Source organism: Leopardus geoffroyi, chromosome B4, assembly GCF_018350155.1.
Source record: "Leopardus geoffroyi isolate Oge1 chromosome B4, O.geoffroyi_Oge1_pat1.0, whole genome shotgun sequence".
In the NCBI taxonomy this organism is placed as follows: Eukaryota; Metazoa; Chordata; class Mammalia; order Carnivora; family Felidae; genus Leopardus; species Leopardus geoffroyi.
In genome coordinates, this window is record NC_059341.1 from 14,254,611 (window position 1) to 14,524,913 (window position 270,303).

At 41.2% G+C, this 270,303-nt stretch overlaps 1 protein-coding gene and 2 long non-coding RNA genes across 3 annotated transcripts; 1 reads left to right on the plus strand and 2 right to left on the minus strand.

The window, feature by feature from the left end:
- Nucleotides 1–15,091: 15,091 nt before the first annotated feature.
- On the minus strand, nucleotides 15,092–204,152 carry ITGA8 (integrin subunit alpha 8). The gene is made up of 30 exons (XM_045466953.1): nucleotides 203,739–204,152; nucleotides 202,903–203,036; nucleotides 178,836–178,936; nucleotides 175,356–175,479; nucleotides 168,838–168,899; nucleotides 167,441–167,486; nucleotides 156,775–156,900; nucleotides 155,617–155,661; nucleotides 148,359–148,402; nucleotides 146,378–146,434; nucleotides 143,613–143,665; nucleotides 129,877–130,082; nucleotides 126,721–126,912; nucleotides 93,770–93,815; nucleotides 92,020–92,127; nucleotides 84,876–84,931; nucleotides 84,306–84,460; nucleotides 83,077–83,214; nucleotides 82,518–82,585; nucleotides 80,984–81,131; nucleotides 75,017–75,109; nucleotides 70,479–70,558; nucleotides 64,645–64,725; nucleotides 54,205–54,310; nucleotides 51,306–51,464; nucleotides 41,479–41,607; nucleotides 36,442–36,555; nucleotides 29,458–29,559; nucleotides 19,649–19,771; nucleotides 15,092–17,939 (listed from the first exon to the last, which is right to left on the minus strand). The coding sequence occupies exons 1-30, from the start codon at nucleotides 203,942–203,944 to the stop codon at nucleotides 17,853–17,855; spliced, it is 3,189 nt and encodes a 1,062-aa protein (XP_045322909.1). The 5' UTR covers nucleotides 203,945–204,152; the 3' UTR covers nucleotides 15,092–17,852.
- On the plus strand, nucleotides 90,426–92,496 carry LOC123592073. Its single transcript, XR_006709576.1, has 2 exons — nucleotides 90,426–90,554; nucleotides 92,070–92,496. It is a non-coding gene; the product is annotated as an uncharacterized LOC123592073 (long non-coding RNA).
- LOC123592074 lies at nucleotides 125,877–126,714 on the minus strand. Its single transcript, XR_006709577.1, has 2 exons — nucleotides 126,500–126,714; nucleotides 125,877–126,469 (listed from the first exon to the last, which is right to left on the minus strand). It is a non-coding gene; the product is annotated as an uncharacterized LOC123592074 (long non-coding RNA).
- Nucleotides 204,153–270,303: the final 66,151 nt, after the last annotated feature.

Sequence of the window (270,303 nt, forward strand, 5' to 3'; positions counted from 1 at the left end):
TACTCTGCCATCTTTTCTGACTGTGAAGGTGGTGATAGCAGGATGACTTCAAGACACAGAAGTCTTGGGGTGCCTCAGACTGAGCCTGGGTGGCTCAGTCAGTTAAGCATCCAACTTCAGCTCAGGTCATGATCTCACAGTTCCTGAGTTAGAGCCCCGCGTCGGGCTGTGTGCTGACAGCTCAGAGCCTAGAGCCTGCTTCGGGTTCTGTGTTTCCCTCTGTCTCTCTGCCCTTCCCCCACTCACATTCTGTCTCTGTGTCTCTCAAAAATAAACATTAAGCAAAAAAAAAGGAAAGAAGCCTTGGTGGGACATGACTCATTGGGTATGAGGAAGGAGAGGGAGCCACGATGGCACAAAAGACTCAGGGTCTGGTTAAATACAGAATAAGGGAGGACACGAAGAGGTCCTTTCTCTGGTACTCAATGCCTTGCTGAGTGTCGGGGCTTGGAGTATGGTAAGGGAACAAGACTGTGACGGGCAGTGTCCAGGGCATGACTCCAGACAGGTACGGCGGCCACCACTGATGAAGATGTTGAATTAGACTTTTCTTCTTAGAACTTAGGGCTTACAAATTACCAAGCACAAAACGGACCTAATTTTATATGGAAAGCTATTTGTGCACACCATCCAAAAAGCTGGATGCCCATATTCTAAGCTTACAGTGAGGCATCTAATAGCGTATCTGTGTGTGATCAAGAGAATATTATTTTAATCAATTGACATGTTCTTAGCTTGTACAGGTAAAAATAACATGCAGAATGCAATATGTCTGCTTGTCCTATGTAACTTACAGGTATATGTGTTCACTTGACTGGAGGAAGGTCTCAAGTTCAAAGCAGGAATTTTTAATAGTTCATGAGAAGTTTCAGCTTTATAGTAATACTATCATTGTAAAAGCAGACTATAATGAAGTCTGAAGATGACAGCACTTCAAAGAATTGAAGAGTTGCTAACATACTGTTTACCCTGTTATAGTTCCATCCATATATACCTGTTACACTTGCCCATACACATTTTCAAAATGTTCCATGCACATATATATACATATACGCATACATATAATATGAATATATTTTCACATGTGTAATACATCATTATACTTAAATCATGACATGTAGCCCAAGAGTGATTTCTCCCTTTTCGGCATGGGAACCCTCCTCTAGTTGGGGAGAGTTATCCTATCTCAAGATCTGTCATGTGACTGGGCAGGGGACAGGGTGGTGGAATGGAGGTTGAAGAGGAAGACCCTCCCCACTCCCAGGCCACCATGGGCCCTGCTTACTGCTGGGAACTCCTGGACATGGGCGCCTCAGTGGGACGCCCTCGCCTCACACAAGCTAGAGTGGAGGAAGATTCCAGGGCGTGCCATACCTCCCTTTATTTGCCTAGCACCTTTATCCTTCACAGGAACCGCACAGAGTGGTGGTGAAGACTGGCCTCTGCATGAGGGCTTCTGCAAGCTTGTCTTTCTCTCAGACAAACCGCTTATATTATTAGGTATGTTATTTCTCTGGTTGGCAGGGGTCAGGTGATCTATACTGGGCTTGGGTGGGGGTGGTTCTGTTCCATGTGTCTCTCACCTTCCTCCTGGTGCAAAGAGCTTGCCCCTGGCATGTCCTTCTGGTGATGGCAGAATTAATGGACAGCAAGCTTTATTATGCATGCATCTTTTCATGCCTCTGCAAGCTTCCCATCTGCTAACATCCCACTGGCCAAAGCATGTCACGTGGCCGAACTCAGACTCATGGTAGAGAAGGATGGGGGGCCTTTTGATGGGGGAATAACAAAGCCAACATGGCAGAGGGCATAGATACAGGGAAGAGTGAAGAATCCAGGCCATTCCTGCAGTCTGCTGTTGAAGCGTGGATCGAATTCCACTGAAATGAAATCCCTGAAAGGCACTGCTGTGTAGGTGGGAAAGACTTTCCCATTATCCTCGGGAAGAGCACCCATGGAGTATTTCCTTCCTTACTCCCGTCCTCAGTTTGCTCATTCTACGAAGCTTCCCTTTTCTAATCTCCATGCTGCAGATCTCAGTCTGCCCTGAAGGAAAGGCTGCTTCTCACTCACCAGACCGCCACATGGTGCCCATCCCTGTCCACAGCATGGTGCTTCTGCATGTCTGAGCATTGAGGCTAGTGGAATGTTCCTTAGGAGGCTTTATTTTTATTTTTTTCTTTCTGAAATTCTTTTTTTAAACATGAAATTTATTGTCAAATTGGTTTCCATACAACACCCAGTGCTCATCCCAACAGGTGCCCTCCTCAATGCCCATCACCCACTTTCCCCTCCCTCCCACCCCCCATCAACCCTCAGTTTATTCTCAGTTTTTAACAGTCTCTTATGCTTTGGCTCCCTCCCTCTCTAGCTTTTTATCCCCTTCCCCTCCCCCATGGTCTTCTGTTAAGTTTCTCAGGATCCACGTAAGAGTGAAGACATGGTATCTGTCTTTCTCCATATGACTTATTTCACTTAGCATAACACTCTCCGATTCCATCCACATTGCTACAAAAGGCCATATTTCATTCTTTCTCATTGCCAAGTAGTATTCCATTGTATATATAAACCACAACTTCTTTATCCTTTCATCAGTTGATGGACATTTAGGCTCTTTCCATAATTTGGCTATTGTTGAAAGTGCTGCTATCAACATTGGGGTACAAGTGCTCCTATGCATCAGCACTCCTGTATCCCTTGGGTAAATTCCTAGCAGTGCTATTCCTGGGTCATAAGGTAGATCTATTTTTAATTTTTTGAGGAACCTCCACACTGTTTTCCAGAGCGGCTGCACCAGTTTGGATTCCCACCAACAGTGCAAGAGGATTCCTGTTTCTCCACATCCTCGCCAGCATCTAGAGTCTCCTGATTTGTTCATTTTGGCCACTCTGACTGGCGTGAGGTGGTATCTGAGTGTGGTTTTGATTTGTATTTCCCTGATGAGGAGCGACATTGAGCATCTTTTCATGTGCCTGTTGGCCATCCGGATGTCCTCTTTAGAGAAGTGTCTATTTATGTTTTCTGCCCATTTCTTCACTGGATTATTTGTTTTTCGAGTGTGGAGTTTGGTGAGTTCTTTATAGATTTTGAATACTAGCCCTTTGTCTGATATGTCATTTGCAAATATCTTTTCCCATTCTGTTGGTTGCCTTTTAGTTTTGTTGTTTCCTTTGCGGTGCAGAAGCTTTTTATCTTCATGAGGTCCCAATAGTTCATTTTTGCTTTTAATTCCCTTGCCTTTGGAGATGTGTCAAGTAAGAAATTGCTGTGGCTGAGGTCAGAGAGGTTTTCTCCTGCTTTTTCCTCTAGGGTTTTGATGGTTTCCTGTCTCACATTCAGGTCCTTCTTCCATTTTGAGTTTATTTTTGTGAATGGTGTAGGAAAGTGGTCTAGTTTCATTCTTCTGCATGTTGCTGTCCAGTTCTCCCAGCACCATTTGTTAAAGAGACTTTTTTTCCATTGGCTATTCTTTCCTGCTTTGTCAAAGATTAGTTGGCCATACTTTTGTCGGTCGAATTCTGGAGTCTCTATTCTATGCCATTGGTCTATGTGTCTGTTTTTGTGCCAATGCCATGCTGTCTTGATGATGACAGCTTTGTAGTAGAGGCTAAAGTCTGGGATTGTGATGCCTCCCGCTCTGGTCATCTTCTTCAATTTTACTTTGGCTATTAGGGGTCTTTTGTGTTTCCATACAGAGTTTAGGATTGCTTGTTCTAGCTTCGAGAAAAATGCTGGTGCAATTTTGATTGGGATTGCATTGAGTGTGTAGATTGCCTTGGGTAGTATTGACATTTTAACAATATTTATTCTTCCAGTCTATGAGCATGGAATGTTTTTCCATTTCTTTGTATCGTCTTCAATTTTCTTCATAAGCTTTCTATAGTTTTCAGCATACAGATCTGTTATATCTTTGGTTAGGTTTATTCATAGGTATTTTATGATTCTTGGTGCCATTGTGAATGGGATCAGTTTCTTTATTTGTCTTTCTGTTGCCTCATTATTAGTCTATAAGAATGCAACTGATTTCTGTACATTAATTGTGTATCCTGCAACTTTGCTGAATTCATGTATCAGTTCTAGCAGACTTTTGGTGGAGTCTTTCGGGTTTTCCATGTATAATATCATATCATCTGCAAAAAGTGAAAGCTTGACTTCATCTTTGCCAATTTGGTTGTCTTTGATTTCCTTTTGTTGCCTGATTGCTGATGCTAGAACTTCCAACACTATGTTAACAGTGGTGAGAGAGGACATCCCTGTCGTGTTCCTGATCTCAGGGGGAAAGCTCTCAGTTTTTCCCCATTGAGGATGATATTAGCTGTGGGCTTTTCATAAATGGCTTTTATGATGTTTAAGCATGTTCCTTCTATCCCAACTTTCTCAAGCGTTTTTATTATGAAAGAATGCTGAATTTTGTCAAATGCTTTTTCTGCATCAATTGACAGGATCATATGGTTCTTATCTTTTCTTTTATTAATGTGATGTATCACATTGATTGATTTGCGAATATTGAACCAGCCCTGCAGCCCAGGAATGAATCCCACTTGAGCATGGTGAATAATTCTTTTTATATGCTTTTGAATTCAATTTGCTCGTATCTTGTTGAGAATCTTTGCATCCATATTCATCAGGGATATTGGCCTGTAGTTCTCTTTTTTTGCTGGGTCTCTGTCTGGTTTGGGAATCAAAGTAATGCTGGCTTCATAGAACGAGTTTGGAAGTTTTCCTTCCCTTCCTATTTTTTGGAACAGCTTGAGAAGGATAGGTATTATATCTGCTTTAAACCTCTGGTAGAATTCCCCAGGGAAGTCATCTGGTCCTGGACTCTTATTTCTTGGGAGATTTTTGATAACTGATTCAATTTCTTTGCTGGTTATGGGCCTGTTCAAATTTTCTATTTCTTCCTGTTTGAGTTTTGGAAGTGTGTGGGTGCTTAGTAATTTGTCCGTTTCTTCCAGGTTGTCCAGTTTTGTTGGCATATAATTTGTCATAGTATTCCCTGATAATTTCTTGTGTTTCTGAGGGATTGGTTATAATAACTCCATTTTCATTCATGATTTTATCTATTTGGGTCCTCTCTCTTTTCTTTTTGAGAAACTTGGCCAGAGGTTTCTTGATTTTGTTAATTTTTTCAAAAAAGCAACTCTTTGTTTCATTGATCTGTTCTACTGTTTTTTGGGGGGGACTCTATATTGTTTATTTCTGCTCTGATCTTTATTTTTTCTCTTCTTCTGCTGGGTTTTGGGTGTCTTTGTTGTTCTGCTTCTATTTCCTTTAGGTGTGCTGTTAGATTTTATATTTGGGATGTTTCTTGTTTCTTGAGATAGGCCTGGATTGCAATGTATTTTCATCTCAGGACTGCCTTCGCTGCATCCCAAAGCATTTGGATTGTTGTATTTTCATTTTCATTTCCATATATTTCTTAATCTCTTCCCTAATTGCCTGGTTGACCCATTCATTCTTTAGTAGGGTGTTCTTTAACCTCCATGCTTTTGGAAGTTTTCCAGGGTTTTTCCTGTGGTTCATTTCAAGTGTCATAGCATTGTGGTCTGAAAGTGTGCCTGGTATGATCTCAATTCTTTTATACTTATGAAGGGCTGTTGTGTGACCCAGTATGTGATCTATCTTGGAGAATGTTCCATGTGCACTTGAGAAGAAAGTACATTCTGTTGCTTTGGGATGCAGAGTTCTAAATATATCTGTCAAGTCCATCTGATCCAATGTATCACCACTCAGGGCCCTTGTTTCTTTATTGATCCTGTGTCTACATGATCTATCCATTGTTGTAAGTGGGATATTGAAGTCCCCTGCAATGACCACATTCTTATCAATAAGGTTGCTTATGTTTGTGATTAATTGTTTATATATTTGGGGGCTCCCGTATTCGGTGCATAGACATTTATAATTGTTAGCTCTTCCTTATGGGTAGACCCTATAATTATTATATGATGCCCTTCTTCATCTCTTGTTATTGCCTTTAATTTAAAGTCTAGTTTGTCTGATATAAGTATGGCTACTCCAGCTTTATTTTGACTTCCAGTAGCATGATAGATAGTTCTCCATCCCCTCACTTTGAATCTGAAGGTGTCCTCAGGTCTAAAATGCATCTCTTGTAGACAGCAAATAGATGGGTCTTGTTTTTTTATCCATTCTGATACCCTGTGTCTTTTGATTGGAGCATTTAGTCCATTTACATTCAGTGTTGTTATTGAAAGATATGTGTTTAGAGTCATTGTGATGTCTGTAGGTTTCATGCTTGTAGTGATGTCTCTGGTATTTTGTGGTCCTTGCAACATTTCACTCACAGAGTCCCCCTTAGGATCTCTTGTAGCGCTGATTTAGTGGTGATGAATTCCTTCAGTTTTTGTTTGTTTGGGAAGACCTTTATCTCCTATTCTGAATGACAGGCTTGCCGGATGAAGGATTCTTGGCTGCATATTTTTTCTGTTGATCACATTGAAGATTTTCTGCCATTCCTTTCTGGTCTGCCAAGTTTCAGTAGATAGGTCTGCTACTACCCTTATGTGTCTACCTTTGGAAGTTAGGGCCTGTTTATTCCTAGCTGCTTTCAGAATTCTCTCTTTATCCTCATATTTTGCCAGTTTCACTATGATATGTCATGCAGAAGATTGATTCAAGTTATGTCTGAAGGGAGTTCTCTGTGCCTCTTGGATTTCAATACCTGTTTCCTTCACCAGATCAGGGAAGTTCTCAGCTATGATTTGTTCAAGTACACCGTCAGCCCCTTTCTCTCTCTTCTTCTTTTGGAATTCCGGTGATATGGATATTGTTCTGTTTGATTGAATCACTTAGTTCTCTAATTATCCCCCTCCTGATCCTGGATTTTTTTATCTTCCTTTTTCTCAGTTCCTCTTTTTCCATAATTTTATCTTCTAATTCACCTATTCTCCCCTCTGCCCCTTCAGTCTGTGAGAGGCTGAAGCAGCCTCCATTTTATTTTGCACCTCATTTATAGCATTTTTTAGTCCCTCATGACTATTTTTTAGTCCCTTGATCTTTGTAGCAGTAGATTCTCTGCTGTCCTCTATGCTTTTTTCAAGCCCAGCGAGTAATTTTATGATTATTATTCTAAATTCTTGTTCCATTATTTTGCTTAAATCGGTTTTGATCAGTTCATTAGCTGTCGCTACTTCTTGGAGTTGCTTTTGAGGAGAATTCTTCTGTTTTGTCATTTTGGGTAGTCCCTGCGGTAGCTGGGTGGGCCGCAGTCAGACCCAATGTCTGCTCTCAGCCCACCGCTGGGGCCACAGTCAGACTGGTGTATACCTTATCTTCCCCTCTCCTAGGGGAAGGACTCACTGTGGAGTGGTGTGGCCCCTGTCTGGGCTGCTTGCACACTGCCAGGCATGTGGAGCTGCTTTGATGGGATCTGGCCAAGGGCGTATCAGATGGGGTGGATCCACAAGGTGCAAAGGGGCGGGAGGGGCAAGCTTAGCCAGCTTTGGTGTCGGTGGTCCCCTGCGGCAGAGGCCCTGCAGCACCAGGAGGGAGGCAGGCCCATCGGAGGGATGGATCCACAGAAGCACAACGTTGGGCGTTTGTGCAGTGCAAGCAAGTTTGGTGCCGTGAACTGGTTCCCTTTGGAATTTTGGCTGGGAGGTGGAAGAGGGCAGTGGCGCTGGCCAGTGCATTTGTTCCCCGCCGAGCTGAACTCTGTCTTCCGGGGCTCAACACCTCTCCCTCCCAGTGTCCTCTCGCCCTCCCGCTTTCTGAGCAGAGCTGTTGACTTATAACATTCTGGATGTTAAGTCCCGCTGGCTGTCAGAACACACTCCGTCTGGCCCCTCCGCTTTTGCAAGCCAGACTTGGGGGCTCTGCCTTGCCGGGCGGGCTGCCCCTCCACCGCCCCAGCTCCCTCCCACCAGTCCATGTAGCGTGCACTGCTTCTCCGCCCTTCCTACCCTCTTCCGTGGGCCTCTTGTCTACGCTTGGCTCTGGAGAGTCTATTCAGCTAGTCTTCCAGCGGTTTTCTGGGTTATTTAGGCAGATGTGGGTGGAATCTAAGCGATCAGCAGGATGAGGTAAGCCCAATGTCCTCCTAAGCCACCAGCTTCCTTTCTTTCCTTGGAGGCTTTACAGTACAGTCTGCTTTTCCAGTGAAGCTCCCTTCAAGGTTTTCCCACCAGTGTGCATTGCACATTCTCTTTACACACATATTCTCCCTCTCTCTCCCTCCCCCCATCCCCAACACACACATCTCATTTACATCCCTTCCAACACCTATGGATAAAAACTAGTTCTTGAACACAGTGTGGTCCAAACCCCTGAAGAGAAAGTACAATGTCTTCTGTATTTCCCTGTCTTCCTACCCAGCCCAAATGAAATGCCAAATGAAATGCCTGCCCCATGAGGCATCAGGCAAAGCCACACATCACTACTTTTCCTTGACCCATGGTCTTCCTCACTGTCTGTCCAACAGGAGAGCGAGTTAGGAGAGATTCATTCTTCTAAGTGTACACATAGCATCTTGATTTAAAAATAAAGTTTAATATTTCAGCATCACAGATCCTGAATTACATATGGACGGACATTGATGCTGATGCAGTTAGCAGACCTCCTAGGTGTAGGATTAAACTGGAATTCTATTTGTCAGGGGTTAATCCTTTATTACCTCTGGTTTCCAAAAGATAGGAACAAAACATCAGATTAGTCCTCTAAATAACTAGGTCACTAGACAGCAATTGTTTTAGGCCTTGGCAGGACATTATATGAGATCACGGTTTGCTAAAATGAAACTGGAAAAGTCTAGATATTTTGATCTGACACACTAAGTTTATTCCAGCTTGAGGGCTTCTAACCAGTAGCTTTTTAGTATGAGGAAAACTATTTAAAGTACACCATTTTCCAACTCTGATATCCCTGTGGCTTTGGGAGTCAGTGTGAATCTTCATGAATGACCTAAAGAATGAGTTTCTCAATCCATATATTCTTCAAATAAAGTAATGTATACCTAACTTGTTCACAGGTATTGAGAATATTTCACCATATGCATGAATCTAAAGAGAGTTTGGAAAGTAAGAGAGGACAGGAATTCTCTTGTTCTAATCCAGACTCTGTAACTTGAAGGACCCAGCTCTGTGCTTTCATACTGAGAAGCTGTTATTATTTTTAGTAATAATACATTGAGGGAGAATTTAAAATTAAACTAAAATTTAGAATTTAAAATAAGTTCTGGGAGAATTTAAAAGAGATCATCGAGGTCATGAAAAACCATTTAACTCCATTTTCTTAAGTGATTCTGTCTCTTTTGTTTATTTACTTAGAGAGATTGGGAGGGACAGCGAGAGAGAGAGAGAGAGAGAGAGAATACCAAGCAGGCTCCACACTTCAGCATGGAGCCCAATGTGGGGCTCAAACTCATGAACCTTGAGATTGTGACCTGAGCCAAAACCTAGAGTTGGACACTTAACCACCTGAGCCACCCAGGCGCCCCTTAAATGGTTCCTTCTCTAGTCTCCACATAGAATATAGTAGGTGCTCTTTTTTTTGGTCTTGGCCTCTGGAGGTAGGCAGACCCAGATTTGAATCTCAGTTCTTCCACCAGCTATGTTGTAGACCATCAAGCTATTTACTCTTTCTAGACCTCAGTCTTCTGGAAAACAGGGATAATCCTAGTATCTGCCTCCTATGGTGGCTGGGATGAAAAATGCACAGAAGGCACTTAGCAGAGGGCTTGACCCAGAGTGCAAGCTTAATGAATTTCCATTTTGTTGCTGTTATTACCTTTACTATTCCATCCCAACTCCTTCCTACTTCTGCCTCGTACTCCTTCTATAGTCCTTCAGGGATTTCCTGTCAGATTATATCCCCTAGATGTTCTTTTCTCTATATTAGCCATCCTCTTCACATTGTGTGCTTGAGGCTTGTCCTATCTTTGCAGCTTTGCTCAGCAATGATATCCCACCAGGGCAGCTGATGCCTGGAGCTTGCTGGCTTGCACAGAAGCCTGAGGCTGAGTGTGGGGTAAGAGGCCAGTGGCCAAAGGGAAGTGTGCAGGGCTCTCCCCTTGGAGCAGGAGCCACCCCGCCCACCCCACGTGTACACTGATGGAGACTTCTGTTGAGGATCTGGAAGAAAGTGGTAGGAAGAGCAGACAGGTGCAGCAGAAGCCAGAGACAGGGCCTGCTCAGTGGGCTCTGACTCTGACCTGTTGGCCAAACGGTGAGACCAGACTTATGTCTGCTGTTAGGCACCGAGGGTCTCATCTCCTTTCTTTCTCTTTTTCTTTTTGGGTAAACTCCCTGCCACATACTACACGTGCCCAGTGAATGCTGGTTATCTTTGCTTTGTTTTCTTGTCTCTTGTCTGCTTTCAGCCGTCCATCACGGTAGCTGTTTCTCTCGGCTCTGGTTATTGCACGTTTAAGAACTGTGTTGACCAGTGGGGCTAGGGTTCAGGCCCTACGTCCCCAAATAGAAGCTTTTCTTGGGATTCCCTTACACAGTACCAGCACCGTTGGTTTCTAACCAGGAGGGAATCTAGTCTCTCATATCACAAAGCTCACATCTATCCATTGAGTCTTGAGAATAAGATGGTTTTTTCTAAAGAGAAGGAAAGTGGGGAATGAGAAAGTCGGGGGTGGCAGCAAAAAACTGCTGAGCAGAAGAGTCAATCATATGACAAATGCAACCATCTTAATCTTCTAATATGTGTGTGAAGCAGTAGGTGGCAGGGGGGAGGGGCAACGAATATTTATGCATCTATTAGGTACTTGGCAACACTAGTATATTACCTGTGTGAGTAGAAATCAAAAGACAGGTGCAAAGATACCCTCTTTAAACTTGTCAGCCTATCATTAATTCATATGTGCTTTATCACCTTGTCATCTATCTGTCTTGATATTTTTGCAAGAGGGTATTATGACTTGAATTGTGTTTTCCCAAAACATCGTGTTGAAGCCCCCCCCCCCACCCCATATCTCAGAATGTGCCTGGATTTGGAGATAGGGTCTCTAAAATGAGATCATTGGGATGGACCCTAAACACCTTCATTTCAGATTCCTGGCTTCAAAAAATATGTGACAATAACTTCCTGCTGTTTTAAGCCACCCAGTTTGTGGTACTTTGTTATGGCAGCCCTTTCAGGAAGCTAACACAGAAAAGAAATAGGGAGTTTTTAAAACATTAAACATTATCAGAAAAATAAAAATGCTTGCATATGCTCTGACCCTACAGTCAATTAAGTGAATGAAAGTTAAATCTGAAATTTTTAAACCAGGGGGCCCCCCTGTTACTACTTAAAAGATCATCCAAAGACAGGTTGGATAGCAGGGCAATCTGCTGGTAACTTGGTTCTTTCTACAACACAGTGCCCAATCAAGGTATGCAACAGCAGACAGATACTAAGAACATTCACACTGCGTCCTATCATGGTGCTGGAAGAAGTTAAATTCAAGACTTTTTATTGTCAAGAGGCGCTCGTATCAAGCTCCATTTCCATATGGGTTTTGGCTAACAATCATAAATAACAGAGAACTTGCTCATGAACAATCCCAAAAGGCAGTGTGTCAGGCAGATGGCATTTTGGGGGTGGGGTCGGGGAGAGTTTAACATGGCAAGCAGAGCTGTGCTTTATGTGTGTGCTGGCCATTCTGAACGTGCCATTAACTTCAGCAGCACTGGGGGGTTATGGTTTTGCTCAGCTCCCAACTGAGTCTAAAGTTGCAATGCTTTAAACTTTTCATGCTAAAGAAATCAACCTTTTAATGTCATCAGAGTTCTGAAGGAGAAAATCTGCTACATTTGGGGAGAAGAACATCACACCCTAGGGAGGTAGTATCTTAGCATTCATGGATATCAAGCAAAGGTTTTCACGTTTTTAAAATTTTTTTTTTAATGTTTATTAATTTTTGAGAGACAGAGACCGAGCACGAAAGGGGGAGGGACCGAGAGAGAGAGAAAAAGAGAGAGAGAGAGAGGGAGGAAGACACAATCTGAAGCAGGCTCTGGGCTTTGAGCTATCAGCACAGAGCCTGACGTGGGGCTCAAACTCAGAACAGCGAGATCATGACCTAGGCTGAAGTCAGACGCTAAACCCACTGAGCCACCCACGCGCCCCTAGGTTTTCACATTTTTGATCTCCTTGGGGGTGCCAGGGTGCTGTGTTCTATAGGCATAACCTGTAAGGATCTGCACAAACTTCACAGAGCAAGTGTGCAACTTGGAAGGGAATTTCACTTTGTCACAAAACCTTATATCCTGATTAGAAAATACTGATGCAGGGGTTCCTGGTGGCTCAGTTGGGTAAGCATCTGACTCTTGATTTCCGCTCAGGTCATGATCTCCTGGTTTGTGAATTCGAGCCCCACATCAGGCTCTGCACCAAGGTGCAGAGCCTACTTGGGATTCTCTTTCTCTCTCTCTCTGCCTCTCCCCTGTTCAATCTCTCTTTCTCTCTCAAAATAAATAAATAAACTTAAAAAAAGAGAAGGTATTGATGCATTTAAGTGTCTACATATAAAATGGCTGGAAGTGACAAAGATATCAACAGAATTTGTTGAGAAGAGTGAGTTCTCACTGCACGCATCCAACTACAAAGCCTTTTACTTCTGTAAAAGACATGGTAAGATGGTTTTTCCCTCACTATGAACATGTTTAGGCTTTAACCAGTGCGGTTGGCCTAGAATAGACCCTTCTGTGTGTGTCACGGGAAGTCTTGCCCCACTCAGGCAAGTTGGTACTGGGATGGTGATTTGATGGTCAGCTCCTATATTACCAAATCTCAGATTTGGTTTTGCATTTTTTTCATCTGGGATACACAGGCATCCTTGAAAACCACCAGAAGCCTTTAGATATATATATGTAGGCTTTGAAGTGTGAGTGATATATAATATGAAGTGAGAGATTCATCTGATAGCTTGCTTTAGGCTATAAGGAAGGCATGGGAATGCAGGGTTCTTCTTGTTGGGATTCATGGATACTGGCCAGACAAATGGCAGGTCTTTAAATGTCTTACAGGGTATGGCCAGCACATTGGTCTATATTGAATGGTTGATAAATATTAGAACTCAAAATTAAATGTGTATATCAAATAACTGAATTCTAGTGAAATACAATTAAAGTATTTCTTGGAAACAATTACCAAAATATTTTAGAATACTGACAGAATTATGAAGGAAACAGTATATTTAGGTTAATGCAAATTGATCTAGTGCTCTTAAAGAAGCAATCTTTTCAAGAACCACAAAAAGCTTCTATACTTTGACCAAGTAAAGACATGTGAAGTTCATTCATTGAAGTAACCAAGAGAAGCCTCATGGATGAAAGTTATTCTTAAAATTATTCTTATTATTCTAGGGGCGCCTGGGTGGCGCAGTCGGTTAAGCGTCCGACTTCAGCCAGGTCACGATCTCGCGGTCCGTGAGTTCGAGCCCCGCGTCAGGCTCTGGGCTGATGGCTCAGAGCCTGGAGCCTGTTTCCGATTCTGTGTCTCCCTCTCTCTCTGCCCCTCCCCCGGTCATGCTCTGTCTCTCTCTGTCCCAAAAATAATTATTCTTATTATTCTTAAAATTATTAAAGTTAATTATTAAAATTATTCTTAAAATTATTCTTAATGGTATTCTTAAAATTTTTTAATGTTTATTTATTTATTATTTTTATTTTTTAAAATTTTTTATGTTTATTTATTTTTGAGAGAGAGGGAGAGACAGAGCATGAGCAGGGGAGGGGCAGAGAGAGGGAGACACAGAATCCAAAATAGGCTCCAGGCTCCGAGCTGTCAGTACAGAGCCCAACGTGGGGCTTGAACCCACAAACCGCAAGATCATGACCTGAGCCAAAGTTGGACGCTCAACCAACTGAGCCACCCAGGCGCCCTTATGTTTGTTTATTTTTGAGAGAGACAGAGACAGATCATGAGTGGGGGAGGGATGGAGGGAGGGAGACCAAGAATCCAAAGCAGGCTGAGCTGTCAGCACAGAGCCGGATGTGGGGTTCGAACCCACAAACCGTGAGATCGTGACCTGATCTGAAGTTGGACGCTTAACCGACTGAGCCACCCAGGTGCCCCTCAATTTAATGTTATTCTTAATAAATGAATCTGTGAAGAACTATTTCTGATGAGAGGGGGGATGTTTAAACAAAAGATGGCCTACTAATTGAAAAGAACTTGGGGTAACTATTAAAATAACATTGTATGAACACTATGAATAATGTGTGCACCCTGGAGCTTTGTAATGGAAGTAGATTACAAAAGTACATGTTCCCTGTGATTATTATTATACGCATAGGTATATTTATTTATTCTAGAAATGTTTGTGAGCACTGACTATATAGCAGAGGTTGGTCCTAGGTCCTGGAGACACAAAGGTGAAAAGATTATGTTTCCTGCTCTCATTAAGGGTCAGTGCAGTTGGAAGATAGTCATGCAAACAGAAGGAAAAGGGTAGTGATTCGTAAAATGCCATTAGGCAGCTGGAGACACAGCTTGGCTGAAGACACAGAAGAGAGCTTCATAAAGGAGCTAAGATTTTGGGGAGCCTGTGTGGCTCAGTCGGTTAAGTGTCTGCCTCGTGATTTTGGTTCAGGTCATGATCTCACGGTTCATGAGTTCAAGCCCCACATTGGGCTCCATGCTGATAGTCTGGAGCCTGCTCGGGATTCTCCTTCTCCATCTCTCTCTGCCCCTCCCCAGCTTGTGTGCACTTTCTCTCCCTCTCAAAAATAAATAAATAAACTTAAAAAAGGTGCTAAGATTTTTATATGGACAAAATTTGAAAGGCAATGTAGAGAAAAGTAATCAGTTGTATAAGGGTAGAGTTATTAGAAGTAACTTAAAAATGTTTTTTAAATACCTTTATTGGGATTTAATTCACATATTATAAAACTTACCCATTTAAAGTGTACAATTCAGTATTTTTTGGTGTATTCACGGAGTTATGCAAACATCACCACAATCTAAGTTTAGAACATTCTCATCATCCCAAAGAAATGTTGTATTCTCACTCTTCCAGATTTCTTCCAACATTAAATGTCTTTATAATAATGAAAAATCAAAGCATAAAGACAGAAACGTTTGATCTCTGCTATTGTGGGAAAGCTGTACGTTGTGTGCAAAACAGACCACAAGTACGTCATCGTGTCTTTAATTTTTCATTTTATTAGTGACAAGGTTAATAGGCATGTGAAAATCTTCACAGATATCTACACATGTATTTAAATAAAAGAAGAAAAAAAAGGAGTTGAAGAAGTGGGGGTTTCAGTGGTGACTAGTCCATGTTTATTTACTGTATAAAAATCTCCAAGTGTATAAAACTTGATTTGCCCATTTTTTCCATGTCTTCTAAGCCAGCTGTAAGAATTTCAAAAGGGATATCTAAGATATACATAGACTCTAACAGAAGCATGGTACAACATGAATTATGAAAGTGATCGGCAGTGTTATGGCGAGAAGCAGATACTCTCAGTGCATCGACAGAGTGTTCCTTAAGCGGCGGTGCTGCTCGGGAACTGATAACTGGTGGGTTCACCTGACCTCAGGTGCCCCCTTTCCTCCATTTGCTTCCACATCTGAGGTGGCAGAGGGGGCCACTATGTGTGTGATGGTCCTCTGTCAAATGTCCGTCTCTGCAGAGAGGACCACTCTTGGCTGAGACTGTGAGGAAACCTCAGATCTCGCTCCGTTCCGGGTCCTAGTCTTGTTCCTGGCATCTGTCCTTTCCTCTGGGTGTCTGTGTGACCCAGCTCATGGGGTCCTACATTTATGTAGCCCTAGCGGTTCTGAGTTTCTTCACGAATGTTAACTTAAAAGGCAATGGGTGGGTTTTCTCAGGGTCCTTCTAGAACCCCAAATCCTTAGGAGCTAATCTCTGTTGGCCCAAAGTCAGGCATGATGACAAGAGTTAGGGTGTTATGTGGGGGCGGAGAAACCTGTTTGGCACTCCTCCAATCACATATAGACAGCCACCTCCTTGCCAAACCAATTCTACCTGGAGGACTAACACAGAAGACCTGCAGAGGCTGGTGTGGGACCCTCAAACTCTCTGAGGCACCTGCGGTTCTCACCCACAGTTGGCCATATGCCCTGGGAGCCAGACTTCTGTCCTTACAGACTTGAAACTGCTACCGTGACAGGATTTAATTCACAACTGGGAAAAATATGAACTGCGTCAGAGTATCCTTCCATGAGCCTTGCATTTGGTTTCCAAGGAAGATCTGCAACTATAGCCAAATGGCTGGCCTCCAAGCTAAGGCACAACAGAAAATTTAGTGTCTGTGAGTTTGGCTCATCTTTCAAATAAAGTGTGATTGTTGACGCTGGGAATACAACTTTTCCAACCGCTTTGTAAACCTAAGGATTTTGGTCCACTTGCTCTATTATATGTAATAGGATATTAATTAAAAAAATAACTAATGCCAGTGTAAACATACATGCTTTAGATACGTAGGTCTATAAAATATTGCACATAAATATAAAATTTGTTCAGCATTTCTTCATGGTAATTTTTCATGATCATAAAAAGGCTACAAAACTGTGCAGATTATATAACTTTGGCTGGTCAAGTTTACTTCAGAAACGATGACATTACACACGACTATGGATTATTTACAAGAGTTTTAAACATCAACTTTCTGTGGTGGTTAAATTTTAGGTGATGGGAGAATAGCTTAAATAAAGGTTATTTTCCGAAGTTGTGTATTATAAAGATTGCGGTAAAAATGAGTAGTAAGGTTAGAATAGGAAATTCTAAATAAAATTCTTAGGAATCCCTTTTCTGGATTCATCTCACATCTGCATAACTTTGTATTTCTTTCCCATGTATGCTTGATGTGTCTTCTCTGTGTATATAGATTTGAGGAATAGTAGAGAAATAGGTTATTTAATCCCAAGCTAAGTATTGCTGTTGTTCCTTATAGATATTAAAAATAATGTTTACCCATATTGTAAAACTGTTTTTGTATCAATGGACTCAGAAATTTTACCCTTACTTTTAAACACCACACAGGTGTGAGAGGACCTTGAAATCTGTGTATTGCTAATTAAGTCAATAGAAAGCATTTTTTTTTTGTATGAAAGGAAATATAAATACAACTTTTTGCCAAGCTAAATCAAGCAGATGTGAGTCCTCGGAAAGTGTGAATCCAAGTGATTTCAGGTAGCAGGCAGCTAAGTATTAAGGGAAACTGTCTGCTTTTTCTTAGCGCTGTCTAAAGATGTTCTGTGAATTTATCTGCACCAGATGGTTACCTTAGAAGGAAATTTAGTGAGTGATTTCGAGAACCAGTTAACCAAATCTAATGTCCAAATCTTCTAGATGACCAGGATATCTGCCCAGAGACATGGAAAATAAATAAATAAATTGTTATCCTCAGTTACACGATTATCTTTGTCGTTTCAAAAGTACTTTCACAGTACCAACAACATATGCTTGTCTCCCTGAGCCATAACTTCATTAGAAATGCTTCTTTTCCATAGGGAGGTGTCAAATATTCTGCTGGATACAGTAGTGTTGGAAGGTTCGGTCCTAGTTCACCTTCTGAAGTTGACCGTAATTCCGATAGTTCATCTCTACGACTTGAGTTGGATTTACCTGGAAAGCAACTTGAGTTCCCATGCCCATTTCAGAGTGTCTGCCAAAGGCAGAATGACTAAAGCAAAAGATGTCTTCCGTGATGGCTAATGGTTTCCACAGTGTTGAGGACGTTACCTCTCCCAGAAGGGTCTCTGGGCTCCGTGGCGTCTTCTCCAAAGTGCAGCACAGATGAGGTGATCTTTCTGGGGCCCTTCCATTTCCTAGGTCACTGGCGGGTACAGGGAAACCTTTGTTTAACCTTTATGTTCCTTCTTTGCTTTGAACAGGACCAGTGTTTGAGTGTCTTGAACTTTGCTTTTGCTTTTCATGTCTCAATGGTTTTCTCATCTGTGAGTTGTTCCCTGTCATTCATGTCATCCTGGGGTGGTCTTGCTCTGTCAAAGAATCCGCACTGTGAAAAAGAGAAACGGGCTGTACAATCAAGGTGTTCTGGGAATGGGTGAAACTCCTCGTTCTAAGAATTTTCACTTTATTGTATTTTCTATGAGAAACTGAAGCTCTGTGGATATTATCTGACCAATTCTCTGAATTAGGAGGGGAAAGCCGAGGATCCTTTACCTGCGGTGACGAATTTATTGCATAAGGCAGAGTGTTCGTGCTAGTGGGAGAATTTCCCTGTGTTATATAATCCACTTAGGGACCTCGTATATTTTTCCTGAGATTATAGCAACAAGGCCCAAAGATTTCCTCTCTGCTTTTCTGCATGTTTTTTGGAGCCAGCAGAAGTCCTAACTGCTGCTGGCCAGGGAAGGGGGACTCTCTCCTGAAGTGTGTCATAGGCTATCTCAGGGTGGAATTTAGGAAAAAGAGAGGAGAAACTTGCATATCCCTCTGTACTTGTGGAACACAGAGCATAAACAGGAAAAGTAGATTGTCATTCTTTGTCTAGAAAGGTCATTCCTTTAAATCCCAGAACATCTAAGCAACTTTCTAAAGATCAACCAACAACTTGGGGAAGAAGTGATTCTAGAATCTTAATCCTCCTGAATTTCAAATTAGTATTTGGTCTAGGAGAATCTAACTTTCCCTAGAAATCTTGACCTCAATTCTTATTTATTGCTTCTTACACCAGAAGCCAAATGCATTGGGTTTTGTTGATAACTATTGAGTTGTCTTTTTTTTTTTTTTTTTTTTCTGCAAGACTAGGACCATATTCTGTCAATTGTCACACTATCGTTTATGGAAACAAAGATGGTATAAATAACAGAATAACACAAAGGTCTATTTCAAAAGGTAAAAAATTCAGTAGACCGTGTAGGCTCAGGATGGCACCAAACAATTGATAATGATCAGGAAAGCCGTTATTTAACTCACATGGCAAGGTTTTCTCCATTTTTTAAGCATGCAACATATTGTTTTAAAATAAAAATACACTATGATTTTGGGGAACCCCAACAATAGTGGTTAACTAAGATGTGACTGGATTAATTACTCTTACAGTCATGTAATTGTGCCACTGTTTCTTTTTTGGAATGGAAAGGTCTGTGAAACTTGGCAGTCGTGTTGGTTTTCAGGCCAGAAACACATGAAAGAATTCATTAAGCCTTCCTAATGGAGATGGACTTATTGGCAAGATAAAAAAAAAAAAAAAAAAAAAAAAAAAAAAAAAAATTCCAAGCATATAACATGCATGATCTATTTGGCCCAAGAGTCCAAGTATCAGTTAACTACTATATTAATTGCATTTGTGGTGCTTAAAAAGAAACATCTCAAACAATTGCTGATGGGACCATGTCAGCAAAAAGCTTGAGATCTTGATTAATTAAACAAGAAAAAGAAGGCTTCACAGTAACATTTTCACCACAAGTATATTGGAAAGAAGATCACAGGTCTTAGCTAAGAAAGTCTAACTTTCTCTGTATTTATTTACAAGAAATCTCCAGATAAAAGCAGCATTAAACACTCTTGGTCTTCTTAAATGTCAGCTACACAAGCATAGTAAGTTTGCCAAGACAAACAAGACACAATTTTCCCTTTATGTCTGTTAAAAATCCCCAAATCGTGCCTCTGGCATTGTCTTTTCAAGTCACTAGGTGTATCCTTGTAAATCCCCTCAGTGGCCTCTCTACTCAAAAAGAAAAACAAAATAAATAAACTTACCTTCCATAAAGCTAAGGTTAAGATGGCCAGAACCAATAATCCAAGAAGTATTGCTAGTATTATTACCCATAATGGGATTGAGAAGGAAACATTTGGGGTTGCCCAGATAACTGATGTCTTAATCTGAAATGGAAAATAAAGCAAATGACCTCAAATTTGAAAACTGGTGGGTGAAATAAAGTAGTAATTACCATACAATACTGGGAGTAGTTCTGAAAAGATCCATATAATAGTTGAAATCATCCTAGGGGAGATCTGAATGTCTACAGAACTCAAACATAAACTCTTAAAAAACAGCACATTCTGAGGTCTCCTAGGTTGAATGGAAGATCTAATTACAGACACTTGGTGGGTGTTTGGCTTAGAACAGCCCAGAAACCCTGGAATGGAATTGAAGTGGATCAAGACTGAGAACCAACAAGGTGAAAAGGAATGACCTTAAATTGGGCTGGACCTTTTGTGGCAGTAATGACTGCCATTGACCCTATGAAAGGCCAAGTCTGTCCACACACATTTCTCTACAGAACTGGGCTAACCTCACTGAGAAGTGAGTTGAATTGGATCCACTGGACTGTTGAATGTGCAAAAAGATTAGAAATCACCTAATATAACCACCACTACCCGCCCCCCCCCCCCCCCGCCATTTTATTGATGAGAAGATTGAGTCCCAGAGGAGCTAAGTGAGTCACACAACTAATTAATGCCACCACCTCTTTATCTCTAGCTTCTTTGTTTATGATGGCCCACAGCCTCACTAGCCATCTTGGAGTTTATGGAAGTAAGCACAGTGAATGCTAATTGTCTGGATGCATTGGGGTTGCTTTCAATCCTAGATCCAGTTTTCGGTTGCTATTAGAACTCATTTCATTCCCTACTGTTGCAAGGGAATTTGGAGGAAAAGGAGACCTTCCCAGCAGGACTGCATGCTCAATGTCCATGAACCACCCCTCCCCTCCCCCATGAGCAGAAGCAGCTCCCCTATTGCTCATGTGCTGGGGAAATGTGTCTTTGGAGACCCCAACGGCAAAGAAGCTGTAGACCCCCAGACAAAACCGAGAGACCCAGTCACACTGCTAACACCTCTGCCAAAGAAAATAGAAATGAAAATGTTCTTGGATCGGAAATGTTATTCATCCAGGCAGGTCTATCTGGTTTTAGAGAGAAGTACTGCCTCAGTTAAACCAGGCAGAGTGCTCCTCGTTTTAACTGTGTTGGTTGGAAGGATCATAGGTCCAGTTCTGATACATGTTTGGGACCTCTAGGTCACAATTCTCTAACCCACTAGTCAAGAGATGATGGACTCATAGCAAAGGTTGGTGGCTCTGGAATGTGTCTTGGCTGGAAATGTATGGGTGTTTTCATGGCCTGTACCCAAGTATCCGGCCCTGACCATGATCACCTCTTTCCTCTGCCTTCTTAACTAGATTGGAGCATCCTGCCTCTGGTTTTCTCAGCTTATTAGGCTTTTCACTGCTCCTTCATCTTGGTCCATTTCCCCTATGCAGCGGACATACTGATGACTTAATTCTCTCAATTCTCCTGTCCCAAGTATCATTGATATCCAGACCAAACAAAGGCATCAACAGTAGTGAGACTGCTAGTCATTCCACATGCACACTAGTGCCAGGGACTTGCTCCCTGCTCTCAGTGAGGAAAAGGCTGGCCATAACCTCCTCACCATTTATACCTTCCTCCTTCGCCCGTTAATGCCCATTGCCAGCACAGTCCCTATTTCATCCAACACATCAGCAGGAAGTGCAACAATTCCATGACCATGATGGGATTACCCTCGCCCTGCTTGTTGCAGTCTAAGGACAGGACACATGGCATGTGAAGAAATGATGCACTGAAGGACTGAAAGCAGTCACAATGCCACCTGGATTCTGCAGCCTAAGTGACTTACTCTAAAACAATCCTTTGCATGTATATGGCTACATGAGCAAGATAGGGACTGATGACTTCTGAATCACTTCCCTTTATATTCTTTTCCCTTAGTAAATTACATCTAATACCTATGAAGTCAGTGCTCAATCCTCCTCTTCAAGTGTTTGGAGGAAGGACATGAGGTGATCTTTCAAAATGAAATAACATTACTGGAAGCAGACTCAAACAGTTTTGGTAATGAGAATTTCAGAATTTTGAAACTACCAGGGATGGTATTGATCATGTATGTATTCACTGGCTAGTTAGGGTGGCCCAGGAAAGAGAAAATCTGGAGCCACGGCCAATTCTGGGGTTTCTTATAAATGTTTCTTCCCCCCGAGCTCTAATTTCACTGAGAAAACAACATAGTTTCAGGCTATATTTGGTGCATGTGTTAGAGATTGCCAGAATTTACTAGTAGGTACTTTACAGTAATACAGCTAAAAGGGTTGAAAGAAAGTCCATAGATTATTCTGTTCATATTGTTAGTTTAATAAAAAGCAATGGATTGGGAGAAGAGCTACTAACAACTTTGCTGGGTTTCTTGGCTACTGTAGGCTTTGATGCTATTATTTAAAAAACTTCTCATTCTTGGGGCACCTGGATGGGTCAGTCAGTTGAGCTTCTGACTTCAGCTCAGGTCATGATCTCGCGGTCTGTGAGTTCAAGCCCCGAATCGGGCTCTGTGCTGACAGCTCAGAGCCTGGAGCCTGCTTTGGATTCTGTGTTTCCCTCTCTCTCTCTGCTGCTCCCTGCTCATGCTCTGTGTCTCTCTCTCTCTGCCAAAAATAAATAAACATTAAAAAAAAAAATAAAAAAAATAAACTTCTCATTCTGTAGAAACAGGTAGGGAGGTCACTTACAAAGAATAATGCTACATATGAAGACTTTTTTTTGCAGCAATGATGGAAAAATATGAATAAAATATTAAATTGAACAGGATATGCTTATTAGAGTCTCTTGAAGCAGAGAACAGCATATAGGTACAATTACAAAATCTATTGGCTTTTTGTTTGCATTCACTTCCAAAGATGCTGACAGTAGTGTCTTAAAAATGTCTGAGACCAGGTGATTGCTACTGTCCTTTTCAGTTCCAAAATTCTGAAATTCTCATCACCCAAACTGTCATCAGTCTTCTCCCAGTAACATTATGCTCACTTAAAAAATACCACTCCATGGGGCGCCTGGGTGGCCCTGTTGGTTAAGCGTCTGACTTCGGCTCAGGTCATGATCTCACGGTCCGTGAGTTTGAGCCCCGCGTCGGGCTCTGTGCTGACAGCTCAGAGCCTGGAGCCTGTTTCAGGTTCTGTGTCTCCCTGTCTCTCTGACCCTCCCCCATTCATGCTCTCTCTCGGTCTCAAAAATAAATAAACGTTAAAAAAAAAATTAAAAAAATAATACCACTCCATTCCCCTTCTCTGGGTATTTTAAACGTTAAGATTACACATGTCATGTACATTTCCTGTAAATCATCATATGTAATTAACCAGGAGGAAAGGACAAAGAGTTCTAAAAGAACACAAACTCAAAAACTTTCCTCCTGTGCCTGCATTCTGCTTTGCTTGCCAGCTGCCTTTAGGACATCCATGTGGCACTGAGGCTGCCCAATCTTCTCAATCTAAAATGGGAGCAGCCGCAAAGACCTTCCTTGGCCCCTGGTGTTTTCCTAAACTTATCTAGGCTTTTCACTGCCTAGTCAAGAAGTCACTACACTAAGGCCAGTGGAAATATGGAAAATCAACAACAGTGCCCCAGAGCATTTCTCCAGATTTCCAGGGCAGGAGAGCTCATCGGTTGTTGCTGGAAAGAGGTGGATGAAGAGTCAAGTGTAACACGTCATTGGAAGAGTCACACATGTCTTGGAAAGAGAAGTCTTTCTGAAAACACATTGATCAGGGAGTCATGTGACATATTCATGTCTATAAATGGCAATGGGGGCATTTCATCCGTGGGTGGAAATAGGTAAAGCCCAGCCTTTCGTGAAACTCAATGCTTTGTATAAATTAGAAACTTGAACTGCAAAGGCAAACTTACTAGGGAAAGACTTAATTGACTACTTTTATATGACCAAAGCTTATTTAAATCTGTATCAGTGCTATGGAAATTTCAGAATGGTTTGGGAAAGCTTGGCACAAAATAAAATGTTGGAAAATACTGAAGCTTTGTAACTCATTGTTTATGTTCATCTTGCAGCTCATTTTGATAAGCCCACAAGAAGCTTACATTATCCATTGGAAAATAAATAGTAAGAAAAATAGGTCTTAATTGTCAGAGTTTGTCATGACTAAACACTAATTTACTGTAATAATTTTTCACTCATTTCAAATAAGACTTATTTAACACCCCAATGTTCTCTGGAGCTCTGTAGCTATTATCACCAGCTCCAAACTGGAACCTTGTATAACCCTGCAATAGATCTGTGTTGTCCAACAGAAATATAATGTAAGCCACATGTGTAACTTAGGAATTTTTTGAAAAAGGAAAAAGAAAGATGAGACATTAATTTTAATAATTTATTTAACCCTAAATATCCAAACTATTATGTCAACATGTAGTTGATATAAAAATATCCACAAGACATTTTATTTATTTTTATTTTTTATTTTTTTTTAACGTTATTCATTTTTGAGAGACAGAGCCCAAGCAAAGAGAGAGGGAGACACAGAATGTGAAGCAGGCTCCTGGCTCTGACCTGTCAGCACAGAGCTTGACGTGGGGCTCGAACCCACAAACCGTGAGATCATGACCTCAGCTCAAGTCAGATGCTTAACCGACTGAGCCACCCAGGCGCCCCTCCACAAGACATTTTAAATTCTTCTTTTTTTTTTTTTTAACGAAGTCTCCAAAATCCAGTGTGTATTTGATATTTGCAGCATATAACAACAAACCAGATTTTCAGTGGTAAAAGCAAAATGTAGTCTCACCAAAAAAATATAGCTGCATTTAATGGACAAAAAATCTTAGACTGCTACAGTTTTTAGGTTTACATTTAAATGAGTTAATGGGGTGCCTGGGTGGCGCAGTCGGTTAAGCGTCCGACTTCAGCCAGGTCACGATCTCGCGGTGCGTGAGTTCGAGCCCCGCGTCAGGCTCTGGGCTGATGGCTCAGAGCCTGGAGCCTGTTTCCGATTCTGTGTCTCCCTCTCTCTCTGCCCCTCCCCCGTTCATGCTCTGTCTCTCTCTGTCCCAAAAATAAATAAACGTTGAAAAAAAAAATTTAAAAAAATAAAAAAAAAAATAAATGAGTTAAAATGAAGTCAAACTTCTAGTTTACTTCTTCAGTCACAGTGGCTACATCTCAGGTACTCACTATCCACCTGTGGCTGATGGCTACCATACTGGACTACACAGCTCTAGAACATTCTGTATAGTCTCACACAAAGGTGTGATTTGCCTGATTATCTAAGCCCCTCCTTGTAAGAATCATTCATCTAGAAGGTGGTCCGATGGCAGAAAGGGTGTATTGAGGACTAAAGGTTTCCTTTAAAAATGCAAGTGATTATATATTTCAGCTGCTTTCAGAAAGAAGGGTAGGGGCACCTGGGTGGCTCAGTCGGGTAAGTGGTTAAGCGTCTGACTTTGGCTCAGGTCATGATCTCACTGCTCGTGAGTTTGAGCCCTGTGTCGGGATCTGTGCTGACAGCTCGTAGCCTGGAGCCTGGAGCCTATTTCAGATTCTCCATCTCTCTGCCCCTCCCCCACTCATGCTCTGTCTCTGTCTCTCTCTCTCTCTCAAATATCAATTAAAAAAAAACATTAAAAAATAAAAGAAAGAAGGGTAATGTTGACTAACTGAAGTACTTAAAATTTAGGGTGAAAAACTTAAGTGTGTGCCAACCAATCAACAAACTGTTTCAATTCATCTTTATCAAGAACCTGTAGCTATTTAAAGAAATAGTATAAAATTTTAACAATTCACTTATTGTAATTATCTGCAATCTTAGGAAGTGAGATCCATAAATTATAAGTGGAATTTAAACTTTCTTAAAGTGATGCTAAGTAGGGAACCTTCATCATGTCATAAATCTCGTTGTTCTTTATTACGGTTGAAGGACCATATATAACTTTTTAATATGCCTACATTTTATCATTGACGTTTATGATATGTTTTTGTATATTTGACAAAATACCAAGGTAGAAGGAAAAAGCTCCCTTGTATTTGCAACTGTAATTAATGTTGACATCTGTATTTATGTCTCACAAAATCTTGTGTAAACATACTTCATAGGGGTCGCAAGAATGGTTTAAATGTACCAAGATACCCTACCTACGGTGCCATTTAGAATAAAATAATAACATAAAGTGGACCAGCTGAACACACATTTTAACATTTCAATGGCCCCTATGAGATAAGCAGTTTGAACTCCACAAATAATTGTTGAATATAATAACTCTATTTTAAGGTTCTAAAGCTGTGCTGGCAATGAAATGGATTTATAGTTTCTGTATGAGGTTTTTTCTTTAAAAATATTTCTTAATGTTTATTTTTGAGAGAGAGAGAGAGAGAGAGACAGAGCATGGACGGGGGAGAGGGCGAGAGGGAGACAAAGAATCCAAAGCAAGCTCCAGGCTCTGAGCTGTCAGCACAGAGGCCGATGCGGGGCTTGAACTCAAACCGCAAGATAGTGACCTGAGCCACCCAGGCACCCCTGTATGAGGTTTAAGGAAAGATTTTCGTTAACTAGTTTCTAATAACTACAGTTGGAGTTACTAGACAATAATATTCCCTTTCTGGATGTAAATTATAGAATTTGGCTTTAGTGGCACCACATACAAATGCCAAAGATGATTGCTAAGGAAAGTGTTCAAATAACTGAATCCTGTTTTTTTCTCTGCTGCGCTGTAATGACTCTGTGTTCAGTCTATTCCTTGCCTCATGCAACCTTTCCCTCACCTCTGAACATGGCAAGAGTCATGCTTCATGAGTTCATTTGTCACAAACAGACATGCTGCAGGTAGCAAATGGGGACTGCTCTCTTCTTCAAAGAAGCTCACACCGGGCTCAAAAAAATGGCTGAATCATGACCTTGTTGCCAAGGAAGTACAAACAAACTAATCAACCCGCACAAGGGCCTAGGAAAACAAGCCACCAGTCTCTAGTCTCGTCACAAAAAAAGTATCCGAGAAGGTTTACCCAATGGCAGAGTAGAGATTGGGGTCCATAATTATGATTCCCAACTACCCATTCCAACTGATTTAGCGCCTTAAAGCAATTCTCTTCTGCTGCTTTCTTTTCCATATAAGAAGGACCTTTGAGAAGAACTTGCTAGAAGAAAACATCAGCCAGCCCAAAGCCCAGTCCTCTCAAAGCAAGCCACAGGAAAATCATTTCCCTTGAGCGTGGGGTGGGGCAGATCTGCGAGACCTCAGAGAACCTTCATTCCGAAATGTTTTCCCAATAACCTTCATATCCATGATGTGGTAAATCATTCACCCCAGATAACAAGGCTTTTGAAAAATGCAATGACAGGAGTGGTGGGGATGGGGGAAGCACATGTATCTGATGATTTTGTGGATCTTTTGAGATGGGTTGAGAACAGCAGGCTGTCACCTGTGGCCAGTGCAGAAAGACACAATACTGTTGATGGGACTGACTGTAACATATGTTTCTTTTATGAAACACATGCTCGGAGAAAACAAAGGGACCCAGATTTATCTCCATTAGAGCAACAAGCCTTTGAACCTCTTCCGAAGAACATCCTATATTAAAAACCCAAAGCCTCTGTCTTCTGGGTTGAACATAAATCCAAACTATGGTAGACATCTTGCTAAGGAAAGAGAGATGAGCCACATAAAGAAAGATGTGGCAGTGCTTACTTTCAAATGCCACCAAAGTTTACTCAAATACTTTCACATTTCCAGTTTGGGCTTCCTCAACCTAGACGGAGAGGGTAAGGCATTTTGGGAGGGTTGCTATTACTGACTTGAATACCTTGTTCTAGGTGTAATGCGTGGGCTCCTCAGACATCATTTTATTAACCTTCTCGACAATGCTTTCAGGTGAATATGGTTAACAGCCCCAGCGAAGCAGAGTGATTTTCTGAAAGTTTCTTAATTAGAGTGGGTGGAGCCAGGATGAAGCTCGGAGAATGTGTGTGTGTGTTTTTTTTAAAACTGTTTTTCAATTTTTTTTTTAAACGTTTTATTTATTTTTGAGACAGGGAGAGACAGAGCATGAACAGGGGAGGGTCAGAGAGAGAGGGAGACACAGAATCGGAAACAGGCTCCAGGCTCTGAGCTGTCAGCACAGAGCCCTGTGTTGGGGCTCGAACTCACGGACCGCGAGATCATGACCTGAGCCAAAGCCGGCCGCTCAACCGACTGAGCCACCCAGGTGCCCCCCGGAGAATGTGTTTTGAAACACATTGGAAATGTGGGTCTTGCTCCGTGCTGCCAGACTAGGTGCTAGAGATTCTCAGTGCTTTCAATGTTTTGGGGTTTTTTTGTTTTTTTGTTTTGTTTTTTTGTTTTGTTTTTGAGAGAAAGAGTGAGCACAGGGCAGGGGCAGAGAGAGAGAGAGAGAATCCCAGCAGGCTCTACACCATCAACACAGAGCCCACCGTGGGGCTCAGTCTTACCAACTGCGAGATTACGACCTGAGCCGAAATTACAAGTTGGATGCTTAACTGTCTGAGCCACCCAGGCGCTTTTAAAGCACAGTGCCAGACTTACTGAATCCTGATGTTTGGGGTGAGGTCTTAGCATGTTTTTATCTTTAAAGTCAAATGAGTGATGCTTCTTTGCATACTCAAGAGTTGCAAATCACTAATCAATGGATTCATCTAATTTAAATGACTGAAAGTAGATCAGGCTATAGAAAGATTAAATTTTATAATTACATTTAAGACCTAGGCTGATAAGACACATTATGATAGTATCAACTTCTATACCATCCACAGCAGTGCTTCTCAAATTGTTCTGGGTACACGATGCCCTGATGATTTTGAGAAAATGAAGATTCTAACTCAGCAGGTCTGAGTTGGGTGTCAGTAATGTTTAATAGCCTAAATTTGAAAATAACATTTCAGGGGCGCCTGGGTGGCGCAGTCGGTTAAGCGTCCGACTTCAGCCAGGTCACGATCTCGCGGTCCGTGAGTTCGAGCCCCGCGTCAGGCTCTGGGCTGATGGCTCAGAGCCTGGAGCCTGTTTCCGATTCTGTGTCTCCCTCTCTCTCTGCCCCTCCCCTGTTCATGCTCTGTCTCTCTCTGTCCCAAAAATAAATAAACGTTGAAAAAAAAAAATTAAAAAAAAAAAAAAAAAAAGAAAATAACATTTCATTCAAATGAAGCTCATAGTGTACTTTTCTTTTCAGGTGAAAATTATAGTTCTTTGCCTAGAAAGGAAAGATGGCTGTCTAAGGTCATCCAGCTGTCCCTAAGGAAGAGACTCCTTCCTCCCCACCTCACTCACCATGCTGTCCTTAAAGTTAAACAATCAGAAAATAAGTAAATAAATAAACAGAATTAAACAATCAGGGCAATTTCATTATAATGATCATTGCTATCTGGACTCCTTTCAAACAAAATGGCTTGATTAAAAAGTGATATTAGTCTGGGGCACCTGGGTGGCTTAGGTGATAAAGGATCCAACTCTTGATCTCGGTTCAGGTCATGATCTCATGGTTTGTGAAGTTCAAGCCCCACCTCAGGCTCTTCCCTGATGGCGTTGAGCATGCTTGAGATTCTGTCTCCCTCTCTCTCTGCCCCTCCCCTGCTTTCTCTCTCTCTCAAAATAAATAAACTTAAAGAAAAGTGGTATTAGTCCTGCACTCTCAAGTTTCTCAAGTTAATGTAATAAGCACTTAAATGTAGCACAAGTTGAATAGTGATTTAAAAAATGATTAGTTCAGTGAAATTATTGTGCGTCTATATTTTTCAGATACTTACTCCTATGCTCCCCTCTGGGAGTTTTGCTGGCTGATCTTGATAAGGCATCTTCTTAACTTTGAAGGACACCAGGGATGCAAGAGAATAGGGATCATTTTTTCTCTGAAATTAAAAATATATATTTAAATATATTCCAGGTAAATCTTTTAGAAGTTACAATGGCAGCCAACTGTTTTCAGTGTCTGCCATTTCCAAAGCAAAATTCCACCTTCTTTCTTTCTTCTTTTTCTCTCTTGAAATAAATTTTTTCCCCATCCTATGATCCATCCATCCATCCATCCATCCATCCAGACATCTTTGTAGATATCCATGCAACTGTCCATCTTAACCGTCCCCCCAACAATCCATCCTCTTCTTAGTTCTAAAAAGAATTTGGCTTATTAACAAAAGAATTGGTACAATGATGTTAGAATAAAAGCAGAACATCAGAGTCCCTAAAAGGAGTCAGCACGAGGATTACTACAGTTGCTGCGAGTGAAGAACAAAAGGCAGGTATGTGAGTTACAAAACTCTTATTATATGACAGAGGGAACCGTTTTAGGAGAGAGACTGGTACTAAATTATAAAGGAATTTATCACATTTCATCTTATCAGAAGACCCGGGAAGGCTCTCTCAGTCTCAGTACTGTTAGGATTTGGGTTGAACGCGGGACTGTCCTGAACACTGCAGGATGTATAGCAGCAGCTGTGGTCTTTACCCGCTAGATGCCACTAGCACCTCAACCCCAGGTGTGATAACCAAAAATATCTGTAATTATTGCCAATGTCCCCTGGGCAGCAAAATCCCTTTGGTTAAGAACCACAGACTTAGAGCCATAGCGTTTTTGAGAGAACTTTTCAGCATAAGTTTTTGTCTGTTTGTTTAATTGGCTCTCACATTAACTGTTGATTAAAGCCAAAGGACAATATTTAAGAACAAGTTAAGGAGAGCCGTTTTGAGAATGGAAGCCTCTGTGGTTCTCCTCCATTTAACTTGAGACAGTGATTACAGCTATCCAGTCTTGGGCTGTAATTGGCTCACAAGGCTCTTGAGAGCAGAGTGTTAAAATTTCAGCAGTTTTGAGTATCAGTCGTTAAACAGAACCATTATTAAAGTTTAAATACACATAACCTTCAGAAAATTATATATATTTATTTTTTTTTAATTTTTTTTTAACGTTTTTATTTTTGAGACAGAGAGAGACAGAGCATGAACGGGGGAGGGGCAGAGAGAGAGGGAGACACAGATTCGGAAACAGGCTCCAGGCTCTGAGCCATCAGCCCAGAGCCCGACGCGGGGCTCGAACTCACGGACCGCGAGATCGTGACCTGGCTGAAGTCGGATGCTTAACCGACTGCGCCACCCAGGCGCCCCCAGAAAATTATATTTTTAAAAAGGTAATACACACTCAAAGCTCACTATTTCTTAATTATTTTTATTATATTTTACTGGTATCTGTGCTCTGGATATTATTTAGGTCTCTTGGACCTGGGAGCGGAAATACTACATGATGGTGTACAGGAGCCTCACCTCCCAATTCCGTATCAGGTGCCATTGTGTTGGCAGCTTGAAATCGGCCATGGTGGGGCTATTTACACCATGGGAATCAGCCAATGCTACATATTGGAGCTTTTCTCCCGCTCCCCCAGAGCAGTTTATTAAACATTCACAAGCACTTCCCCACCTATAATCCAATGTTGGGTTGCTTGTGGCCAGTCCATCAGGTTGTATTGTAATAATTTTGTTTACATTTTTTTTTTACAAAGTTCTTTTTTTTTTTTTTTTTTGCCCCTGTGGCTGAATTTTTTCCCTCCCTTCAATAAACCCCATTTCCTCTAGATGATAAGCATAGGCTAGACCATGCAAAACTTTTAAATACTTGAAGTCACTCTATCTTTGACTTTTTCTTTGTTTCTACCCTAACATTCCAGGATAAGTAACTTTATTCATTTGGAAAAAATTCTTTTTTTGGTGGCTGCTGTCTCCTGGCTTTTCCATTTTACCCGAAAGCTGGATTTTTTGTTTGTTTATGTGAGAAGTGTTTTTTAAAACATGGAAAACCTTGGGGCACCTGGGTGGCTCAGTTGGTTGAGTGTCTGACTTCGGCTCAGGTCATGATTTCACAGCCTGTGAGTTTGAACCCTGCTTCCTGCTCTGTGCTGACAGTTGAGAGCCTGGAGGCTTCTTCAGATTCTGTGACTCCCTCTCTCTCTGTCCCTCCCCTGCTTGTGCTCTGTCTGTCTAAAAATAAATAAAAGTTAAAAAAATTTTTTTTAATGTGGAAAACCTGGCTAATAAAATTTTGTGTGCACTTGGTGATTTTTTAATTTTTTATCTTTCTTTTTGTGAGAGAGATTGTGAGCAGGGAAGAGGGGCACAGGGAGAGACAGAGAGAGAACCTTAAGCAGGCTCCACACTCAGCGTGGAGCCCAGTGTGGGGCTGGATTCCACAACTCTGGGATCATGACCTGAGCTGAAATCAAGAGTTGGACGCTCAACTGACTGAGCCACCCAGGCGCCCCTGATCTACTCTTTATTCTCCAAAACAACGTTTCTTCCACTCTTTTCAGTAGGAAAATGTATTTTTGCCCATTTTTCTAAGATGCTCTAGAGCACTAAGGAATGAGAAACGTCAGCTATTAGGCTTCGATCAGCTAGGCACACCAAAGATTCGCTCCTCTTGTGGATGCAGGTCAAAGGCATGGTGCAGGTAAGTATTTAATTCGTGAACAATAGTTGGGAGCAGATTCATTCCATGTTTAAAGGTGAATGCTTTCAGCCATGGTCTTTACATGACTACATTATTCTTGTTATTAAAAAATTTTTTAATGTTTATTTATTTCTGAGACAGAGCACGAGTGGGGGAGGGGCAGCGAGAGAGGGAGACACAGAATCAGAAGCAGGCTCCAGGCTCTGAGCTGTCAGCACAGAGCCCGACACGGGGCTTGAGCTCCCAAACGGTGAGATCATGACCTGAGCCGAAGTCGGTGGCTCAACCAACTGAGCCACCCAGGCGCCCCCATTATTCTTATTATTAAAATAAATCATGAGGCGTCTGGGTGGCTCTTGCTTAAGCGTCTGACTCTTGATTTCGGCTCAGGTCACTATCTCACAGTCATGGGATGGAGCCCCACATCGGGCTCTGCACAATCTCTCTCTCTCTCTCTCTCTCTCTCTCTCTCTCTCTCTCTCTCCCCCTGCCTCTCCTTCCCCTTCTCCCCTCCTATCACTCTCAAAAAACAAAACAAAACAAAAAATCTCTTCTTCCATATAGCAATCTATTCATGTAGCTGCAATAGGGTTGAAAAAGCAGCTGGAGTTAATATCCCTCGACAATATCTCAGACCTTCAACCTGCCCCAGCTAGCGATTAATCCTCAGAAAATGCCCTATTCCTGTTATGGCTGCGTCATTTATACCCTGGTTTTCAGCTCACTAGCTGCCTCTGTTATTCACTTGCGCACAATGATTTGCTTATGGTCTTGGTACTAATAAAAGTCCCCTAGTTGGTAACAAACGGAGAGTGAGGCTTTTGAACTGGTTAAATACAGAGTGTGGCTAGTAACATCATGAGTTCTTTCCTTCCCATCTTCCCACTGCTTAATTCCTTCTCAAGAATTGTTTTTGACCACACAGCCCATGTGTAAGTTCTCAACATTTACCAGAAACAAAGCCTTGTGAGACGACAAAGATTTTACTGGTAAAATCTTACACTGTGAAGGATTGTTTTAAGCAACAGTCACAGGACAGGGTGTCATTCAGGATTAACCTAAATAAAATCTTTTTCTGACCAGTTTGCACGTTCACCAAGTGGACAGAAACAAACACAATGCAGCAAATCATGTCATGCAAGAATTGTAAACTTTCTAGTTTGGATTAGGAAGGCAGAAAATGTTTACCTCCTTCTGGATTGCATGACCTCCAGTATATAGTATATTCTTTGGGAGGGTGGGGAGGGAGGGAGAGAGATTGCAATAAAACACTCCTCTTTGGCAGTCACATTCCAAGACAGGAATAAGCAGAAACTGGGGGGGGGGGGGGGGAGTACCGAAATTTGGGCTATGGCTGAGGGTAAATGCTGGTGACTTGGGCCACTCTCTCTGGTATCTGGTATCAAAGTGGTACTTTGTTCTGATAGGACTTAAGAACGTCCCTGCAGATTGTTCTGGTTTGACTCTGCTTGTGCTAAATATTTATAGTTTGCAAATTTCCTCAATTGGTATTGACTTCTTCCAGACTTACTGGGTCATCCTTAACAGGAAAATGAAGATGGAATTTTCTTTTTTTTTTTTTTAATGTTTATTTTTGAAAGAGAGAGAGAGAGTGTGTGTGTGTGTGTGTGTGTGTGTGTGTGTGTGTGAGCAGGGGAGGGTCAAAGAGAGAGAGGGAGACACAGAATCCTAAGCAGGTTCCAGGTTCTGAGCTGTCAGCACAGAGCCTGATGTGGGGCTCAAACCCATGAACTGTGAGATTGTGACCTGAGCCGAAGTTGGACACTTAACCTACTGACCTACCTGGGAGCCCAGCCCCAAGATGCAACTTTCCCTCTGAAGTCCCCCTGCTGGAATAGATTAACATCACAGAACTGACACATGACATTGAAAACAATCATGTTTCCCTTGACTGTGGTGTTGTAATGATTTTAGTCCTGCTCCACCGAAGTTATTCTCCCTTATTTCAGTAGGATGTGATGATACCCAAAGTAATAGAAGGGATGGATGGTCATCATTGAGAGTGCATGGGCTTGGGAATTCAGCAAGACTCCTCCTCTCAACTCCTCAACGCTGAGATCAGAAGTAACAGCCCCAAAGTACAGGGACCATGAGCAAATTGATGGAAAATACATGGTACTAGAAAGCAGTGCCTGGTGCATAGTTGGTACTCCATGATATTTGTTGAGTGAATGGATAAATAATGGTTTAGCTTAAAAAAAATCAAACAAATCGGGGTGAAAAAAAATCAAACAAATCATTCAAAACTGGGGTGATTTTGCCCCCAGGGGCTATTGGCAATGTCTGGAGACATTGTTGGTGGTCACAACTGGGGTGTGAGTTGCTATTGGCATCTAGTGGGCAGGGGCCAGGGATGCTTCTAAGCATCCTATAATGCACAGGCCAGGGCCCCCCACAACAATGAATTATCCAAGATATTAATGCTGAGATTAAGAAATCCTGCCTTAGGGGGGCGCCTGGGTGGCTCAGTCGGTTGAGCGTCCAACTTCGGCTCAGGTCATGATCTCACCGTTTGGGAGTTCGAGCCCCGTGTCGGGCTCTGTGCTGACACACAGAGCCTGGAGCCTGCTTCAGATTCTGTCTCCCTCTCTCTCTATCCCTCCCCAACCAGTGCTCTGTCTCTCTGTCTCTCTCTCTCTCTCAAAAATAAACATTAAAAAAAAAAAAAAAAGAAATCCTGCCTTAAGTTAAAAAACAAAAACTTCACGACCTTTTAAAAAATACCTTTAACTTTCTACTTATCTTCTTTTTATTTAAATTAAATAAGATTTATGAGACTATGGAGGTATTTTCAATCACAGAAAACATGAAAATCCCGAGGTATGAAATTCTATATTTAATAGCTACACTCAACAGGATTCTACCATTTGATTTTCTATGCACAATGAACCAAATGAATTTTTTAGTAGTTAAAATATGAGCAAGAACGTATAGACTTGGTGGGGTTTTTATTTTAGCTCATTTCCCCTTTTCTAAATCCTTTCCAAACAACAAGGTCACAAACAAAGTAGTCTCATTTAAATAAACAGCTCTTTCCAAACGGAGAAATTAATCTGCTTAGTATAAAAGAGATTTAAAACCTTGACAATGCACACAACCAGCAGAATTATCTGCAGCAGTATGGGATGCCACAGTACAGAGAGGCCGAAGTGGCGAAGAAGAATCTATGAATCACACATACGTGTCTCTTCACCGAGATGCATCCTGGCTGGAACCCAGACTGTAGGAACACTAAACAACTGCAACTTTCTAGGGCAATCTCCCTTCTCCCTTCTTAATTGGGTTCTATTTTGACCCTCCTGGGCCTGTGGCTTGCGCTGTGCTCTTACACTCACCATCATCCCACTGGCTAATATTTACTGAAGAACTACTTTGTGCTGGGCACTGGGTATAAAGAGGTGAGCTAAAGAGATTGATTTGAACCTAAGTTACTGTCTTAAAGGTCTTAGGGACACAGGGTATTTAAATGGTCTTCACCTCAAAGCTGGTGAAGGAATATTACTGAGCCATAAAAAGGAAGTCCTGTCTTTTGTGACAACGTGGCTGGACTTGGGAGGACATTATGCTAAGTGAAATAAGGTAGACAAAGAAAGGCAAATACTGTGTGAAATCACTTCCATGTGAAACCTAAAAAAGCAGAACTCAGAAATAGAGTAGATCAGATTGGTGGTCGCCAGGGGCTGGGTGGGGTAATTGGGGACAAGTTGGTCAAATGGTACAAACTACCAGCTATAAGATGAATAAGTTCTGAGGATCTGATGTATAATTAACAATACAGTCTTGTGTTCTTGAGAGCTGTTAAGAGAGTAGATCTTAAAAGTTAACCACCTGCCCTCCACAAACATGCCAAGGTAATTACATGAGGGGTTGGAGGTATTAAGTAACTTCAGTGTCGTAGTCATTCCAAAACGTATACGTGTATCAAATCATCACCTTGTACACCTGAAATTTACATTCATTGTATGTCAACAATATCTAAATAAAGCTGGAAAAAATAATGTCTTCATTTGATGGGAAAGACGACCGGCTGATACCGGCTCAACTCCTTCATAGACACTTCTCTTAAAAATGTTTTAAAATTGAAACCCTTAAAAATACTCATAAAAATTTTAAGTTAAAAATTAAGCAAATCAAAATTTTCAAATGAAAAAAAATCAATTTGTTTTAAATTTTAAAATGACAACATTTAAAACTCCTTTCTAGAAGAGCTTCCTGCTGAGCTTTTGAGAAGAGGTTCCCTGCAGGGTGTGTCCATATGAGTCAGTGTTGTTACCTGGAGGAAGGTCTTGGCCCATAACCGTGATCTGACTTTTAGGACGGCGCTTTCTCCTCCTTCTAGTCGCCCCACCACGCAGGAGATTTGTAAGCACTCGATATTTGTACAATTCTGCAAAAAACACAACAGCGATGTCTTTAAATTGTGGTAGAAAATCAGCATTGAAGTCAGTTTATCTACATTGCATTTTCTCAGAAGTCACCGCCTAATCCATAAATTACTCATTTAAATAACAAACAACTACAGTGAAACAGCTTGGTAGTAATGATGCATCAATTTTACTGGTAATCAAATTTAAGCTTTTTTTTTCCCCCCTAAGAACTTAAAACAATCTTCCTGCAGCAGTGATTGGACTGTTTTGTTTCATTTTCTCAGAACTTGGGAAGACATTTCTTATAGACATTTACGACACCTGACCCTAAACTAAGCAAGCCCTGAAATGGCTTCAGACAAAGCTCCCTGTGTCTAGATTATCTCAAAGACCCAGTATTAGCAACCCATGGACAAGCATATCTCTATAACATTCTTCTCCCTAAATTACTTCCTGCTTATAAAGCAGAATCTTGCAGGTTCCATCCATTAAGCTGTTTTTAAACTAGTTCCTAGGTTTGCCAATTTATAATGGGTAACTTTTCCTATATGAGATGCATCTTTCTGGGAAGTATTCATTAAACTGATGACATTCTCCCTGTCAAATCATATTTTCTGATTGGATCCAGTATGGAAATAAATGGACAACTCACCTCCATTTTCTGTGTACCCATGTGTAGGATGATACTTCTTGAATTGTACTCCCTCGCTGATTTTAATTTAATGCATAGGCTATACTCTATTTCTCATGTCTCAGGCACTGGGCACTGGCCTGTAGATGCTCAATAAACATCAGTTTATCGGACATTATGCGCAGGATTTAACGGAGGCATTTCACTTTAAGTAATGGATAAGCCACAGAGGTATATGTTGCCATGAAAATCTTTTTCAAGAATCTCAGAATTCTCTAAAAGCAAAGCAGTCAGTAATGTGTATCTGGTAAATTCTGGGAAGGCCAAATTTCTACATGCTATTTCCAAATTGAGGTGGCTGGGATTTTTGTTCTACTTGGGCTGGGTGCTGAGGTGTTTGGGGTTTTGTGCCTCGAGCAGGAGCAGGAGTCCTGCAGTCCCTGCAGTCCCTGTCACCTGTGAGGACCTGCATGTTTACCTGCGCTCCATTACTGACAAGCTGTGTATCTCCAATCCCACCCTCTGGAGGCAGAGGAGGGGAGTGGGAAGGAGGTGATTCTTATAAATCCCTGGAGCTGTTGATCCTGGTGAGCTAGCTCTGTTGGAGGATTCTGGAGACGGTGGTGCTCAGAATGAACCTTGAAGGGTGAGAAAGAGTGAGCTAGGCAGATGAGGACAAGACCAGTGCGCGTTCAGAAAAGAGGAGAGAAGGGTATTTGGGGCAGGGTGGACAGGTGGAAATGAGATAGGAATGAGAGAAAGTCTAGGTGGTAAAGAATTTTCCTATTTGAGCCAAGGAATTGTATTCAGAAGATCCCATTTAAGCAAGAGTTATGATTGGGTGTGTGTTTTAGGGGCAGGTGGTACGTGAGGCAAGAATGGCGGGAGGAGAGCAGGAAGCAAGGAGGGTGATAAGGGCTTGTTGCAAGAGTCCAAGTGGGAGGCAAGGAGGCTCTGAACCAACGCTATGGGGATGGAGAGAGGAAGACAAAGTTAAGGGCAGCTCAGGAAGCAGAACAGGATAGTTGGTGACAAATTGGAGATCTTGATGAAGAAGAGGGAGGATTGGGGGGGAGCCCTTTTGGCTTGGGGAACTGAGTGGATGGGCACCGGCATTACTGAGATTGGGAATTCTAGAGAAGCACATTCTGGGGATCATGGAGACAGGGTTTTGGACATGTTGGGACTGGCGTGGCTATTAGACATCCAGATGAACATGTACGCTGCACCCCTCGGGTCCAGAGTGCAGCAGGGATGGCTAAGATGGCAGGAGGCACGTGGGTATGGCTGGAGTTATGATCTTGCAAAACATTTCTCTTAAAGAGTGAAGTTGGTGGGGGAGGGGTGGGGCCCAAGGATGGAATGCAGACAGACGTACAGGGGCGGATAAGAAGCCTGAGAACAATTCTAAGAAGACGCAGGCCAACAGGCTAGAAGAGAACCAGGGGAGAAGGTTTTTGGGGGAGGCCAAGGGATGCAACTGTTGCAGGAAGCGGTTAATAGTATCCTATGCAGAAGAAGGTTTGAAAGATAAGGTTTCTGTAAGCTGAGTAGGGAAAGGACAAGAAGAAAGCCTGGAGATGAGGAGATGGGGTGGTCACTACAAGAGCAGCAGGGGCCCAGGATGAGAAAGGCAAGGACATTCTTAGGCGGAGGAGAAATTATATTTTGGTGCTAACGGATACAAATTTTTCCTATGCAAAGTGGAAATTATGATCCCAACACAGGATGTTGGCATTTTGCACTTTCAAATTCCTAATCAGAAATGGGATTCAGTAAGTTGTTTTTAACTAAACAAAAACCATAGGAGGTCTTATTTAACTTTTGATTTTAGAATAAACTTTGTATAATCACTTTCTATCCAGGACTGTTTTGACTTGAGGACATGGGGAGGCAGAGGATTTGCAATTTTCAAACCAATAAGAGAGAAAGAGAATAAAGCATGAGTTCATAAGGTCAGACATGGAAATCAAAAACTGCCTTGCTGTCATCTGCAAGTAATAAGTTTCTATGATATTCAGAAATTAAAAATCATCTTGCCTTAGAAATCCTTAATGAGAAAGAACAGGAGGGGGTGGGGGGAGAAAACCTAACCCTACAACAGAAGTGCATATAATTTTCAAGAGAATTTTAGTTACTGATCCCTACTGCCTCTGTGAACTCATGAGACATACACTATAATGGAAGTTGATTTTTCTAAATTGTTGGTTCCCATATAGGTCTGGGCACTGGTTCTCCAGAGGGCGTTCGTACTGGTACTGCAAATTAGAACTCTGTAGATGCCAATCATTGTTTTTCTTTTTTAAAAATTAAATTATAAATTTTTTTATTGAGGTATAATTGATTAATTTTATTGAGGTATAATACACATAACGTATCAGTTTCAGGCGTACAACAAAATGATTTGGTATTTGTATATATTGTGAAATGATTGCCACAATAAGTCTAGTTAATATCCATCCTCACAGATAGTTACAGTTTTTTTAATGATAACTTGTAAGATCTCCTCTCTTAGCAAGTGTCCAGTATGCAATGCAATATTATTAGCTGTAGCCACCATTCTGTATGTCACATCCCCAGGACTTAAATCATTGTTTTCTGTTCTTTTGTCCCTCCTGGAAGCTTCCCTAAAATAATAATATGCAAAATTGTATTATTTTATCCTAAGCTGAAGAGCATATCAATTTCCCTACTCTCGGGTTTTGAAAAACATGACCATGTCATAAAAATTTATAGGGACTAGGGGGCACCTGGGTGGCTCAGTCGGTTGAGCATCTGACCTCAGCTCAGGTCATGACCTCGTGGTTCCTGAGTTTGAGCCCCATGTCGGGTTCTCTGCTATCAGTGCAGAGCCCGCTTCGGATCCTCTGTCCCCCTCTCTCCCTGCACCTCCCCCACTTGTGTTTTCTCTCTCTGTTGCTCAAAAATAAATGAATATATGTGTGTGTATATATATATATATATATATATATATATATATACTGTATATATATGCGTGTGTGTGTGTATATATATGACTTAAAAATTTTAAAGACTTGAGGGGCGCCTGGGTGGCGCAGTCGGTTAAGTGTCCGACTTCAGCCAGGTCACGATCTCGCGGTCCGTGAGTTCGAGCCCCGCGTCGGGCTCTGGGCTGATGGCTCAGAGCCTGGAGCCTGTTTCTGGTTCTGTGTCTCCCTCTCTCTCTGCCCCTCCCCCGTTCATGCTCTGTCTCTCTCTGTCCCAAAAATAAATAAACGTTGAAAAAAAAAAATTAAAAAATTTTAAAGACTTGAAAAAAAATCTGCCAATGACTTTTGGCCAGGTTACTTCAGGTACTTCTATTATAATAAACATTCTTCCCTTGATTTCAGTTTAACTGAATAAGTCAGACTTGCTTGCTGTATTTTTCTGTCCATTTCCGTGTTTGAAACTTTTTATGAATGTTAGAACATGTTCAAGACAAACATTAAAAATTTTTTAGCCTTTTAAAAAAATGTTTTTATTTATTTTGAGAGAGAAAGAGAGAGAGAGAGAGAGAGCGCACAAGGGCAGGGGAGGGGCAAAGAGAGAGGGGAGAGAGAGAACCCCAAGTAGGCTCCGTGCTGTCAGCACAGAGCCTGACACAGGGCTCGAACTTAAAACTGCGAGATCATGACCTGAGCCAAAATCAAGAGTCAGACGCTGAACTGACTGAGCCACCCAGGTGTCCCACATTTTAGCCTCTTTTAAGTGTAGAGTTTGGTGGTATTAACATTGACCTTGGAAGGAGTGAGAGAACTGAACAGAAACTACTGACTCTTGAGCACTCTTTCAGTTTTGCAAAGGGCTGACTAAGCTCAGGACGGATCTCTGACATCCCCCAGTGCTAAGACTCTGTAGGATTTTGGCCCAGGAAATCAGAAGGCCCCCTTCTCATCTCTTCTGGACGAGCAGAGGAGTGTGAGATGTAGGGGCACGTCTGACCTCCCAGGACCCGCTGCCCACAGCTTCTTTCGCACTCTTGTGCTCAGTGTCTGAGGACAGGCTCACAGAGAGAGCTTTGTGTTCTGCAAATGCATTCCCCGCCATGGTTTATGTTCTCATCATTATTTCTCTAACATGGTCTGCATGGCAGGTGGAGAAGAGGGAAAACACTATAATGCAAATACTCCTTTGTCCCCATGGAAACGTCACTTTCATGGCTCACTTCGTGTAGGGCCAAGACATGGTGGGCCTATCTGAGCACTGACTGACAAGGAGAAACTATAGTTGAAGTTAAAACCATCTGTGTTTGGGAGTTCTGTCCTATCCACCCTTTCCTCTCCCATGTGCGCGCACTGAGACAACTCACGAGGATTTTTGCGGGGCTCTGTCTATGGGGCTCTGGCACACGCACGTCTCTCTTCCTGACAAGATGAGGGATGGTCGAGTTCCGCAGAAAGGCGCTCAGCTCGGGGGTGTCCTCTGGGGGGGTGGCGGGCTGCAAAGAGAAAGCAAGAGATGGCATGTCAGTCTCATAAATGCTTGCCTCCTTTCCATCAGCCTTGAACTTGAGGCATTTTTCCCCCTCAACTGGCCATGAGTCACATGAGAAGTCAGACCTGTCCTGATTTACCAGCAGCGTGTTCAACAGCAAAATGAACTGTGCTGACAAGGACCAAGGCTTCCCATTCTCCAACGATAGGAACTCCTGAAGGATGGGGAATGCATTCCTGGAAAATTTATCTCGTAAGGGTCCGATTTTAGCAGAAGTGATTTCCCCATAAGGGAGTGACTTTTCAAGCAGGAGTCAGTTACTTGTTACTTTACTCTCGTTGTATATTGGGGCTGGTGAAACTCAGGAACCTTCTGTGTGGTGAGACGGATCCTGAGGTGGCAGGAAAGTGAGGCGATGGCCATAGGGAAACAGTGTGATGCGGTCAGGGACCCAACTTTGGCATGTCTGAGCCCCACACTCCTACAGTTGTAAAACATTCTCCGTCAGGAGTGAATCGTGTTCTAATAAAAACGACTTTTCCAAAGCATGCCACATGAACACTGTGCTGTGAGGGAGCTTGTTTTCAGCCCTGAGTTTGTTTTGTGAGTGTTCTAGAACTTATGATTTTTATCTGAGGCTCCATGCTGGGTACATCTGATAGCTGAATAAATATTTTTAAAGTTCCAATAAATCTCACACAATATCCTATTAAAACTCTTCATTTTAAACCAACTGAATATAGAACCTTAATTTTCTGTCTCCCTAGGTTCCCCAAATACATGTTTTCCTTTCTAGTCCCAGGAAAAATAATAGTATGCTTATTTCTATGGGATGAAAAAAGATATCCTTATATTGCAGATGTAGGATGCACCACAAAAGATGAAATGAGAGTGCTCAGTGTGTCGTAAGAACCTAGAAAAATCTAGTGGATAAACAGGTAGAGTCCAGACTCCTCAGTATGCCATGCATAGCCTACTTCTCCAGCCTCATTTCTTAACCAAGAGCCCTTCACGTCCTGCTTTGCGCAGGATGCACAGAACCTCCGTCCACTCCTGATGTGCACCAGGCTGATTCCCGAGCCCCTGTTTGATATCCCACATGATGGCTCCACTCCCCCATCAGTACCCATCAAGCTGTATAGTAACTGCTGATGAGTTGCCCAATGAGAAGATGTAAAATAATAAGGATAGGGTTACATATAACATCGAAGGAAATATCAGGAAACAGGGAGAGGAAGAAGATCCAGGGAGGAAAAGTAAGATGGGGGAAATTGGATGTAAGAGACAATCCAAGAAAGTATGGATCTAGGGAAGCCCAAGGAAAAGGAAGCTGCAAAAATAAAGAGTGACTGAGGATGTCCAATCCTGCAGCCAAGTAAAGAATTAGGACTAAAAGGAGTCATTAAGTTTGTCACATAAGAAATTATGGACACATCATCTAGCAGCTGCCCTCTGGGTATTCATCCGAAGAAAGGGGAAACACGAGCTTGAAAAGATCTATGCACCTCCATGGTCACTGAAGCACTACTTATAGTAGCCAAGATATGGAAGCAACCTAAGTGTCCATTGGCAGATGAATGAATAAAGATGTGGGGTACACACACACACACACACACACACAAATATTATCCGAACATTAAAAAAAAGAAGAAAATCCTGCCATTTGCGAAAACATGGATGACCTCACGGGCATTATGTTAAGTGAACTAAGACAAAGAAAGATAAATATCATGTGGAATCTAAAAAAAAAAAAAAAAAAAAAAAGACCACCCCAAATCCCCCAAAACCCAAACTAAACCTCTAACTCATAGATACAGAGAACAGGTTGGTGATTGCACAGTTGGGGGACTGGGGAGGGGGGTGAAATGGGTGAAAGTGGTCAGAAAGTACAAACTCGCAGTTATAAAAGAAACAAGTCCTAGGGGTGGAATGTAGAGCATAGTGACTACAATTAATATCGCGCTGTGTATTATTCCTGTAGCGGTCGCAGTTGTAGTAAAATCATAGCCCATAGAGAAGAAAACTCTTCAGCTTCCTGTGTGGTTGCATCAGATGCAGCTTGTGCACAGATAAATAACACGTTTGTGGTGGCCCCTGGTGCATCATCACTTACAAATACTTAGGAGTGGTCTCTCAGCAAAACACAGGACTTACTCTGAGCCAGAGAATGAACGAGACCCACAGCAGGGGCTGGTAAAACATGCTTCTTTCTTTTAGCGATACTGTTTTACAGATAGAGGAATGTCCCTCCTAAACACCACACTGAGAATGTCTTCCAGTGACTTCCAAACCAGTGTTCTGAAGTGGCATTCCAGAAATTGTTTCAAGATACAAAACAAAAACCCAAAACCCAAAACGAACCAAAACCAAAAAAAAAAAAAAAAACACACACACAAAAAACAAGGGAGAAGTTATCCAAGAAATGCAAACAACAGGTACAGCCTATTTTCTAGATGGACTTTTGGAGCCTGTTTCACAATTGATTGTGAAGCCACAGGTCATGTGTTTCCTTAATCTGAAATCCTTAGCGGTGAGGGCCTCTTAGCACCCCTGTTAGGCAGACGTTCGGTGCAGAATACAATTTGCTAAGTGCTCCGAGCAGCTGGTGGCAAACACTCAAGTATCTTCTTCAGAACAAATGTGAAAATTGCTCCTTTCTGTAATAAGGAAACGATTGTTAGTAAATATGGTTCTTTCCCCCCAGCTGCTACTCAGATTTTGACTCCAACAGGAGTTTTCTATTTTCATGACTTCACCGAGCTCTTCACTCTGGGCTACGTTTAAATTTATGAATTAAAGGGATACTGGATGGCTGGATTGCGCAAGACAGCTGGAAATGCAGCTTTTGAAGAACACAGTTGGGTGAGATAAGATTAAGGGCTCTTTGAACCCAAACAAACACAACGCGTGCTCTCGTCTTCTTGTTTGTGATTTGTCTTTGCACCTCAGGTAGTCCTAGTTCACAAAAGATGGTGGACTTTCTTTCATATAACTCTTCGTCTACAATTAAATCGAAGTAGGGACAGACCATGGAGGTCAGTCTACCATGTAATTTTCCTTAAGACATAAATGTTAAGGATTTGTCAGGAGAGGAAAAAAAATCCATTTTTTTTTAAACATTCTGAAAAGTTCATGCGAAGAATGACTAAAAGAATCAATTCACTCCATTGGCGATTTTGAAGCTTTTCTTAGTTGTGGGACATGTTTTTACATTGTAAAATTTACAGGAGGACCTGAAGACCATCTTAAAGAGAAGATAAGGCAGGGGCACCTGGGTGGCTTGGTCGGTTGCGCATCTGACCTCGGCTCACGTCTTGATCTTGCCGTTCCTGAGTTCCAGCCCCGCGTCAGGCTCACTGCTGTCAGCCTGTTAGTGCAGAGCCCGTTTTGGATCCTGTGTCCCCCTCTCTCTGTCCCTCCCCCACTTGTGCTCTCTCAAAAGTAAGTAAGCATTTGAAAAAGAGAGAGAGAAGATAAGGCAAAGAGAAATTGACCCTGGAGAGTGTATTCCCTTTGGTGGCTGAAAATCGGACCTATAGGCACTGTTAAAAATAAAAGGTGGGGCACCTGGGTGGCTCAGTTGGTTAAGTGTCCGACTTTGGCTCAGGTCATGATCTCATATTTGTGAGTTTGAACCTCACATCGGGCTCTGTGCTGACAGCTCAGAGCCCACTTCTGATCCTCTGTCTCCCTTTCTCCTCTGCCCCTGCCCTGCTCAATCTCTCTCTCTCAAAAAAAATAAACATTAAAAAAATTTTAAAAAGTGAATGAAATAATTCTATCAAGGGGAACATGAGAGAGAGAGGAGAGAACACAAGTGGGTTGGGAGCTGTAACCAGTGTTCCTGCATTCTGAATTAATAAGAAGCAGTAAGTAAATGGAGGCAGTAATGAAGGAAAAAATTCTCTTAAGTGTAAGACACAACTGCAAATTTGCCAAGCCAAGCCACAGTCTGTGTGCTCACCGATTAAAAAAAAAAAAAAAAAGAGGGGCGCCTGGGTGGCGCAGTCGGTTAAGCGTCCGACTTCAGCCAGGTCACGATCTCGCGGTCCGTGAGTTCGAGCCCCGCGTCAGGCTCTGGGCTGATGGCTCAGAGCCTGGAGCCTGTTTCCGATTCTGTGTCTCCCTCTCTCTCTGCCCCTCCCCCGTTCATGCTCTGTCTCTCTCTGTCCCAAAAATAAATAAACGTTGAAAAAAAAAAATTTTTTTTTTTTTAAATAAAAAAAAAATAAATAAATAAAAGAAATAGAAAAACCAACAACTAGTTGTAGAGCTCTAATCCTTGGCAAACGGCCTCTGTGTTTCTGTGTCCACGTTTGTACTATCTGGTTGTAATTCGGGCTTCCTATGAGAATGATCTAGTTCCAGACAGTTGTAACCTTCTGCCTTCCAGGCTCCAAGGTCCGTGCTTTCGGCAACAGTGGCTTTCTCTCTTGTTGCCGTCACCCTAGCCCAGCCTCTGTCCGATCGTTTGTGCCTCTGGCTTCTTTCTTGCACTGGGGCCCAGAACGTGGTGCCCTGATCTCCGTGCAGGTTGAATTCCGGCACCTCACTTGTCCCCCGCCTCCCCGGGGTACAGTCTGGCATTGCGCAGCCCTTTTGTCCAGTTCTCATACTTGGCTGTTGGTGACGAAATCTTGCCAACTTCAAAAAACATCCTTTACTCTTTATGCAACTTTGGTTCCTAAATAACATTTGCTTTTTCAGCTACATCTTATCGAGAGATCATAGCTTGTCTGGAGGACTCCCCAAACCCCAGGATAAAGTTCACCAAAATAAGATAATGGATAGTTTGAAATCATTCTTTGACTGCCTTTAGAATGGTTGAGAAATGCTGTATCCAACTGTAAAAATTTATTTCAAGAAGGATCTGGAATGAATTAGATGTAATGGATTGGTTGGGAATGCTGCAGACAGTTGAATGTTTCATAATGTTTTAGATGGTACAACGTGAAGAGATTGCCGCGTTAAAATCCTGTCTCTGGGGGCGCCTGGGTGGCTCAGTCGGTTAAGCGTACGACTTCAGCTCGGGTCATGATCTCACGGTCCATGAGCTCGAGTCCCGCATCGGGCTCTGTGCTGACTGCTCAGAGCCTGGAGCCTGTTTCGGATTCTGTCTCCCTCTCTCTCTGCTCCTCCCCTGCTCATGCTCTCTCTCTCAAAAATAAATAAATAAACGTTAAAACAAAATTAAAAAAAAAAAAAAATCCTGTCTCTGAAGCCTGGAGGCAGAACCTTCATGGCCATCTTCTTATGCCCCTAAGCTCTTAGAAGACAGAGAGATGAACTTGATGAAGTGAAACCATCATGGGAAGAACAGAAAACAAAACACAGCAACCATTTCACTGGGTGGCAGAAGCGAAAGCAGGAGTGAATGTACCCCAGGTGCTGCCCCACCCTTTGGTCCCCCTGCGCTGGGTTGTGTGGCTGACTCACTTTTCCTGAACCCCATCACCTGCACACGCTCCCATTTACCTTCACACTTGGGTGTTTGAACAGCATCAACGAAGCAGGCTAAGCAAATCCCCACAAAGCCTGATATGAGGCAAGTATTTAAAAAACAACTCACAAACTTCTAGAGGCATTTGAGTGTGTCCTTGCCTGCACCCCACACCCCCCAAATTTAGTCACTGATGCTCTGTATTTGGGCAATGAGTGCGGGTGAGAACTTCTGCCCCTTGTCTCCCATGATCATGGTGGTGACTTTCAAAGACAGACTGCTCTTCAAACTTTGGGGACATTTGGGCCACTTGGTGGGATAATGAAACTGTACCAGTCACTGTTTTGAAGACTGAATTCTGTTCAGACCTTATCAGACTTTGAGGTTTATGTGAGGAGACTCACATTTGGAATGCATGTTCAATTTACAGATGGGTTATATTTCAGACGATTTTAGACTAGGTGTTTGGCACTCCGAATGCATTTCTCTTTAGAAGCAATCTTTTAAATGGTGGTTCAGTTTTCAGGCCAGCCCACAAAAAAACCCCTTACTTTATCTACAATATGGCTTTGATGAGTAAAACTATGTATTTTCAATAAAAAACAAAGCCAGGAGGTTGCTATAGGAGTAATTTTTTTTAAAAAAGCAGAAAGAAGCCATATTGTGTTAAATACATTAGTTATATTAAATGCTATTAGATTTAATTAGGCAGAAAGGAGAAATTATTTTGAAATGTTGTAGAGCGTCTGCAGGGGATATCTGGGGAATTGCAAAGGTTTTAGAGTTGGTGGTAGGTACTTAGAGGGGATGGCCTAAAAAATGCTTCTAAGGAAATCTGGACAGTTTCTTTATCATCAGCACATTTCCTGAGACATTTGTGGGAGCTGCAAAGAGGCAATGAAGAAGGGAGCTACTTTCAGTAGTTAAGTTGGAAAAATGAGAATACATACAGAAGGGGGAAGTGGACAAAAAGGTGTTTGTGACCCCGAGAGAAAGGGATTTTGCTGCGGGGAAATCAGTTGAATGGTTGGAGAGGCAAACATGGTGGGGAACTTGAAAATCGTCCAGAGGATACTTGAGAAAGTTGCTGTGGGAGCTTTCCCTCTGACAGACCTGTGGCTGGCCTGGGATATTGTGGTGGCTTATCCAGTGGGGACTACGGTATCCTCAGGAAGAACTTAGAGAAAATGAACTGCTCGTAGATGCAGATGTTTTAGGAGGCACTCACTAATTATTGCTCTATTTATAAAGAAATTGTAGGAACACCTGGGTGGCTCAGTCAGTTAAGCATGCTAGTCTTTTTTTTTTTAATGTTTGTTTATTTTTGAGAGATAGAGACAGAACACGAGTGGGGGAGGGGCAGAGAGGGAGGAAGACACAGAATCTGAAGCAGGCTCCAGGCTCTGAGCTGTCAGCCCAGAGCCCCATGCGGGGCTCGAACTCTCGAGCTGTGAGATCATGCATCATCTGAGCCAAAGTCGGATGCTCAACCGACTGAGCTACCCAGGTGCCCCAAGCATCCTATTCTTGCTTTTAGCTCAGGCCATGATCTCACAGTTCCTGAGATTGAGCCCCAAGTTGGGCACAGCACTGAGCATGGAGCCTGCGTGGCATTCTCTCTCTCCCTCTGTCTTTGCCCTTCCCCTGCTCAAGCTCTCTCTCTCTCTCTCTCTCTGTCTCTCTCAAAATAAATAAATAAACTTAAAAAAAATAGAAATTATAGAACCGAATCATAAGGAATTTTACCTTGGTGGGCAAATGAGATTGATTGATTACTAGGATTTAATTTTTGCCTAGATGAATGTATTTTGACTGCCTGTTCCTTTTGCTACACCCACTCTTTCTCTGCTTCCTAAAGAACTAAGTTAAAAAAGTATATTTATTTTAAAATATCTATATTAAAAATATAGCAATTAACTTTGATGTAAGGATCTGAAATTGATACCTAAGTTAAAAAAGTTTCCCACACCTATTCTAGATCTAATAAATAATTTGTTCTTTGCTGATTTCAGTTCATATTTAAGACAGAGAAAAGAATGTTTAGCTCTGTATTATCTAGGAAGAAATAAACTGCCAAGTAAGTTTATAGCAACTTCACCAAGAAATTATTTAATATCTTAAGCAGAAAATAACTTTCAGGTACTCTCAGTTTTTGATAGCTGCTGATATAAAATTTACTGATAATTAATTTTTAAAATCTATTCACTGATAAAATCCCTTTTAGACTGTCCGGGTTATACATGCTACATATAAGTAAAGGTACTTGGAGTACCTGAAATTAAAAACACCTCAAGTTTTTCATTATTCTGAATTTCAAGAATTCATGAATTGTTATCATTTGTTATTTTGGGGAGCTATTCCTTCACCCTGTAATCAAATCTTCTTATATTCAATTTCCACAAATTGAGAGTTTTATAAAAGCATAATTAAGTTGCATTTAAAACATTACTAGCCTTAGGTTTTTAAAAGATGTTTATTTATTTATTTTGAGAGAGAGAGAGCATGCTTGAGTGGGCAAGGAGCAGAGAGAGAGACAGAGGGAGAGAGAGAGAGAATCCCAAGATCCCGAGCCCCAATCGGGGCTCGATCTCACGAAGCGTGACATCATGACCTGAGCCAAAATCAAGAGTCAGATGCTTAACTGACTGAGCCACCCAGGCACCCCCTAGCCTTAAAGTTTTAATCAAAGTCTATACTTTAAAGAAAATCTGTGTGGCAGGGAATGCAGGTGCACGAATCTGTCAACACTGAAGGCAAACTATCTATTGGTATTGTTCCAGTCACTGCAAATAATTGTTAAATCGCAAGAAAAAAGAATTCATGACCAACATGGGTCATATCACACAGGTTACATAAAATACACAAACATATACAAATAGTGTCATATATAAACCAAACATTACACTCGGGAGTTTAGAAACCTTCCCCATGATCATGTGCTCCAGGAATCCACGACTGAAGTAGAGAACCCAGTAACTACAGCACATGAAATGTGAAAGCTTTAATTGCTTAGATGTTACCCATTATTAACATTTGAAGATGTTACTTTATAGTAAGCCACCGTCCTTGAAGACATTAAAATCATCTCAATGAAGAGCCAAGAGAGAGGAAATGGAAAAAAAATTTCAGGGAGGCAGTATTTTAAAAAATTTTGTGGAATACAAGTGGCCTTATTTATTATTTCCCCTTGAAGAAGGAGACTTGTTGCCCTATAAATCCTTTAATACTGAACCCCTTTTACTCTTCCTCTCTTGGAATAGAAGGCACGTTGGGTTGAAGAAGAAAGCCTTTCATAACTGGCCACGTCTCAGCGCCACCTGTTTGAAGAGAGGCAGACCCGCGTTCCAAATCGTTGAGTTAGTATTTCATGAAGCGCCATTTCTAACAGAGACACTGTCTCCCTGAGCTACTAGACAATGTTCATTCTTAACACGAAGTTCTCTTTTGAGGATAACATCGGGTTACAAATGTTTTTTTTCCCCCTCCATTCAAATGTGATATTCTCCAGCGTTGGTGCTAATTATGTTCTTTTCTTCCCAGAAGAAACTTAAAGCCACATTTGGATCTTAATCTGAATGAGATGAGCTCCTTGGACATTTGAGCTCCCAGCATGGATGTCAGGTGGGGGTTGCAGAGGGGCAGAGTTTCAGGCCCCCCTCAGGCCCTGCCTCTAAACAGACCTCCAGGTGATTGGCTATGCTTAAGAATTGGAAAAAACACTGCTCTAGGCTTCTCTATAAGCTGCACTGAAGAATGGGGTCCAAAAATTTCCAGTCTGGGGGTTCTCAGGGCACTGAGATGGCCTTTGGCGAATTATCGCATTTTACTGCTTGCTATTGGCAACATCTGGAGAAGCCCATTTTGGCAAAGATCCTTATATCTTTTGGCAATGTACCAAAAGGACTCCAAAAATAGCATTTGGTACGAATTCTCCAAAACATGACATGTCTACTTATGATTTTGGTTTGGTTGTGCTGCAAGTCAAACCATATGCAAAAGGTACACATTCAAATAGACTATAAATAAATGACAGGTCGCCATGAACAACAGAACCAAGAGAAATGTAAGTTTTCTAGGAGGGACAGTTTAAGTTAGGTCTGGCATTTTAGCCATAAAACGAAAAGAAAAGGCTGGACAGATTATTACTGAAAGAACTTACTCTTGTAATTATTTTGCCTTAAAAAATAAAAGCTACAGTTTTAATTTTTTTTTTCCTTACCCTAATAAACAAGCAGAACAGCTTAGTTGGACCAGGCTCCTACCTTTATATCTAGTGGGTTGATGTCAGGATTTGTTTGACACTGCAGAGGTCCGAGAGTTTGAATATGAAAAATGTAGAGGAGAAATTCATCCCGGGCAGAGAATGGCCAGCCCACCTCCAGGAGAGTGTCACTGATGGTACTCGGTCCAATATTGTGCAGCTACAAACAAGGAACACATCAAATGATGGTACAGCACAAAACAGAAAGATGAAGCCAAACTCCACATACTTCATGCCCAGTCTAAAGAAGCACGTATTTTTGGCTTCAATGCATCTGGGCTACGATAGTGGCTATACGAAAACAGAATCTTTATCAGCCAGAGATGCTCCGAAAACAGGTGCTGGTGCTCAGACAAGAATCTTCCATTTTATGAAGCTCTAGGGGCAGATTTCCTTAGCAAAGACCATGCAAAGACCAGGTCCGATGATGATGTTTACCTTAAATTTATATTAATTTAATCACAGTGCTAGAAATGCAATTTTAATTATGCGCTTTCAAAACCTAGTTACTCTTTCTTTACATTGAAATCTGCCGTTTTCCTGACTACCGACTTGTCAATTGTAACCATCTGTGGTGCACTGTCTTTCACCCTCTGGAAAAATGGTTATCCATCAAATGCTGAAGACCGTCCAGCCTCACCACAGTTCACTGCAAGTGTGCATTTCAAAGCTGGGCTTCTTCTGTTTTAATCAGTGAATCTCAAAGAAAGGCCACATCTCATAAAGAGATGAGCGTTTTAAACACATGAATCCTATACTCACAGGACACAAAAAACAGCTTGAGAAGTTCACTAAATGTATTTAAATTTCTTGTGGTTTTTAAAATTCACTTCAAAGTTAGCAGGAAACTTTTGCCCCCCCTTTTTTTTTTTCACAGTTCTGATCATTATACTGATCAATGAAACAATTTATAATTGGTTTTGCTTATTAGGCGGCTCACTTAGTTCACATTATCAGAGCAACATGACATCCACTGATAACAGTATATTTTGAGACATGAGAATAGCATGGAAGAAACATGTGACGATTGCTTTGTCACCACGGATTATTACCCTAAAATCTTATGATCCGTTTCTTCTAAGATTAGAAGCAGGGCTTCCCTGCGAATCACTGAGCTTGAATATGGTGGCAGACTTTAAAGTCTCACCCTTCTTAAGCAGAAACTGGTGCACACAAGTTTAATCAATTATTTGACAGCACTTTTTTTTTCCTTTTCCAGCGAGGTTCTTAATCCGAGTGGCCTTGGGGACTATGTTATCCTTTTGCTATCAAGAGAGTTTAGGGCAAAGCTTTGATCCAGCTTTGGACAGGGCTGATTCTGAACCTCAGGTTGGGCAGATGACAGAGGTTTTCGTGTTGACGCTGTGCAGGAGTTGATGGCTTCTTTCCCACATATGTAAACAGCTCATCAGTTTTGAAATGGCTTCATTGTTAACCTTAGAGAATGCTATTCATGTCCCTTGTAGCTTGAGATGAAAGTCACAGTCAGGATTATTAGGTCAGTGGAATGAGTTATACAGGAAACAGCATTAAATAAAAAGGGACCTCAAACAGAAGACGGCTTAGAGCATCATTTTTACCAAAATTCTATTCCTGATTCTTTGACAATGAACAGGAATAACTACTCTCCACTAATGGTATTTATTTTATTTAAAAAAAAAAAAGAACAACTACTGAACTAGCCCTTTACTACATATTAGTTTCTAACTCTAAGAAATTTAAATGTTTCGGTAATTTTTGTAATGTTTACTTATTTTTGAGAGACAGAGACAGACAGATCGTGAGCAGGCAAGGGGCAGAGAGAGAGGGAGACACAGAATCTGAAGCAGGCTCCAGGCTCTGAGGTGTCAGCACAGAGCCCGACGCGGGGCTCGAACTCACAGACTGAAAGATCATGACCTGAGCTGAAGTCAGGTCGCTTAACTGACTGAGCCGCCCAGAATCCCCTAAGAAATTCATATGTTTCAGATGATGTGTCAACAAAGTTACTCCCTATTCACAATTTAACACTTGAAGTAGAAAAAGATCATCAGGGCTTTTTCATGAGCTGCTGGTTTCCTTCTGGAAAATATTTTTCTAATTGAGGACTACTTCAAATCTCAGAATAAGTTTTATATATATATACATATATATATATATGTGGTTATGTTATATATATGGGTTTTAATATATATATACATGTATGTATATATGTGTGTGTATATATGTGTGTGTGTATATACATATATATATATATATATATATATATATATATTTTTTTTTTTTTTTTTTTTTTGTACAATAGTGAATAATCCATAAAATTTTCTCTGTCTGGTACCTTCTGGTTGGTGACTTTCAGTTTAAGAGGTGGGTAGGTTTTAAATGTTTCTACATTTGAAAATGTAGGAAGAGGCAAAATACAGTTTAGGAAGCTAATCATTTTGATGCTTAGGCTGTCCAAACGTTAAAAGAAGAGGAATTAAGGAACATTTAAAAGAGAACAGTAGGGGCGCCTGGGTGGCTCTGTCGGTTAAGCATCTGGCTTTGGCTCAGGTCATGATCTGGTGGTGCTTGGGTTCAAGCCCCACATCAGGCTCAGCGCCTGGAGTCTACCTCAGATTGTGTCTCCCTTTCTCTGTGCCCTCCCCTGCTCATTCTCTCTCTCTCTCTCTCTCTCAAAAATAAAAACATTTTAAAAAATCTATAATAAAAAGAGAACAGTAACAAGAGAAAATAGTCTCACTACGTAACAGCTCTTACCACTAAAAAGCAAGCGACTCATACAGTCCCCCGCTCCAATATGATAGCAGCATATAAAGCTCAGATCTTGGATCGGTGTCTTTCAAAATGTTACTAAGAGTTTATTGGTAAAGAGTGTAAGAGAACACTCCCAACACAGCTTTAAGATAGACGAAAGCTACCTCATAAATATGTTCCACCACTGGTCCAACTCCCTCCTCTTTGTGGAGCTCCTCTTCTGGTTCCCAGTTAGGAACGGGCAGAACGATCTGCGGAGGGTGCGACACTCTGAAACATGGAGCATTTTGTTAATTGCTGCTGATGACACAGGTGAAGAAGCCTTCACTAGTGGACGGTATACGAACAGCAACTGGACAAAGTGGCCCTCAATTTATTTGAACTATTGAACTATAGACTTATAGTCTATATAGACTTATAGACTATTTGAACTGTAGACTTATTTGTCTATAAGGAAAAAAGTATGCATGTAAAGTGATGTCTAGCAAAACAGCTAAAGGAACAGTAAAGGATCTAAAACATCTTCTGAAGGCTCTTCATTCCTAGTCTCTAGCTCAGAGGTGGACTATTTTATAGTATCTCATCTCTTGGGCACTAGGGGGCAGAGTGGAGAGCATTCCTGAGTTGAGATGGATAATTAAACATATACACATATAAATGTATAAAGCTACCTATAGGTCCTGTGCAAGTGTATGAGTGTGTGTGTGTGTACAGGATATAAATCCCTGCTTCAAGCCATACCAAGAACTGGGACTTTTTTTTTGTGGATAAAAATCTAGAATACCGTGTGGTGTGTTAAATAATGAGTTGAGAAGAAATGTAGTTTTTAATTAAATACTTCAGAGGAGAAAAGCAGCCACTTGTATACTCCTCCTTCTGAGATTTCTTGGGCTTTCCCCAAGGCTAGGCCCAGAGCCAAAATAAAGCCTGATGGAGTTCTAGAGTTGTCTTCTAGATAAGTTAAGGGTAAGAGACAGAGAATCACATGATTTAATCATGTAAGTAGGATATTAACTTGATACATGGATATTTCTTGCCTGCCATTTACACTTAGAAAGAGAGCACTGGGTGAATACAGTACAGTACCTGGCATTATTCTACAGTAAAAGCTGGTTACAAACCAAATTGTTATTTTTATATAAGCTTAAAAAGGTGAATTCCCAAAAGAATGATTTTTTTTTTTTTTTTTTTTTTTTAGCAATTTTTAGGTAAGGTATGTTTAAAAGAATTCCTAGACCTTTAGTTAAAAGCAACTTGAACAGAAAATCCCTCTTTTGGCAATCAGATGTCTTAAATGCCCTTTCAAAAGCATTAGTACTTAACACAGCCTCTAGCAACTTCAAACAGCTATCTTTATTTTCCCCTCTGAGTAATCTTTTTCTAAAGCAGAAAGCAAAATTTACTGGGCTAAATACTGACCCAAGGGCAAGTAACTTAATTTTCTGTGTGTCCCTATTTCCTCATCTGGAAAATTATGATAAACTCTTCGGGTTGTATACCACAAATGATTGGAAAACAACTCAAATGCTCTTGGTCAAAGTTCATTTGGCTGCATTGTCTTCTGGGGGTGAGTGGAAGAAGTAAGTATATTTTTTCAACTGACAACCCACAGAAATTCTACTAAATTATAAAACGCTTTGCTTTCATCCTTAATGGGCAACTGTTCAACAAAAAGTGCAGGGCACAGCCTTGCGGGGCTGGTACCTCAATGTTGCCTACCCTTGTATTGGTTTGTTGGTATGTGATACTCCCCCTTCTGACTTGATTTGATTAATCCATGTTCAGACCAAACTCTGGGAACTTGGCGAGGAGAAGAGTACAGAACACAGACGGTTACTTTCATTTGAGTGAAGCCCAGAGAGTTTGGGCTTGCTTTCCCATGGAGTTTTCACAACCTAACCACCCAAAACTTTTCTTTGCTCTTAGCAAAGGCCACAGGGAGCTGACCCCATGCTCCACATCCATTGTGAGGCTCTAGGGAAAACTTGTTTTTTGTTTTGTTTTGTTTTTGTTTTTGGCATAGAGAACAAGTATAGGACACGTATAGAACAAGTATGAACATTTTTTTCTGAAAAAGTGTGTTCTTATGGTCGTCAATCCTGTAAGACTGGTCATAAATGCTCCAGTATCACAGAATCATAAATACTTAGAATGTGACAGGTGCTATGGAGGCGATGTGTTCAAAACCCCTCATTTTATACATGAAAGGAAAACTGGTGTTCAGAAAAGTAGAGGTTAGTTGCAGGTGAAGACTAGAGCTCAGGTCTACTCAGTATCATCCGTTTTACTTCCAATATATGGTTGACCCTTGAAAAACACAGATTTGGACTGTGAGGGTCCATTTACATGCAGATTTTTTCCATATATAATATATAGTACTGTAAACGTTTTTTTTTTTCTCTTCCTCATGATTTTCTTGGTGACTTTTTTTCCCTCTAGTCTACTTTATTATTAACATACAGTATATAACACATATACAAAATATGTGTTAATCAACTGCTTAAGTTATCGGTAAGGCTTACTGTCAACAGTAGTTCAGTTTTGGGGGAATCAAAAGTTACATGTGCAGGGGGTTGGTGCTTCTAACTCTTGTGTTGTTAAGAGGTCAACTGTGTTAATGCACCAACAGGGGCCACTAAGCAGCAGTGATTTTAGCAAGGACAACTTAAACTTCCTGCCCCATTTCTGTAACAAAATCAAATAGAAATCTGTAAGGAAACAAATAATCTATTATAGGGCATGGCAAAATCATTCAAAAGGTATGGCTCACAAAATTCAGTTATCTACCCTCTAAGACTTTTTCTTTTCTTTAAAAAAAATTTTTTTTTAATGTTTATTTATTTTTGAGAGACAGAGAGAGACAAAGACACAGCATGAGCAGGGGAGGGGCAGAGACAGACAAAGACACGGAATCCAAAGCAGGCTCCACGCTCTGAGCAGTCAGCACAGAGCCCGATGTGGGGCTTGAACCTACGAGCCATTATATCATGAGCTGAGCTGAAGTCAGACACTTAACTGACTGAGCCACCCAGGTGCCCCTAAGACTTTTTCAAATCTGGGGAAGCCGTGGCAAACACAATGACTCTTTAAAGATTCCAAAGAAATAAGTGAAAGGTTATTCCTGTTTTCCAAAATTATTATTTTTTTTTAAGAAGGAAGAAAGAGTGTAATCAACTATTAGCCTAGGATAAACAGCCCAAACAGCCCTTACTGAATAGTGCTCACATTCTAAGATGGAGGACAGACCATTGTTCCATGGAGATGCGCCAGTAATATGAAGAGTGGGGCACCAATGGTAATACTAGACATTAGGAAGGGATTAGGGAAGCAAGGAATTAGGTTTTTGATAAGTTAAAGTCTATATGCTATTGGATGTTCAAATCTGATGCTGCGGTAGTATGGTAGGGACCCTATTTTCGTAATCCTATTTTCAAACACTATTAGTCCTAAATAGCAGACTACTATTTATTGTGTGGAGCAACAGTGGCTCTGACCGCGATGGCCAGTGTCCATACAGACCATGGTTGTTCATGATGGCAGTGTCCCTTAATCAAACCCACTCAATCCTGATTATATTACAAAGGACATGATTTTATTACTCGTTGTGAGCTCAGTACATGTGGTGCTGCCTCTTGTGGCCAGATTTACTTCTTACAGACTTCAAAGCTAAATTAATCCTTTGTCCCAACAAATGACTTGTAAATCTGCTGAAAGACAGTGTTGACACCATCTGGCTTTAAAATCAGTAGAACATGGGGCGCCTGGGTGGCTCCGTTGGTTGAGCGTCCGGCTTCGGCTCAGGTCATGATCTCACTGTTTGTGGGTTCGAGCCCTGCGTCAGGCTCTGTGCTGACAGCTCAGAGACTGGAGCCTGTTTGGGATTCTGTGTCTCCCTCTCTCTCTGCTCCTCCCCTGCTCGTGCTCAGGTCATGATCTCACGGTTTGTGGGCTCGAGCCCTGCGTCAGGCTCTGTGCTGACAGCTCAGAGACTGGAGCCTGTTTGGGATTCTGTGTCTCCCTCTTTCTCTGCTCCTCCCCTGCTCATGCTCTGTCTCTCTCTCTCTCTCAAAAATAAATAAACATTAAAACAAATTATAAAAAAATAAAATCACTAGAACAATTCAGTATTTTTCCCCATTAAAAGAAATCAATCCATTTGAGTTTATTTTTAAAATTATAAAAATGAAATAAGAACTGCTAGAGATAGTGGATGATAAAATATATTGGAATAAACCAACTGGCAAAAAAAAAAAAAAAAAGATTTTTCTGGAGACTGAGTGTGGAAGATTTTCAACACAGCAGCTGATTGTTCCTTGAAGAATTAAACATTGGAACTAATATTTTTGCTGGGTGTTTGGAATAAAGAGTTTTATTTTGCAAAATGGTTAAAAAGAACTTTAACACTATGTTAGAGAATAAACTGTGGTCAAATGCTGGACATTTATCTAGCGATTAAAAAACCTGCACCCAGATGAGAAATCCAATTTTAATGACCTGCTTTGAACATTGGTAAAATGAATAGAAAATGTCCTTCTTTTTAAACTTAGAAACATTGGTGTCATCATAAATGATGGCAGAAATGCACTTGTAAATATTTGTCTTACAAATTGGATATATAAGAATAAATACAGTTATTTTACACACTGTGCCGCCTTGGACTGAGTTATGTCTTATGGAATAAAAATAGATCCCAATTTAAAATTTGTTTTGGAATTTAAAAAGTTTCATTTTATTTTTGGTTAGCAAAACAAAGAAAAACTAAGCTTAATGATGTAGACAACATTTCATGTATTCTAAGGTATAAATGTTAAAAATATGTCAAAATAAGATAGTACAAAAATGCTTATTTCTTCTCTGATTTTCTTTAGTGTTTTTCTCAGACAGGGGAGTTAAGTAAGAAATGCACAAAAATGAAACATCTGGATTAGCTCCAATTATCTATAAATCAAACTCACCTCCTGTGAGTCAACTCATGAATTGAGGAAGAAATCACAAAGGAAATTACAAACGCTGTGACTGAAAACCCAACATATTCACATTTTGGTATGTGCTCCAGCAATTCTTAGAGGAAAATTTACAGCACTAAATGCTTATGTAAGAAAAGAAGAGAGGTCTCCAGTCAATGATTTAATTTCTACATAGAGGAACCAGAAAAGAAGAGAAAATCGAACCCAAAGTGAGCAGAAGGAAGGAAATAATAATAACAAAAGCAAGGGCCAATGGAATAGAAAACAAACAAACAAACAAATTAAAAGAGAGGGTAAAAAAAAAAAAAAGAAAGAAAAAATATGAAACCAAAATGAAACCAAAAATCTGGCTCTTTGGAAAGGTCTTTAAACTCTCGTTAGAGTGACTGGCGGCAGGGGGAGAAGCGGGGGAGTAAAAGATACAAATTGCCAATATGGGGAATGATGAGGTCCTACATACATTAAAGGGCAAATGAGAGATTATCATGAGCCATGCATGTAACAACTTAGCTGAAACAGACAACTTCCTTGAAAGACAAACCGAACGTTTCCCCTTAAGATCAAGGTAGGATCTAAAAACAAGGCAGAGATGTCTTTTTGCACCATGTCTATTTGATCCTGCCTTGATACTCCTAGACTGTGCAGTATGAGAAGAAAAAGAAATAAAAGGCATAACTACGTAGTAAACAACTTAACCTTTCCCCCAAACTGGTCTGGCCTTTGGCCTCAGCTTCTGAGAGGTAAAATCTAAGCTCTAGAAATTTTATGCCTGAGAGGAAGAAGTATCTTTGTTTTCTTGGGGGTCTTGGGTCCCACTGGATATTCTAACTATGATTTGGAGTGAGAGTTGCCCACATCAGAAAGACCAACAGTGTGATTCAGGGTGGGAGCTTGATCACATCATATCAGACAACCTGGAGACTGAGATCAGTTAAGTGGTCAATGAATCGGTCATGCTTACGTAGGCAATAAAAACTGTGACTGGGGATCACAGTTGGATCCTGGGTTGGGGATACTCCATATATACTGTTATATACCCATACGAGGAAATTAACATGTGCTGACTCCATGGAGGTAACAACAGAAGCCTTGTGTCTGGTGGTACTGTCCCCGGGCTCCAACTTATACACGTCTTCCCTTGGCTAATTTTAATTTTTATCTTTTCCCTGTAATGAACTGAGCCCATGAGTATAATAGCTTTCAGTGAGTTCTGTGAGTTCTTCTATGTGGATTATCAAACCTGAGGGGGGTTTGGGGAACCACTCAAATCTGCAATTGGTGTCAGACATAAGGGTAATCTCTTGGGGCACCTGTGTGGCTCAGTGGGTTGAGCGCCGACTTCGGCTCAGGTCGTGATCTCACAGTTCGTGGGTTCGAGCCCTGCATTGGGCTCTGTGCTGACAGCTCAGAGCCTGGAGCCTGCTTCAGATTCTGTGTCTCCCTCTCTGCCCCTCCCCCACTTGCACTTAGTCTCTCTCTCTCTCTCTCAAAAATAAACATTAAAAAAAATTTTTTTTAAAGAAGTAAGGGTAATCTCTTGTGGGTACTATTCCCTTGAACTGTGGAGTTGGCTAAACTTTTGCACATACAGATGAGATTAGTCAGGATAAAAAATAAAACTTTGTATTCACAGATGACATAGGAATGTTATAGAAAATTCTAGGAAATCAACAAACAATAAAGCTACTAAAATTTGTAAGTGACTTTACGAGATCTCAGGATACATTGCTTTTATTTCAAGACTTATACATGTAGATCAATGGAACAGAATGGGAGGTCTGGAAACAGCTTCACAGATAGACAAAGGTGTCAGGCAATTCAATGGGGGAAGGATGGTCTGACAACCAATAGCATAGCAACAATTGGATATTCTTATACCAAAGTGAGCCTTGGACCTTACCTCAGATCAGATTAAAAAATAATTTAATCATAGACCAAAATGTAAAATTGCAAAACTTGTAGAAGAAAACAATAGAAAATCCTGCGACTCTGCAGAAAGCAAAGATTTTTTTTTTTTTTACAAAGGACAAAAAGAGGGCAAACTATAAAATATTTAAAGTCGAATTTCATACAACTAAAAATTTTTGCTTTTTGAACATCACTGTTAAGAAAATAACAAGCCAAACCATAAACTGAAATATTTTTGAAATATTACTGAAATACTGAAAGAAATATTTCAGTAAGAAAATATTTGCAGGACACATATCTGATAGATGATTTTGCATCCAGAATATATAAGGAACTTTTATAGTTTGATAATAAGATAGACAATAATAAATGGGCAAAATTTTATTTATTTTTAAAAATTATTATTTTTTAAATTATAAGGTTGGTTTTCTTAATGTTTATTTATTTATAAATTTATATTTATTTTGAGAGAGAGAGAACGTGACTGGGGGAAGGGACAGAGAGCGGGGGAGAGAGAGAGAGAATCCCAAGCAGGCTCCGTGTTGCCAGAGAGCCTGTGAGATCATGACCTGAGCCAAAATCAAGAGCCAGATGCTCAACTGACTGCATCACCCAGGCACCCCGGGCAGAATTGTAAAAGGCACTTCAAAGAGAACCCTAATGGCAAATGAGTTGTGAACAGATGCTCAATATCACCAGTCATTAGAAAATGCTAATTAAAACTCCATGAGATTCTTCTCACATACTTATTACAATGGATAAAAATGAACAAAAAAACCCCAAACCTCAAGCACATGCCTACAAGCCCACGGCACAGCTGGAACTCCCATCTGCCGGGGGGGGGGGGGGGGGGGGGGGGAGGGGAACGTCAAATGAAAATGGCACAGCCACTTTGAAACACAGGTTGGCAGTTTCTTGTAAAGTTAACCATACCTTTGCCATACAACTCCACTCCATTTGTGAAAACAAATACCCCAACAAAGACCTGTATGTGAATGCCTCTAGCAGGCTTATTATTTATAGCCCCAAACTTGGAAACAACCCAAATGTTCACCAACTTGTGGATGGATGAACATTTCACGGGACTTCAGTATAGTGGAATACTTCTCAGCAATAAAAAGAAACAGACCACTGATACATGTACGAACATGGGTGTTTTTTTCAAATGCATTATGCTAAGTGAAAGAAGCCAGATTCAAAAGGCTACATTCTGTAGGAGTAGATTTATATTATTTTTCTGGAAAGACAGTGACAGAAGATAGATCAAGGTTTCCAGAGCCTGGGAGTGAGGGCTGGGTCAACTACAAAGGTGCATGAGAAGCTATGTGGGGTGACAGAACTGTTTTACATTGAACGTCCTTGTGGTGTCTTAACGCTTCAAATTGAACATCTAAAAAAAAAAAGGGTGAGTTTTACTTTATATAATTTATACCTCAATAAACCTGACTTAAAAAAAGATAAACCCCATAAACTGAAAAGATATTTGCAACCTCCGTAGCTGATAAAGGATTAGTGTCTCAACTCTAGAATAGGAAAGAGGGGTGCCTGGTGGCTCAGTTGGTTAAGCATCTGATTTCAGGTCAGGTCGTAATATCACAGCTTGTGAGTCTGAGCCCTGCATCAGCTCAGAGCCTGCTTCAGGCTTGGAGCCTGTCGGCACAGAGCCCGCTTCAGATCTGCTGTCCCCTTCTCGCTCTCTGCAACTCCACCGCTCACGTTCTCTGTCTCTCAAAAATAAATGAATATTAAAAGTAAAAATTAAAAAAAATAGAAAAGAGTTCCTATGAATATGAAAAAAAGTCTCTTAGTAGAAATGTGTCTTTAAAAATGAACAGAAATTACCCAATATGGGAAGAATGGAGTCAGCAAATGCATGAAAAAGCTACTTGGTCTCATTTAGGAACCGGGGAACAGCAAATTGAACCTTCAGTTAGATAGTATTTCTTATCCATCAAAATGAAAAACTCGACCATTCTGTGAGTTTAGTTAACAAAGTGGAGAGTTCTTTGAATGATAACTTGGTATAATTATTTTGAAAAAGTTTGGTACTATTTTTAAAAATTTTTTTAAATGTTTATTTATTTTTGACAGAGAGAGAGACAGATCATGGGGGGGGGGGAGGGGCAGAGAGAGAGGGAGACACAGAATCCGAAGCAGGCTCCAGGCTCTGAGCTGTCAGCACAGAGCCCGACGCGGGGCTCGAACTCACGGACCGCGAGATCATGACCTGAGCCGAACTTGGACGCTCGACCGACTGAGCCACCCAGGCTCCCCAAGTTTGGTACTATTTAGTAAAGTTAGTGTACATTGTCTGATCCTGAAATTCCACCTCTAAGCAGGTACCCTTCCCACCTCCTTCCACATGTGTACCGTGAGGTATGCACAAGAAAGTCTGTAACAAAGGAAAAAGAAAAGCCCCAGTGTTCCTCAAGAGTGGAATGGATGAGCAAGTATCATGTTGCTTTACAATGTTAAACCCTACTGCAATTAAAATGAATGAACTATAGGCACCTTCCCTAGAGTGGGTGAATGTCAAAAACACTCATTTGAATGAAAAAAAATCACAGAAGCATAAACAAACAAGATTCTGCGTAGCTAAGGTTCAAAGAACTCTCTCACAGGCTGCACGGCATGATCGTTTATAAATATGCACCTGCAGGCAGGCTGCCTGTACTTGCATGGTACCTCCCCACTTCCTAGCTGGGTAGCCTTCAACCCCGAAATCCCCTCACCTGTACAGCAAGGATACTGGTCCACATTAAGAGGTGCCAATGGGTTGGGGTAGCACATGGAAGGATCAATCCATGTTAGGTATGATTCTGTTCTAATCCACTAAGTGGCACCTCACTGGTACCAGGAGGACAGGCAGGGCTCCACCTCCGACCTCCCCCACCCTCACAGAGGGCAGCCAGAGGCTGCAGTATCCTGGAGACAAGGGCTCTGAATGCAGTGGCCCTAGCTGCCAACACAGAGAAGTGGGAACCGCTCAGGACTATGAAAAGGATAAGGGAACTGTGATTGCTGGAGCCCCAAAGACAGTTCGGCCCAGAATACCAAGTCCTAGATTGTCCTGAAGGAATAAGAATTACAATGAAATCAATGAGGTCCACATTTGTGTAAGATAAGAACTCTATGCCCTCCATTTCTAATGTCTTTTCATCCTCCAGGCATGGATTTCCCAAGATGGTAGTTCTTCTAAGCCTTTTACTTGACCACTTTCCTCTCATCTCTCAACTGATTGCTTATTGGTACATTTTTCAAGGAATAGGACAAAAGGAAAAAGATATAAGACGGAGATCCCATCAACCCTCACATCTACGAGCTGGCCATTTGTTAAACTCAAGATGTGGTATGGTGAGGCTAGGTTTTCATTATATTTCCAAAATAATTTTTGGAGAAGTGAGACTTCTCAGGGTATCACCTGTCTGTCTATTTTATCTGGCGTCTTATCACTAGTTTTTATAGTCTGATTACTGAACTGTCAGTTTGGGGAGTAAAGTGATCTCTTGTTTTGATATCCTTCGAGTCAATTACCATACAGGGTTTACTCTAGTTTTTAATGGAAGGCTAATGAAGGGTAGAAAAGCATGAAATTTATAACCAGAGTGAATTGTGATTGCTAATGCATTAGAAAATTCCATATAGTTTTTCCTAGTGTTTTTCATAACTCTCACATACAGGAAGCCATTATTATAGTATAACTACTACAATATCTTGATTATTACTTACCCTCTTATTTCTACTTGAGCTACAGCAGTGATGTTGATTTGCAGGCTCACAAAATTGCTGTCTGGGTTGTCCTTGTTGGAACTAAAACACAGCGACAATATGATTTCAATATATTTTCTCAGCCATGTTACAACATATGATCATAAAAAAACATTCCATATATAAAAAGAATAACAAACATTACTAATACAGTCATTCAGAAAACAATGGCATATCCATTCTACGAAATCACAACCATCTGAAAGTGGAAATGCTAAGATTTTCTATGGGTAAAAATAATGTAACTTTCCATGAGGCGGCATCTTATCTGAAAACACAACAGACATCTAGGAAAGCTAATGCTTTTTTGTTTCAATGGCTAAACCAAAAAGGCAGTGAGCTGAATTCATTTTCCACCTTCTACCTTGGACACATTCCTTAACTTCTCTGTGCATCATGTTTATTGCCCATCAAATGGGAAAGGACGGCACAGTGAACTCCTGATTCTCCATGCTAATAAAGAAGAGAACTGGCAAGAATAATCCAAGAGCAGCACATAATGGAAAAAGCGTTTGCATTTGGCTCTGGAATGCATCATACCATACATTGTTTTGGCAGCAAATTTATCTTCCTTATGGTTTATTTCTGAAGTAATATTAAAATAAGTGCACATTCACTGCATCCTCACTGGCTGACTAGGGTGGGGGGCAGGGACTGAATTGGAAGCATAGCCAATGACGATGGCAGGAAGAAGCAAGACCCCAGGAAGTCTGGCAGCTCAGACTGATGCAATCAGGAGAGGCCATCGATGCTGTCCAGGGCATCAAGAATCTCAAGATAGAAGGTGAATGTTTAATGATGTTTCTTAGAACAGTGGCAAAATTATTTTTAAGTCTGCTTTTTTTTTTTTTTTCTCTCAAATATAATCACGTATGAAATTTAGCTTTTGAAAAATACATGTGTTGGGGCACCTGGGTGGCTCAGTTGGTTACGCCCCCGGCTCAGGTCATGATCTCGCAGTTCTCAAGTTCGAGCCCCGCGTCAGGCCCTGTGCTGACAGCTCAGAGCCTGGAGCCTGCTTCAGATTCTGTGTCTCCTTCTGTCTCTGCTCCTTCCCCATTCGCACTCTGTCTCTCTCTCTCTCCAAAATAAATAATAAAAATATTTTAAAAATTAAAAAAAAGATGCCCGTGTTGAGCGGGCAGTAAAGAAAATGAAACACGGTCTCATGAGAGGCTTGACCAGTAGCTGAGCTTTGAATGCAGATGTCATTTGCCTTTATTACCCTCTTGTGCTTTCAGTGGAGTCACCCTCATATCCCCAAGATTATGCAGCTTTCAGCAAACAGATGTGGCCGCACCACCACTGACAGGTCATGTTTATATCAAGGTCTCATTAAGAAGAGAAAGCGTCCACTTTTCATCATCGACTTTCACGCAGATTCAATGGATAATGCTTTAACACTGCAGGAGTGGTAATGGGGTATGTTCTGACTAGCTTTTGAAGCTTCCCAAATGTGGGAGCTGGAAAGGAGATGTAAAAGTCAGCTTTCAAAGGAGGAGGAGGAGACAGAATCATCCCCACAATGCTTTTGAAAAGTCTTGCCTGATCGTATATACTGATAAGGCCACTTAAACCACAAACACACATAAAAGATATAAACAGGCCAATGTCAGGCTCATTTCCTGCAATAGGGCATCACTACTAAGCTAGTGATGAGCCTAGGGGGACTTGTTCACCAAAGTTTGAACCCCAGTTTCCAGGCCACTTTATTATTATCACATCTGGGGAAAATCAGTTAACTAAAAAGGTTTTTGGGGTTTTTTTTAAGGCGGAATTCTTAATTACCAGCAAGAAGTCATTAAGTCTACTTGTTGTACATTGCATGGCTCTGAATGCATTATGGGAAACTCTTCAGTTTGGAAATTTAGGTCTCATTGTTGCACACATTACCCAGACTTGGTTCTATTTTCTAGTTCACACTGCTTTGCAGCAGTGAATGTAAAAATGATGAAAAAAAAGTCGTTTCATTTAAGCGATCCTGTAACTTCATTGTGTTTTGTTTCCACGTGGTTTAAATAACACACTTGTCGTTACTCACAAAAAAAGCCAGCAGATGTCAAGCCCTGAAATCATCTTTGGACAGGAGTCTAACATGAAGCTTACGGAGGCTATTTTACCATGTAATGAAAGCAATGGCAGACATGGAGACGAAACCTGGTTGGCTAATCAAAATCATCTTCTGTCACACAGCCTTGTCATGACACTAGGTACTGCCATCAGCCAGTGGTGTCAACAAAATCTCCCGGTAAGAAAGGCACCAGGCTTGATATACAACTTAGATGCTTCCTTGACCTCTTTTCCTGGAAGGAAACCTCCTTCACTAACGCCACTGCTACATTCAAACAAGCAATCCATCACCGTCCGGGATGCTGAGCTATTTATACTGTCGGTGCTAATTCTGCATGGGAATGATGGATTTCCTCTCCACAACTACGTTCCATGTCATGCACCAAGGATAAACACGTTTTTCATTTATCACTCTGATGCTATTTTCCTTTTCTTTACTGTTCCCTCTTTTCTAACATTCCCTCTGTACTTTCTGTGGTCTTTGGAATGTTAGCAAATACAATACGATGTTCATTTCACCGCTGCTGAGGAAGCAGTTTCACTGATATCACAAAAGACCTGTTTGTATGTGGGAACTGCTATCTGAGACCCGCTCTACACAGGGAGGAGAATGTTTACATGTCACATAGAGCTGCGCCATGAAGAGACCATTTAATGAAAACATTCGGTAACATGAAATATTTTTAAGTTGCTTAATACATAAAGCCCGTTTCTCTTTGGGTTCTGTTTGTGGAAAGGGGCATTAGAAGTGGGTAATGGCGATCAATATGGTCAAAAGCTTAAGAACTTAGACTTCAGAATATTTGGTTTAATTTACTTTTGGTTTTAACACATTTAAGTTGAACGCACACCATCCATAAATATTTATTTATGCCTTTGGAGTCTGCCAACGAGGCATGTACATAAATGCTCACTCGTGAATACTTCACTATTTGAGTGTTAAGTATTCTCAAACATTTTCATCTTGGAAATGTCTGTTTTGGAATTTGATGCTTTATGTATGTTCCTGTAGCCTCTCTGGTTCCTCCTTCATTTCCACATTTCTATGTTTTTTTCAGAATAATGTTAAAATAGTCATGAGTTTCTATAGCACGTAAGGATGGAATATCATCATGGTCCACTCTTTTAGATGAAGCGAGATGTTAGAAGTGTGACCGTTTCTATCTTCCATCAAATTTAGCACTTTGTTGCTAAATTCACTGGTTGGAGGATGATCTCCAGGATGGGTCTGGGGAAGGCATTTGGAATATCAGTTGTTGTCCTTTGTCCCCAGAGTGAACTACTGGTTTCATTTATTCTGTTATCGGTAGCTGCAATCAAAAGTAAGAAGGATGTGCCAAGGAATTTGCTTTGCATCTTTGTAACAGATTTTATTTCTAAATAAATGATTTCTATTTTGTGAGGATGTATCTTCATACCATTTGTGGGACTGACATCACAGACAGTGATGGTAAGAAATAGAAACTTTAGGCTGCTGTCTGGAGTGATGGTTCTCAGTATAGGGTGCCTTTACTTTTTTTTTCTGAAAAAGTTAAAAATATAAGCAAAAGATTCCCCAAATAAAAATATTTAGGACTACCTAAACCTTTTGGAAAATATACATTTATGTAGACATAAAGAAGTGATTTAATATGCTTTTGGTAAAATGGTATTACAGAAATCATTGTGTCAGCGTCTCATCACTAATATGGGTAAAATTTTTTTAAATCTCTTAAGAATCAGCAGAAAATATTAAGTCAAATTTTTAAAAAGAATTAAGGTCAGAAAAGGATGTAAGGTAGGTGAGAAAAACCTTCCTTCTTAGAAATCTATCACAAATTTAGGGGATGTGGTTTGTGATACAGGTTGCAGATTTCTTTTTAATGTTTATTTATTTTTGAGAGACAGAGACAGAGCGTGAGCAGACAAGGAGCAGAGAGAGAGGGAGACACAGAATCTGAAGCAGACTCCAGGCTCTATGCTGTTAGCACAGAGCCCGACACGGGGCTCCAACTCACGAACCATGAGATCATGACCTGAGCCGAAGTTGGACGCTTAACTGACTGAGCCACCCAGGCGTCCCGCAGGTTGCAGATTTTAAAAATCTGCTATGTTCTTATACAGTTTATATATTTTATTTTATTATTTTTTTTAAGTTTTTTTAACGTTTTATTTATTTTTGAGAGACAAAGCACGAGTGGGGATGGGGCAGAGAGAGAGAGGGGGACACAGAATCTGAAACAGGCTCCAGGCTCTAAGCCCAACATGGAGTTGGAACCCACAAACGATGAGACCATGACCTGAGCCAAAGTCGGACGCTTAACCAACTGAGCCACCCAGGTGCCCCAAGTTTATATATTTAAAATAAATAAATAAATAAATAAAAACCTTTAATCCAAGTAGCTATTAAAAAGCAATCCATTGCACAAAATCATCGCTCTCTAATCACTTCTTACAGGATAGAAGATAAGTGTAGAGATTTATCCATATTGCACACTAGTATTTGAGGACCAAATTGTAGATACTGACTTCAGAGTTGTGTTATAGAACAAGGGTTCACCCAGCTGAGTATGTGCTGTCGCCATCAATGCTGTTTAAACTTTTTTTTTTTTTTTAATTTTTTTTTTTTCAACGTTTATTTATTTTTGGGACAGAGAGAGACAGAGCATGAACGGGGGAGGGGCAGAGAGAGAGGGAGACACAGAATCGGAAACAGGCTCCAGGCTCTGAGCCATCAGCCCAGAGCCCGACGCGGGGCTCGAACTCATGGACCGCGAGATCGTGACCTGGCTGAGGTCGGATGCCCAACCGACTGCGCCACCCAGGCGCCCCTAAACTTTTTTTTTTTTAATGTTGTTCAAACTTTTAAAATCGCAGACCACAGAAAATTATCGTATTTCACAGGGTGTCTTACTATGCACATTTACATTTCTCTAATTGGATCGTTTCATGAAGAAGACTGTGATATATTGTATTCCATTCACTTTCCTTTTCTTTTAATAGTGGACTGAAGTCATTACATTTATCCCATCACTGGCTAATGGGTTTAAGTCCACATTTGGGCTTTTATGCACAATGCTACCTCCAAGTCTTTCCACTCATTAAATATTGTTTTTGGCCATGAAGGAACAAACAGAATAGACAGTGAAAAGGTAAGTCACACTTGAGTCTCTGAAAAGTGTCAGTCTTAGAAAAAAGGGGCAGCTACCTATATGCTTTGTCTTACAGTTACCAAAAAAGGCTCTGTCCTCTGAATCTCACCTGCTTCCTGCCATGGGGCTCACAGTGAAACCGTCAGAGACCCATTCATTCCTGACAAGTTAGATTTCAAGTTTGCAAATGCATAATCTATGCTTTCTTGCAGAGATTTTATTCTCAGGGGTTTAATGACCCCCAGCTCAGAGCCTGGCAGAGATATTGTTGGGGTGTTGGTGAGGGCGGGAGAAAGGATGTAAATCAGAATCAGGAAAAATGGAGGTAAACCAGGGTGCGAGGGTACCCAGGACAAAATTTTACTAAAATAACTTGGCTTACAGAATGGATCTCTTTTCAAAAGCAAACAAACAAAAACCAAAAACAAACAAACAAAAACTTACAACACTGAAAAAAACAGAAACAAAAAATGATCTGTGAAAAGTCTGGGTTCTAATTTCAGGTTAAGGAGTTTGATTCGTGGCCATTCATCTCACTATGGATCTCTCTAATAGTGGATGCTGACCATGATTTTAGGCATTTAAAGATCTAACCTTCTGATTTGGAGATCGAAGTTAATGCTCATGTTTGTTTTCTCAAGACGTGGAACTGCAAATCGGAGGCCCAGAGAGTACTAAAAGAAAAAAATCACAAGACACTAAGGTTATTACAGGGAGGGACCATATACACAGCATAAAAATCTTTTTAAATCATCCCTGCACTTCTCTCTCTCTCTCTGCCCCTCGCTCACTTGTGCCCTCTCTCTCTCTCAAAAAAATAAAAAAATAAAAATCATCCCTGCAAATCCCTATCTCATATTGCTGCCCTTTTCCCTGCTACCACCCCGGGGGTTGCCTAGAGGAAGTCACGGAACTAATACTGCAGAGGCCAGACATTCAAGTCCCTCTACATTGTGGTTCATTCTCTTCATTTAGTCCTGTACGAATTCTTCTCCTGCCACCTTCCCATGTGCTAAATTAAAAACAACCTAAATATACAAGAGGCAATCGATTTGGAAAACTGTAATGCTTGTGTTTGATGCACATTTACAGCGTCATCGAAACTGACTGCGAATTGGGTCATTGGGTGGGACGCCTACGCAAATATGTGGAAAATGCTTCTAATGGAACGATGACCGATAAAGACAAAGGTTACAAAGTTGTACATGCAGTGTGTTTCAGGTATTGTTTTAAAAGTTTGTCGGTGGAAAAGTGACTGTACAGGAGTGAGAGTGTATTGTAAAAAAAAATATACCAGAATACTATGCTATGGTAATAATATTAAGGTTATGAGCGTAGGGATTGTTTTTCTACCTTTCTTGATTTCCCAAAGTTTTAAACCTGCTCTTATTTTTTTAATCTGAGGACAGGTTTTTAAAACTTTGGGGAAAATTAGTCCAATGATAGTATCAATAAGGAAGTAAAAATAAGAGCCAATAATTCTATCACTTACTCTCCTATGTTCTGTGCTAAAGCCTTACATGCCTTGTCTCACATAATCATGACAACCACCCCATGAGGTGGGTACTCTGATTGTTGACATTTTACACTCTGAGCAGTAATCTGAGGATTAGGGAGATCAAGTGCCTTCCTCCAGGTGCACAGCAAATGAGCTGTAGAGTTGGAATTGAAATTCTTGCAAGCTGACTCTGGAACCTGCACTCAAGGCCACTACACCCCGAGAATCAGATCATTGATTAAAAATTCATGTTAATATGAACCAGTAGTAATATGAACTAATAATAAATCATCATTCTAATCATAAATCGTCATCATTTCCCTAGCCCTTACTGAATGCATTACAAGCCAGGCACTGCCCCAGTGGCTTTATACATATCATGTCAGTGCACTGCTCCAAACTTTCCTAAATGTGGTGATTCTCCCATTTCAATGTGACTCGTCCAAGGTATCACAACTGATGAGCAGCAAAGCTGGGATTTAAACCCATGTGTATCTATTAAGCCAATGCATCCTTATGCCCCAGCCATGATGAATTCTTTTATGATATCAAATGTGCCATTTTTGGTCAGACCCCTGGGACTTTGCACATACACTCCCCCCTTCTTTGAAAACCTTAAAACTTTTCTGCTTTCTTCTACTTGAAGACGTTCTACTCATGCTTCAAAGCTCAGGACGAGAGATCCTCCTGCAACATACTATCCGATCCCACAGGCCCGGTCAGGCAGAAATTTTCTCTTTATTCCCCCACCTCCTTCTTTGCAACCTCCGATAGTGTTAATGTTGAGTTTCTTATTGAATGGGCGTTGTATATTTTCATCTTGATATTATCAGACTCTAGCTTGGTACCAGGCATACAGAAGGGATGCACTAAAACAGTTCCAGTGGTGGGGATCTTACTCTATTGGGATGAAGCCTGGCTAATGTCAGTCCTCATTACAGAACAATTCAGCCTGGGACAAAGATACAATAAAGATGTGACAATTTCATATTGTAAGAGACACATGTGTTCTCAGCTAGAACCAAACACCAAATATCTGGGCGTTGATTCTAAAGGACCTTTGCTGAACCCCCACTTACTAGTCTTCCTGCTTGAGAGATTTTCCAAGTTTTTATAAATCCTATTGGCACCTATTTTATATGACTATAGCTATTATATGAAAATGACATTACTACTTACAAATCAGGAGTAATACTTCTGAATACTACCTTGAATGTTTTGTTAAATTAAAATGTCACTTGAAAACTTTTTTTTTTTAATATTGGGTGGGACTGAGCTAAATGTTTCTGGTGATTTATGATGCTTTTTAATATTTAGGGCTGCTTTTATATTTGGAATTTTACTACGATCCACTGAGAGTATTTTTTTTTAAGTACAAAATGAAGAAGTAAATAAATCAAAGTGTTTTAAAAGAAAACAGAATGCAATAAAATTTGATGTGTTTAAGGGCATTAAAGGGTGAGATAAGAAAGCTATTAGGTTTCTTCCACTAGAGACCTCACAGATAAATGAATACAAACAATTTACCTCCTTGACTTCCAAAAATTATTTGCTGGTAAAATGGGCAGACATCATTTCACATAAATACATCCATGGTTAAGACCACACTGCATTTTTACCCTCCACTTTGAATGACACCAGTGGCCAGTTTTGCTCCAAGATTATTATTTGTTATTAATGATCTTGGATGATCTCTGGTTTAGACTGAACACTTGTAATACTGAAAAAGGAATGAGTGCCTGGTCACTTTTATAAAATTTTATGCAAATGCCACGGTTCCCATGTCAACCTGTTCCTCTTTAGTGTTAGGTAGACCTCTTCTTCATGCCAAATTAGGTGATTGGATTTTTCTTGATAACCAGCAAAAGGATTTATTAGTTTCTGGACAAAAGGATTCTAATGGAAAATGTCCCAATTTCTCAGTTGAGAAATCCCATTCTGTCTTTCATGGCTTCATTTAAAAATCTCATCTTGTCTGTTTTTCGTTAGTTTTTATCCAAATACGTTTCCCAATTTTGCAGACCAGACAGAACATGGACCCTGTGTAAGGTCCTGGTTCGAATCTTGGTTTCGTCGTTCATTATCTGTGTGATTTGGGGGAAATTTATTTGATATCTCTCAGTCTCAATCTCCTCATCTATAACATAGGAGAAATACTCAACTAATGGGATTGTTGGTTGTGAAAATTTAACGAGGTAACATTAAAAAAGTACTTAGTGATGCATTTATAACACAGAGAGCAATCAGTATATGTTAGCTAATAAAAAACTGTTATAAAATTTTATCTTTCATTTAAATAGTTACTTCTTTTGGCCTAACAAGTGAATTTACCAGGCTATAGCTTGGCACACTTTATAAATAACTGGGAGTTTAAATAAAGCGCGTAAAAAGTGTGTAAAAAAGCAAAAATATTATTTACTTTTAGAGTGTAAAAAAGCAAAAATATTGTAGCAGAATACCCTAAAGTAAAAATTGGGAATAGGAATTACTTGATACTTTCAAATGCTCAAATAAATGTGAGAGACCTTGGGCTAAAAGGTTTATTTACTGCAGGACTTCTCAGCACCTTTAAAATGCGAATGTGCCCCTAAATGTTCCAGAGGAGAATATGATACCCAGCAGTGACCACAGAACTCCCTTTTAAAGCCTTATCTCAAGGGATCAACACTCTTTGGAATATACTTTGGGAAGCTATTCTAATACAAACCTATGCAATTATGAATTTTTATGAAATTTTTTTCAAATAGGCCACTTCATTGATAATCATAAATATCTAATTTAAAACAGAGGAATACATATGTTTAGTTTATGAAACATTTAAATATGCAGTATTTGCAGATTTCAGAATTTTTTTCTGATTTATGACTTCATAATAAGTATGCCCACTGGGATATTAATTACAACAAGTTACTATGTGTACTTAAATGGCAATTACATAAAAGTAACTTATTTTATTGTCCACAAGAAAACCCGAATGAGAAGTTCCTAAATCTGGAAACAAGGAAAGAAGAACAAAAACGTCTTTATTCTTCCAGATTCACATTATAGATCATTATTAACTCTCTCTTTTTCTTGCTACAAACACATTTCGGTATTATTCTCAAATTCAAATGCATGGAAAATATAGACCTGGCAAAGCTGATTCAAAACCTAGATCATGGTAACATTTTTAATATGAAAATACTGTGAATGATACCCATACGGGACGTATGTCAAAAATCCAAGTTTAATCACCTTTGCTAAAATCTTTACTTATGTTATTTCTTAAGTCATTTACGGAATACCGAGAAACAATTGAACTGCCGTGAGATTCAAAGAAACAAATATCCCAAGAAAAGATCTGTAGTAAAAAAGAAAAAAAAAAAAAAGTCTTCATAGATGTGTACCATGTAAAAGACATGTTAAGAGTAAAATCAAAAGAGAAAGCATATAAAAGTATCCATCTTTACGTGTGTTTAACCTCAGGGTTCCCACCCTGTATAGGATATAATGCCACCCCCCCACCCTGGTCGTTTCCTGCCTAATTTGTTTTCGTTACCAGGTGCTAAACAGCTGAGTGCCAGTGGGGGCGCTTTCCACGAGCTGTCTTTAAAACGCAATTAGAACTTAGGAAGGGCTTCTGGGTTTCTCTTACATTTGTTCCAGCCACCATAGGGTTGCCAAGGTCACACACCACCATCCGGCTTGTATTTTCCATCTTGTACTCACAGCTCAGTGGACGTAGCCCCTGCAGTGGGAAAGAACACCAGCATGGAGCTCGGGGGGGGGGGGGGGGGGGCAAATAAGTTACATCCTGTCACAAAGGCAACGCGGTGTGGGCAGCAAGCTTCCCTTGATTTCGAACACCTGTGTGGGCCACCGGGCCCGGGAGTTCACGGGTGACCATTAACTCGCAAGAGACGCTTGGGAGACAAAAAGATCAGAGTTTAATTTTAGAAGGAGGTTGGAGCGGTAAGCGCGATGTGTTTCACGGAGGGGCAAAATGCTTACCACGTGCAACAAGGAACGTTTTAGAAATTATTTGCACTATTGCTAATGTTAAATTTGGGCCAGGAGGATCACAGATGAGTAACCACCACGGAACAAATTTATTCTTGCCAAGATGAAATGGCGGCTATTAGCAGAGGGTATCGTATGCCTCTCTGAACACAGATTCCTACACACCATGGTCCTAATTTTGAGGTGACCCAACGATCTTTGTTCGTTCCTCTCAATACTCAAGACGGGAAGAGAACGCTTTCGTGTTTCCCCAGTGCTTCCCGTCTCCCTTCTTCCCCTTATAGCCTGTTCTCATCAGAAAGTATAAAAACTCAGAAGAGCGTTCTGAGCATGAGGACCGTCTGTCCATCTGTCAGCTCTGCTGAAATTTCATTTAAGGAAGTAATGTGAATTCTCATGTAAAAGTTTCAGAAATCACCCTCTATCCCATTCTTCCCACTTCACTGAGAAAAACCAAGATCCAACACCAAAACAATGAGAAGCTAGACAAACAACCAGACATCAAGGTGAAAAACTTTGTTAATTTTGCTTCGAGAAAATTAACCTCAGGGGGACAGGGGTTTTTGTATCTCTTTTATTCCCAGTGCCTGGAGCCGTGTTGGGCACAGAGCAGTAAATGGTGTCAGAAGACTGCAGGAGCGGATCACACGCTTTGCTAAGACCGGGCCGAAATGAATGGAAACACAACTAACTATAAAATCCTCCCTCCTGGGGGTGGCTGGGGGGCTCAGTTAGTTAAGCGTCTGACTTCAAGCTCAGGTCATGATCTTGCAGTCTGTGAGTTGGAGCCCCACGTCCAGCTCTGTGCTGACAGCTCAGAGCCTGCAGCCTGCTACGGATTCTGTGTCTCCCTTTCTGTCCCCTGCTCACACTCTCTCTCAAAAATAAATTAAAAACCACACACACACACACACACACACACACACACACACACACACACACACATCCTCCCTCCTGCAGTCAACCAGGTAGGAACACCCACTGAAAAGTCTGTTCAGAATGATCAGAAAGGAGCAACTGACTGATATCTGGAGGCACCTTAATATATGCTCTCTCTAAATAACTTGCATGACACATTAGTATCTAGGCAGCTAAGAAACATATTTTCAAAAAGCTGGTAATGCTCTCTCCTCTGAAAGACAGCATTAGCATGTATTTAAATTCTTTTTTTTTAACGTTTATTTATTTTTGAGACAGAGACAGAGCATGAACAAGGGAGGAGCAGAGAGAGAGGGAGACACAGAATCTGAAACAGGCTCCAGTCTCTGAGCTGTCAGCACAGAGCCCTACGCGGGGCTTGAACTCACGGACCGTGAGATCATGGCCTGAGCCGAAGTCGGACGCTTAACCGACCAAGCCACCCAGGCGCCCCTTTAAATTCTTAAGGATCTATAACTGACCCTAATTGTACAGAGATGTTTGTGTTCAAATTATTAAGTCAATCCTGAAAACAGAAAAAAAGAACCCAGCAAAAACGTTTTTTAAAATGTCCACGAGCCCTTTGAATATATAATTCAAAGTTAGTTTCTATAGTAAATATTTTTATCTTATCTAAAGGTTAAAAGTTATATGTACATTTTCCCCAGCTTTCTAGAAATAGCTTTTTCACATCAATCAAAGATCTTTTCTTTCCCCAGTCCCTCCCACCCTTTTTCTTTTTTTAACCTTTACTTCCTTTCTCTGAGAGGAACAATGATTGTTTTTCTAGATATTTCTGGATTATTTTCCTTAGCTGTTCCAGGGACACTCTTGCTGTAATCCATTTATAGCTCTTAACATATTATTCGTTCACTAAAAATATGTACTGTGTACCTGCTATTTACCAGGAACTGATACAAACTCCTCGTCCTCACCGCATTTCCAATTACTGTAACAACCGTAATAAGTAATCACAAGCATTGTGAAAAGCAATGGAAACATAATCAGTGCAGTTTCAGTTTTACGATAGGAGAGAGTCATAGTGATAGAGGAGGTTATGCACTTAGATGTAAGTAGCAGATTGAAGGAGGTGACATCAGGCTGCTGGGGGGCAGTGCAGACCGGTGGTTAAGAGCACGGGATTGGACCCACCAGTGAAGTGTATGCTAGGCAACAGCCGTGTTAGGCACGTTAGTAAATCTCTCCTCCTCTGTAAGTGGGGGATACCGATAGCCTTGCTGTTTTGCTACAAGTCCGCTATGAAGAGTAAGTAAATTAAACCCATATAAGATCTCAGAGCAGTGCCCAGCCCATCTCGATTCTTCAATACACGTTTGCAGCCTCAATCATGACCGAGCTGAGACTTGAAGGATAAAGAGAAAGTGAGCTGGATAAAGGGGAGGAGGGAGTGGAGTTGGTGCGTCCGAGAGAATGAGCAGCAGCCACAAACTCTTGTGGCAACAGAGCACACGTGTACTCCAGGAACTGGAAAGAAATTCCGTCCTGCTGGCATGTAGGGTGCGGGGGAAGGGAAGGGATCCAAGCCCAGGGACGAGAGGCTAAAGAGGTGAACAGGGGTGACAGAAGTAAGGGCCCCGGTAGTTACTGAGGGGCTTTGGGCTTTATCCTCAAAGCAATGGGGACTTAATGAGGGGTTGCAGCAAGAGGGTGCTGTGGTCAGATTTACATTTTAGGGAGAGGACGACCCCTTGCAGAGAGGGGAGGGGAGGCAGGGAGATGGGGAGATTAGTTAGGAGACATTTGTGATCTCGGCAGAAGATCAGGCCAGCTCTGATGAAGGCGGTGTCAGGAGCAGTTAGGTGGAGAGAAGAGATGAACTGGGGACAGAGGTGGGCTGGAGAAACGAGGTGGCTCCTGGTGCCTTTCTCTGACCCAGGCCATGGAGGCGGGAGAAGCGTGAGTCTGGGAGGTTGACAAATCTAGTTCTGGACACGCTGGATGTGAGGTGGCCAGGAGGCAGGGGAGGTGGTCCGTGAGGTCCCCCGGATACCAAATGCACAGAGACAGAAAGCCGACCTGTGGTTAGCAGGGGCTGGGGGAACAGGTGTTAGCGTTGAGTGAGTACAGGGTTTCCATCTGGGAAGATGAAAAAGGTCTTTGCTGGATGGTTTTACGTAAAGGTTGCGCAATCATGTGAATGCACTTAATCCCACTGAATGACACACTTAGAAATGGTTAAAATGCTAAAATATATTACATATATTTTGCCATAATAATAATGCCAATCATAATCATCACATAAAGCACACAAGCCCTTATTCCTAGAACATTTTAGAAAAAGTCAGCAAAGGGAAGTATGAAGTCTGGCTCGGTGAAGGTTTCCAGAGGAGGAGATGGTCAGCATTTATATTTTTGAAATGATGAATGTGTTCAACAAAAGAATAACAAAACTTACAATCAGATAATCCTAATACGTTTTCCCCTGAGAGAAGATTGTCTAAAAAAAACCCTTGAGCTGAGTTCAAAAAAAAAGATACGCAAACCTCAAACTGCTTAGAGAGAAAGAACAAATTAGAATGTGGCTTCAGTCATGCGAGATTCAAAGACTGAGCTAAGTCTCTGCCCAAGGGAAGCTGATGGAAGAAAAAAAGTTAAGGGGCTTATTTGAGACTGTGGACGATGTCCGTTGTAATGTTTACAGCCAGAGATGGAAACGATAAGCGTTCTCCCGTATTTTCCATGCAACCAAGTCCACGGTAAACTGGATGTTTTGCTAAAAGAACATTTTAGAAAAGATGCTTTGTTTAACGAAGTCGGGGGTGGAATGACACGAAGGAACTGAAATGAAAACATGAGTGAAGCCACGGAACAGTTTTAAAAATAACATACTTGAGCCTCATTTCTTTGTTTGTTTACATAGTATTTGCATGTAAGTGTGTACAGGTGATATTTTTCCATAAATTTCTCCAACAGAAACTCGTAATGATTCTATGACTGTCAAAGATATGTGATGATCACTCACCTGGATTTATTTATTTATTTTTCACTAAGAAGATAATTTAACCAACACAGAAACCACAAGCCTAGAGGGGTGAGTAGAGAATTTAATAATCTCTGCATCTATAAATGCCTATGAAGTATCAACGTTGCAACAGTTTGCTGACATTAATTTTTTTTAAGTTATTGTCTACTTTTTTTTTTTTTAATAATTTCTAGGGGTGCCTGGGTGGCTCAGTTGGTTGGGCGTCTGACTCCGGCTCAGGTCATGATCTCAACAGCTTGTGGGTTTGAGCCCCTCGTGGGGCTCTGTGCTGACAGCTCAGAGCCTGGATCCTGCTTCGGATTCTGTGTCCCTCTCTTGCTCTGCCCCTCACCCGCTCATGCTCTGTCTCTCTCTCTCTTAAAAATAAATAAAAAACATTAAAAGAAATTTTTAAAGTAATCTCTACACCCAACATGGGGCTCGAACTCATGACCCTGAGATCAAGAGTCACGTGCTTTTCTGACTGAGCTAGCCAGGTACCCCTGCTAACATCTCTTGAGAGAAATCGTTTTTCATTAAATTATTTAGTCTTTATGGGGCACCTGGGCGGCTTAGTTGGGTATGCAACTGACTTTTGATTTCAGCTCAGGTCATGATCTTGTGGTTCATGAGTTTGAGCCCCATGTTGGGCTCTATGCTGACCACGCTGAGCCTGTTTGGGATTCTCTCTGTCTTGCTCTCTGCCCCTCCCCCGTTTGCTGTCTCTCCCCCACACCCTCAAAATAAACAAACTTAAAATTAAAAAAAATTTAGTCATTAGAATGTTCATACGCCTCAAAGTATGTGGTATTTGGAAATTAACAGACATTTAACAAATAGTAGTTCAATGAACAAATCCATCGGCATGTCTCAAAGGAGTTCCCGTCGTGCCTCGTTCTATGTGAAGCACAGAGGTGGCCATGAGGGAATGTGAAAGTGGGTCTCTGTCCTTGATTGTGAGTCTGTACATTTCTGAAAATGAGGGACTTTCCCCACTGTCCTGCAATGTATTTTTAATGTGTTTTTAGACCAAGCGATTAAAAACACAGCAGAACCTGAGGATACCCTGAGTGGGAAGATTCATGTTCTGATAAAGGAGAGGAAAGATCATAAAAAGCATTGTCAGTTTAATAAATGGTGGCATTGCCTGACCAGCAAATAATGACAAAGACCTGGCTTTTCTCGGTCCTGGTCCCCAAAAGGTGGGCCACGAAGAAAGAAAAATGAACGCGTTTCCTTTCCAGTGCCTGTCTCTGCTGTTATCAGTGCTCAGCTGGGATTGGTCAGACCTTCTTCTATAAGCAATAATGAAAACCAGAGCTCCCAGGACCTGCTTGAAACGAAGGGAACTAAAAACAAAGGCCTGAAAACAGCCAGCGAGGGTGGGAGTTAACAGGGGAGTCTAGCTGATAGATCGCATTAGTGAGATTCTTCTCTCAGCCAGCTGTATTCTCTTCCTTGCTTCAGCTCTCCATCTTTGGCCAACTGATCTTTGCACTATGGCCAAGAAAGATATTAATATTGCGTAAGACCACCTCCCCTTCCTGGCTCATTGCTATTATGATTAGCAAAGCCGGGTGCCATTTTGTTCTCCTTCATTTGGGAAGAAAGTCTCAGCTAAGATGGTTCTACTTAATGTCGCTTTGACTTCAAATATATACCTGAGTTCTTTCCGACTTCAAATACTGGGCAAGGCATTACCTTGTTGCTGCGTTCAATCCCAACATAATCTGCCTCCTCTGGTATCATCACGAAGAGTTCAGCTTCGTAGGCACCTTCTCCTTCATTTCTTGCATTGATTACGAGCATAAGATGATTTTCATCTCCAATGATGACCTGATACTTATCTCTAAAAACGTAGTTTAAAAGGAATATTAGTTACCATACTTCTCTGGATTCACAGATATTTTATCTAAGGACTTGGAAGGAAAGAAGGAAGATAGGGAAATATAAGACTTGGACAAGAAGATGGATGGATCATCATGAGGGGGTGGTGAGAAGTAAGAGAACCACATCTGTATGGGCAGAGCAGGAGGACATCCAGTGGTGTGCTGGTAACGCTGAACATTACCAAAAAAAAAAAAAAAAAAAAAAAAGAGTACCAATGTGTAGCATTTGCTGATTCCAGCAGCATAAATCCTCCCACTGTGGTCAATTTCAGGCTACTGACATACTTAACCTGCCAGAAAGAAATCCAGGAAATCGGATGATTGGTTCCCAAACCAGAATAAGGCAGCCCTGGCGTATCACTCAACACACCCGACAGGAAGACGATGAGCAGTGGGTGAAAAGGCAGAGACGTTTTAGAAACGGACAGGGGGAGGTGTGAATGCCAAGAGAACCGTAAGAGGGAAGGAAAGAGACAGATAAAATAAAATCTCAGCCGGTGGAGGATTCAGAGGTATTTTGAGGAATCTTCCTTCTCTCCAAACCTCAAACTGAGCTAATTTTGCCACTTTTAACCCTTAATCAATCACAGCTGTTGTTTCGGACACTGGCTCAATCGTGAAGTTTGGGAAGAACATCCCCTAAAAAGACTGCCAAGCGGATTCCAAACACTGGTGGCGAGATGGGCCTTGGGTGGGTGTGTGTTGGGGATGAGAAGCCTGAATCTGCTTTTCCCGACGTAGGATGTTGTATGTCTGACTCTTGTTTCTTGCCCTCACAAGATGCAGTGTAGTTACCAGTGCTAGACTGGTGACTCTCCATTACAGGCAACCGGAAAGACTTTTGATTCTTAATTTGACTTGGGGACACCTTCTGCCTGACTCCCCAGAGTGCCATTAAAATAGTTGTTTCAGCAAAGTAAAAGCGATTACGGTTTGACAACTTTAAGGATGCTTTTCAGCCACGGCCCCCGCACAAGCTGGTTCGGGCTAAGGCGGAAACAGAACCAGCCTGAGTCTCTTGCACGCGGGACTCAGGCAAGTATGTACAACTTGAATCACCCCCCAGATGAGTTTACTTTGAACAAAAACATTTTTTTTTCCCGCTTTTGCTGAAAGATGAAAACAGCCCAAGCGAAATCTTAGGGTGTGTTCATTTCACACCGGTGACAAAGGACTGACCCAAACCACAGGCTGACCCGAAGTGTTGCCAAGCTCAAGAATTTCACACAGGGTATTTTTTTTTTTTTTTTGTAGTCGTTGGAAGTGTATACTTTCTCCAGAGAAGCTTTAAATAAACACCTGTATTCCATTAGATAAAACGCACAAGTTTATTTATTTAAACTTACGGTCTAGCTGACAGCTTCAGGTCAGGAATGCACATGTTGTCTTCTCCACAGTCCACCAGGATGTGAGCCTGTGTTGTGCAAACAGGCATCAGGAATAATCTCGGAAAACCTGAATCACATCCTTTTTTCTTGACAACTATGAACGATTCCACAAATTAAACCAAGGCTTTCGTTTCTCTCTGCGTGAATTCTGCCCAGCTAAAAACCCGAAGCAAGGCAGTGATCTTCCGGTATAACTTCGTTTACATAATAGCCTGATCCCCATTCATTCGGAAATGTCCATAAAGAAGGTACTCGGGCAGCACTTTGAGGATCAGAGGCTGGATTGATTCCATTACAGCCACATTTTGAACAAATTAAGTCTTGGTGGCACAAGGGGAAGGGCTTCCGAAAACACAGTGATGCAGCGTTTCAGGAAACACGTTAGGAAAATCTCCCAAACGTTACAAGTTTGTGTGCAGGAACGAAAACAAAAGAGGCTGGATTTGGTGTTAAGGTCACAGGAGCGCTGCCCAGGGCCTGACCGAGAATCAACCATCAAAGACCGTCGGGGACCTACCTGCTCGGTGACAGTGTTTTCCTTGTAGTAATTCAATATTGGTTTCACGTCCAGGCCTTCTTTAAAGGTGGATTCATCCAAACTGTAATTCAAACTAATGTTGATTGGAGATAATTTATCTCGGAATTCGGTTTCATCCTAGGGAAAATAATCACAAACGCAAGGAAGGCTCTGTGAAATAGCTACATGATGTTAGTCTGCGAGAAGCAGGCAACATGTGACCTCAGTCAGTGGACGTGAACGAGGAGGTAATTATCACGGCAGCGGGCTTAGGTACATGCTGACTGAGGTGGTATATAGGATTAATTAACACATGCTCGGGAACGAAACCGTTTAGAGTTGTGGCTTCGTTGAAATAGATGCTTCTGGAGGCAGTTTTCAGGTTCCGCAGATCTCAGTGACTCACACAAATGGGTTAAATTGCAAAGGAAAAAAACATACTCATATACGCAATAAATGTCATGGAAAGTTTCGTGAATTTTTATTTTCATGAGGTTGGCCGCATTTAGGAGTCCTCTTGGGCTCAGGAGAAGAAAACATCTTGATTCTTTTCCTCTCTTATTATCTCTTTCAGCTTGCATGAACTGCAAAACACCTTCACCACCCTCAGAAAAAACAAACAGAAGCCCTCCAGGGGGAGAGGGTCGTACCCCCAAAGGCCCGAAGGGCAGAGACAAAATAAGAAAGAAGATAACCCCACGACTGGTAAAAAAGCTGGGATAATAGTGTTATATATATTTCGGCTCTTTTATTCCACGGTAGGTCTTGGAGTTACTGTAAATATACATTTCTTTAAAAACAGAATTATAAATTACTTTCAGTAAAGGCACTGAATGCCTGAGCGTTTTCCCAACTTGGCTCAGAAATGCACATCGATAACATCTGGCCAAGCATCCTCACGCAGGAGAAAAATTCAAATAAATTGCGTTTAATGTTTATGGTTTTTTGGGAGGGAGGCAGTGAGAAATAAAAACCACCTGAGTGAGTACTATTATCAGGCTAGTGTGCAGGACAGAAAGAAGCTTTGGGAATTAATAGCCACATGCTGTTCGGTCAGCTGAAGAAAAGCTCAAAAATGGAGCGTGTGGCCCTTAGAAGAAAGTTTCCTCCTATAAAACGAAAATAGATGTGGATTTCTGTGGACCCGAAGGATGGTCCGGTAGAGAAAAAAGGTTGGAATTGGGAGTCTGAACGTTAGGAGGCCAGAAGGGTGATTCTGGAACACTCACTCGGAGGTAAACGACAAAGTCCTGGCATTGGAGGGATTTCTGCCGCTTGATGGTGAGAGGGAAAATGAAATGTGACTGATTGTTGTCAAGGAAAAGCGTGCGTTTGACGGCTCCTTTTTGTTTCAGAGTATCCAAGTATACCTCAGCAGTCAGGCCTAAGGGACAGAAATAGAGCAAATATAATCAGGAAAGGCAAAGTATTCAGTGAATGCAGTGCTCGAATGAATTTCTATTTCCACTTGCTTATTCAGAAAACATTGTTTTCATAGTTGGGATCAAAAACAAATACACGAGCTGCAAAAGTTTTATAAAATACTCCCCAAGCTATGAAACTTGTTTTGTAATGGTTTGACACAGTCACTTCCCCCTCCCCCATGATGATATCTGTTTTTATAGATAATATTAACACCAATTATTCAAGGAATATTTACAGAGAGGTTTCCATATATACAGTAGAAATCTTAATATTAGAAACGGGCTCATTGAAAGTTTTATAGGGTCTGCAGAGGAACATTTATTGTTAACTTTTCTCAGTGTAGCATAGGAGTGTAAAAATGAAAAGATGCTCACCTATTGTATTTGAAATGCTCTGGCCCGCTACTGAAGCACATACTTGTAAAGAAAAGCTACGGAAAATAATAGTCAATAATGTATTGGTTAATAACATTTTGAATCTGAAACAGAAATCTTACTTCACCTCACCCCAGGTCAAATGAATACATCATTTTTCCTTTATACTTCTCAGTATACACACACACAACTAACTAAATATACATATATTTGTAAAAAAATACATACATACATATACACATATATACATACATACATATACATATATATGCATACATATACATATATACATACATACACACACACACACACACACACACACACACATATATATATACATATCTCACCAGTTGACCATAATACAATTAAGACAACTAACATTAATACACAGGAAGGTAATACTTTAAAGCATTACTAGCAGCTAACTGATTTAATCATTGGATTAGTTAATTACTGGCTGCTTTGATTCAACAAATACAAATGAATATCGTCCATGTGCCAGGGAGGGAAGAATGAGGCAATGCAGCTGGGGAACAGCCAGTCATAGAGCCTGGAGATAAGCAAGAACATGACTCCATTTGAGGAACCTGAGGAAATTCAGTATGGTTGGTGCATTCGAGCAAGGCCGGAAGCTAGAGGAGGGGAGGCTGGTTGGGTTGATCTGTGGGGAACAGGGCTTTGAAAGTCATGTTAATCCTAAGAGGCACGGAGCCCTATGGGATGATTAACCGCATCCCCACCCAGCTTAGGAGGAGATGGGGACCTGGTGGTAACTTGCTGGGTGTGGGTATAATTTGAGGCAGAGACATTCCAAGAGGGCAGGGACAGAGAAGGAACATAAGGAGCTGAGTGTGGCTGTCTCAAGCTGGGTAGGCACAATGATATGGTGTAGAGAGACTATAAAAAGAGGGTAGATGTGCATAAGAAACACCTTATGGTTTTGCTGGGAAATTGACCTAAACTCCAAAGAGATGTCTGCCATGGTTTGTAGGATGACCGGCTCTCGGACCTGTTCTGTGGCCAAAGAGGGAATGAGAAATGGCCAGTTGTCTCTGCCTGGCTTTGTACAAAGTGCTCACGTCCCTCCTGAACAATGGTAAGCCCTAACAGCCAGCATTCGGAATGGGGCTTTTTCACATTTCTAAGAAAGTAAAAATAGAAGAGACTACTTAACAATGATTTAAGGACACTCTTGATGTTTTCATTAATAAAATGCTATAGTATAATTTGAATATTTCTACAGCATCCAAAAGCTGTAAATAATCCCCAATCATACTTTAATTATGTGTCAGCTTCCTGTGTCAAATATAATGAAAATGTGTCACATCTGGGACTCATCTATCTACCGTGACCTCAGTCAATGTCTCCCTTCAGGGTAAATAATTTGCCACATGCCATTAAGCCAATAGTTTCCTGAGATGTCTCTGCTATTACAAGTGTTTGTACCCCTTCCCCAGAGAAATCACAAATTCCAGCCCACTTCGACTTTAATTAGAATTATTTAAGAAAGATGAGTAGTTAACCATATCTTTAAATTCTGCAGCAGGTATGGCTTTCAGAACTGAAATATTTTCTGTGTCCAACTTTTTTTTGGGAAGTACTTGGCTGTGTGTTAAAATCATAGACAAAGTTCATTAACTTTTACAAGATAAATTCCTATTTATAATGAGATTGTCAACTTAGCTACGTTAAAGTAATTTTATAGATAGGATTTTGTTTGACATGAAGATTTCAAAAGCAATGGAGTTTTTGAAAAAGTAATAAATGAAACTATGAATGTGAACATGATTGTCTCTTTGCAAGGAGGTATTTGATCGACAAATGATGTTAGCAGCTGAGTTATGAATTGTATCAGTTACCTGTCAGTGTTATTCTTAACTCCCCCTTTCTGTTACCTTCAAATCATTAACTGGATGACTGTAACTTTCTTTTTTTTTAATTTTTTAAACGTTTTATTCATTTTTGAGAGAGAGAGAGACAGAGCATGAACGGGGGAGGGTTAGAGAGAGAGGGAGACACAGAATCTGAAACAGGCTCCAGGCTCTGAGCTGTCAGCACAGAGCCCGACGCGGGGCTCGAACTCACGGACTGTGAGATCATGACCTGAGCCGAGGTCGGCCACTTAACCGACTGAGCCACCCAGGCGCCCCTGTAACTATCTTTATACAGGTTTAAAATAACTGCTACAACTGATCGAGTTATTATTAGTAGCACCTCAACCTAAATGTGCTAGTTTGTAGATGTCTTTCACAGAAAAGTTACCAAATCAAAACGTTCCAAGCCCCCTGATTCTGATCTAAAAGGAAAACCTCAAAATTTTATAGTAGTGGACAAAAATATTCATTCTTTTATTTTTTTTTTTTTATTTTTTTTTTTTCAATGTTTATTTATTTTTGGGACAGAGAGAGACAGAGCATGAATGGGGGAGGGGCAGAGAGAGAGGGAGACACAGAATCGGAAACAGGCTCCAGGCTCTGAGCCATCAGCCCAGAGCCTGACGCGGGGCTCGAACTCACAGACCGCGAGATCGTGACCTGGCTGAAGTCGGACGCTTAACCGACTGCGCCACCCAGGCGCCCCAAAAATATTCATTCTTTTAAAGAAAATTTTTATTATCGGGCACCCGGCTGGCTTAGTCTCTAGAGCATGAGACGCTTGATCTCAGGTCCTGAGTTCAAGCCCCACACTGGGTGTGGAGCTTACTTAAAAAATTTTTTAAAAGACCTAGTTTTATCAGGTGTCAGCAAATGTCATCCAGTTATGATAAATAAAACATTTAGAAAATGTATGTAATATAGTAATATCACATACAGTGTTCTATTTGTTTCAGGTGAACGACCCAGTGATTCAACAGCTCTGTACATTACTCAGTGGTCACTGTGATAAGTGTAGTTACCATCTGCCACCAAACTTACAACAAAATGATGGACTCTGTTCCCTCTGCTGTCCTTTTCATCGCTGTGACTTATTTATTTTGTTAACTAGAAGTCTGTACCTCTTATTCTTCCTTTTCATCTATTTTGCCTATCTCTCCGTCCCTCCCTCCTCTCTGCCGACCTCTGTATGAATCTGTTTCTGGGTTTTTTTTTGTTTGTTTGTTTATGCATTTGCTTTGTTTTTTAGGTTCCCCGTATGACTGAAATCATATGTTATTTGTGTTTCTCTGCCTTATTTCACTCTAGGTCCATCCACGTTGTTGCAAGTGGCAGAATCTCATTCTTTTATGGCTGGGTAATTTCCACCGTGTATCTATACCCCATCTTCCTTATCCATTCATCTATGGACACTTGGGTAGCTTGGCTATTGTAAATAGTGCTGCAGTAAACATAGAAATCCATATATCATTTCGAATTAGTGCTTTTGTTGAAGCATTCACTCTGAATTTAGCAAACTATATATTGTACGTAAACATACACATATATTCGCTATGTGTTTTATCTGCCAAAACATTTGGTCCACTCACGGTCTACACCTAATTATAAAGTACTCTTGCATTTTCAGGGAAAGCTGTGACCTATAATTAATTAGAGTTAAAACTGCAAACTTGAATTTATGGTCACATTCAATATGGTACATTAGTCTGAATAGGTCTGATTGGAGCAAAGACAACAAATCAACCCAGATCCCTCATCACATAAGTTCTAAAGGAAACTGACGTCTGTAGTGCTTCTAATATATCAGAAAGCAGGACAATACGTTATAAATCCTCTGACACCAGCCCCAACCCGACGTACAGTTGGAATAACGATGCTGTGGTATAACGGTGAGCGTAGCCATGCTTGGTGGAAAAAGAATGAGGCGGATGTGAAACAGGATTTAAAAGTACAAAGCAGTTCAGTTTTCAGCCTACGCCATTTAATTTGATTTCAGTGACAGCAAATATCAGATTTTGCATAAAGGGAGGCATACTGGAAAAGGTTTTCTCAGATTTGAAAAGTGGATAGGGATGATCTTTTACATTTATCAAATGAAATATCTTAGTAAATGCTTTTTATTTTTCTAATTGATTAGTAACACTATTAATATTTGTTGTGCCATTTTTTTTTTTTCTAATTTAGAAACACCAGTAGCAGATCGTTTATAAAAGGACACAGCTGTTTGAAAGACAAAGAAATTTACATTGGCAGACATGAAGAACTATTTCCCAGTCCGGGTTCACTCAAATAGTTTTCAGATGTAGAATACAAAGTTCGATCACATACAGACAAAACTACAAGAAAGCACATCAACAAATGCCTGTCAATTATTTTGGAAATACTGACCGAAATTCCTAAAATAAACTTACAAAGTGTCAGAGAAACACATTCTAGACTGAGCCAGCTGGTAACTTGCATCTTCTAGTACTCTGAGGCACCATTAATTCCAAATTTTTGCATGTGAAAATGAAATGTTTTTCAGAGAATGTATGCAATAGGATGAAATAAATAATTATAAAGACATATACTCTGCATTTTCCCACATAACAAATTGCATTGTACCTTAATATGATGTAGTGCAATAAGGAAAATGGCTCATGAAAAGAAATATGTTCTTTTACATAATAAATAAATATATATAAGCATATACGTATAATAAATATATAATAAATATAATAAAGTAATACCCTTTCCATAAAACCAAACAGACCCTATCTCTGTTAAAAATACTTATATTTTATTTATTTATTTATTTTTAAGTTTATTTCTTGATTTTGAGAGAGAGAGAGCGGGGGGGGCACACGCCAGCATGAACAGGGTAAAGGAAGAGGGGAAAAGAAAGAATCCCAAGCAGGCACCATGTGGAACCTGATGCAGGGGCTCGAACCTACGAATGCTGAGATCATGACCTGAGCCAGGAAACCAAGAGTTGGACTGACTGAGCCACCCACACGTCTCTTATTTAAAACAAAACAAAACACCTAAAAATCCTTTAAAAAATGATGTAGTTCAAAACAACACTTTATATCAAAGTGTGCCACACGCAGACACTTCAAAGAATCCAGCCTAGGGTCCATTCAGCCATGCACCGGGGAACACCAGACTCTTTGGGGAACCGAAGACTTAACACTCTTGCCCAGATAGCTCCCACAGAACATTTCAGTTCATCACGCCAGGGTAAGGATAGATGCTGACTCTTTCACATATTTTCTCAGATCAGGTTTTCATTATAATATTTTATGGTTTTAAACCCTTTGAAAATGTGCTCAGGGCACTTCCCCGCTCTGTCCAAAAACTGGCAAAGGAGAGGGCATGCCTCGCAGAGTCCTTTGCCCAGCAAAGGACATTCTTCAAAGACTTGTTCAGGGTCCCCCTCACTCCCCACCCTCCACCCACGATGGCTTTGACTCTGGTATGAACTCCTGTCAAAAGGCCATCAACAACATGCTGAAACTGGCTGGAAAGAACTTCTCTGAGTCAACACTGGTTTGTTGTGCCTCTAATAATTCTCAGGAACTGAACATACTGTCTGAGTTCGACCACACCTTCTGGAAAATGAGGGCAAATCTCAAACACTCCCAAGTATTTGTTGATTTTTCAGAAGCTATGCCCTGTTGGCATTACCCAATGAAGACAGACCTCTGACCCTTGAGGACCTACATACTGAGAAACAAAGAGACATGTTCCAAGCCGTGTTACAACTGAATTCCATTTGTACTTCAGATGCCTGGCAAGATTGAGAAGGAACACTTCCAGAAGCCAGGTAAGTTGTGTTCTCCTATGGCCCACCAAAGGAACCGTAATTTTACTGCTATTCCTGATAATGCGATCACAGCCACAACCACAGAGTTTAGAGCAGGAAAATCACTATTTTTATAATGTTTACCTCCTGTCAAATTGCGCGTGCTAAATCACGAAACTGACGTGTGTTTTCAGCCCAGGAAACTGAGTAGTTTCACTAAAGCCTGACTAAAAGAGAGAGACATATATGTCTGGAAAGGGGTCTCCATAAGCATACACAAATGTGAGAGTCAAGGTATTTTCTCCTATTTGCAGTGCGGTTAATATTTATTTCAGCATGCAAAGAATCCAAAAGACATCACCAAGATTTGTTACACTGGGAATTTTCCCAAATGTTTTTATGTTTCTCCTTTCACCTGGGCCTGTAGACTGGGGAAGTAGCCTTCAGGTGATAGGTTAACAACAAAAGATCAGCATTATGTCATAGATCCTTCTCTTTTTTTCTCTATCTGTATTTATTTCTATCCCTATATGTTGAAAAACATGAGTTCGCATTCAGGCCTCCCATTCCAGCTTAGCACCACAAGAAATATTCTAAATTCCCTCCTTTCTGTGTTTGTACCTTTCTTCTCCCATGCTGAGAAATATTGCCACCATTCTCCTCATCATACTTATATCTCCAATCTCTCTGAATATCGTTATCTTAAAAAAACATTTCTTGAGCATCACTGCCACACAATGTTACATTAGTTTCAGGTACAGGATTTCGTGATTTGACAAGTTTATACGTTACGCTCACCAGTGTAGAGCTACCATGTGTCCCATTACACGGCTCTCACGGTCAATATCGTTGACTGCGTTCCTTATGCTATGCTTGCATTCCTGTGACTTACTCGTTCCGTAACCGGGGGCTTGTATTGCCATCTCCCTTTCACCCCTTTTGTCCAGCACCCCCACCCCCTTCCCCTCTGGCGACCATCGGGTCATTCTCTGGATTTATAGTTCTGATTCTGCTTTTTGTTTCTTTGTTCATTTCTTGTAAAGATTCCATTTATGAGTGGAATCATGGGCTATTTGTCTTTCTCAGCCTGACTTAATTACCCTCTAGGCCCATTCATATCGTCTCCAATGGCAAGATCTAATCCTTTTTTATAGTTGTGTAATATTCTATTGTGTGTGTATGTATATATATATATATATATATATGTATATTGTAATATATTGTAATTTTGTACATGTAGCAATATATCACATATGTGTATACAGTAGGAATGTGTATGTATGTATACACATCACATTGTCTTCATCCATTCAGAAAGACTAACTCTTTGCCACTCAGATTGGGTGCACAGACCCACGGCAGCAACATCTGACTGGAGCTTTTCAGAAATGCAAAGTCTCAGGCCACACCCCAGGAGTTGCATTTCCCGAGATGCCCGGGTGATTTGAATCCACAGCGGAGTTTGAGAAGCGGCGGACTAACTTACCAGGCCACAGGTGACACAGACTCCGGAATCTGGCATGTTTTATTTTCCAGATTGATAATCATCGGGTGCAGCAAAAGCTGGGCATCCACAGTCACGACTGGCCTTGCTCTGCAGGGAGAAAACAAGAGGTTTCCATGAGCCACATGAGCAACACTGCACTTCTAGGGACCACTGCCAACGTTCCCAGCCTTCAGGCCAAGAATTTGCCTCACTGCATGAACAGGTGGGCTCCAGACTTAACTAATTACCTTAAAACACATGTCGTCGCTCATGACTCCAAATGAAGGATGCTATGGGCCCCATCAAGCAAAACTGTGTTCACAGACTTGCTTTGTTTCTGGAGGGGGCTCAGGGTATTTGGTGCTATCACCATGCACTGCCTCTCTGGAATCTGCTCTATTCCTATCGGAGCAAATGCGTCATTCTGCCTTCACTCGTGCCTGTAAGTACTTGAGTTTTGCAAATTCTCTCATCTTACGGGCTGATGGTGTTTTATTTTGATTGATAATGTTCTATGCAAGCTTTGCAGATTTAGCTAAACTCATAAGGGTGGGTTGACAAGATCATTCTGGACTTCACGCAGAGCAGTGGCTGTCGATCCTGACTGCACAATATAAGCATTCCAGGAGTTTCCAAACAGGTAATATGTCCGGGCCCCACCACAGATGAAGTGCATCAACTCCTCAGGGGGTCAGGGCCAGTCACGGGAATGTTAAACAAACTCTCCAGGTGGTTCTAATGCTCGGCCAAATTTGAGGAGAGGGAGGAATGTAGAGCAAATGGAGTTCCACCCACCCAGGTGAGGCTAACCAGAGACGCAAGTAACTTATTAGGGGAGGGGACAGGGCAAGTTTCGAACCTGGGCTCCGAGATTCGAGAGCTAAGAGCCAAGTCCCCAGATGACAACAAGAAATGATGTCGCGCTGGGTAAGTTTTCCTTTGACAGGAGGGAGGGCCGTGCCTCGGGACAGTGTGTGTTCATGATTATCACCATGGGCCCCACCGGGAGTTTACCCTACACTCCTTACCTCTACTTTGTTACATAATTTTGTTTTTAATATTGTGTTAGCTCCAGGCCTTGAAAAAGCAAGATAGTAAGACCGAGTAAGACATGCCCGGAGTTAGACAACCACTGGGCAAATACCTATGAGGAAAGACAGGGAGGGAGGGAGAAGCCTGGCGGCCAGGCGTCAGCCTGCGAGGCAGGTAAATAGTAGTCTTTCCCCACGGGTAGCCCTCCTCTATAAGCACCTTTCAATGCGTTTTCAAAGCAAAGAGAACAATTCAAACATAGCGTATCGTTTTAGAAGTTCTCCTAAGATTCATATCTTAATTTAACATTATGTGACTAGAGGCTGGAAGTCTGGTCATAAGGTATGAGAATAAAAAGACAGAGAGATGAGGGGCGCCCGGTGGCTCAGTCAGTTGAGCGTCCGACTTGGGCTCAGGTCATGATTTCAGGTTTCGTGAGTTCGAGTCCCGAGTCGGGCTCTGTGCTGACAGTTCAGAGCCTGGAACCTGCTTCAGATTCTGTGTCTCCTTCTCTCTGCTCCTCCCACGCTCTATCTCTCTCTCTCTTTCTCTCAAAAATAAACAAAAAAAGACAGATGAAGGAAAGCAATTGAGAGCAAAAATTCCTCCAAACTTTAAAAAGAGCATCTACATGTTCTCCAAAATAAATAGTTGGGATGTACTCTCTAAGGCAAAAAGAAACAATGAAAAGAACACTTGCATACTGCAAAGCACGTACCTGTAAACAGCTACTTTTCCTGTTCCGAAGGCACCTACAATCAAATCTAAAAAAAGACAAAAACTCAAAACACATGCACATACTTTACAGAAACAATCTCAGCTCATAATCATAAAGAGCATATTTAGCACCCCAAAATGCTGATGGTAGAGAGTGAAGCTCATCAAATGAGAGCGGCAACCTGCACCGTCCTGAAGACATTCTGGAAAGGATGCTGGAACATCACTGTAACCCAGGAGGACCCACAGACCAGTACCCTTCTGGACTCAGGAAGGCCAACTTCCTCGAAGTACTTTAGAAGTCCATCATAACACCCTTTCTCCCATCCTCTGGACTTAAGACCTACGTGTGAAGGAAAGAGAAAGGGGAGAAAACTGGTGCTTAGTGCCTATATGTACCAGGCTTGTGACACACATTGTTTTCCCATTCCTTCCAGCACCTGTGAGGCAGGTACTATAACCCATGAAGCGATACATGTGGACTGTCAGGTTGACACAACCATTCGCTCTTTAGGAATAGAGTGGATGGTGAGTATCCTCTTGGCAAAGCGATTAGTAGTTTATGAAGTAGCCGATGTGTCATTATCACGATCTTAAATGACAATAGCGTTGGTTAATAATAAATAGCACGTGTTGAACACTTCCTCTAGGCCAGGAATTCTTCTGAAGGGTTGACCTTAATGATTCCTTGCGACAAGTTAGGAAGTCTCTATAATTATTAGCACAGTTTTGCAGGTGAGTAAATTGAGGCTTAAGAAGGCGAAACTATGGGGGCGCCAGGGCGGCGCAGTCGGTTAAGCGTCCGACTTTGGCTCAGGTCACGATCTCGCGGTCCGGGAGTTCGAGCCCCGCGTCGGGCTCTGGGCTGATGGCTCGGAGCCTGGAGCCTGCTTCCGGTTCTGTGTCTCCCTCTCTCTGTGCCCCTCCCCCGTTCATGCTCTGTCTCTCTCTGTCCCAAAAATAAATAAACGTTGAAAAAAAAAATTAAAAAAAAAAAAAGGTGAAACTATGAATTCACTGGGGCTGGTCTACGGCCGTGCTGAGTAATAGAACAAGCTTAGGTGGTCTGAGGGGTAATGTTCACACTGATCCCAGTGATCGGCTAATACACAGGTAAAGCAGTCTGCGCTTCTAAGTCTAATGTATCATGGTTATCCTTGGTAGATGGCAACCAAACAAAAATAAAAATGACAGTGGCTGAATCTGAGGAGCAAAATTTCGATGCAGATGTGAGCAAACTGGACCTGGTAGAAATAATGGCCACAGAAGGAAACTTGCAATAGTTGAGACCATAAGTGGTTAATCCTAGCAGAACAGAAATGAAAACACACACACACACACACACAAAAGGAGAGGAACGTATCTGGCCAGTCCATATGGAAAACCGATCATGGAATTAAATGGGTTTAACGGACTTTGCAGGAAAATGATTTGTAGACACTCACCTTTCCTGGATGTAGGAGCAACATGGGGCTGTGAACAGGGATGATTCCCCTTGGAGGACGGAAGTGCCCTGGCCTGAGCCCTCAGCTAATGATGGATGGATGCCGATGATAACTGGGGACGCCCACTTCCTCACCCCTCCAGTGGGATAACTCTGAGGCATCTTCTGCCCCGTCTCCCACATGTCCCCAGCTCCCGCTGTCCACCGAATCAGCCTGCTCCATAAGCATCTTTATGGTGTTCTCCCTTCCCACGGCCCTCTTCCCTCCTGCCTTAGCAACGTTTCTTGGAACCACTTCTCACATAAACTGCTTGCTTTCCAATCCTTGTCTTAAGGTCAGTGCTGGAAGAACCCAACCTAAGACAACAATAATTCTTGTGAAAAATAATTGGTTTTTCAAAAAAAAAAAAAAAAAGAAAGAAAGAAAGAAAGAAATGGACTCCGACATCTTCAAGGTTAAAACCACAGTCAAAATGCCTCGTGTTTCATAGCCACAGAATCCGATTCAGATAATAGGCTCGAGACTCCAAAAGCTCCGCATCTAAAAAAGTGTGCATGCTAATGTTCAGAAAGGTGAAATGAAGGTCGTTTTAAAGGATTCTGTATTTGTGAGATTAAAAGACACAGATTAAAAGGAAAAAGACAATTTGGGGGCGGCTGGGTGGCTCAGTCGGGTAGGTGTCCGACTTCGGCTCAGGTCATGATCTTTCAGTTCATGAGTTCGAGTCCCGAGTCGGGCTCTGTGCTGACAGCTCGGGGCCTGGAGCCTGCTTCAGATTCGGTGTCCCCCTCTCTCTGCTCCTCCCTTGCTCTCTCAAAAACAGACATTAGAAAAAAAAATTGTAAAGGAAAAAAGACCATTTGACAACTGTGGCTCATGGAATAAAATAGCCTTTTCCAAGGATCCAAGTCTTTGAAAGCCAGAAACCAAAGTCTGAGTCTACCAATTTTAAAAATGTTATCAGAATTTCAACTTTTTCAAGTATTTTCACATATATTTTTTTCTGTTCCCTTCTTCTTTTCTGGCATATCCTTGCATTTCTGCTATGTCAGAGGAAAAAGAGTTACTGATTTGAAAATACAGACTCCAGTATTCAGACAAGTGTGGGCCACACGGTCCTCAGGGTGATCCCTATTTGTTGAAATGACACCAGATGAGAGTTCTATGAAAAATGACTCAAGAGGAATTGTGTGCTTTGTTTTTGGCTCCAGATAAGGTTGAATATTAATATGCCAAGATTAGACATTTTATAAAAGATGGGTTTTAAGAACGGACTGTCCAGAAATGGCAAAGAAAATAAGACTAGAAGCTCTTCCAAGGCAGGAATCTTTCTTCAGGCTCGCACATGACAAGTACTTCATGGGATGGTACAGGTTGAAATAAATGAAGATAGAAATAATGTTGGGATGCGCAGCACCAGGTACAGGGCCAGATTTGGAACGGGGGCTTTATAAATGCTTGAACTAGGAGAATAAGTAATAATGAGATAATGTACTAAAGATAAGAGAGGTGAATAAGTGCAACAGACTAGCTAATGGAAAACAACGGTTAAGTTCTGCTAGAGTTTTGTATAGGTGCGCATGCACACGCACGCACACACACACAGAAGCCCCAGCCAGATTCTAGAAAATTCCAGAAAGCGGTACAGAAGCTGCATCATGACTAGATCATCGTTGTAGACAAGAAGGTGAGAAACACCGTCCTGACAGTAATGAACAAGAGGGCTTTTCCTTTAGGAACTTTGATTCATTCCTGTGCCTCAGGGTGGGAATTTTACTGCTCTGGAAAAATAAAGTAACTGGCAAAATAGGCCACAATTTTCTTCAGGAGAATGTGGCCACAGTTATTCAGAGACCAAGAAAGCAGTTATCTACCAGGAAAGTATGTTTGCCTTTAGAGAAACCATCTTGGTATTGTGCCTGCTGGAAAAGGCTGGAAACATTTAGGCTCAGGACCTTAAAATTCTGGGATCTCTGTAGGGGAAAGAACTGATCTTCCAATTTTTTTTCCTAACCAATTTGTCCTTTCAAAATATGGGATTTGTTTTAAAAAGTACTGTGCAGTTTCCACATATGTGTATATGTATATATACACACACACTCACACATGCACATATTATCCTTATATATACATACATATATTGATGTTTGTGTATATATGTACACACATATGTATGTATATACATACATATATGTCCATACAGATATACATGTGGGTGTATATTATATATATATATATATATATATGCATATATATGTGAACACATCATTTTTTTAACCTTGTGTAATCCCATCATGCTTAGGAATTTAAAGGATAATTGGAAGAAAAAGTAATTTGGGTACTGACGCTTGGATTCATAACTTCCTCCCTTTGAGATAACGGGTCTTATACTATTATCTGATGGATATTCTCCTTTCTTCTAGAAACTTCTTAGAGGCAGATTCTGAAAACAAAATAAAAATTTTGCCTTTCTTTATATAGAGACACAGCCATTTTTTTTTTTCTTGAAGAAACAGCTGGCAACGAAAATTGGTTCTTTCCCCTTAATCCAAAACTGTTCCCAAAATGCTGGAGTCCTTTGTTATCACCTCACATTGCCTGAGAAACATAGTTTATTTTCCTTTTGGCTTTTGATGAAACAGCTGAGTACTTTTAAGGATACAAGAAGGGGGACATTAGCATGAATGCAGGATCAGTTGGCAAGAAAAAATAACCCTAAAAATGTGAGGTCATAGGAGATGTATTACACCTCCGGTTTGTATTTTATTTCTCCGCAATTATGATTATTAAATGAGGAAGAAGAAAAGAGCCAAACTTCTAAAGTGGTACTTGGAAGGAAACTTTAGAGGTGGAAGACGTTCTACGTGAAAACATCAGGTTGGTTTTGAGTATGGATGTAGGTGGGCAGGAGGGAGTGGAAACTTCCTAGGGGGAACAGAGGGGAGTCGGTGGGAGGGCAGACAGCAGGAAGAGGAGTGACCCTGCTGTGTTAAAGGATCACCCAGAATCCTTTAGTAGAAGTCCTCTTGGCCATCCAAGTGCCGCCATTTCACAAGATGTGAGCCTCTTCCCAGCCACCTTCTCACTTTTCCTTCCCACACTCATCTTGTTGAAGAATGTAGCAATGCTTACAAAAATGCCATCAGACCACTCTTTTTATGTTTTGGAATTAAGAAGCATTTACTATTTTAGAATAATTCTGCACAATGAGAATTGCCATAAAGAGCTTCCAAACAAACTTTCTCTCCATCTGTCTCAAAATAAATAAATAAACTTAAAAAAAAATGAAAAAAAAAAAAAGGAGGGGGGGAGCCTGGGTGGCTCAGTCAGTTAAGTGTCGGACTCTTGGTATCAGCTCAGGTCATGATCTCACACTTTGTGGGTTCAAGCCCCGCGCCCAGCTCTGTGCCCACAGTGCAGAGCCTGCTTGGGATTCTCTCTCTCCCTCTCTCTGCCCCTCCCCTACTCTTTCTCTCTCGTCCCCGCCCCCCAAAATAAATAAACTTAAAAAATGATAACTTCCAGACAATTGAGAAATATGGGAACATACAACCAATAGTTGTATAAAAAGATTACAATTACTCAAGAGAGAAGGCTTCCTCAAACGTGACCAAAACAATGTGGGAATCACAAAGGAATTTGAAAGTGTAAATTCTTTTGCAAAAAAAATCGAAGCAGGGTCAAAAGAAACAGGAGAAGATGTTTACAATGTATATGCTTGATCAAATGTGAGTATTTTTCAATGCTTACAAGAATGTCTGGCGTGGAGTGAAAAATACATAGTAGTTATTATTAACCCCAATTCATACTACACCCATAGAAATTAATAATAAAGCTATAAATATTCTAGTAAAAAGACCGTAAAGAGGCAATGTACATAAAGATAAATAGCTATAACCAACAAATCTATAAAAAGATGTTCAGCCTCATTTGTCAGCAAAGGCATCCAAAGGAAAGGGACAATGAGGTATCACTCTGACCTTTTGATTGGAAGATATGAAAGGTTAGTAGCAGGCAGTGATGGGTGGAGAGCAAAGGACTGAAGTCATGCTGTCTGTGGGAGGGAGGGTAAACGGGCACGATTTTCTTGGGAGGTAGTTTGCAGAGGGCTGTGACAATGCAAACTTTTGACCCAGCATTTGCACTTCCAGGAATAAATATATATATATATATATAATCCTGAGAATATATTGGACAATTGTGCAGAGATGTGTCAGACATAAGCTAACTTTATAAACACTTTATTATTTAAAAAAATTTTTTTAATGTTCATTCATTTCTGAGAGAGAGAGACAGACTGTGAGCAGGGGAGGGACAGAGAGAGAGAGGGAGACACAGAATCCGAAGCAGGCTTCAGGCTCCGAGCTGTCAGCACACAGCCCCATGTGGGGCTTGAACACATGAACCGCAAAATCATGACCTGAGCCGAGGTCGGGTGCTTAACAGACTGAGCATCCAGGCGTCCCTATAAACACTTTAAAGATACAAATTCTTTTGCTGCAATAACTCCAAGAGATGCATCCTTTAATTATTGCCATTTCGAAATGAGGAAAATGAGATACAGAGAAGCTGAATACAGTACGTGACAAGGTCAAGTTTTAAACGCAGGCAGTCTGGCTGCAGAGCTGATCCATTTCCCGTTCTACCATATTGCGTCCCAGCAGCACGTCTACAGGCCATTTTTTCTCTCTTTAATTTTTTTTCAAATTAAGGTATATTTTTCCTAGAGTAATTGCCTCCTTTCTAAGCAATCGTGTTCCAAGAGCTTTGATAAATGCATCCAGCCATATAACCACCACCATAATCAAGGCATAGAACCGTTCCATTATCCTACAATGTCGCCCGTGCTGCCTGTCATCACACCCACCCCACCCGCAGCCCCAGCATCCGCTAATCTGTTTTCCAGAATGTCAGAGAAATGGAAACGTACAGTGTGTAGCCTTCTGGGTGTGGCTTCTTTCACTCAGCTTCGTGCCTACGAGAGTCACCCACCATGCTGTGTCATGAGTCCATTCCTTTTTATTGCTGAGCAGTATTCCACTGTGTGGGTGGCCCGGAGTTTGGCCATCCCCGTCTAGGGGACACTTGAGTTGTTTCCCGTGTGGCGAAGATCACTCTAAACATGCGTATACAGGATTTTGGTTTTGATTTGTAAATTGTCTTGTTGAATCTCTCTCACATCCTTGAATCTCCCTTATAAAGCAGTGTTTTAATTCAAGTGGAAAATCGCTGAGCGGAAGGTAAAAAATTGGGAATTCTAGACAACATTTCATCTTGCCACTGGTTTCCTAATGGCTCTGGGCAAGTCACTGTTCTCTGATGGGTGTCTGGCAAAATCTTCAACGTTCTCGTGGTTCGAGAAAGCCACGAGCTCTGTAGAGTTGGTTGTCCCATGACTGTGCCTCCCGTGCTCTGTTTTACTGTCCAGGCCTCTCCCTTGCCTGTCATTCAGCCTTGCTTCTACAGAGTTTCTATCTCCCCTTGCCCTCACTCTGGGACGGCCAGTTTCTGCCTTTCTTCCTGACTTACCCAGACTCAGGCCTGCGACTTGCTTACCTCTGTCACTCAGCTGCCTGAGCTCTTCGTTCAAAGACTTCTGGCTGCTGTCGTAGCATTAAGTGATGCTCACAGCTCCCGACATCCCCTCCAGGCCCTTCTCCTCACTGTCCTCACTGTCCAGGCTCCATCTCTGCTAAGCCCTCCCCACAGTGTGCAAGTGTCCCCAAGACGAATGGAGGTTGTCCAATAGAGTTGTATACCCGGCCCCGCCCAGGCTCTCCTCATTTTCCTACAAGGACGCCATTCAGAGAAACGGTGGGATTACAGATGATGTATAAAATGACGGGGTCAAAGGTGGCGAGTAAATATGGCAATGTTGACTTGTAAATAGGTTATGAAATTGGCTTCAGCGTTTAGCACTAGAGAAACAGCTCATGTCTGCGGGAAGCAGGCATTAAGATAAGTCTCCTCGAGTTTGGCAAACGTGTTAATCTAAAAATAGACAGAGGCTGCCTTTCTTCCTTGCTTTTTTATTGCAACATGCAAAATATTACTGAGAGGGGAGGTTATGAGTTGAGGAAGAAATGCCTGAAAAAAAAAATTGCTTGGTTTTATCCCAGAAAGTAATAATCCTAACAATCTGTCTGAAATGCTTCCAAATGAACTCTGGACAAAAACATTTATGAGCTGGAATGCAGTATTAGGTTGCAACATTCTAATTTACGGAGAGTTTATTTTCCTTTTTTCAAAAAAGAGTCCCACAAAAAAAAATAAGAGTGAAATATCAAATGATGAGTCTGTCTTATGAAAACAGTTTTCCAAACATTACTGGCTTCTTGGGGCGGCAAGGATCACCTTTTTCCCTCCGCTGTTGCTTGATGTTTTACTTGTTGCGTTCTGTCACCGAATCAAAGGCGTTTCACTTTATCCCTGGTGTGGCCACGTTAACAATATGTGTGCCGTCCAGTCAGTTGCTCCAAGTCTTGGAGAAAAATCTGTTTCTTTAGGACCAGTCCCATTTATAAGCGGCTGCCGATTGGGAGTGATTTCACAGTCTCCAGAAGAGCGCGGTATCTCACAAGGCACTTGCCCCACATGCAGCCTGATAGAGAAAAGTCTAGGTTCCAAACCTTGTGAGGCTTTATAAGTTCGCTAATTGTTAGAGTTTACATGTTGTAGTCCTAACCCCCAGTACCTCAGAGTGTGACTTTTTTTGGGTCTTTAAAGAAGTAATTAAATTGATATGAGGTCACGAGGGTGGGCCCTATTCTAATCTGTCTGGTGTCCTATAAGAAAATTTGGGCACAGGCACAGCGAGAGGGCAGACCATGTGAGGACACAGAGAGAAGACGGCCATCTAAAAGCCAAGGAGAGAGGCCTCAGAAGAAATGAACCCTACCTACACCTTGATCTTGGACTTGTAGTCTCCAGAACCACCAGGAAATAAATTGCTATAGTTTGAGTCCCCTAGCGGGTAGTACATTGTAATGGCCGCCGTAGCAAACTGATACACTAAGATACACATTTATAGAGTTGCAAGGGAAGTAGGAGGGGAAGAAGAGAACATTTATGCAGTGGCTCCCTCATTCAGACTTGCTATTGAACACCGGCCATGAGCCCAGTCCTGTCCTCGCTACCAAAGATTCAGCAGAGGTCAAGAAGACACATTGCTTGCCCGTGAGGCACCTGTAGTCTGTCAGCCATCTCTCTGAGGGGACTTTTAAAAAGGCAGGCCAGTGCCCTCTAAGTCAGAGTTCCTGGGTGTGACCCACTTCCCCAGGTCATTTATATCCTGATGAGAGTGTTAGCTCCTTCCCCACCACACATTTGAGGAAAGGAAAGAGTGTATGTTTCTGTAGCTGGTGTGGAGGAGTGATTGGGGGCAGAAAGAAAAGGAAGAGGGGGATGAGAAGGGCTGAACATCCCCCCAGTGAGCTTCACCTACTTCACCATTTAGCTTGAGGGCTGGCCAGACCCTGAGCTTTCTGTTGTACCTTCATGCTCTCGTGAATTTCCGTCAGGGTTGATAGTTTTTAGGAAACCAGCTATTAGTAATGTCACCATGGGAAAATGTCAGTAAGGAAATATAAAATGATGGCCACATAGAAAGAGGAGCATCACATGAGCAATGTTGCAAAGAGAAGGTACTGGGAAGGATTTTGCTCGTGTTAGTTATTTTGAAAATTTGTCATCCCTTTCTTGTTAGGAGGCTTTAGGCATAAGTTACCTAAGTCATCATCTTAAGGCAAAGGCGTAGGTCTGGCTCAAAGAGCCTGGATCTCTGCCTTAGAGCTAGATCCCCATCCCTCCCACCTCTGTTTGGTGAGTGTGTTAAGAAATAACAACAATAGACTGTGTAGAGGCCTTCACAGTTTGCAAACTGTCTTCACGACAGTCCTGAGGGGCGGAGAAGCCAAGGTTAGGAGACGTGTAGGTGGTATGTCCCAGGCTACAGAGGTGATAATGACCCTGACTCCAGTTTGGTGAGGTTTCTATCATGCTGGCTACTGGTTCTCCTGGCTTAGCAGTTTGAACAGCAAGTGGTAGTCAAATGTCCAGCAAATACAGAACTAGGGTCAGGGGTTCTGCTTGTCAAAAATGAGGGCACCACTTGAATCAGGCTTGCCGTGATCCCAGGAGAGGATGTCAAGGTTTATTTTAAAGGGGCTCATCATCTCTGTGTACATTTCCATTCTCATTCCGCACACGAATAAAATCGTTTACTGGATCTAAGTGGAGCTGGAAGGTAATGGTCAGGGCAATAGTGTGTGTGCCAAGGTGTGTGGCTATGAGAAAACTGATGGATTGATTGAGTGATTCACTCATTCATTCATTGAGCACATATTTACTAGGTGCCTTTCCGTGTCAGCCACTGCCTTGGGCACAAGAGACTCCACAGTGAGCAAATCCAAACCAGTGCTCGCCCTCACCTAATACAGGGTCCAGTGTAGTGGGTGAAATAGATATTTATCAAATAATCGCACACATGTGTACTTCCAATCGGAGATAAGTGTTCTTAGAGAAAGTCAACAGTCAGGGAAGACTTCTTAAGGAAGTGACTTTTGAACCGAGTTCGTAAGTGGGAAGTGAACTCCCGGGAAAATGTCCAGGGTGCATAAAGACAGAAGGGATGCTTCAAGTGAATGACTCTGAAATATGGCTTTTAAATCACATATTAATAAATCAAAAATGACTTGCAGAAAGAACATGCAGTGGGAGGTCAGAAATAATGCAGAGGTTCTAAGTCTGGGAGAGCATCCTCCTGCTCCTCCACATCCTGCCCCCCCTCCCCCCGCCCATAACAGGAACCGTGGCAAGGCATCAAGTTTTTATTAGCTATATCTCTACAAGTAAGATCAAGTATAAATGATATCCCGTCATATTTACTGTTGCCCTGGGTTTCATAAAGAAGCCAGCTTCTCCCCTTTCTGGTCTGGCACAGAAGAAGCTTGGAAGTCACTACTCCATCCTAACAACAAGTCAAAAGCTGAATAAACTGGGGACGCCTGGGTGGCTCGGTCGGTCGGGCGTCGGACTTCGGCCCAGGTCATGATCTCACGGTTCGTGAGTTCGAGCCCCGCGTCAGGCTCTGTGCTGACGGCTCGGAGCCTGGAGCCTGCTTCGGATTCTGTGTCTCCCCCTCTCTCTGCCCCTCCCTGGCTCACGCTCTGTCTCTCAAAAATAAATACACATTAAAAAAATTTTTAAAAAAAGCTGAACAAATTGGAAAACCAACAGCTCTTCTGATATCCACAAGAGAAGTGAGGTCACAGGGCAAAGAGCTGTGCAGAAGTGGAGAAACTGACAGGCGGATACAGCGAACCACCTACTGGAACAGCAGCTGCCTTGGGAGCCAGGGCCGGGATGCAGAAACCTGACCAGCAGCTGATGAATTGCTGGAGGCCCAGTGTGGAGGACTCGGAAGACTAAAAACTCTGGGGGGGGGGGGACCCAGTCACTGGGGGGTGGGGGGAGGTACACCTCAGTGAGTTTTATCTCCTGCGTCTCTACCAGGTTCACAATAAATATTAGAGGAAAAATCCCTTTATGCTTCTGGCCGGGGGAGGGGAGATACATGCTCCATTCTTTAAAAAAATTTTTTAATGTTTATTTGTTTTTGAGAGAGAGAAAGAGAGAGAAAACATGAGCAGGGAGGGGCAGAGAGAGAGGGAGACACAGAATCCAAAGCAGGCTCCAGGCTCTGAGCTGTCAGCACAGAGCCCGACACAGGGTTCGAACTCCTGAACCAGGAGATCATGACCAGAGCCTCAGTTGGATCATGACTGAGCCACCCAAGCACCCAGATATATGCTTCATTCTTAGCAAGGTCTGCCCTCAGGAAAAACTAAACCAGAGTCGAACCTGCTGGGGTATTATCAGAGCCTAACTGAGCTGGGGGAAGAGAAATACTAACTCCAACCCACTCTTGACATTCTGCTCAACATAAAGGCGGGGGGGGGGGGGGGCTAAGAAGCATGTATAAAGTTCACGGTCCAGAGGCTCACTAAAAGACTGAGACCTAATCACGAGATTATAAAACACTTCCCCTCCCCCAACACCTACCATCTCGTCGCTAAGGCCTGTTTATAGCAGTTCCTTTTATTCAGCATATCATGCCCAGTAATCAAAATGTTACAAGACACAGCTAAAAGGCAAAAAATACAGTGAGGAGACAGAAAGAGCAAGCCTTAGAACCAGATTCAGATATGGCAGGGATGTTGGAATGATTAGACTTGGAATTTAAAATAATTAGGTTTAACATGCTAAGGGCTCTGATGGATGAAACAGACAGCATACAGAACAGCTGCTCAAGGTAAGCTGAAGGATGGAAACTCTAAGAACCCAAAACGAAATGACAGAGATCAGTAACACTGTGACAGAAATGAAGAATATCTCTGATGGACTTATTAGTAACCTGTACACAGCAGGGGAGATATCTGAGCTAGACGGTTCTCAGACTGAAAAGCAAAGAGAAAAAAGAGTGGAAAAGAACAGAACAGAATATCCAAGGACTGTGAGACAACTATAAAAGGTGTAACATATGCATAATGGAAATCCCAGAAAGAGAAGAAAGAAAGGAATAGAAGAAATGTTCAAATGATAATGAATGGAAATCCCAGAAAGAGAAGGAAGAAAGGAATAAAAGAAATGTTCAAATGATAATGATGAAAATTTTCTTGAAATCAAAGTTCCAGGAAGCTCAGAGAACACTGAGAAGGATAAATGGCAAAATAGGTCACCTGTGCATATCACTTTCAAACTACAGAAAATAACAACAACAACAAAAATAAATAAAAATAAGAAAATAAAGAAAAAAATTCTGAAAGAAGCCAGAGCGGGAAATACCTTACTTATAGAAGAGCAAAGATAGCATTGCATCCAACTTTTCTCCAGAAACCATGCAAACCAGAAGAGAATGAAATGAAATACTTGAAATCTTAAGAGAAAACCCCCCACCAACCTAGAATTCTTTACCCTGCAAAATTATCCCTCAAAATTCAGTTCAAAAGTGAAGGAGAAAAAAAGTCCTTCTCAGGGAAACAGGAATTGAGGGAATTTATTGATAATAATCCTGTCTTCAATAAATACTAAAAAGAAGTTCTTTAGAAAGAAGGAAATGATATAAGTCAGAAACTTGGATCCACATAAAGAAATGAAGAGCTGGAGAAGGAATAAGTGAAAGTAAAATAAAAACTCTTACTTTCATTATCCTAAATGGATCTAACATGTAATAGCAAAATGATAATAGCAACACTGCATTTGACTGTGTGTGTGTGTGTGTGTGTGTGTGCATATATATAACTTAGCACATATATACATTTTATTTACACGTTATGCATGTATGTCACATAAATATATGGCAGCCATGATACAAGGAATGGGAAGGAAGAATTAGGATTATTTTGTTACTATAAAGTACCTATACTACCTGTAAAGTGCTACAGTGTTATCTCAAAATGCATTTGGATTAGTTGTAAAAGTATACTGCAAACTCTTGGGCAACCACTTAAAAGTCAAAAGGAAGTATATATCCTTAGTAAGAAGAAAAAAAAATGGAATCATAAAATGCTCAATTAAAATCACAAAAGGCATAAAAAGAGTGAAAGACAAATAAGAATAAAGAATAAGGGCAACGATGGAAAGTAGGAACGAATACAGTAGAACTTAATATAATTATATTAATAATCACTTCAAACTTCAATGGTCTAATATACCAATTGAAATATAGAGACTGTCATAGTGGATTTAAAAATAAGACCCAAACGGGGCGCCTGGGTGCCTCAGTCGGTTGAGCGTCTGACTTCAGCTCAGGTCACGATCTCGTGGTCCGTGGGTTCGGGCCCCGCGTTGGGCTCTGAGCTGATGGCTCGGAGCCTGGAGCCTACTTCTGATTCTGTGTCTCCCTCTCTCTCTGCCCCTCCCCCGTTCATGCTCTGTCTCTCTCTGTCTCAAAAATAAATAAATGTAAAAAAAAAAATTAAAAAAAAAATAAAATAAAATAAAAATAAGACCCAACTATATGTTGTCTATAAGACACACATTTTAAATATAAAGAGGCATATAGAATAAAAGTAAACGGATGGAGAAATATATCCATGGTAACATTAATCAAAGGAAAGCAGGGGTAGCTATATTAATTTCAGACAGAGCAAGCTGCAGAGTAAGGAAAGTTACCAGAAATAAAGAGAGGCATTACATAATGATAAAGGAGTCAATTCTCCAAGAAGATATAATGATCTTTAACATGTATGTGCCTAACAACACAGTGTCAAAATACATGAGGCAAAACTAATAGAAATTAAAGGAGAAATAGATTAATCCACTATTATAGTTAAAGTATTCAACACCTATTTGATAATGGTAGGTGAAGTGGACAAATTCTTGGAAGAAACAATATGCCAAAACTAACACAAGAAGAAAGAGAGCATTGGAATAGGCCTGTATCAATTAAATAAACTGAACTAACAATTAATATGAGTTCATCTGTGAATTCTACCAAAGATTTAAGGAAAAAATTATAAAATTATCTACATTCTTTTCCAGAAGATGCACGTGGAGGGAATATGTCCTAACTCATTCTACTAGGCCAGCATTACCCTAATATCAAAACCAGACAAAGGCAATACAAAGAAAGAAAACTACAGGCCAGTGCCTCTCATAAGCATAGATACAAAAGTCTTCTAAATATTTACAAATCAAATCCAAGAATGTATACAAAGAATTATACACCACAACCAAAGGTGATTTAGGTAAGCAAGGTTAGTTCAACATTTGAAAATCAATTAATGTAATCCATCACATCTAAAAGCTAAAGAAGAAAAAATCACATGATCATACCAGTAGATGCAGAAAAATAATTTGACAATATCCTACAGTTATTCAAGACCCAAACTCTCACTAAACTAGGAATATAGAACTTCCTCAACTTTATGAAGAATGTCTACAAAAACCAAACAACTAACATTATACTTTGTGGTAAGAAACGTGAAGTTTTCCCATTAAGATTAGAAATAAGACAAGATATCCCCTCTCACCACTGCTTTTCAAGATCACAACAGAAGGCCTAGCTAATGCGATGAGACAGGACAAGGAAATAAAAGGTATATAGACTGGGAAAAGAAGAATAACACTATCTTTGTTCACAGATGGCATGATCATCTAAGTACAAAATCCAGAAGAATCAGCAAATAAACTCCTGAAACTAATAAGTGATTATAGCAAGGTTGCAGAATATAAGGCAAATATACAGAAGTCAATCATTTTCCTATATACCAGTTACATATGAATAAGTAAAATTTGAAATTAAAAACACAATACCATTTACATTACCATCCCCCCCGCCCCCCAGTGAAATACTTAGGAACAAATCTAACAAAATATGTACAGATCTATATGAGGAGAACTAAATAACTCTGATTAAAGACATCAAAGAACTAAATAAATGGATCAATATCCCATGCTCATGGATAGGAAAACTCAATACAGTAAAACCTTGCTTTGTGAGCATAATTTGTTCTGGAAACATGCTCATAATCCAAAGCACTCAAATATCAAAGCGAATTTCAAGGACCATTGGCTCAGTTATGATCATGTGACATTCAGTGTCATGTACTACTCGTATTAAAAAACATCGCTCGTTTATCAATTAAAATTTATTAGGAATGTTTGCTCATCTTGCAGAACACTTGCACAACAAATCACTCACAATCTAAGGTTTTACGGTATTGTTAAGATGTTATTGCTCTATAGATTCAGTGCCATCCCAATCCAGATCTTAGCAAGTTATTTTGTGGCTCCCAACAAACTAAAGTGCATACAGGGAGGCAAAAGATGCAAAATAGCCAATATAATATGGAAGGAGAGCAAAGTTGGAGAACTGACACTACCTTACTTGAAGACTTACTATAAAGCTAGTGTAATCAATACAGTATGGTCTTGGTGAAAGAATAAGCCAATCAATGGAACAGAACTGAGAACCCAGAAATACACCCATATAAATGTGGTCAACGGATCTTTGACCTCAGTGCAAAGAAAATACAATGGAACAAAGATAGTCTCTTCAACAGATGGTGCTGGAAAAACTAAACATTCACATGCAAAAACAAAACAAAACAAAACAAAACTAGATACAGACCTGATACTCTGAACAAAAATGAACTCAGAACAGAAAACTGACATACATGTAAAACACAGAACTGTAAAACTTGTATAAGATAACATAGAAGAAACCCTATGGATGGCCTCGGGTATGGTGATAACTTTTTAGATACGATACCAAAGACATGATCCATGAAAGGAAGAATTGATAAGATACAATTCATTAAAATTAAAAACTTCTGCTCTGTGAAAAACAACATCAAGACAATGAGAAGATAAGCCACCAACTGGAGAAAATATTTGTAAAAGATACATCTGATAAAGGATGCTATCCAAAATACACAAAGAACTCTTAAGACTTAAGAGTAAGACAATGACCCCAGTAAAAAATGAGCCGAAGTCCTTCACAGACACCTCACCAAAGAAGATACACAGGTAACAGTGAGCATATGAAAACATGCTCCACTTTATAAGTTACCAGGGAAATGCAAATTAAAGCAACAAGATATCACTACACAGCTATCAGGAAGACCCAAATCCAGATCACTGGTGAGGGTGTGAAAATGTAGGAGTTCTCACTCACTGCTTGTGGGAATGCAAAAAGGCTGACGGTGACCCTGAGCCTGTTGACCCCAACACACCTCCAGGCTGCAGTGGTATTACTGCTGGACTCTCCTGGTTCATTGCACGGCTTTACCTGAGATATTTTCATGGCTTTTGCCCTCAAGTTTCTTTTTTATTACTGCTCGTTCCGATCATTGCTGAAGACTGGAGTATTTGAAGTGTCATTTTGAAATATAAAAAACAATCTCTTTTCCCCATTATTTTCCTAATAAAGTACCAAGTATTTATGCTATTCAAGGCCCTTCATTACCTGCCCCAAATCTACCTTTCATCTCTCCATTTATGCTCCCATGAGTTTGAACCAAATCACTTCCAAAATCACCTTTTCTTACCTCTGAGCCTTGCTCAGGCCGTGTTCCTCTTTTGGAAAGCTGTCTCCTTATAACCACTTAAAATCATACCTATATCTTAAGACCTTGCTTAACCATTACTTCCCCCAGGAAGCTTACTTTGAACACTTTACTTAGCTACAAGAAGCTTCTATTTTTAACTCATTCAATATTAATTTTTTTTTTTTTTACCTCTTAAAACTCTTCTTATATGCCATTTGTACTATAGTTAATTGTTGGATGCTTTATCTCCAAGATTGGATTGTTTCTTAAAGGCTTGGATTAAGTCAAAATAGTATCAATAGGTCACTTATAACTAATATTTAGCAATTCCTACTAGGTTTTGTTCACAGTGTCAACCGCTTTATACATATTATACATACGTATCTAGCTTAACTTTCACAAAATCCCTTTAAAGTAACTTGTCATGCTTACACAGTCAGCCATGGTAGCAGCTAGAATTTGAACTCTGGCCCATGAGGACAGGGTCATTGTTTAATTCAGTGCTATATCCTCAAAACCTAGAAGAGTGCCAGGCACACGAATGGCACTTAATAAGTGTTTGTTGAATAAATTAATGAATTGTATTTCAAAAGTACAATTTCTTGAATATCATATAATTAGTAAATATTATAATACCTTTATCCTTAAAAATGAAGAAAAATGGTGGCTGTTCTCAACATTAGTCGAATAATATTAATGTTGCCCAAATACCTGTTGTTGGCAATTAAAATGAAAAAGGTTGACTTACAAAGCATAGGTTGAATAATGAAAACATGATTTGTTGATTTCAAGCAATATTGATGGTTTGCAATGGAGCTATAATATATGACAACATGGTAATCTACAGAATTCCATGCATTACAAGTCTTGACATCCTCGTTACCATGATAAAACCTAGTGTCCAGATCTTGATTTCTAAATATTGTTCTTCAATAAAGAAACTGTAGGTTTTTGAAGAAAGGTTGATTCCAGGGCTGAAGCACCGAAAATACAAGATGAGCTCGGAGCATACTGTGATGTTATACAGTGAGGAAATGCTCGTAAGAGGATGGGAAATATTAAAAGAACACATGATTTGGGGCACCTGGGCGGCTAGTCAGTTAAGTGCTGCACTTCAGTTCAGGTCATGATCTCACCGTTCGTGGGTTCAAGCCCCATGTCAGGCTCTGTGCTGACAGCTCAGAGCCTGGAGCCTGCTTCAGTTTCTGTGTCTCCCTCTCTCTGTGCCCCTCCCCCGCTTGCCCTCTGTCTCTCTCTCTCAAAAATAAATGAAAATTTAGGGGCGCCTGGGTGGTGCAGTCGGTTAAGCGTCCGACTTCAGCCAGGTCACGATCTCGCGGTCTGTGAGTTCGAGCCCCGCGTCGGGCTCTGGGCTGATGGCTCAGAGCCTGGAGCCTGTTTCCGATTCTGTGTCTCCCTCTCTCTCTGCCCCTCCCCCGTTCATGCTCTGTTTCTCTCTGTCCCAAAAATAAATAAACGTTGAAAAAAAAAATTAAAAAAAAAAATAAATGAAAATTTAAAAAATAAAATAAAAGAATACAGGAATGAACTGGAAAGCATTCCCAATGGCCAAATATCGAACACAATAGGCAACAAATATAAACAAATGTAGTAATAGTTTATAGCCCCAAAATAAACATCCATGAAATCATACAGATTTAAAAAAATTAAATGGGTAGATGAAACATCGTTTTTCTTAAAACTATTTTTTATTTTAATTCCAGTATATTTAACACACAATGTCACATTAGTTTCAGGTGTACAATATACATTATCTATACATTACTCAGTGCTCATCATGGATGAATGTACCCTTAAGCCTCTTCACATATTTCAATCACCCCCCCTGCCCACCTCTTGTCTGGTAACCATCAGTTTGTTCTCTATAGTTAAGACTCTTTTTTTTTTTTTTGGTCCATCTCTCTTTTTTTTTTTTTGCTTGGTTGTTTTGTTTCTTAAATTCCACGTATGAGTGAAATCATACGGTATTTGTCTTTCTCTGACTTATTTCACTTATCATTATACTCGCTAGATCCAACCATGTTGTTGCAAATGACAAGATTTCATTCTTTTTTATGGGTGAGTAATATTCTTTCTTTATCCACTTCTTTATCCATTCATCTATCGATGGACACTGGGCTGCTTCTACAATTTAGCTATTAATGCTGCAGAAATATAAGGGTGCATTTATCTTTTTTGAATTAGTGTTTTTATATTATCAGGGTAACAGCAGTGAAATTATGGGATCATACGGTAATTCCATTTTTAATCTATAGAGGAAGCCTCCACAGTGGCTGTACCAGTTTGCATTCCCACTAATAATGCATGAGGATTCCTCTTTCTCCACATCCCCACCCACACTTGTTGTTTCTTGTGTTTTGATTTTAGCCATTCTGACGGGTGTGAGGTAATATCTTATTATGGTTTTGATTTGCATTTCCCTGATGATCAGTGATGCTGAGCATATTGTCATGTGTCTGTTGCCCGTATCTATGTCTTCTTTGGAGAGATCTTTGTTCATGTCTTCTGCCCATTTTTAATTGGATTATTTGTGTTTTTTGGATGTTGAGTTATGTAAGTTCTTTATATATATTTAGACACTAACCCTTTATTGGATATATCACTTGCAAATATCTTCTCCCATTCAGTATGTTGTCTCTTAGTTTTGTTGATTGTTTCCTTTGCTGTGCAGAAAACTTTTCTTTTGATGTAGTCCCAATAGTGTACTTTTGCTTTTGTTTCCCTTGCCTTGGGAGACATATCTAGAAAAATGTTGCTATGACTGATGTCAGAGAAATGACTGCCTGTGCTCTCCTAGGATTTTTGTGGCTTGAGTTCTCACATTTAGGTCCTTAATCCCTTTTTTGAAGTGGTTTTTAAGTTTATTTATTCATTTGAGGGGATACAAGAGAGGGAGAGACAGAATACCAAGCAGGCTCTGCACTGCCAGCGTAAAGCCTGACTCAGGGCTCGAATTCACAAACCATGAGATCATGACCTGAGCCAAGATCGAGTCAGACGCTTCACTGACTGAGCCACCCACGCACCCCTGGTCCTTAAATCTCTTTCAAGTTTATTTTTGTGTATGGTGTAAGAAAGTGATCCAATTTCATTCTTTTGCATGTAGCTGTCCAGTTTTCTCAACACCATTTGTTGAAGAGACTGTCTTTTCCCCTTTGGATATTCTTGCCTCCTTTGTCGAAGATTAACTGACCATATGAATAACAGGTTTATTTCTGGGCTCTCTACTCTGTTCCATTGATCTTTGTGTCTATTTTTGTGCCAGTCCCATACTGTTTTGATTGCTACAGCTTTGTATAACTTGATATCTGGGATTGTGACACTTCCTGTCTTGTTCTTCTTTTCCAAGATTGTTTTCACTCTTTGGGGTCTTTTGTGGTTCCACACAAATTTTAAGATTATTTGTTTTAGTTCTGTGAAAAATGCTGTTGGTACTTTGATAGGGATTGCATCAAATCTGCAGATTGCTTGGGTAGTATGGACATTTTAACAATATTTGTTTTCCCAAACCATGAGCATGGAATATCTTACCATTTATTTGTGTTGTCTTCAATTTCTTTTCTTTTTTTAAAAAAATTATTATTTCTTAATTTAAATTTAAGTTAGTTAACATATGCAGTATTGGTTTCAGGAGTAGAATTTAGTGGTTCATCACTTACATGTAACACCAGTGCTCACCAAAACAAGTGACCTCCTTAATGCCCATCACCCATTTAGCCCATCCCCCCACTCAACACCCCTCCAGCAACCTTCAGTTTGTTAAAAGTCTCTTATGTTTTGTCTCCCTCTCTGTTTTTATCTTATTTTATTTTTCTTTCCCTTCCCCTATGTTCATCTGTTTTATTTCTTAAATTCCACATATGCGTGAAATCATATATTTGTCTTTCTCTAATATAATGCACTTAGCATAATACATTCTAGTTCCATCCGTGTTGTTGCAAATGTCAAGAATTCATTCTTTTTGATCACTGAGTAATATTCCATTGTATATATACACCATATCTTCTTTATCCATTCATCAGTTGATGGACGTTTGGGCTCTTTCCATCTTTTGGGTGTTGTTGATAGTGCTGCTATAAACATTGGGGTGCATGTGCCCCTTTGAATCAGCCTTTTTGTATCCTTTGGATAAATGCCTAGTAGTACAATTGCTGGGTGATAGAGTAGTTCCATTTTTAATTTTTTGAGGAACCTCCATACTGTTTTCCAGAGTGGCTACACCAGTTTGCATTCCCACCAACAGTGCAAAAGTGTTTCCCTTTCTCCACATTCTTGCCAACATCTTTTGTTTCCTCAGTGGTTAATTATAGCCATTCTGACAGGTGTGAGGTGGTATCTCAGTGTGGTTTTGATTTGTATTTCCCTGGTAATGAGTGATGATTGGATGTCTTTTTTGGAAAAGTGTCTATTCATGTCTTCTGCCCGTTTCTTTACTGGATTGTTTTTTGGGTGTTGAGTTTGGTAAGTTCTTTATAGATTTTGGACACTAACCCTTTGTCTGATACATCATTTGCAAATATCTTCTCCCATTCCATCAGTTGACTTTTAGTTTTGTTGATTGTTTCCTTTGCTGTGCAGAAACTTTTTATCTCAATGAAGTCCCAATAGTTCATTTTTGCTTTTGTTTCCCTTGCTTCCAGACACATGTCTAGTACAAAGTTGCTGCAACCAAGGTCAAAGAGGTTGCTGCCTATTTTCTCCTCTAGGATTTTGATGGTTTCCTGTCTTACATTTAGGTCTTTCATCCATTTTGAATTTATTCTTGTGTATGGTGTAAGAAAGTAGTCCAGTTTCATCTTGATGCATGTTGTTTTCCAGTTTTCCCAGCACCATTTGCTGAAGAGATTGTTTTTTTCCATTCTTTTCTACTTTGTTGAATATTAGTTGGCCATACATTTGTGGTCCATTTCCGGGTTCTCTATTCTGTTCCATTGATTTATGTGTCTGTTTTTGTGCTAGTACCATGCTGTCTTGATGATTACACCTTTGGTTCTATCCATCAAGAATATCTAACAAGTGTAAATATTTATGCCCCCAACCTGAAACACCCAAATATATAAATCAATTAATCACAAATATGAAGACACTCATTGGTAATAATGTAATAATAGTAGGGGACTTTAATACCCTACTGACAGCAATGGACAGATTGTCTAAGCAGAGAATCAATATGGAAACAATGGCTTTGAATGACACATTGGACTGAATGGACTTAACAGATATATTCAGAATCTTCACCCTAAAACAGCAGAATACATATTCTTCTCAAGTGCACATGGAACATTCTCCAGTATAGATCACATACTTTGTCACAAATCAGCCCTCAACCGGTACAGAAAGATCAAGATCATACTATGCATATTTTCAGACCACAACTCTATGAAACTCAAAATCAACCACAAGAAAAAATTTGGAAAGCCCTCAAATACATGGAGGTTAAAGAGCATCCTACAAAAGAATGAATGGGTTAAACAGGAAATGAATGAAGAAATAAAAAAAAATACATGGAAGCCAATGAAAATGAAAACATGACAGTCCAAACCCTTTGGGATGCAACAAAGGCAGTCCTAAGAGGAAAGTATATTGCAATTCAGGCCTATCTCAAGAAGCAAGAAAGGTACCAAATACACAATCTAACCTTACACCTATAGAACTATAAAAGGAACAGCAAATAAAGCTTAAAGCCAACAGAATAAGGGAAATAGTAAAGATAAGAGCAGAAATAAACAATATAGAAAAAACAGACAAAACACAGTAGAACAGATTAATGAAACTAAGAGCTGATTCTTTGAAAAAAATTAACAAAATTGATAAACCCTTAACCAGACTTATCAAAAAGAATGGGAAAGGACCCAAATAGATAAAATCATGAATGAAAGAGGAGAGATCACAACCAACACCACAGAAATACAAACAATTATAAGAGAATACTATGAAAAAATTATATTCCAACAAATTGGGCAACATGGAAGAAATGGACAAATTCCTAGAAATATACAAACTACCAAGACTGAAATAGGCAGAAATAGATAATTTGAATAGACCCATAACCAGCAAAGAAACTGAATCAGTAACGAAAAATCTCCCAACAAACAAGAGACCTGGGCCAAATGGCTTCCCAGGGCAATTCTACCCTGGGAATTTAAAGGAACATTTAAAGAAGAGTTAATACCTATTCTCAAACTGTTCCTAAAAACAGGAACAGAAGGCAAGCTTCAAAACTTACTCTATGAAGTCAGCATTACCTTGATTCCAAAACCAAAGACCTCACTGAAAAGGAGAATTACAGGCCGATATCCCTGATGAAACTAGATGAAAAAATACTCAACAAGACACTAACAAATTGAATTCAACAGTACATTGGAAGAATTATTCACCATGATCAAGTGGGGTTTATACCCGGGCTGTGGGACTGGTTTAATATTTGCAGATCAGTCAATGTGATGTGCCACATTAATAAAAGAAAGGCTAAAAACCGTATGATTCTCTCAATAGATGCAGAAAAAGCATTTGTGTTGTCTTCAATTTCTTTCATCAATGTTTTAGTTTTCAGAGTACAGGCCTTTCACCTCCTTGGTTCACCTCCTCGGTCAACTTTATTCCTAGATATTTTATTATTTGTGCAATTGTAAAAATAATTTTTCTTAATTTCTCCTTCTGCTGCCTCATTATTAGCATTTAGAAATGAACATGTTTCTGCACATTGATTTTGTATCCTGAGACACTACTGAATTCATTCATCAGTTCTAGTAGTTTTTTGGTGGAGTCTTTAGGGTTTTCTATATATAATTTCATGTCATCTGCAAATAGTAACAGTTTCACTTCTCTCTTACCAATTTGGATGCCTTTTATTTCTTTTTCTTGTCTGATTTCTGTGGCTAGGATTCCCAGTACTATGTTGAATAAAAGGGCTGAGATTGGCCGTCCTTGTCTTATTCCTGAGCTTAGGGGGAAAGCTGTGTTTTTCACCATTGAGTATGATGTTAGCTGCAGGTTTTCCACATACAGTCTTTATTATAATGAGGTATGTTCTGTCTAAAATTACTTGGTTTGGGGTTTTCTTCATGAATTGATGTTGTACTTCATCAAATGTACTTTTTCTGCATTTATTGGAATGATCACGTGGTTTTTATCCCTTTTCTTATTGATGTGATGTATTGCTTTGATTGACTTGGGATTACTGAACCACCCTTGCATAAATAAATCCCACTTGATTTTGGTGTATGATTTTTTAAATGTATTGTTGGGTTCAGTTGTTGAGGAGTTTTGCATCTATGTTCATCAGAGATATTGGCCTACAGTTCTTGCTTTCTCTCTCTCTCTTTTTTTTGTAGTGTCTATATCTGGAAGGCAGTAAGTCTAGATCTTGGATTATAAAATCTGATTAAAGAATCAGAAAGCTTGGAGAAGCTTTCTATTCATCCATATCACGTTCAGGGGAGGAAAGTCAGGCCCAGAGAAGCTGAGTTACTAAAATAACATTATCTTGGGAGAACTGGTTCTGGAACTCACATGTTTTATCTCTCCATTCATTTTTACTTCCACTTTACTGAATTCAAGTCCAGGAACTCTGTCAGTTGACTTATTTAATCTAATTCATAAGATTTTTTTACAAGAAATGTTAATATTCTAATTTACAATGTATTTATAATGAAATTATGAAAATCTTGCTCAGTAAGGAACATAATGTTTTGCTTTTCAGGAAAACCTGAGTAGTGGGGTTTGAGAAGTAGAAATAAACTTTGACTATAGATTTGAACTTACTTCAACTAAACTTCAAATCAATTTCAAGGAGTTCAAGGTATGACTATCCATTATTCCCTTTGGTTAAAACCCTTTTATTTCTTATGTGTAGGTTCTCTCTTGCTTGGTTGTTTGCTTGCACACACACACACACACACACACACACACACACTCATGCACACAGCACTCATTAAAACAAATAATGGGTCATTTTTTTCCCCCATTTGGTATAATTGTCTGAGATGGCTTCATGGTATAATCATCATGCATTATGGGCTTCAGCAAGACAATGATAGTCTTGGCATTCAGCCCATGTTTTCCCCTAGTTTTCATTGCCTGTAAGATTTCTGCACCTCAACAGAATCTGTACTTCCCCTCCTCCGCTCTCCAAAGTCTGGGCTATGCATTTAGCAGATGGTCTTGTTATACAATCATGTTTAACAGGATTAGGCTAGATCATTGAATTTTAGGGATTTCTGACTATCACAGCTGTTTCTTCTCTGAAATGTTTTCACTCAATTAATGTATACAAGATACTCCTCTGCCCCACCCTCATTTTCTAATCAGCACCAGAACAGAAATCTGAATACATCCATATTTGGAATAGGAAAAAGAATTTTGGTGCCAGGAATCAATATACTAATGACTCCTATTTATATATGTATACTGATGATACTATTTACTGTAATAAACCTAAAAAAATACTGAATGGTTAATCTAGATATTAGGAAAATTATTCCAAATACTATTTCTATAGTAGAATCTCTTTATTTCTGTAACTAAATCTCCCCATGTCTGTCCATTATGCCATTCTTTTCTTGGGTACACTGGATAAAAATTCCAGAGTCATCTTTAACATCTCTTCCTTACTAACTCCACCTCCTCTACCTTCTATCACGGTCAGTCATTATCAAGCCTTGACTATTTTTCATTTACATGATTTCTTTAATTCCTTCCTTTCAGTTTCCATTGTCGTCACCTAGTTCAGGCCCAATTTATATGAAATTAAATGCCTTTAACTGGTTAAGAGGTTAAGAAGGAAGAACATTTTCCATTCTTGGCATCCAATAAATCACAGTAGTGAGAAATGGGAGAAGTCTCTTGTGCACCATCTTCCATGTAGGGGTGGGAGGTAGGGTGGGGTGAGTGGTGGGGCTACATCATAGCAGGGCAGTAACCTCATGACATTAGCAGAAGATTCTAGTGAGGGCCTAGCAACAGGACTTTTACAAGAGATTGCCAACCCAACAGAGTCTCAATGTCAGTGTTCCTCCTTTCATATTCCTATTTGTCTGGGTGGGGGAAGAAAATATATGGGGGCTATGGGAATTAAATAAGCAAAAGAAAATAATGCCTCCAAAATATAGTCTTGTTTCAAAACTTAATTGGGGGGCAACCAATCAGTTAAGTGTCTGACCCCTGGTTTCAGCTCAGGTCATGATCTCATGGTGTGTGGGATAGAGCCCAGGGGTGGGCTCTGTGCTGACCCTAAGGAGCCTGCTTGGGATTCTCTCTCTCTCTCTCTCTCTCTCTCTCTCTCTCTCTCTCTCTCTCTCTCTCCTCTCTCTCTCCTCTCTCTCTCTCTCCCTCTCTCTCCCTCTGCCCCCCTCTGCTCATTCTCTCTCTCTCTCTCAAAAAAAAAAAAAAAAAGAAAGAAAGAAAACTTGATTGGAGAGCTGCCATTTATTAAACTATGTTTTATGTAATCTCATTTTAACTTAAACACATCATCTCATTTCACATTATATAAATGATGCCATTTTATCTTTAAACCAACTTATTATATCCAATTTCACAGAGAAGAAAATCAAAGTTCAGAGAGGTTAGGAAATTGTCTTATGCTTTTATACAGCTAGGAAACAGTGGGGTGAAGTTTGAAACCCATTTCGCCCATCTCCAGAATCCTAGAATGCAGCTTTTCAGCATTTTATGTGGCCCGATATGTCTGTGAAGTAAATTAGCTTTGTTTGTATTCATGTCAATCAGATGGATTTCCTTTTTTGTTCTAAGCCATTTCACAACATTTTGTAAACACCTTTTCCAGACTTAGAAAGTGCAGACACACACAACCAAGTGAAGGAAATATTATTAGCCTTGTAATTTCAGATAAGGAAATAGAAACTCAGAGAACTCAAGTAATTTGTTCATTGCCACGCAGCCCATCAATGATGGATGGGAATCTTAACCTGGCCAGTCTGATTTCCCTTCTCCTGTTCCCAGACACGTTGCTAACTTTAATAGGTTATTTTTATATGGGTTTGATGTTTCCCAAAAAGAAAAATATGGAGTATCATCTAACCTTACCCTATAAACTCTCTTGGGGTACACATACACACACACACAAAATACGCATGCATATATACACATACGCACATATAAGTGTGAGTGTATGTACGTGTGTGCGTAAGAAATATTCAAAAATAATATTCCAGAGGATATGAGCTGTATTTCTCTGCCATGCAGTGGATGGCATAGTAGTAAATCAAGCCACCTTTTGCACGTCTGTGCTTTTGATTATTTCGGGTCCTATGTGACCTGATTTTTCGTCAGTCCAGAAGGTGAAACAGCTGTAATTCGCAAAGAAACGCACATCAAACATCACCATCAACCTTACTCTTTCTTCCTGCAAAAGGCAGCTGGCTTGTATCACAAACATGTAAAGCGTATCTATCTTTAGAGAGAGAGAGCACGCTATCTAAGGAACGGGCAACATGTGTGCCTGCCATTATCACAGGTAGGTTTCATAGCAGTGTGCCTGGAAGTGGGTAGATGGCAGGCAGTGAAGACGAGGGGAAGCCAACACGGCTCTGCTCGCAGACACGGCTGCTAACACTTGGTGCCTAAAATGAGGTAAAAAGCGTTCACCTAAGGAATGGGATAAATTACCCCTTCAGAAGCCATCAGTTTGGGTAAGCCCAGGTTTTCAAGTGTGTTCCGTTTAACAGCAACTCCAAGGGGTTTGGCTGATTTCAATGCAGAATGTCAAATCTACCCTTTGCTTGGGCACTTGTCTTTACCTGAACTCTGCAGGTGACCATGTAGACAGAGGGAAGAGTTTTGGGATTTTTGTTTCTGATATATTTAGAATGGAGGGCCACTGAGATCCCACCATGCCTGTGTGTGAATTTAAAAAGGTGGCCCTGGGGCGCCTGGGTGGCGCAGTCGGTTAAGCGTCCGACTTCAGCCAGGTCACGATCTCGCGGTCCGTGAGTTCGAGCCCCGCGTCGGGCTCTGGGCTGATGGCTCGGAGCCTGGAGCCTGTTTCCGATTCTGTGTCTCCCTCTCTCTCTGCCCCTCCCCCGTTCATGCTCTGTCTCTCTCTGTCCCAAAAATAAATAAACGTTGAAAAAAAAAATTAAAAAAAAAAAAAAAACGGTGGCCCTGCCCCATCCTGCAGGGAGGGAACTCCCTGGTATATGAATCTGCCCTCACCTGCCCCTTGGCTGGACACAACCTGGACATAATTTGTAGCCCTGATCATGGAGTTAGCCTGGCTCCTGGAAGTTTGTCAGGGGGAGTGGAGGTGCCTATCTGAGGAACCGCAGAGCTCATAGTTCTTCCTCAGCTGATTCATTTAATGAAGACCAAATCATTACAGAAGTTCCAAAGGCCAACGATACTTTTATCATAATAGACTTAAAATTCATAAGCATAATGTTCAGCAGCCATGCTTGAATTTTTTCAGATGTTATTGTGTTCCAAAACCGGTTTAGCGTTTAAAGCCTTCAGTGTTTCGATGCTCACACTTTTTTGCAATTATTTAACTGTCTTTCTCACCTAGAATGTCAGCTCTGGGAAGGTAGTGACAGTGGACGCCTTGCCACTGTCCCCCCCAGCACGATGTCTAATACATAGCAAACACTAATACATATGTTTTGACTGAATGAAGGAATTTCTTTATACGTATTTTTCTTTTGGACCTTGAAACAAAAGGAACAAACATACAAAGAGCGATGAGCAATTAATAACCACTTTTATTACTTAATTTTTATAACAAAAGATTTTTGTTTTCACTTATCTTCTTCCCTTCGTATTTCCTAGGGCCATTTTGTTTTGTTCTGTTTCACAGGGGCATCAAGGTGTGTATTCCCTGGCATACTTGCCCAGTCCACAAGTCAACGCCTGCTTTCTTTGGAAGATGTCACCCTTTGCCGTGGAGTCTATACGATTCCCTTCCCTACAATGTGGGACTGAGATGAATTGTAGACAGTCTCTTTGAGTGAGTAAAACTGCAACATGCAAAGCCTGAGCTGACACTTCACTATGTGCTCAGAGAACTGTGGTCCAGACAGGGAGAGGGAGAGAAGGGGAGTGAGAGAGAGACAGGGGGGAAGAGAGAGAAGCAGATGTGCAAAGAAAAGCAGAGGCAAGAGTAAGAGAGAGGTATAAAGGAAGTCTTGGCCATCCAGGATCTCAGTCAGTCCCACCCAGAGGCCTAGGAGAGTTGCTGTCTTTAGGTTTCCTTGAGATATTCCTATAGCCTTAATATAAATGTCTCCCTCTACGGCTTAAGCCAGGTTAAGGTGGGCCAATCCCTAACAAATGGATCCTATATTTTAAATGGAAGCCAATGAGGCATCATTTTATTTTATTTTTTATTTATTTATTTTTTTTCAACGTGTATTTATTTTTGGGACAGAGAGAGACAGAGCATGAACGGGGGAGGGGCAGAGAGAGAGGGAGACACAGAATCGGAAACAGGCTCCAGGCTCTGAGCCATCAGCCCAGAGCCCGACGCGGGGCTCGAACTCACGGACCGCGAGATCGTGACCTGGCTGAAGTCGGACGCTTAACCGACTGCGCCACCCAGGCGCCCCTGAGGCATCATTTTAAATGCACAGATAACTGCCAGGAGATGCAGAGCAGTGCATGCAAAAAAAACCAAAAAACAACAACAAAAAAAGAGTATTTTCAATGGACCTTCCTTAGTTTTTCCAGATGAGGCCAGAGCATGTATCAGGGCCATGCATCCCAATGGCCGTAACCGCACAGAGGCGACCTGGAGAAAAGACCCTCGGGTTAGTTTGGCAACTTGAAAAGAATAAATGGAATGGCAGAGTTTAGTGAACGGGTCCTTGCCAAAAGAGAACACTGCATACCCAACTACCGTAGGCATGGGAACTGAGCACAAAGCCTTGAGAGCGTTGTTTCTCACAGTAAGGTCCTGGGTAAGAACCACATCTCAGACTCCGTAGGTCAAAATAGCTTGCTACTCAGGATGTAGTATGAAGCCGTGAGGCAGTGATATAACTTGGGAAGCCGGTAGAAAGGAGGAGTCTTTCCCACTCCCTTGACCTGAATCAGAATCTGTATTCTAACAAGATACCCCATTGATTCGATACTCATTAAAGGGGGAACTTTGTTCTACGTCATTAGTTCTCAGGTGGGTTGAACATGGGAATCACCCAAGTGACTTACCCATGTTACTCTGGTCTGACCTCTACCCCCCTCCCAGAGGTTCTGACTTTGGAGAGTTTGACTCTAGGCTTGGAGAGTGACCTGAGCAGACAGAGTTTTTAAAGTTCCCCCAAGTGATGGGGCGCCTGGGTGGCTCAGTCGGTTAAGCGTCCGACTTCGGCTCAGGTCATGATCTCACACTCCGTGAGTTCAAGCCCCATGTCGGGCTCTGTGCTGACAGCTCAGAGCCTGGAGCCTGCTTCGGATTCTGTGTCTCCCTCTCTCTCTGACGCTCCCCTGCTCATGTTCTGTCTCTCTGTGTCTCAAAAATAAATAAAAACATTAAAAAAAAATAAAGTTCCCCCAAGTGATTCTGATGTGCAGCTAAGATTGAGAATCACTGCTTATTGAAGACCACCAGATATATCTTAGAAGAAAGTCAACTTGTTAAACGGATTTTGAGACTCCTGGAAGGCACCATAATCTGAAAGAAGATTAATTTTGATTTGGGAGAGCAGGACCCCAAAGAGAAAGAAAACTATACTTTGTAAGTTCTAGGTAGAACTGGTTTAGAAAAAAATCACAAGATAGACCATGGGGGACCAGGACATACAGTTTATAAAATGAGCTATAGGATTTGGAACGCATGCCACCCAATAGCCTCAGGGTGGGGGAACACTGCTATTTCCCAGGCAAAACCTAAGAAGATTGAAACTCCATTAGGCTGGAGTAATAAGGTGTCTTGGTGATAACTTAGCAATGGCTAAAGGAATAATCCAGGGGGATAAACAATCTCAGAAACCTGAAAACCTAACCTGTAAATGTCTGGGTCCTAACCATAGCATGGAAGCACATGCTAAGAACGGACCAGAAGAGGCCAGAATAGAATAAGGATTCATGACCCATGGAACTTTCGAGCAGCGGCCACTACAGAGGCCATGGTATTAACCACAGAAACTTAAGCACTGCGTGAAAGGCCAGGAGAGACTGAATTATCCTTCAGGCAGAAGCTAGTAAAAACAGATGATGCATTTGGGCCGGATGTCCCTTTCCTAGTCCCTGGACAACAGGCACACCCTTTGCCACTCCCTTCCTTGAAAGAGTGGCCTCAGAGACAGGAAAGGAGAAAGTCTTGAATCTAAATGAACATCTGCTCAACTGATTCCTGAATTATGCCTGTGGATTTCAAATCCATCGTAGTGGTGAAGAGAATGTAGTTATTACCCCCCCATTAGGGTTTTGCCTCTGCACAGGTCTCTGGGGACTTGGCGTCACCCTAAGGAGGATTCTTTGAATGTCATTCTTTTGTAAAGAGATGGGGATCAAGGAAAATGTTCTAGGATCATGAATCACAAGACATCCACATTTCCATTCGAGAGGCAGAACCGGGACCAGAACCCAAGTCTACTAAGAAGATGTACAGTCGCATACCGAACGCCTCGAGATGATCTCAAGGGATAAGAATCCAATTAGTGGCATGAATGGTCCTGCCTTAGTGAAGGACATTTACTTTACAGATAGATACACAGACTGCATTAACCTCGTTAATTAGTATTAATTGAATCAGCCTCAGTAGGTACGGTTAACGAATGGCTTCAAATGACCTTTTTCCGATTGTTAAGAAGGGATAAAAGAAGACATAATTAAGAGGTAACTAGTTGCTAACATCTACCTACTTTAGCTTCTCTCTTCCCTGTCTGTCTCCTCTTTCCCCGTTCCCTCAACCCTCCACCCGCCCCCAGAAGAAATATTCCTTGAGATAAAAATTGTCTCATGATTCTCTCCTTCCTGGCTTTTATTTAGGAGACTTGAAAGAAAGTTGATGAACTTCCTAGGCGCTCAATACATCCCTTATTTCCTTTACCTGGCGGAAGGTACAGCCACCTGTCTGTCAAGTTCCCTGGTACTAAGGTAAGAATATGACAAGCATAATGAATAGCAATAACTTTCCAAAAATAACTCTTTATCTAAGATTACAGCCTATGAGTTGAATTTCATGAATCATCCTGACATATTTTGGGAAGAAATCACATAAGGGACTAATTTTTGGATTATTTAAAATAGAATAGATTATGAATGACACCCTCCTCCCCCCCAAAAAAACCCCACTAACCTCATTGATTAGACTAGTATAGTATAACCTAAGAAAATAAACTTAACTAGACGCTCTTGAAATTGCGGAGGTAGGATATATTCGTATACGATATAAAACTAAATCTGCTTTGAGCCCATTAGAACGTCTTTGGTGGTGCCAGGAAAGATTTCTGGCAAATTTATGAGAAGATGATACAGTATCCTTTTTGCCTGATGCCAGAGGGGAAGAGAAAACGGAAGGATGGAATTAGTTATGTATGTTTAGGCAGTCAGTGTATTGGAATGTTGCCCCAAACCAGAAAAAAAAAAAAAAAACCCTCGACATATGGAAAGCACCCAATTAGCGTGAACGTGCTGGAATGAGACAGGTTTTAATAAATAGTTGAAGCTGTTGGTTAACTAGTAGTAATTTCTAAGTATTTGTTGAAACCATTTTAAAATAACTAACATAAAAATGAAAATTGCATCATAAAACCAAGAAGTCTAATGCTCTCTGCTAAAAACCCTGGGATTCCCAAAACAATCCGTTAAGACAAACTGTGCCTTCCTCCGGCACGCACAAACCGTGAATTATCTCACTGGGCGGTATAATTTCCACGAGCCCTCAGTCGGAGTGAAGTCACCAAGAACAGTTTACCATCTTTCTTATCTACAAGTTCCTTTTGCTTCACTTTGAAATACGCAATCTATTTTGAAAAACCCCAAAGGACGGCTAGAAAATACTTATCCTCCAAAAGCATGAGCCTGATGACAGAAATGTTGAGGCTCATGAGTTAATTAACAGGAACTATGAGCTCAAAAGGGAATTACAGGGTTAAAATAAATTGCTCTAGCTGGCCCTGAGGCAAGTCTTCATCAATGGACAACAGCTTACCGAGGGGTTTCAAACAAAAACTTTTGTTGCGAAGTTGACAAGTTTTACGTCCAGTGCGGGTTTTCAAAAGCCACCTTGCCTCAGTGTGGGTTTTCAAAAGCCACCTTGCCTTTCTCACATTGTTTCTTGGCGGGAAGGGGAGTGTTTGTTTTGTCCGCCTTCCCTGTTTTGTCACTTGGGAATCATGGACGAAAGCCCGGGGCCATCTGTGGGTAAGCCTGGCCTTCCCCTTCAGGAGGGGAACCACTTTCACCTGATGCGCTGTCCCGAGAACGGGCCTCCTTCTGGGAAGTGGGCTCTCATGGGAAAAGAAAGAAACCCTTACCTGGGTAATCATTCTTGTCTATGTCTGAATCTCCTCTGAGAGTAAAGCCGAATCCAGAAGGGATGGTCTGGGAGGCCCACAGTCCTTGCAGAATCTGGGACGCCTTGGTGTGTAAGCCATCCTTGTTCCCATTGTAAATGAGCACTTTGCCTCTTTGATCCTTGCCTGCAAAGGGTGCCCCGATGGCAATGTCTGCAAACGGACACACATAAACATATTTTTTAAGTCAGGAAGAATGTTTGAGACGTAGAATGAAGTGCAATCGAGGAACCGTATCATAAAATCCAAAGGGCTTATTAAGCTTTCCGTGAAAATTTCATAATACTGCAGCAACCATAAGTTATTTGTTTGCCTCTTATCCATCCTGCAAATATTTGTCGAGCGACTGCTATGTGTTGGACGCAGCAGTTGTGACAGCAAATCAGTTGCTGCAGAAGCGATCAAGGAAATGTGGAAAGTGACAAACTCTATGCAGAAGAACCAAAAATATTAATGTGATGGGGAATGGTTGTTATTTTTACATATCTTTTTAAAAATATTTATCTTGAGAGAGAGAGAGCATGAGGGAGCGTGAGAGGGGGAGAGAAAGAGGGAGAGAGAGAATCCCAAGCAGACTCCATGCTGTCAGCTCAGAGCCCAACGCAGGGCTTGATCTCACAAACTGTGAGATCATGGCCTGAGCTGAAATCAAGAGTAGGTTGCTTAACCAACTGAGCCGTCCAGGCGCCCAGTCAGGTTATTATTTTTAGATTAGGGGATCAGGCAAGGTGTCATTAAGGCTCACGTTGAAATGGAAATCTAAGGACAAGATGAAACCAACCATGTGAAATGGGAGGGGAGAGCGCTCCAGGCAGAAAGAACTGGTGTGCAAAGGTCCAAGGTTGGAAAGCACTTGGCCCATTGGAGGAGCAAGGCAGAGGATGGTCTACATGGGAACTTAGCAACAAGCCACAGGGAGGGCTGGGTCCCATCACCAGGCTGAGTAGAACAGGCAAGACACCTCTGCAGGGTACTTACGAGTTTCTTCTTAAAAGGAAAAAAACCCCATCTCTTTCACAGAGATTATCTAATGTAATGATTACATCGCCCCATGAGGTAGGCAGGACCCATTTTACAGTAGAGGATACAGAGAAACCCGGAAAGGACCCTACCCCTCGACTCCCACTTAAATATGGCACTGAATGAAAGTTAACTTCCACACATTGTGTCCATCAGAATTGTTCTAAACAATACACACAAGGGGTGCCTGGGTGGCTCAGTTGGTTAAGCGTCCAACTCTTGATTTCTGCTCAGGTCATGATCTCATGGTTCATGGGATCGAGCCCCGCCTCAGGCTTTGTGCTGACAGCGGAAGCCTGCTTGGGATTCTCTCTCTCTTTCTCACAAAATAAATACATAAATTGAAAAAATATAAAACACTCGAATATTTAGTTTTACATAAAAAAAGAGCACCAATAACATAATAACATAATAGCTCTCCACAGCGGGTGACAATTATGTATCCCCATTTTGTCATTTATTTCTCTTTGCTCCTAAGTTTGACAAGACTAAGTAAATCGTGAATGGATTCTGACTACGTAACAAGGATTATCATTCCAGCTTCGCTTAACAGGTAAGAATAAACTATCCTAAATCTCAGATTGTTGTGGAAAATGAAGATTGCGTCACGTGGCAGGTGCAAAGGGACCCTTCTTTCACTTCCTCTAGGTCCGTCCACATCGGTCCCATGTTTCATCCCAGTCTGGCATTATTTTGCCCACTTAAAAAAGTTTATTTATTTTGAGACACACACACACACACACACACACACACACACACACACACACACACCATGAGCAGGGAAGGAGCAGAGAGAGGGAGAGAGAGAATCTGAAGTCTCATTGTTGCCACAGAGCCCAAGACGGGGCTCGAACTCACGAACCGTGAGATCATGACCTGTGCAGAGTCCGTCACTCAACCGACCAAGCCACCCAGGTGCCCCTATTTTACCCAGTTCATACATCAGTGACATCAGAGGCAGAACACGCTTTCTGCCATTAAAAATGCTTCTCTTACCTTTTAAAAATATCATGAAGGGTTTGAGAAAAAAAAAAGATACGTAGAGGAAAATATGGTGATAAGGATGACTCAACAGATAATGTAGCAAAATAAATATATTTTGCGTGGTGCCCAGGGATAGGGCAGGTTTTGAAAGCAGCTCATCAGTTAAAGATAAACTTGTCTCTCTTTTTATTATTTTCCTGGAAACATGAACTTGTAATATGCATTTTTGTCTTATGGCACTTTAAAAATTACTAACCATACAGTTCTGGGATGTCTTTTTTCTCAAAGAAAACTTAACCTTACAATACCCCTCGGCAAAGGTACTAATGAATACTGATCGGATGCAAACACTCCCTAGGCTATTTTGTTCGAGCAAATTCGAGCAAGCTTTGTGTGAGCTTGCATGTCTTCCTGAGGAAAGGGTACTTGCAAGGGATTCATAAATTCCTACTTTAAAGAATCATAATCCTAAACCAAGAATTTAACACTACTGCAAACACTGAAGTTGCTTTAAGCTGAAATTTACCGACCAATTAAAATTCAGCAAAGCCTATATGTAACTCAAATGGGTTAATCACAAGGCATCATTCTTGTTCATATATCAGCATGCATTTCTTTGTCTTGAATGTACATAGGAAGATTCTTTAGTTTTCTTTGAGTCATTAACTCCAAATATTAATTTAAAAAATAACAGCTGCCTTTATTTAGAGCTGATCTTTGACAACTTAACTTTAAATTGTCTTGAGATTTCTTTAATAGTTCATAAAAAATCAATAATAGGGGCGCTGAGTGGCTCAGTCTGTTAAGCGGCTGACTTTGGCTCACGTCATGATCTCACGGTTTACGGGCTCGAGACCCACGTCAGGCTCTGTGCTGATAGCTCGGAGCCTGGAGCCTGCTTCAGATTCTGTGTCTCCCACCCCCCCCCCCCTTGCCCGCTCGTGCTCTGTCTCTCTCTCAAAAATAAATATTTAAAAATTTAAAAAATCAATAATAAGAACTGTACCCTGTATTTACACTGCTGTAAATACTTTTAAGATGTCATTGTTTCCTTCATCTAACAGTAACATGAATTACAACACATAAACAATTCCACGTATTGGTATAAATTACCATTGTATCCATCTTGGTTCAGGTCTCCTAAGTGTGCCACAGCACTACCGAATCTCCCGAAAACCTCGGTGCCCGCGAGGATCTGTGGGTCTCTGAAGACAAGAGCACTCACTTGCAAATACAGATAAACTTGCCCTACTTCCCTAGGGCTGGTCTCAAATTCACGTTCCATGAAGAGAGGGGCCCCAATCAATACATCATCCATTCTGCAGGGAACAAAGAGAGAGGTCAGAGCACCGACAGACGTGAGATTCCAGGGGGACGTATTTTTTTAATGTTTATTTTTGATAGAACATGGGGTGGAGTGAGGGGAGGAGAAGACAGAGAGGGAGACACAGAATCCAAAGCGGGCTCCAGGCTCTGAGCTGTCAGCACAGAGCCCGATGCAGGGCTTGAACCTGCAGTCCATGAGATCATGACCTGAGCTGAAGTCGGGAGGTCTTCCAACCGACTGAGCCACCCAGCTGCCGCCCACCCCGCCCCCGCCCTGCCAGTGGATACATTTTTAACCAACTAGCTTAGTACATTTCCATTGGTATTTTTCCTTTCCCCAAGTACATTTTACAATCACCGTGTTTCTTTCATTGCTGTTATGTCTATGGGATAGAATGTTATAGGAAAACAAGACTTGTTACACTGAGCTTTTAGACTGTGTTACAAATGACCACTTTAAGAAAACCAGATCCTTCACCCTTTTCAAAAGATTTTTAGTGCATTTCCAGAAAATGTAGCTAGACAAGCAAAACATATCAAAAGGACCTAAAAAGGGTTTCTCTCAAAGTGGATTAGTGTTTGTCTACAACAACAGAATGATTCACATAAATTATGAAGTTTTCTTGCAGTAATAAGGTTTAACATAAATGTTGCCTTCTTCTTTCCTCTTGTTACTTCCATTTAAATAAAGCAGAGGGGCGCCTGGGTGGCTCAGGCTGTTAAGCATCCGACTTCGGCTCGGGTCATGATCTCGCGGCCCGTGAGTTTGAGCCCCGCGTCGGGCTCTGTGCTGACAGCTCAGAGCCTGGAGCCTGCTTTGGATTTTGTGTTTCCCTCACTCTGTGCCCCTCTTCCACTCATGCTCTGTCTTTATCTGTATCTCAAAAATAAATAAACATTAAAAAATTAAAAAAAAAAAAAAAGGCGGGGGGATCCCTGGGTGGCTTGGTTAAGCGTCTGACTTCAGCTCAGGTCATGATCTCATGGTTCATGAGTTCGAGCCCCATGTCAGGCTCTGTGCTGACAGCTCAGAGCCTGGAGCCTGTTTCAGATTCTGTGTCTCCCTCTCTCTGACCTCCCCCGTTCATGCTCTGTCTCTCTCTGTCTCAAAAATAAATAAAGCAGAGACCAGAGAGAGTTATAGTACTACCTAAAAAGATAGAAAACAAATTTTCATCCCAAATAGGACTTGATAGTTATTCTTTGTAAATGGAGATACACTAGCAGGAAATTAATAGATAATTTTTAAGGTTGAAAAAAATTCAAGACACAAATACCCATGCGCATTATCTACAAATGTATAGCCCCTCAAGAGAACAAAATACGAAAGTGGTTAAAAGTGTTCCCGTCACAGAGCCGATGGGCATGAAGAAGAGTACAACAGAGCTACCTAAACTATTTTAGTTTTTAAGAACACGTGCATACATTATTTTATTTTAGAAATCTTAGGAAAAGTCATGTCAACCAAAATTCAAAATGTGATCTATACTAATGACCTCTGAAGATGCCCCGATCTTGGGAGAGGCAATAATCCAAAGAAAAATCTGCCTTTGGTTTTTATGCTGACATAGATTAGGCAACATGCAGAAACTTGCCAACTAAACTAAAAATATCACCATTCATCTAAAAGGCAGGAATGAGGGTGATCAGTTACTGAAAACCAAAAAGAAGTCCTCCTTTCAGATAGGAGGCATCTGTAAGACATTGCAACTTCACCCTGACCGCCTCTTTCTCCAACTTCTCGCCTTCCCTGCAGTGGTCAACTAGTACCCAGGTTCAAGAGACATTCTGTGTAACAACTGTATTTAAGACATTGGGATAAGTGACTCAAGGAATATAACGACGATTAGGTCAACCCCGGTCCTAATTAACTTACAAGTGAAATCAAATTGCCACTCATTTAACTACAGACAAGGCAGGGTGGAAAAAAGCACACAGGTAATCCAAACTAAATCCTAGAGATCCTGGGTAGGAGAGAGGGCTGGTACTTTGAGAGAGTTAAGCAATGCTCATGGGGGAGACGGCCTTAGACCTGAGTGGGATTCTGACAGGTGGCTCTAGAGGCAGGCTTTCCAGGTGACAGTACTCCGAGCCCAAAGCAGTGTCTCCGAGTGGAGTCAGGGTACAGAGAGCCATCCAGGTGGGCCCCGTGCTAGAGGGGTGCCAAAATTTGAATGGGAAAAGTAAAATATACAAAGAATTCTTAAAACTTAATAATATGAAATCACAGTAAGAATAATAACAATAACATATACAGTATGATACCATTATATATTACATAGCATATATTATTGTTATATATAACCAATATTATATGTATGGGATATACAATAGATTACATAACATATGTTATCGTTGTTATGTATAACCAATATTATATGTTTATGATATATTACAGAGCAATAAGAAAACAACGCAATTAAAAATGGGGCAAAAGATTTGAACAGACACATCATCAAAGAAGATTTACAGATGGCAAAGAGCACATAAAAAGATTCTCAATGTCAAATATCATTAGAGAATTGGAAATAAAAACAAAAATGAGATACTGCTATGAATCTATTAGAATGACTAACATCCAAAATACTGACAGCACCAAATGCTGGAAAAGAGTGCGGAGCAACAGGAACTCTCACTCATTGCCGGTGAGGACGAAAAATGGGACAGCCGCTTTGGAAGGCGGTACGTCACTTTCTTACAAAACTAAGCACAGGTTTACCGTATGATACAATAATCACACTCCTAGGTGGTCACGCACGTGAATTGAAAAAACTTAGGTCCAGAAAAAAAAAACCTTGCAATTGCCAAAAACTGGAAGCAACCAAGATATTCTTGGTTGCACCAATAACCTGTGGCACATCATATAACAGAATATGACTCATCAATAAAAAGAAATGAACTATTAAGGCACAAAATGACAGGGAGGAACTTTAAATGCATTTTGTTAAGTGAAAGAAGCTAGTCTCAAAAGCCTTCATACTGTATGATTCCATGTGTATAACATTCTGGAAAAGACAAAACTATAGAGGCAGTAAAAACGAGTAGCAGCTGGCAGGAGTGAGGGGAGGGAGAGGAAGGACTAGATAGAGCATGGGGTGCTTTTAGGGCAGTGAAAGTATTTTGTACGATACTGTAGGTGGATACGTGACATTATGCATTCGGCAAAATTCACAGAACGCAGAACGCAAAGAGTGAACCCTAATGTAAACCATGCACTTTAGTTACTAATGTAACAATATTGTAACAAATGTACCACACCAATGCAAGAGGGTAATAACAGTGGAAACTGAGAGTGGAGAGGAGAGAGGATACATGTGAACTCTCTTTAATTCCTACTCCATTTTTCCATAAACCCAAACTGCTCTAAAAAAAAATTAGACCTACCAAAAAAAAAAAAAAAAAGATAATTGAAAAAGTAAGTTGAATCAGATGATATGGGAAAAGCATGAGTTTTAACGTTCTCCTGATCTAGATTTAAAAGCCGGCTCTTTTAGTAACAAGTTGTGCCATATTGAACAAGTTACATTTCCTCAAAAATGTGAATGTAGAAATAGGCTACATCATTGGATACATCACTGAAGATCTCCCTCGGTCTCTGTCTCTGTCTCTCTCTGTACGTCTCCTTCCAAATGTGCGCACACACGTATATAGACAGGTCATACTATAGTAGTTTAATAAATGATAGGTATCGTGAAGGCACTGGGTTAGGTGTTGAGGGAATACACAATACTTTTACATTATAGCAATGTAAACAGAAAGAGCTCTTGGTAAAAAAGCACAATGCATCCCCCCTCTCCCTCTCCTTCCTTGTAGGAGTCAGAAACAAGGTGAAATGTAACTCTGGGATAGTCTGGGGCTCCCAGCTACTTCAAGAATAGGCTCTTACTTGTCTCCCAAGCAGGAGACCTATCGCAGGGAAAAGCAAGAAACACCTTGAGTGTTACTTGGCCGACTTGTAAGAAGGAAGGGGTAGGGGGTGGGGGGTGGGGGGTGGATGGGGGCGAGGACGGTTATAGATAGACCTGAGGAATGGCTATCATTTTTTCTTTTGTTTTTTAAAAATGTATTTTAATTCCAGTAGAGTTAACATACATTGTTATATTAGTTTCAGGTGTACAACATAGTGTCTCAACATTCTGTATGTACATCACCTTGTGCTCGTCACAAGTGCCCTTCTGGAGGTGAGTGGGGGGATGGGTAAATAGGAATGGCTCTCATTTGGGTCTCACATTCCAAAACCTAAGTTGGATTACTATACTTAGGTAAAACATTAAAAAAAATTTTTTTAACTGGTTTTTATTTATTTTTGAGAGATAGAGCATGCGTGGGGGAGGGGCAGAGAGAGGGGAGACACAGAATCGGAAGCAGGCTCCAGGCTCTGAGCTGTCAGCACAGAGCCCGACACGGGGCTCGAACCCACGAACCATGAGGTCATGACCTGAGCTGAAGTCAGGTGCTTAACCGACTAAGCCACTCAGGTGCCCCAAAACATCTTCTTAAAAATAGGACAAGCACACTGATTAAAAAAAAACAATTCCTATTGCTTGCCATCCTGCTGTGCTCCAAGACCAGAGGAGAGAAGGGATTGGGGTTATTGCCTTGATCTTCCCCCGCAGGTCTGTGGTTGCTTCTCTTTCTGTTATCATTATTGCCAGTAGGCAGGGCCATTCGCTAAACACCTATTTGTGTTGCTGCCTTGTGGTTCAAAAATGTCTGAAGTCACTGGTCTCTACTGTAGAGATGGAGTGGGGGTCATTTTCTCATTCTGTAAAGAAGGAACAAGCCATAAAATTGGTCCCCAAGGGTGCCAACATGATGCAGGACTGGCACGGTTGGTGCAGTGCCTTTCTCCCTGCCGACACAAGTTCTAGAAATGGGAAATTATTCACCGCATCATTGCGACAGACTAGCACACCCATGGGACCTTTGGATTCTTGGAAGTAATGTGACAACCTTGATTTATTTTGTTAGAAATATATTCCCTAGATAGTTAAGTGTAAGTCTTCTAAAATGTTCTAAATGCCATAAAAACAGAGAAAGACATTTGTTTTTCATTTATAATTGTGTTTCTCATAAGGTTGAAAGACAATAACTGTGTTGGATTTAATTGGTACAATGTGCTTTATAGAATACTTTGCACTTAGTGTCAGTATTATTTCATTACAGCAATACTGCTTAAGAGACACAATATATATTATCGTTTAGGCTGGCGTTTTTAAAGCTCGGTTGGCAACACATTAGTGGACTGCAAAATCAATTTTTAAAAACAAAACAGAAAACAACAGCAAATAGAGTGAACACATTACACATGAGAATAAATATTGTTCCATGTAATTTTTGTTTCAGTTGTGTAGTGTGCTGGGCTGCAATGTCAAATGCATTTCTTATTATGGACCGTAAGGCAAAAAAAACCTGAAAAAAACCATCGCAGTAAGCTATGTGTGCTATTAGACTATTTCACAATTGGTTTTTGTCAAATCCTGGTTTTGAAAATGCCCCACAATTCAAGTTTAAAGTTTTAAAATATCTATTAGTAAAGATATTTTTCAGTGACCTTCTAATACATAGTTATGTAATAGGCTGGGTGCCATTGTAAGATATATATATTCTCTTAGAGATCTATACACGTATATATACATATACACGTATATATACACGTATATATATCTAAGCTATAGAGATAGAGATATATATCATATATATAATATATATATATATCACCCAGCCTGTATTTTTTTTATCTTAAAACAATTAATGATGAGGAAATAATATCAATGATGGAGTTTTCACTAAAATCCACTCTTTCTGTTTGGGTCATGTTGGTGGTTTGTATGAGACCTAAATTATTATGTAAAGGCACTTTACAAAGGATATATACACTAAATTTTATTTTATCCGAAATGTCTAATGTTTAAGCACAATTTTCTTTCAAATCTCTGGGTAGCATACACAGGTTTTATTTGTGTCTCTTTATGTTTAAATCCGCTCCGATAATATAATACAATGCAAGGCTCAATTTCTCATCCTTCACATGTTGTTTGGGACAGAGACACTATAACTATTTTCCTGAAAAGCAAAGCAAAAATACATTGAGAGAGAGAGAGAGAGAGAGAGAGAGAGAGAGAGAGAGAACCCACGAATGAGAATATTCAATACGAAGAGTCTATCTAGATTCAAGTTTTCAGAGTCAGATGGTGTTGTGTTGATTTAATATATGAGCTTTTTTATGTTTCTTTTTTCCCAATAGTAGATATTGCACATTAATTACCAGGATTAATGTTTTGAATGTGGTCATTTAGCAGAATGCAGATTAGCAGGCACTATTCTAGAGCTGATATCAACTGAATTGTTTTATGGCGGGCAAAAACTAACATTGCTTATCATTTACATTACAGAAATCAATTTCAATTTTCTTCTTTCTGCTTTAGTTTTCCAGATTTTCTACTTATTTCAATCGTAATGATAAAACTCATGTGACAGAACATACTTGGACTAAATCTATGGCAAAAACATAGTTACCCAAAGCTGATTCCTTTCAAATACATTTTCTCTAAAATGTTCTCAAGTTAACGAACTGCTCAAACCTCTTTAAATTGAACTCCTTTAGGCCCCACAGAGATGAAAACACAACCCAATTGATTAAATTGTAATTCTGTAAGTTTCTGAAATAGTTTAAATATTGTAAGTTTCAAAAGCCGTAAGAAAAAAACTAATTTGCTTGCTTAGGCTCAAGATGAAATATTCTGTCTCCCTTTGTTAAGTTTGTCCAGAAATTCCTAACAGTTTACATTGGCAGAGTTTATAGCTCTGGCTATCTTAAGATAACTAAACTAAAGTTAATTTCACCAGCTTGTTTATATTTTCAAAACAGTCACAGGCTTGATAATATCAACTACCAACCAGCATGCACACCACTGTTTGGTCTAAACTTTTGGAGTGCCCTCACAATACCTGGAGATTTTTTTTTTAATTAAAAAAAAACAATGGGGAAGATTTCCACCAAATTACTAATTTGGTCATCATTACCTAATGACACTGTCTTTTTTTACCCCTGCTATCGAGTTTTGGAGGGACCTTGCATTTGTTGCATGGTGGGTACAGAAGATGATATATCCTGTCAGAGAATGTTCACGAGGGGGTCTGATACACAATAGTACTTAATTATCTCTTGGCCGGAGAAGGGAAAGTCCGGTTTAATATCACAGAACATGGGGAGTCCTAACTTCTGAACCATGAACACTCAACTAGACAAGTGATCTTCTTAATATCCTATTCTGAGTCACTGCATAGCATCTACTCAGATCCAAGGTTTAAAAGAGGCAGGTCTTAAAAAAAAAAAAGTCTTCTGGGAAACTAGAAATTTGGGTAAAAAAATGGGAATTGCATCTCAGTTTTAGTATTGAACTTTGATGGGTGATTGATGCTCACTGATAATTCCTTGATCACTGACTGATAAATGCTGGGTAAGCTAGAAAGAGTTTTGTGAATTTCAATATATATATATATATGTATATACTTATAGACTGTAAAATTATTTATGAATCATTACTAATGACTCAGTAAAATGCAGCAGACTAGTATGGCCATTTTAATATAACCATACGGACTGAATTTTCTTATATGCCATGCCACAAAAAACTATAACTGAATTTTTTCTCGTGAATCAGTTGTTTTTAGAATCACTAAAGGCAATCTTAAGGTTCATAGGGGAAAATAACTTTGAAATTAGGATTTTATACTTTCATAAAGTGGAAGTAAGACCTTATAAAAATAATGGAAATTAATAAAATGTACACTTAATAAACAGGAATGTAGATTCTTACAAAAAATAGGGTAAAACATTTAAACACATATGTATGTTACTCTTCGACCACAACCCTTATTTAAGGTTACTGGAATCTATATGTATTCTATACATATATGTAAATCTGGATCATTATATGTGCAGAGAGTGCATCTATATGTTTTCACATATATATGTATATAGAGATAGTTAAATAGATCTATGTATGTGTGTGTCTATACGTATAATCTGAAATAGTCAAATTCATGGAAGCAGAAAGTAGACCAGTGGTTACCAGAGGCGGAGATGGAGGCAAAGGGAGATGTTGGTCAAAGGATACAAAGTTGCAGTCATGAGGACATATGCTAGAGATCTAGCATATAGCATGGTGAGTACAGTTAATAACATTGTTACTAGGAGTTTGCTAAGAGAGTGGATCTCTGGTGTTATCACCGCGTGGGCGCGCGCGCACGCGCGCACACACACACACACACACACACAGAAGTAACTTTGTAATGGATGGATTGCACAGTTGGGTGAATATAGATGGAGCCTATAGATGGATGTCTTAATTAGCCTGATCACAGTGATTAATTTCACTGTGCCTATATATACCTTAAACATGCCGTATACCTGAAACATACAATTTTTATTTTAAAAAATAAAAATAAAAATGGTTATAGAGTGTTTCAAGGACAAATAGGCTAATTTCCAAGCTTTAAATTTTTTTTTAATGTTTACTTATTCTTGAGAGAGAGAGAGAGACAGAGAGTGAGGGGGAGGAACTGAGAGAGAGAGAGGGAGACACAGAATCTGAAGCAGGCTCCAGGCTCTGAGCTGTCAACACAGAGCCTGACAGTGGGGTTCGAACTCACGAACCATGAGATCACGACTTGAGCCAAAGTCAGACACTTAACTGACCGAGCCACCCAGACACCCTCCCTTCATGTGTGAATTTTAGATAGCTTCACTGGACTGTAGTTTGGGTTGTCCTATGTTATTAGACATATATTACACAGGAAGACACTTTGAGAAGGGAAAAAACATTGTCTGCCAATCATGTATGATAAAATTTTGTTGCTTGTAGCAATATTGGGTTTTTCAATAGTTTCAGTGGATAATAGACATTTTTGCATTTGAAATGGCTAAGAAATTGGGGGCACCAAATATATCGTATCCAGGAAAACTTTATTTGAGATAGGGATTCGGGTTTCCTGTAAATCCCACGCAGCCTTCTGATCTCTGCTAGAAATACTGTCAGAAGTCAGAACGACAAAAGCATGCTTTCTCAAAATCGGGCCACATGTCTCTTGACATGGAGCCATCACATGGAGCTTAAGAAAAGTCACTGACACATGCATGATTTACTGCCTTTCTTTTCTGGTTCTGCTAAGATTTCTGAGGGACAGCAGTTTATGTCTCTGCCCTGATGGGTTGTTTTGTGCCTTCCCTGGGGACAAATACCCACCCAGTGAGGATGCTGCTGTTGCTATTTAGTAGTGGTTTTCAGGTCCCTATCTTGAGATCAAGTATAAACCTAGACACATAAGATGTCTATTTGAAAGTCAACAGTATCAAGTGATTTTTTCCAGAAACACAGGTGCTACAAAGGTGATGGCAAATTGTAGTTTTGTTATTGTAATTTTAGACTTCATGTGAATTGTCTGTCTTTTATTGGGGTGAAAGATTCTCAATGGCATCTATAGCTTACTCATTTATAATAGGGCCTTGAATTTACATAGCATTACAGTAACCAAGAATGGCACATGACATCCAGACTGAGAATCTGTGGGCACTTTATCTTTAAGAATGGCAACATCGGTTGGGGCGCCTGGGTGGCTCAGTTGGTTAACTGTCTGACTTCAGCTCGGGTCATGATGTCGCAGTTCGTGGGTTCGAGCCCCATGTCGTGGTCTGTGCTGACAGCTTGGAGCCTGGATCCTGCTTCAGATTCTGTCTGCCTCTCTTCCTCTCCCGGCTTGAGTCTCTCTCTCAAAAATAAATAAACACGGGCACCTGGGTGGCTCAGTCGGTTGAGCGTCTGACTTCGGCTCAGGTCATGATCTCACAGTCTGTGAGTTCGAGCCCCGCGTCAGGCTCTGTGCTGACAGCTCAGAGCCTGGAGCCTGTTTCAGATTCTGTGTCTCCCTCTCTCTCTGCCCCTCCCCCGCTCATGCTCTGTCTCTCTCTCTCTCTCTGTCAAAAATAAACATTAAAAATTTTTTTAAAAAATAAATAAATAAATAAATACATAAACACTAAAAAAAAATTTTTTTTAGAAGAATGGCAATATTGGGGCACCTGAGTGGCTCAGTCAGTTGAGCATCTGACTCCTAATTTCGGTGCAGGTCACGATCTCACGTTTAGTGGGGTTGAGTCCCACATCGGGCTCTGCATTGATAGTGCGGAGGCTGCTTGTGATTCTCTCTCTCCCTCCCTTCTCTACCCTTCCCTGGCTTGTGTGTGGGCTTTCTCTCTCTAAATAAATAAATAAATAAATAAATAAATAAATAAACAAATAAAGTTTTTAAAAAAGAACGGCAATATTAAGATAATGGACTCACTTTTTCAATGCAGTCTAAAGACTGAAGACTATACTGCCTAATAAAAAAAGAAATAATATGCATAGTAATTTTTGAGAACATCGAGAAATAACAAATTATTCCTGGAATATTCCTGTGTTTGTAACTACCATGTTAAATTTGATCAGCAGGGGGCCAAAAAGGTCCTTTCCTCACAAGTATTCTTGGTTTTTTTTATTAACATGGCCAAAAAAAAAAAAAAAAAAAAAAGGAAAAAAGAAAAAAGGACTCTAAGTGTTGTCACAGAGCTTTGCTATGGACTGGAACGAACGTGTTTCCAGGAAGGAGGCAGTATCCTGCAGGGCACAGTGTTGACCCGAGGGAGAGCCGAAAGGGTTCAGGGCAGGGTGAAGTAAAGGAAAGGCACACACGGAGTTACTCGGGGCCCCATAAAACACCACGTGGCTCCCGGGCCGGAAAAGCCCTTGTGTGCGTTGTGTTACCATCTGTTGAAAGAAACGCGTCTGCGCGTATCCCAATGATCGCCGTGGGATTTTGTTTTGACTAAAGCGTGGGCTTCCTTATTTGGGACATCACACCATGTCGTGGACTCACGTTCTTTTTCAGTCCCACCCCTCCTTTTTTCTTCCCCCCCCCCCCAAATCACTCTGATAAGTCCAGTCCATTGAGGTTGGAAATTATGAATGGCGGTCCTGATTGTTACTTTCTCTTCACAGCTCGGCTGATGGGTAAAGTAAGATTGGCATTCAAATATACTTTCAGAATACATCCAGAGTGCAACCCTTTTACTTCCTGCCGCAACTATTGCTCTGGCCCAAGGCGCTGTCCTGCCCCACCTGGCTTAGGGCAGTGGACCCCCAGAAGGCCTCATGGCTGCCGAGACCCACCAGACAGAGCGTGTCTGATGAAACCAAAGTCAGAGGCCATTCCCTTGCTTGGAATCCCCCAGTGGCTCGCGAGATGTGTCCTTCTTGGAAACAGACTCATCCTGTCCATAGCATAGTCTGCGAGGCACTGGGTAAGGCAGTTTATAGACGCCGTGGCTCACAAAGTTTTCTGATCCTGTGCCCTCATCACCTCTCCAAGCCTCTTTCACGTTCCTTGGCTTCTAGCAGCCCCCACCTCCAGGAACCTGAGCACTCTTTCCCCTTGACCCCAGTTCCTTCAGATCTTTCCTCAACTTTCCTCAACCTTAACACCACGGTCTTCCCTATCTACCCCATTTGATAGCACCACCTTCCCAATATTCCCTACCTCCCCTAATAGACTGTCTTTTAGAGAAGTTTTCAGTTCAGAGCAAACTGAAGCAGAAAATACAGAGAGTTCCTGTACATTCCCGTTGCCATACGCACAGCTTTCCCCCCATCAGTGTCCCCTACTCGTGTGGTGTGTGTGTTACTGTCCATGAACCTAAGGGACCCATCATCATCACCCAGAGCCTATCGTTTACACTGGCCTCACTCTTGGACTGAACATTCTGTGGATTTTTAAACTTTTTAATGTTTATTTTTGAGAGAGAGAGAGAGGCAAGTGGGGGAGGGGCAGACAGAGAGAGGGAGAGACAGAATCCGAAGCAGGTTCCAGGCTCTGAGCTCTCAGCACAGAGCCTGACGTGGGGCTCAAACTCACGAGCATTGAGATCCTGACCTGAGCCCAAGCTGGACGTTTAACCGACTGAGCCACCCAAGTGCCCTGAACATTCTGTGGATTTGGACAAATGTGTAATGACCTGGATCCCACACTGTAGTGTCTTACAGAGTTGTCTCACTGCCCTAAAAATCCTCTCGTCTCTGGCCTTTGAACACCCCTCTTCTCCCCACTGACCGCTGGCAACCACTAATCTTTTCCCTGTCTCCATAGTTTTGCCTTTTCCAGGATGTCATCTAGTTGGACAGATACAGTTATGTAGCCTTTCAGATCGGTTTCTTTCACTCAGGAATATGCCTTTAAGATTCCTCCCTGTCTTTTCATGCTTGATAGCTCATTTCTTTTTAGCACTGAACAGTGCTTCTGGTTTTTGTTTTTTTCTTCCTATCTAGTGCTCATCATCATCTCAATGCATTTTATTTGACTCATTTGTTTTTTGTCTGGAATTTCCACTTCCCCATGTCTAGTATAGCCCTAATGGGAGGGGGGGGGGGTTCTATTTTCTTCTCTGCCATATCCCAGTGCCTAGAACAGTGCTAGTGTGCTAGATGCTAGATGCTAGATGCTCAAGAAATATATGTTGAATGGAAGAAAAAAGATATTTTCCAAAAGGTACAAAAGTGACTAAATGTATCTCCATTCATATGACACCACATAATATATAAAGTACGTTTCCGTCTACACGAAGGTCATAGCTAATGTCTTTCAAAGATGTTATCTAAAATGCTTGCTTAATCCAGACCCTGGGATGTAGTCAGACTTCTGCAGGTACTTGATTTCTATAAAAAAGTGAGCTCTCTGAGAGCAGAGATCTATTTTGCCTCATTTGCCACTATATTCTGGGCACCGAGAATAATGCCTGGCACACAGTAGGTGTTCCAACGATATTTATTGGATGGATAATCATTCTATCTCAACATATTGGCTTTCTTATTTAGTCATTTGTTTTATCTATCGAGTAGGTGGTCTTAATGAACCAAAGAGATGTTTAATAATAGTTTATTTTTGAAGTAATGACTTAAACACAACCGTAATTTGTTACAGTGTTTGGTCCAAACTCAAGCATGATTTACTGCTATCATCTGAAAAACTAATATTATTTCATCTTTTCCATGGGTGTTACTAGTCTGTTGGTTAAAGCAATGTCAGGAGAAAAAAATGTTTATTTATGTGCACATGTTTTATGAATGTATCACATGCTAAGGGGTAACGACAGACAGATGAGCAAATGCTTCAATGGCTTTGGATTTTGAATGGCCAAAGACTATTCAATTTATTAAATTAAAGATAAAGCTAAGTAAAATAGTCCTTTTAAAAAATAGATGTTGGGGAAAAAAAAAAAAAGAAAAGAGACGTTGAAAGTCTCCAGAAAGACATAAAATAGGAGGGTTATGTCCTCTTCTCCTGAACCAAAAAACAACTCAAACAAGAGAGCCTCTGTTCTGTTGAGGAAGTATGGAAGGATCTACTTCATGAAGGAAAAAAAAAATTACAACATCTCTGTGGATGAATATAACAAATGGTGAGTGAGGAAGTTCTTATAAACTTACCCATCATTGTTAACATCTGACACTGTGACTGTATACCCAAAATAAGATGCCATCTGTGAAGGGAAACCAGAAGATGACATAGTTTATGTTCAAAAATAATTTTTATAGTCCTCTCTCAATTTTCCCTGAAGGATGAATCTCATTGCAGCAGACTTTTGCAGTGCATTCATAGAGTCCTGGACATGGACAGAGTCTTAAAGTCATTTAGTCTGATCCAACGCATAATTTCCCTCTCAGTACCTCTGACATCTGCTTGGACATCCTCTGCAGATGTTCAACAATCCACTCATTCAATCTGTGGACACAATTATTAGAATTTTCTTTGCAAAACTGGCCGCTCTGTGACTTCTAGTCCTTACTCCTATCTACTTCTGCAATCTTGAACCTCATAGAATAAGTTTAATTCCACTTCCATATGAAATTTCATATGGAGGATATTTGCAGCTGGTGCACCAGCTTCTTTCTTAGAGTTACCACATGTGATACCAAAGAACAGATGATACCCCATGAACGCACAGCCAGGAGAAGCCTTAAGTAGGATTTACGCTCTTTGCTTTGGGTTAAATCATTGAAATATAAAAGTGGCTTTAATTTCAAGGGAAATCATGTCTCAGTATCAATTCACATTGAGTTATATTGTCCACTAAGGTTTCTAAGTCTCTTCTGAGTGTAAGTAGTGTGCCACAATCTCTCCACATTTTAGCTCTTAAGATGTTGTTTTTCAAGCTATGTTTTCAACATTTACTGTCTTTTCAGATTTGGCCCATCGTTTGAGCTTGTCAGGATTTTTTTTTTTGTTTCCATATTTCGGCATCGAGTGCTTTAGCTTAGTCTCGCATAATCTACTAATTTAATTAGTCTACATTCCACGAGAAAGGGTGCTCCACAGAGGGCAGACTTTGGTCTGTGTTGTTCACTCTTCTGTCCATGGTCCAGCTCAGAGTAGATGCCAGATACTCTTTGCAGAGGGACTAAATACATGGGTTAACAAGAGTCACTCAATAGTTAATGTCTCCTAACTCTTTTCTCCCCTCCAAACATACATGGTTGCTAGAGACTGAATGCTTGTGTCTCTCCCTTCCCCCCCCCCGCCCCAAAATCAAATATTGACCCTAACCCCCAATATGATGGTATTAGGAGGTGAGGCCTTTGAGAAGTGATGAGATTATGAGGGTGGGGCCCTCATGATGGGGTTAGTGCCCTTATAAAAGAGACCCCAGAGAGCTCTGAAGCCCTCCTTACACCATCTGAGGACATAAGACTATGGCCATGTATATGAATCAGGAAGCCAGCTCTCACCAGATACTGAATCTGCCTACCCCTTGATCCCAGGCTTCCCAGTCTTCCAGAACTGTGAGACATAAACATTTGGTTTTTTTAGCCACCCCATCTGTGGCATTTTTATAATAGTATTCTAAAGACTAAGATACAGGTACCAGGTGCAAAAGGCTCTTGGCAGAGGGAACAAATGCACGAGATAACTGTGCAGTAACTCAGTTCTCCCACCTCACTTCTCTATTCCAACCACCTACAGTGAAATTCTTACTCCTAGTGTGGCACTGTGTGGCCTTCGCTCAGAGGAATTTCATCCCTCACGCACTGAATTCTGAAGTTCAAGACTGAACAGCTAGATGGTATGGAGGGCACGAAGTTATAGACAGGCCAAATGTAATAATATTTAAAGACCTTCTAATGATAAAAATGTGAAACAGAGCTGGGCAAAAGAGAAGTCTTGCCACATTTTCAATAAACCATTAAATACCATCGCTTGAGAACAGTTAAACAGTTGTAAGTTCATCCAGGTTCACTATTGTCCCAGCCTTCTGTCTCCATATTTACCGTAACAGTGCATGAGAGACATTGCCAAACACTTTGTTGGAAACTGTGGAGTAATGGATAGACTGAAGCCCCAATTGGGGGGGAGAATACAAAAAATGTGCCACGCTCATTAAAAAACTCTTATCAATCAAAATTGCTTGACAGTGACATTACTGCAAATCTGTATCTCTAGCTAAGAGGGGAGCATCTAAGGTTCTTCAACCATGATCCAGGAGGCCAAGATGTAACTTGGCCAGAGTCTAATGTGAGGCTTCCTAGAAACTCAGCAGTGTGGGTTTCTGGTTATGGGTTGCCCAGAGAAACTGATTCAACTCATGATGGCTCCCTAAACCACATCACATTCGTTGTTTAAAGAAATGGGCCAAATTTCCACAGATCACAGTCCCCAGGAAAACTCAGGGTGGTGAATGAAGTGTGACCTCAGAGAATGACAGGCAATTAAGCTTTTCTTCATAAGACCTCAGCCAGTAACAGCGGGTGAGGAGTGATATCTGGCCCCTGGAAGGAAGGGACCAGAACCAGGTAGCTCGTGAACCCCCACATAATGTTGCTTTGGGTGGAAGGCTCCAGTCACAGTGAGGAAGAGAGACAGAGTACAAGCCCATTGATTCCGACTGATACAGTGAGACCTAGGAGAAACCTTTATCTTCTCAGAGGGAAGGCATATACCTGGAACTCACCACCAAGCACGCTCCATACAGGACCAGAACATAACAGGATTGCTCTCAGATCCTAGCAGTTAGCGACATTACAACAGGAGAGCTGGGATCCTGTCAGAGGCATGGTTATATTCCCAGGGCCCGCAACAGTTCCTAGCACATAGTAGGTGCTCAGTAAACATTTCTTTTATGAATGAATAAATGGTATGAACATTGCAATTTACTATGAGTACCGAGTGACATTATTTGATAGTAAAAGGTCCTCACCTGTTCACCAGTGAAATTCTGAATAAAAGTCATATCTGTAGAGTTAATGATTGAAACCTGAAATCATAGAAATGAGATAGGTTATATCATTTGACAGAATTGGAGAAAAAAACCCACATTTTAAATTATAACTTAAATCATTTTTAAATTTGGGGGAAGAGTGGTAAACAGTTAATGCTATGTAAAACAAAAATGCAATCCCATAAGAATGAGCTTTAAAAAATCCAGCTGAACTTTTATTTATGGTTGAGTCTCTGACATTCTCAGATAAAATGCATGCTTACTAATCTGAAAAGGGAAAACAGAAATTGAATTCAACTGAATGCTCACAGCAATTAACCTGCTGGCCACTTAATTCACCTAATTATGATTTTTATCCAAATTCACTTCTGTGTTTATGTTATGAAAAATTGATGATTATGGCTCTTTGCAAAAAAAAAAAAAAAAAAAAAAAAAAAGGTTAAAATTAAAAATGCTACCCAGATAGCAAAAATATTACTTTTTTTTTTTTTTTCAACGTTTATTTATTTTTGGGACAGAGAGAGACAGAGCATGAATGGGGGAGGGGCAGAGAGAGAGGGAGACACAGAATCGGAAACAGGCTCCAGGCTCTGAGCCATCAGCCCAGAGCCCGACATGGGGCTAGAACTCGCGGACCGTGAGATCGTGACCTGGCTGAAGTCGGACGCTTAACCGACTGCGCCACCCAGGCGCCCCGCAAAATTATTACTTTTAATTCTCTTCAGATATTACATTTACTAGAGTTTTAAAATAATAAACATTATTTAAAATATAACCTTTTCTGGTCACAAGGTGTCTTGATTTTCTTTTCCTACTTTTGTGGTAACTAGCTATAATGGGTTTGAATAGTGTCCCTCCAAAATTCACAACACCCAGAGTTTCATAAGGTGACCTTTATTTGGAAATAGGGTCTTTGTAGGTGAAACAGGTTCAGGAAATTGAGATGAAGTCATCCCAGATTCCGGGTGGGCCCTATGTCCAGTGACTGATGTCCTCTTGAGAAAAGGGGAGGACACACAGACACGGCTGGAGGATGGCCGTACGAGGCCAGGGGCAGAGACTGAAATCGTGCTGACATACACCAAAACCAGGTAGTGGCCACCTCAAGCCAGAATAGGTAAGAAAGAGCTGCTGGATGCAGGAAGCGTGACCCTGCCTGACGCTTTGATTCCAGACTCTGGTCTCGTGACCTGTGAGAAAATAAATCCATGTTGTTGCAAGCCACCCAGTTTGTGGTCTTCTGTTGTGTCAGTCTTGGGAAACTAACACACTAGTGCAATCGCGATCGATTTTCTTACTTCTGTCGTATGAGCCGTATGAAAATGCTCAGCCTGTCAGCGACAGTGTCTTCTGCAGTTTGTCCTAGATTATGCACAAGGATCATGCTGGCTTCGTGGGTGGGGACCTGTGCTCCGGTCCCCATGTTCCCATGGGCCCCACCCTTGGTTTAACGCCCAGCTGGTGCTCTCCTGAAATTCTTAATAATTTGAACAAAGGGCCCTGCATTATCATTTTGCACTGGGTCCCACAAACTATGTAGTACATCCTGTACCTAGATCAGGAAAAGAAAAATCTAGCCTCACTTGTTTTTCTTCCTTTTTAGTAAGCAAGCAAGCAAGCATGGATCTGTAGGGGCTCACGATGAAAAGACATGGGAAGCCACCTAAAAGCTGCATGGAAGAGGGGCGCCTGGGTGGCTCAGTCGGTTGGGTGTCTGACTTCAGCTCAGGTCATGATCTCACAGCTCGTGAGTTCGAGCCCCGCGTCAGGCTCTGTGCTGATAGCTCGGAGCCTGGAGCCTGCTTCGGATTCTGTGTCTCCCTCTCTCTCTCTACTTTCCTCTGCTCATGGTCTGTCTGCCTCTGTCTCAAAAATAAATAAACATAAAAAAAGCCGAATGAAAGGGAACATTTCTTTGCATGTAGAAGAAAATATTGTACGATGCATTCTTGGTACTCACATATCCAAAATTCTGTGCTCCTCTTGGAACTCCAGCAACCAGCTCTGGGGATAAAAATATTCATTTAGAAGGGGAATTACACATATTTTTAAGCCACCCAACAAATGAGTTAAAGAGAGTGCTTTTTACGTGAGTAACGATCACTTGAGGAGCTAGAAGTGTGAGGTCACGGGTTTGCATTTTGCTTCTGTTACAGGCCACGGAAAACAGAACACAAGTCGTCCTGTGAGATTTCCTAGCCTTCACCACCGGTCTCCAATGTGTTTCTGCCTGCGTAGCAGAAGCCTGACTTCTCAGCTCTGCATGCGATTCGTAAGTTAAACCTCTGAGTCCGATTTCTCCGGCTTTCACTGTGGTGACATCTTTTGTACTAGTGTGAAAAGTACAGCTTCTGTCACCCTCACATGGCAAAACAAGTTCGGTTACCTAAAGAAAAGCCATCATAAATGATACGAGTCTGGCACCCTTGCAAGTGGTTTGTTGGCAGCAGAATTAGGGGGTGACCTGGCAGCTTAGGGTCCCCCAGAAAGGAAGCGTCGGTAACACCAACACAAGAGGCAACTGTGGGGAAAAAAGTGCATATAATTCAGGGCACAGTGATCCGTCTCTCGATTCAGAAGACAGTGGTTCTATTCTTGGGTCTGCCATATACCTGGGATGAATCACTTACCCCCACTTTTTCCAGTCACCTGCAGTCGTGTGGGAGTTGGGACTGGCTGGTTATCAAAGATCTTTCGGCTCTTGTTTCTACAAATCTAAACTATCCTTTGACTCATTGGGGTTAACCTTTTAGTTTAATTTAAATAGGAAGGGTCTGGAAGAGAATCCCCTTCTATTTAAATTCCCCTTCCCCTCACCTGCCGTGGAAGGTCTGGCGCGAGTTCTGGCCTCAACTACATCGGATGTGCTGTGCTCTGGCAGAGTTGGGTGCTCATGCTGTTAGCGTGAACAATCAAAGAAGGTTCGTTTGGGGATAGATGTTGGACTTTTCAGCCGCCAATCCACTCATTCAATCAACAAACATTTATAGGCAAATGGAGTAAAAAATAGTGAGCACATTGGACAAAAATGCCCTGCTCTCACGGAGCTCATGCTCTGGTTGGAAGAGACAGTCAATTTAAAAAACAGAGTTGAGGGGCGCCTGGGTGGCTCGGTCGGTTAAGCATCCGACTTCGGCTCAGGTCATGATCTCGCGGTCCATGAGTTCGAGCCCCGCGTCGGGCTCTGTGCTGACAGCTCGGAGCCTGGAGCCTGTTTCAGATTCTGTGTCTCCCTCTCTCTGACCCTCCCCCGTTCATGCTCTGTCTCTCTCTGTCTCAAAAATAAAAATAAAACGTTAAAAAAAAATTTAAAAAACAGAGTTGATGAAATGGCATATTTGAAGGGGGTGAGTATGGTGAGTGGAGAAAAACCAAACAGTAAAATGGTACAGGGGGAAATGGCGGTGGGATGAGAAAGGACTTAGGCCTTATTAGGGCACAACTGGCAGGAGAGGACTTGGCAAGAAAAAGACATTGGAGCCAAAAATGAAGAAAGTGGAGATGTAAATATTATGGAGGTATTGGAAAAGTATGTTCTAGTCAGAAGGTATGGCAACTGCAAAGGTCCTGAGGTAGAAGTGTGTCTGGAGTATTCAAAGAATAGTAAAGAGACCAGGGTGGCTGGAGGGGAGGGAGTGAGGAGGAAAGGGGTAGGAAATGAGGTCAAAATCTTATGAATGGAGACTTTTAGGTCATTGTAAAGTCTTGGATTTCAGACTGAAGGAGTTGAAAAATCACTAGATCAAAGCAGTTACGTGATCTGACTTCTGTGTCTAAAGGACCACTTTGGTTGCTGAATTTATAAAGAGCAGACTACAGGAGGGCAAGGGGGGAGAGAGAGAGAGACCCGGTAGGAGGCTACTGCAATAAAGTTGGGGGACTTGAATCTGAGTACAAGCTGTGCAGGAGGTGAGAAATGGTCAGATTCTGGTCATATTTTGAGAGTTTCGTTAGCAGGTTTACTCATAAATTGGGTATGGATGGGGTGTGAGAGAAAGAGCACAGTACAAGGCTGACTTCCAAGGTATGTGGCTCAAGCAACTGAGAGGATGCTAGACCGTGTTCTGGGGAGAAGGTCAGAAGTTAGCTCATGAGCACATTAAGTTTGAGAGAACTACTCAAACAGAGATGTTGAGTACTGAATTGAGGTTCCAGATGTTAGAACACATATCCCTGAACCTGGAATTCAGCGTCATCTGGAGAAATACCTGGAACCTGGAACTCAGTAGAAGCTGGAAAAACAATGAGACTGGATGAGGTTACCAAGAACTCAAAGAGGAAAGAAAGAATCCAAGTGTTTAACCCTGGGACACCTCAATGATATGAGAGAAATTAAAGGGGAATCAACAACAGAGAGGGAAGGGGGGAGGGAGAGGGAAGAGGGAGCTACAAGTGTCTGGGAAGCCAAGGGAAGAAATGAGGAGGGAATAATGAATTCTTTCAATGCTCATGATAATCAAGGAAGAGGAGGTACACAGAGGCCACTGGTTTGCTTGACAGGAGCCATTTCAGCTGAGTGGTGAGTTGAAGACAAGAAGGCAGTAGATACAGCAGACAGAGATACAGCAGAGAAGAGTGACAGCTCTTTTGAAGCAGAGTCAATAGGTGCTTGCTGGAGGAGGGAGTGGAGTAACAAATTTACTTCTTAAGGTCAGAGAAGTATGTTTGTACAGTGGTGGGAATGATCCAAAGAAAATCATCATGTGGGAATGGTTGGAGTCCCTTCTCTGAGTCACGAGAGGCAATGGGGTGTGGTGCAAAGTGGAGAGGTTAACTTTTACCCAGGGGCATGGACTGGTCAACCATAGCAATGGGAGGGAAGGTGAAGCATGTCCTTGAAGAATAAAACTGGGTTCAGAATAACTAAGCTATCTGGACAGATTTCCAGGAAAGCTATCAGAACCGGTCACACACTGCTCAGTTTTCAACAATATTTATTTGGCGTGAATTAAATTAGCATCTAACAACAAACCACCATCAAATATAATGGAGTTGACTGATTCCAGGATCAGGCCTGTCAACCAGAGGAGTCTGAAGGGACCATCCCGTTTGAGATGCATGACAACCACTACTAAGCCTTCCGCAAACCTTCAGAATTTCATTTAAAAGAAATCAACCATCACACTCAGTAACGTTGGAGTCTGCCACCCCACGTAGTCACAGCACTTAGAAGTTATTAAAGTCATGTTGGGGGCGCCTGGGTGGCTTGGTTGGTTAAGCATCCGACTTCGGCTCAGGTCATGATCTCACAGGTTGTGAGTTCGAGCCCTGCATCAGGCTCTGTGCTGACAGATCAGAGCCTGGAGCCTGCTTCGGATTCTGTGTCTCCCTCTCTCTCTGCCCCTCCCCTGCTCATGCTCTCTCTCTTTCTCTCTGTCTCTCAATAATAAATAAACGCTAAAAATAAATGAATAAATAAATAAATAAATAAATAGAATGGTTTGGAGTTTTAAGACAAGTTAGAACTATCACTCAACTACAAAAAATCAGTTGGGAGAGAAAATAAGTGACTTTTCTCAGATCCATTTCAATAACTCATAGGAAAACCTTCAAAGATCTCTTAATATCCCTGGCCTTGAAATACATGACCTGGGCATCAACCCCACCAGCAAGAAGCAAAAAGGAAGCTAGTGTTTATCGAATGTTTTCCACCCACTAAGACAATGTGCCACAAGCTTTATAATATTTCCATAATTTAACCTCTAAAAAATAGGCATTCATACCCCTATGGACGTGTGGAGAAAATAAGGCTTAGAAAGGTTCAGTCACGGTACATAGTTGGTGAACAGTAAGACTCAAGAACTGAGAGCCACATCAACGTTTTTTCTACCACACCAAATGACTTTCCTAGGATTGGTTAGGGCCATATCACTTTTTTGGTTTTAGCTCACCACGTTGGACTCTAAAACAAGAACCAAAGATCTTAACCTTTTTTGAGTCATGAACGCACTTGGGAAATAGATGAAAGTTATGGATCTTCTCATTGGAAAAATTCATCTATATATATATAAAACCTTGCATATAATTTCTAGGGGTTCAAACCCTGTGAAGTCCATCCATCCCTATACCACCCAGAATACAAGGATCCCACGTCAAGGGCTTCTAATCTATAGTACGTCAGGTCACTCACTAGGTTTCAAAGAGCTTCAACTCTTTCCAGTCTGTTTAAGTAAGTAGTGAACATGGGCAGTCTTGGACTTGGTGTGGTCTGATGAATGGATCCATTCTGACGAATGGATCACTCCCTGATAGTGCCTTTACTTTACATATCATTTAAAACTTGGATCCATCTTCTAGATATTTCTCTGATCTAATGGAAAACCACTATGATTTTCTACCATGCTTCCCTGTGATGTGCTGTCAAGCACCCCTAATAATTTCCTTGGGTCAGGACTGAATTTTCTCCTGGGGAACCTTCCAACAGGAGTTTAATGCCATATTTAAAATCATTTGGCATATTTTACAATTTCCTTTGCTAAATCACTGAGTGATTATAAGATTTGACTTTTCTAAGGTACTAGGAATTTAATTTTATCTCTGATGGACTCTAACCCAAGAATTCTTTCTCATTATAGCTAATATTTAAATAGCATTTGTTATGTATCAGTATTATACTGTTTTATGAATGTAGGATTAGCTCACTTAATCCTAAGAATCCTATGATATAGATGATACTATCATCTTCATTGTTATCATCATCAACACCATCATCCTCCTCCTCAGCATTATTACCATCATCATCATCACCAACATCATCATCATTACCATCACCACTATCTCTATTTTAGAAATAAAGAAATGGAGGCACTGAGATGTTAGGTAACTAGGTCACAGACCTGGTAGATGGCAAAGTCAGGGTTGAAACCCAAGTGGTTTAGCTCCAAAGTCTATGCTTTAACTACCACAACAGACTGTCTTTTAAAATCTTGAAGAAAAAAATGTATGGAAAGAGAGAGCCTTTAAGAATTAGCTTGTATTTAGGGGTGCCTGGGTGACTCAGTTGGTTCAGCATCCAACTTTGGCTCAGGTCATCATCTCATGGCTCATGAGTCTGAACGCCATGTCGGGCTCTGTGCTGACAGCTCAGAGCCTGGAGCCTCCTTCGGATCCTGTGTCTCTCTCTCTCTCCGCCCTTCCTCCACTTGTGCTCTGTCTCTCAAAACTGAATAAAGATTTAAAAAAATTAAAAAAAAAAAAGAACTATCTTGTATTTAAAAGAAAAGTATTCTTTTAAAGAAAAAAAAAAACACAAAACCTCTGTGTTCAATCCCTACCTCACGGCATAAAGAATGTTTTATTCTCTGTGAATTTCTGCTTTGTAAATCTTTTTGAGATTAAACAGTTAAAAGAGCTCTGGGGCGCCTGGGTGGCTCAGTTGGTTGAGCGTCTGACTCTTGATTTCAGCTCAGGTCAAGATCCCAGGGTCATGGGATCAAGCCCTACATCGGGCTCCATGCTGAGCTTGGAGCCTGCTTAGGATTCTCTTTCTCTCTCTCTCTCTCTCTCCCTCTGCCCTTCCTCCCTGCTCGTTCTCTCTCTACAATATAATACAATACAATACAATACAATACAATACAATACAATACAATAAGCTCTGATGATTTCCAGGGATGGCCCACATTTCATTTACTCTTAATTCTTTGTGAATTCATTAAAACACACTAGTGAAAAGCAGTTAAGGTTCATATGAAACAAGATGGAAATACTGATTGATTGATGATTCATTCATTCAATAAATATTACCAGTCTTGTATATGATAGGTATTGCCAGGGACTGAATGTTTGTGTACCCCCAAAATTCGTATGTTGAAACCTAACCCTTAATGTGATAGTCTTAGGAGACAGGGCCCCTGGGAGGTGATGAGGTCATGGGGCTTACATTAGTTTTATGTTTAGAACTTTATCCTCCCACTTACTATAATTGTTTATCAGGTATTTTGTGCTCGCCGTTTAATGCCTGTCAGCCCCACTGGGACTATAAACTCTGAGATTGAGGACCATCTGTTCGCCTCTGTGTGTTCAACATTTAACACATAGCCTGGCACAGAGCAGGTGCTCAAGAAAAACTGGAAGAATGAATGAATGGCAAATTCCTTAGGAGGGAGAAAAATGAGATCATACAGGAGTTTACAGAAGGAAGTGAAAGAAGGAGATGACATTTGAAATTGTACTAAAAAAAAAAAAAAGTAGCATTTGACCTGTCGAAATTAGAGTAGCTACAGATTCAGGGGACGGAAACCAGAGATGGCAGCCATTATAAGGTATAGAGGACAGAGGTGAGGGGCATATATGAGAACAGGAGTTAATTCATTCTGTTATTTTGAGCTTGAGCATGTCCAAAGGGGAAAAGGAAATAATGTAGAGGTGTTGGGTTGGAGCCCGGGAGGGAGTTTAGTAGGGACACGTCCAATGTGAATGTCCAGAAATTAAAGATGGGGGATCTTGACTTTTCACATTTGATCTGTCACTAATAGCATGGCTTTTGTGTAGGCCATTTTTTTAAGTTTTTTTTTTTTTTTAATTTATTTTGAGAGAGCTATAGAGAGCAAATGGGGGAGGGGCAGAGAGAGAGGGAGACAATACCAAGCAGACTCCCCACTGTCAGCCCAGAGCCCAATGTGGGGCTCAGACCCACAAACTGCGAGATCATGACCTGAGCCAAAATCAAAGAGTTGGACACTTAACTGACCGAACCACCCAGGCGCCCCTCTGTGGGCCATTTAATCACCTGTATTTTTCTCATGCATAATATGGGATTATTGGACTTGTTTTTTATTGCTTAACTCGATTTTATAACGATTGACATTCAGTATTATGAAGTTATTTAAGACTTAAAATGCTGTGCTGAAGTGTATTTGGTTTGTTTTTCTACATAATATTATCATACACATTCTGGGATTCCATTATTATACATTTGTGTAGCAAAGAAAATCACATTTATAACAGGGCTTTTCAGGTCCTTTTACCTTTCCCCATGCTTTAATTTAATTTAATTTTTTTTTTAACGTTTATTTATTTTTGAGACAGAGAGAGACAGAGCATGAACGGGGGAGGGTCAGAGAGAGAGGGAGACACAGAATCGGAAGCAGGCTCCAGGCTCCTAGCCGTCAGCCCAGAGCCCGACACGGGGCTCGAACTCACGGACCGCGAGATCGTGACCTGAGCTGAAGTCGGACGCTTAACCGACTGAACCACCCAGGCGCCCCTCCCCGTCTCACCTTGCTCAGAGTCTCCAGTGAATTCCCCAGCAGCAACTGAATATCCTGGGTTAAAGAAAAGGAAAACTAGTCACATGTTTGAAGGCTTTACAAATGAGCTTTATCTAGAAAAATGAAAGAACTGCCATAGTACTGCTTTGGTCAGAAATTTCAACAAATATCGTCACATAAAAGTTTAGGGTTCTGTAATGGGAAAAAACAGTGAAACGAACGCTTCCGTACTAAATCCTGGAAGCATAATCGATCCGCTTCTTCTGAACATGGCAACACAATCAGATTGTGAGGAATACTTCATCATCCCCCTTAAAGAGTAAATGGTGGCCATTGTACCTGAAGGTTGCTGATTCATCGGGATCAGACATGATACTCAGAAAGTATCTTTTGTGCTCAACATTTGCTATTTCTGATCGCCAAGAAGGTATATTTCCTAATTTCTTTAGTGATGGTTTTCCACAAATGTCACTTAGCTCTAAAGTGAGGTGAGGTGAAAAACATAACTGCATTTTGCTTCATTTATCAAGCAATCAAAATGCCTATAGGATACTAAAGGTGGGAAACAACCGCGGCACATTGACATTGTATGGTTTCCGCATAATACGTTTTGACAACATTCTAGCAACTGGAAGGTCTTTTGTTGTTGCTCTAAAAGCTGGAAAGGACGGCCAACATGTTGCCCCTCTAACACTGGGCAGCCCCACTAATTCATAGTCTCTACAACTGGCAAAATATTTTATGTGCAAGACACTTTTACAGTTAGTGTTTGATTGCATAACTGGATACTACAGCCTAAATCAAAACATAGAAAGTAACCATCGAAATTCCCCCATTAAATAAGAAATTGACTTTGGGGCTGAGGCCAATGTTTTATTGTGTGAAAGTCATATCCTTCTAGAGTAATTTATTGAAATTTTTAAAATAAAAAATGGTTGCTGAATTTGAAGCGAAAGTCTGTTACAGAGCCTATAAAATAGGCTGAACCAAAAGAGAAGACTTCTATGCCATGGCTGAATAAAAGGAAAGTCCATTCTCAGCTAGTAAGAAAAAAAAATTTGCACAAGCTGCCAAAGAACAGCAGATAAGTGAGGAATAAAGTTTGCACCTACATTTAGTAAGTTTGCCTTTTGAGAAACAACAAATGTGCTAAATAATGAATCTCACCAAGGTAACTGTCATCATAGGAAGCTGGAGCCACGTCTGTCTGTTTCTCTCGAGCCAATTTCCTTAGGATATCCTTGAACGAGTAATTCGCAATGATATCTGCAATACTGGCAGTGATCACCTGACCTGTGTCCAAACAAATTGATGCATTAGCTGAATGAATGCAAGAGGCAGGCCCTCTCTGAGCAGACACAGAACATCTGAAAAACACATACTCCCTTGAAAACAATAATGGAATTGCTTGCGTTTTTGAAGATGAATTTTCCCACCTGCCACTAGAACTGCAGGTAAAGTTGGTTACGGCTGGGTAGAGCCTTCCATTCTGACAGAAGAACCAAAGATCACTACATAATATTATCTGTCTTCCTGCTGCCTTCACAATACATACTCCCTCTACCTCCAAATGATAAAAATATCTGAGTAAAGATACCTGTAGGCAAATTTTATGGATTAAAATTTTAATCTGGAACATTGCAGATAGAAGAAACATCATCTAACTTGGAGATCATCTAGCCAAATATAACCTCATATGGGTGGGGAAACTGAGGCGCAAAGAGCATGAATGCATTCTCTAAGGTCATGTGGTTTTGCTGTTACGGTACCTGGCATTACAAACAAGGTCTCCTTTGGCATTCTATTAAGACTTTTTGTAGTCTCACAAAATACAGATTAACTCTAGATACTTAATAAATAGACTATGAAATCCATCACTTATGTTAAAGGAAGGAAAGGGGTGCCTGGGTGGCTCGGTTGGTTATGCGTCCAACTTCAGCTCAGGTCATGATCTCACGGTTTGTGAGTCTGAGCCCCACATCGGGCTCTGTGCTGACAACTCAGAGCCTGGAGCCTGCTTCAGATTCTGTGCCTCCCTCTCTCTCTGCCTCTCCTCCACTTGTGCTCTGTCTCTCTCTCTCTCAAAATAAATAAAATGTAAAAAAAAAAAAAAAAAAAGGAAGGAATTGCATAATTTTTGAGCCATTTTTTTTAATGGTAAAATGTATACAGAGAGCATAAAATTATGACAACAGGAGGCAGTGAGGTCCTGCGAGATCCAGAATTTTAGCAAAAAAAAAAAAAAAAAAAAAAAAAAAGGAATCCAAGGCTGGCAACAATGATAGGGTAAGAACTTCGGCTAATATCTCCCAAATAAAGTCACTATTAAAAGTCTTGAGGGGCGCCTGGGTGGCGCAGTCGGTTAAGCGTCCGACTTCAGCCAGGTCACGATCTCGCGGTCCGTGAGTTCGAGCCCCGCGTCGGGCTCTGAGCTGATGGCTCAGAGCCTGGAGCCTGTTTCCGATTCTGTGTCTCCTTCTCTCTCTGCCCCTCCCCCGTTCATGCTCTGTCTCTCTCTGTCCCAAAAATAAATAAACGTTGAAAAAAAAATTTAAAATAAAAGTCTTGAAATATGATTGTATTTGGGGTGGTCAAATATCCAAAAGATAGCCAGCCATTTTCCACAATTTCCATGCATTCTCATATTTATGATGGATATCTAAGGGAAAAGTGTGATCTCATTCTTTTGGGGAGAAAACTGGAGATAAGCTTTCAAGAAACTTACATTTAATAGTAATTTTAAAGCCAAATGATTCTTTGGGACTTCACTGATAATTCATAGTCTTTCTGTTTGAAGTCCAAAAGGAATAAAACTATCAAATCTGGCCATAAATATTTCCCAATGACTCTGCCTGAAATGACTGTTCTGATATTAAGACAACGATATTCACACATGTACTTCTGAACAATGTCTGTAGAATTTGCCAATTTTCTCTGGGTTAAGGCTAAATCCCCCCTTTCCTCCTCCTACATACACACTGCCTTTGCTTTTTTCCTTTAGTTGCTTCTAAAAACATTATAACCTTAAGCCTAAAAAGATTTTTACATTACCTATTACAGACAATGCTTCTATATCTCCTTGGTATGGCTACTTTTCAGCAAATCATCTGTATCAGATTTTTTTTTTTAACTTAAGGAAAGAAAAGAATTCTCTGAGTGAATTAGAAGCACATCTTTTAAACACATACTTTTTATTTCATAACCACCTACTCCATAAATTATATTGTTTTTCAATCTGCAAAATAATTTTTAAGACTGAAATGTTAATTATTTGATATTCATAGTTGTACATGTATGAATTAAGCTCAACAGTAATTTCACATACCATTTTATCATAAACCCATATCCTGGATCTCTTCTTGGCTTTTTAAAAAGTGTCTGTAGTTTTATATTTTTGTATTTTTTTATTTTCACTACAGTGTAGTTAACATATAGTGTCATATAGTTTCAGGTATATGATACAGTGATTCTACAATTCTATACATCGCACAGTACTTGTCAAAGTAAGTGTACTCTTAGTCCCCTTCGCCTATTTCACCCATTCCCCCTCCCACCTCCCAACCGGTAACCATCAGTTTGCTCTCTATAGTTAAGAGTCTGTGTTTTAGTTTGTCTTTTTTTTTTTAACGTTTATTTATTTTTGGGACAGAGAGAGACAGAGCATGAACGGGGGAGGGGCAGAGAGAGAGGGAGACACAGAATCGGAAACAGGCTCCAGGCTCTGAGCCATCAGCCCAGAGCCCGACGCAGGGCTCGAACTCATGGACCGCGAGATCGTGACCTGGCTGAAGTCGGACGCTTAACCGACTGCGCCACCCAGGCGCCCCTAGTTTGTCTTTTTTTTTAACTTGTTCATTTGTTTTGTTTCTTAAATTCCATATAGAAGTGTCATGATATGGCATTTGTCTTTGTCTGACTTATTTCGCTTAGCCTAAGTGAAATATGATTATACCCTACAGATCTATCCATGTAGTTGTAAATGACAAGATTTCATTCTTTTTTATGGTGAGTAATAGTTCGTTGTGTTTATACCACTTCTTTATCCCTTCATCTATTGTTACACAGCTGGGCTGCTTACAGAATTCAGCTCTTGTAAATAACACTGTAATAAACACAGGGGTGCATACATCTTTTTGATTAGTGTTTTTGTATTCTTTGGTAAATATCCAGTAGTGAAATTATGGGGTCATTAGGGTAATTCTATTTTTAATTTTTAGAGGAAGCCTCCACAGTGGCTACACCAGTTTGCATTCCCATCAACAGGGCACGAAGGTTCCTTTTTCTCCAAAGAAAGGATTGAGGATCAATACTTGTTGGTTCTTGTGTTTCTGATTTTAGCTATTTTGACAGGTGTGAGGTGATATCTTATTGTGGTTTAATTTGCATTTCCCTGATGATGAGTGACACTGAGCATCTTTTCATGTGTCTGTTGGCTATCTGGATGTCTTCTTTGGAGAAATGTCTATTCAGGTCTTTTGCCCATTTTTAATTAGATTATTTGTTTTTTGGTATCGAGTTGTAGAAGTTTATATATACATTTTGGATACTAACACTTTATTACACATATAACTTGCAAATATCTTCTCCCATTCAGTATGTTGTCTTTTAGTTTTGTTGATTGTTTATTTTGCTGTGCAGAAGCCTTTTATTTTGATGTAGTCCCAATAGTTTATTTTTGTTTTTATTTCCCTTGCCTAGGAAACATATCTAGAAAAATGTTGATATGGCTGATGTCAGAGAAATGATGTCAGTGCTCTCTTCTAGGATTTTTATGGCTTCAGGTCTCACATTTAGGTCCTGGATCCATTTTGAGGTTATTTTTGTGTATGGTGTAAGATAATGTCCAGCTTCATTCTGGAGGAACTAAAAAATACATGAAGAAAAATGCATTCATTTTTCCAGCATTCATTCATTCATGTAACCTGTCCAGCTTTCTCAGCACCATTTGTTGAAGAAACTGTCTTTTCCCTTTTGGATATTCCTCCCTCCTTTGTCAAAGATGAACTGTCCATATAATCATGGGTTTATTTCTGGGCTCTCTATTCTGTTCTATTGATCTATATGTCTATTTTTGTGCCAGTACCATACTGTTTTGATTACTGCAGATTTGTGGTATAATTTGAAATCTGGAATTGTGATACCTCCGATTTTGTTTTGCTTTTTCAAGATTGCTTTGGCTAATCAGGGTCTTTTGTGGTTCCATACCAATTTTAGAATTGTTTGTTCTAGTTCTGTGAAAAAAAAATGCTGTTGGTATTTTGATAGAGATTGCATTAAATCTTTACATTGCTTTGGGTAATATGGGCATTTTAACAATATTTGTTCTTTCAGTCCATGAGCATGAAACATCTTTCCATTTGTTTGTGTTGTCTTCAATTTATTTCATCAATGTTTTACAGTGTTCAGAGAACAGGCCTTTCATCTCCTTGGTTAAGTTTATTCCTTGTTATTTTACTATTTCTGGTGTAATTGTAAATGGGATTGTTTTCTTAATTTCTCTTTCTGCTGCCTCATTATTATTGTGTAGAAATGGAATGAATTTCTGTAAATTGATTTTGTATCCTGCAACCTTACTGAATTCACTTATCAGTTCTAGTAGTGTTTTGGTGGAGTCTTTAGGATTCTCTATATATAGTATCTTGTCATCTGCAAGGAATGACCGTTTTACTTCTTTCTTACCAATTTGGATGGTTTTATTTCTTTTTCTTGTCTGATTGCTGCAGCTAGGATTTCCAGCACTATGTTGAATAATAGTGGTGAGAGTGGCCATCCTTGTCTTGTTCCTGAGCTTAGGGGAAAAATTCAGTTTTTCACCATTGAGTATGATGTTACCTGTGGATTTTTCATGTGTGGCCTTTATTATGTTGAGGTATAGTCTCTCTAAAACTACTTGGTATAGGGTTTTCACATGAATAGACATTGTACTTTATCAAATGCTTTTTTTTTGCATCTATTGAAATTATCATATGGTTTTTATCCTTTCTCTTATTAATGTGATGTATCATGTTGATTGATTTGTGAATACTAAATCACCCTTGCATACTGAGGATAATCTCGCTTGATTGTGGTGAATAATTTTTTAAATGTATTGTTGGATCTAGTTTGTTAATATTTTTAATGAGGACTTTTTCATCTATGTTCTTCAGAGATATTGGCCTGTTTTCTCTTTTTGTTGTAGTGTCTTTATCTGCTTTTGGTTTCAGGGTATTGTTGTCCTCACAGAATGAATTTGGAAGCTTTCCTTCCTCTTCTATTTTGTGGAATAGTTTGAGACTATGTATTCACTGTTCTTTAAATATTTGTTAGAATTCATCTGTGAAGCCATCTGGTTCTGGACTTTTGTTTGTTGGGAGGTTTTTTTTATTACAGATTCAATTTTGTTTCTGGTTATCAGTCTGTTCAAATTTTCTATTTCTTCCTGATTCAGTTTGGTAGGTTATTCGTTTCTATGAATTCATCCATTTCTTCTAGGTTGTTCAGTTTATTTCTCCACCTTCATTTCTGATTTTGTTTATTTGAGTCCTCTATTTTATTCTTTTTTTTTTTTTTTTTTGAGGAGTATGGCTAAAGGTTTATCAATTTTGTTGATCTTTTCAAAGAACCAGCTCCTAGTTTCATTGATATGTTCTATTGTTTGTTTGTTTTTTTAGTTTCTCTTTCATTTATTTCTGCTCTAATTGTTATTATTTCCTTCATTTTATTGGTTTTTGGTTTTGTTTGTTGTTCTTTTTCTGGCTCCTTTAAAAGGATACAAAGTTAGGTTGTTTATTTGAGATTTTTTTCTTGCTTCTTGAGATAGATAAACTTCCTTCTTAGAATAGCTATTGATGCATCCCAAAGATTTTGGACCATGGTTTTCATTTTCATTTTTCTTCATGTATTTTTTTTATTTCCTCTTTGATTTCTTGCTTGAGCTGCTCCAGTCATTGTGTGGTAGCATGGTGTTTAACCTCCATGTATTTGAGCTCTTTCACAAGGTTTTTTCTTGTTGTTGATTTCTAGTTTGATAGCACTATGGTCAGAAAAGATGCATGCTATGACTTTGATCATTTTGATTTGTTGAGACTTGTTTTGTGGCCTAATGTTGATCTATTCTGGAGAACGTTCCATGAGCACTTGAAAAGAATATGTATTATGCTCTTGTAGGATGGAATGTTTTGAATCTATCTGTTCTGAATATATCATTCAAAGCCACTGTTTCTTTGTTCATTTTCTGTTTGGATGATCTGTCCAAAGTGGCATGTTAAAGTCTCCTACTATTATTGTACTACTATCAATTACTTCCTTTATGTTTGTTATTGGCTGCTTCATGTATTTGGGTGCTTCTATGTTGGATGCATAAATATTTACAATTGTTACATCTTCTTGTGGGATTGTTCCCTTTATGATTATATAGTGTCCTCCTTTGTCTTTTGTTACTATCTTTGTTTTAAACTTTTATTTTGTCTGTTATAAGTATTGTTATCCTGGCTTTCTTTTCACATCCATTTGTATGATAAATTCTTTTCCATCCCTTCACTTTCAATCTGCATGTGTCTTTAGGTCTGAAATGAGTCTCTTGTGGGAAGCATATAGATGAATCTTGCTTTTTATCCATTCTGCCACCCTACATCTTTTGATTGGAGCATTTAGTCCATTTATATTCAAAGTGATGATTGATAGATTTATACTACTGCCATCTCATATTTGTTTTATGGTTGTTTTTATAGTTCTTCTCTGTTCCTTTCTACTCCTGCTCTGTTCTCTCATGGTTTGACAGCTTTCTTTAGTGATATACTTGGATTTCATTTCTCTTTATTTTTTGTATATCTATTACGAGTTTTTGATTTGTGGCTATCATTAGGTTTATCTATAACCTCTTATACATGAAGCTGTCTATATTAAGTTGATATCTGTAAGTTTGAACTCATTCTTAACTCCTTTCCCTCCCAAGCTTTAGATATATATGCTGTCATACTTTCCGTCTTTTTATTTTGTGAATCCCTTGACTGATTTTTATAGATATACTTAATTTTACTGTTTTTTTGCTTCCTACTTTTCTTACTCCTACTTAAGGTTGTTCCTTTCTACTCTTTAACATTTCTTGTAGGGCTGGTTTAGAGGTCATGAATTCTATTAACTTTTGTTTGTCTGGGAAATTCTTTTTCTCTCCCTCTATTCTGAATGAGAGCCTTGCTGAATAGAGTATTCTTGGCTGCAGATTTTTCTCTTTCAGCACTTTGAATATATCATGTCACTCCCTTCTGGACTGCGAAGTTTCTGCTAAAAAGTCAGTGGATAGCTTTATGGGGTTTCCCTTGTATGTAACCGTTTTCTTTTCTTTTGGTGCTTTTAAAATTCTCTCTTTATAACTACTTTTTGCCATTTTAATGGCTATTTGTCTTGATGTGGACAATCTTGGATTGATTCTGTTGGGGACTCTCTGCACCTCCTGGATCTGGATTTCTGTTTCCTTCCCCCAGATTTGGGAAGTTTTCAGCTCTTATTTCTTCAAATAAATGTTCTGCCCCCTTTTCTCTCTCTTCTCTTTCTGGGATCCCTACGATGCAAATGTCATTACGCTTGATGGTGTTACTGAATTCCCTACGCCCTTTGATTTTGCATTACTTTTTTCCCTCACATGTTCAGCTTGATTGCTTTCCATAACCCTGTTCTCCAGGGCTTCCTCTAGTCTACTATTTATTTCATCTCATGTATTTTAAATTTCATTTATTAAGGACATCTCTGATTGGTTCTTTTTTGTGTTTCATATCTCTGTGATAAGGATCATTGATATCCTCCACTCTTTTCTGAAGTCCGTGAGCATCTTTATGATTCTTTCTTTCAATTCTCTATTGGGCATATTGCTTATCTCTGTTTGCTTAGGTGTCTTGCAGTGATTTTGTCCTGTTCTTTCATTTGGGACATATTCTCTGTCTCCTCATTTTGTCTAACTCTCTGTGTCTGTTTCTGTGTGTTACGAAAGTCAACCACATCTCTTGTTCTTGAAAGTAGTGGCCTTATGAAGAAGAGGTCACGTAGTGCCCCACAGTGTAGTGTCCCCTGTTCACAAGAACCTGGTACTTCAGAGTTGTCTCCTATGTGTGTTGCATGTGCCCTGCTGCTGTAGCTGAGCCACTTTTTCCTTCAGTCCAGTCTTCTGCAGTGGCTCCCTTTGCCTGTTGTAGGCGGTGTTTGGTCCCTGTGCTGTTAGTGGGCCAGTCTGATGCTGCCTTGGGCTTGAGTTGAGTCAGACGAGGCATTTGCCAGAGATTTACTATCACTGAACTGAACAGTACTTTCTCTATATTGTTTTCTGAAAGCTTTCTTTGGTGGGCAGGTCGTTCTGTCAGACCAGCTGTCTGGGGCCACCGTCTGACTGGTGTGTGTGGTTCTCTTTCCCTCTCCCCAGGCCAGGAGTCACTTTGGAGTAGTGCTGGCCCATTAGGGCTGCTTGTACTCTGCCAGGCTTGTGGCACCACTCTGGATGTCGTCTGGCCAAGGGTGAGAAAGGGGCGGATCCTCAAAATGGAGGGGGCAGGAGGCAAAGTGTTAGCAAGTGCTTTGCTGGTCCTTTGTGGGAGGGGACCTACAGCAACTGGGACTGAGGTAGGTCTGGCTGGAGGGGACAGATCTGCTGAAGTGCATAGGGTGGTGGCGGTATTGGCAAGTTAGGTAGTGAGCAGTGGCAGGGCCATGCTGGTTCCTGCAGACGGCCATGTTTATGCTGGGGGTCAGGGGAGGAAATGGTGCCTGCCAGCTCTTTGGTTTCTGGACAAGTCCCCCAGTGATCTCTGCTCCTAAGGCACACACTCTGAGTTTAGTAAACAACTCTCCCTTCAGGTATTTTTCAAGATGCTGCTTCTATGCTGTATTTCCACGGGGCTGTTTATTGTACTGTCTCTTTAGGGGCAGGGACTCCGTTTCCTCAAGCCCTTTTGGCTCTCTCAGAGCTGAGCCTGCTGATTTGTAAAGTTCCAGTTTTTAAGTCTCACTAGTTTTAAGAACTTGTAAAAGGCAGCCCCTCTGGTTTTCAAAGCCAAACATAATGGGGACTCATCTTCCCCCTGCAGGATCCCTGACATGATAGTCTATTTCTCTCCCGTCTCTGTGTGTGCAGTGTCCCTCCCTCCCAAGGACAGCCCCATGGGTCTGGTTAGCTCCCTACCACATCTCCACCCTTCCTACCCTCTTCAATGTGGCCGCTTCTCTACATTTAGTTGTGGAGTTTGTTCTGCCAGATTTGGGGTTGTTTTCTGGGTTATTTACACTGATGTGAATGTTATCTAGTTGTATCCTTGGGACAAGGTGACCTTAGGGTCCTACTCTCCCATCTTTCCCAGACTCTCAATATTTGTACTCTTCATTGGCTTATTAATATGATCAGGTGTCTTCCAGTTTAAAAGAAAAACTTCACTCTTCATCTCTCTCATCATCTACTCTATCTTTATCCTAAACTTCACAGCCAAAATTCAGGGAAAATTCTCTGTCATCTCTATGTAGGCATCCCATCCACATCCACGGCTTTAATTGTCACCAATATGCAAGTGACGGAAGTCTGTACGTTAGCCTAGATATCTTCTCTGAGCAAAAGCCCATATATGCAGACATGAAAAACCCTGGATATCTCAAACATGTTCACATTCAACATAACCAAAAGCAAATTCACGATCTTCCCTCTCCAACCCACTCCCACCTGTTCTCTTCCAGGGTTCCCCGTCTCAGACAGTAGGACCCACCTATAACCATGCAGTCGCAAGTCAGAAATGTATGCTGGGCCTCCTCCCTTTCCTCACCCACACATAACAACTAAGCTGTCTGTTTTCCTCCAAAGCATCTCTCAAATTTCTCCTCCTTTCCATTCTGCACTGCTCCCACTCTAAGAAGCAAACGTCTTCATCTGAACCTTAGAGCTAGTTTACCTTAAAAACTTGTAGTTTGCTCACACCTCACTTTGGCCAACCTCCAATTCATCTTCCATACGGCAACCAGAGTGAGCTTTTCAAAACACAGATCTGATCATAGCATCCCATGCAAAAAACCCTCCACTGGTTTCCCATGATTCTCGAGACAAGAAACGAATACTTACTATAGCTAAGGCCATCTATTTACACTCCTGCAATCCACCAAGGATTTCCCCTTGTTCACCCCGGCTTCCCTCCATCTCACCTGACTGCTCAATTCAGGCCACAAAACCTTTCCGTAGAGCCCCTTCTCTCTTTGCTAGTTACCTCCTAGCGAAGTTCAGATCTCAGTTCAGGGGTGCTTGTTTCCAAGTTAGTGACCTTCGGGCAGCTTCTGGCCTGCGCAGCACCTTTATAAGAATTAGAAGGCATCATCCCCTCTGGGCAGATGCTGTCCTACACCTGGTCCAGGGTTCCCTAAGCACAGCACAGGTTGTTCAGAGGACAAAACACGTGCACGCAGCCACCCCTGGAGAAGACTCCTATACTCTCATGGCCCCATCACGACGTACCTTTCCTTCACAGCGAGCATCACGTGTGGAGTGTATCAGGTATTTGTGTGAATATTGGATTAATGTCTACATCTCCCCCCAGGTGTTAACCTTGTGAGGGTGGGAACAGCGTCCAGTCTACTCATCACTGTATCCCCAGCATCTAGCACGAAGTCTCACACAGCCTCCATAAATGCTTGGTGAACAAATGAATTAAGCTGCAACAGTGTTTAAAAATAGCATTCGTATACAGTTGGAAATGATGCCTTATTCCTTGGAGAAACTCTGAATCCGGACCTACAATTCATGTAACAAAGGGTCAACATTTGGTGTTAACGGTGTTTCCCCTCCTCATTAGTAACCACAAATAGGCATTTTTTCTCTGCTCACAGAACATACCTTGCCAATAAAAACTCCCGGGTCCTCCCACTATGAGGTCTCCATTCTACAAAACAGAAACAGCAACAATTGGAAAAGAAAAACAGATATTTTTTTCTTTTTCAAGGTGACAAATCATTGGTAACAAGCATTGCTAACAATTTGTTACACGTAGAAAAGCAATTTTTTTTTTTTTCAACGTTTATTTATTTTTGGGACAGAGAGAGACAGAGCATGAACGGGGGAGGGGCAGAGAGAGAGGGAGACACAGAATCGGAAACAGGCTCCAGGCTCCGAGCCATCAGCCCAGAGCCCGACGCGGGGCTCGAACTCACGGACCGCGAGATCATGACCTGGCTGAAGTCGGACGCTTAACCGACTGCGCCACCCAGGCGCCCCGAAAAGCAATTTTTAAATGAGGCCCTTGTATCTGGGTCATGCAGTTCATTTTATTTGCCTTTTTTTTTTTTTTTTTTTTTTTTTGCTTTCCACTATTTAGTGTGTTAGCGTATTAAATAATTTTCGTTTGCCTCAATTAGCTAAGTTGAATTCTCTCCCTTGAGGATACAGAAATTCAGATTTTTGGCACTGATTCAGGTAAGCAAAATAACATACATGTTTAATGCTGTGTAATTTAGCAGACATGGTCTTGTGAGCTTTGGCAACAAAAGAAAATATGGTTTCTATTTATCTCAAGGCCACAGTAATGCCTATTTTTTCCATACATCTGCAACCACCCCCTTCCCCCTCTCAGAAGAGAGAGCAAACACCCCAGACTAGCAAATATAAATTTTCCCTTCTCCTTACCACCTCCTTCCATCCTCCTTCCAACTTTCAGTGGGGGAAAAAAAAAAAAAAAAGACAATAAAAAAAAAAAAAAAGGCCACAAAAGAGCAAAATTTGTATGCTGATGAATTTTTTTCTATACTGTTTTCAAACCCACAAAATCTTGGTCCCTTATTATCTCTGTAACTTTGTGAAAGGATGTTGTGAATTTTTAACACTCGTGTTAAATCTAATCAGTCAATTACAGCTAAGAGATAAAGCAATTTTTTTCTATCTTTTTTGTTTTGTTTTTTTTTTTAGAAACATGTTTCTCTCACTGAGTTGTTCAGATTTTCCATGTAAAGGATTATCACTGAGGTGGGGAGAAAGACTGTTGTTTTTCATCATATGTGTTTCTGTGCTATTTTAATAAGTTTGTCATCTGCATGATTGCTTTAATGAAAATAAAGAACGAGCAAAAACATTTAAGGAAGTTGTCAAAACAGGCTGGATACATACCTAAAGCTTCTTTTGTTGGTGGTAGTTATTGGGGGTGGGGATGAGAGCCAGAGGCAGAGAGTAAACAAAAAGAAAAAAGAAAAAATCAAACAGATAATACAACTGCTAGAAGCTACAAGCCCAAACTAATTCACCTTGTAAAAATCCAGACTAAATCCTGCTTGGCAGTAACCCTGGCCTTCGGGATCAGCATTACCTAGAGTGACCAAAATATAGAAACGTTATCACATCATCATTCCCAATATATATTTTAATAACAGCTAGGATATTTTGTTGTTTTCCCTATTGATTTCCCAACTTAAAATGATCAGGGTGCCTGGGTGGCTCAGTCTATTAAGCTTCCAGCTTTGACTCAGGTCATGATCTTGTAGTTTGTGAGTTTGAGCCCTGCATCGGGATCTATGCTGACAGCTCAGAGCCTGGAGCCTGCTTGATTCTGTGTCTCCCTCTCTCTCTGGCCACCCCCCGCCCCCCCTCATGTTCTGTCTCTCTCTCCTTCAAAAATAAATGAACATTAAATTTTTTTTTTAATTTTAATGATCAATATGTGCTTTATATTTATTTTTTTAACATCACAAAAAATTTTAATGTTTCTTTTTTGAGAGAGAGAGCATGAGCAAGGAGGGGCAGAGAGGGAGAGCATGAGCGAGGGAGGGGCAGAAGGAGAGGGAGCCACAGAATGCAAAGCAGGCTCCAGGCTCTGAGCTGTCAGCATAGAGCCGGATACGGGATTCAAACCCACGAACTGCGAGATCATGACCTGAGCCGAAGTCAGAGGCTTAACCAACTGAGCCACCCAGGTGCCCCACTTGATATTTACTTTTAAATTCATCATGAACAATTTATGAAATATATTTTCATAATTTATGAAACATAATTTATTTTTTTGTCCCAAATATCATCATGATTTTGTAGTAAGACCACTAGGAATAACATCCCTTGGAGTTACTACATTGGGTTTTACAAGTCGTGTTTGTCTAAAGAAGTAAACTCTCCTCTCACCTATGTTCTGAGTTCTGCAAGTGGCAGTAACGGGATTCTGAGTTGCCTGTGTGTTCTGCATGAAGCCACATAGGTCATTCCTAAAGAAATGGCCTTGAGAAAGAGAGGGGTCAACATGGTCACTTGGGTGGAGGCTTTCTGCTGAGGGCACCCAAAGGATTCCAATTTTAATGATCTCCAAGAGGAAAGTAATTTTTAATTATTCTATTATTAGTTAGGTACCTTTGCAAATTGCATTTCTTTTTTTTTTTTTTTTTTTTTTAACATTTATTTATTTTAGAGAGAGAGAGAGACAGACAGAGTGCGAGCAGGGGAGGGGCGGAGAGAGAGGGAGATACAGAACCCAAAGCAGGCTCCAGGCTCCAAGCTGTCAGCATAGAGCCGGACGCGGGGCTGGAACTCACAAACCGTGAGATCATGACCTGAGCCGCAGGCAGACGCTTAACTGACTGGAATGTCTTTTGTTTTTTGCTTTCCTTTGATTAGTACTTAACTAATTTTAGCATTGTGATCATCCATTCTTCTCGAGATGCTCCCTGTATATTTTAGTACCCTGTTCTATCACATACACTGTATTTTTTTTCACATACACTGTATTTTTTAATGGCAATACCTCTTTTTAATTGAAATCTCCATTAATGTCTCGTGTATTTTTTAAGCTTAGTTTTGTTTTCAGCTTTATTGGGATATACTTAACATACAAAAAGCTGTACATCTTAATGGATACATTTTCATGAGTGTAGACATATGCATACACCCACAAAACCATCACCAAAATCAAAGTAATAAGAATTTCTACCACCTACAAAAAATTTCTTGTGTCCCTCTGTTTGTTTGTTTGTGGTAAAAACATTTAACATGAGGTTTACTCTCTGCAATTTTTAAAAACAATTTTTTTAATGTTTATTATTTTTGAGAGAGAGAGAGAGAAAGACAGAGTGCAAGTGGGTTAGGGGCAGAGAGAGAGGGAGACCCAGAATCTGAAGCAGGCTCCAGGCTACAGAGCCCGAGGCAGGGTGGGGGGTTGGGGGGGGGCGGCTTGAATTCACAAACAGTGAGATCATGACTTGAGCCGCAGTCGGATGCTTAACCGACTGAGCCACCCAGGCCCTGCAATTTTTAAGTGCACAACATCTTACACTGTATTTTTATAAAATTTACTCCTTATTTTAAACTATGTTTTGTGGTTTGTAGTTCTGAATGCTATAAAGTTTCCTAAAGGTTCATCTGTATAACCTCAAATGTCTGGTTACCAGTTTTCTGGAAGTTCATGTGTGTAAATACTTACATACATCCAGAGAGATATATACGAATACCTGATATATGATTATGTAAGCCTATATCTGCAATCTTGAGTATATTTAAGAAACGTATTTTTCTAATGTACAAACCTCTTTAGAAATCCTTTTCAAATCAAGTCTTTCTTTTCATTTTTAATATTGTAAATTATTCAAAGAAGAAATATGACCATCCTTTGAAATTATTTTGCTCCAAAACAGGAAACAAAAAATTAAAAGAAAATACGAATACTTTTCATGACACTCACTGAGAAAACAACCAACTTCAAATGTTTATTTGAAGCAGTGATTGTAACCGAATGTGAGGTAGCTTTTTTTCTCTTAGGGTTATAGTTTATGAGAGCTGAAGGAATCTATCTTCCTGGAATTTCAGAGCATTTATAAACTTTACAATTATGTCCCAGGATCCAGGGAATCATGCTGATCATCCACTACTATTTGTTGGTTTTCAAAGTAGAATGGAAGGCAGTGTGTAAATCATCCCCACCTGAATTATGAATGATAATGAGAGTAGGAGGCATGTCATGAATATGAATGAACAGATTAGTTCCCCTATCGCTCAGCGTATCAGTGGGGTATGTTTGTGGTACGGAATGAGCAGGAGAAGGTTCCTTAAATTCTCTTTTGAAAATAATATTGCTGATGTTCCTGTTCTGTGATACTGACCATATGCTCATGAACAAGCTGGCTTTGTGTTAATGAACTGTAAACTCCTGGGGGAAAGACAGGAAGTCAGCTCCTTGGGTGAATTTCTGGAGCAAAAAGTTTTGTAGTAAGAGAGCGGCCACGAGGAAAGTGAGAACGATTGATGTGAACCAGAGTGGAAAAGGATTCTTGGGAATTGACTTAGCAATTCTGCAATTCGACTCCATTTTTACCTGGGTCAAGCTATTCGTTTATTTAGGAAAATAAAGAGTGAGTCAATTGGCATCATAATGTGCCCGGGTCACTCAAGACACAAGCCGACCACGATCGTTATTTTCAGATAAAGGTTCAGACTCATGGTTCAGTGCCACGTACTGTATTTTAACCTGAGTTCTCTCGTTACAGAGGCACTCAGTCTAAAAGGCAGAACAAAAGGCAGTGACGGGTCTTATAAACGATCACCCTCCACATTAGCTGGAAGAGTACAGTAGATCACCCAGGCAAGAGGACTGTGAAGGATGGACTCATCATTTCAGCTCTCATAGTTTACTGAGATGGGGAAGCATCTTTAGCACATCGGGAGAAGTAGGATATGAACAGGATTGATGAAACACATTCTCTGTTAAATCTCAGCCATCCCATTAGTTTTCTGAGTAAAGTTGGGATTTTCTTTATCTCTCTACCTGACTTTTATCTTTCGCGTAATAGTAATGGCCTCTCATGGAACCAAGAAACACAACACCCTGAGCGGAACACGACTCCAAATATGCCTCTCTGGGCTGTTGCCCGTGCGTGGGACAGTCCCCCTGCCCTGCTCCAATAGCCATTTGCTAAGAGAGCCCTTCCCATGGTCCTTTCCCAAAGCTTCTCTCCCCACCCAGGCCAGGTCACTCCCTACTCTCTCGCTTTGTTATGTTTTTCATTGTTGCACTTTTCGCTATCTGCCTTTGTATTGTGAATTTATTCTTTTTTAGAAGTTTTCTTTTCGTTGATATATAATTGGCATATAACATGTTATTACTAGTCCAAGGAATATAACAGAATGATTTGATACATGTATATACTACAAAATGATCACTACAGTAAATCTAGTTAACAGCCAGACCCAGCACTACATACAATTATAGTTTCTTTTCTTGTGATGAGCTTTTAAGATCTACTCTCGTAGTAACTTTCAAATATACAACACGGTAGGTGCCTGGGTGGGTCAGCTGGCTAAACGTCCGACTCTTGATTTTGGCTCAGGTCATGATCTCACACTTCCTGAGATCAAGCCCCATGTCAGGCTCTGTGCTGACACCGTGGAGCCTGCTTAGAATCTCTCTCTCCTTCTCTCTCTCTGCCCCTCCCCCACGTGTGCTCTCTGTGTCTCTCAAATAAAAAATACACAATATGGTATTGTGGGGTTTTTTTGTTTGTTTTGCTTTGTTTATTTTAGAGAGACAGTGTGTGAGTGGGGGAGAGGGGCAGAGGGTGAGGGAGAGAATCCCAAGCAGGCTTCAAGCTCAGCACGGAGCCCAACGCGGGGCTCGATCCCACGAAGCATGAGATCAGGATCTGAGCCAAAATCAAGAGTCAGAAACTCAACAAACTGAGCCACCCAGGCACCCTCACAATACAGTATTGTTAACCATAGTCACCTTGCTGGACATTACTTCCCCTGGACTTACTTGTCTTGTAAATGGGAATTTGCGCCTTTGACCCTCTTCACCAACTCCACTCATCTCCTCACCCTGCGCCTCTGACAACCACTGATCTTTTTTCCGTATCCCTGAGTTTGGAGTTTTTGTTTTTTGTTTTATTTTTCATTAGGTTCTGCGTGTAAGTGGCGTTCTTCTTCGGTATTTGTCTTTCTCCGTCCGGCTTATTTCACTTAGCATAACGCTCTCAAGGTCCATCCACGTGGTTGAAAATGGCAGGATTTCCTTCTTTTTATGGCTGAATAACATTCCATTGTACACACACACAACATCTTCTTTATTCATTGGATGCATCAATGCATCAGTGGATGCTACGGTTGTTTCCATGTCTTGCCTAAAGTGCATAATGTTGCTATGAACGTGGGGGTGCAGATATCTTTTTGAGATATTGGTTTCACTTCCTCTGGACCTACACCCAGATGTGGAATTGCTGGCTCTGAACATCTACGTGTTTGTCGTCTGTCTCCCCTACTTAGAATGTAAGTTTCTTAAAGACTGTGTTTTATTTTCTCTTGTTCTGTGCTTTATTCCCTAAACACAGAATAATTAGTGCATAGTGTGTTGAATGGATACGTAATTGAGTCTCATTATCAACAAGGAACCTCTGTTTTCAAGCCTTTAAAATAAAATCTTAATTTCACAGATTATTCATTCGGCCGACACTTGTCGTAATGTGAGGAAGTGGGTAATTTATGTCAGTATTTTAAAACAGAAGCCATCATCTGCCCCTTGCCAAAATCCTACCCCCATCTGAGTTAGCTGTTCCACTTTGTTATTTAGATGAAATCTCGGCGGCGTCTTTATTAACCCTCTAATATCACTGATCCATTCTTTATCTGCGTTGTTTTATTTCTGATATTTGCTCATTATCTTGCCTAAATTAATCTTGGATTTAAAAAATATTCATGCAGGGGGCACCTGGGTGGCTCAGTCGGTTGAGCGTCTGACTTCGGCTCAGGTCATAATCATGCTGTTCACGAGTTCGAGCCGCGTGTTGGGCTCTGTGCTGACAGCTCAGAGCCTGGAGCCTGCTTCGGATTCTGTGACTCCCTCTCTCTCTGCCCATCCCCTGCTCAATGCTCTCTCTCAAAAATGAATAAATGTTAAAAAAAATTATAAAAAATATTCATGCAAAATGGGGAAATATTACTTATGGTTTTGGAAATCTAATTTGGGATTGGGTTTTTGAAAAATCAATTTCCCAAAATCAGTTGTTAGAATGTTCCTTCTAATGACCTTTCTCTCCTCATTGTGATTTTTCGAACTATTGAGAATAAGGATGAAAATCCCATGGTTGCTCCCTGACAAATCCCACTGATCTCCAACGACACACGGAAAACTGGAAGAGTTCACAAAAGGACTGAGTAGATCCAAGCAGTCAGAACTGCTGTCCCAAATCCGTGGTGTTCCAGCAAGAAGTGATTAAAACAGCAGTGTCCCAAAGTTGGAACTCGCCAGGCTTGCTTTCAAAGATGCTTTGCTGGAAGATCCCGAGAACGGCCAGATAAGACTTATACTCTAAGCGTGCGGAGCCCTTTTGAAAAATAGGGATTAAACGTTTAAGGGAGAAAAGCCCACCATGCAGATAACTCGAGCACACAGCTGCCAAAGAGAGCAACAGCCGGCAGGAACACAGGCTGGACACAAAGCTGATGTGAGAGGGTCCCCAGTTCCAAGCACACTCGCAAACACCACTCCTGCCGTGAACGAGTCAAGTGGGTGGTCACCGTTCTTTAGATTGAGGTGTGAATTCTGAATAGCCGCTGAGAGTTTAAGGCCTCAACTAAGGAACCAATCAATTCTACTAAAGAAATGTCTACAACACGGAAAAGGACCCACAGAATTCTGGGTCTTGGCCCTTGTGTCGCAGCAAGGCCTCCTGAAAGGCCGCCCATAATCTTCACCCCATCTCTTTTTCCTTGTCAGTGAGGTTCTGATATTGCCTGCACTGCCTACCATAGAAGGCTCTGGAGCTAAAGTGCCCTTTCAAAGAATAAAGTCACTTACTGTTCCGACAAGGCGAATACTCCGCATAGGCGCTGAAATTCTGAATCGCTACATAGCAGGTGCCGACCGGGTCCTTCTCCGGTGTTGGTTTAAGAGTTCTCCAGTGGTATAAGGGAGCGCAGGCCTGTGATGCATCGAAGACAAAACATATTTTCGTGGCATCAGTTCCTCATGCTATGATATGACTGAACCTGTTGACTAATGTGTCTACATTCATCACAAACTATGTTAAATTAGTGGCGATTTAAGTGGCCTCCAGCATGCTGGTAAGTACCTCAGTAGGCAGAGTTAATGAAACTTCCAAAACCGTTCTTTTTCCCCCAACATTAATCCACAATAGCATCAGAATAAATGAAACATATAGAAAGGAATGAGCTCTCCCCCCACAGGATTTAAAGTTAAATATGTGTAACCTGGCAAAAGTAATTATTTCCTAACAGCAAAGAACTCACATCTTCTTGTCTTTTTTAAAACAGTTGGACCTACTTAGACTCAAACGATCATTTCAGTCAATAAATCAGTGTGATGTGTTAAAATGAGAGCTCCTTTTTTGGTCTGCTTGTTGCTTTAAGAAATTATTTTCGAATTCAAAGATGCAGACAAATTTGTAAACCTCTGTTTTATGGATTTCCCTGGCTTATCGCTGATGGCATATCTTATGACTTTTTAAACAATGACTTTCATTTGGACATGCCACTCCCTTATCGCAGTGTTCCTGACTTTATTTTTTAGTTAATGGTTTTTATTCATGACAAAACAAAAATTAATTTAAGCAACAGAAAGGAAATATGATTCTTGCATGAAATACTCTGGTTGCTTCTTCAGAAGCTTGGATTCTTAACAAAAGCATGATATTTGGAAGGATATCAAATACAAAAGAGAATATATGAAGTCCTCTTTAAGTAAATTAAGCAACATTAATTTTGTTACAAATGAGAGAGGCAATAAAATAAATGTGCAGAAAATTATAGGCATCTTTTTGACTTGTTTGCTAGCATGAATCTGCCATAAGTGTGTTTTACCTGATTATTCAAGCACTCATTTCGAAGGACACAGAATTACAGATGCCTGGAATATGGAATCACTGGCCTACCTCCGATTTTGATGATATCACTCTTAAAATTTAAAAATGCCAGGAATATGAGGGCAGACACTGATTTTGAAGTCCTTTCATGGGGTGCCTGGGTGGCTCAGTCAGTTGAGCATCTGACTTCGGCTCAGGTCATGATCTCTTCGTGGGTTTGAGCCCTGCATCGGGCTCTGTGCTGCCAGTGCAGAGCCTGGAGCCTGCTTCAGATTCTGTCTCCCTCTCTCTCTGCCCCTTCCCTGCTCACGATCTGTTTCTGTCTCTCTCTCTCAAAAAAAAAAAAAAAAAAAAAAAAAAAAAAGAATAGACATTGAAAAAAAAAATGAAGTCCTTTCACGATTCCAAATGTGTCCTTGGTAATCTGCCTAATGTGCAACTACTTTTAGTGAAAATATTTTATTTCTATTCTCAAGCAAGAAAAGTATTTCCACAACTTGACTCTTTTGGTATTGTGAGGTCTTGGCTGATAACCTAAAAACCATCGATCTCATCCACATTCTTTTGTCTTAGGGACCTCTTAATAAACTAACAAACTATGTGCTAATATGTTTAATGTAAGGTTCCAACGGTGAAAGGCAGGAGTGTGGGCAGTGTGGGCACTCACCTATGCAGTGAGGTATTCTGAAAACCGACCTCAGCTGCCGGATCTCACCCCTCTCCCCCACCCCCACACTTAGATGCCAAGAAAATTCTTCCCAGTGCTTGCCTAGAAAGTTATCCTATTTATATCTGCTCAGTTTCACACTGATGTGAAATACACTGATAAGATGAATTTGGACTTTGACCCAAACTTAATACATACACACATGACATCTGGATAGTCAAAAAGATACTTCAGCATTTTGAACTCCTAATAATTATCACGTAGGGCAGAATTTAATTCTTTACCCTAAATTTCAGTGCTCAAAGGAAAAAATTAACTTGAAATATATTTAATATTATCGGATTTCCTTTTACATAATTTTGAAAATGGAAACATGCCCCCAGATTAACTATTTTTATTATGAACATGGCATACGATTTTCAGAGATGCATAATGTGTTACAGATAAGTTTTCAAGACTTCAAAATATCAATACAGTACCCAGAAGATTTTTTTTTTTTTTTTAATTTTTTTTTTTCAACATTTATTTATTTTTGGGACAGAGAGAGACAGAGCATGAACGGGGGAGGGGCAGAGAGAGAGGGAGACACAGAATCGGAAACAGGCTCCAGGCTCTGAGCCATCAGCCCCAGAGCCTGACGCGGGGCTCGAACTCACGGACCGTGAGATCGTGACCTGGCTGAAGTCGGACGCTTAACCGACTGCGCCACCCAGGCGCCCCCAGAAGATTTTTTTTAATCCCACATAGTCATTAGATAGAATTAGCTTCCCAAAGCAATTCACATGTCATATGCCACTAAAGGCTAAAAAAGTTTTTACCAACTGTGGAATATGAAAACCATATTAATGCAAGTATAGTTCTATAGAGACCATCCTGTAAATTCTGGATTTGCAACTGGAGAGGGCTGTCTGTATCTTATACATTACCTGCTCATGTCAAAATCTCCGTGGGGGGGTGAACCACAGACCAAATAAAGCAAGGTATTTCCTTTAAATACTTATTCTTATTAAAACATGATTCAAGAAGCTTTAAACAAATCCTAAAAGCCAAAGTTATTGCTTTATTATTGTAAGGAAATTAAAGCCAATGGTTTAAAAAATTCCCCCAAGAAAAAAATTTCCAGATCAGCTTAATATAGTCACCTATTTCTCAATAGCTTAGACACGTAGATGATTGAAATAAGAGAATCATGAAGCCATAGCGCTTTAAAGCTGAACGATATCTACTTGAAAGTGAGGGGGTTTTTTTACTTTAAAAAATTATTAATGTACTCAGAGAACGATGTAATTAGCAGTTATATATTTTAAACTATTTAAAGTTTATTTATTTGGGGGTGGAGGGGCAGAGAGAGGGAATATCAAGCAGCCTCGGCACTGTCACCGAGGAGCCTGACGTGGGGCTCGAACTCATGAACGGTGAGATCACGACCTGAGCTGAAGTCGGATGTTTAACCGACAGCCACTCATGCGTCCGAGTGTTGCAATATTTAAAAATCTCTAACTGATATGGAAAACAAGCTTTATCTCCTATAACTTTAAACACTAGCATAAATTCTTTCATTTTAAGGGCTACTAAATTTATTGTTTTAGAATGCTGGTAAGTTTGTCTTTAAATATCTGACATGTCCTGGGGCACTGGTGGGATCAAGCTTCCGGCTCCCTCTCTCTGCCCCTCCCCCCACCCCGCGCACACTCTCTCTCTCTCCCTCTCAATAGAAGTCCTTACATGAAAGCAGTTTTGAAAAACTGAGGACATAATATTGCACAGCATCGCCACGACTCATACTTACCACAACTTCGCCTCGGTGAGCTTTCACTGTTGCCCCAAACCACTGATTCGATTTAAATTCTATAGGTTCCTTGGTTCCATTAACTCTGATCTTTCTGTTGTCTGACAAGGAGGACATGGAACTGTTAAGAACCGTACACGGTGGCAGCCAAATATAATATGTAACAATGAACACATCAGTTAAAACTCGTTGAAAAAAAAAAAAAAAAAAAAAAACAATGTTCAGACACAGGGTGGGGAGTTCTCACCAAGCCTTTTCATTTAGAAAAATACCAAATGAAAATGCGCATTTGAACATGACATTTCACAACTTCACTTACAGGAAGTATTTTTTATTGTTACCACTTAATATTTTCAGAGATAACTGTATTGTCAAGTTGACATGAACTCTAATAGCCTCAAATCTATGCAACTGTCATTGATTTGCAAAAGATCGAAGACCAGATACTTACAACTGCCTCAAGGAATTTCAAATCTTTCCCAATAGGGAAACCCATAGGAATCTCCCTGAGGAGAGAAGCGCATGAGTTAGCTCCTCCCTTGAGTTGGCATGAGTTAGCAAGAAAGATTGTGAAGGACTCCAAGGTCTTGGTTTTTGACGAAGTTAACATGTGTCCACGCAGCCGCAGAAAATAACACCTCAACGTAGTTTTAGACACATTTTGCAGATGTCATAAGAAGGGGGCCATCTGGGTAGAAACTCAACCCAATTATAACACTCTTCGGGTTTTAATAAAAAGCAGATATCTTTCTTTTCACTCTTGATTCCCACTCAGCATATTTCCCACGTGGCTCTAACCACATGGTTGTCACTGGAGCTTCGTGGGTAATAGTTAATGGGTTTCAAAAGACATTTGCACCAGGGAATCTTATTTATATGTGTTTCCTTTGGTATGCGTTTCATTTTTCTTCATTGACTCTATAATAAAGGCATTACAAAACGAGCTTTTAACGCCTCTTAAGTGAAGCCAAAATACACATGTAATTAACATGAAGTTGAGTTTCCATATGATTACAGACTTTTAAAAATTATATATAGTCAATCTTAACCTAAAATTGACTTTTACATGTTAGTTGAAAATCATGAATTTCCTTCTTAAAAATCTTATGCTTTTGTTGTTTCTGAGTTTTGTTTTGTTTTGTTTTTAAAAAAAGAGGTTCTAGGGGCGCCTGGGTGGCTCAGTCGGTTGAGCGTCCGGCTTCAGCTCAGGTCATGATCTCGCGGTCCGTGAGTTCGAGCCCCACGTCAGGCTCTGTGCTGACAGCTCAAAGCGTGGAGCCTGCTTCTTGTTCTGTGTCTCCCTCTCTCTGCCCTTCCCCTGCTCATGCTCTGCCTCTCTCTCTCAAAGATAAATAAACATTTTTTTAAAAATTTAAAGAAAATTAAAAAAGGTTCTATAAATCCTTACCCAAAATGCATACAACTGGCAATGAACGCAGCATTTTACAGATTACAGCATAAACTTGAAAAAATAAACATTTATATTTACATCTAGGCACTGTGGAAGATTATAGACCTCAGAGACAATGAATCTTACCACCATGAACTGGGTGATGGGGGCAATTCATTCAGTCTTTGGAGTTTGGGTTTCTTCTAGAAAATGAGGCTGAGAATACCTTCTCCCTTTCCTCTTTCACAGGTGGTCAAAGTCATAAAGATGACGTGAGCTACACAAACTCGAAAGTGCCTTCTTTATAAGCTGAGAAGCTGTACGCTCAGAAATCATGTAGCCATCTAACTGAAAATCCAAACCCTTTGCAAATATCTCTTAATTCGAAACCTGGAAACTCAACCCAAGTCCAAGAACTGGAAAGGACCTTGCTGACACACACGTACGATGTTATTATTAGTGATTTTTGGTACTCAGCAGCGAAATTAGTGACACCTCTCAAGACTGTCCATGTGGCTCTGATTCATTACAGAGACAAAAGGCTACACAGTGGCTTTGGAATGTCCAAACTGCTAAAAAGCCATGAAAAGACCAGCACCTCAAACATTTCAAAAGTCTTTAAAGGAGATCCCAAAAGAACTTAAGAAAAACAGCCTGCCGGGAGGAAGGAAATGGATCCTGGGGAAAGAGAGAAGCCAGTTCTAAATTGGCCTCGTTCTGCTAGAGAAAATGATGTGACTCTACCTTTGTGACTTCTCAGACGTCCTTTCTGCTGTTCAGAGGTTGAACTGTGTAATAACTAGATTAAAACTGTCAACTGTGGGTTATTGCCCAGCAACAAATTTCTTCTGGACCAAGAATACAAATGAATTGGCTTCACTAATTCCACTAATTCCATACCCAATCCCAAGGATTCCATACCCAAGGATTACAACAGAGAATTCCACTGTCCTGGGTCTATTTACTGAGATAAGCTTTAGTCTAGACAGATCAGCCACTCCTTGATCTGTGAGGAGGGCAAATCACCTTTTCAAACTTCTGCTTCACTATTTCTACAAGTTGTCTGACTTTAAATCTCGTGTCAGAATGTCATAAAATTTCAAACGAATAAAATCTATTCAGATGGACTATGAAAGTCAATTTCTCACCCTCCTTTTCTGAACAAGAGTCTTTCATGCCAAATACCCCAACACAAGGCACTGTGTTATCTCTTGCCCACTGGTGCTCAAGAAACCTCCCATGCATGGACAATGTTTTCGACTTGATTCAATCTGATCTTTACTGAAAACACCCTCCAGGTAATAACTATAAATACTCAGCATGATTTCAGCCCCGCTGAGCCCTCGTCTGTAGGGCAAAGGGCTGAAAGCCTGGAACATACATTTTCTAGACACTCTTATGAGTAGGACCCTTGTGGAATGAGAGGCTCAGGAAAGAGAAGATGGAGAAGCCATTACTTTCTGGTGGCAGGTGCAGGCACACACGTGGGCATCAGCTGTGACAGCTGTGATGTTCTTCCTGCAGCTCTGTAAAGTATCCCTTGATAATAATCCCCTCTTGGTGCATCAGTCAGCAGAGATCAAGTCCTGAACTTCCATATTGCCTCATCTGCAGACAGTGACCTTCCTGACCTCCCCACACCCCCAGTGTTTCCAGGGGCCAGGCGAGCCCCTTCATCTCTGTATGCGATCCCTTCCCAGCTGTACTACTCAAAGTGGTTTTTGTTTTTCTGACCAAACTCCCGCTGATACACTGATGACAAGGCATAAACAGTTAGGATAGAGACACGTAGATCTATAGCAGAAGAAAGGCACTGGTTACCCTACATGCACTGTCAACCCCAGAGAACTCTTGGAAGGGCCTGTGATCATGGGAGATGGTGGAGACTGATAGTCACCTAAGAAGCAATTCTCTCCTTGGCATATCACAAACTATGGAGAAAACAAAGTCACAAGCTAGGGAAAAAAATTCATAGTGAATGCATGTGATTTAAGTCTTTCTGGGGCGCCTGGGTGGCGCAGTCGGTTAAGCGTCCGACTTCAGCCAGGTCACGATCTCGCGGTCCGTGAGTTCGAGCCCCATGTCAGGCTCTGGGCTGATGGCTCAGAGCCTGGAGCCTGTTTCTGACTCTGTGTCTCCCTCTCTCTCTGCCCCTCCCCCGTTCATGCTCTGTCTCTCTCTGTCCCAAAAATAAATAAAACGTTGAAAAAAAAAATTTAAGTCTTTCTAAGCAGTCAAAGAGTAATGGGGCGCCTGGGTGGCTCAGTCAGTGAAGCGTCCAAGTTCACCTCAGGTCATGATCTTGCAGTTTGTGAGTTCGAGCCCCGAGTCGGGCTCTGTGCTGACAGCTCAGAGTCTGTAGCCTGTTTTGGATTCTGTGTCTCCCCCCATCTCTACCCCTCCCCTGCTCACACTTTTTTTTTCTCTCTCTCTCTCAAAGGTAAACATTTTAAAAAAGACTATTAAAATTAGTAAATAAATGAAAATCGAGGTGAAAATTTTTTCAAAGAAAAGGTCAGTAGATTTAACTTGTAAAAAGCTCCCAAATCAATAACATAAAAGATTAACATTCTACAGGAAAAAGCTCTAAGGGCTTGAATGGGCATTACAGAATAAAGAAGAAATTAAAAAGCCTATAAATTCCTAGAGAGATCCTGAGCCGCAAATTAAAACAATAATGGCTTACTTAACACTTGTCACCTACCAGTTGGGCAAAAAATATTAATATTCACTCTGTTTGCAAGGCAATAACTCGACACAGCATTTTGGAAGGGCCATTTGGCAACACCTACCAAAGTTTTAAATGTACATTTAAAAAAAAAACAACTTTTTTTTCATGTTTATTTTTTGAGAGAGACAGAGACAGAATGCGAGTGGGTCAGGGGCAGAGACAGAGGGAGACGCAGAATCCGAAGGAGGCTCCAGGCTCTGAGCTGCCAGCACACAGCCCGACGCGGGGCTCGAACTCACGAGCTGTGAGATCATGACCTGAGCCGAAGTCGGACGCTCAACCGACTGAGCCACCCAGGCGCCCCTTAAATACACATTTTTTTAACCAAAGAATTCAACTTCCAGGATTTGGTTCGAAGGGAATAATTACATAGATGCTTTAAGATGCCAAAGTGAAGATAACTGCCATCCTGGTTGTGATAGAAAACTGGAACTTAAATATTTATACATAAGGGATTCAAACTGAAATTTCTGTCCTCTATAAAACAGACCACTACCCCACTGTTAAAGTTCATGTGACGGATTTGTATGCACTGATACAGAATAATGTCTACAAAATATATATACATTTTTTTGTGAGCTCTCCCGAGGCCTTAAGAAAGTAGACAAAGGTACAAGGACTTAAAATATCAAACACTTCCATTCCCACCAGGCAGAGTTGACGACTCAGCTCTTTCACATTTACAAACATTACAGTATTCTTTAACATCTATCCCTAGTTCCACTGCCCTCTTTTTCTTCTCCAGAGGCGTCCACCATCATGAAATTGATGTGTGTACTCCTGGCCGTTTAAAAAAGAATGCCCATGAATCCTAGAGGACAGCGGTCTGCAATTTGTTTTTCTTAAAGGTGAGAAAATAAGATACTTCAGGTTTTTCACTCTCTCTGCTCCTGTAGCAGCAACAACCATAGACAGTGTGTAAAAGAATGGGCTTGGCTATGTCCCCATTGAACTTTATGGGCAGACACAGAAATTTGGAAAGGTACAGACCTTTCACGGGTCATTAATAAACGTTACTCTTTCACAAGATCTTCCCAAACCACTACAAAATGTAAAAGCTTCTCTTAGCTTGCTTCCTGGCCACACAAAAACAGATAATGGGTCAGATTTACTTGTGGTCTGACAACGGTTTGTTATTGAGTAGTTTGCGTGTTCCTTTTAACTGGAAAAAAAATGGTTCTGTACTGGCTGCATGATCCGCAGGTAGGTAGATAGCTAGAAAATAGGTAGTAGGTTGGTGGATAGCTAGGTAGGTAGATACATTTAGCTCATTCTTTTAAATTCTTGCTTCGTATTGTATCCCGCTCCATACCCAGCTCTATTTTTTTAGGTTAGGTTAGGTTTTTAATTGTATTAAATTAATTTTACTTTACTTTTTAAGGTTTATTTATTATTGAGAGACAGAGCATGAGCATGGGAGGGGCAGACAGAGGGGGAGACACAGAATCCGAAGGAGGCTCCAGCCCGACATGGGGCTCCGACTCACAGACCACGAGATCATGACCTAAGCTGAAGTTGGACGCTTCACCGACTGAGCCCCCCAGACGCCTATTTTATTTTTATTTTTTATTTATTTTATTTTATTTTATTTTATTTTATTTTATTTTATTTTATTTTATTTTATTCTGTTCTATTCTATTCTATTCTATTTTTATTGTTTTTATATTTTATTTTATTTTAAGAGAGAGAGCAAAGAAGGGGCAGAAAGAGGGACAGAGAGAATCCCAAGCTTGATCCCATGAACCACGAGATCAGGGAAGAGTACCTTTCCGGCACCAGCCTAGAAATGACATTGCTGGGTCATAGACAGTCACCACATCCTCTTTCCCAGCTTTCCCAGAGTAGCTACAACCCACAAACACAGCAGCGGCACACAGGAGTAGGGCCATCGGCTCCTGTCATTGTGGGATTTTAAAGTTTTTGCCATTTCTGTTTTCACTGGCGTTTCCCTGATCATTAGCAAGTTGATCATCTTTTTCTATTTATGGCCCCCATACTTTTTACCTCTGTGACTTTCCAGTTCACACCCTTTGTTCACTTTCTTGTCTGATTTATTTTATCGATTTGTAAGAAGTTGACATATATTCTGAGGATTGATTCTTTTGCTTACGTATATGTTGCAAATATCTTCTCCCAATTTTTACTAGTCTTTTAACTGTGCTTATGGGGCTGTTGTCCGTCTGGAATTTGTTTTTTTAATATGACATGGCAAAGTACTATTTATTTTTTTGCAACATTTATTTATTTATTTATTTTGAGAGTGAGACAGCATGAGCAGAGGAGGGACAGAGGGAGAGAGACATAGAATCCAAAGCAGGCTCCAGGTTCTGAGCTGTTAGCACAGAGCCCAGTCCGGGGCTCAAACCCACGGACCACGGGATCATGACCTGAGCGGTTGTTGGACCCTTAACCAACACAGCCACCCAGGCACCACCCCGCTTATTTATTTTCAGTAAGGCCAGTCGTCACCACACCAGCTATAGAACAATCCATCTTTTTTCTTGGAGAGTTGTAATTCCATATTGCGGTGCTGAACTCCTGACATGATCTGGCCCCTGCCTGCCTTTCCAGCATCCTCCTTTCCCAGGTTCCCATCCTTTCCCAGGTCCTCCAACTGCCCAGGCTCTGTGAGTCGCAGACACATCGACTTTCTGTCCCTTGAACACGCTCAGCTTTTGCTGTGTCTTCATTGCGTTTACTGTTCTCACTGCCACAGTTTTCCACAGGGCTGAGCACGATCTGAGATGATCTGATTTGTTGGTTGGCATGCTTCCTGTCTCCTTCAGAATATATGTAAGTCCCATGAGTAGAACGTTCTCTGCTTCAAGTCTGTATTGCCCACTTTTAGGACAGTGCCCGACACACAGTATTCCCTGCATGAGTGTTTGCTGAACGAATGACCAAAGCCCCCATGTATTCGTTCAGAAGTCTGTCTAACATATTGTTTACTATGATCTCCCTTTCATTTAAAATATGATCTGGGTGATACTCTGGTTTCTCTTCAGATCGCATAAAATATGACCTGGGTGGTACACCTTGTTGGCTCAGTGCAGCTCTTGCTCTCGGGGTTGTGAGTTCTAGTCCCATGGTGGGTGTAGAGATTACTTTGAAAAATAAAATCTTTAAAAAATAAGATAAAATGTGATCTGGAAAAAAAAAACCAGAAACAAAAAACATAAAGCCTGGGTGGCTCAGTCGGTTAAGCGTCCGACTTTGGCTCAGGTCATGATCTCACGGCTCATGGGTTCCAGGTCCGTCTCAGGCTCTGTGCTGACAGCTCAGAGCCCGGAGCCTGCTTCGGATTCTGTGTCTCCCTCTCTCGCTGCCCTACCCCATCTCTCTCAAAAAATGAATAAACATTAAAAAAAAAAAAAAAAAAAACCACCAAAAACCAGACTTGTAGGCCAACCTGGAACACTTCGATGGGTGGTAGTAATCAAGTTGATTTGGCCTGTCTTCCATTTCTGGGCTTTGAAGCCGACTTTCGTCAATCAGTAGCTTCAGTCTCTGGGCAATCTGGGTACAAATCCCAGTGGGTGGCAAGCCTACTAGCTTTTGGTTCCTTTTTCACGGGAGTATTCATTTCAGAGCAGGAGTGAGAGAGTGTAGAATATGGTGCGCATGTGGGCTCTAAGCAGGTTTTTCTCATCTTTTAGCTTAGTCAAATGGGAGGAATTATAAAAAGTGAAGATAGGTCACCCAGGGGGAGACAGGAGCTGAAACCGACAGAGGTGCCGCGGAACATTCTGGTAGATGAGGGGATTTTTGAAAACTATTTATAGATAAGTCCTCGACCTTGTGCTGGAAGACAGTAAGCTTCCTTATGCCTTCAGTCACCACTTGGAGTGCACAGCCTTAGGGATTTTCTTAAAGCTGTTGCAGGAGCTGTCCAGACATTTCTAATCAGGAAGAGGGAAAAAGAAATCTTTAAACGTTTGTCTGTAATCTTTCCCATAATCAGCGTGTGCTGTAACAGTTTCCTTCAAATTGAAACTACGTATCTGAGAACAGCGACTACTCCTTTGTAGGATTCAAAATAATATAGCTGTGGCAGGAGCCCTCCTTGTCGAAAAGAAATAAATCCAAGAAAAAAACCTGGGTTGATTTTTATGTCCGGGAAAAGTAAACTTCCCAATGTATGATTCCCGATACCCTAAAACCACTATTAAAAAAAACATTAAAGGGGTGCCTGGGTGGCTCAGTCAGTTAGGTGTTTCTCTGGCTCAGGTCACGATCTCATGGTTTGAAAATTTGAGCCCCGGGCTCTGGGCTGACAACTCTCTCTGCTCCCCCCACCCCCTGCTGCCACAAAAAAACAAATAGACGTGTTTTTAAGCATTTTTTTTTTTTAACCATTAAAGAACACCTCTGTAGCTTTCATACTCTTGCTCATTTTATTGTGGTTTTTTAAGTGTTTGAGGAAATACCACGTTCATTTTTCCGTGTCATGTTCAAGACATGTGTCATTCTTTTTTCCCCCCAGTTTTATTGAGATAGAATTGCCATGCAGCACTGGAGAAGTTTAAGGTGTACAGCCTCGTGATTTTATGTGATATTGTGAAATGATTACAATAACACATTTAGGAAACATCCACCATCTCCTACACAGATACAAAAAAGAAAAAAAAAATTTTTTTTTCCCCTGATGGTGAGAAGTCTTAGGATCTACTCTCTTAACACCCTTCATATACGCTACACAGCAGCATGAGCCTTAGTCATCGCTTAGAACATTCCATTCCCAGGCCTTGTTTATCTCACGACTAGAGGTTTGTACCTTCTGACGACCTTCGTCCAATTTCCCCCACCCCTGGTAACCACAAATCTGCTCTCTTTTTCTAATCTTGTTTTCTTTTAGAGTTCATGTGGAAGTGAGATTATACAGCATTCGTCTTTCTGTGTCTTAATTCACCTGGCATAACGCCCTCCAGTTCTAGCCACGTTGACTCAAATGGCAAGGCTTTCCCCTTTTTAATGGTTGAATAACATTTCAATGCGTATATATACCACATCTTTCTCCATTCATCCGCTGACAGACAGAAATGCATTATCCTGATTAAATGAATATTCTATACATTTATTTATAGACGTATACCATATATGTATACAATATACAAATAGGTGTCTATGCACACAGACATGCGCTGAACAGTTTTCCTGTCTTTATCGAGTAGATCGAATCTAAATGCCCTGCCCTCCACAGCATAGTTCTGGAACCACACCTGATCTCCAGGTATGGCATTTCCTTCCATCCAGGTAACGTCCTCTCTGCTCCCTGTCGAGTCTCACTCCTAGACTTCATACATGATGTTTCTCTTGCAAAATCGTGTTCTTCCTTGTTTGCCAACTAACCGAAATCACTTCCTTAAAAACCTGCTTTACCGAGAGTAAAGCGGTGGTTACCAGGTGACGGGGGGACGGAGGAAAAGAATGATGGTGTTTAACAGCACAAACTTGTACTGAGTAGTAAACAGGCCACAGAGATCTAGTGCATGGTGGAATGAATATGATTAATATTACTTTTCTATAATGATGTAATGCGATATATATGCTTCAGTGACAACCATATTACAATATATAAATGCATAAAATAACATGTTTTAAGTTTATGAATTTTATCATGTCAAATTTATCAAATATAAATAGGTAAATAAGCAAATAAATAAAATAATGAAGTGAATACAAATGGACCCCATGCATTACGTCTAAATAGTGAAATGATGCTCTTAAGTGGATCCTGAGAAACTTAACAGAAGACCATGGGGGAGGGGAAGGAAAAAAGAGAAGTTAGAGAGGGAGGGAGCCAAACCATAAGAGAGTCTTAAAAACTGAGAATAAACTGAAGGTTGATGGGGGGTGGGAGGGAGGGGAGGGTGGGTGATGGCTATTGAGGGCACCTGTTGGGATGAGCACTGGGTGTTGTATGGAAACCAATTTGACAATAAATTTCATATTAAAAAATAAAAACAAAATAAAAAATGAAACTAAAATAAATAAGTAAATAAATAAATAGTGAAATGATATAAACCAAACTATTAAGTCAAGTGTATCTGTCATAAAAGAAAAATGCTTTAAAATGCAGCTTCAAAAACTCTTTCTTCTCAAATTGAAATTTTTTCAGATTTTTGTTCTTAAAAATTCAAACAATATAAAGTAACAAAACTTGTATAAAGAATTACATAAGGGGCTTCAAAGTTAGTAAAAAAAAAAAAAAGAAAAAGAATTACATAAGGTACTTAGAGGAAGGTCACTGGAATCTTACCCCTTGGACATAGTAGCTGTTAAGTTTGGTAAACCCCTCCAACCTTTTAGAATTTGAGAGGCTTCTGGCTCATTCCTCTAGTTTAAGCCATTTCTTTACTGGCAATCATGAGAGTTTTATTTAAAAAATCTTTTTAATGTTTATTTTTGAGAGAGAGAGAGAGACAGAGACACAGAGACAAAGAGAGCACGAGCAGGGGAGGGGCAGAGAGAGAGGGAGACACAGAATCCGAAGCAGGCTCCAGGCTCTGAGCTGTCAGCACAGAGCCTGGCATGGGGCTCGAACCCACAAACCATGAGATCATGACCTGAGCAGAAATCAGACGCTCGAACGACTGAGCTGCCCAGCCGCCCCATGGAAGTTTTATTTTAAATTATTTTTTTCATATCACTATTTAAATGCTTTGTTTCATACATATAATACAGTTTTCCTGATCTAGATGGGAATATACATCTTCTGCTACAATTATTTCCACATCTATATTGTCTTGCCAAGAATAAAGGTCGCATTTCCAAGTTCATGTTTTTCACAGCCAATAGTGCCTAGCCAGCGTTCTTTAGACTTTTGTTTTGTAATAATCTGAATGAGTCTTCTACATCATATAATATCGCTTGAAATGCTTTTCGTATGCAAGTTAACCCAGGTCACATGTAAGGTTTGTTCTGGAAATACATATGGAATTTTGGTGGTACGGTGCAAGTGCTTTTGGGAGGGATATTCTGCTAATTCATGATGCAGCTAGGGGAACATCTCTCCAAAGGGACATGGTAGGCCATCTCTTTAATCTGGTAGACCAGATTAAAAATGAGAGAAAAGAAAACTTCCCTGGTAGGAAATGAAAGTCTGAAAGGCAGGGATGGACAGAGCAATTGTAGAGAGCCATCACCTCTGACCTCATCTGCTCCCACACACCCCACTGGTGTGCCCCAGCTGGAAGAGTCTTCTCTTGAAGCTCACCGGCCCCCTGGGACACACAGGTCACACAGGCACACCCACGCATGCACACACACACACACACACACACACACACACACACACCTCTCTTCAGCTCTGGCCGTTAATGATGCCCTCTCCTGATACCCACAAATCCCCCTCCAGGCAGGGAAAGAAGCCCTTCTTCTGCACACTTAAAGCCTTTACTTTTTGCTGTCACGTCACATGACCATAGACTACCGCTGCCAGGCGTTGAGGCTCTCATCCACCGGACCTGAATATCGCAAGGTCAGAGACTACGTCTGTCTCGTTCGCCATTTATACCTAATAAAATGGTAGCCCCATGAACCAAGCCAGGAGCTTGGAGTGCATCCTTGGCAATCAGCAGTCCTCCCAAATTCCATTCGCTAGTCAGTTCTTGCTACTTCCCTAATTGTGACCGCCGTTTCTTTTGGCTCAGTTTCTGCAACAGCTTCCTACTGGTTTCTCTTCCTCCAGGCTTGCCAGTTGTATGATTTTTTTTCCTTTATGTTTATTCATTTTTGAGAGAGAGAGAGAGACAGAGTGTGAGTGGGGGAGGGGCAGGGAAAGAGGGAGACACAGAATCCGAAGCAGGCTCCAGGCTCTGAGCTGTCAGCACAGAGCCCGACGCGGGGCTCGCTCGAACCCACCAATGGTGAGATCGTGACCTGAGCCGATGTCAGATGCTTAACTGACTGAGCCACCCGGGCGTCCCAAGGCTTGACACTTTTAAATTCATTCTCTATCCTGAAGCCGGAGATGTCATGCCACCCTTGCCTTCCAGAGTCATCCCTTCATTCCCAACCACAGTGATTTTCTTTGAGCTCCTTGAATGCCTGAGGCTTTCTCTCGGCTCTAGATTTTCTCACACTCGGAATAATTCCCTGGTCTCAAATGTCTTGGCCAAGAAACAGCTGGGGAGCTGACAAGTCTCAATATGGCTTATATGTCACCTTCGGATTGGCAGGAACACAGCATGCTTCTGTTTAGCGCCCAACAATTTATTTGCTTCAAGAAGTAATGAAAACCTCTCAGCATGGGAATCTCAGGAAGCAGATTAAATGACATAAATCTCTTCAATATGACCTCAAAGCAATGCTTTTAAATACAGGATATGATTGGGTTTCAGGATGAAGACTGCATAAACTGGCCTCCCAATAGCATTTGAAAATGTATTTACACTAATTCCTGTCATATGCTTCCCTTTTCCTTGGGATCTCATCTCTGTGGCCAGAAGATGTAGTAAAAAGGATCCCAACCATTCATCTAACAAAATGGTTCACTCTCTGGTTAAAAAAAGAAAAAAAAAAAAAGAATCACCATTCCTAATGTTACCTAAAATAGGCATTTCAGAAAGAACTCAAACCTGTGTCTGCAGTGTATTCTCGAGGGAGATTAACACTCGGGATGGACTTGTTCCCTGGGAGATCTTAAATCCTATCCCAGAAGAGTAGAACCATAACATAAGGTGAGCAGAGGCAAAAAACAAACAAACAAAAAAAAAAATTTATTCCTGCCACCAGTAGATTCAGATTTATAAATCTGCACGGTCCCTGGGCACTGCCTTCGATTCAATCCTGTGACTTCACTGCTCGATTCATTCTGCCCCGGGACTACTCTTCACCCTTCCTCCTTCTGCTAACCTGCTCCTGCTCCCTTCTCATCAGCCCATAACCTTGCTTCCCGGTTCACGGAGAAAATGCAAGACGTGAGAAAAGGTCATTGTCTTCATCCTGTCTCCAGACCCACCGAGCTCCTCTCAGTGGTGCCCTTGTTGTGCTGCTGTCCTGTCCCCGAGGAAGAGCTGCCCCTGTCCCCTCCGTCTAAGAGTCCCCACCCACCCCTTTACATCCTTTCCGGATTTTGTTCCTACAGGTCCCCTTCCAGCGTCTTTCAGTCGCTGCTGCTTCCCTCTCAACAGGATGATTCCTATTAGACTGCAAACACGCACTGGTATCTTCTCAACAACTCCATTTCCCTGAGCCCGTTTATAGTGAAGGTCCCGGGCCCCTGCTGTCCGGGTGGGTCCTCTCCTCTTATCTCTCCCCACCTCCACGGCAACCCCTTTTGTTCCACAGCAATAACTTCCCATTCTCCCTTTACTCCACCTCACAAGACTCGCTTCACTGGCTTCATGACTTCTTCTGCCTCCGTGGCTCTCCTTGTCAATCCCTCCAATATTTCTCCAAATGTCAAGGTGCCCCACGACTCAGCCTCAACCTTGATCTCCCCCCTTCTGTTCCCTTCCCTTCTCTCTTGGTTGTACTTTGCTTCCCCCTTCTCCGGCCACACTCACGCCCCAAGGCACGGTCCTCATACCGTCCACACACTCGTGGCTTCCCAATCTCAGTCTCCAAGCCTTGTGCTTGAGCTCCAGCTTTCTTCATTTGCCCTCCCACGTGACCTCACCCGGATGTCCAATAAGCAGCTCACATGTCACCTGTCTGGATTCGACTCCTGATTATTTTTCCCCAAGACTTGCTCCTTCCCCCACTGTTCCCTGTCTCTGTCCTGTTCCCCTACGACTCAGGTCAAAATTCTCTCTTTCTTCCACACCTTGCTTCCGATCCATAATGAAATTCTACTGCCTGCACTTTCAAATGAATCCCAGACCCAACCATTTTTCAACCCCGGCTGCTGTCACCAAACCCCAGTCTCCTTCCGCTCTTGCTTGCCTACTGTCTGTTAACCTGCTCCTTGGGGAAACATAATTCAAATTATCTTACTTGTCTACTCAAAACCACCAGGGGCTGCCCATCACTCCTTGAATAAAATCCAAAGCCTTGACCCTGGCCTTTCAGTTATTACGTAATCTTTCCTCTACTGGGCTCTCTGGCTTCATTTTCTGTCACTCTTTCCCCTGACTTGGGTCCAGCTCAGTGCCCTTTATCTATCTCCCAAGGATACTCTCATCTCCAGACTTCAGCAATGACTTTACTGTAGGCTGGAACACCACCCGACCCTCCATACTTGGTTCCCTCCCTCACTTAATTACTTTAGGTCCTTGTTCTGATATTCCACCTCCTCAATAAAAGTCTAACCACCTGTGGTAAGCAAAATAATGGACGCCCAAAATGTCTATACCTTAAACCTTCCCCACCCCCCACCCCCCGCCCCCAAACCTGTGAATATTTTAGGTTGCCTGGCAAAGGGAATTAGGGCTGCAGATGGAATTAAGGTTGCTAGGGAGCTGAATTTGAGATAGAGAGATTATCCTGGATTATCCAGACCGATGTCACATAAAGGGTACTTGAGAGTGGAAGAGGGAAGCAGGAAAGGAGGACCAGAGACTTGAGAGCACGATGACTCAGCCTGACATTGCTGGTTTTGAAAACCGACGAGGGCTCTGAACCAAGGAACGTGGGCAGTCTCTGGAAACCGGAAATAGGTTCTGCCCGCAGAGCGTCCCTCAGGAACACAGCCCTGCTAGCGCATTGATTTGAGCCCAGTGGGATCTAGTTTCCACTTTGGCCTCCAAAACCATAAGATAATCAGTTTGTGTTGTTTGAAGCCACCAAGTGTATGGTAATTTGTTACAGCAGCACCAGGGAACTAATACCCGCCCAATCAAAAATAGATACACGGGTGGGGACACACCGCTCTCTGTCACCTTGGCCTTACCTTTCTTTTTCTGTCACTGGCTGTGCACCATAAACCCCACAAGAGTAAGGAAGGCCTTGGGCTCTGTTCATGGCCACACTTAGACTCTTTAGACTGGTGTCCACTTACGGAAAGCTACTAACCCTGCTGTAGTCACTGAAATTTGATTTTATTGCCTGCTAACATGAAGCTTCACTTTCGCTTCCACTGTTGTCTTAAGATAATATTTTTAGAAGTAAAGGTGGGTTAAAATGAACCGCAGGGCACCTGGGTGGCTCACTTGGTTAAGCATCCAACTTCAGCTCAGGTCACGATCTCACAGCCGGAGAGTTCAAGCCCCAGGTCAGGCTCTGTGCTGACAGCTCAGAGCCTAGAGCCTGCTTCAGATTCTGTGTCTCCCTCTCTCTGCCCCTCCCCCGTTCATGCTCTGTCTCTCTCTGCCTCAAAAATAAAAAAAGTTAAAAAAAAATTTTTTTAATGTAAACACCGATAGAAATAGTACATTTTTAATCTACTCTACCGTCCACACTCAATCTTCAAAGTGCTTCAGTGAACTCAACAATTTCACTTAGAAATTTTTGCGTGCTTAATTTTACTAGTTTTCCTGATCATAAATAAATACCTGTTCATAGTTTTGAAAATGAGGTAAAAATGCATTAAAAAAAGAAGAAGAAGGAAAAAAGGGGGGCATCTGGGTGGCTCAGCTGGTTAAGCATCCGGCTCTTGATTTCAGCGCAGGTCATGATCTTATGGTTCGTGAGATGAAGCCCTGTGTTGGGCTCTGTGCTAAGAGTATGCAGCCTGCCTGGGAGTCTCTCTTTCTCTCCCTCCCTCCCCTACTCGTGCTCTCCCTCTCTCTCAAAATAAATAAATAAACTTAAAAAAATTAAAAAAGAAGAAAAAACTTTGGTTTTAATCCCACTTTCCGAGGACAACCTCTCAACGTATATCCATTTTTCTTCTCTTCAACATGTCTAGATACAATTTTGAATTTTATGCTTTTCACCTGACATTGAAACAAAACCATTTTCCCATATTAATACCGATTCTCGGTAGGCTTCATGTTTTATGATTATAATACTTCATTGTACGATTATGCCACAATTTACTTGACCACCCAGATCGAGGATGTTTGAAGACATTATATTTTAGTGTTTATACCTCCTTTCTCCTAAAAAACAATTGGCAGCAACTTCGCAATTAATGTCTAAAGTCTATTTCCCACTGGGAATGGTAGGAAGGGAGAAGCCAAAAGTACCAGAAAGTCATTACGGGGAGAGAAGGTGCTCTGGATGGTCAGGGACACCAGGGTGTGGGTCCAGGGTGAGTAGGGACATGGGTGTGTATGTAACATACGTTTGAGAGACACCCTGTGCTGTGCTGTATTGCGAATGGAGTCATAATCTGACCAGTGGGAGCGGTCACCCGGCTACACCTGGGGCCAGTGCTCTGCATGAAGGTGGGCTATGCGAGGTTTCTGCATAAACCTATTCCTGTAGCAATGGTGTGTGCCTTATCAATCTCCACACATCCTGGAAACCAGGGCAGACGGATACAGAGGCTTCTGCAACATCATACACAAATCTGCGTCCTTATGTCAGATATCTAAGGTAAAGAATAAAACTGAACTAATATTCTTATGTATGTGCCCGGCAGGGTACTTAACGCTGACTGTGAAAACTACAGGAAATGTTTGAGGTGGGGTCTCCTTAGCCTAATGAAACCAGTGAGGGGTCCCATGCCTGACTTTCAGTAAGGATAAGAAAATTACACAAGTATGATGCTTCATTGCAAAGATTTCTTCTTACTCAGCATGTTTTCATTGACAGTGCTCTTACCAAACATACTCCGAACATGTAATCCTTTAAATTGCTTTTAACGTTTATTTATTTTTTAGAGACAGAGAGAGACAGAGCACAAGCTGGGCAGGGGGAGAGAGAGAGAGAGGGGGACACAGCAGGCTCCAGGCTCTGAGCTGTCAGCACAGAGCCCAACGTGGGGCTCGAACCCACAAACCGTGAGATCATGACCTGAGCCAGCATCACATACGTGTTTAACTGACTGAGCCACCCAGGTGCCTCTGAATATATAATCCTTTACTTAAAGAATACTAAAGAAGGTCCTACATGATGATCGGACCAATGGTCCCCCCTTATTTGGAGGCAGTGGCCTAAGCTCTTCAACGATAATGTGTGTCCTTATACTGCCAGTTATTAGTTCCAATGGTCCAGGAACTTAAAGACCACATGCTCATAGCAATGGTCACAAAACCAAACTGCATCTCCACATCGAATATACAAATCTCTGGCATTCTCCATAAAGATATTCTTTTTCGTTTCCAAACAGTCAGATCCACTCTTGGTAATGGATCATTCTCTGGATTTTGACAAAGACACATTAGCCACGTACCCACTGCCACAATCAAGGCACAGAAAGTTCCACCGTGCGTCGACCCCCTACCCACCAAACTCGCTTGTTCTGCGCCTCTGGGGAGTCAACACCTCCTTTCCAACCCCAATGCCTGGCATTTTTACAAAGACTTGTTTTGTAATCTATGCCTTGTTTCTACGGAAAACAATTAAAAGGCGAGATGATCACTTTTACCAATGTTTATGGATCTAGAAAATTTGGCAGACCTTTGGGGCCATATACTAAATACCAACGGTTCAGCAACTGGACTCTGCAGAACTGAGATTCAGCTCTGTTTCTTCCAAACTGGTGTGGGAAGTGCCTGGCTCACGTCCAACAAAATAACACCAGTGTATTAGGTAGAATATTTCTAGTGTAAATCACCTATTGGTGAATTGCGATTTTCTTACATACCTTAACTACCCATAACAGAATTAAAATTATGTTTAATCTATTTTTGGATTTCATTATATAGGTGCACCTTGCTTGATGCCTTCAATGTGTTTTTGCTAAGGATATACTTAAACCGAATTTTGAAAATTAAATATTATTTTCTTTTTTTTTTTAATTTTTTTTTCAACGTTTATTTATTTTTGGGACAGAGAGAGACAGAGCATGAACGGGGGAGGGGCAGAGAGAGAGGGAGACACAGAATCGGAAACAGGCTCCAGGCTCTGAGCCATCAGCCCAGAGCCCGACGTGGGGCTCGAACTCACGGACCGCGAGATCGTGACCTGGCTGAAGTCGGACGCTTAACCGACTGCGCCACCCAGGCACCCCTTAAATATTATTTTCTAAGTGAGTGCTTTCAGTGGGATCAATGATGAGTCTCCTATCTGTCTTCCTCGAAAATCCCCATTTGTGTATCCCTTATTTGTTTAATCCCTATTGGCGTCAGTCAGGGCACATCTGATCTGAGCTTTTCTCGGAATATCGGCCACGCTCTTTATTCGCACTTGCATAAGCTATGGGGCTCTCTATACACAACAGCTAAAGTCTGAAGGCACACATCTCAACCAGTCACCTTAAGGGTCCAGGTGCTTTTGTCTGCTTTCAGAATAATTCTAAGACAGTTTCCTACCTTTCTCCCAGAACGCTGCAGCTGCTACACAGGCTATTCCTGCCAAAAGCCTGGAAGCCTGTTCCATCACGCAGACTTCTAGCTTCTTGAAAAGAATTTTGCAGATCAGGCAACAACAGGCGCCTAATGTTCATACGACTCAACTAGCCGTGGAGCAGATCTGTTTCCCATTTCTAGTTGGAGTTTCAAGGACTTCCTTTTTCTAATTGCTTCCTCGGTTGCTATGTGCTGTAGGGACCACGGCCTCCTGCCTTCTCGTATCAGGACTCGGGTGCCGTTCTGTCGTCTGAGAGTCTGAGCCAATTGGGACAAGCTTAGGGAAGGTGGTTGCATCTGTCAAGGGCCGTGTGTCAGGCATGGTAGCCATCACGAGCTGCTCCCAGAATAAGTAAACCATCCAGCAAAACCACCCTCAATGATTCCGTGGGATCCACACTGCATGTATATGTACATGTATGTTTCTGGTTAGCAAAACTTATACTAATTACGGCATGATTAATTCTTAATGGAGGTCACGTTGAGGCTGCCTCCTCCCCTTTTCCACTTGCAGTTGAACTTCCCAAAGCCCTGATTTCTGCCGTCCGTGAGTTCTGTCACATTGGTGTTATTTCCTCTGTCATTTACTTGATAGCTGTGACCTCCGTTTTTCTTCTCTTTGTTCCTGAACAAAACCTGATTTCTTTCTGAGGGAGCTGGGAAAAGCAAGACTTATGCGACCAATATGTTTCCCAACCCCTCCCATGAGAGAGGGCACACCCAATATTATCAAAAAGCAACCCCTGTACCAGTCACAGCGCCAGATGCTTGAAGCTGCCTTATTGCGGGCTCACTTAACACAAAATAAAACAGACCCCCAACACAAAGGCTTCCTTCCGGTCCCCAAGCTAAAACACAACTCCCACGAAAAGTCGTACCATTTCAGAGCTTTGAGATAATCCTAGCCAAACCGTCTTCCATTTCAAGGTTTTGTTTTGTTGTTGTTGTTTAAACACAAAGATACTAGATAAAGGCCAGGCAAATTCTGGTACTTTTTCCCAGAGGGTTCCGAGTCTCAGTGGCACCCCCCACCTCTTCCTGTTCCTTCTTTCGGTGGGTCCCTAATTGCCAGTGGTTCCCAGCTGCATTGCCTCCCCGTTATTCTTAGCCATACGATGACTCTGATGGGTAATTAGCTCATGCCATTATCTTTCTGCTCAAAATGTTTCACTTGTGTATTTAATTAGATATTTGCACACCCTGCCTGTGCTACTATTGTTGCAATTTGCCCATCATTCCAACGATGAGGCTCCACTGACTCTATTTCACTCTTCCCCCCTTTTGGGGGCAGGAAGGCTGAAACGTAGCGGCTTTATTTACCGCACACATGGGCTTAGAAACCGCCGGAAAGAGAACTAATGAACCTGGGAGTCGATTTAGAAAGGACGAAACACGAATCTGGCAGATGCGATGTTTTAAATTGTTTGAGGCATGGGGCACAGGTTAGGGAGTTCCTGAGGCAGAAGTGAAAGAGGTCAATTTGGTGATGGGGGAATTTTATTCCAGTGAAGTAAGAGGGAAAGACAGAAGGGAGATGAGAGAAGTGCTTTTCTGCAGCTCCTTGATTTTATACAGAGCAGGAAAATTATCTACTCTTTGCACTTTGTCCCTCCCCCACTGCCATATGCTTCCCTAAGGTTTCCTTTCTCCGTACTTGAAAGGACCACAGATTTTAATAGTATTCATGCATTTGAAGTGTGAGGCTATTCCTGGCTTCCTGTTTTTGAATTTATGGTGAGGAGGAATTTTTAAAATCCAATAAGATATGGTAATATCCAGTCTTTATATGATGAGGTAAAAATAAAATAAACGATTATTTAATGAAAAAAAAGATAATAACATGAACTAAATGGAAGTTGAAAAAAGAAAAAAGGCAGTTGACCTTACATAAACTGAAGTTCAAGATCACAACCAGATCCAGGGACTGAATTATAGGCCAGTCTCCTTCAACGACTAAGCCGAGTTTAGTTGGTTACCACTGTGAACACGAAATTGTAGACACCCCAGGGGCCTGCACACGTTGAAGCAATGTCATTAAAAGGTCAAATTCACTTAGAACACCTTGAATTCAGATGTAATAGTAAAAGCAGACCCAGAGCTAACACACAGGGGGAGTCAGGACTACCTTTTCAGAGGAATATTTGCAATATAATCTGTATTTCTGCCTGAGACATCACACTAGTTTGTGAACGGCAGCTTCAGCACTCAGAGCCACTGCTATGTCAAGCAGAGGAATGTTCTTCCTCTGTTGGGAAAACTACATTGCCGTCAATGGGCAGAGAGTAAGACAGGAGGCAGGTGACTGGGGACAGTGAGGGGACACAGCCCGCTGTGGGGAGCTCTGGCAAACCAGGGGCATGTACGACCCATCATTCCCGTGGAGACAAAGACTCCTCTGACCTCCGCTTTCCGCAACCCCCGACCCAAACCGCTTTTCCATTCCAGATCCTCTCTAGAAGATCATTTTAATCGCAATTTGTGAAGGTAACTGCGGGGCGAGGGAATGGAACGGGGTGGGGGGCGGGGGGGGGGGTCAAGCCATGTCTCAGCTCCACAGGATTGGACCCTGAATTTGCACCCTATCAGGACCAGGCTTCTCCCTTTCCTGGAAGGAAGGCAGGGTGAAGAGGCAGGCTCTATAGCAGGCAGACCTCTTTTCCAACCGTGCACCGACCGTTTACCACGGTGTGGCCTTGTGTGTATCTTTTTTTAACACGTTTGATGTCAATTTCCTTATTCATAAAATGCATGTTATGGATTAGAAATAAGTGGTATACAGTAGGTGATCAATACATGTAAAGCATGTGGGAACACTGACGGCCAGACGCCCGAGTCTGCAGCCCCTTTGTTTCTGCCTTTCATCCTTGCTTCCAAGATCACACTCTGCACAAAGAACAGAGGCTTGAACTGGAAATCGCTACACTGACGCCCGGCGCCCCTCCTCTCTTTCCCTGCTTTCCGGCAAATGGCAGCCACTGGCACTTCCGTCGTCTGGGGCACCTGGATAAGAAACTGGTAGAAATGAGGTGTCCTGTGCTTGCTAGCACCCACTCAGTAGCCAAGGTCAAGCCGGGCTGGGGTTCCCAGATTCCTTTGGCCCCACCGTTCCCAGGCCATTCCCAACAGCAACCAAGGTTCCTGGGCCCACAGTACCCCCTGATGGCTAACACGGGGAACTTTCTTTACTCAAAGGCTCTTCTCTCAGGGCGACTCGCCCAAGCTTTCACAGATCACTGCTTTGTTCATTCCATCACAGACCATTCATTTCTCACAAACGTGTGGTTGCCTAAGCTGTTTTTGTTCTTCACTTTTTGCTCAATGATTTCAGAAACGTCCATCTCCCTCCTTGCTTTTTACCCCTTATCTTACTCCTTTTATGAGTCCTCAAATCATTGCGGTTAGGGTTGCTAAGTGTAATTGTAGGATAAGGACATTTGTCTGTCAAAAAAAAAAAACACCCTAAGAAACCTCCATTCATTTAGAAGTAAACTACGACATAGCGGAGAACCACAAGCATTAATCTCTAAAGCCCTTTGAGATACCCAGAAGACTTCCTCAGAACTTGCACAGAAGATGCCATTCACCCCTGGCTCTTTCTCCAAGTAACACTGATCTTTGCTCGGCATCCTTACCATTTTTCTATTTACTTAATTGCTAAAATTGTACTCGTTTGTCCCCTACTGTTTCATTGCAAACACAATTCGGCTCCGATAAGGGTTAAGTGCATTCCTGTGGGCCATTCTGGAAACCAAAACACAGTCTTGCAGCACTAGTTCCCTATGGGAAAGTGAATTCAAATCTCCAAGCAGTTGCTTGAGGAGGAACTTTTGGAAAATCTACCTATCGTAATTCAACACTGGAAATTTTGGGCTGGGAGTGTCCAGTTTTTAAAAATTCATACGGACGTCCGTATTCTCTGGTTTTCATCTAGTGAACCATGACATCTACTGGGATTAGCACTTAGAAAGGTATTCAGATGTGACTTATCCGGGCAGACATCGGTTCTTCTTTTATCAAAGGAAAAATATACTAACCAGATCCTGATTTGGTATGTTATGGGAATGTTCTAGAAGGTTACACAATTCACGTCCATGACTATAGATTGCTTCTCGGTAAAAAGGCATTAACATATCTTAAAGGATAAATATTTATTTCCCTTAACTTAAATTCAAATAATACGAATGCTTTATGTCTTTATTTATCAAGGCTTAAGTTTTAAAGACTTTGAAAAATACAAATGATTTTGGTATGGATTATTAAAAATGCCATTAATTTGATGCTTAATTCTTCTGAATGAGGAAATTTATTCTCAAGCTGGAGGTCAGTAATCAGAAGCATCTAAAATCCCAATCAAACAACTAATTGTTTTATAATTACAAATTAACACCAAGTGGCTTAATTTTTCTAATTTCTAATAAATTTAAAAGTTAAAGCTTGTAAAAATTGGGATGAAATAACTGAGTTATGGTAACTGAGCTATTGTGACTATATATAGATACATATGAAAGACATAATTTGAAAATGCTTTTATAAAATATTTTCCTTATTTGGTCATAATTCAAGGTAAGCCTTGCATACAATTTTTTCTTTGAAATGATTTCCATATTGAAAGAATTGAAATTATTTTCTCTTTTAAAAAAATGCAAATCGGTTAAAAACAGGTAAATACCACCCATCCAATTTCATTAAATGCTGTGAAGATGAATTTTCTACATACATTCTAAATGCACTCTAATGTAACAATAACGAAAAATGAGGTCATAAAATAGTTGTGTGGTATTTTATAGCAAAAGGTATTTTAAGTGGTTGATCATCCAAGACCATTATTTGAGTCCACATTTTTCTGAAAAGAGATATTTGGTTTGTGATAATGTATACCTTTTGAATTCATAGAGTTTTAGAGGTACAAATGAAAACATCCAGTGTTAATGCTTTTGAAAGCATTACGTTTAAATTATTTTCTCAGGACCCAAAGAGAAAACACCAGAGGAAACAGAACCAGCCTGAATTGTTTAAAATGTATTTGCCCTTTAATTAAATAAGAAACATCTGTCTAGGGATTTTGGAAATGAATGTAATCCATCCACACTCTGCCTGTACTAGTTTGCATCCAATGTCCAATATTTTGAAAGAAAATTCTTTCTTTCTGTAAAGAATTAAACAGCAACATGGAGCGATGTCTGGGTCTATAGCAGCTGAGTCTTGCCTCCGGAGTCTGGGCACTGGAAACGCTAAGGATCTGTCTTTTCCCAGATCTGTCCTTGGGAAGCAACCAAATTCTCTCCATAATCAAGATTAGGGTGGAACGCTTGTATGTCTTCAAAGCATCCGCTCACCCTGAAACTGCTCATCTTGGGGCAGTAAGGAAACAGAAGTTACTAGGGCATATCCAAATACTCAAGGTCAAAATACCAAGGTTCCCTGTCTGGGGTTCACCGTTCATTTTCCTCCCCTTCACTCAGGCTCGAGTGGAGGGACCTGGACAGCCCACAACACAAACTCATCAGACGGGCCGCATGAGGAGAAACAAAGTGGGGGAGTTAACTCCAGGATGGCTCTGGTTCTTTGAAACGAGGACCCACGTTGAGAAGGACAAAGATCACTTACTGGTGTTGTCAAACGGGATCTGCTTGCACGGTGCAGACCCCTCGGCGGGCCAGGGACAGTAATAGACCGCTCCCCCTTCCACGATGTCTGGCTGGCTGGTGTTGGCTTTGGGCGCCCCCACCAAGACACTCGCTCTGCGAAAGGGTTGGAGAAAATCACTCCTTGGGAATCATGAGAGCGTGCGCGGCTGATGCAGTCTCCGTAGCCGCGTGCTGGCCGAGACTAGGGGCGGGGGCGGGGAATTGGGGGTAGAAACGTATCTCTGATGGAGACCGGCTGTCAAACTTGATTTCCCGTTGGAAACCTACGGGCGCCGGAAACCTGGTTTTGAAGAGGGTGCAAATAGTCCCAATGCTTCTCTAGGTGGAGCTGTGTATGCAGTGAGATGAGAAGAGAAGGGGAAAAAATAGCAAAGGGCAGAGCCCAGCCGCTTGCAGCAGACCGCACTTGCGCCCAGACGCTTAATTGTTACAGGCTACGCATAAACAGACTTGGATCTGTTCGGTCCCGTTTTCCCCTTTGTACGAGGCTCGGGTCTTTGCTCGAGTCCTGGGAGCCACCCCCCTCCCCCCCGCCCCGGACTTGCGTGTTCTACACAAGTGGCACATCATTAATTCAAAGTTCACAAGGCACATCTAACATGGAAGGAAGGGGGGGCGGGACAAGTGGCGGGGAGCCCGAGGGGACCCCAAGTGCGCAGCGGGACGGAATCTCAGGCACCTCCCTCCATCGGGCTGCGGGCACAGGCGCGGGTCCCCCGGGGCAGAGGGGCAGGGACCCAACCTGTGGCCGGGCTCGCCCCCTTTGCGCAAAACTCCCCGCGCGGGGCGACTTACGTGCGAGCGGCAGGTATGTGGAAGTCCACCGCGTAGCCGAAGTAGCTGCCCTCGGGGCCGCTGTACACGGTGAGCTTGTCCACGTCCAAGTTGAACGCCTGCGAGACGGGGGTCCGCAGCACGCCCAGCGCGGCCGAGAGGCACCAGAGGGGCGCGAGCCACTGCGCCCGGCCGTCCCGGGGACCGCGGCGGGCCCGGGCAGACATCGCCCTCTGCCCCGGCGGATGCTCACCCGGGGAGCGGGAGCCCAGGAAGCCGGCGCGGCTCCTTGGCGGGCGGCGGCGGGCGGCGCTCCCCCGATGCTCGCGTCCCGGGTCGGTGCGCGCGGCGCGTCCGCGGTGACAGCCCCGGGCGCTCCGCCGCGCGTCCTCTGCGGTCTGCTCCCCGGCCGGCTCGGGGGCTGGCCGACAGGGGATGCCGGCCCTCCTCTGGCAGCGGGCGGGGGGCCCGGCGCGCTCGCGGCGCCTCCTAGCGGCGGCTCCGCGGGCTGCGGGGGCCGGAGCGGGTGACTCCCGGCCGCCCGCGCCCCTGCTGGAGGCCGGCGCCAGGCGCCTGCTTCGGCCGCCCGGCTGTCCCCCCGCAGTCGCATCTCAAGGAAGCCCTGAATCTCGCACATACCAATTCGGGCCTTTGCTTTTGGAAGCTACGCCCCCCCCCCCCCGCCAACCACACGCGCATAGGACGAGAGTATGCTCCAGCTTCTCCCAAATGGAATAATGTCAAAGCCTCCCCCCACCCGCCCCGGCAGCGAGATAAAGCCAGGCGAGTCTCTGCACCACCTCGGCAGCCTGATGACCCCTCAGGGTCCATGCGTGTTCATCTGTGGCTGAGGGTTTAAATCCAACAATACTCTCCTCCACCTCCCCCCTCTCCCCCCCCCCCCCCCCCCCCCCCCCGCAGAGGTTAGCTAGAAAACAAAACCTCCAGGCTTTATTTAGGTCTTAGGGCATGTAAATGACTTGGTGCTAAATCTTCGGTGACCCGGTGTAATTGTGATCAAGAGTAACAAAGTCAGAAATGTTCGAATTTAAAATATACCCTGGGGTGGAGGAGGATAAAAGGTAACAGACTGGAAACCGCAGGAATTCAAACTTCGGTTCCAAAGCACGGACATTATTGATCTCTTTCTGTGCCCTCGGTCTGGGGGAGGGAATGAAGAATGAGTAGGTGAAGAGGGAGAAGAGAGAAACGTGGTAGAGACCCACACCACACGCTCTTATGGGGAAGCAGGGCTAATGCGCCAACAGAGCGAGCAAGCGTTAACCTGGGTGGGGCTGGGGCTAGACAGCAAGGAGAGGTGAGCAGTTTCCAAAGAATTTGAAGGTGATTTGGTGGCAGATGTAGACTTGGGCTGCAATTGGAATAGGAGGCTGGGATTTAGGCAGCGTGGGCTGAGACCTTGAGGAAAAGTGTTAGCAACACCAGGCTGGGAGGAAACTGTTGTGTAAGGGATAGAATAAAAGAGAGGATTGGGGAGTGTCAGGAAATAAGGATGGATCTCCGGAGACAGAGGATCTTAGAAACAAGAACATTTGCTGAGCCTAAGAGAGCCAGTTCTAGAGCAGAGGCATGACATACCCACAGGGATTCAAAACATTTCCTGGCAGGGAGGTGTGGGGGAGGGGGCGGGACGGGGGCGGAGGGGCGTGGCCGTTGTTAGAAGGCAAGGAAAGCCAAGAAGCTCTTGCCCAGATGTTAACAGGGGACGAGGACCTGGACCTGATTAAAGAAAGAAGGGAAGGAAGGCCACCATGCTAATGAGAAGGGAAAAGGTCAGAGATTAATGGCAGAATGAAAGTGAAGGAGAGTCGAAGGTGAGTCCGAAAGTGTCCACTTAGAAGAGAAGACTACAAACTGTAGCAATGGGCAAGGAGAGGATGGGGGTCACGTGGTGAGTCAGAGGCTGCCTTTGTTGAATCTGAGTTACAGGCATGGGAGCCCCCAGAGGCTCTGGAAGCAGTAGTCAGTCTGGCAGTGCAGGTCTGGGAGGCTGTCCACAGAAAGACTCTGAGCCCACTGGAAAGCCGGACTTTCTCATTTCTGTCGCATCAGACCTCACTTGGTGGACTGATTTGAATTTTATGTCATTATCCTTCTTGTCTTATCCCTGTAACAATAGTAAAAATTAATAGGCTATCCGATTACCTGGCAATATCATCACATCTGGATGATTTCCTAACTGGATGGTCCTTTCCCAGACAAGGACTTAAGAGTAAATGGTAGACAACGTTTTTCTCCGGCCAAGAGTCCTTTTGTGTTGGACAGGGAGTCTGCAACTCAGGTCAGGTTACAATGTTAATAAAAGTGATGTTCCCTGTAGTAAATCTCAATGAGTAATTCATATGCAACATACACAGGGGCACATTCAGAGCTGTGGCTAACACTGAGACTAGGGGGTAATAACCTCAACTCCTTATTTGCTGACACTGACATGATAAAATTTGGAAATTTCCTCATATTGTAGGCAAGTCTTTGGTAGGAAAACAATACCTAAATTGGTAGAAAGAACTAATGTTATATCAGACGAGCTCTTGGCCCCCATACTGACTTCGTGGACAGAAGTAGCTATATATTATAAAATGCTTTGATTTCTATATGGCAGCCTATCACCAAGGTATCCCCTTGCTTTGCAGTATTTCCAGTGTATTCTTTATATTTTTATTCAAGATAGAGTAGGTAGGGAAGGAAAATTCTACTCATTGCCATACAATTGGGTATATGTATTGTTCGTCTTTTCTAATACACACCTGTTCTTAACTTACACAACACGCCTACATTTTTAATAGTGTCAGTTTGCACTCTATAGAGAAGTTTGGGGAATTGCAACAATATACATATTTACAGAGCAATATACATATTTACAGAGCAAGGTCAGATATCAAAACCAGTTCCCCATGCTATTATTAGGTCTGTAAGAATTTTTTTTTTTTTAAGTTAGGATAATAATGAGGAGTCACTTTCTAGATTTAGTAAGCTCTTCTGGGCTAACCTTTTGGGCCTGCCTGTGAGTAGTGGTGGAGAGGTGGCATAAAGCAGATGAATACTTCTCCAGGAGGTCCTGGAACAAGGTTTGGTGGCACCCCGGTGTCCAAAGACTAGAAGCCCTGTGAACTCCCTGGGAGGCCAGAAGCCTGGGAGAGCAGTAAATCCCCCAAGACAGGGGGAGAAAAAAGCCAAAAAACAAACAAAACCCCATAACAATCCAGGGACAGGGTTAGTCTGAGTAGGTGTCGTGTACATTTCACTACTCTGACACGTGGAACCATGCCAATCAGTAAGGCCTGGGGTGCTGCCTAAGAAACACATGAACAGTGACAGGTCTCAGGCTGAATGAGAAGTTTGACGTTTTAAAGATCTACCAGCAGTGATTTATTTGTCAGAAGAGCAAGTCTGGGAACTGTTTATCAGGCATGTGAGTACGTGTGTATGTTTAATCCTGGGAAAGGTATACATTGTTGTTTTCCTGAAAAAGAAAAGAACCCAAAGGTCAAAGATGGAAAGGATTTGGCCCCAACTCTCCAAAAATAAATAAGGAAAAAGCACCACAGGAAAAAAATGATCTCTGGGTTGTAGCCATGCACTGAGTACTTAAAAATAGAGATGCCAAAACATTTGACCATTAGTGCATACATACTTTTTAACAGAAGACCAAATACGTTTGTAACTTAATAACCAAGCGTTATTCCTACCATGTTTAAATCTATTTCTTTAAAGGATCAGTTGCGATCCTGCCTTCAAATCAGGGCGTAGGAGAGTCCCCACAGGACTATTTCATTCATACAACCATATTTTCAATATGTTAATTAAACCATTTACAAAATAAAGCGACGTAACAACAGTGTGCTCTTGAAGTTTCCATCAGCCTTAAAAATGAATGCACCCAAAACAAATGGTAGTTTTTCAATCTCGTATCTTGGGTAATGGAGGTGATCTTGGGTTTTTTGTTCTTGTTGTTGTTTTTTAATTTTTTTTAATGTTTATTAGTTTTGAGAGAGAGGGAGGGAGAGAGAGAGAGCAAGCAGGGGAGGGGCGGAGAGAGGGAGACAGAATCAGAAGCAGGCTCCAGGCTCTGAGCTGTCAGCACAGAGCCCGACGTGGGGCTCGAACTGATAAACTGCGAGATCATGACCTGAGCCAAAGTCGGTTGCTTAACCGACTGAGCCACCCAGGCACCCCGGTCTTGGGTTTTTCATTTGCTCCACGATGCTCAGTTTTTCTGCATTATTAGAAACAACTGTTACTAGAAACTGGTCAGTTAAACTAACTGAGGGCAAACTTTGAAATCCGTCGTGTCTCTGCTAACATAAGCTTACGTCCGAAACTTTTCTGTTCCGGTACCTGGAGGGCGACTCTCCCTACAGTAATTATCTTTTTGGTAATTTTGTTTGCAGCTCTCTTTCGTGATCTCCCTTCACCACTTTACTAGCCGCTTTTAAGTTCAAAGCGCTGCGGACGTGGTCCCCCTGTTGGCTTATTTTCAAGCACAGCCAATAGTTTAGCTGAAGGAAAATTCCCACTAGTCAAAAACAGACTCTGACTTGATCTCTTTTTAGAATGAGCCTTTTTAAATACGGCTCTGCTTTAAACAAAAATAAAAATAAATAAAACGAGTCTCCCTCTAAAGGTAACTAAGGAAAATAGTGCTCGTTCCTATATCCTTGACGTTTGGGCCTAAAGAAATCTTCCTAAGAGGCAAAGCCCCAGGGACACCCTTGGCTCCTGAATCCAACCTACGCTTGTCTGACGGGTTGGTGAGGTGGGCCTTTTAGGTTACTACTGGCCGAAGTGACTAAAGCAAACTTCTGGGGGGAACTTCACAACATCTTAGCTGTAAACTTGGAGTATGGCAACAGGGAATCCAGTTCTCCCAGAGCTTATGTTTGCCACCCACGTCCCCAGTGCCAAGTAAGGCTGTCGGGATATATCCAGGGGGCTTGTGGTTATTATTAAATTTCAATCAGGTTAACACCGTAACGTGGTTCAGGGCAAGTACCCCGCTAGTCTTGGGGAAAGCGGGCCACTTAAAATGGGGAACGAGGCAATTTCCCCACCTGTGCACATGCCCGATGACTTCGTCCCTTTGGGCTACCAAAACAAAATACCGCAGACTGGGTGGCTTATCGCAAACAGAAATTTATTTCTCACAGTTCTGGAGGCTGAAAGTCCGAAATTGGTTTGCCAGCATGGCTGGGTTCCGGTGAGAGCCCTTTAGCAGGTCGTGGACAGCCGTTTTCTTGTTTTCTGTCATGGCCACATGGCCAAACGTGGGCGAGGGAGGTCCCTGGGGTTCCTTCTGGAGGACTCGGATCCTCCTCATGAGGCCCCCACCCTCACGGCCCAATTACCTCCCAAAGGTAACCTCCTAACACCATCACACTGGGAGCTAGCACCATATGAACTTGGGGGGCGGGGGGAGGACACGAACATGTAGGTCATTGCACCAGGACTGGAAGGCAGAGGCTTTCCCGTGGACCCAGGATAAGACAAAGGAGCAATGGTGTGGGCCAGAGACAGCAGCTATGGCTCGAAACAGCCAGACACCTCCTTCATATAGCCCTTGGGGAAGGCTGAAGGACTCAGGGGAGGCATCGACGCTCTCCTAAAGTCGGTGGGAAGCCATGGAGGAAGTCCTCCGATTTCAGGGGGAGGGGAATGCTGGGGCATCCGGTTTATTAGTATGAGTGTATTTTAAACCCCAGGCTAGATTGCTGTGTGTATTCCCTTTGGAAGACACCACAAGGGTGCCTAGGACTGCCCTCTAGTGTCTGGGATCCTATGGAATTTTCTCAGGAAAAGTGGTTTCATCTCACAACCATTTAGGTGACTTTTTTTTCATTAAAGTGTTTCCCCAAACTGGGTTGATCTCTCCTACAGTCATCACCATCTTTTTTCCCCCTTATTACAGCTTTGCAAATCATTAGGCAAGAAAGAAAAAAAGAAGAGAGATAAGGATGGAAGGAAGGTTGACTGTTCACCAAGTATGAGCTGGGGCTATGTCTCTGGTGCTGTGTCAGTGCTGGAGATAGAGTCGTGAGCTGAGATAGAGTTTCTCCCTTCATGGAGCCTGTGATCTAGTGACGAGGTAGGTGGCAGACAAGGTAGCAACCTGGTAACAATATAATTAATGGATTTTTAAACTGATAAGCATCAGGAGCAAAACTAAGAAGGGGTGCTTAGAGGATAATGGGGGTGAATATTTTATATTCTAAAATATAAGGTGGTTAAGCTCTTATGAGATATGTTTCCTCAAAGAATACAGCCATGTGACAAGCCAGAGAATGAAACGGACTCTTCAGGCCACAACTTGAAGAAATACAAACGGTCAGGGTGCCTGGGTGGCTCAGTCGGGTTAAGCGTCCGACTTCCGCTCAGGTCATGATCTCACAGTTTGTGGGTTCGAGCCCCGCGTCGGGCTCTGTGCTGACAGCTCGGAGCCTGGAGCCTGCTTCGGATTCTGTGCCTCCCTCTCCCTCTGCCCCTCCCCGGTTCTTTCTCCCTCTCTCTCAAAATAAAGAAGCTTGAAAAAAAGAAAAGGTCAGTTTTAGTAGAATTCACTGGTGTATACAGAATCAAGTTAGGGCATTCAGCGCTCCTAGAATTCCAGTGTATTTTGTCATCTGTGCATTACATAAAAGCCTCCTCCTTACCACAACAGTGAGTTACCCATGCCCATGGCCTTGATCATTTCAATTCCCTCTGTTCAGGAATGCCCTTGTCTATTTCCAGTGTTAGCAGCCTTCAAGAGAACAACTTGAAGGTTGGAAGTGAATTTCTTGTCTTCTACTTAGATTGCTTAAAACGTGACTAATTGACTTAGGTTGACCTTTCTGGTTTTTATTGTTTTGAATTATTAAAAAATATGTCCTTTTCCCAAAGGCCTCTGGGCACATGCACAAAAAAATAGAAATATGACAAGTTAAATTAAAACCAGCAGATGAAAGCTCAAATACCCTCATAAAGGGAAAAGAAAGATGCCAAATAGCGTTACTGGAAGGAGAAAAGTAAACCAAATGGATTACGCTTAGCCCAGTTTTCAGCTGCTTTGCAAGGAGGACTTGTTCGAGGTAGGTCGTAGAGTAACTTCCTATAAAATCCTTGAAAAACTTTTGTCACTGCTTATTATCATACAAAATCAGGGAAATAACGGTAGTCCCAGAAAGAGATGTGTTCTAAATTGTGATTCTTTTAATAATAATGTTGGGATTGGTGTACAGCCCTTAGTCCCTGTGTGATCTCACACATTTCATCTCACTCTTGCAAGGTGACAGATTCACCCTAAACATAGTGAACATTTCTGTCTCGAACCCTAAATTTCTGCCGTGAGCTCAGTCATGGGATGATTCTCTTTGAAAACCAGTTCATACGTGTTGAGGCCGTGCTTAACATAGGCATGAAGAGCATGAATTCCAGAGCCAGATATCTGGGTCCAGAGCCTAAATTTGCCACTTACCTGCAAGACTTTGGGCAAGTTACTTACCACTTCTATGCCTCAGTTTCCCTAACTGCTAAACGAAGATTCTAACAGTATATCACAAAGATTTATGGGGATTCAAAGAGTCGAAATGTATAAACCTGTAGGAGAGCCCATATGAAAAGAAATAAGGGGTCCCTGAGTGACTCAGCTGGTGAAGCATCCGACTCTCGATTTTGGCTCAGGTCACGATCTCACGGGTTCGTGAGGTTGAACCCCATGTCAGGCTCTGTGCTGACAACACAGAACCTGCTTGGGATTCTCTCTCTCTCCCTCTCTCTCAAAAATAAACAAATAAGCAATTAAAAAAAGAAAAGCAATGTAAGTGTTAGTCACTATTATTACTTACACTTCTAATTGGTTATAGAATGACATCATATCCTCTCAATTATCCACATGTGGCTACCCTTCACCAAGGAGTACTCAGGCACTCACTGTGGGCCGGACCCTAACCTGGAGATGATCATACTTTTTTTTTTTTAATGTTTATTTATTTTTGAGACAGAGACAGAGCAGGAGCAGGGCAGGGGCAGGGCAGGGGCAGAGAGAGAGGGAGACACAGAATCCGAAGCAGGCTCCAGGTTCCGAGCTGTCAGCACAGAGCCCGGCACGGGGCTCAAACTCGTCAACTATGAGATCATGACCTGAGTCGAAGTCGGAGGCTCAACTGACTGAGCCACCCAGGCACCCCTGGAGATGATCATACTCTTAAGCACTGTGCGCGTCGTGGTTGAGCTTTCTTAATCAATACTCCTTTGGGCAAAAGCAGTTTGGAGAGAGGTTATCAAAAAAATCTTGAGGTGTTTTTGGGTAACAAATGATGTTTTAGGCATATTAATTTAAAAGTTATGTAAAGGAGGGAAAAACAGAGGATAGTTGGTACATAATTAGTCTACATGTGAAAAAATAAAGATTAGAATTAAGGTGGTACAGGGGCACCTGGCTGGCTCAGTCCGTTCAGCGTCTGACTCTTGATTTTGGCTCAGGTCATGATCTCACGGTTCGTGAGTTCGAGCCCCGCATCAGGCTCTGTGCTGACAGCTCAGAGCCTGGAGCCTGCTTCGCATTCTGTGTCTCCCTCTCTCTCTGCCCCTCCCCCACTCATGCCCTGTCTCTATCTCTCTCAAAAATAAATAAACATTAAAAAATTATATTAAAAAAATACAAAAGAAGTAAGGTGGTACAAGGCAATGGCTGTCGCTAGTCAAAAGTTCTGTTTTTAGCGTGATGTGTGTAGTTGTGATTTTAAAAAATTTATGCTTCTATACTTTTGAATTTTAACTTTGAATCTCTGGTTTAATGTCTTAAAAAAAACTTCTTGGCTATTATGTTTTCAAGTGTTGTTTCTTTTCCACTCTTACCTCCTTTTTTCAAAAAATATTTTTATTTTAGTTTTGGAGAGAGGGAGGGTAGGTGGGGGGGAGCAGGGAGAGAGGGGAACGGAGGATCCAAGTTGGATTCTGTGCTGACAGCACAGAGCCTGATGCAGGGCTTGAACTCACAAACCATGAGATCATGACCTGAGCTGCAGTCAGGAGCTCAACTGACTGAGCCACCCAGGTGCCCCCACTCTTGTCTCGTTTTGAGACTCCAATTAGGGTATGTTTGACCTTCTCATAGTATAGTCCTTTAGAAAAATAGAAGATTCGGGGCGCCTGGATGGCTCAGTCAGTTAAGCGTCCGACTTCGGTTCAGGTTGTGATCTCACAGTTCGTGGATTCGAGCCCCGCTTTGGGCTCTGTGCTGACAGCTCAGAGCCCGGATCCTGCTTCCGATTCTGTGTCTCCCTCTCTCTCCGTTCCTCCCCCACTCATGCTCTGTCTCTCTCTCCCCTTGAAAAACAAATAAAACCATTTTAAAAAAGGAAAAATAGAAGATTCTTTTGGGGAAACATGGCCGTTGATATTGGCTACCAACTCTTCTGGACATTGGCTTGACAATTCCTTAGTGACTTATAAATGCTCCAATGTCTTTAAGACTAAGGGAAAAAAATACTTTGTCAAGTTTTTAAAATTATACTTAGCAGGAGAGTTAGTTGAAATATCTACTCTGGCATTACCAGAGTCTGAGTCTAGATAATTTGGGTGAATTATGTGGCTCCTTTTAGAAATGTAAAATTCTAATGTGGGACTTAGTTTAGGGAAAATGATTTAGCTTCAGATATTTTGAATTTGAGACAATATTTATACACACATATAGAGTTGTCCAATAGTTGTTTTGAAATACAGGAGAGAATCTTGATAAATAAGTCAACTGATTCTTGCATTAGATTTTGCCAGTGGAGAAGAATATTTACCAAAGCATTTATCTCTTGCTCAAAGGTCCAAATTGCAGAAATATTAGGTGACTTGCATCCTAAGGGGTTACTAATATTTGTTGGTCATGAACTTGATGCTTCGCTTTACCGTGTGTGTGTGTGTGTGTGTGTGTGTGTGTGTGTGTGTATATATATATATATATATGTAGTCTCTCTGTCTCTGTCTCTCTTTGTCTCTCTCTCTGTCTCTCTGTCTCTATCTCCCTTTCTCTTTCCCTCTCTCTCTCTCTCTATGTGTATATATATATATATATATATATATAATCTCTTTAACATATTTTTAAATATTCCATTTTAAAAATGAGGAATATGGGCTTAAGTAACTTGCAGGAGGTCACATGTCTGCAAAGTGGTAAAACTTGAGGATAAATCACAGAATGTCTCTCTGATTCTCAGTAACTTACTTTTTTCTACTAGTTCATTTCTATTTTCTAGATGTGGGGTAGCAAACTATCATCAGACTCCTTGAAAAATCAACATAAGGGATGTTCAAACAAGTGCTATCACTGTGTGGGCCTCGAGACAACACCTAGTAGCCACAAGCAGACCCAGGGACCAGCCTGTATGTCTGACATCATTCTCCAATAAAAGGAGTCAGGGCCCCTTGGAGAAGTGGCTGTTCTAGGGCTGGGGGAGGCAATATGTAAGACCAAACTGGAACGTCTTGTAGTGTAGAAAATAAGGGAGGACTCAACAAACAAACAGATGGGGGCGTGTCAAGGGGACACGAGAGTCAACGTAAAGAGCTCCCAAAGGACACTTGGACAACAAAATACATAATATAGTACTGGATTACAACCCAAAGTATAAAAGAAATCATCATAGGGGCGCCTGGGGGGCGCAGTCGGTTAAGTGTCCAACTTCAGCCAGGTCACGATCTCGCAGTCCGTGAGTTCAAGCCCCGCGTCGGGCTCTGGGCTGATGGCTCAGAGCCTGGAGCCTGTTTCCGATTCTGTGTCTCCCTCTCTCTCTGCCCCTCCCCCGTTCATGCTCTGTCTCTCTCTGTCCCAAAAATAAATAAACGTTGAAAAAAAAAATTAAAAAAAAAAAAGAAATCATCATAATCCCTGTTATGGACTGAATTGTGCCCTCCCCCAAGCCCCACCAAATTCAAATGTTGAAGCCCTGTCCCCCAGGGGGTACATATTTGGAAATAGGGCCTCTAAGATGGTAAATTATGGCTCATATGGGCGGGACTTTAACTCCATAGGACTTTAACCCAATAAGAAGAGGAAGAGACACCAGATCTCAATCTCTCTCCCTCGCTCTCTTTCTCTCTCTCTGCATGTGCACAGAGGAAAGTAAAGATGCAGTGAAAGATGGCCATCTGCAAACCAAGAAGAGAGGTCTCATCAGAAACCAGCCCTACCGTTCCCTTGATCTTAGACTTCCAGCCTCCAAAACTGTAGGAAAATAAATTTCTTTTTAAGTCATCCAGTCTGTGGTATTTTGTAACGGCAGCCCCAGCAGACTCCTACAAGCCCATAGTGATATAAGTAAATGATTGAATAAGTAAAGAAGTGGGGAGAAGAGACAAATTCCCATATGGAAGAATGAAAATATATATATATATTTATATAAATCTATATGTATGGAAGATATATATATTAAGTGTGGACCGTATGCAGTGACCTTCTACCCAGTATGGAAAGGGGGTAAATGTTCAGAAGATTAACATCATCAGTGGAAATTCATGTTGATAGTGTACCTTTGACATGACGTGATGAGTCATTTCATGACCATAGTTACCCTGCGGTCTTCTTCCCCAAAACTATAATTCCACTGGGATTAGTGTAATCAAGAGAAAACCATCAGACAAACCCAAATTGAGGGACACTCTACAAAATATCTGGCCAGTATTCCTCCAAAGTGTCAAGGTCGGCTAAAAGAAGCAGCCTAAAAAAGGTCACCCCTTAGAGGAGCCTCAGACATGACAACTGAGTGTGATGTGGCACCCTGGGTGGCCTGGAACAGAGAAAGGACTGGGTAAAAATGAAAGACATCGGAATAAGGTACACGATTCGGTTAGTAACGTATCAATTTGTTTGCTAAGTCTGACAAATGGACGGTACCTAATGTAAGGTCTTACCAACGGGGGACACTGGGCACAGAGTATTCTATAGAGACTCTCTGTACTATTTTGTTTGGCGAATTTTCTGTAAATCGAAAACTATCCTAAGTTTATAAGTCTATTTAAAACAAACATGCAAAATTACGTATTTTTTATATCTTCCCTATAGCTTCTATCTTAAGTTGTGTCTCTGAATATTCCCAAGTGAATTTTTTTTAAATGTGTTTTACTCATTTAATTTTGGAGAGAGAGAGAGACCACCCGACTGAGCCACCTAGGCACCCCCTCCATCCGCAAAGTGGATTCTTTTTTTTTTTTTTAATTTTTTTTTCAACGTTTATCTATTTTTGGGACAGAGAGAGACAGAGCATGAACAGGGGAGGGGCAGAGAGAGAGGGAGACACAGAATCGGAAACAGGCTCCAGGCTCTGAGCCATCAGCCCAGAGCCCGACGCAGGGCTCGAACTCACGGACCGCGAGATCGTGACCTGGCTGAAGTCGGACGCTTAACCGACTGCGCCACCCAGGCGCCCCTTCCCCCCCCCCCCCCCCCCCCGCAAAGTGGATTCTTTTTGCTTTATCTTGGGAGGAGAGTTTAGTTTCTTCTCATGCACCCATGTTCTCAGTTCATATTATGCCACGTCTTGGCAGAAGCCCAGGAGGTAAGGAAGGCTGGGGGCAGGGGGGAGGGCTCAAAATGAAGCATGTTTATCTGAATGAATGAGGAATCCCCGCAGGTATACCTTTTGCTTTTTTCTTTTTTCAAGTTTGTTTCTTATCGAGAGATTGAGAGAGTGCACGAGCAGGGGAAAGGCAGAGACACAATCCCAAGCAGGTTCAGAGCCCGAGGCGGGGCTCGAACTCAGAACCGACAGATCCTGGCCTGAGCGGAGATCAGAGTCCGTTGCTTTAGGGACTGAGCCCCCCAGGCACTCCTGCAGGTATACTTAAAAGATGCGTGTGCCGTCCCTGTATTTGAGGTCTCCACAGCTTCGTCCTTCTCTCCCTTAGTCATCAATTTCTTTCTCCCTTTGTAGGCAATCTCTGAAAACTCCTGAAAACAATATTTGCTTTTAGATGTTTTGGATTAAATCCTCTATTGTCTTTTTTCCTTTGAATCCTCTTGTTCTCCCTTTTCCCACAGAGAGACTCCCAGATTTTTCATTTTAAGATTATGTTACTGAACCAGATGAGCCAACTTCATCCTTGGCTTCTCGGGCTCCAAAGGAAAAAAACAAAAAAGGAAGAAGCCCATGCCGTGGGATTCAACAAACACTTCGACCTCTTCCCTTCCAGACGCCGTCAGCTGCGCTGTTCCAATAGCACTCACAGCAAATCTACGACTCCAAACCCCATTCCTCCTGGAGTTGAGTGCTGGCTTTCAACCAAAAACTTGCTCCAGCTGTACCGGCTTCTCATTCTCTTAACCCTTTCCTCTTCTTTACGTTTGGAGAGAGACAGAGGAGAGGGATTACCTCCTTCTACCCCAAAATGTTTATCAACACTCGGCTACACTGGCCGCTGAGATTACAGCAGGAGATAAGGCAGGGGGGCGGTCCCTGCCCAGGCAGAAGCTGCTGTCTAACGGGTGGGCGACAACCACGAAGCACTTATTACTGCTACAAGCGTTATTCGCCTGTGTGATCCCACTTAGTCCTGATGATGTGGCCGCTATTGTTATCCTCATTTACTGACACACAGATGCTGACTGACTTACCCAACGTCATGCAGCTAGTCAGTGACGGGGACACAATTTAAACCCAAGGGCTCAGTTTCCACAACGCTTGGCTCCCTAACCGTTGTAAACATTGGTAAAAATTGTTCTTTGGGGGTAGGTAACTACTGTCCTGGTTCTGTCTTTCTGTAATCTAAAAAAGTGCATGCTCCTTAGACTATGTATGTATCTGTAAGGTCTATTATAATTCTGAAAAGAAAAAGCAGTTCTCTTCTAAGGAAAATGATGCAGTTGGCATTCAATAGTTGCTTATGTGGCATGGCATCCATCCCTTGTCTTTCCCATTTCCATGGGGGACCTCGCACCCCCTCTACCTTCTGACCCTCTCCCCCACCTTACAGAACATTCAGGCATTTCAGGTGGGATGGACGTCAGGATAGGCTCTGATTGGCGCTAGCCAGATAGCCTGTAACATCTTTCTGGCCACATGATTGGTAGGGGTGAGGTTAGTGCTCAGGTGTCAACCAATCGCGAGTCTTTTCCTCCAGATTAGGAAGGAGGAAGCACGCACCTGCCCTGATGGCTGCTGGCCGGCGTCATGGAGGAGGCACCAAGAGAAGCAGAGGTAAATGGAGCCAGAGTTCTGGCTGAACCACGCCTTACATCTGCCTGGCTCCTCAGCTATTCCGTGATGTGAGTCGTACATACTCTTTATTGTTTAAGTCACTTTGAGCTGGAGTTTCTTTTGGTTTCATCGGAACGCGTGCCATCCGATACAAAATAATTTTTATATTAGGCGTATAAATTTTCAGTATGGAGGTTTTTCAAAACAAATTTCGCTAGAAACTAGGAGACCCCCCCCCCCCCCGCCCCGCCACTTAACTGATCTAGAAAGCTTTGCACATTCAGAGAACATTTGCAGACAAACTTGAATCTCTGACTTAGGTGAAAAAAAAAAAGATAAAATCCACCTAGCCCAGGGATTGCTCGGTTTCACACGTGAAGATAAGACTGTGGGGTAAGAGTTTGGGGTCAGATGTAACAGATGCTTAGTTAATTGGCCCACAGTATGCTGGTTTCAGATTGTAGCGTACAGTTGTGTTGGATTTTGTTGCTAAAAACACTCCTGTTTTTGCCAAACAACACTCTTTTGGAGGCCTGCCACCACAAACACAGAGAGCTTGCTGTGATGAAAGTTTGTCCTTTCGGTGGGACCATGAGACACCACTAGATTATAATAATGTGAGAGGCAAGACATGAGTCTGTATGCCTTCAATTAATCACCTCCTACCCGGTAAATGCAAAAGCCCAGCTTCATTCTCAGTAACCAGTAGCTACGAGTGAAGGTAATAGTGATGTGATTAGGACTTGAAAATGTACCGGAAATCGCATTCTATCTAAGGGTGAGCACACATCCAAGGACGTTCCCTCCATGTCCAATTTCATGTTCCATGCAGCTATCATCCTCTGAGGATTCAAGACCAAAGCTAATCAACAATCAGCTGAGATGTAGCACAGACTTTTACCAAATAGGGAAGACACAGTCTGGAGAGAATTGAGCGCTCTGTTAGGAAATAACCGCGTAGTTTTTAGTTTCCCTATTAGCTTTGTTGGCCCAAGATGCCTGTGGAATAATAGTGAAAACGGCAGCCTTCCGCTCTCCTCTTAGAACAAAATATTAAGAAAATAGAGGTCTGGCTCCAGTGGTAAAAACAGAAGTGGTTAGAAGATTTTACCTTCCATTTCTATTTTTTAAAAAATATTAACCATTGTCTCTGACAAGTGGGACATAGATGGGCATAAATCATATATTTATTCCCATGGGAAGAAAATATATCTGAATCTCTGCCCTGTTCTATTAAAATTAATGAGGGTGAAATTCATGTCTAGTGCAAGTATAACTTGACATACAAGCAGTGCCTAGGCTCTGGACAGACTGTGCCCTGAAAGCCAGTTTTTTTTTGAGTTGGATGGAACTTGGAACATAGTTTTTGATGGGAACGAATGTGATTGTCAAAAAACCAGCCCACCTAGTTTGTTCACAATGGCCTTGTAATGGAACAGTATGTCACAAAACCCAACCATGATGTTAATGGTGCTTCTGGGGTGAAATGCTTCAGACCACACTAGGTTGCTGTCCCTCTCCCTGGATGCAGTGGGACTGAGGTCTTTCTTGGCTATTCCATAGGGACATAGCAGAGTAGTGTGGAGAAGGTCCTTGATGGGTAGGAATAGGCAAGTCCGAAGGTCTCTGCTTATGACTCCTCTCCTTTAAAAAAAAAAAAAAAAAGTTTGTTTTTGAGAGAGAGCACAAGCAGGGGAGGGACAGAGAGAGAGAGAAAGAGAGAGAGAGAAAGAGAGAGAGAGAAAGGAAAGAAAGAAAGAAAGGAAAGAAAGAGAGAAAGAGATAAAGAAAGAGAGAGAGAGAGAGAGAGAGAGAGAAAGAAAAAAGAAAGAAAGTAAGAAAGTAAGTCCGTCCCAAACAGGCTCCACACTGTCAGTATGGAGCTCGACTCAGGGCTCGATCTCACGAACCATGAGTTCATGACCTGAGCCAACATCAGGAGTTGTGTGCTCAACCAACTGAGCCACCCAGGTGCCCCGTGGCTCCTCTCCTTTTTAAAAATTCTTATCTTCGGGGCACCTGGGTGGCTCAGTCGGTTAAGCATCCGGTTCTTGGTTTGGGCTCAGGTCATGATCTCACAGTTTCCTGGGTTTGAGACCTGCGTCAGGCTCTGCGTGGGCAGCTCAGAGCTTGCTTGGGATTCTCTCTTTCTCCCTCTCTCTACCCCTCCCCCACTCATGCTGTCTCTTTCTCTCTCAGATAAATAAATACACTTAAAAAAATTCTTTGAGGATATCAGGATATAGATTTTGCCTAAGGTCATTTCATAGACATAGGAAATTAGAGGGCATAATTCAATTCAAAGAACTGGGAGGTTTCAGTGAATCTGGACACAAGCCTAGTCTTTTCTGATTTTGCCCAACACCTCTAAGTTGTGTATATTAGAATTTTCAGCACCTTAGGAGAAGTCAAAATCGAATAAATGTCAAATATTAACCTGACACGAACTTCACTGTAACAAAGGCCTTGTCATCATCTTATTTTCCTTTTCAAGGCAAACAAAATTCAATTTCTCTTTGAAATGTGAGCAGAGTTAAAATTTTATGTATTATTTGTGAATTTTAATTTCAATTTTAGGAAGTACACGTTAACTTTTCTATGAAAAACCTAAGTACATTTCTATATATTTAGTCACTGTGAACAAAAACCCTTCTTCAGTAAAATAAAATAAGTTACATACACCTTTTGGTCTGCTCAGAGTTGTTAAGTTTGGAAAGGAACTGGAGATTTTTCAGCAGCGTTCAAAATGGTGACCTTAAGACTTATTCATTTGCAAGGACTAAATTCCTTTTTTTAAAATGATAATTCTTGTTTGCAGATGACAAGAAACTTCAATATACTTGTGGGGGTTTTATGTATATCTTAGCAGTTTACAAAAGAGAAATGTTGTAAATATATAACATTTGTACATAACACAGAATATTATAATATTTATATTTTAGGGATTATTGAAGGGAAATATGCATGTAAGTTACCCAAGCTAATGATAATCCCAGATGATGAAATTAATATTTCTTATTATGACACTTGGTCCAGGTTGTTATTAACGAAAAAATATGCTGTGTAAGCTCTTCAGGATTGGCACCTCTACCTTCCATGTTCTTTGAAATTCTCTAAAAATCCAGTCTCTTGCTCTCCTATCTTTTTATGTAGATCATAATAGTACATTTTATACTTGGGCAGAATAACTACTCACGGGTAGTCTCTCTTTCTTCCCTTTTGTTTTCTGATTACCCCCAGCTATTCAATATTCTAGTTACTCTCTTCAAGTGTTAATGTCTCTGCCAATGTCCTCTGCTACTCTTAATTCTTTCTGGTATTCCACTGTAATGATCTTTGCTCGCTTCACCAGCTTTCTGTTATCACGGGCTTCCTGAAATTCCACTATGCTCCAATCTCCTCGCTTGGCAGGAAAGAACCAAGAACATAAGCATCGGATAACTATCGCCTGAGCACATTCCCGTGGATGTCAGGCAATATGCTATGTGCTGGGGATGAGATACATGGTCTCTGCCCTCGAGAAGTTAACATCCAGGCAGATTGAGCAACCTGGTTAAGATGTTCCAGGAGCTTCTGTCCTTTGCTAGGAAGAGAAAGGGCTGTTGGAATGAATAAGTTGGGGGCCACCTAGCCTGCCATATTTACCTATCAGATATGTCCCCGAGCATTGTCTGGGCGCTAAGCAAACATGCCATGCCAGTCGCACTTGACAGAGAGACAAGCAGACATGCCAAGATGGTGGCCCTTTTATACTCTGAGAACATTCCAGTTTTCCTACAAAAAAACAAAAAACAAAAAACCAGTCCCATTCTTTCTTGACCACTATGATGATGTGTCATACTTTGAGGAAAACTGCTTTGGACTTTAATCAGTCCATCGCTCAGCCAGTTAACGTGTTCGCCGAGCACAGGTTGTTACGTGCCAGATTCCAGGCATTCGGCTGAGAACAAGACAAAGCCCCCATGTTTAGGAGTTTGTGATCTACTGGAGGGGGTGCAGATGAGGATCCATTATGTTGTCCCCTGCTTCATTTCTCTTAGGCCTGCTCTAGTTCCCTTTAAGTCCTGTGGGTGCTATCCCTAGCCGGTTTGGTTTGCTTGGAAGAGCCAAACTTGGAACTCCTTAACTTCAAAGCCCCCAGTGTGTGACAAGGCCCCTGACCATAGCTCACTCAGTGGTAGTAACAGTGGCTTCTCTGCTACCGTGGTTGATTTTACTGGCTCTGCGAGGATCACTTTTCAGTAGAGAGACCGTGGTAACCTTAACGACTCTGAATGGAGTCACAATAGTGTTTTTTGCCAAGTTCTTGTACAAGATAGACGGTCTGCCAATTGTGTGTGCTCCTGTGAAACTCATAAAGGTGGACGTGATCCATAATAGGAGTAAGAGTTTTTCCAGAGGTATTTTAGTTTGATTTTTGGGAAAACAAATGGTAAGCCAAAGGCTGGGATACAGTCTTCAAAGCCTTTAAGGGCAAATAATCCAGCAGAAGGGGGTTTAACCATGTGAGATGCCACTCCTCCTTCGCCCTAACACTGCCTACACCTTGCTTTAATGCATTGAGAACATGACGTGCGTCCCTCTATTCTCATTCGGGACCCTGTGCTAACATGCACTGGAAACAAGGACTTTCTTCAACTAGCACCATCAGGTTTTCTCATTATTCCCCACACTGTGATTTCCAGAGGGAATGAATACCATCCTGGTTAGGTTGGTGTGTTTTTTTGGTTGGGGGCCCATCGATGTCTGCTTCATTCAGCCACCCATCTATAACCTGAGGGAAAAAGAACACCCCTATATCTGACACTTGAGGATCTGTGGCCTTCTAAGTTCATTGGGGTGCCCACTTGGCACTGTGGTGGTTAATTTTACGTGGCAACTCATCTAGGCTGTATGCTCATGTATTTGGTCAAGGCTTCTGAGCGTGTCTGTGAGGGTGTTTTTGGATGAGATCATCTGGTCATGATGTCATGGTTCACGAGTTCGAGCCCTGCATCGGGCTCTGTGCAGATAGTGCGGAGCCTGCTTGGGATTCTCTCTGCCCGCACCCTGCACATGTGTGTTCTCTCTCTCTCTCTCAAATAAACTTGAAAAAAAGATACTTAAATGTTATCCAACAAGACTTTTAGTGGCCTTAAGTCTGCCATGACATTACACTATGTTGCCAACTACTGGACATGTCCATTGATTGACTCACTGATTTATTCAGAAGAATTTGGACCGCCAGAACCCATTCTCCTCTCGATCAAACTGAGCACTTAATACCAGGAACTTTAAAATGAAATGTGACCTAATTATTGGAAATTGTGCTCAAAGAAGGAAGTGGTGGTAATGTAGACTATCTACCATCTGTTCGTCTACCCAAGCTCCCATGTTCATGGATAGGGATGTATGTGGCTGGCAAAAGAGCTGATGTTCATAATCTTATACCCTGGATTGATTTCACTCAGATACCATCTTTTTCCTTGCTTTCTCTGTGGAAATCATCCAGAGAAAGTTGACTCTGTTCATTGACGTGTTACCTGTAGTGGTCACATTTTTTTTCCAAGGACTCAGCTTTCTTAGAGTGCCCACCATTCCACTGTCCTTCCCTTGTCATTACTATCAGAACAGAGCCTTGTTGCCACTGGTTGCTCTTGTTCTGATAGCGAGTGTTTACAAACCATTGGTCTGTTTACTCAAGTGTGGTCAGAAAAACAGTGACTCTAGGGGCGCCTGGGTGGCTCAGTCGGTTGGGCGTCCGACTTTGGCTCGGGTCAGGATCTCGCAGTTCGTGTTTCAGATTCTGTGTCTCCCTCTCTCTCTGCCCCTTCCCCGCTCATGCTCTCTCTGTGTCTCTCAAAAAATGAATAAACATTAAAAAAAGAAAAACAGTGACTGCAATCCTATTGATTCAACTTTATTTAACTTCCTAAGTGAACTGCTTAGGAATAAGTGTTTTCTATCTGGCTGGACTAAGCTGACTAGAACAAGGTTATATGGTTGAGTATCTATTTTAAAACCTTTGAAAATGATTGATTTCTAACTTTAAACACGTTCACAGATTAGCTAAGCATATAACCGCTCCATAGGTTACTTGGTCCCATATGTCATAGATTATCTGGCCACACAATACTTCTAGAGTCTGGCCATGTAATATCAGAACTTAGTCCCCATTTTGTCTCCCACTTTTGGAGAGCATTGATCTTGAACAGTAGTTCACCACCTTGGCTGTGCCTCTTGTGAGGTTTCAAAAAGTATTGTTTTCAAGCTTTGTGCTAAAGTTCCACCTCTGAATATTATGATTCAGTAGGCAGAGGAGGAGGCCCATTGATGTATAGTCATAATATCCTAGGTGATTCTGTTGTCGGATCGAACAGCTGACTGTTCTAGACCTTCCAAGTCTGGTTCCATCTGTCCACTGTATACAGATGATCAGCCATGTGGATTCTATCAATTGATACTCTAATATTAACTCCAGAGTAGAGCCCCTTACTGAAAGACACATGCGCTACATATTCCTAACAGAATTCAGTTGTAATGACTCACCATAGCTCACTAGCCAGAACACTCCCTTTTGTATCAATCATTGTTCCATTCCTGCTGGTCCCCTGCCATCCCTGGCACCACTGTTAACCTAACAGCTGGTCGGTATTAAGGAAGCTATCCCTATACACATATAAGGAGTTCCATAGCTAATGCTGGGCCCCTGGGGGAGGGAGTCGGGGAGATTTGTGAGTCTGGGCTTACCTCCAAACACAATGTACATTCTGCCCGCACCAGCTGCTGGAAGACCCCGACTTCTGAATCTCCAAGGTAACGAGAAGCTATCTTCAAGGTCTTCCTGCCCCATACATTCTGCTCATGTTCATCTTGATCACCAAAACTCAAGATTCCCTTTTCCACCTTGGATCTCCAAATGTGTGTTAGAAGACGTTCTGGGCATCCGGTGACATTAACATCAGCCCCTGGGAAGTGTCTGGGTCAAAGAGGTAGTTGGGGTAGTTGAGGTAGTTGCCACCAGGGGGTGGGCAAAGGGTCTGGGAACGCCCCTAAGCCAAAGAAAGTGGTTGCAATAGCTTTTATTAAAAGCAACTGCCCCCTTGAGTTTTAGTGGGATGAGTCACTTAGATGCCACCTCCCACCTGCTCTCTTTCCCACCAGGAAGCGAGGAGTGGCACTACCCAGGGCAAACCCTAAGGTCCCTAGAACACTGCTGAGGTGCTATAGGAGGATTTTCTGGTGTGGTTTGGCTCTTGGTTTTGTTTTGTTTCCGAGAGCGGTAAAGCCCACAGCTCAATTTGTTTTTGATTAGTTGCAATTGCTGCAAAGAGACCCTTTGTCTTGGGCAAAGCCAGGGAGGAATGTATAGAGCAGTAATGCAATCCCAGATACTTGATTGAGGGTCTGTAGTTAAGGCCAACCGTGATAGGTGCAGACAGCTCTCTGTAGAGGGGACTGAGGCCGTAAGTGTATAGGGCTGAGAATCAGGCTGCATTCAGAAGACAGGGTTTTGAAGGCATCTGGAATGATGGCTAAGGGGGCTCTGGGAATATAGGTGAGCCGTTTCCATCAGAGAGCCCGGGTTTCTGAATAGGGCCGAGTTATGGGGTTACATCTCTGTTTTCATGAGGTCCTGGCCAAGAGCTGTGTGTGTGTGTGTGTGTGTGTGTGTGTGTGTGTGTGTGTCTGTGTGTCTGTGTTTTGAATTTAGCTCTAAGAGGTAGAGCTAGGGAATCAGAGGCTGTCTTGTGGGCTTCCAGTGTTCCAAATTTTTTTTCTCTTAACAACTCAGACATTCTAAATCTCATGTGGAAGTATTCAGAAATACAATAACTGGAAAGACTTTAGTCAAGCCATTAACAGCTTGCTGGCACTAAATAAGGAAATGCGAGACGATCCCACTGGTACTCATGAACCTTTGTGTGGATTGCTAAACTTTTCCTGGTCACAGGAAGAGGCGGCCACCCGGTGGTCCTTCCCTGCCACATCTGTCTTCTGTGAATGTACAGCTCCGTGCGTACTAAAAGAATAATGAAAGTATCTTTTCTTTTTCTCATCAAGGTTCTGGGACCTACGTCTGCCCTCCTCCTTTGCCCCTCTCCCCTAAAGAAAGACACTTCAAAGCATGTATCTAAGTTAGGAACGCTTCAAATTTTGAAGGAAATTAAATACAAATAAAACCCCTCAAGTATAGATCACAAAATCTATCATTGTGCCATCAAGTTCATTATATAATGACATAATCCTAGCAACCAATGGATGAAATTTCAGCATTTAAATCCCAGTCATTGAAATGATGACATCACAAAGGCCAATGTATTAAATGCAACAGAACCATGGAGCTTCTTCAGGTTTTACTGACAGCACTAAAAACATTGTGCGCTAATTTAACTGCATACCTTGCCTTTTATTAAACCACTTTTATTGTGTTTCCCACACTAATTGTCAAGACATTAAAGGGCAGAAACCAGGCACAGGGAACATTGCTTTAGTACCAGCAAATTGATACACATCATGTCTCAGGGCCAAAATATTTTTCTCCCATTGCAAGAAGTATTCATATCTGACTCAATCTATATTTTGGAAATCATTCCACCGTTATTAAGAGTTCTAGGGTGGGGCGCCTGGGTGGCTCAGTTGGTTAAGTGTCCCACTTTGGCTCGGGTCATGATCTCACAGTTCGTGGGTTCAAGTCCCGCATCGGGCTCTGTGCTGACAGCTCAGAGCCTGGAGCCTGTTTCGGATTCTATGACCCCCTCTCTCTCTCTCTGCCCCTCCCCTGCTCACACTCTGTCTCTCAAAAAATAAACATTAAAAAAAAATTTAAAAAAACTTCTGGGGTCTAAATTCAATGAAAAAATTATAATTGTTTTTGTTATACACCCACGTTTATAGGAAAAATCAGAATACACAACTAACCATAACAGAAAATAAAAGGAATCTTATTTAATTTAATCTTAATTCCTTCCCAGAGTTAAGCCCTGTTAAAACCTTGGTGCACATTCTCTCAGGTCTTTTGCTATGTTTGTATGTGTGAAGTCGGGTGACCAGTCATCCCAGTTTGCCAACTGAAGAGTTTCCTGGGATATTGGGCTTTCAGTTTTACCAGGGATCAATGCTGGGCAAACTGGTAGAGTTGGTCTGTGCAGGTGCCTCCATGCACGCACACACATACGCAGTAATAAATAACACCGCTTTTATTAGAAACTGTGAATGCAAGGTCAACACTAAGTTCTTTACATGTGTTATCATTGTCGTTAATTTTCAAGAGAGAAACTGAAACTCGGAGAGCGGTTGGGTCATTTGTGAGTGTCCTGTTCCATCCTAAAGGCGTTTTCCCTTTGGTGCGGGGTATAGTAATGTCAACTCTTGGTCAGCCACCTGTGTACTTTTTTCTAGCTTGTCACTCCTGTTCTAATTTTACTTCTGGCTTTCTATAGACAGAAATTATAAAATTTTATGTGTCCGTGCTATCATTTTCCCTCTTTATGTCATGCTTAGAAAGTCTTTTTCTTTTTTTTTAAATCTTTTTTTTTTTCAACGTTTATTCATTTATTTTTGGGACAGAGAGAGACAGAGCATGAACGGGGGAGGGGCAGAGAGAGAGGGAGACACAGAATCGGAAACAGGCTCCAGGCTCTGAGCCATCAGCCCAGAGCCCGACGCGGGGCTCGAACTCACGGACCGCGAGATCGTGACCTGGCTGAAGTCGGACGCTTAACCGACTGTGCCACCCAGGCGCCCCTAGAAAGTCTTTTTCTATCCTAAGCCCATATAAAGTCACTTAGAATATTTACTGGTTGTATTTAGAATTTTCTCCAGTTTTATCGAAGTATAGTTGGTCTATAATGTTGTATTATTTCTGGGTGAACAGCATGATGTGATATATGTATATATTGCAAAATGGTTATAAGGTTAGTTAACATCCGACATATCAATGGTTACAATTTTTTTTTCTTGTGGCGAGCACTTTTAAGATCTACTTTCTTAGGAACTTTCAAATATCCAATATAGTATTGTTAATTGTGGTCACTATGCTGTACATAACATCTCCAGGACTTAATTATAACTGGAAGTTTGTGCCTTTTGACCACTTTCACAAATTTTGCCCCCCCCCCAACCCCTGCCTCTGACAAACTCAATCTGTTCTGTGAGTTCAATTTGTTTTTATTTTAAGACTCCACATAGGAGTGAGATAATACAGTATTTTTTTTTCTCTGTCTGACACAATTCATTTAGCATAGTGCTCTCAGGATCCGATCCATGTTGTCACAAATGGCATGATTTCATTCTTTTTTTATAGCTGAATAATACTCTATGGTGTATATAAACCACATTATCCATTCATTGGTCGATGGACACTTAGGTTGTTTCCATATCTTGGCTATTGCAAATAACGCTGCAGTGAACCCGGAGGCATAGATACCTTTTTGAGGTCGTGATTTAATTTCCTTCAGGTGAACAACCAGTAGTGGAATTGTTAGATAATTGTTCTAACAATTATCTATCTAACAATAGAAAAATTGTTCTATTTTTCACGTTTTGAGCAACCTGCATACTCTTTTTGCATAGTGGCAGCCCCAATTTACATCGTCACCAGTAATGCATGTGGGTTCACTTTCCTCCTCACGCCCACCACACTTGTTATCGTCTTTTTGATAATGGCCCTTCTAACAGGTGTGAGGTAATATCTCATTGTGCTTTTATTTGCATTTCCCAGGTGAACGATGTTGAGCACATTTTCATTTACCTGTTGGCCATCTGTGTGTCTTCTTTGGAAAAATGTCTCTTCAGATCTGCCCATAGTTTAATCAAATTGTTGTTTCTTTTGGCTACTAAAGTGTATAAAACCTTTATATATGTTTGGATATTAATCCCTTAGTTACATGATTTGCAAATATTTTATCCCATTCAGTTGGTTGGCTTTTCATTTTGTTGATTTCTTTTGCTATACAGAAGGTTTATAGTTTGATGTAGTCCCACTTGTTTATTTTTATATTTATTATTGCCTCTGCTTTTGGTGTAAAATTTAAAAAAATCATTGCTAAGACCAATGTCAATAAGCTTATTCCTTATGTTTCCTTCTAGAAGTTTTATGATTTCAGGTCTTATGTCCAAGTCTTTAATCCATTTGGGGTTGATTGTTGTGTATGATGTAAAATGGAGGTCCAGTTTCATTCTTATGCATGTGACTGTCCAGTCTTACCATCACTATTTAGTAAAGAAACTAACTTTCCCCCCCTCACTGTTTTTGGCTCCTTTGTCATAAATTGACCATACATATATGATTTATTTCTGGGCTCTCTATTCTGTTCTGATTTATGTATCTATTTTTATGCCAATATGATATGTTTGATCATAATAGCTTTGTAGGATAGTTTAAAATCAGAAAGTGTGATGTCTCCTGCTTTGTTCTTCTTAGCCAAGACCACTTTGGCTTTTCAGAGTCTTTTGTAGTTGCATATGAATTTTAAGTTTGTTCTATTTCTGTGAAAAATACCTTTGGAATTTTGATATGCATTGAATCTGTTGGTTGCTTTGGGCAATACTTATTCTTTCAATCTGTGAGCATTTATTTGTGTCTTCTTTTATCAATGTCTTACATTTTCACTGGACAGATCATTACCTCCCTGGTTGAATTTTTTTCCTAGATATTTTAATCTTTTTGATACAACTGTAAATGGAATTTTAAAAAATTTCTCTTTCTGATGAATCATTATTAGTATATGAAGCCCAACAGATTTTTTTAAGTTCATTTTGTAACCTGCAAAATTTGCTGAATTCACTTACTGGTTCTAACAGGCTTTTTTTGTTTTTTGGGTTTTTTTTTTAAGATAATATCCTATCATCCACAACTTGAGATGGTGTTATTTCTCCCTTTCTGATATGAGTATCCTTTATTTATTTTTCTTGCCTAGTTGCTCTGCCTAGGAGTCACAGTGTTCTGTTGAATAAGAGTGGTGAGGGTAGACGTCCTGGTCTTATTCCTGATCTCTGAGGAAACCCTTTCGGGTTTTCATCGAGTAGAATGTTGGCTGCTGGCTTGGCATGTATGGCTTTTTTCTTATTTTCATGTTGAGGAATGTTCCCTGTACACCCACAGAGTTTTTATCATGAATGGACACTGAGGTTGTTAAATGCTTTTTTCTGCATCTACTGAGACAGTCATCTAATTTTTATCCTTTGTGTTGTTAGAAGGGTGTATCACACTGATCTGCAGATGTTGAACCATCCTTGAATTCCAGGGATAAATCCTACTTGAACATTTGTTGAAGTTTTTGCATCCATATTCATCAGGGACATTGGCCTGTAATTTTCTTTTCTTACAGTGTCCTTGTCTGGTTTTTATGTCAGAATAATACTGGTCTTGTAAAATGACTTTGGAAATATTCCCTCCTCTTCTATTTGTGGAAGAGTTTGAGAAGCATTGGTATTCTTTAAATGCTTGATAGAATTCACCAGTGAAGCCATATGGCCTTAAATTTTTGTTCGTTGGGAGATTTTTGTTTACTGATTCCATCTCATTAGTAGTAATCAGTGTGTTCAGATTTTATAAGAAGTTTCTACGTTTCTATACACTTTTCCATTTCTTCTAGATTGTCTAATTTGTTGGCATAATTGTTCATAGTAGTCTCTTATGATCTTTTGTATTTATGTGGTTTTACCTATAATCTCTTGGGTTTCTGATTTTGAACCCTGTTTTCTTTTTCTACCTTGAGGACTCTAACTAAAGGCTTGTTAATTTTACCTTTTCAAAAGAAACAACTCTTAGGTTCAGCTCTTCTTTTGTATTTTTTAGTCTCTATTTCATTTACTTCTGCTCTGATCTTTATTGTTTCCCTTCATATCACCTAACTGTGAGGTTTAGTTTGCTCTTCTTTTTCTAGTTTCTTGAGGTGTAAAGTTCAGTTGTTTCTTTGAGATCTTTTTTGTTTCTTAACGTAGAACTTACTGCAATCAGCTTCCCTTTGAGAACTGCTTTTGTTGTTTCCCATAAGCACTGGTATGTTGTATTTCCACTTTAATTTGTAGACAGTTTTTTTTTTTTTTTGAAAGTAGGCACACATGAGATGTGGAGGGGCAGAGGGACAGGAAGAGAGAGAAGATCCCAAGCAGGGGCCACACATAGGGCAGAGCCAAATGTGGGGCTCAATCCCACAACTGTGAGATGTGACCTAACACAAAATCACGAGTTGGGCACTTAACTGAGCTGCCCAGGTGCACCTGCCTGTACATATTTTAACATTTCTCTTCTGATTTCTTTTTGGACCCATTGGTTGTTCAGAAGTGTGTTATATAACCTCCACACATTTGTTAGTTTTCTAGTATTTTCTTCTTATATTTGATTTTTAGTTTCATACCATTGTGGTCAGAAAAGATACTTGATAGGATTTCAGTCTTCCTAAATGTATTAAGACTTGTTTTGTGGCCTAACGCATGACCTATGTTGCATTATTTCCCATTGTGCTTGAGAAGAATGTGCATTTTGTTGCTTTTGGATGAAATGTTCTGGAAATGTATATGTCCGTCTGGTCTAATGTATGGATTCAGTCCAGTGTTTCCTTATTGATTTTCCATCTTGATGATTGTTGAAAGTAAGGTATTGAAGTCCACAATTATTACTGTATTACTGCCTAATTTTCTTTTCAGGTTTGTTATATCTGCCTTATATATTTAGGTGCTCCTATGTTGCATGAATAAATATTTACAAATACAAGTATATAATATAGAAATATGCAAATACAGTGTAAATAAAAATGTATATAATTATATACAAAAATACATATCTAAATATATAATTACATATGACATATGTATATATACAATTATGTACATATTTATAATATATATAATATAAATATTTACAAATGTTATATCCTCGTTGGATTGACCCCTTTATCATTATATAATGACCCTGTTTGTCTCTGGTTAGTCTTTGAAAGTCTATTTTATCTGGTGGAAGTATAGCTACTGTTACTATTTTGTAGTTATTTTCTGGCTGTTGTACAATTCGTCTGTTCCTCCTTCTCTTGCTCTCTTCCTTTGGTACTGGATGGCTTTTCTGTAGTGGTATGCTTAGATTCCTTTCTCTTTACCTTTTGTGTATCTGTTACAGGTTTTTGCTTGGTGATTACCATGAAGCTTCTATAAAACATCTTATTTTAAGCTGATAACACCTTAATTTAGAATGCACATTGAGCTTTACATTTTTGCCCTCCTCCATGTTTTATGTTTTGACGTCACAGTATAAATTATAAATCACTCTATGTTGTGTGTCCTGTTGCAAAGGATGTTAGGTAATAGTTTTATTTTTTAGCCTTCATGCCAGGTTGGTATGCTAATTACCCACCAAGATGACAGAGTATTCCAAATTTATATTGACCTTTACCAATGTGATTTATACTTTCATGGGTTTTCTTGTTACTAATTAACATCCTTTTGTTTCCACTTGAAGAAGTCCCTTTACCCTCTCTTGTAAGGCCAGCCTAGTGGTGATTAACTTGTTGCATTTGTCTGAAAAACCTTATCTTTCCTTAAATCATGAAGGACATCTTTTCTTGGTAGAGTATTCTTGGTTGGAATTTTTTTCTTTCAGCACTTTGAATTGTGCTACACCCTTCAGCTTATGGGGGTTCCCTTAGATGTAACAAGTTGTTTTTGTCTTACTACCTTAAAGATTCTCTCCTTGTCTTTAATTTCTGCAAGTTCATTACATGTGTCTCTCTGTATTCATCTTAACTGGGACACTCAGGCTTCTTGGTTATGGATGTATGTTTCTTTCCCCTGGTTAGGGATGTTTCAGCATTTTGCCTCTTCTTATTCTGTGACTCCTATAATGCAAACACTGGTCTGCTTGATGTTGTTCTGTGAGTCCCTTAATCTACATCTTTTTCATTCTTTTTTCTTTTAGCTCTTCCACTGGATGAATTCCATTGCCCCATGTATGAATTAAAAGATCCCTTTTGTTCCATTTCATCTATTCTGCTGGTGAACCCCATTTGTTGAGTTTTCAGTTCAGCCATTTTGTTTGGTACTTGCTTATATCTCTTTGTGGACATTCTCACCCTATTCATGCATTATTCTCCCAAGGTTACTGAGATCTTTATGACCATTATTTTGAACTCTTTCTCAGGCAAGTCACCTATCTCCATTTCATTAAGATCTGTTTCTTGAGTTTTATCTTTTTCTTTTGTTTGCAACATACTCCTCTGTTTCTTTATTTTTCCTTGACTTTCATTGTGGTTTCTGTGTATTAGATAAAATGGTCACCACCCCCAGCCTTGAGAGAGTGTTCTCCTACCCCCCAGCCTTGAGAGTGTTCTCCTGTAGGAGATGAACCTTACCATGCAGCCCTGCCCTAGCTCCCTAGCTCCCTAGCTCTTGGGTTTTCCTCTGAACATTGTGATTGTGCAAGTTGCCTTTGTTCTTAGTGGTTCCCAGTAGTCGAGGGTGTGACAAGACTTTTCAGCGTCCAAAAGGGAAGGGTCTGAACACCTAGATGCAAGCTGATGAGAAGCTGGGCTGTAGGCGGCATTTCCTTTAAAAAAGTTTTTTTTTTTTAATTCATGTATAGTTGACACACAATGTTACATTAGTTTTAGGTGTACAACATAGTGATTTGACAAGTTTACACGTTATGCTATGCTCACAAGTGTAGATACCGTCTGTCACTGTGTCGCACTGTTACAATATCCTTGACTATACTTTCTATGCTGTGCCTTTTATTCCCATGAATTGTCCATTCCATAACTGGAAGCCTGTATTTCCCACTCCTCCTCACTCATTTCGCCCATCCCACCACACGTCTTCCCTTCCAGCAACTGTCAGTTTGTCTTCTGTATTCAGAGGTGTGATTCTGTTTTTTGTTTATTCATTTGTTTTTTTAAATTACACATAGGAGTGGAATCACGGGGACTTGTCTTTCTCAGTCTTATTTCACTTAGCATAATATCCTCCGGGTCCATCCACGTTGTCACAAATGGCACAATCTCATCCTTTCTTATGGCTGCATCATATCCTATTGTGTGTGTATATACGCACATCTTCCTTATCCATTTGTCTATTGATGGAAATCATACCATGCATCTTTTCTGACCACAAAGGTATGAAACTAGAAGTAGATCACAAGGAAAAACTGAAAAAAGTACAAACATGTGGCGTCTCCACAACATGGTGCTGAACAGCCAATGGGTAACAAAGCTATCAAAGAAGACATAAAAAACCAAACACATGGAGACAGATGAAAATGAAAACACAGTGGTCTCCAATCTCTGGGACACAACAAAAGCAGTTCTAAGAGGGGAACAGATAGCAATAGGCAGCAACTTTCAAAGTTCACAAGTAGAGCTCTTTCAGGGAAGGACTGGGAGATAGGTGTTTCTGTCTGCCCCCTCTGCGTTGAGCGCTGGGGTGGGGGGGATAGCCAGTTTTTTTGTTTGTTACAGTCCTTTGGAATCAAGTGCTATGTCCTGTGGGTGGCAGCTGCTAAAACTGGCTGAAGCAGGACCCACAGATGGTGTCCACCGACCTCTCCATTTCTGGAGAAGATTGCCATCAAGGGTCCAAAGATGGTGTCCACTGACCTCCCCAGTCTCTGCAAAAGTTTGCAGTAATGCCTAGCTTTGTATTAATTTAGAAGTCTGAACCTCAGGATGAAGCTTTTAAGAGAAGCAGGTAGGCCTCTTTCGTGGCAAGACTGGGAGATAGGCATTTCGGCCTACTGCCTCTGTGCTGAGCCACCTATGCCCTGGGAGGACAGCCACAGTGACTCCTTGTGATCCTGCTCATTGGCTTTATATAGCCTCATGGGTCTTGTGGACCCAAGCACCACCGGCTCTCAGAGTCGGGTGTTTTGGGGGCCCTTCTCTCTGGTGGAAGTCTTAAAAATTGGGGCACTAAGTTGTTTGGTCCAACCTTTCACTCCTAAGAGAGAAGCTGGGATTTGTGGGTTCCTTCCCAATTGCATGTTACTGTACCAAGGGGTAGGAGTTACTCAGCTGGTTTCTGGATTTCCTTCAGAGAGAGTTGATTCATATCATGGCAGATAGGTTGTGTTCATGGAAGGAGAAGGCTCCTGTCTCTCCATCTTGAACTGGATCCCTTACTAGGACTCTCCTGTCACGTGCATTTGAATATATTTTATTACTAGGTGTGAGGTAGGAACACAACTACTTTTTTCCCCCTCACATGGATACGTGTTGACACATAAATCATCCACCCTTCCCCCATGTTTGAAACACCGCATCTTCACCACACACATATGTATGCGTGTTTGTGCGCTCATGAACTCATTTCTGCAAGCTCTGTTTGACTACGTTCATCTCTCTGATGCTGGGTCTGTATCACACTGTTAATTATCATAGTTGGGTTTTTTTTTTTGATGTTTATATATTCATTTTGAGGGAGAGAGTGAGAGTGAGAGGGGCAAGGTGGGGAGAGAGAGACAGAATCTCAAGCAGACTCCATGCTCAGCGGGGAGCCCGACGTGGGGCTCAATCTCCCGAATGGTGAAATCATGACCTGAGCTGAAATAAGAGTCGGATGCTTAACCAATGGAGCCACCCAGGTGCCCCTCATTATCATGTTTCTATTATGAGGACAGCTGGGCAGAAGTGTTAATTGATCCCAACCCTAATGTAGGAAATATGAGAGTAAATATGGATCAATAGATAACAAGTGAGCCATGGAAGAATGTTTCCAATGCAGCCTGGTTTGTTGGTTTCAGTAGGAGGAACACTGTGTATTTCAAGAGATGTGTTGATGTTTTAAAGTTCCCATAGAGACAGACTGCGGAGACCCACAATGGGGTTTTACCTTACAAAGTTCTTAAAAGAAGTAACAGACAACTTTCAGTCTCATGTCTGTTTTATTGCTGCATAGGACTGTCTGATCTCCTGGTGTTCTCTCACAATGAGCATGCTGAGACAGTTCCCTCTTCTTTCTTCTCTTTCTTCTTCCTCCTCTCCTCCTCTTCCCCAGCCCCCCCTCCTTCTGTAAGCAGTCTTCATGCCCACCACAGAGCCCAACACGGGGCTTGAACTCACAACGCTAATACCAAGACCTGAGCTGAGGGGCACCTGGGTGGCTCAGGCAGTTGAGCATCCGACTTGGGCTCAGGTCGTGATCTCACAGTTCATGGGTTTGAGCCCTGCATTGGGCTCTGTGCTGACAGCTCAGAGCCTGGAGCCTGTTTTGGATTCTCTGTCTGTCTGTCTCTCTCTCTCTCTCTCTGCCCCTCCCCTGCTCATGCTCTGTCTCTCAAAAATAAATAAACATTAAAAAAAAAAAAAAAAGACCTGAGATCAAGAGTCAGACTCTTAACCCACTGAGCCACCCAGATGCCCCATACTTCACTCTTTCTAATTAAGTTCCATGTCTTTCCTGGTTAAATAAGGAAGTTTGAAGGGATGGAAAGGATAGAACAGCAACAAGAAAACTGTGGGAAAGAAACAGCTGTAATTGTAAGGGTCTCACAAAATGTTGCATTTTCAAGTGGCTCAGTGGAGTCATTCACATTTTCCTTTTTGTCTTTAACTATGATATTAACAGTAAAGATAAAAAAGGAAATATCAGGGACACTACTTAACTGTAATGATAAGTGTTTTTCCTCGGTTAGTGATGCTGTTAAATACCTCAAGCTGGTTTTATCGGTTGGCTCGTTACGTATAGTTTAATAATTTTTTTTTTAACGTTTTTTTATTTATTTTTGAGACAGAGAGAGACAGAGCATGAACGGGGGAGGGTCAGAGACAGAGGGAGACACAGAATCGGAAGCAGGCTCCAGGCTCTGAGCCATCAGCCCAGAGCCTGACGCGGGGCTCGAACTCCCGGACCGCGAGATCGTGACCTGGCTGAAGTCGGACGCTTAACCGACTGCGCCACCCAGGCGCCCCTCGTTACGTATAGTTTAAAGCACTGAGAAAAAAGACAAGTTACTCCTCCTTTTGCTATAATTTTTTAGTGGCCACAAATTCATTTGTCAACAAAAACATGCTTGGCCTGTTTGCAATTTGCTTTGTCTGTAAACAAATGATAAACATAGTTGGAAAGGCTTATCAGGTTTTAATCAACAGGACAATTGTTCTGTGGTCTAGTCCTTGAGAATGTACACCATCCCCCCCCACCTTTAGTTACAGTGTTACAGTGTTCAAGCAAAGGCCTCAAAAATAGCCAACTGCCAGACAAAGACCTTCTAAATTCAGGCTTTCTTGGGGTGTGTAATCCACTCCATGCATCCTAAGAACTTAATTTAGTTCATAAAGATTGCAGTGAGCAAACGGGCTTTCAAAGTCAAACGTAAGTGAAAGATATAAGACCTGTATCAGGTTGGTCCATCAGTGCAGAATAATCAAAAGGGCAGATCTTCCATAATCAGTAGAAATCTGCAATACACCATTGGTTCTCAGATTATATGGCAAAACTCTGCTACGAGAATGCCCCAGACTGAATGTTTCTATCCCTCTGAAATTTATATGTTGAATCCAGCTCTCCAAGGAAATGATATTGGGAAGTGGGGCCTTTGGGAGGTGTTTTGGTCGTGAGGGCAGAGCCCTAATGAGTGGGATGAGCGCCCTCATCAAAGAGACCCCACAGAACTGCCCTGCCCTTTCCACCAGGTGAGAACACAGCAGAACGAAGGCTGTCTGTGAGCCAGGAATAGAGCTCTTATCGACACCGAGTCTGCCAACACCTTGATCTTGGGTTTGCCGGCCTCCACAACCGTGACAAATAAATTCTCATTGTTTATAAGCCGCTCAACTCTGGTACTTAGTTATGGCAGCCCAAATGGACCCACACAGAGACACGTCAGCCTCCGACTTGGCAGTATCTTTGTCACGTGCCCTTTTTAAAAGTTGGGAATTTCTTCTATGATGTCATTTATCAATTCACTTAGCAAATGTTTCTCAAGTGCCCGAGGTGTGCCGGACACGAGGTGGACGCATAGAACAAAAGTAGGTAGAAGGTCCTTCAAGTCACAAGGCTTACTTTCTAGAAAGCAAAGACCATAAAAATCATAAAACCAGGAAAGACCTCTCATACCAAATGGTAAAAAGTGGTGTGGAGAAAAGGAACACGAGGGAAGGGAGATAGCAAACTCCTGGTCAGCAGTTGGTAGGGGGTGTCGATAATTGATTTAGAGCCGATAGGAGGGCCTCACGGATAAGATAGCATGTGAAGATTTGGAGGAATCGAGAGAGTGAGCCGTGTGGGTATCTTGGGGAAGAGCGTTCCCAGGAGAGAGAGTGGGAGGCCCTCAGGCCATGCCCAGTGGATCTGGAGCACAGGGAAGCAGTGTGGATGGAGTTCGGGAGCAGAGGCCGGGAGCTGAGGTGGGACTGACAGGAGGGGATGAGGGGCTGTGCAGCGTAGGGGACTTCCAGGCCGTGGAAGGGTGTTGGTTTCCACGTGAGTGAGATGGGAAGTCTTTGGGGGATTTTGAGTGGAGGCATGACTGTTGGCTCTGACCTTAACAGGATCCCTCGGCTCCTGTATTGAAAATAGATCCTAGGAGCGCCTGGGTGGCTCTGTTGGTTGAGTGTCCAACCCTTGATCTTAGGTCATGATCTCATGATGGTGAGATCGAGCCCCATGTCAGGCTCCGTGCTGAGAGTGCGGAACCTGCTTGGGAGTCTCTCTCTGTCTCCCCCTGCCCCTCTCAAAATAATTTTTTTTTTTTTAAAAGAAAATAGATCCTGATGAGTCAAGGTAGGGGATGCAGAGGTCCCATTTGGAGGTTTTTGCAGTAATCTAGGAAGAAGGTCATGGAGATACAAAGAAGCGATTACCTTTTGGATATATTTTTAAGGCACAGCCGACCGTGTTTGCTCATGAACTGGTGGAGAGGAATGAAGACAGTGGGAAGGGTGCTGGGCTGAACAGCTGGAAGAAGGGAGTTTAGCTAACAAACAGCAACCATGCTTATCTCACTGATGGCTCTGGCTACGTCTCTGGGTTTCTTTTACTTTGGGCCGCACCACTCTACTGATTCCATTTTTTTTTTCTTTTTAATTAAAAAACTGAAAGAGCAGTTTTACGTTAACAGAATAATTCAGCAGAAAGCACAGAGATTTCCCATGTGCCCTCTGCTCCCCATCATGCGCTGTGTCCCCCGCTATCAACATGCCCCCCCCCCCCAGAGTGGGACATTTGTTAGGATCGATGAACTTACACTGACACATCAGAATCACCCGAAGTCCATAGTTTCCGTTAGGGGTTCACTCTTGGTGTTGTGTATTCTGTGGGTCTTGACAAACGTATCTCCCATTGCAATATCCTGCAGAATAGTTTCACTGCCCTGAAAATCCTCTGTGTTCTGCCTGTTGTTCCCTGCCTGTGAACGCCTGGCAACCGTTGATCTTTTTATTGTTTCCAGTTTGGCCTTTTCCAAAATGTCCCATAGTTGGAATCCCCAACTAGGTACGTTTTTCAGATTGGCTTCTTACACTGAGCAACAGGCATTTACATTTCCTCCATGTCTTTTCATGGCTTGATAATTCACTCCCTTTTTTGGGCTATTAGAATATTCTATGGTCTGTTACCCTACGACCCAGCAATAGCACTGCTAGGAATTTCCCCAAGGGATACAGGAGTGCTGATGCATAGGGGCACTTGTACCCCAATGGTTATAGCAGCACTTTCAACAATTGCCAAATTCTGGAAAGAGCCTAATTGTCTATCAGTTGATAAATGGATAAAGAAGTTGTGGTTTATATATACACTGGAGTACTACTTGGCAAGGAGAAAGAATGAAATATGGCCTTTTGTAGCAACGTGGATGGAACTGGAGGGTATTATGCTAAGTGAAATAAGTCAGGCAGAGAAAGACAGATAGCATATGTTTTCATTCATATGTGGATCTTGAGAAACTTAACAGAAGGCCATCGGGGAGGGGAAGGAAAAAAACGTTACAGGGAGGGAGGCAAACCATAAGAGACTCTTGGATACTGTGAACAAACTGAGGGCTGATGGAGGGTGGGGAAGAGGGGAAAGGTGGGTGATGGGCATCGAGGAGGGCACCTGTTGGGATGAGCACTGGGTGTTGTGTGGAAACCAATTTGACAATAAATTTCATATTAAAAAAATATTCTATAGTCTGGATGTCCCACAATACCTTTATTCATTCACCTACTAGAGGTTATGTGGGTTCCTCCCAAGTTTTGGCAATTATGAATAAAGCTGCTATAAACATCCCTGTTCAGGTTTTGGGGTAGACACAGCTTTTTGACTTTTTTGGGCAAATACCAGAAAGTGTGATTCCTAGATCACATAGTGAGATGTTGTTCAGTTGTGTAAGAAACCGGCCAAACTGTCTTCCAAGGTGACTGTGCCATTTTGTGTTCTTGCTCACAGTGGGTGAGTTTGTGATGTTCCACATCCCCGCCAGTGTTTGGTGTTGTCCGTGGGTTGGCTTTTGCCCATTCTAGTAGGTGTTCAGCAGGATCTCATTGTTGCTTTAACTGTTTCTTTTGTCAACGGTTGCCAAAAGTCTGTTTCTAAAACATAAACCAGCCTTTTCCAAAGATCCGATCCTCCTGGATCACTGAAGCCTTTTGGACTTCCTCTCAGATTTTAGAAACAGCTGCTTGGGTCTCAGATTAGACGAACCAAGAAACAAGGCTCTGCATCGGGCGTTGCTAGTGGCCAAAATCATCTGAGACCCAGAGCCTACCGGTCATAGCTTCCATACACTTGGCTCTCTTCGTGGCCGTTGGTGTCTGTGAATGGCCCTGGGACTCTGTTAGTTTCTCTTTTTTTATATGAAATTTATCGTCAAATTGGTTTCCATACAACACCCAGTGTTCATGCCCATCACCCCCCTTTCCCCTCCCTCCCACCCCCCATCAACCCTCACTTTATTCTCAGTTTTTAAGAGTCTCTTGTGGTTTGCCTCCCTCCCTCTCTAACTTTTTTTTTTCTATGTGAGTTTCTAAATCAGATCATTCCCTTTGCCATGACTTGCTGTTCCCACTCTCTGCATAGTCTGTCAGAGTGTATCAACATTTCAGCCGTCATACTGAGGCTACTAAGTCTCAAATTTGCACCTGCAACCCTAACTTCTCACCTAAATTCTAGCTGTGTGTTTCTAGGTACCTAGAGAATATCCCCCTCACGTGTGTCTCTCTCTCTATGTCCCTCTCGGGGTCTCTGACGTTGTATCTCTCTGGGGTGTGCGAGTGATAGTTTTGCGTGTTCATCTCTTTTCCTCACATCCCCCCTTAAATGCATCCATGGGTCTTCCCCCATCAGAGTGTATCCACTGATAGGACAGTCCTCATCTCAGCTACTTGCACCCTAATCCAGATGAGGAGCTACCCAGAGTCCTGCGGTAGCTCCCCACCTGGTCCCTCACCCCCACTGTTGCTCCTTTATGATACATCCCCATAGAGCAGCCAGAGTGACCTATTTTCCCAGCTTTCTTCGGATGTAATTGACATATTGTATCAGTTTAAGGTGTACAACATGTTGATTTGACAACAGAATGAATGGTCTTTTTTATTTTATCTATGTGTCTGTTGTTGTTGTTGTTATTATTATTATTATTATTATTATTATTATTATTATTATTTTTAGAGTGTGAACAGGGGAGAGGGGCAGAGGGAGAAAGAGAGAGAATCCTAAGCAGACTCCACACTGTCAGCACAGAGCCCAAGGCAGGGCTTGATTCCACGACCCTGCGATCGTGACCTGAGCCAAAACCAAGAGTGAGCCACTCAACCAACTGAGCCAGCCAGGCACCCCATGAATGAGTGATCTTTTAAATTCAATCCTGTCATGTCCTTGCCTCACGTTTTCCAGTACCCCATCGCTGTCAGAGTGAAGTTCCAACTTTTCACTGTGACCCAAAACTCTGTGTTATCTCCCCTCTGCCCACCTTCCCTAAACTGATCCCCTACCCTTATCCCTCTCAGTGCCAATGTTCCAACACGCAAAGCTAGTTCCCACCACAGGGCCTTTGCACTTGCTGTTCCCTCTGCCTAGAATGCCTTCCCAAATGCTTCCTTCACTAGCTCATCCTTGTCATCCAGCTCTCAGGTTTCCCTGATCTTCCAAGGTGATGGGGTTACCACCGATCAGTCCCATCCACACTCTACCGCATTTCCTAGTTTTATTTCCTATATGACATTTATATTACTATGGGTAATTATCGTATGTGCCTACGTGTCTGCAGTCTGCCTCTCTGCAGCAGAGTGTAAGCTCCCTGAAGACAGCATTCTTGTCTTAACCCCCACTGGGGCTGGAGCTTAGACCAGCCTCTGGCACATTGTGGGAGATCAAAACATATCTGCTGAACAGATATATTTGAAACTCACCACTTCCCTCCAGTAACTCCTCATCCAATTTTTTTCCATCTGATTCCAAGTGACTTTCTTCCTTCTGCATTTTCCCAATCCTCTACATGAAAATTTTGGAGTCTTCCCCATTGCTCCCTTTTTATTTGTTCCCCGTGTTCCATACAACCCTCAAAGCAATTCCTGTCGATCTTTCTTTCCTGTGATTTTTTTTTTTTTCAGATTCCTTCTTCCCTTCCCTAGTCATGGCCCATATCATCGATCTGTTTTTCCATCTTTGGTCTTTCTATATTTTCCCAACATTCTGGAGAGTGAGGCCAGACATGTTTCTAAAAATTTGTTTTCAAATGTTATGCCCAAATAGGGTACATTCCTTTTAGGAGTCAGAGGCAAGTACAAAAATATCACTCTGTACAGTTGTTGCTAAGTAGAAGCATAAAGAAGTGTATGTGATTAGCTATTAGAGTCACTGATCAACCGGGAGATCTTATGTATGTATTTTGCTGTTGAAACTGGTATCCTTGAATTGTATCCAGAAACTACCCATTTAAATTTAAACTAGTAGATGTGTCCTTGGTAATCTGGTGGTTTTTAATTCTGCACTAATAATCGCACAAGCCAATATTATTAAGTCTTTAAAGTAGACATTTTTTAATTTTTTTAATTTTTTTTAATGTTTATTTATTTTTGAGACAGAGACAGAGCGTGAGCAGGGGAGGGGCAGAGAGAGAGGGAGACCCAGAATCCGAAGCAGGTTCCAGGCTCCTAGCTGTCAGCACAGAGCCCAATGCGGGGCTCAAACCCACGAACGGGGAGATCATGACCTGAGCTGAAGTCTGACACTTAACCGACTGAGCCACCCAGGCGCTCCTAAAGTAGAAATTTTTAAAGAGTGAAATCTGGTTTCCCTGTCTAGCATTGTCCGTGGGACTCATTGCTTTGACTCTAATTGACCAGTTCCAGTGATTAAGATGAAAATATTCTTTGGCTTGGAGAATGATAGCCGTAGGTGTTATTAGCTTGCTATAATGTCCTTTTGGCAAGGCAGAGTTTTTATTTATTTTTTATTTTTTATTTTTTTACTGGTTGCTTGCTCCCCAAGGGATCAGAAATTTGGTCTCGCATTCATATCTCTCACAAGGACCTGTTGGCTGTACCTGAATGGTACTGAGTTTCAGTGCAGGTAGGTTTCCCAAGAAAAATTAGGGAATTGACATTGTCATTTATAAATCAAGCTCTTGTGAAGTTGGCTTGGGTGAAGTGATCTCACAGGAGTGCACACCTGGCTTAAGTGATCAGTTTGCAAGGCTGGATGTTCAGTCTGTATTTGGTCCAGACACTCCCTGAGATGGTTGTGAGAAGCCGTTCCTTTGGCTGCTCCCAATGGCCCACATCCCCGACACTCACGTCCTGATGTAGTCCCCTTGCCCACCGTCTCTGCACTCGGCCGCGTGTCTAACCTTGGCTGTTGCAACAGCAGCTAATGAAACGTGAGTGGAGACCTGCCGGGTGGCCAGCCTACAGCAGCTCAGCCACACAAGCAAGGCCATTGGGAATTTCCCCCCATCCCAGGGTCCCAGTCCTGAGACATAGTTTTCCTTTCTTGAAACACCTTTGGCCTTTCTACCCTAATTTCAATTGCATGTCCTTGACATACAAATAATAATAAGCATAATACAGCCTTTATGCAGCATTTGCTTTGCACCAAGCACAAAGATCACTGGTTTATGATGTGTGATAACAATTCTGGGGTAGTATAAATCTCAAAAGTTTTTTTTTTTTTTAAGTTGATTTATCTTGAGAGAGAGACAGAGAGAGGGCGCTCAGGAGCGAGCAAGCGATCGGGGAGGGAGCAGAGAGAGAGGGAGAGAGAGAGAGAATCCCAAACAGGCTCAGAGCCTGGCATGAGGCTCGAATTCATGAATTGTGAGATCGTGACCTGAGCTGAAATCAGGAGTCGGTCGCTTAACTGACTGAGCCACCCAAATGTCAAAAGGTTTTATCTCCCCCCAACCCTGCCACACCCTGAGTCACTGGCTTAAACCATATTTTGCCAAATGTTCCTTTCCCATCCTTCAACAAATTCTTCGCTAGACTAATTAATTCGGCAAATGCTTACTGATTTCCCACAACGTGTTAAACCCTGGTGATACAGTCGTGAACAAAACAAGCAAACATCCTTGTTCTCATTGAGCCTACATTCTGTTGGGGAAATATAGATAAGTGTATTAGTTGGCCTTAGAGTTAGTTATGTGGCGGGAACAACGTTCAAAAACAATGACGACTTTTACATTATATGGCCTTCACAGGCTGGCTGCTGTTTCTGTGAGGCTCGGGATATATGGGTAAAGAGAATTTCAAGAAAAGGGAAAGGAAGTGCAAAGGTCCTGAGGCAGGAATGTGCATGGTAGTTTGAAAACAGCAAAGAGGCCAGGTGTGGTGGGAACATCTGAGGGTCTCTGTAGGGTGGTCATAGGAGTAAGATCAAAGAGGAAATGGGGGGTTATGGGTACAGATCATATCTGGCAGTATTAGCCGGTGTAAGGACTTAAGCTTTGATTCTGAAGAAGAAAGGTGACCCTTGGAGGGTTGTGAACAGGAAACTGACATGATCTGAACTGCATTTTAATAGGATTGTTCTGCCTGCTGTGTTAAAAATAAGATGTTGTGGGGCAAGACTGGGAGCCGGGATATAAGTGGGGAGGGAGGCTTTTTGGAATAATCCAGCAACAGAGCATGCTGGCTTGCACCCAGAATGAAAACGGTGTGGTGGTGAGAAGTAGTTGGATTATGGACATATTTTGAAGGTAAAACTGACGGGCTCCTTTGTTGGTTTGATTGTGTGTGTGGTGGTGGGGGGGGGGGTGGTGGTGGAGATTAAGAATAATTTTAAGAGTCTTTAACTTGCAGCTCACTTAAAATGAATCTAGTCTAAAGCTTGAATTTCAAACTCAGTGTCAGTCTCCCCTCCCTCCATTCCCCACCCTTACTGGGACTCTGCCTACTTGGACGAGGGGTGAAGGGGGTGCTGGGGGTGATCCTCCAATGTGCCGGGCAAGCAGGGAAGAGGGGGGAAGGGACGGAACCCAAAGGTCCTGCAGCCCCCTCTTGGCTGACGCTACTCCTTTCCTGGGTAGCCCTAACCTGCCATCGATCCTCCCACTCAGGGGTGCCCAGCGGTGTTGTCTCAAGGCGCGGGGGCATGGATGAGCTGTTGACAGCGCGCTGAGGGGCCCCCTTCCGCAGTTCTCTGATGTGTGAGATGCTCTGCTCCCTGGGCTGCCGTCCCCGCAAGGCCACCTGGAAATAATTCCAGCCCAACTTCTCCCCCTAGTGCCCCGAATCAGTAGGAATCAAAGTGGTTCCAGTGTTGGGTCGCAGCTTCCCTTCCCTCCTGTTCAGGACAGCTTAAGAACCTGCTCCCGGGACTGCTGTCAGAGGAGGTCTTTCATCGTCCTATGCACCCCCTGTTACAAAACATGTTTCTCCTGATGCCTTTCATTTGGTTTCAGGGAGGGGAGCCTCCCTACCCACTCCCAAACCTGATCTGAGGAGGAAATGCCCTCTGAATATTGAACTCCCGCAAGGATGACCGCCCCAGAGACCCTCTCTGCTCCTCCCCTTCCTCTCGCTTTCTCGCACAAAGGAAGGAGGTTGGTGGTGGGAGAGTGGCCAGTGAAGCCATGCAGCACTGCTGACGTGGGAAAACCAGTATCAGATTCTTTGGGGTCAAGATGGCAGAGAATTTATTACAGAAGGAAAGGTGCTCATTGGCTTGGCCTCCTGCCCCTGGAGACCAGACTCCCTGCTTGTCAGTCTCGCTGTGCCTCTGGCCTGGGGACAGGTAGGTCCTGATAGTAAGAGACTTGCATTTGAGCCCCTGCTCGGTGACCTCGGGCCTCAGTCTCTGAGTTTTTGCTTTCTCACCTGTGTAGTAGGGATGTAACATGAACTCTACCTGGTTACCTTCTATCTGTCTTTCTGGAGTGACTTCCTGCCTCCTGTTGGAAAAGAATTCCATCTTGGATTTCACCTTGGGGTGAAAACTCGGCTCATGAGATTTCCCTTACTCAAGTGGGTGGGTGATTATTTGAATGGATTACAAATGGGGATTGTATTCAATAAGGATTTAACACATCACGGTTGACTTTGTTCATTAAGGTGTTATTAGAACTACAGATGTAAGTGAGATTTGGTTGCTACCTCTTAGAAGCCCAAAACTTATTGCGGTGATTATTAACATTGTAAGGTCACAGACCCACATCGGGGAATGTATGACAACTGTGACCCTGTCCCACAAGAAGTTGGATTGTTTGGGACCTTGAATATTTTAAACGTAGTTCTAGTTTTTCTGTCTAGTCCCAGCAGATGTGTGCACCATTGTTGTTAGAAAAAGAGTATTTTGGGTTGGTCAGGATACAGAATCATTAGTGGGCAAATGAATAACCTCAACATCAGTAGTAAAGATTATAATACCCACCACTTACTGAGACTTTACCTTGAGCCAGAAAATTCATGCCAAATGTTTAGAATTCCCATGACAACCCATTTCCCAGGTAAGGAAAACAAGATAAGAAACAAAGCAACTTATTCAAGGATGCAGAGGTACTGAGTGGTAGGACCTGTGCCGGGGGTCCACTCCGACCTCAGAAACGTCCACTAGTTTAACCTCTGGCTTCAACATCTGGCAAGATTGTGTATTTCAGTTAGGATTCTGGGGCTCTGCCACATGGGCAAAAGTGGTACCAACCTCCTTGAAATAATAAAAATGAGGAGATGAGAAGTGTGCCCTCATAGGAAATTTGGCACATGAAAAAAACTCACCATGTTTTGTTTGTTTGTTTGTTTTTCTGGGGCAGTGTGATTTTGACATGGCATATTTCTCCTATTAAATTTTTACATAATCATATGTGCATTTATGTGACAAAATGTTTTAATTTAATTCTGCAAGACAGCTAGCAATTGCTCGCAATTGCTTTCTTGCTCGGAATATTTGTTTGGCATTAGTCACTTGGTTTAATATGGAACACCAGTTAGTGCGAACACGAAAAGAAGTGCATTGACAGGGAGGAAAATATTATTGCATAATATAACCACTGTGTTGATAGAATGAGTTAGTGTTCTTCAGTAGAGATGTTTAGCATTAATTCTGATTGGTGAAAAAAATACTTGTACTGTGAGTCTTCTACTCAAAATACTTTCCTAGCCAAACATTTCTTTTCATGCTTAGAAAATTGTTTGAAATTACATACGCTGATAGGATACATACTGTGTTTATATGCCAGTTAATCATGGGATGCATTTTTTTTTCTCCAATTAGTCATTTTTACAGATTCGGGACTGGTGTAAATTTGGTGTGCAGTAAAAAGTGTTTCCCAGGTCTCTCTGGTAATTCTGAGATTTTCACATTCCATCTTCTTCATGAGGAAGAGGTGAGCAGAAAAGAAAAAAAACATCCATTGATCATCTAGTATGTGAAGATATCTTTGATATCTTACTTAGTATGTGCAGTGTAGTATTCACCAAGTTCTTGTGAATGAGATGAAGATCCTTTTCAACCTCATTTTACATATGATATATGTATAGAAGTATTTCGGTTGCCCAAACCACTCTAGGGGCAAATATTCAGAGATGAGACCAGGCGTTTTTGTATCTCATTGTACTGAGCTGTGCAAAGTCGTCCTGTCTTTGAAAGCATGGGTGACATTGACTGTTCTCTGGACTTAGGGCCACCATGGCTTACTGGCATTCAGGGGAAGGGTACGAGGGAGAGACAAGACCAACCTAGCGTCTGAACCTTGCTATGTTCTGATCATGTGATTATGGGCAGTAACTTCATGTCTTAACTTTAGGTAGTGCGCTTTAAGATGGGAAAACTCCTATCCTAGTGTTGTTGAAAAGTCTTAGGACAAGTCCAGTGGCTGATGCAGGGACACCATAACAGTGGTATCTGTAATTATAACTGAAAGACTTTGAGAAGGTCATACTTGACACACTGTAGGAGCTAATGCTGAACTTGACCCACAGTGTGGCTTTTTTCTCTAGTTGGCCTCTTTTTTCTGATGGTTACGAAGAATCTTTATGCTAAGGAATAAAACAAGAGAAGATGTTTTCAACTGGCTACTATTGAGTGTAAATTAGAGTGGAGAACAATTACAGCCTAATTCCTTTAACTTTGGTAACAAATGTGTGAGGCAGGCATGATTATTCCCATTTTACAGCAGAGGAATTAGAATTCAACCGTTGAGTAGCCAGCACGCTGCCTGGTCCAGCAGCTAGATTTTATGATCTCAAGTCCAGTGTTCTTTCTGCTCTATTGTCCATCTTCCTGGAATGGACTGGGATGAGCCTAAAATATCTATGGTATCTCGTGTTACTTATTTAGCAATTAGTGTTTGATTTAAAAAAAAAAGTTTTTTAATGTTTATTTATTTTTGAGGGAGACAGAGACAGAATGCAAGTGGGTTAGGGGCAGAGAGAGAGGGAGACACAGAATCGGAAGCAGGCTCCAGGCTCCGAGCTGTCAGCACAGAGCCCGACGCGGGGCTCGAACTCATGGACTATGAGATCATGATCTGAACCGAAGTCGGATGCTCAACTGACTGAGCCACCCAGGCTCCCCAGTGGTTGATTTTGAGAGAAGAGGAATATGTTGGTTTCCTTAGCCTTTACCTGTCTCTTTTGTTTAGTTTGTCTATGAGTATTATACGTCCCTATCACTAACATCCTTTTTCATTTGAGATAGAGTTGATCTATAACATTGTATTAGTCCAAGCCATAAAATGTAATGATTTGATATACGTATACCGTATTGCAAAGTGATTATCATGGTAAGTTTGCTGGAGCATCCATCACCGAACATAGTTAGAGTTTTATTCTTATGATGAGAACGTTGAAGATCTACCTTCTTGGCAACATTCAAATACATAGTACAGTATTGTTGGTTATATTCACCATGCTGAACATTAGATCCCCAGGACTTAATTATCTTGTAACTAGGAGTTTGTACCTTTTGACCATCTTCATCCGTTTCAAGCACCTCTCACCCCACCCCCGTCCCTGCCTCTGGCAACCACCAGTATGTTCTCCGAGTCTATGAGTTCATTTCTTTTCGATGCACATATAAGTGAGGTAATACAACCTTTGTGTCTGACTTATTTCACTCAGCATAATACCCTCTAGGTCCATCCATGTTGTCACAAATGGCAAGGTTTTCCTTTTTCTCCTGGATGAATAGTATTCCATTGTAAATGTATACCACATCTTTATCCATTCATCCAATCATGGACTTTTAGGTTGTTTACATATCTTGGCTGTTGTGAATAATGCTACAGTGAACATGGGGGTACACACATCTCTTCGATAACATGTTTTCATTTCCTTTGGAGATGCACCCTGAAGTAGGATTTCTGGATTGTGTGGCAGTTATGTTTTTAAGGTTTTGAGGAACCTCCGTACTGTTCTCCATAGTGGCTGAATTGGGACACAATCCCACCAACAGTGCACAAGGATTCCCTCTTCTGCACATCTTTGCCAATTTCATTATCCCTCATCATCTGGATGATAACCATTCATATAGGTGTGAGGTGATACTGTGGTTTTAACTTTCATTTCACTAATGATTACTCATGTTGAGTACCTTTTCATGGACCTGTTGACCATTTGGATGTCTTCTTTGGAAAAATGTCTATTCAGTTTCTGTGCCCATTTTTAAATCCAATTGTTTGGGTTTTTTATTGACTTGTAGGAGGTTTTATTTTAAAGTAAATTTTGGATATTCAATCATTATCTGTTGGGCTTGCCAATATTCTCTCCCATTCTGTAGGTTGTCTTTTCATTTGATGATGGTTCCTCTTGCAATGCAGGAGGTTTTAAGTTTAATAGAGTCCCATATGTAGATTTTATTTTTTGTTTGTGCTTTTGGAGAAGTATCCAAAAAATCATTACTAAGACCAATGTCAAGGAACTTCTTCCCTATGTTTTCTTCTAGGAGTTTCATGATTTTGGAATGTTATGTTTAAGTCTTTAATCAATTTTGAGTTAATTTTTGTTGGTGGAGTAATACAGGGGTCCGATTTAATTTTTCTGCATGTATTTATCCAATTTTCCCATGATCGTTTGTTGAAAAGACTATCCTTTCCCTTCCAGATGTCCCTTATCAAATATTAGTTGATTATATATGTGGGAGTTTCTGTCTCTGTTCTGTTCCATTGGTCTTTGTGTCTATTTTCATTCCAGAACCACCTGCCGTGATACTAGTTTGAAATCAGGAAATGTGATGCCTCTGTCTTTTTTTTCTGATTTCTCATGATTTCTTTGGCTTTTTGGGGTCTTTTGTGGTTCATTACACATTTTGAGATTGTTTGCACTATTTCTGTGAGAAATGTCATTAGAATTCTGATAAGTATTGTATTGAATCTATATAGTGCTTTGGGTATCATGGATAATTTAATATTAATTTTTTCTTTCATTCTATTAATATAGTGTATCACATTTATTGATTTGTATTTGATGAATCATTCTTGCATCCTAGGGATAAATCCCACATGGTCATGGTATGTGATCCTTACAGTAAATTCTTGACTTTGGTTTGCTAACATTGTGTTGAGCATTTTTGCCTCTTTGTTCATCTGGGATTTTGGTCTATAGTTTGCTTTTTTTTTTTTTTTTTTTTTTGAGTGTCCTTATCTGGCTTTGGTATCAAAGTAATACTGGCCTTGTAAAATGAGTTTGGAAGGTTTTCTGCCTTTTCTGATTTTGGAACAGTATGGGATGGATTGGTGTTACTTTTTTAAACATGTGGCCAAATTCACCAGTGAAGCCATCTGGTCCTGGACTTTTCTTTGTTGGGAGGTTTCTAGTTACCAGTTCAATCTCCTTACAGTAGTTAATCTGAATATATTTTTTATTCATGATTCAGTTTTGATAGGTTGTGTGTCTCCAGGAATTTACCCATTTCTTATAGGTGTTTTGACATAATTGTTCATAATAATCTCTTGTGATCCTTTATATTTCTGAGGCATCCACTGTAACTTCTTCATGTTCATTTCTGATTTCATGAGTCCTCTCTCTTTTTGTCTTGGTGAGTCTCATTGTCACTTAAAAAATATTTTCAAAAACTCAGCTGTTAGTTTCACCAATCTTTTCTGTTTTCTTTTTGTGTCTATTTCATTTATTTCCCACCTGACCTTTGTTCTTTTCTTCCTTTTTCTAAATTTGGGCTTAGTTCTTCTTTTTTCACTTTCTTGAGGTATAAAGTTAGGTCGTTTATTTGAGACTGTTCTTGTTTCTTAATGTTAAGTGTTGATTGGTATAAAATTCCCTCATCCCATAAGTTTTTGAATGTTGTATTTCCATTTTCATTTGTCTGCAGATATTTTCTGAATTCTCCTTTGATTTCTTCTTTGGCCTGTTCAGTAGCATGTTGTTTAATCACCATGTATTTCTTAAATTTTCCAATTTTCTCCTTGTAATTGCTTTCTAGTTTCATGCCATTGTGGTCAGAAAAGATACTTTACAAGGTTTTATTTTTTTATGTGAAAAATGTTTTCTAATGTTTTATTTTTGAGAGAGAGAGAGAGAGAGAGACAGTATGAGTGGGGGAGGGTCAGAGAGAGAGGGAAACATAGAATCGGAAGCAGGCTTCAGGCTCTGAGCTGTCAGCATGGAGCCTGATGGGGGACTTGAACCTATGAACCGCGAGATCATGATCTGAGCCAAAGTTGGACACTTAACCAGCTGAGCCACCCAGGTGCCCCTATATGATTTTAATCTTCGTAAATTTATTAACACTTGTTTTGTGATCTAACACATGATCTTTGCTGGATTATGTTCCATTGTGTTTCAGAGGAATGTGCATTCTGTTGCTTTGGGGTGGAATGTTCTGGAAATGTGTAAGTCCATCTGGTCTCACGTGTAGATTCAGTCCAATGTTTTCTTACTGATTTTTATCTAGGTAATCTATCCACTGTTGAAGATAGAGTACTGAAGTTCCTACTATTATTGTGTTGCTGTACATTTCCCATTTCATATTTGTTAGTATTTTTTCTTAATATATTTAGGTTCTCCTCATACGTTGGTGCATACATATTTATAAATGTTATATCCTCTTGTTGGATTACCCCTCTTTTTATATATTGACCTTTTTATGTCTCTTATTATAGTCTTTGACTGAAAGTCTATTGTGTCTGATAAATGTATAATATCTCTTTATTTTGATTTCATTTGCATGGAATATCTCTTTCCATTCTTTCCCTGTCAATCTGTGTGTGTTCTCAAAGCTGAGATGAGTCTCTTGTAGACAGCATATAGTTGGGCTTTGCTTTGTTTTTCTCCATTCAGCCACTCTGTCTCTTGATTAGATTGTTAATTTCATTTACATTTAAGTAATTATTGATAGGTATAGACTTATTATTGCCATTTTTGTGATTCTGATTTTGTGAGCCCTTTAAAAACTGTCTCTTAATTCATTATAGCCTTATGAGTCTCATGAACCAAAGCCCTGTTAATCTACAAAGCTAGATGTTTTGGGGAGCCCATCTCTCAGATGGAAGTCTTGAAAGCTGGGGTACCAGATGGGGTTCGGTCTCTTCAGTCCTCAGTTGAAGTTAGGAGTTGTGAATTCCCAGTTGATTGCATGTTGCTCTACTGGGGTTGGGGCTTATGGCAAGACTGTGTCTCATCTCCCACTTGTTTCATCGTTTTTTTTCAGCGGTGTTGTTCACTTGAAGGGTTGGAGTTACTCAGCTAGTTTCCGGATTTCTATATGTAGTGGTACATGATGTGTGTCCTTAGGAGGGGGTGAGTGAAGGAGTCTCCTGGGTCACCATCTAGAACTGAATTCCCTTAATCACCTTCTTTTCTTTTTCTTTTTTTGCTATTTGTGTGTGTGTTTTCTGTTTCTCCTGATTATCCTCTCTCCACATATTTATGTTTTAGTCCTTTCACATTTCTCTTATCAAAAAGTGCTGTCAATTATTGTGTAAGGATATAATTTAATGTGTTGATTCCCACTAGCCACATTTCAGCCCTGAAAGCTAGGCTAAATTTGCATGTGAATTCTTTCTTGTGACAAAATGTATACATAACATAAAATTAGGTATTTCAATCAATTTTAAGTGTACAGTTTAGTGGCATTAATTACTTTAACGATGCTGTGCAATCAGTACCACTATTTCCAAAAGTTTTCGTCACTCTAAACAGAAACTCTGTACCCAGTAAGTATTCATATGTATTTTTAAAGCCATCAACATAACCTGATGAAAATTATATTTCTGAGAGTATCTCAAATATCAGTCTCCAAGCAGGAGAACACATTTTGCTTAGGGGATCTAGCAGAGGGTATCACTATATAGATTGCTTACTTCAATTCCATTCTCCATCCCAATTCCCTGTTTCTTCTTTGCTAACCGAATTCTATTTGCTTCAGGTGCCCATTCCTCAGAATTGATGACCTAAGTGACAGTTTAGTGTAAATCCTGAGTAGTCTAGACCTTTGACAGGTCTCAATTCTCCTTGTGTGATTGATTTAGGTTTGAGCATATTGCCCAGTTCTGGCCAATGAAACATAAAAGGAAATCAACTGGGAGGTTTCTAGGAAAGCCTTCCCTTTCCTAGGAGGAGGAGAAAGATTCTCTCTCCTCTCTCTTTTTTTAAAAATTTTAAATGTTTATTTATTTCTAATAGAGACAGCATGAGTGGGGGAGGGGCAGAGAGAGAGAGGGAGACATAGAATCTGAAGCAGGCTCCGGGCTCTGAGCTGTCAGCACAGGGCCCAATGTGGGGCTTGAACCCACAAACTGTGAGATCATAACCTGAGCCGAACTGGACGCTTAACCGACTGAGCCCCCCAGGCACCCCAACTCTTTGTCTTTCTTTGATGGAAGTTGCCACAAACGGACATGTGGCTTGGAGCTATGGCAGACAACTGGCAACTGTGATGATTGCCAACCTGAGTGCAAAGCAGGTATTAGGAGACAGAGAAGTCTAGAAGAACTTGGCTCCTTGGTGACACTGCTAAAATACTGAATTAATGAGTCTTGGAGCATTTTATGACTGGAGTGGTATACATGAGTCCACCTCCTCGATGTTTAATTCTCTTTCTACTACATCCCATCCCTCACACTCCCACATCCAATCTACTTCATCCTGGTCAATTTTTTTCCCATCAATTCATCACATAACAGTCCATATAATTGACTTACTATGTATGTTGTTAGTTGTCTCCCTGATAGAAAATAAGATCTGCAATGACAGGAATTTTTATTTACTGAGGTATGCCAGGTACTTAAGGAAGTGCCTGGTACATAGTAATTGCTCAGTAAAGATCTACTGAAGGAAATAATACATAAAGAAAATCCGTGTTCGAAGAACAAAAATTGACAAGCAACTGTGAAGCTGTAAATAGGTACACTAGAAAGCAAAAATGGTAGGAGCAGGGACCCACTAACAGGAGAATTTACTGTCGATCATGAAGTCATAATGGAAAAAGTCAAAGTCAACTGCACCTGCCCTGTCTTAACGTGTCTAATATATGTCACCTTTCCCTATTCAAGGTTGCAAGATTTTTACCAGCCATATTTTCATTTTTAGTTTTAGATGAGGTGTAACTTCTATACAGAAAAGTACCTCAACCTTCAACATGGAGTGCTGTGGTCTTATGCACATGAATATACACCGATAATCTTTGCCCACATAAAGATAGAATACTTCTGTACCCTGATAGTTTCCTTCATTCCCTTTCCTTGTCAATGCCAACTGAAAAAGTAACCACTCTTCTGATTTCTGTCACCATAGATCAGTTTTGCTTATTCCCCACTCCCCCAGTTTTATTGGGCTATTATTGACATACGGTACTGTAGAAGTTCAGTTGTACAGAATAATGACTTGACTTACATATATTTTTAAGTGAATAACACAATGAGTTTAGTTGACATCCATCTCATATAAATATACAAAAAAAAAGCCTTTTTTTCCTGTTGTAAAGAGAATTCTCAGTTAAGTTTTCACATATACTGACATATACCATCAGTAGTGTTAGCTAGAGTCATTATGATGTGTATTACATCTTCCATACTTATACGTGGAAGTTTATACCTTTTGACCACCTTCCTCCAATTCTACACCCCCCCCCAACTCTGGTAACCACAGATCTGATCACTTTTTCTATGAGTGTGTGGGTGTGTGTATGTGTTTGAGAGTCCACATATAAATGAGATTATATAGTATTTATATTTCTCTGACATTTAAAAAAATTAATTTATTTTGAGAGAGAGCACACACAAGTGGGGGGAGGGGCAGAGAGAGAGGTGAGAGATAGAATCCCAAGCAGGCTCCGCTCTGTCAGTGCAGAGTCCAATGTGGGGCTTGAACCCATGAACAGTGAGACCTAAGCCAAAATCAAGAGTTGGACGCTTAACCAACTGACTACCCAGGTGCCCCACGTCTGACATTTCACTTAGCATAGTGTCGTCAAGGTCCATCCATGTTGTTGCAAATGGCAGGACATACTTATTTTTATGGCTGAATAATATTTCAATGTATATATGCCACTTTTCTTTATCCATTCATCCATTGATGGATCCTTAGGTTGCTTCTGTATCTTGGTTATTGTGAATAAAACTGCTGTTAATGTGAGGGTACATGTATGTTTTTGACATAGTATTTACATTTCCTTCAGATATATTCCCAAAAGTGGAGTTGCTGGATCATATGGTAGACTTGTTTTTAATTTCTTGAGAATTCTCCATATTCTCCCATAGTGGCTGCACCAATTGACAGTCCCACGAACAGTGCGGAATTGTTCTTTTTTTCTCTATATCATAATCAGTATTTATATCTTGACATTTACTGCTATTCATTCTAACAGGCATGAGGTGAATTTGTCATAAAGGTCTTTATTGTGTTGAGTTCTGTCCCTTCTTTATTTCATTTGTCAAGAATTTTCATTGTGAATGGATATTGAATTTTGTTCAATGATTTTTCTGTGTCTATTGGATAATCATTTGAGTTTTTCTTTCATTCTATTAATATGATATTTTACATTTATTGATTCACACTTATGATTTCATTGAACTTAAATCTCAGTTTTAGAGGAATCAACTCTTAATATTATGTATACAAATCTATGATTATGATATATTCCTGTATTTATTTATGCCTTTGTCTCTTAGCAGTGCTTCCCAGTTTTCGGTGTAGAGACTTTCATGTTGTTCTTTGGATTTCTTCCTAGATATTTGATGTCTTTTAATGTCATTGGAAAGGATAATGATATTTTCCAATTGCCGAATCATGTCTATAAAAATATCATTGTTTTTGTATATTGACTTTAAATTCAGCAAGTGGCTGAATTAACTTATGAATTCTAAATGTTTGCATAGATTCTTTTGTGTATTATTAATCATAATACTTTCCAATGGTCGTACATGTTATTTCTTTTTGTTGTCTTACTGTCTTGGCTAGGACCTAGACAGGGCAATGCTATACAGAAGACACATAATGGAAAGTAGTGATTCTCCTAAATTTGGTGGAGAAAGTGGTTAACATTTCACCATTAAGAATGTCTTTTGTAAACATCCCTTATCATATTTAAAAGTTCATTTCTAAGTTGACTGAGATTTTTAGTTTTTATTAATTTAATTTTAACTTTTAATTGTAGTTGACATACATTAGTTTCAGGTGTACAACATAGTGATTCAACAATTACATACTTTATGAAAGTAACAGTTACACACATTATGAAAGTAACTGCACCATGATAAGTGTAGCTACCATCTGTCACCTAACAAAATTATTACAATGTTATTGACTGTATTCCCTTTGCTGTACTTTTCATCCCTGTGAATTATTTATAACTAGAATTTTGTACCTTTTAATCCCCTTTACCTATTTCACTTACCTCCCTACTCTCCTCCACTCGCAACTACCAGTTCTTTATATTTATTAGTCCATTTCTATTTTTGTTCTTTTGTCTGTCTGTTTTTTTTTTAGATTTCATATATAAGTGAATCACATGGTATTTGTCTTTCTCCATCTGACTTCCTTCAATTAGCATAGTATACTCTATGTCCGTCCATGTTGTCATAAATGGCAAGATTTTACTCTTTTTCACAACCGAGTAATATCACATTGCGTGTGTGTATACTACACCTTCTTTATCCATTCTTCTACTGATGGACTCTTAGGTTGCTTCCTTATGTTGGCTATTGTAAATAATGTTGTAATAAACATAGGGGTGCATATATCTTTCCAAGTCAATGTTTTCCATGTTTTGGGGTCAATACCCAGAAGTAGAGTAACTGGATCATATGGTACTTGTGTGTTTAGTCTTTTTGAGGAAGCTCCATGCTGTTTTCCACAGCAGCTGCACCAATTTACATTTCCACTAACAGTGCACTAGAGTGCACAACAACAAGTGTTGTCAACACTTGTTATTTCTTGGCATTTTGATACTCTCCTGACTGGTGGGAGGTGATATCTCATTGTGGTTTTGATTTGCATTTCCCTAATTGGTGATGCTGGGCAGTTTTTCATGTGTCTATTGGCCATCTGTACATCTTCTTTGGAAAAATGTCTATTCAGATCATTTGTTCATTTCTAAATCAGATTATTTATGGTTTTTGGTGTTGGGTTGTATTTATGTATTTTGGCTATTAGCCCCTTATTGGATGTATCATTTGCAAATAATTTCCTTTTAGTAGGTTGCTTCTTCATTTTTATAATCTTTTGAAACTTCATTTTATTTTAATTCCAGTATAGTTGACATAGTAGTCAACTTATGTAGTTCCAGGTGTACAATAAAGCGATTCAACAAGTCTATACATCACCCAGTACTCATCACAACAAATGAGCTCCTTAAACCCCATCCCCAATTTCTCTCAATTCCCCTCCCCGACCTCTACTCTGGTAACCATCAGTTGTTTTCTGTATAATTATGAGTCTTTTTCTTGTCTTTCTCTCTTTTTTTCCTTTGCTCATTTGTTTTGTTTCTTAAATTCCACATATGAGTGAGATCATATGTATTTCTGTCTCTGACATATTTTGCTAACCATTATACTCTCGTTCCATCCATGTTGTTGCAAATGGCAAGGTTTTATTCTTTTATGGTTGAATAATACTCCATTGCATATATATGCCACATCTTCTTTATCCATTCATCTATCAATGGACACATGGGCTGCTTTCATAATTGGCTATTGTAAATAATACTGCAATAAACTTAGAGGTGCATGTATCCCTTTGAATTAGTGTTTCTGTATTTTGGGGGTAAATACCCAGTAGTATGGTTACTGGATCAAAGGGTAGTCCTATTTTTAACTTTTAAGGAACCTCCATACTGTTTTCCACTGGTGACTGCACCGATTTGCTTTACCACCAATAGTGTCCTTTATAGTCACCACCACTTGTTCTTTGTGGTTTTGATTTTAGCCATTTTGACAGCTGTGAGGTGGTATCTCATTGTAATTTTGATTTGCATTTCCCTGATTATGAGTGATTATGAGCATCTTTTCATGTGTCTATTGGCCATCTAGATGTCTTTATTTTGAGAAATGTCTGTTCGGGTCTTCTGCCCATTTTAAATCGGATTATTTGTGTTTTGGGTATTGAGTTGTATAAGTTCTCTGTATATTTTGGATACTAATCCTACATCATAAATGTTACTTGCAAATATCTTTCCCCATTCAGTAGATTGCTTTTTGCAATTTAGTTTTATTATTTCCTTTGCTGTGCAGAAGCTTTTTATTTTGATGTAATCTCATTAGTTTAGTTTATTTTTGTTTTTATTTCCTTTGACTCAGGACAAATGTCTAGGAAACTGTTGCTATGTCTGATGTCAGAAAAGTTATTCCCTGTTCTCTCCTCTAGACATTTTATGGATTCAGGTCTCACATGTAGGTCTTTAATCCATTTTGAATTTGTTTTTGTGTATGGTGAAAGAAAGTGGTCCAATTTCCTTCATTTGCATGTAGCTGACCAGTTTTCCCAACATCATTTGTTGAAGTGACTGTGCTGTTTCCCATTGGATGTTCTTTCCTTCTTTATCAAAGGTTAATTGTCCATATAATTGTGGGTTTATTTCTGCATTTTCTGTTCTGTCCTGTTGATTTATGTGTCTATTTTTGTGCCAGTACCATAATGTTTTAGTCACTACAGCTTTGTAATATAACTTGGAAGTCTGGAATTATGATACCTCAAGCTTTGCTTTGCTTTTCCAAAATTGCTTTGGCTATTTGGGATCTTTTGTGGTTCCATAAAAATTTTAGGATTTTTTTGTTCTAGTTCTGTGAAAAGTGCTGTTGGTGTTTTGATAGGGATTGCATTAAATATGTATATTGCTTTGGGTAGCATAGACATTTTAACAGTATTTTTCTGCCACTCCATGAGCATGTCTTTCCATTTCTTTGTGTCATCGTCACATTCTTTCATCAATGCTTTATAGTTATCAGGGCACAGGTCTTTCAACTCTTTGGCTACTAGGTTTATTCCTAGATATCTTACTATTTTTGGTGCAGTTGCAAATGGGATTGTTTAATTTCTCTTCCTGCTGCTTCATTATTAGTGTATAGAAATGCAACAGGTTTCTGTACACTGATTTTATGTCCTGCACCTGTACGGAATTTATCAGTTCTAGTAGTTTTTTCATGGCATCTTTAGGATTTTCTATTTAGTATGATGTCATCTGCGAATAGTGAAAATTTTACTTCTTCCTTACCAATTTGGATGCCTTTTATTTCTTTTTACTGTCTAATTGCTGTGCCTAGGACTTTCAGTACTATGTTGAATAAAAGTGCTGAGAGTGGACATCCTTGCCTTTTTCTTGAACTTAGGGGGAAAGCTCTCAGTTTTTCCTCATTGAGTATGATGTTTACTATGAGTTCTTTGTATATATGGCCTTTTTAATGTTGAGGTATGATTCCTCTAAATCTCCTTTTTTTGAAGGATTTTATCATGAATGAATGTTGCACTTTGGGTCAAATGCTTTTTCTGCATCTATTGAAATAATCGTGTGGTTTTTGTCCTTTCTCTTATTGATGTGATATATCACATTGATTGATTTGCAAATATTGAACTACACTTGGATCTTGGGAATAAATCCCACTTGATGGTGGTGAATGAGCCAACAACCTTCATGTATCAGGCAGGCAGAAAGCCAAGCCCTGTTCTTAGGATGTAAAACAAGACAAGCAAGAAGGCAATAGATTTTTGGCAGGGAGAAAGGATCAATAACCAATAGGTCTGGATTTGGAAAGGAAGAGATGATGTGAAATTTTATTCCCCACCCCCCTTTGCTGGGCTTAGCAGGTAACCTATTTACAGAAACTCTTAAGGATTCTCCCTGTGTTTAAAAAATACTTTAACTGTGGCTTTTAGCTTTAGCCTTTGACTAAGGAGTAAAAGATACCTGAAAGATACAGGATCACCTATAGCCTTGGGTAAATTTTTTTTTATTTTTATTCATTTTTATTTTTTATTATTTTTTTATTTTTTATTTTTTTCCCATTTGAGTATTTTGTAAATTTATTTTTAAAAAGTTAACTGTTTACTAGTCTCTTTAGAGGGGAAAGGCCGTTCAGACAGAGGATTACTAGGATGAGTACTCAACTAAATGATAGAGGGAAACAGTAGGAGTTACATCAGTCTTGTAGTCCTTTGGTGTAGGTATCTATTCAACTCTTTTTCATCAGCTTTTTTGGAATGAATTTCAGTGAAACTACTTGGGAAATTTGAAACCTTCAGGAGGCTTCTGCATGCCAGTTGAATAGGTATCCCATTCCACTAGGGAACCCTTGTTTTCAAGTGCACTTCTTAAGTGATATTATCTAATTAGAACGATTCTCATAATGGCCATTGTATTTCTAGGTTGTAATTCCCTAATTACATAATAGCCCTTGAGGGCTAGCTGCAGTTTGGTAGGACCCTAGCTTCAAATGGAGTTAACCCACATTCCTGTCTGGCCTAATTTTGGGGCCCCCCTCCTGATGGTCACCAAGCCAAGTTCCTCAGGACATGAAATAAGCTTAGTAAGATACTGCCATTTTTGCTAGGTATCTGCAATTTCCGGGACTGAAGTTCTTAGGTGTACTGGAAAGCGGTGTTTTTGACTCTTGAGAATTTAAGGATCCCATTAACTAAGACTTTGGGTTTCTCAGAACCAAACTAATACCTAGAAGAAGGGATGTGCCTTAGGGGTGGAGACTGTGCATGATTTACAGTGTACTTCATTACACAGAAGTTTCTTGAAGTTGGTGGGAGACAGAGTGTCAATCTAACTCATGCTGTTGCCAAATTTTTCCATCATGGGAGTCTTCTTGAGGTCGTGAGCACCCTCCTCCTGTCCTTTAGATATTTGACCTGTGCCCACCAATTTTTGCAGCTTTTTGGTCTCCAGGATCCCTGTTAGTCATAGCTTTTATCTACATGAAACAAGGCAAATGAATGTGGGCACCTTAATGTGTCAAAAGTAATCGAGAGATATTACTGTGTCCAGGACACAAGGCCCTTTGTGTACCTACCAGTTCCCATCAAAACTTACTGAGGTTTTCCACCTGGGGAATGTGGTCCGAAAGGCTAGAGGCTTAGCTCTAGCAGACCCTTCTGATGGTTCAGTTGGGCTCTGTGCAAAACTGCCAGTTCATGTGGGCTCCAGGCATTACCATCTGCCCTCTCAAGCTGACCTGTCCTGTAAAGGAAATCCAACTCCTTTGGGAGGTCAAAATGCAAAAGTGACTGGAGCTCGCAATTGAGAGGCGCTTTCCCACAGCCCTCAAAAATGGCAAGAAAGTGAACTGAAAAGCTTCTCAGGTATCATGTCTGTGTTTCTTGTAGTCCCTGAATGCTGCTGGAGTTCACTTCAGATCCCGTTGCTGCAACCAAATCTGTTAAAGAACAAAAATTCAACCAAGTAAATTTTAAAGATCTAATTGTCTTTATTAAATGACTTATGAATCAGGCAACATCCCATCTAGTACACAGAGGGGGACTGAGGAGTTGTATAAATTGGAAGGTTTTTATAGGAAGGAGGGTGAGCCAAGAAAGTTATTAGTAAAATAAAAGGAAGGATTGTTTCAGGCAAGATCAACTTCCCTTATGGGGAAAGTCAGGAGATCTTATTATGCATACCATTTCATCTTCCTTTGGGGATGGAGAGGGCCCATGTGACCTATCAACGCATTGATAATGATCAGAAAAGTCCTCACTTACCAGTTAAGAGAACGTTTCTGGAGGGGGTAAAAACTGCAGTTAGATTAGGCATTAAGCTCCAGTTTATTGACTTGGGTCTTAATCTAAGTCATACCATTTTGGGGCTGTGATTTTCTTTTTATCAGTTCTAATAGTTTTTGGTAGAGTCTTTAGGGTTTTCTACGTAAAGTATCATGTCATCTGCAAATAGTGAGTTTTACTTCTTCCCTGCCAGTTTGGATGCCTTTTGTTTCTTTTTCTTGTCTGATTGCTGTGGCTAGAACTTCCAGTACTATGTTGAATAAAAGTGGAGAGAGTGGACATCCTTGTCTTGCGGCTAATCTTAGAGGAAAAGCATTTAGCTTTTCACCATTGAGTATAACATAAGCTATGGGCCTGTCATATATGGCCTTTATTATGTTGGGGTATGTTTCTCCTGTACCTACTTTGTTGAAAATTTCTATAATGAATAGATGTTGAAATTGGTCAAAAGCTTTTTCTGCATCTATTGAGATGATCCTATGATTTTTATCCTTCATTTTCTCAACATGACTTATCTTGTTTATTTGCAAATACTGAATCACTGGAATAAATTTCATTTGGTTGTGATGAATGATCCTTTTAATGTATTTTTGAATTTGATTTGCAATATTTTGCTGAGGACTTTTGCATCCATGTTCATCAGGAATATTGGTCTGTAATTTTCTTCTTTTGTAATGTCTTTGTCTGGTTTTGGTATCAGGACAATGCTGGCTTCACAGATTGATTGGAAGCATTTCTTACTCTGGCATTTTTTTTGGAATAGTTTTGAGAAGCACAGGAATTAACTCTTTTTGGAATAGTTTGAGAAGCACAGGTATTAAATCTTCTGTAAATGTATGGTAGAACTCACCAGTGAAGTCATCTGGTCTTGCACTTTGATTGCGGGGAAATTTCTCTTCCTTCCTTCCTTCCTTCCTTCCTTCCTTCCTTCCTTCCTTCCTTCCTTTTTCTTTCTTCCTTCCTTCCTTCCTTCCTTCCTTCCTTCCTTCCTTCCTTCCTTTTCTTTTTCTTTTCTTTTTTCTTTCTTTCTTCCTTCCTTTCTTTCTTTCTTTCTTCCTTCCTTCCTTCCTTCCTTCCTTTCTTTCTTTCTTTCTTTCTTTCTTTCTTTCTTTCTTTCTTTCTTTCTTTTTTCTTTTCTTTTTTCTTTCTTTCTTCCTCTCTCCCTTCCTTCCTTCCTTCCTCCCTCCCTTCTTTCTTTCCTTTCCTCTCTCCTTTCCTTTCTTTCCGATTTAACTTCGTTACTAGTAGTCTATTTAGATTTTCTGTTTTTTCTTGATTCAGTCTTGGAAGTTTGTACATTTGTAGGAATTTTTCCACTTCTCCTAGGTTGTCCAATTTGTTGGAGGGTAATTTTTCATAATAGTCTCTTATAATATTTTGTATTCTTTCATGTCAGTTGTAACTTTTACTTCTGATTTTATTTGATTTCTCTATTTATCTTGAGTAGTATGATTAAAGGTTTATGACTTTTTTTGTCATTTCTAATCTGATCATAGTTTCATTGATATTTTCTTTTTTTTTTTAGTTTCTATTTCTGCTCTGATCTTTATTATTTCCTTCCTTCTACTAATTTAGGGATTTATTCTTTCATTCTTTTTCTAGTTCCTTTCAGTATAAGACTAAACTTTTTTTTTTTTTTAGACTTGCTTTTTTTGAGATTTTTGTTTTCTTTAGACACAGTCCTGTATTGGTATATACTTCTCTCTCAGAACTGCTTTTGCTGCATACCAAACATTTTGACCTGTAGTGTTTACATTTTAATTTCTCTCTAGATATTTTTTGATTTTTTCTTTGATTTCTTATTTGAACTGTTGGTTATTTAGTAGCATATTGTTTAGCCTCCATTTGTTTGCATTTGTTTTAGTTCTTGAAATCGATTTCTAGTTTCATACCATTGTGGTTAGAAAAGATGCTTGATATAGTTTCAGTCTTATTAAATTTATTGAGACATGTTTGTGGCATAATGTGTGATCTTTCCTGGAGAATGTTCCATGTGCTCTTGAAAAGAATATTTTTCTGCTGTTTTGGATAGAATGTTCTGTATATATCTGTTAAGTCCGTCTGACCTAATTTATCATTCAAAACTACTGGTTCCTTACTTTCAGTGTGGATGATCTATCCATTGATGTAAGATATTAAGGTTCCTTACTATTATTGTATTAATGTCAATTTTCCCCTTTATGTCTGTTAATATTTGCTTTATATAATTAGGTGCTCCTATGTTGGATGCATAGATATTCACAATTGTTATGTCCTATTGTTGGATTAATCCTTTTATCATTATGCACTGAATTTTTAAAAATCTTGTTACACTTTTTGTTTTAAAGTCTATTTTGTCTGCTGTAAGTATTGCTACCCAGGTTGTTTCCCCCCGTCCCCACTCTTCATTTGTATGCAATATTTTTTTCCATACCTTTATTTTCAGTCTGTATGTGTCTTTAGGTCTGAACTGAGTCTACTGGAGGCAGCATATAGATGGGTCTTTGTTCTTTTACCCACTCAGTCATCCTATGTCTTTTGATGGGAGCATTTAGTTCATTTTAAAGTAATTATTGATAGGTATGTACTTATTGCCATTTTATGTTTATTGCTTTCTGGTTGTTTTTGTAGTTCTTCTCTGTTCCTCTCTTCTTCTGTGGCTGTCTTCCATTGTTATTTGATGACTTTCTCTGGTGTTAGTTTGGATTGCTTTCTCTTTATTTTTTTCTATACGGATAAGTTTTTGGTTTGTAGTTGCCATGAGATTCATATGTAGCGTCTTATGTACACAGTAGTCTGTATTAAGTTGATGGTTGCTTAAGTTTGAACCCATTCTGAAAGCACTGTTTTCCCACCTCTGTGTTTTATGTGTATAATGTCACATTTCACATCTTTTTGTGTATAATACTCTGGTGTTTTAACCTTTATGTTAGCTTTATAAGTAGCTGATCTACTACTTTTCCTGTGTCTTTGCTTTTACCAGTGAAATTTTTTCCCTTTATAATTTTCTTCCAGTTACAGCCTGTTCTTTTTCTACTTAAAGAAGTCCCTTTGGGGCACCTGGGTCACTCACTTGGTTAAGTGTCTATTTTGTCTCAGGTCATGATCTCATAGTTGTGAGATCAAGCCTCACGTTGAGTTCTGTGCTGACAGTGTGGAGCCTACTTGGGATTCTCTCGCTCTCCCTCTCTCTCTGTCCCTTCCCCACTTGCTCATGTGCTCTTTCTCTCTCTCAAAATAAATAAATAAACTTAAAAAAAAAGGAGGGGCGCCTGGGTGGCACAGTCGGTTAAGCGTCCGACTTCAGCCAGGTCACGATCTCGCGGTCCGTGAGTTCGAGCCCCGCGTCGGGCTCTGGGCTGATGGCTCAGAGCCTGGAGCCTGTTTCCGATTCTGTGTCTCCCTCTCTCTCTGCCCCTCCCCTGTTCATGCTCTGTCTCTCTCTGTCCCAAAAATAAATAAACGTTGGAAAAAAAAATTAAAAAAAAAAAAAAAGGAGTCCCTTTAATATTTCTTGCAAGACTGGTTTAGTATTGATAAACCTCTTTATCTTTTGCTTGTCTAAGAAGCTCTTGATGTCTCCTTCAATTGTGGATGATGACCTTGCCAGGTAAAGTATTCTTGATTTTATGTTTTTTCCCCCCGACATTTTGAATAGATCATGCCACTCCATTCTGGCCTGAAAAGTTTCTGCTGATAGATTAACTGATAGCCCCGTGGGATTTCCTTTGTATGTTCCTTTATATGTTCCTTTTGTTGCTTTAAAGATTTGTCTATCTTTAATTTTTGCCATTTTGATTATTATGTGTCTTGGTGAGGACACATAATAATTGGGTTTATCTTATTTGGGTATCTCTGTGTGTACTGGATCTTGTCTGTTTCTCCAAATTGTAGAAGTTTTTAGCTATTATTTCTTCAAATAAGTTATCTGCCCCCTTGTCTCTCTCCTTTTCTGGGATCTCTATAATAAAATGTTGCAATGCTTGATGTTGTCCCAGAGGTCCCTTAACCTATCTTCATTATTTTATTTAGGTGCTTTTAACTATTGAACTTGATTGCTTTCCATTAGTGGCTTTCAGCTAGCTGACCCATTCTTCTGCATCCTCTAATCTGCTGTTGATTACCTCTAGTGTATTTTTCATTTCAGCTTCTGTATTCTTCAGTTCTGACTGGTTCTTTTGTATTTTTTTATCTCTTGGTTGAAGTTCTGAGTTTATGTACTGTTCTCTCAAGTCCAGTGAGTAATCTTTATGACCATTACTTTGAACTCTTCATCAGGTAGATTGTTGATCTCCATTTTGTTTAGTTCTTTCTCTATGGTTTTATCTTGTTGTTTCATTTGGGAGATAGGCCTCTGTTTCCTCATTTTGTCTGACTCTGTTGGTTTGCATTTATCAGGTAGGTCGGCTATGTCTTTTCATCTTCAAAGTATTGTTCTTATGGAGAAGGTATCCTCTGGTTCCCTATAGTGCAATCCTCCCTGGTCACCAAAACCAGGCACTCCCAGGGGTCTCCTGTGGGCTGTGTGCGCCCCTCTGTGGTGAGTGAGCCATGAGTGCTATGCACTCATTGGTAGGTAGTGTTTGTCCCCTGCATGGCTGGTTGAGAAGCCCTGCTACAGCTGCTGTGGGTGTACTGCTAGGCAGAATTTACCTACAGTGCATCTTGCTGAGGGCCTGGTTGCAGGTACGGCAGGTGCAATGATTTTGGGGTTAGCTCGTTCGGTCCCCAACGCAGAAGGTGATTTCAAAAGGGCTTGCAGGGGCAGGCAGGTGGGTTGCATGGGGCTGGTCCACAGGGGAATGTTGTGGTGGGGCAAGCTGTGCTAGTAAGGTAGATGGGAAGTGTCAGAAGTGGCCTCACAGGCATCTGGCTATCTAGGCCGAAGGGGGGCCCAGAAAATGGCATGTGCCAGCATTGCTGTTCCTGGAGAAAGCTCCTGCAAATACTTGCCCCTATAGCATACATCCTAAAACTAGTCAGTAAATCTCCTTTACATTTAACCTAGGCAGTTTTCAAACTTTGCTTGCATTGGGTCTTGTGGTGTTACACAGCATGCTGGCTCTTTAGAGAACTGGCTACTGCCAGTAGCTCTCTTGGAGCTAAGTCCTGCTGATTTTCAAAGTCAGACATTATAGGGGCTACTCTTTGTGGTGCAGGTCTCCAGGGATGAGGATTCCCAGGGTGGGGCTTGACCCTCTTGTTTCGTCATGCTCATGGTATCTCTCCAGTGGTGGGTAGCCACCCTGATGGTTTGGTTCCTTACCATGTCTCTGCTCTTCATTTTCTTTTCCACACGGCGGCTTTCTCTTGATGACTTAGTTGTGGAAGATCTGTTCTGCCAGTCTTCAGGTCATTTGCAGTGTGTTGCAATACACGTAGTCGTTTCTTCACTATGTCAGTGGGAAGTGGTGAGCTCAGGCCTTGTCCTTTGCCATCTTCCCTCTCCTGAGATTGTTTTAAAATCACGAATAGTTTTTTGTATCAAATGCTTTTTCTCTTTTGAGATAATCATATGGGTTTCTCTTTTATGTCTGTTAACATTAGAAAAAATACTGATTTTTTAAAATCTGAAGTGAACTTAATACTTCTACAATACTATGTATTGCATATAAGCACGTATACACATACACTTGTGAATTTCCTCCTGGGTTTCATATTTGTATAGGACTTTTGTGTCCATGATCATGGAAAATATTTGGTTGTAGTCTTTCTTGTGATGTCTTTTTCAGGTTCTGGGGTCCTCTTAGGGTCATTTTGGCTTCATAAAACCAATGGTTACTCTTTTGTCTATTTCCCAGGAGTACTTGTCTACAATCTGTATTGTTCTTTTTCTCAATGTTTGGAAGCATTGCTAGTGAAGTCCTCTAGGCCAATAGTTTGCTTTGAGAGCCAGCTTTAACGTACTGATTAAACTCCTTTCATGGATGTGGAGTTTTCTTCTCATGTCAGTTCTGCTTTTTCAAATTAGCCCATGTCATCTAAATTTTTGAAATTATTGGTGTAAGGTGGTTCATAATACCCTTCAGTTTACCACCTAGAGAATTTATAGTTATGTTTGCTTTTTCATTCTAATCTTAATTTATTTTTCATTTTTTCTTCATCAGTCTTGCTAGGTTTACAATTTTATCAGTTTTTGTTAGTGAGCCAACATCTAGATTTGCTTTTTTCTTGTTCTAGATGTGCTATTTCAATTTTCTCCTTTCGTCTTTATCACAGTTCAGTATTTTTTAGTATATTCACAATTACATAACCTTACCACTATCTATCCCACTTATCATTCCCAAAAGAAACTCCATTAGCAGTTTTTCTCCAATTGTTTCCCTACTTCATTTATCCTCAACTGTTGGTGGCTGGTAATCCCCTTGCTCTCTCCATGGCTTGCCCATTCTGGACATTTCACATAAATGGAATCATAGAATATGTGGTCATTTGTGACGGTCTTCTTTAACTTATTTTAATATTTTCAAGGTTCATCTATGTTGTAGCATGTCAGTAATTCTTTTGTATTGTCAAATAATACTTAATTGTATGTATGTAATACATTTATTTATCCTTCCATTATTTGAAGGACATTTAGGCTGTTGCCAATTTTGGCTAGGATGAATAACATCACTATGAATACCTATGTAAAAGTTTTTGTGTAAATATACGTAGCTAGGATTGAATTGCCGAATCATATGCTAACTCTGTATTTAGCTTTTTGAGAAACTGTACAACTATTTTTTTTAAAGTGATTTCATCATTCATATCCCCACCCACAAGGGACCCACTTTCTCTACATCTTTGCCAAGACTTATTATCTCTTTGATTTTACATATTCTACTGCGTGTGAAATGGTAATTTGTGGTTTTGATTTTCCTTATGACTAATTACATTGAGAATCTTTTAATGTGTTTACAGTATGGCTGTATGGGCATTTGTGTATCATCTTTGGAGATACGTCTCTTCAAATCATTTGCCCATTTAAAAATACCTGTTTTTTATTTGGTATTTTAAGAAACCATTGCTTTGAGTTCAAGGTCACCAAGACTTATTCCTATTCCTTCTGGGAATTTTATAGTTTTTAGCTTTACAATTAGACTTCTGATGATTTTATTTTTTGCACAGTGTGAGGTAGGAGTACAAATTCTTTCCTTTGCATGTCAATACCCTTTTCAAAAAATCTTGTTTACTTTCTTTGGTGTACTTTGGGTTTGAGATGAAAGTTGACCTTTCCAATTTCCAAGCGTTCTACTTTTCTAATGTATTTAAAGCTGTTCATGTCCAAGCATTGCTTTAGTTCCATCTATAAGTTTGACCCTTGGGTTATTCAGAAGTGTACTGCTTAATTTCCAAAGTTTTAGAGATTTTTCTTGACTGCTTTATGGTCAGCATATAGTCTATCTTGGTAAGTGTCCCACAGGCATGTATAAAGAAAACGTATCCAGTTTGTTTTTTTTTCCCAGTCTTCCAGCTGCACCTGTAGATTGAGAAGGAGACAAGCTCTCTCCTCTGTGCTCTGTTTAAACTGTTCAGACCCAGAATGTGTAAAATGATTGTTTAATGACATGAAGTTTGGGGATGGTTGGTTAGGTAGCAATAGTAAAAAGTATACGCTATTTTGGAGGCTCAATGTTTCTGAGAAAATCTGTGCTTTTTCATAATCCTATGGAATTTAGGACCCGAGTTTGTTTTATATACATTTGGAAGTAGCCAAGATTAACGACAGCCAAAAAGACATTGTACAGCTGTAATTTTAGTAGCTAGAATCACAGTCCTGAACATAATATCACCAAAAGTCATACATAGAATCGTGTGCCACTTTTTTCTTATGCTAAAGTCTACTTAGATTAGAATAGTTAACATCTGTGACAATTAAATAAAACCCCAAGTAAATTCACAGAGGAAATACACCTTCAGCTAAACAGTGAAGATAAAATTTGGTTCTCTTGA

What these genes read in the sequence shown, in the direction of transcription:
- ITGA8 (XM_045466953.1), bottom strand. Translation starts at nt 203,944, where the DNA reads ATGTCTGCCCGGGCCCGCCGCGGTCCCCGGGACGGCCGGGCGCAGTGG. An exon ending in ACTTTGTCGTTTACCTCCGA is followed by an intron (nt 83,215 to 84,305) that starts GTGAGTGTTCCA and finishes TATTTTCCCTAG; the next exon opens with GATGAAACCGAATTCCGAGA. An exon ending in GCTCAAGTAGAAATAAGAGG is followed by an intron (nt 54,311 to 64,644) that starts GTAAGTAATAAT and finishes TCCATGTTTCAG; the next exon opens with AGTGTCGCACCCTCCGCAGA.